This window comes from Peromyscus californicus, unplaced genomic scaffold (genome assembly GCF_007827085.1).
Source record: "Peromyscus californicus insignis strain IS unplaced genomic scaffold, ASM782708v3 Scaffold_11__1_contigs__length_118956290, whole genome shotgun sequence".
NCBI classification, from domain to species: Eukaryota; Metazoa; Chordata; class Mammalia; order Rodentia; family Cricetidae; genus Peromyscus; species Peromyscus californicus.
This window is the reverse complement of record NW_026294402.1, coordinates 10,593,418-10,880,881: the sequence shown is the minus strand read 5'-3', so window position 1 is coordinate 10,880,881 and position 287,464 is coordinate 10,593,418. Positions and strand designations below refer to the sequence as shown.

General features: G+C 46.5%; 4 protein-coding genes across 9 annotated transcripts in view; 3 read left to right on the top strand and 1 right to left on the bottom strand.

The window, feature by feature from the left end:
- The window catches only part of Piwil4 (piwi like RNA-mediated gene silencing 4), a 38,049-nt gene extending 1,224 nt beyond the window's left edge, over positions 1–36,825 (top strand). For 2 of the 3 annotated variants that reach the window (XM_052726918.1, XM_052726929.1), the window contains 18 exons: positions 2,566–2,697; positions 4,631–4,845; positions 8,925–9,046; positions 10,836–10,916; positions 11,639–11,836; positions 13,293–13,404; positions 18,377–18,500; positions 19,459–19,576; positions 20,616–20,727; positions 22,244–22,428; positions 24,923–24,995; positions 27,125–27,325; positions 28,404–28,507; positions 31,290–31,360; positions 32,563–32,716; positions 34,487–34,615; positions 35,085–35,232; positions 36,284–36,825. In XM_052726918.1, the coding sequence (XP_052582878.1) occupies positions 2,566–2,697; positions 4,631–4,845; positions 8,925–9,046; positions 10,836–10,916; positions 11,639–11,836; positions 13,293–13,404; positions 18,377–18,500; positions 19,459–19,576; positions 20,616–20,727; positions 22,244–22,428; positions 24,923–24,995; positions 27,125–27,325; positions 28,404–28,507; positions 31,290–31,360; positions 32,563–32,716; positions 34,487–34,615; positions 35,085–35,232; positions 36,284–36,400 (2,396 nt within the window). In that variant the 3' untranslated portion in view covers positions 36,401–36,825. Of the gene's footprint in view, positions 1–2,565; positions 2,698–4,630; positions 4,846–8,924; positions 9,047–10,835; positions 10,917–11,638; positions 11,837–13,292; positions 13,405–18,376; positions 18,501–19,458; positions 19,577–20,615; positions 20,728–22,243; positions 22,429–24,922; positions 24,996–27,124; positions 27,326–28,403; positions 28,508–31,289; positions 31,361–32,562; positions 32,717–34,486; positions 34,622–35,084; positions 35,233–36,283 lie in introns of all 3 variants that reach the window. The other variant, XM_052726907.1, reaches the window with a different exon arrangement.
- Positions 36,826–114,958: 78,133 nt separating this feature from the next.
- Amotl1 (angiomotin like 1) lies at positions 114,959–213,005 on the top strand. 2 transcript variants are annotated; one of them, XM_052752445.1, is made up of 13 exons: positions 114,959–115,478; positions 163,131–163,280; positions 165,580–166,534; positions 179,963–180,251; positions 182,125–182,269; positions 183,225–183,314; positions 191,347–191,492; positions 194,729–194,878; positions 198,722–198,912; positions 202,899–203,024; positions 204,011–204,237; positions 206,559–206,834; positions 207,487–213,005. In XM_052752445.1, the coding sequence occupies exons 1-13, from the start codon at positions 115,379–115,381 to the stop codon at positions 207,591–207,593; spliced, it is 2,952 nt and encodes a 983-aa protein (XP_052608405.1). In that variant the 5' UTR covers positions 114,959–115,378; the 3' UTR covers positions 207,594–213,005. The 2 variants fall into 2 exon arrangements, with proteins under 2 accessions (XP_052608405.1, XP_052608411.1); XM_052752451.1 differs by lacking the exon at positions 114,959–115,478 and adding an exon at positions 143,823–143,995.
- A 37,164-nt stretch (positions 213,006–250,169) lies between these two features.
- Cwc15 (CWC15 spliceosome associated protein homolog) lies at positions 250,170–262,329 on the bottom strand. The gene is made up of 7 exons (XM_052752432.1): positions 262,196–262,329; positions 260,538–260,676; positions 259,888–260,000; positions 259,248–259,336; positions 257,792–257,899; positions 252,838–252,956; positions 250,170–250,344 (listed from the first exon to the last, which is right to left on the bottom strand). Exons 2-7 carry the CDS (start codon positions 260,666–260,668, stop codon positions 250,215–250,217), a joined length of 690 nt encoding a protein of 229 aa, XP_052608392.1. The 5' UTR covers positions 260,669–260,676; positions 262,196–262,329; the 3' UTR covers positions 250,170–250,214.
- A 200-nt stretch (positions 262,330–262,529) lies between these two features.
- Kdm4d (lysine demethylase 4D) lies at positions 262,530–287,176 on the top strand. Of its 3 annotated transcripts, none has more exons than XM_052752402.1 (2): positions 262,530–262,837; positions 284,842–287,176. In XM_052752402.1, the coding sequence occupies exon 2, from the start codon at positions 285,172–285,174 to the stop codon at positions 286,684–286,686; it is 1,515 nt and encodes a 504-aa protein (XP_052608362.1). In that variant the 5' UTR covers positions 262,530–262,837; positions 284,842–285,171; the 3' UTR covers positions 286,687–287,176. The 3 variants fall into 3 exon arrangements, with proteins under 3 accessions (XP_052608362.1, XP_052608371.1, XP_052608380.1); XM_052752411.1 differs by lacking the exon at positions 262,530–262,837 and adding an exon at positions 262,845–267,119; XM_052752420.1 differs by lacking the exon at positions 262,530–262,837 and adding an exon at positions 276,314–277,463.
- The last annotated feature ends 288 nt before the right edge of the window (positions 287,177–287,464 follow it).

Genomic DNA, 287,464 nt, shown 5'->3' with positions numbered 1-287,464 from the left:
CCCCCCCCCCCCCCCCGGGTCCTCCTCACATGTTCATTGTGGATTCTCTGAGCTTCCTGGTCACCCCTGAGACACAGGAATCCAGATGGGGAAGGCACTTTTCTGATTCTGCTCAGGGAATAATTTTGAAATCCCACCACCCTTGAGACAGAGTTTCAGAGCCCAACTAGCCTCAAAGTTACTGTATTCCTCAAGAGGACCTTGATTTCTGATTCTCCTGCCTCTGCCTCCGGACCCTGCAGCCCTCCAGTACTTACCACCCAATTTATATGGTTCTGGGGATTGGGTTCAGGGTCTCATGCATGCTAGACAAGCACTTTGCCAGCTGAGTTACACTTACCAGCCCTTGAAAAACACATTCCAAAAACACAGAACACAAATACCAAAGCCCTCATTTACAGGATGGGAGAAACCCCACCTGGGGATACATCAGTTCTCCCTGCAAAGCCAGGTTCAATCCCAGGACTCTTGCCCACTCTAGGTCACACAGCTTGAGTCGGCATGCCAGGTGTGTTGGGTTTTGCTTGGGCTGCTGTGAGGAAGTGCCATAGACTGAAGGGTTTAAATAAGAGACATTTGTTCTTCCTAATTCCAGAGGGTTGAAATGAATCTGAGAACACAGTTCATTTCGTATCCCTGGGTGAAACTTGTCTACCATGTCCCTCATTCTGACCACGGAGTGACGTCATTGATTTCCAGGTAGTGCGTAAGCTGTAGGCACTGAGGGGCCCATGAACTCTCAGAGTCCATCTCTGGTGTGGCCCTCTGTCCTGAGTGGGGCTTTCCAGATCCATGTGCACAGTCCTGGGTGATCTGAACTGCAGTGAGAATGTACTGTGCGGACACAGAAGGTCTGCTCTGAGAGGCAGCATGTTGCCCAGTCTGTTCCTGCCACTCAAACACCATTTCACGCTTGTGAGTGACACAGGTGGAAAAAGTTCATCTTTGAAGACAGACTGACTTTTTGTTGATTTCCCTAAATTACGGTAATATACATAGAACCCAATTTTCCTCATTTTAACTCTTATGTTTGTTTTTCCAGACAGAGTTTCTCTATGTAGCCCTGGCTGACCTGTTTGTGAAGACCAGGCTGACCTTGAACTCACAGAGATCCACTTGCCTTTGCTTCCCAAGTACTATCATTTTAACTTTAAGTGTACAGTCCTGGGGTTTTAAACCCACTTACATTGTACAGTTACCAGTGCCATCCATCTCTGGAACTCTCTTGTATTGTAAAACTGAAACGTATTATTCCTTAAACAACAATTCCCCACTTCCCAACCTCCCAGTTTCTGAGAACCACCTTTCTGTAATAGTTTAGACTTTTCTGTTTGTTTGTTTTTCAAGACAGGATTTCTCTGTGTAGCTTTGGAGCCTGTCTTGGAACTTGCTCTGTAGACTAGGCTGGTCTTGAACTCACAAAGATCCACCTGCCTCTGCCTCCCAAGTGCTGGGATTAAAGGTGTGGGCCACCACTCCCTGGCATAGTTTCAACTTTTTAAAAACAAGATTTGATTTTATGTTTAATTATGTGTATTTTATGTGTCTATGTTTGAGGCCAGAGGCATTGGATCCCCCTGAAGTAATTGTGAGCCACCCGATGTGGGTTTTTGGAATCAAACTTTGGTCCTCTGCAAGAAAGCAAGTACTCTTAACCACTAAGCTGTTTCCCTGGCCCTGGTAGTTTGAAATTTTAGAACTGTCTAAAAATCACTTGAAATCTAGATCAGTGAGAGATATAGATGATTAATTAAAATTAATGCAATATCTGAAAATTACATGAAGGCTTTTTTAAATTGGTTTCTTTGTTGTTGTTATTGTTTTAAATCTTCCTGAGAGACTCATGTCCAGGGAGAAGGGTCTAGATGGAAGTTTGGAGCAGGTGGAAGGAGCATTTGGGGACACTGCACACAGTGACTACATCACAGGACAGGTGAACTCAGAGCCCAGATGTTCAGCACACTGATACGAATTCTATTTTGCCATAAAGTCCTGGGTTTTGAGGGTTTAAAGTTATCTTCTAAGTGCTGAAGACATTTAAAAAGCTACCATCTCCTGTACTCAATTAACCAAGTCACTCAGACGGTGACATTTATTTCAGTGTGATGAAAGGTAAATGGTAGAAGCTGAGGGGGACCCTGTCTTTTCTTAAGGAATAATCTATCGTGATTATTGATGGTTATGCCTGGGTGTTTTCTGTTTTCACTGGGGAAAGTGAGAGATCTCCCTGTCCTAGCCCGGATCTCTTCAGAGTTCAGTCCACCTAGAACAACAGGAAAGGAGGGGATTGTCACTTGCTAGCATGTGGGACTGGAACACAGGGAGGGAGCTGTCTCCTGAGCCAAGAAGAGGAAGTCTGTGGTACTGTAAAAGCTAACACTAATATTTCTAAGTGAACATCCCAGGCTTTCTCTGTAATTTTCAGTGTTGAGACTAAAGTCTTCTGTGTAGTCCGGGATGTGTCAGCAGTCAGGTGCATCATAGGAAAACCCGTCTTGACTGTTGGTGTGGTTTTGGTGTACAGGGTGACACAGTCCACCATACTGTGACATCTTCTTGTTCCAGATGAGGTTGGTGTCTCTTCTGATGATGGTGGACGGACCTTCATGGAAAGAAGAGACAAAGTCAGCCGGGACTTTGTAGATTTGACTGTCTGTACCAGGGAGAAGATGGCACATGTGAAAGATTGTAAAACAGGTAGCCAGTCTCTTGTTACTTTTTAAAGGTTACCAAGTATCGCTCTGGAATTTAAATCCCTAGTTCTAAAGAGGTAAGTTTATTAATCACCTGAGAGCTCTTGACTGAGCGTCTGCTCTGTTGAAGGCATTGTCTAGGCATTTGGAGTGTCAGAAACAAAACTGTTTTCCTCAAACCACATCTCACTTTTAGAAAAGATACCCTCTTCTCACTTAGGGAAGTCACAGGAAGCTGTGTCTTCTCTTTCCAACCGTTACCCTACGTGGAGAATCAGCCTGTGGGGATTTTAGCTGTAGAAAGGAAACCTCAGACAATGGGGATACTTCTTTATTCAGACTCCAGGCTCCTTCCAAAATTGCATACACAGGTGTGGGTTGCTGGGAAGCAGGATCTGTGGTTTTCTTTGGATTTGCAGGAAGCTTTGTGGCTCCCTCCTTACTAATGGGAATTTCTGTTTTTGTTTGTTTGTTTGAATTTAAAAGCAGCAGAATAAGAAATAGATGTTATTATCCAGCAAGCAGCTGTACAGCTGAACTAACGTTTCACAGGAAGTGCTTCCCTCCCTGTGCACAGGCTCTCTGGGTCCATTCTGCTGTGCTTGGGCTGGAGAGAGGGCTGGGTAGTGAAGAAGAGCACACACCACCCTAGCAGGCTGACATCCAGATCCCACTGCGCATGTCAGGCAGCTCACAAACACCCCTAACTCCGGGTCTAAGGAGTCGCACCCCCTTCTAGCCTCCATGGACACCCGCACACCTGCGCATATGGCTGAGCACACAAATGATAGTAAGTCCCTTTTAGCCCCTCCCACGATGAAGCGCGCTGACTTAGATACCTTCCTGACCTCAGCACTGATGGTGATGGCTGGTGCAGATGATCTTCAGTGCCCTGCCAGTTCTGACAGTCCAGACTGACTTTTCTCAGTCCAAGTGATGCCAGGCTGAAATGTGTTGTTGCCATTCACTAAGAATCTGGGAGAACAAATTTTTTTCTTAAGCAAAAATGACAATATCTTTTGCCTCTGCCAGACACATGTATCACAGGCCTAGGCTGAGGGAGCAGTAAGGTGTACAAGTACCATTTATTCCTCATACCTTGGGAATTGCATTTCTACTTCCTCCATGAAAAAAAGCAAAATAGTATATGTGTGGTAGAAAGATACAAATTTAGTCATTTTCTGTGAAGACAAGTGAGAAAAAAGTCATTAGTACCCTCCTGGATTCTGTCCTGGGGAGGAGCATGTGACATCTTCTTTGCAGCCAGCTGGGCTCTGGTCGGCTCTGATTTTGTCCTGCAGATGTTTAAGCTGTGAGCAAAAATGTCTATAGGGGAAGGAATTCCAGGGAGCACACATGGACTCCATGTGCCTGTACAAAATAGAAACCCCAGTCACGCTGCTTCTGTACAGGAGTTCCTGCTTCTGTCTCACGGCCTCCCTCTACCTCTTTGTGGGATATACACAGTGTTCTAACTACTGATGGAACTTCATTAGAACTTACTAAGTCCTGGTTCTGACTATCTCAAGTTTCTTAGAGGTTGGAGTAGTATCATTCATGGTGAGAATGGGCTAGGCTTCTGTCTTGGTTGTGTTTGTGATCTCAGAGCAGAATCTAAGACTGTCGGCTAACTGATCTGGGTCACAGAGACTCATCTGGAAGGTATCTCTCGAGGGATCCAGGCAGTCGCCTTCAGATGCTGCTCTTCCCGAGCTTGGAAAGTCACATGTGTTGTTCTGTTTTCAGAGGCCTGCTGTGTACACGAGCTCACAGTAACTGCCAGTGGTATTGCCAGGTTGAAAATGCAAGCATTTATCCCACACCACTGATCAAAAGCCCTGCTTTATAGCAACCACAGTCCATGTACGATTTTTAAAAGATGATTAATATTAACATGGTGTCCTCTTCTGGTGAAATACATCTTTTCTCTTCCCCAGGTTCTAACGGGATACCTGTGCGGCTGGTCACGAATCTCTTTAGTGTAGATTTGCCCCAGGATTGGCAGCTCTACCAGTACCATGTCGTGTGTAACCCAGATTTAGCCTCTAGGAGGCTGAAGATTGCTTTGCTTTATGGTCACAGCAAACTCTTGGACAAGGCAAAAGCATTTGATGGCACCAGCCTTTTCCTCTCAGAAAAGCTGGACCAAACGGTACAGTGTGGTCAGTATTTCACTCTGTGTGTGTGTGTGTGTGTGTGTGTGTACACATATAGTTGCTTATTATGTATGTGCCGAGAAGATCACTGATTTTCTTAGCAATATGAAGGAACATTTCCCATGCTTCTTCCTCATCCCTGCTCCCTTGCCTTGAGAGCTCAAAGGTTTCCTAAGATGTCATCAGGCATTGATGTCATAGATGAAACTGATGCTCCAGCATGCTAAACATTTAAGAGCTGCAAATTCTTAAGACAGATGAACTTGGAAACCTTCCCCAAGCAGGTGAGACCTCCAGAATCACCATTTCCATGGCTCTGGGACTGAATTTTCTCACTGCTCTTGTGCCTGTGTGGCCAAAGAGCTTCATGTCAGTTTCTGAATGCAGAAGCATCCTTCCTTTCAACACTCACTAAGTCACAGGAAAGATGAGTTACTGAGGTCAATTTTAAGAGTGTTTGCAAAACGAGACTATTGAAATAGTCAAATGTTTGATCTTCCTTTACCCATTTTTTTTTTTTAGATTTTTTTCAACATTACCAGTCCTCAACTAGATATCAGTAGGCATTCGTCTCTCAATATTCTGTTTTAAAACAAGATTAGAAGTACTATGAGAAAAAAGAATCAGACTTTAAAAAGTCACAGTAGAACACAGAATTAGATCTTTGATGCTTCCAGTGAGAAAGTTTAGTCAGTGAGTGCAACATTTTAAGTACTATGGTGCCAACAGCATAGGATAACATTGATAGATATAAGTAAGTTCTTGTGATTTTACACAAGAAATGCATTTCTGAGCATGCCTTTATCCTTTTTAAGACCTTGAAATGGATGACGCCAAGTGGTGAGATCTGGTGGCTCAGAACATTGGAATCTGCATTTAGAAATGTTTTTATTCCCCTTCGAATCCTTTGTCCAGTGACACGTCGATAGCAATGCAGCAGTTGAGAAGCTTTGGTGGTGTTACAAGTCACTTGTGTGTCACAGGGATGGTTGGTTTACCTCAGTTGTTCCTAGCAGACCTGGAGAAATTCTTCTGTGCACATACCAGGAATAGGTTCGCGCTGCTCATCTCAATTGAGAACTAGCATGTCATGTGTCAAACACATTTGCGTCCTGGGGCTAAGAGTCAGTGAGGAGGCAGGTGACGGGTAGACTGTAAGACAGTGGCTCGTCAGGGCTGTTACTTTATTCACAGATTAGGTGATACTGGGTGCAGACAGAAGGTTGTTGTGTCCCTTAATTGGTATATGTCCTGTCACTCTGTTAGAGTGGGCATTCTGACGGTGACACTGATTGCTCACTTTTTTTTTTTTTTTAAAGATTTATTGTGTATACAGTGTTCTGCCTGCGTGCCAGAAGAGTGCACCAGATCTCATTACAGATGGTTGTGAACCACCATGTGGTTGCTGGGAATTGAACTCAGGACCTCTGGAAGAACAGCCAGTGCTCTTAACCACTGAGCCATCTCTCCAGCCCATTTGCTCACTTTCTATTGGACTTGGGTATAATCCTCCACCGCTGCCAGTTTCCACCTTTCTACGGTGCTTATTAGGGTTTGAAGAGTCCTTTGCATTGCATTACATTCCGCCCATACTTCTGGAAGCTGCCTTCCAGCTGCCTCATGGCTTTCCAGTGTATACTCCATCTGTCCGATGGGAGGTTCATTCACTCTTATCTATTTGCCACCTTTGTGTACTTAGAAAGAGTCAACTGTGTACTTAGTAGGGTGTTAGCACCGTGTAGAAAATAAAGACAAGTACTACAGGGGTCTTTTTCTTTAAAAGGTTTTCAGCTTAATATCAGAGTCACAAATAAACACAGTGAGATAGAATAGCTTACGTGCCTTGGTAATAATTAGTATTGAATTAGCATTTTTATTATACTAACGTCTATTGGACACTTACTAAGTGTAGAGTTCTATGCTGAGCAGGTCTAAAGAACAGCTCCTTTATGCTGCTGTTTTATCTACCAGACTACATTTGTGACCATGTGCCCTGCCAGGCTCTTAATGGCATTGTGTGTTTAACTCTCTTATCATTCCTGGAGCTCAGAGAGCTTGAGGATCTTACCTCAAAGTCAGAACTCAGAGCATGGTGAGAAGCAGGATGCCTGTGAGAGTTATGATTAGTGTCTCTGGAAGGACCTCAGGATCAGAGCAGGGGACAGTGAGGAAGGGCAGAAGGGAAGGGGCGTATTTGAGAAACTTGGTCATAGAGGTTTAATTAGCAAGGTGTGGAAGTGGCCCTGAAGGTAGGGAGGACTTTAAATGTCCTTTTGAACGTTGGAGGTAGGGAGAAGAGTGTGTCTTTCCTGGACCAGTGCAGCACCACAAGAGAGTCTCCCAGTCACATCCTATTGAAGTTTCCTGAAAAGGGTGGGAAGAAGAATGGAATAGCCTGGGCAGTGTGTCAAAAGGAATTGAATAAAATAAAAGTCCAGAGTGTTGCTCTCTATTGACCTTTGTGAGCGCCTGTGCTCTGTGTGAAGATAAGATCCTGAAGTGCCCTGTTTATCTTCATAGTCCTGTAACTCCAGCTGGCCTCCCTCCCACCTTAGAGATTGTGGAGAAACTTCGAGTGTTGATGCAGCTTCCTCCAGGTCACACAGTAGACTGTAGGAGGCAGCCTCCATAGTCTCTCTAAGCACATGGTATGGTAGTACCAGAACAGCCAGAGTCACATAGAGACATTGCTGTGTGGATGCACTGAGACTTGTGGATTGCTCAGGTGTCGGGATGGGGGTGGGGATGTGTACTGGGAGGTTAGCAGCCTGGAGACTGTAGGGGCAGGTCCAGGAACAGATGGAGGAAATGCAGGAGCAGTTGGTGTTTGGAGAGAGGATCAAGGGGGATGGAGTGTTTGATCTTGGGAACCTGTTGAGAAATACAGTTTCCAACACTGCCTGTTGCCAACTCCCTTCAGCTCCTCTCCCACACCCGTTGTGGTCCACATCCTTTGTCTGAGGTCCCCACGGGGCTGGGAGCAGGATGTCTGTCCCTCCTGCTCCTGTGGATTGGACTTACCTTGATCTTGGTGAGGTCTCTGTAACTTGCCATTTCTGCATGAGTTGTCTGAGACCAGGAGTCTCCCCAGGGCAATACCCCACCCAGCGCGGAGGGACAAGTTCCTCTTTGCATCTCTGCTGTCCAGTTCCTGCTGTAAAAACTGACAGTGTAACTAGAAGGTGGGTGCGAATACGCAGATGCTTGCTAATGAGCTGACTTCTGATTCATCACCCTGTGAAAACCCCCTGATCATTGACTGATTTGTGGATGTTTGTATTTAAAAATCCTGTTCTGAGCTTTGCATGGCTTAGAGGTTTTATTTTGTAGCTGTTTAAAGAGTTATTTTTATTTTTAATTATATGTGTGTGTGTGTGTGTGTGTGTGTGTGTGTGTGTGTGTGTGTGTGTGTGTGTGTGTGTCTTCAGTGGAGAAGAGGGCATGAGATCCTGTGGAGCTGGACTTAACAGCAGCTGTGGCAGCCCAGTGTGGATGCTAAGAACCAAACTCTGGTCCTCTGTAAGAACAAGGAGCCATCTCTCCAGCCCTTGGTGACTTAGGCTTTTCTTTAGTAGAGACTCTCCCTGTGGTCCTTATGTTGCTAAAACAGCTTCATCTTAGGTGAGCCCTAAGGCTTTCACCAGCCCTTTGCAAACTTTTATTAATAGAATGAAATTTCCCACCTAGCTCCCCTGTTTTCTCTGCTCCCCTCATCTTTCTCGCCCTCCTGTCTGGCCCTTTTCCTTGAAGGACTTCCTTTCTCCCATTTTCCTGCTTTGTGAATAAGCTTTTTGAGGAATTTCTCAGGAATTCATGAACTTGGAAGGGGCCAGGCAGTCTGCTACCTCCTAAAGATAATGCACATTGCTTCTCTGTATGTACACACATGGGATTTTCTTGAGGGAATGTCTTTATCAGGCTTTTAAAGTAATTTGATCCCCAGATGAGGATCGGGTTATTCCACACACCATCGCCCCCAGCTCCATCGTTGTTCATGTGTGTGGCTGCTTTAAACTCATGTCTGCGTTCCGGACACTTGAGGATGAGCTGTGCCTTCACCTCCCCCTTTTCCCAGGTCACAGAACTGACAAGTGAAACACAAAGAGGTGAGACTGTCACGATGACGCTCACTCTGACGAGCCAGCTGTCCACAAGCTCCCCAGTGTGCATGCAGTTCCTCAACATCATCTTCAGAAAGTAAGTTGTTGACCTTTCAGCATACAGCCTGGGTATTAACGCGACTGTGCTGCGTGGGGAATGGGTCAGCAGCAGCTCTAGGATGGTTTTTCAAGGACGCTGATAATACTCTGCCTGTAAGATGGCACACAATCTATCTCAGCCACTCTTTGGCCCAAATCCTCTTTACTCAGCCTTATCCCAAAGTTAGGCCGTGTTGCTTTTAGCCTTTCCTTCATTTCCTGTGTGCTGCCGCACTCTGACCCCAGACTCAAGTTCACTGAGTAGGATGGCCAGATGGGGGATTTGTTTCTCCTCTGGCTGGCTGGTTTGGGACTTAGGAGACTGTCACGGGCTGTGTTCTGCCCTGGCTCTATCCCAAGCCCCAGATCTTTCTTCACAGCATGAGTTGGGAAGAGGAGTGGTTGTATGTAAGCTTTCGACAGTCCTTAGAATGGAGTGAGGGTCATGTGATCCATAGTTACCTCGGGGATGAAGGGATTTGACCAGTGCAGAATCCCTGACTCCCCCCGCCCCCCAATACAGCACTGTGTGCGTGCGTGTGTCAGAATGCTGTGTTTGTAACTCTGTCATAGAGATGCCATCTTCTGTTCAACCAGAGACTGAGGGGGAGGAGGTCAGGAAGCTTGGGGCTTTCCAGAATATCTGGGCACATAAGTAACTTCCTCCGTATCCAACATACCACTTCCTAGAGTTAGTCAAAAGCCTTGTCTGGTCTCTTTGACCCTCGGCGCCCTGGAGGGAGGACCATGCTCCACCAGCTGACACGTGGAAGATGCTTTCCAGTGTGTTTCATCATATTGTTCGTTGCGCACTGTTACATACACCCTGACTTTACATATGGGAGACTGGCTTCTGTGACATTAGCAGCCAAGTCACCAGAGTTGGCCCTCTTGTGTTCTGACTCAAAGCTGCTTACATTTCCCTATGCACTGAACACCACCTCCCCTTCCCAGAGGTAACCAGGATAGATAGTTGCCGAAGATAGTGTCACAATGATGTGGGACACCCAGGGAACTTGAGTGGCTAGTCAAGAACAGCCTCTTCCTTTCAAAACAGGGAGGGTCAGAGGGCCCAATGCATGGCATGACTTAATGTTATAGTCATCTAAACAATTACACAGAATTGATTATATTATTGTAGTTAAGTGTATAAAAATGTCAACTAAACCAGGTGGTGGTGGCACATGCCTTTAATCCCAGCACTTGGGAGGCAGAGGTAGGCAGATCTCTGAGTTCGAGGCCAGCCTGGCCTACAGAGTGAATTCCAGGAAAGGTACAAAGCTACACAGAGAAACACTATCTTGAAAAAAATAAAATAAAATAAAAATGTCAACTACATTTTTTTAAACTATGGAATTATAGTTCCTACAAATATATACTCAAGTATATTTAGTGTTTGTTCTAGTGGTGTGTGTTTATGTGTGTGTGTGTGTGTGTGTGTGTGTGTGTGTGTGTGTGTGTACGTGTGGGGGGAACATTTGTCTCCGTGTGTGTGGAGGTCAAAGGTCAGTCTCCTCTGTTGGTCCTCTTCCTCCTTGTATGAGATAAGTTCTCATTCTTGTTCGCTGCTGCTTATGCCAAGCTAGCTGGCACGTGAACTTTGGAGGATTCTCCGTGGCTGCCTCCCATCTCCTCACAGGAGGACTGGGATTATAGCTCTGTGTCCTGCTTTACATGGCTTCTGGAGTTCCAGACTCAGTTTAGTCACTGAACTGTCTCCTCAGCCCCCAAAAGTTGAATTACACTGTGATGAATATTTACCAAAAATTCCAAAACTATACTTCCAGGATCTTTAAAAAGTTGAGAATGTACCAAATTGGACGGAACTTCTATAATCCTTCAGAACCAGTGGAGATTCCCCAGTACAAGTATGTTTCTTTATATTTTCTGTTCCTGTGAGATGGCAAGATTCAAGTGGCATAATTTATGAACCAGTACCTTGCTGCTCTACCTCCTGTGAGGTGTCACATATCTGGAATATGGAATGCAATGGGCTTTGGAATTTTCAAGTGTTCTTTCATGTTTTGTTTGTTGGGGGACTAGTGAACCCAGATGTGAAGCCAGAAGTGTATGTTCTTTGGTTAGTGTGCTAGGTCATAACTTCTAGAAGGGACTCAGAACTCAGTTTTCTGTGGGTAGTCAGCAACAAAAGCAGAATGTTTCATTTTGAAATCCATCTGGCATCCTGTGCCCTCTCTGAAAGGAAGTTAGCGCAGCCAGAGCAGCTGACAGGTTCTGGGGAGCACGCTGCAACACCCAGAACAGCCCCTACCAGAAACGTAGGGTCTGAAGTGCCAGGGCTTGGTTTGGAATTTTTATTCACAGAAATTTTATCCTACATCTATGTTTGAAGAAACCCCAGCTGAAAAACGCTAGCATTTTCAGTCAGTAACTGGAATAAATGGTACAAAAGGAAAAAACAAAACAAGAAAGCCGTGACCTCCAGAGAGTTAGAATGAATACTCACCATGTCAGCGTCGTTCATTACAGGCTTTCCCGGTAGTATGTTTTAAATATTAAGTACTGTGTGTGTGTGTGTGTGTGTGTGTGTGTGTGTGTGTGTGTGTGTGTGTTTTATCTGTTTCTCAAGATTGTCCCTGTGGCCTGGGTTTGCCATTTCTGTGTCCCAGTTTGAAAGCAGACTCCTGTTCAATGCTGACGTGAGCTACAAAGTCCTCCGAAATGAGACTGTTCTGGAATTCATGACTGATCTCTGCTTCAGAACCGGCATGTCCCACTTCACTGAGACATGCCAGAAAGAGCTAGTGGGGCTCATTGTCCTTACCCGGTAAGGGCTGGCCCCTGACTTCTACCTAGTCACATTGGCCAGAGTACTGGGGGACAGGAGGTGGGGGTTGTTGGTTGGCTCGCCCCTGTGGAAGGCCTGTGTGTTCCTGAAGTTACTTCTGATTTCTAGACCGCCCCAAGTCAACATGGCTGTATGTTTTCTCTTGCCGTGCTCGTCTTCCACCCGGCCCTCAGTGGCCTGCACTGTGTTGCTCCAGGACCTCTGCCTGGTTCCCAGGGTCGGCTTCCCCCTCTCAGATCTCCCCACACCCAGCTCTGGAGCTCCTGGTGGCCCCGTCCCCTCTCCTCTGGCCACTCCCCGGAGTGCTTTGCTTAGGGCACCTCTTCATGGTCATTGTGTTGTGTTACAAGACAGAGTGTGTGCTCGCTCCCCTGCTGCATCCCGAGATTCTGAGGCCTTCTAGACAAAGGGTGTACTTCACCCCTTTGTAAGTTCCTAGGTCTATCAATGTAGTTTACCCTTAATGAACAATGAGCCAAATCAAACATCAACAGGTTAGGAGTCTTCCTGGGTTCTCAATAGCTTGTCAAAGACTGATTTCCCTTCTGAACCATCCCAGTGACTAGCCTGGTCTGGACTTTATCTCCACACTGGTTTCCTGGGCTGAGCAACAGAGGGGTGGCCTAGCTGAGCCTAGGTGAAGGTGAACCTTCCCAGGCACAGGAATGCTTCCTCTGCCCTCCCATGTATATTTTGATGCATTAGCTTGCCACGCTCTTTTAGAGACACCTTGTAAGGTATGTGAGGCTCTGGGAAACCTGCCTTAGAGGTCTCTGCTGCAGGCCAGGCCACAGGAGATTCATACTGCTAAAAGAGCAAAAAGAACTTGGAACGGCCTAGCCCGTTTTGCTGAGGGTCAGTCCGACATGAGAGATTAACAGGATTCCAGAATTGTGTGATTGGCCAGATGGATTGGTTTTTTTTTTTGGTTTTTCGAGACAGGGTTTCTCTGTAGTTTTGCGCCTTTCCTGGAACTCACTTTGTAGACCAGGCTGGCCTCGAACTCACAGAGATCCGCCTGGCTCTGCCTCCCGAGTGCTGGGATTAAAGGCGTGCGCCACCACCGCCCAGCTGGATTGGTATTTTTTTAACATGAGGACTGCCTGGGAGCTGATCTATGACACCAGAGGAGGGCAGGGAAACTGAATGGAATTTCACCATAGAACATTTAAGAATGACTTACCTTGAGCTCGGCTCTGTCAGTGAGACAAACACTGTGGGCTGTGACTTGCTGAGTCCATCAGCTGGAATGCAGAGATCTGAAGAAGTCACACTCAGCTCAGTTATGAGTTGATTGTGTGGCACAAGGGTGTGACTATGCTTATAGCAGTGTCTTCCATAATCTCAGGAGTGGACCTTGTATTTTGAGTTAACTCAAGATTGTTAACTCAAGGTGATTTGGCAAAGTGTTTTCAGAGTGTCTCAAATTTACCAGATACAACAACAAAACATACCGTATCGACGACATTGACTGGTCTGTGAAGCCTACACATGCCTTTCATAAGCGGGACGGCTCCGAGATCACGTACGTGGATTACTACAAGCAGGTAGGCGTGGTTCCTGTCTCCTTCCTTAGCCTAGAGACAGTGCTCCCTGTTTAGTTACTTCTCTTGTGGTTGTGACCTTTCTAACAAGGAGCAATTTAAGGGGAGACTGGTTTCTTCTGGTTTACAGTTCCAGGGGATCATTTCACCATGGTGAGGAGGAAGTGGGAGCAGGGTCAGGAAGCTGGCTGGTCATACTGCAGAATGAACCAGATGTAGCCTCAAGATTCCCCCCTCCACTCCCCAGTGACCCATTTCATCAGCCTCACCTCCCAAAGCTTCCACAACCTTCTAAAATGACGCTTCCAGCTAGATATCAGATGTTCAAATGCAGGAGTCTGTAGGGAACATTTCACAAAAGTTGACCACAACACTATTCCTTCCAGAAAATTCCCTAAACTGTCACGGTGAGTCTACCCCCCACATAACTCATTCTCTTACTTGTCCCTTCTCTACCCTCGCTGTCTCTGGCTTGGCTGGGACCCCCACCCTGCCTCCTGTATTCTTTCTTCCTGTAGTAATTGGCCTTAAAATCATATTTGATCATGTTACACCCAAGCTTTGATGTTTCCATGGCTCTCCTTCCTTAGGAGTCAGTTGTAAGAGTCCTTGTGGAGTTTGATCTGGCCACTACATGCTCGCACTCTCTCTCGCTCTGCGCTCTCTCTCTCTCTCTCTCTCTCTCTCTCTCTCTCTCTCTCTCTCTCTCTGTCTCTGTCTCTCTGTCTCTTTCTGTCTCTCTCTTTCTCTGTGTCTGTCAGTGTCTCTCTCTCTCTCTCTGTCTCCCCCGCCCCCCATCTCCCAAACTATTCTGGGTGTGGGAGTACTGGCATTTTGTGGCTCGTGACTCAGTCTCTCCCCTGTGCATGTTCATGTACATCGCTTCCTCTTCCCAGATACCTTTAAGCCAGACAAGCACTGACCAACCTTCAGTTCTCAGCCAGGCAGCATGTCTCCTGGGAGTGTGTGGTGCTAGCCCGGCAGGCTTGCTATCCCTGAACTCAGCATCATTGCTGGGGGCAGGCCTGCCCCCTCCCCTGGAATCTCTCCTCAAGGCATGCTTTGAACTATTTTTGGGCACCTTAGGTTGTCAGCTGAGTTCCTATCCCATAGCAGACACTCAAGAGCCATTTACTGGTGGGGTCTCTTGCTGCCTCCGGAAGCTCCCATGTTCATTTACAATTCTGTTGCCCTTTCTAGGCTTGCGGAAGAGGTGCTTTCTCTGTAATCCTTTAAATCTCACAGTGGAATTGAAAAATAAAAAGCAGACTTGATCCTCACCCATCTCCTGGAAAGGTTCTTTTCCTCTTTAGCCACCTTTGGAGACCCGCTGTGGTGGCTCCAAGTCCCCTTTAGTTCTTCCTCCTGGAAGTGTCGCTGGCCCGGCATCTGGCTTTGTCACCGCAGACATAGCACCATCAGGGTCTAAGTCACTCAGCCTTTCTCAGCCTCAGTGGCTTCCAGTGGCCTTTTTCCACCTTACTTATCAGTAATTTTTTTTTTCATGGGTAGATAGTTAAACATCTCTGTGATGTATATTTGGGACATTGATCCGTTGTGTCCCTGAAATCATTGTGTTACATGAAAGAAGCGAGGCACAGGAAGACACCACTGCACAGCTTCCCTCTGGCATCTGAAACGGGTGGGCTCATTGGCTTAGCAGTGCGACAGAGGTTGCCAGAAGCCAGGGAGGGCAGAGTGAGAGAGACTGGCTGGTGGAGAAAGCCACAGTCAGGCAGGAGGAATGCATGCTGGCATTCCACGCCAAAGCGGGAGGCTGACTACAATGATCAATACTGTGTTGTGTATCACAATGACATTAGACCATGCCCGCTGTCTGACCTGACTGCTTGGTCACATCCTCCGTGGCTCTCCTCCGTGGCTCTCCGCTGAGTTTCAGGTTGATATCTGTCAGTCTCTTTTGACATGGTTCTCTTCCTTCTCTTGTCACTCGCTGTGGCTCCTACCAGGCTGCTCTCCCCACTGTAGTTTGAATCTGCTCCAGTAACTGGGCCTTGCCTCCATTTCTGCATTGTGCACGCACTTCCTACCGTGTTACTTGCCTGAATGTCCTGCGGCGGTCTCAGTTGGACATCTTTCACGCCCTCATTCCTTCTTAGGATGGTGCATCTCAGCTGGAAATGTTTCTTCTTTCTTCCTCCTCCTCTTTGCCCTCACCTCCTCACTGAGCTGCCACTGGGATGATTTCTCCACCTTTACCGTGACATTCTCTCTGGAACGCCTCCCTAGCCTAGTCCACTGTATCAGTCGATGTAGGGCTCCATTGGGTAGGTGATGTGGTCAGTACTGTGGTCTCCTTGCGTCCCTTCTCTCCTCACGGCCTCTGCCACTGGAGAGAGCTTTCTGGAAATGTTGCCCAGGCATGTGGTTAAGGACATAAGCCTCCTCGAAGTGAGAAGGCCATGGCTCTAGCTGTGTAACTTCGGCCAAGTCCTACACTCAGAGCTCAGTGAGGGACCTAAAGCTGCCTGTTAGGGAGTCGTATCTACCTTCACGGTGTAGTATGAGCAGTTAGCATGGCAGTAGTGCGTCCAGTGCCTTCAGCCTAATGCTGCACACTGTACTCACAGGCAGGTGGTGGAGACCCTTGCCACCCTCCTCTTCCTCATCTCTAGAATCACAGCTTGGCCCATCCCGCCTTTTAACCTCATCTCCCTCGGTATCCCCCACCCCAACTCATCCATCCTGCTGTATCCCTGTCTACATGCTAGTCACTAACGGCCCAGGCCCTGTGCATGTGCCTGAGATCCCTGCATGAAGCCACACTGTACCTTTCTCTTCTATCACTAGGTCAGATTGTAGCTTCAGGATCAAGTGTTGCCTAGTCTGTGACCAGCTTTCTGACTTGACTTTCTGTTACTCACACAGAAGGCGAGCAAGCCCCAGTGTATCACATTGTTTCTGGGCACATTTTCTTTAGAGTGGAGGTGCCTTTGGAATCCTGGTGGCGCAGTAAGGCATCTTGTACATAATATGTGCTCTGAGTGTGTGCATTAAACCCATACTTGGTTAGACGGTTGGGTTTCTGCGCCACACCAGTGAATTGGTTCTTTTTTGAACAAATGTATTTTAGGAGCTGTCATTTTCTAAAAAGGGCACCCCGTGAAAAGACCCATTTCTTTTTTTGTGGTGAATTGGCTTGCTCTGTGTAGTTACGGAGGAAAGGAAACACAATCACGTCAGATTTCAAAATGTCTTACTTTCTGAACTAGGAAATGCATGCTAAATTTCTATTTTCAGAATGGAACACATTATCTTATGGAAAATACTTGAAAGTTCTTAGACAGTTGGGTCCAGGGAGCAGGTAAAAATCTACCTTTGGACAGCCGCTTCAGCAATGCTTGCCCTGCACCATGAGTAGGGGACTCTCTTCCCAGGTAGCCCAGGGCTGGCAGAGCTGGTCTGTAGGATCTATTACTCTTGACTGTTCTCTGTTCTTGGACTCTGCCTCCATGAAGCTCCCCTGACTTCCCAGCTCGCGGGTTAAATCCCAGCTCTTCAGCTGTGGAGCCCTCAGGAACTCATTTTGAGGGCCCACGCAGGGTCTGTCCCCATGGGTGTGGTCTGTTAGGTGTGCAGCTTTGCTGTGTAGAGAATGTGGTTAACAGAAAAGCCAAGGACTGTTTCTCTCCCATGTCTGTGTCCAGCTCAGTTCCTGAGAGGAAGAAAGTGTTCCAGCAACCTATACTGAATCAGTGAAGTTTTGTATAGACTCTTTTGAGAAAGGTTTCTCTGAACAGTTTCCCTCAGTATCTGCCGTGCTCACAACTGTAACCCCACATTCCTGAGTTGGTCTTCATTTTAAAGAGTAGAAGTCCTTATTGGACTAGAGAAAAGTTTGCATAGTATGCCCATAGTTATCATGGTGATGGCCAATAAAACATAATTCCCAGGTATTTTATAGATTATAATTTTTTTTTTTTTTTTTTTTTTGGTTTTTCGAGACAGGGTTTCTCTGTGTAGCTTTGCGCCTTTCCTGGAACTCACTTGGTAGTCCAGGCTGGCCTCGAACTCACAGAGATCCGCCTGGCTCTGCCTCCCGAGTGCTGGGATTAAAGGCGTGCGCCACCACCGCCCGGCTATAATTTTATAATTCTAGTCCTGTCATAAGTTATACTGGAAGTTATTATTAGTTATGATTTGCCTTTGGAAATGAACTTTTGGCAAGGTGAACTTCACGTTTAGGAAGGGGACAGAGAGGAGTGTTACCAGACAGCTGCTGAGGACTTACCTTAAACCACACACCGGGTGAGGGGTTCGCCTGCGAACTGCGGGCACCCTCATTTCATAGAAGAGAAGTGCACAGAAGGGCTGGGTATTAAATTCCCCCGTAGTTCTGAGCTGCTTCTACTTCCCTGCTGCACAGTACCATCCTGGGCATCAAAGACCCTCGTGCTCTTTTGGGAAACTGAGTACAGTATAACCTCGGCCTGCAACTTGTATGTGGACATTGTTAAGGTGAATTTAGGTGGCTAGAATCATGGAGCAAATGCTTCAGTCATAATGTGTATACAGACAGCTGAAGGCTGTTCGGAATCTGGAGGAAACCCAGAGGAAGCGGGGGATTAAGTCTTAAAAATGGCATTGCAATCTCAGGGATAATACAGGGCCAGTGAGATGGCTCAGCAGGCAAAGACTGTCTGCCAAGCCTGAATGATTTGAGTTTGAATTTTTCAGGATTCACATAATGGAAGGTGATGCCAGAGTACACAGTTATGTCATGATATAAATGCATTGACACACGCATATAACACACTACACTAGATTAAAATGTAATCAAAAATGAAAGATAATTAAAGGTAGAAAAAAATGAGTCCTGGAAAGAAAGTTGTAAGGAGTGGTAAAAAGACTTACGTAGTGACTCGTTTGGGGGTTTGTGTGTGGCTTGTAACCAAGGATGCCCCTCTGCTCTGTCTCCAAATTTGCTGTCCCTCATTAATCTTGTATTTTATAGCAATACAATATCACTTTATCTGACCTAAATCAGCCTGTGCTTGTTAGTCTGCTGAAAAGAAAGAGGAATGATAACACAAAGCCTCAGATGGTCCACCTGATCCCGGAGCTCTGCTTTCTCACAGGTAAGATTTATGTGTAAAGCTCCACTGACCTCCCCTTATGTTAGCTGAATGCCAGAGTGTTTGCATAACCAGGGACAAGGGGCCCTTTAAGTGGCTTAGACAATAGTGAGGCCAGCGGAGGGTGAAGTGCCCTCTGGAACCTCTTTCCCATCATGCATTCTACTCATAAACTTGCTGCCAGACCAACCTCTGGGTAATTTCCAGAGGCCAAACTGCCTTTTTGCTGTGTTTTTGAAGTTTACTGGCCGAGGAAATCACATGACTTTTTTTGGGGAGACCAGGCTACTTTGTTAGAGTGAGACCAGAATGACTCCGAGTTTCTTCATGCACCAGTTTCCAAAAAGCAGTTCTCACTGTCTATATATAGAACCCGCCTGAGTGTCATTTCTCACTATATAGTACAGCCTGAGTGTCTGCCTGAGCAGGTGCTCGTAACTGCTGAGCAGTCTCTCCAGGCCCCCAATTTATTTATTTTATTATTTTATGTATATAAGTGTTTGGCCTGTGTGCATCACGTGTTTCTGGTGCCCAAGGAGGTCAGAAAGGGTACTGGATCCCCTGGGATTGAAGTCACATATGGTTATAAGCTGCCGTATAGGTGCTGAGAATCGATCCTGGGTCCTCTGGAAGAGCAACAAGTGCTCTTAACAACCAAGTCATCTCTCCAGCTCAAAATTTCCTTTAAAGAAAAAGAGAGACAGTTTCACTACGTAACCTAGACTGACCTTGAACTGACTTTGTAGCCCAGGCGAGCCTAGAACTCCTGAATGCTGGGATTATAGGTGTGTGTCACCACACTCAGCTGTTGGAAGCTGTTAATACTCCCGGGGCTTGCCGCTCCACTGGGCAGCGTTCCGCAGGTGGCACGTTTTACCAATTTGAATGGGAAGCATGCCTAGGCAGCGCCAGCCCTTCTGCCTGTGTGATTTTCTCCGTGGCTTTTGCTTGCTCCTCACAGGCCTGTCTAGCCAGGCAACCTCAGATTTCCACCTGATGAAGGCAGTAGCTGAAGAAACTCAGCTCAGTCCTGTGGGACGGCAGCAGCAGCTGGCCCGGCTTGTGGATGACATCCAGAGGTACAGGCCACGTGCTCTATTGACAAGACAAGCCTCTTTGGTCCTCCCAGCAGGTGTAGCCTGTGAATTTTCTGAAGCTAAATTATTTTTATTGTGTTAAAAATATTTATTCCTTAATAATTTCATATACATGAAATATTTGCATATGTAATGTGCTTTGATCATCGTCCCCTGTGATTGTCCTTTCTCTCCCACTGAACCTCTTTCCAAGAAGCCCTCCTTCTTCCATGCCTTTTTGAGTTGCCTACAAAAGTGTGGGTGTATTATTTGATAAAGGACAATTTACTAGTGTCCTTGCCACTGAGGAATATGATTCCCTCTCTCCCAGCAGCCATTGACTGCCCAAAGCTCCAGGAGGAGGAGTGAAGGCTCCTGAGCCCCGCCCCTGTCCACATTAATGGGCCCAGTCTAGTGCAGGTGGCCCCCTACAGTGCATTCACGGGTACTGCAGCCTTGTCTCTTCTAGAAGATAAAACTGAATTCCTTTCTCCCCATCCTTTATCATTCCCCCATCCGCTCCCGAGCCCAAGTATTCAAATGTTCCCAGGAGAAATCTGCATATACCAACTCCAAATAATCCCTCTGGTGAGTAGTTTGTTCTGGGATGGTATCTCACCTTCATTGGCAGTGGCAGGCAGTGCTGTGTAAACATTTTCAAGTCTTGCGGTTTTCAGTCTTTACAAGTGCATGATACAGTATCTACATTTTGCCTTTCAGGAAGCCAAGCCATTTGAAAAAAAATGTAACAGTGTGCTCAAGGTCATCTGTTACTGAAGGGTAGATACAGTGAAGCTGGGTTTGCCTTGGAACCCCTGTGCCCCTCTGCACACCTCCCCTCCCTTCCTCTTTTGGGCGGGACATAATTCTTTTGAGCTGCCAAAAATAAATATATTTTACATATATTATGAGAAATGGGGCCAGAAACCCTAAAGAAAGAAAATCAGCCCTGAATAATTCAGCAAGTTACTGTTGTATCTGTGATATTTAAAAACCTCCAGCAGACATACACTGCAGTGATTGTAACTGATTCTGTTTACAGGAACCAGGTGGCTCGATTTGAGCTTGAGACCTGGGGATTGCGTTTTGGAAGTCAGATATCCCTGACTGGCCGGGTAGTTTCTTCTGAAAAAATACTGCTGCAGGACCACACAGTGAGCTATCATTCTCTTTTCATTTGAAAGTGTTTGCTTGAGTATGTGTACATTTGCTCACTCACCAGAGCGAAGGGGCCCGTGAGAGGTGTTAGGCAATGGCCCTGCCCTGTCTTTGTCTTCTTTTGATTTTCTCTTTGGTGTCAGTTCATTTGTGTGGACTTAGCGGCATCCAGTGGGCATGGTTCAGGTATTTTTGTAATTGCTATTTCAAACCATTGCAAGCCACACATGGCTGCCTAAGACCAGCTGACACTCTTAGGCAACTAAAAACAAACAAGCAAGCATGATCCCCCAAGTAAATTCTAACTAAGAGAGGGTGACTTTTAATGGCTGGTATTGTCCAGTTTCACATAGGTCAGCAATTCATACAGTCCTCACCTCTCGACACAGTGCTTGGGCAGAAGTGGAATGAGCCATGAGAGAAATCACCCTTCATCAGGCTTTGGTCGAAGAAATGAAAGGGCCATCGAATGTAGAGGCCTTGATTCCAGATGGCTGTGTCGTCAGCTTCTTGTCCCATGCTTTTCTGAAGCCAGACCCTAAGGACCCAGTGAACTGAAAGTCTGCGGGCACTTTGTCCTGGACCATGGTCTGCACAGAACAGCAGCAGCAGCAGCAGCGAGGCAAATGAGCCAGGCTCTCTGCACACTGCAGTGAACTTGGCTCCCAGTGTAATCACTTAGAGGGTCAGCCTTCCCTCCCATTTGTGTGTTAAGGTTTCCTGGAGCTGCGTCCCAGCCATGTACCTGATGCCGGTGGCAGTGGCTGGAACTCAGTGCTTGGTGGAAAATGCCGTGGCTGTCCTTGTCCTTGCTGTCTGTCACTTGGCCCTCAGCATCTCTCTGCTGCCGTTTCTCAGTTTGTAGAAACTGTGAGAAGCATCACATTGCTTCTGCAAAATGAGTGACTTTAGTCCTGGGGTGATGGTTCTGTCGGACCTGAGTTCCGTTCTCCAGCACCCATGTAAAGCCAAGTGCAGCAGTTACACCTGTAATCCTACTGCTGGGACACAGAGGCAAGGGGATCCCTGGGGCTTTGAATCTGTGGGTTCTGACCTTTGAACATGCACACAGACATGCACACAGACACACACATGAAAGCACGAGTGGCCTCCTCTCTGCTCTTGTGTATAGCTGTTTCTCATTAAAACAGACTCCCTTCCTGCAAGCCTAATCTACCATAGCACGATGAACTTAGAGGCCAGCAGTCATTCTGTCCAAAGGGGACACCTGCATGCCTGAATGCCCATGAGAAAGGACAATCAGAGGTGGAGGGAACACCGGGCTCTCTTCTTCAGTTAGACACCAGCAACATAGCTCATCCAAGGTTGCCTACACAGGGCCCATCAGCCCTTGCGTGACTCCTGATGCCTCTACTCCCAGGAAACCCATGTGTCCTCTTCAGAGGAACAATGCCTCATTTATGTTTTTCAGTTGTTCTGCTGTGACAAACATTTTTAAATTACTCTCTGAATAGCTTCTTTCAGTCCTCTCGTGCTCTTGGTTTTTCTTAGTGCCAACCTGCATCTGCTGCTAATTGGTCCAAGGATATGCGCAATTGCAAAGTTCTGAGTTCTCAGCCTTTGAACAGATGGTTGATCATATGCTGCAGCAGGGCTGAGAACTTGATTGAAGCCCTCCTGAGCTGCCTGAGGAGAGTTGGAGGTCCCATGGGATTTAACGTGGGCTACCCAAAAATGTGAGAATACAGTGAACTTTTTTTTTTTCATGTATTAATTTGGTTTGAAAGTTGGAAATGATGCCTGGTATATCTATAGAACATTCATTTTAGAAGTGTTTCTTTTTTTAAAAATCATTTTATAAAAGTATGTGTATGTCTCTGTGTGTGTAAGGGCATGTGAATAGGAGTGGCCATGAAAGGCAGAGTGTCAGACCCTCCAGAGCTGGAGTTTAGAAGTGGTTTTGAATTACCCAGTATGAGTGCTAGGACATGAACTTCAGTCCTCTGCAAGAACAATAATACATGCTGTTAACTTCTAAGCCTTCTCTCTAGGCCATCAGCAATATTTCTTAAAATGTCAAAAATAATCATAATAAGTTAGACTTTATGTTTATTCAATTGCTTGATAAAACTAAAATTTAGGGACTGAAGATGGCTTAGCAGTTCAGAGCATTAGGACCGGGTTCAATTCCCAGCACTCCTATGGCAGCTCACCACTGTATGTAACTCAAGTTCCAGGGGATCCGATAGCTTTTTCTTGACTCTTAAGGCATCTGGCACACATGTGGTACACAGACATACATGGAGGCAAAACACTCATCTACAGAAAACAAAAATACGTAAATCTTTAAGAACCCTAAAATACATTTTACTGTCTTTGTAGAAGTTTGTTTTATAGGCAAGTCTCATTCCCTCAGAATCTTTCTCTGTTAGTTGGGTATACATCCTGACTAAGTCCATGTGGTGCCCTCTCTACTTTAACCTTTCAGGTCAGTTATTGATAAATATCACGTTAGTAGCAAACGTGATATTAAAAAGTAAACATTGTACTTCCTGGCTGGCTTGATAGATCTTGGGCTTCAAAAAGTTATAGTAAGATTAGTGTTTAGGACCGGGCAGTGGTGGTGCACACCTTCAATCCCAGCACTCGGGAGGCAGAAGCAGGTAAATCTCTGTGAGTTCGAGGCCAGCCTGCTCTACAGAGCAAGTTCCAGGACAGGCTCCAAAAGCTACATAGACAAACCCTGTCTTGAAAAACCAAAAATAAATAAATTAATAATAATAATAATTAATGTTTAGATAACTTTCTGACAAAACAAACAAACAAAAACCCAAGGCCATCCTTTCATACCTCCAGCATTTTTGGAGTAACTGCTGTGCACTAGATACTCAGCCAGGGATGAAGAAGAAAAGGACTTAGGCCTACATGTGCACACACACAGTCAGGCTCAAAACTAAATACTGTTTTTGCCATGAAACTGACCCTTGATGTGCTTGTAAAGAGCCGGACTCCCTCTTACGTCTTGCGGGAAGTTACTCCTTAAACACACAGTAACTAGCTAATTCCATCAGCAGCATGTGTACCATCCAAGCCACAGCCCTTCCCAAAGTCTCATTTTACACCACATTAGAATTCTCTTGTCGTCGTCGAATCTGCTGACAAATCGTCAGGGTCGAGTGTCCCCTTCTCGGGTTTCTCTGAGCCAGGAGGTAATGCAGCAGGATGGCGGAAGTCCCAGTCAGCACACCTGGACTGCTAGAGCAGGCTTCGGGTCACACAGGCTCAGCGAGCAAGCCTGTGCCCGTGCGGTTTTGGATGTTTCTTCTATGAAAGCCTATTTTATTCCTCTTTTTCTCCTCTATGAAGTATCCATTTGCCTGCTATAGTCACATGCCTGGCCTCTTTCAGCTAAAATCTTTGCCCGGTGACGATGAGTGTGTCTGAGCTGGAGTATGAGCTTCCGAATTGGAAAAGTCCGAACCACTGAATTACTGAAACAGCGCTTGCAATCAGTCCTTCAGGTGGCTGTTGGAGGAGGCCAGGAGGCTTGCCACCTGCTGGGCAGCTGTACTTAAAAAGGCAGTTGAGCCTTGAGACTCTTCTCTCTCCTCTCCCCACCTCGTTGGGGGCAGGGCAGATGTTTTATTTCATGTGTAGAGAATGGATTGGCAAATGCCTGTATGTAGGAATCCTTTCTGTAGCCTCTGGCTCCCGATACAGTCATGTAATTGACAAATACTTGCTGACTGATTGACTGATTAGGGCTGGAAAGTACAGGCTCCAGACAAGCTGTTCCTAGGTAAGGGAAAACACCGTCACCAGCGCCCCTTTTGTGATTTGTATGGATTAGTCAAACACCTCGGCCATTAATTAATGATTCCTGAAGCATTTTGGGAATCTTGGTCCTGCTTCAGACATTATGGATTTGAAATTTCACAAGTTCATGTTTAACCCAATTTTGAATAGCAAAACTATTAAGGGGATTCTGTATAATTGAGAAAATTTCTACTTATATTAATTTTAATATGCTAACAGAATGGTTGTTGAGTATTTTGGCACATCATGCAATGGAGAAACAACATTAGATTTGAGAGGTTTTCATTTTTCTCTAAGGATTCTTTTTTTTTTTTTCATAAAATGACTGGTCTGTTGAAGAGCCCATCTCTGCTTTTTCGAACACTCCATGATCACACGTTACTAAAAAGACAATTGAATAATCTTTTCATGTAGCATAAAAGTAGACGAACAGCCAGCAGCATTCCTTCGGGCCATCCAGCTGCATGTCAACCTTGATGTTCAGTTGGTAAGTGTGGGATGTGTTCTGGGTTTTAGATGTATAATTTTATATTTTCTTGATGTCTGGAGTCTTAATAAAGGTTCTGAACATACTGTCTGTCTTAGTCAGGGTTACTATGGCTGTGAGGAAACACCATGACCAAAACAACCTGGAGAGGACAGGGTTTGTTTGGCTTATGTTTCCTCATCACGGTTCATCACTGAAGAAAATCAGGACAGGAACTCGCACATGGCAGGAACCTGGAGGCGGGAGCTGATGCAGAGGCCATGGAGGGGTGCTGCTTACTGGCTTGCTCCCCTTGGCTTGCTCAGCCTGCTTTTTTATAGAACCCAGAAACACCAGCCCAGGTGTGGCCCCACCCACAGTGGGATGTTCTCCCCATCAATCACTAATTAAGGAAATGCCTACAGGCTTGCCTACAACCCCATCTTTGGAGCCTTTTCCTCAGTTGAGGTTCTTTCCTGTCAGGTGACTAGCTAAGGTGCCATAAAACCAGCCAGCACACTGTCTCATGATGTTTTCAGATTACTGGGCATTTCCCTCAAAATACTCAAAGTAGAAATGCCAGTATTTTTTTTTTAACCAATATTTGATTTTCATAATTCTAGTACTTCTAAATAATCTGCTACTGTTCTCTCAAGCCTTATTCATGTCTACATATTCTATAATTTGTTGGGGTCATCTTTTACGTACGCTTTAGGGAAGTTGACTCCCATCTCCTCCTGCAGTGTTAAGGTATTTGTGGTCTTCACAGTAGTCGGTGGATTCTTGTAAGGTCCTAGGTATCTCTTAGTTGCCTCATCTTTGGCAAGTGCCATTTTTCCCTGCATGGTGTGGCCCTGCGGGGCATCTGCAGCTACCTAGTTTCCCAGAACAGTAATATGGGCATGTATGTGTGCCGCTCTGTGTAGCTGCTTGCCTGAATTTGGTGTGTGTGTGTGTGTGTGTGTGTGTGTGTGTGTGTGTGTGTGCGCGCGCTCATGTGTATGTGGTATGTGTGCATGCTTACATGTTTGCCTGTCTGTGTGCATGCCCTTGTGTATGTGCCTATGCACTTGTATGCACACCCACATGTGTGCATGTATGCCTGTCTGTGTGCATGTGCTTGTTTGCCTGCAGGTGTGTTTGCCTGTGTGTATGTGTGTGGACGCATGGATGTGTGTGTCCCTATTCCTGCTTTGAATGCATGAGTGGCTGATTTTGAAGACTGGGGCCAAAGCATGATTTTATCACATCCCAGGAAAGTTAATGTTTCTTTGTTAGTCGAAAGCTTTCTACCTACAATAAAAATTGGTGTTTTACTCATCTACCATGCCTGGGCCTCTACAGCTAAGCCATGCAACTGCTCACATGCCTGTTCAGTTCCCCTGCAGACCACTGTAGTTATCTCTGTCTGTTACAGACAGACAGACAGACAGACAGACACACACACACACACACACACACACTATTCAATGGATCAAATTTTAAATGAAGATAATTCTCACTCTAAGAGCATTAAATTCAGTGAATGCCAAACTGTAAAGAGAAGGACAAGCATGCACAAAAAACCCTCATGGTCTTTCCTAGAACCCAGAGTTCCTGACAGTTCCTGTCATGTTTTGGAACCCTTTGAGGGTACGTCACAGGGTGTCCTTTACTCTTGACTACTCTTGGTACAGATGTCCTAAACACAAGGCCACTGTACTACAGACCCATAGGGTGGCCAGCTAACCCCTGGAGAAAGAGCATGCAAGAAGGGGATTCGAGGAGACTCTTCAGGTCAAGAGAGGATGAGGAGGAATCATGGATGTGTCCAGGCAGCTCAAATGCCTGTGTAACTGACACTGCCAGGGTGATGAGGACAATTGGAGAGAAGCTGGCTGTGCAAAATGGCATTTCAAGTGGTACAGATTCATTTATCAGCAGCTCCATGGTCACTTAAGGGATCCACAGCCATGTTTACTTTTGCTCTGTGGGAACATAGGGCAGATGATATCTAGCGAATCTGCTTTTGTCTTGGCTCTTCTACCAGACCTGTTCAGAGAATGTTCAAGCATCTACCAGGATGTTTGGAGAACTATACTTTCATGTTGCCCATAAGCTGTTCACAAGTGTAAGTAGCTGGATTTGATCTGTTGTCATTTTGCTTTTAGGTGATGTGCATTCTGCCTTCTAATCAGAACAACTATTATGACTCCATTAAAAAGTATTTGAGCTCTGACTGCCCGGTCCCAAGCCAGTGTGTGCTAACCCGGACCTTGACTAAGCAAGGAATGATGATGAGTGTGACCACCAAGATTGCCATGCAGATGACCTGCAAGCTTGGCGGCGAGCTGTGGGCTGTGGAGATTCCAGTGAGAACTGTCACATTTTCCTTTTCAATGACCTGTAGTTTTCATGTCCAACTAGAGACAGTATCACATGATCCCAGTGTCTCAGTTCCCATTGATATCTTGGGGGCTGGGGCTGGTTCTCCGATCTCCTGAAGATGCCCAGTTTCCTTATATAATTAATTGGTGTGTATGTGCAAGAAGTCCATGAATGTGACCTGCAGGCTTTCAGTCAGCTCCAGATTGCTTCTAGCTGTTAATATGATGGGCATGCAAACCCGTGACCCTCTGTGGCCCACTCTTGCTGATGTGTGTGGTTGAGCTCCCTCTGCATTATGGCATTACACAAGCCTTGGCAGAGAAATTCCAAAAGGGGTGATGCATAGCCCCTCCTCTCAGGGGGCTTCTGCTTAGCTGTTAATGGACGTCATGGAAGAGACTCTCAGGTGTCACAGACCTGGAGGGGACTGATTTGTGTTCTCTTGGCTGCCGTTTTAAACCCTGTCCCATGGCCTCTACTTTTACCTGTGTCCAGTGGAATGTGCCTTATCAGAGGGACACGGCCTGCTGTCTATACCTGTGTCCAGTACAGTGTGCCCTCTCAGAGTGGCCTTGCATCCTGAGGGAACACAACCTGCTATCTGGACTGCCCACTTGTGGTGGGAACTCGCCGGATGCCTGGTGAGTGAGGAAAATGAGAAGGGGCAATATTCTTGTCCCTCGTACCTCCTCAACCATGGCAGATGTGTCCACCACCCCAGCATAGCTGAGGATCCTCAGCAAGCTGACGGAAAAACAGGAGTGGGGTTCATCTTCAGATCTTTGTGACCAGGTAGAGGATGAAGGGATTGTCTCCTTCTTTGCCCACCTTTGCCCCTGTCCACTCCTAGGGAGGCTGATGGTCAGGCTCCTCAGTGAAGCATCTATCGTAATCCTCCATCTTTCAATCTTTGGTTTCTGGTTTAATCATCTGTCCCATCTGGAACTTGATTTTGACACATAGCTTAACTTGAATAATGTGGTAACTAGAGAGTTTTTTAAATGCCATTGTTTGGGAGAAATATGCTCATGCCATTAAATCATGACAAACTTGCTTTAACAGTTGAAGTCCCTGATGGTGGTTGGTATTGATATCTGTAGAGATGCCCTCAACAAGGATGTGGTGGTCATTGGATTTGTAGCCAGCATTAACTCCAGGATCACCAGGTACTTTAAATTCCTCCTAACCCTCTGAGTCCCTTTAGGACTGCTTATATGAATATGTGTTTAGGGATCACACCTTTGGGCTGGATAACCTATCAGAGGCTTATCCTGGAGAATCTCAATATCTATCTATCTATCTATCTATCTATCTATCTATCTATCTATCTCCCTCCCTCCCTCCCTCCCTCCCTCCCTCCCTCCCTCCCTCCTTCTCCCCCTCTCTCTCTCCAGCCATTTGTTGCCTTCGTCTAGGGACAGGGCATGAAATTCTCTCTCTCTCTCTCTCTCTCTCTCTGTTAAAAGTTATTGTTAGAATATGCTTTAAAGTTTAAAGTAGCACATATTAATAGTATAGACCAGTGGTTCTCAACTTGTGGGTCACAACCCTTTTACAGGGGTCGAATATCAGATATTTACATTATGATTCATAATGGTAGCAAAATTACAGTTGTGAAGTAGCAACGAAATAATTTTCTGGTTGGAGTCACCACAACATGAGGAACTGTATTAAAGGGTCTCAGCGTTAGGAAGGTTGAGAACCACTGGTGTGGATGTTTCATTATATTTTCAAACATCTAGAAAGTACTTTAACCAGTCCACCCCATTATTGACATTATTGTTCTGTCACATTTTTAATGTTTTATTAATTTATGTATGTGTACAGAAACACATATGCCATGGGGTGTGTAGGTCAGAAGACAGCTTGCAGTAGAAGACATTAGTTGGTTCTCTCCTTGGACCATGTGGGCCCTGGGGATTGAACTCAGGCCATCAGGCTTGGTGTTAAGTCCTTCACCTTCTGAGCCATCTCACCTGCTCCTCCACCAGATTTTTCATTATATGTTGAAGAACATATGACATACATACCAGTCTGTATTATGTACTCATATTTTAAATATCGGCAGTTAAGTTAATGAATTACATAGTACAATGTGATTGGCTCTGTTAGAGTAAACTGAAGTCTCAGTTTAAAACCAGTTTCACACATTCACTGGGCAAGTTATTGTTTGTATTCCAGCCACATCCGTGGATCATGAATGCATGGAAATTCTTGTGCATGTTGTTATAAGTGTCGGTGAGATGCGCTCTGTGACGTGGGCACCTCATGTATCATGTAAAGCACCTTAGTGTTGAACACAGATTGCTTTTAGTTCTTCTGCCTGATCTACTTTTTACTTTGCAAGCGGGGCCCAATTGTCTAATTTAGCTACAAGTCCCATAGTTGCCCATTAAATGGGGGAGAGTGACAGCGACTGTTTCATAAGGCTTCTGTGGAGGTTCTATCAGATCGATGCTCCAAACATTGCAGCCTGCAGTGAATGCCTCCGTACATGCAGTTATTTTTCTTGTCAACACTTGCAGATAATTCATGAGTGGGACGCGTAAAAGGCTGTTAAAATCAGGACAAAGATAGAAAAGCCTTGAACAGGCTTCTGGCTCTTGTTAAATTGTGGCCTTAAAATTACTTCAGGATTTGCAATTAAATAATATATTTTGAGGCCACAGCAGCTGCTTGCAAAATCTTTGTTTCCTGGTCTGAGCTGTTTGATGTACGCCATTAAATTAGTGGATGTAGCATGGATACAGGAAGAGTAAACACCATGCTGGCACGGACACCACCCATGCCCCGCTGTCAGTTATCAAGCAGATCTCAGAAAGTGCCTGTTCTGCCATCCTGATGTCACTCAAGACTCCTGGTTTGTCAGAAGTGTTTGTCATTGTGTTACCTCAGGTACAGATAGTCAGGGGGCTGCGACAGCGATGGCAAGAGGTGTTAGTCACTTCCGGCTGGTGTGGGAAGTCTGAGAACAACTCTTCCCGGAGGAAAGCCTGACTGGGCTCCCGGCTGCGGAGGTGTCGGCACTTGTCACCCAGCCCCATTGCTCTGGGCCTGAGATGAGCCTGAACATGAGTCTGCGCTCAGCACAGCTACTCACCTCAGGGCAACCAGGAGGCAGAAAGAGGCCTTGGGGATTGGGTCTGCAGAGAAGGACACACCTTTCAAAGGCATGCCCCGAGTGACCTGCCTCCAGCAAAGCCTCCTTCCTCAGAGCACATTCAGCTGTTAGGTCCACTCAGTGCCGTGGATTAATCTGGGTGCAGTTAGTGCCCTGGTGACAGAATCACTCTTCCATAGCCCCACAAATTGAAGAGCAAGCCTCCAACATACAGGCCTTCTGAGGAGACCCTTCATAGCCATATCCTGACACACACGAAGTCTTGACTTTCATTTTCCATGTGCCTTTAATTATCAACTATCAAGATCACCTTTCAAGTCCTGACAGCTTAATCTTGTTGGGATGGTAACGCTAGAAGAGGCCTCTAGGACTGGGTTAAAGCTCGAGGAATCTTTGAACATGTTACAAGCACATGTGCTGAACTAACACACTCTTGCGATCGAGGTGTGAGCTTGTATCACACGCACTGTGCACCAGGTACCCTTCTGCAAATACTTCCCGTGTGCTACGGAACTGAATTCCCACCACTTTAGGAGGTGCTAGTGACTGTCCTTAAAACTCTCCCGGTGCAGATAGAGGAGCTTAAGTTCGCGTTTGTGTCAAGGTCACGTAGCTGTTGGATTTCCTGGTCAGGGTTTGACTCTAGATCTCAACACTGAAGGATGACTTCAAGCTAGGAAGAGGACCATTTAGTCTGATTGTAGCAGACAGCATACACAAAGTTAGGAGCCCCGGCTTTTGCGGCTGGCATCTGTCTCTAACTTAATGGACTTAGTTTTAGCCGGATCTGGAAATTACGTTAAACTTTTGCGGTTTGTTTGTTTCAGGTGGAATTCCCGATGTGTTCTTCAGAGAACAGCAGCTGATATTGCAGATTGCCTGAAAGTCTGCATGACTGGTATTCGATGGGGTGGGCTCTGGGGCCTGCTCCTTCACATCCCAAATCCACAGACTGATGGGAGCAAGTGCCCAAACCTGTCAGCTCTCACCCAGGTGGAGATCTCCACATCTGTGTGCTGACTGACAGGCTAACAGATGTGTAGTGTTAATGTCGCCGTGTGTACTGAGCACAAAGCCAAGGGTGAGGAGTGTGCGTGGCTCCCCAGGTGGCCTTGGCAAGCCTGCACTGGGAAATGAGGTTGATAGAGTCCGCACGCACGGGGAAGACCAGCCTACCTCCCCGAGGATGGGCATGCTAGAAGATAAAGTGTGGTAAAGTAGAGGAAGACAAAGGAGATAGGAAATGAGGGGCTGTGTCCTCTTCAGAGCCCAGCCACTTTTGGCTTTATCCTGTGGTCCATATGCATATCTGCCCTGTTCCCACCTCTAGTTTCCAGCCTGTACACCTGAGGGGTTGGGATGTCTTTTAAGTGAACGTGATGATTCTCCTTGGGCTTGCTTTGGGAAGTATGACTAACTTCTGTCAAACCAAACCAATTTCCTAGGCAGTAAAGTCTCCTGAAATAAATTATGCAATATATACGCAAAAAGGGATGACTGCAGCCCATTACTTTGTCCTCATTTAAAAACTTGGCCAATGTTAGTCTCTCTCACGGGGGGATTGCTGTCTGGTGCCTACTCTGAGGCAGTTTATAGTCAGAGTGGGTGGAAATGCTTCAGACTCCATCCCATCTGTGGCAATTAGCCTCAGATTGGGAGTTGGTGTGAGGAGCTGTTCTGAGAGAACTCCAGAGTCATTTCCTTGTGTTTTCATATTATTCTCATTAGGGAAGAAAATGATATAAACACATCCAGCCTGTATTGAGCAGATTTGAAGACTTAAAGTTAAATTAGTATTCATTTGGCTTTAGGCATTTGTCTGTTGCAGGAATTAAATTTTGATTTGTCACTTAAATATTCAAATTTGGCTAAAGAAATACGAAACATTTAAGAGTATATTATGCCACAGAAACCCTTGTGATTGCTCAAACAGTAGAGATGAAGGAATAGTCCTAGTTAGCCATTTATATATTATAGCAGATACAACCCAAACTAAGTCTTGCCATTTTGCTGTGTTCTGAAGAAGTGAAGTTATTTAAACATGATGTTATTTTTCGTAGCCCTGGATGACTCTTCTCTCATTAACATCACACTCTCCAGGCGCTCTCAACAAATGGTACAAGCACAACCATAGCCTGCCCTCACGGATAATCGTGTACCGAGATGGCATGGGGAATGGACAGCTGAAGGCAGTTTTGGAATATGAAGTCCCACAGCTGCTGAGCAGTGTGACTGAGTGCGGCCCAGGTGCCAGGTATTCTGTTCCCTCGTTCTCCGACACTTATAACATATACACCTGCAGTCCTGAATGTGTGGTTTGTGAACATGGCTCTTATTTTTTAGACATTGACATTTTGCTGTGTTTCTGTGTCATACTGAACTTGGATGGGTTTTCCTGAGACTGGGGTGTAGTTCAGATGGTCTGATATCAATACCCTGGTGCTGTACTGTTTGGGGGGGCTCGAGTAAGGCACCTACAGGGAGGCAGGCCTCTTTCTGAGCAGCTGGCAGTGTTTCCAAGAGTTAGCGAGGCTCAGGGTATCAAAGATGCTGTATACGTATTAATACCCCGCTGGAGGTAGGGGCTGAAATCAACACACAGACAGAGGTTCTGGATACAGTCACCAGTGCACAGAGAAGTTATGACTAGCCGTGAGGGAGCCTCTCTGCAGGCAGAACCCAGACTGTTTGGATCATGCAGTGCCCTGGTTATTCTTGAGTTCTAGATCCAGCACTGCCTTAGGCAGTTTTCTTCAGTGATTCTGTGGAGGGGCAGATGCAAGGAAAATCCTAGAATGGGAGCGAGCAAGAACAATGCTCTCAGATTGGTGTCTGAAAAATTCTTAGGGGTCATCTTATTCCAGGCAATGCAGGTCTGTGTCTGGACACACTCCATTGCGATCAACCAAAGCCCACAGTCACCAGCCACAGAGAAATGGTCTTGGCCTCGAGCTGTTACTGGTACAGATGTGGGGGAAGCCAGACAGCATACTGGCAATGCCACTTGCAGCTGTAGCCAAACTGGTAGAGGGATCTGTTTGCCCCTCGCCAGACCTCAGGTGACTGTATCTCAGCTGAAAGATTAAAAATAAAAATGATGTCATTGGTGGAGGTAGGTGGATCCCGAAGAGACAGTGCTAAGGAGTGCTTAAGCTAACGTTGGAGTTTCAGCATAGGCGACGTTCATAACCACTTATTCATTACTCCAGAGCATTGCTATCAGCAACAAGAGTACTGTGAATACTGCCCACAGCTTCGAAAAGGTCTTCACCTCCGAAAACTGCTCCAAGTGAACCTTCCCCCACGTCCTTCCATGACAGAGAATACTGGGAGTTGGCCTTGGTGTTGTGAAATATGTTTAGCAGCTGGCCAGTCAGCATTTGTTTTTCCTTCCCCTTCCATTCAGCCATCTGTCTGTCTGTCCACTCATCCATCCTTCCACCCACCGGCCTAAGCCTGGGTTTTGCATGACTGAGGAGCTGGAGGGATGACATAGAAGGGGTGAAAGTTCTTCCTTGGCTCCTCAGAGATGAACGGTAGAGAAGGGGTCGGGTAGAAATGGGGTGACTGTTGCTAACACAGTGTAGTCTCCTGTAGGATAATCCTGTGAGCTCTTCTTAAGATTCAGCTGAAAATCTGAGTGACAGAGGCCTGCAGGCCCAGCCTGGGCAGTTAGTGAGACATTGCTTCACAACACCAGCAGCAGCAGAGCTTGGCTGGCATGTGCAAGACCCCTGGTTCTGTCCCCCATACAGAAAGAAAAGGCAGCTGGAGTCGCCCGTTCTTCTGGCCTGTTCAATGGTGTAAACTAGGTGGTGGCCTAGTTCACTTTTGTTACAAATCAAATACGCCCTAATTAAAATAATTGTCTAGAGAATGAGGATCCATGGTTGATTTTTCCTTTGTTTTGCAGTGTTTTTAGAATGAATTTCTAGTCATTTCTCTTACAGACTGGCCACATAGCCACACAGCAGACACTGAGGCTCGGCCTCAGTGCCCTCACACCCACCTTTTCGGTTTGCAGCAGCAGCCGACTGTCAGTGGTCGTGGTTAGGAAGAAAAGCCTGCTGCGCTTCTTCACGGAGACAGGCCACACTATGCAGAACCCCCCAGTCGGCACTGTTGTGGACTCAGAAGCAACACGCCCTGATTGGCAAGTGTTACTGGAAAACGTGTGTGTGTGTGTGTGTGTGTGTGTGTGTGTGTGTGTGTGTGTGTGCGCGTGCGCGCATGTCCATGCTTGTGGGTATGTATGTGTGTGCACAGGTGTGCATGCTCATGGGGAAGCCAGGGTTTGATAGCAAATGTCTTCTTCCCCGATTGCACTCCGCCTTCCTTGTTGAGACGTCTCTCACTGCATCTGGAGATGAGGGATTGGCTGGGTGGTCCCTGCTTCCCCAGGGCTGAGATTGATGGCAGGCCTACGGCCACACCTGGGGTTGTTTGTGTTTACACGAATGCTGAAGGGTCCAACCCAGGGCGTGTCTGCACAGCAAGTGCTTTGCTCTTGTGATGAATCTCCCAGCCCCGGGAGACAGACTTTGCACAAGCACCCTGCGTGCAGTGTTTGTTTGGCCGTGCTTTGTGACTCCTTGTCTCCACTCCTCCCTGTCTCCCTGCAGGTATGACTTCTACTTGGTCAGCCAGACTGCTAACCGGGGCACAGTTAGTCCCAGCTACTATAACGTCATCTATGATGACAACGGCTTAAAGCCTGACCACATGCAGAGACTGACCTTCAAACTCTGCCATCTCTACTACAACTGGCAGGTGAGTGTCTTAGTCAGGGTTTCTGTAGCCAACGAAACACCATGACCAAAAATCAGTTGGGGAGGAAGGGGTTTATTCGGCCTACACTTCAGCATTGCTGTTCATCGCTGAAGGAAGTCAGGACAGGAACTCAAACAGGGCAGGATCCTGGAGGCAGGAGCTGATGCAGAGGCCACGGAGGGGAGCTGCTTACTGGCTTGCTTCCCCTGGCCGGATCAGCCCCCCTTCTCATAGAACCCAGGACCACCAGCCCAGGGATGGCACCGCCCACTATGGGCTGGGCCCTCCCTCAATCATTACTAAATGAGAAAATGCCTCACAGCGGGATCTCATGGAGGCATTTCCTCAGCTGAGGCTCCTTCCTCTCTGATGACGCTAGCCTGTGTCAAGTTGACACAGAACCAGCCAGTACAATGAGTAACAGCTGTTTACTGAAGTGTGTCATTAAGAATTACCAACTGGGACTTGCCATGTCCTTTCCCTCCTACTCACAGAGAGGAGTAGGTACATGAGTCCTTAAATCCATGGGAGGAGGAACCTGCTCTGTCAAAGAAATAAAACGGCAGGAAGCAGCTCGGCAGCTCCAGGTTCAGTCTCCTCAGGACTTTATGATACTCATTACCTCAGGCAAGACTGGGGATAGTGGTCTTGTCAATTCCATGGTACACATGAGAGACATGAAGCCAGGACGGATGTGCCTGGTGAGGTTAAGAGTCATGGGCCTGCCCGTATCATTAGGCAAGAGCCCAAGACCCAGCTTTGCTCTGAGCCCCTCTAGAACATGAGATCATAGGAAGCTTAGGGTAGACCTGTATGCCATGTCTCCCAGCTCCCACACAGTGAGGCAGACAGAAGCCCCTCCATCCCATCCTGCCAGTGAGCGTAAGTTTCCAGTGGGCGAGGCTGCCCTCTGTCGGTTGAATTGAATTATCGTTTATCTAGGACACATTCTATTGGGTAAGTAACGGTAGGTGAAAACACTCTGTTTAAAAGTGACTTTGAAGGACAAACAAGTTTATCTGTGCAATGTTTCCACTCCTTTCCCTCCCAGGGCTTAATCAGTGTTCCCGCGCCATGCCAGTACGCCCACAAGCTGACCTTCCTGGTGGCACAGAGTATCCATAAGGAACCAAGTTTGGAATTAGCCAACAGTCTCTTCTACCTGTGACAGCTGAGCCAATCGCATGGCTCGATGGAGATGCCAAAACAAAACAAAACAAAACAAAACAAAAACAACCCAGTTACTGTGTTTTGTACAAATCTGCCTAAAGCTCAAGGCTCTTGCTCCCTAAAGAGGGTTGGGCCTAATTTTAAGTATTGGGGAGGGGAGGTTAAAAAAAAAGGCAGCTGAAACAGTTCCGAACAAACCTATGCCCCCTACACTGTGTCTTAAAACACCACCACCACCACCAGGTTTTCTTACGACTTTTTTCATACATACATGTCATTTGACTTTGTCTTTATTTGTTGTTGTATTTTTTTAAGCATATGCTTGAGTGAATTCTCACTGTGGCTTTTAGGATATATAACCACAGTTAACCAGGTTCTAAAACAATGTTATCTTGGTCTTTTAATGGTGGGTAAGTGGGATTTAACTTCCTTCTGTGGTTATCTCTAAATATTGTAGAGCATTTTTTAGAGTAGTTTAATTATTGCAAAATAAAGAAGATCTAAGCATCACATGTGTGTTTATTGTTACTTGAAATTGGAGTTTAAGTAGCCATATCACAGACACGCCCACTGCACCTCTCTGTCAACGAATGTTCTGTCTCTGAAGCAGGACACTTGGTCTGCTGCCGGATCTCATTGGTCCAGCAGTGGCGTCCTGTGCTGGAGCCCAGCCTGACTTCCCACTCGGGGAAGGTAGGAGCCACAGGCCAGGACCTGGGCAGCTGCAGCTGCATCTGCCTGTGTATGAGGGTGCCTGTGCCTGTAGACTTGGCCTCCCCGACTGTTACAATTAGCCCCCGAGTGGAAGACTCTGTATCTTCACACCAGAGCCACCCCTGGCCAGCTGTGAAGGGTGTCCTTCTCTGTTCTCTTTCCAGATCACCAGTTCCCCTCACTGACCATTGACATTATAAACAGGCTTTTCTCTCCTGTGTCCTTAAGGAAACCATCGTCCTCTGTAGCCAGCACCCACTCCTTTCCTCCTCTTCACAGACTTTTTTCCAAGTACACAATTCCTTGGTCTAATTAGAATTTCATCACAACCACTACATCAAATCTGCTCCCCCCAACCCCTCAAGACAGGATTTCTCTGTAGCCCTGGCTGTCCTGGAACTCGCTCTGTAGACCACCTGGCCTCTAACTCAGAGGTCCACCTGCCTCTGCCTCCTGCATGCTGAGATTAAAGGGGTGCGCCACCACTGCCCAGCTCCAAATCTGCTTTATTCAAGGGCTCCATGGGCTTCCACTTGGGTAAGTGTTAAGCCAGATGTCATGTGACAGTATTTGGCCATTTGGTGTTCTCCTGGCCTCCCCTGCACCACCACTCACCTCTGCTCTGCTAGAGCCCCCCTGCTCACCAGCACTCCTCTGCTGGAGTCCCCCCTGCTCACCAGCACTCCTCCTCTGCTGGAGTCCTCCCTGCTCACCAGCACTCCTCCTCTGTTGGAGTCCCCCTGCTCACCAGCACTCCTCCTCTGCTGGAGTCCTCCCTGCTCACCAGCATTCCTCTGCTGGAGTCCTCCCTGCTCACCAGCACTCCTCTGCTGGAGTCCCCCCTGCTCACCAGCACTCCTCTGCTGGAGTCCCCCCTGCTCACCAGCACTCCTCTGCTGGAGTCCTCCCTGCTCACCAGCACTCCTCCTCTGTTGGAGTCCTCCCTGCTCACCAGCACTCCTCCTCTGCTGGAGTCCTCCCTGCTCACCAGCACTCCTCTGTTGGAGTCCCCCCTGCTCACCAGCACTCCTCTGTTGGAGTCCCCCTGCTCACCAGGACTCCTCTGTTGGAGTCCCCCTGCTCACCAGCACTCCTCCTCTGCTGGAGTCCTCCCTGCTCACCAGCACTCCTGTTGGAGTCCCCCTGCTCACCAGCACTCCTCCTCTGCTGGAGTCCTCCCTGCTCACCAGCACTCCTCTGCTGGAGTCCTCCCTGCTCACCAGCACTCCTCTGCTGGAGTCCTCCCTGCTCACCAGCACTCCTCCTCTGCTGGAGTCCTCCCTGCTCACCAGCACTCCTCCTCTGCTGGAGTCCTCCCTGCTCACCAGCACTCCTCTGTTGGAGTCCCCCTGCTCACCAGGACTCCTCTGTTGGAGTCCCCCTGCTCACCAGCACTCCTCCTCTGCTGGAGTCCTCCCTGCTCACCAGCACTCCTGTTGGAGTCCCCCTGCTCACCAGCACTCCTCCTCTGCTGGAGTCCTCCCTGCTCACCAGCACTCCTCTGCTGGAGTCCTCCCTGCTCACCAGCACTCCTCTGCTGGAGTCCTCCCTGCTCACCAGCACTCCTCCTCTGTTGGAGTCCTCCCTGCTCACCAACACTCCTCTGTTGGAGTCCTCCCTGCTCACCAGCACTCCTCTGCTGGAGTCCTCCCTGCTCACCAGCACTCCTCTGCTGGAGTCCTCCCTGCTCACCAGCACTCCTCTGCTGGAGTCCTCCCTGCTCACCAGCACTCCTCTGCTGGAGTCCTCCCTGCTCACCAGCACTCCTCTGCTGGAGTCCTCCCTGCTCACCAGCACTCCTCTGTTGGAGTCCCCCCTGCTCACCAGGACTCATCTGCTGGAGTCCCCCTGCTCACCAGCACTCCTCTGCTGGAGTCCTCCCTGCTCACCAGCACTCCTCTGTTGGAGTCCTCCCTGCTCACCAGCACTCCTCTGCTGGAGTCCTCCCTGCTCACCAGCACTCCTCTGTTGGAGTCCCCCCTGCTCACCAGGACTCATCTGCTGGAGTCCTCCCTTCCCACCAGTGCTCTTCCTCTGCTGGAGTCCTCCCTTTTAATTTTTTAAATTTTACATACCAAACACAATATCCCCTGCCTCCTCTCCTCCAGTTCCCTCCCCCACGTCTTCTCTACCCCCCCCCCCCATTCCACTCCTCAGAAACGGTCAGGCCTCCCACAGGAGTCAACAAATCATGGCATATCACATCCAGGCAGGACCAAGCTCCTCCCCTCTGCATCAAGGCTCAGTGAGGCATCCCACCATAGGGAATAGGTTCCAACACACCATCTCATGTGCCAGGGACAGATCCTGGTCCCGCTGCTAGGAGTCCCACAAACAGACCAAGCTACACAACTGTCACCCATGTGCAAAGGGCCTAGGTCAGCTCCATGCAGGCTCCCTAGCTGTTGGTCCAGAGTCCCTGGCTCCCACTAGCTCAGGTCAGCTGTCTCTGTGGTTTCCCCATCATGATCTTGACCCCCCTTGCTCATATAATTCCTCCTCGCTCTCTTCAACTGCTCTCCAGGAGCTCGGCCCAGTGCTTGGCTGTGGATCTCTGCATCCATTTCCATTAGTTACTGGATGAAGGTTCTATGATGACAATTAGGGTAGTCACCAATCTGATTATAGAAGAAGACCAGTTCAGGCACCCTCTCCACTATCACTAAGAATCTTAGCTGGGTCATCCTTGTGGATTTCTGGGATTTTCCCTGGTACCAGGTTTCTCCCTAACACCATAATGGCTCCCTCTATCAAGATATCTCCTTCTTTGCTCTCCCTCTCTGTCTCTCCCCCAACTCAATCATGTCTCCCTCTTACCATCCTCTCCCCTTTATCTCTCACCTCCCTGATCCAAGTTTACCCGGGAAATCTCATTTATTTCCCTTCCCAGGGCGATCCATGCATCCCTCTTAGGCTCCTCCTTGTTACCTAGTTTCTCTAGGTCTGTGGATTGTAGCCTGGTTATCCTTTGTTTTACATCTACTGTCCACTTATGAGTGAGTACATACCATGTTTGTCCTTCTGGGTCTGGGTTACCTCAGGATGACTTTTTTTCTAGTTTCATCCATTTGCCTGCAAATGTCATGATGTCATTGTTTTTTTACTGGTGAGTAATACTCCATTGTGTAAATATACCACATTTTCTTTATCCATTCTTCAGTTGAGGGGCATCTAGGTTGTTTCCAGGTTCTGGCTATTATGAATAATGTTGTTAGGAACATAGTTGAGCAAGTGTCCTTGTGGTATGATTGAGAATTTCTTGGGTATATGCCCAAGATGGTATCACTGGGTCTTGAGGTAGATTGATTGATTCCCAATTTTCTGAGAAACCACCATTCCAAAGTGGCTGTACAAGTTTGCACTCCCACCAACAGTGGAGGAGTGTTCCCCTTGCTCCACATCCTCTCCAACATAAGCTGTTATCAGTGTTTTTTATCTTAGCCATTCTGGGAGTCCTCCTTTCTCACCAGCACTACTCCTCTGCTGGAGCCCCCTTTTCTGACCAGTACTCTTCCTCTGCTGGAGTCCTCCCTTCTCACCAGCACTCCTCCTCTGCTGGAGCCCCCTCCCCCAAGCCCTGATAACTAGTCTGTAGTGGAATGCCCCGGGAATGAGAGTGTAGATAGAGACAAGAGAAAGGTCATGGGGAAGGCTGCAGTGTGGTGCAGCAGGGGAGAGAGGCAGGTCTTCTTGAGGCCCAAGGAGGAGCCAGGCACCTGAGGGTCACCAGACAATAGTCTTGTCACATTGCACTGAAGAATTTTTGTCGTTCTCTCTCCTCTTCGACCTCCCCTGCTTCTCTGTCTTGCAGCAGGGTCTTGTCATATAATCCTGGCTGGCCTAAAACTTGCAGCAATACCTCTTCCTCAGCTTCCTGAGGTGTGCACTCTCACACACGGCCAAAACCATTCTGCCTGTGTTGGGGAGTACTGTTTGGATCAGTATCAAGCTTGACATTCACGTTTAATACTCGCATCTGTATGACAAGGCTATAACAACCATTTAGCAACTGATAAAATTAAGGATCAGTTACAAGATGCACCAGAGTTGAGGAGATTAACAGGTCGTGTAGATGAACTTGTCCTCATGCTTGTTTGATGAAACCTGTGAGGAGTCACAACACTGTCCTGCCATAATGAAATGCACTGTAAAACAGAAGAACCCCCCCACCCCAACCCACGACTGCAGAGGGAGGACCTTGTGTGAGGAGGTGTTGTGTACAGGAGTCTGAAGAGACAAGGCACTGGCGGGGGTTGGGGGGCTGCACCATCGTTTCCTCCCTTCAAACTTGAAGGGTGGTCCTAGTTTGCTGTCTGTTGCTCTGAAAAACACCACGAGCAAAAGCAGCTTGGGGAAGGAAGGGCTCTGTTTGGTCCCCATCACAGTCCATCACTGAGGGAAATCAAGGCAGGAACCATGGAGGAGTGCTGCTTGTTGACTTGTTCTCATGGCTTGATCAGTTTGTTTTTTATGAAGCTCAGGACCACCTGCCAAGAGGTGGCACTGCCCACAGTATCTCTATATATCTATTGATCTGGTCACTCTCATATCAATTATTAATCAAGAAAGTTCTCCACGGACATGCCCACCTCAGATGAGGTGATTCCTTAATTGAGGTTTCCGATTCCCAGGTGATTCAGGTTAGTGTCAAACTGAAAAAAAATGAACATGCAAAGGTGACCTAGAGGTCCTCCCAACTAGATGCCATGTATTAATCTGCCTGCAGCATTTTGATTCGCCAATGTTGGGGTTTATAGTCCTTGCCAAGGATGCCTTTCTGATTGTATCCACCAGAGGGCGCAAGCACACTGCCCTTTGAGCAGAGTCTCCCATGGCTGTGTTGACAGGTCCAATGCTTGGACAGGGCAGTTTGGGATTAAGAAATCTTCACTTGATTCCAACAGGCCAGGCTTCTCTTCTCTCCCAGGACTCTCTTACACTGTCTACGCCATGAAAAGAAGTGGACTGCACTATGGGAGACAGAACTTACCACAGAACAGCTTTTTGTTGTTGTTCCTTTAGAATTGGGGGTCAAATGTGTTAGGCAAGCATTCTAACGCTTAGCTACACGTCCCCTAACCTCCACGCACACAGTGATTTCACAGATCATGGATGAAGCCTGGTGTCTAAACGGTTTTAATGCCAGGTTTAACATTTTGAAACACCACATTCTGGTATGGTGCCAGGGTTAATGACAGTTGGCCTACAAAATCTAAGCTCCATTCAGGCCCGCTGCTATTTGACTGCCTCCTGTCACCTACGTTAATTAGCTCCCCATTAAAGCTACCAGATATAAAGAGAAAGGAAGTATGCGCCCAGCTTCAGTACAGCCCTGGGTTTGAGGCCTAGAACTAACACTTGGTACCTCTACGACCTTGGGTAAATTACTTAACTACCCTGAGCCTCTAGGGATCTTGCAAAAATTCCTACATCCATTTTATAGTAAGGATGACAGATGTCAAACCCAATGGAGCTGGCTTTAATAAAGAATACCACATCATTGGATTAGATAAAAGGTGAGGACTTAAGCCAGACTTGTATGACAGCCACTGTGCTGGACTCTGAGTCTTATGATTCTCCTTAAAGTGTCACATTTTTTTCCTAGATATTTATCAGTTCCTTTTCTCATTGCTGTGACCAAATCCTTGACATAAGCAACTTAAGGAAGGAAGGGTTTATTTTGGCTCACAGTTTGAGGGGATAGTGCATCATGGAAAGACAGGCATTCAACTGTAGTATTTGCAGAGGCTGGTGGCACCCTCACATCTCCATGGATTAGAAGCAGAGACAAGACAGGAAGGCCTGTTTCTCCAGCAACCCACTTCCTCTAGCTAGGCCCCGCCTCCTGAAGGTCACAACCAACCCTCTTCCTCCATCTAGGCCCCGCCTCCTGAAGGTTCCATTATCTCGTCCAATAGCAACACCAGCTGGGATAACGGATGGAGCACACAGGCCAATGGAGGGCAGTTCACATTCAAACCCTGACGAGGCAGAGTCAAGTTGGTGTTTAAGGACAGGGTTTGGGGGGATTTCACTTTCATGGGGCACTGGGAGGAGATGGAAGAAGTGAGTGCCATAGAGGTGCAACAATCATTTTCTAATAAAAACCTTTGCAAGGAATGAAGGTGACTGATAGCTTTTAAATGTCCCAGCTTCAGGACCCACTACGATGAGATCTGGTAACCATGGCTCTCTCCATGTTGCCCATTGCCCTCACCTGAGCACAGCAGAGGCAATAGATGTGGACCATTTCTGCCCAGTGGGAGACTCCACCGTCACATAGCCCAACTCCTCCGGAACATGGCCAAGTCTGTCTCAGAGATGTGCTCGAATTTCTAGCTCTTTCTTCCACTCCACCTTCCTTCCTCACCTGCTCTTACTGGTGGCACACGGGTGCTGAAGACTTGATACTGCCCGGCCTCTCATCCACCTGTCTCCTTCCTATGGCCTCGCCCCACTGGGTCTCTGACATCTGTTTCTCTTGGTGTCTGCTGCTTGGGAGATCCAAGCTGACCCAATTCTCTTCATGAAGCCAATCTTGTTTTTTAATAAAAAGTACGTTTAGTCTCAAAATGTCTACCAATCAAAACATGAAATCTAACAGAAACTGTGGACTGTAGGACACCATAACCTTTTCAATGCTGGTTTTGATTTAGCAATTTCCCGTGGGAAACTTTACTCACAAGCCTTCCTAGCTGACTCCAAGATCCCAAACACAGAATGTCAACTGCTCTTGAGGCTTGTTGTCAAATGTCAGGGTTTCGTTGCTCACATTAACCTGAGCTTGGCACTCCAGTTTGACCCAGTGCCCACTGGCCAAGAATAACCCAGCAGCTGCTCCTGGAGGATGAAGGGAAGACTCATTTCCAACGAAGAAAGGATAAAGAGATAAATAAAAAAGAGAAAATAAAGAGCCTTCCTGTGTGCTGTGTATTGAAATGGCTTTTTGTTTTGTGTAACCATTAATTTTAAATTGTGAAAATTATAGATGTGTACTAAAAATATGTGGAAAATACAAAAAAGTAGAAAAAAGTCACCAATATTGGTACCAGCCAGAGGTAAACATGGTCAGCACGTGGACATGTTTCACGTTATACTTTAGCTGTACTGTACATGTAGTTATGTAAACTTTATTTGCCATTTAAGGCTATAGTATGTATATTTTTCTATTGGATTACAAATTTTCTGTAGGCATGTTATAGTGACTGTGTAGATGTAACAAACACCTTTCCCTGTTCTTATTGTATTTTAAATTGTTTCCTGTTATGAAAACATGGCATACAATCTTTCTCTCATTGTGTTTTGGGGTGGCTTCGTGAAATTAGGTTTCTGCAAGAAAAATTGCAGAGTTAAAAAGTTCTAATACGGCTGGGCCGTGGTGGCGCATGCCTTTAATCCCAGCACTCGGGAGGCAGAGCCAGGCGGATCTCTGTGAGTTCGAGGCCAGCCTGGACTACCAAGTGAGTTCCAGGAAAGGCGCAAAGCTACACAGAGAAACCCTGTCTCGAAAAACCAAAAAAAAAAAAAAAAAAAAAAGTTCTAATACATACAAAAACCAGTCTGTATTACTAATAGTATTTATGTATGAGTTGTTTTACCTGCATGTATCTCTCTGCCCTGTGTGTGCGCGGTCCTGCAGAGGACAGGAGAAGGCACTGGATCTCCTGGAAGTGGAGTTACAGACAGTTGTGAGCCACCATGGGAGTGCTGGGAATTGCCCCCAGATCCTCTGGAAGAGCAGCCAGTGCTCTCAACTACCGAGCCATCTCTCCAGCCCCAAAATTTCTAATACATTAAAAGCTGTTCATTGCCAATTTCTCTCCAAAATGTCTCTGCTAGTGTGTCTCAGGGCAGCACTATAGTCAAGTCTGCACACCCACCAAACCGACCGTTCGGCGGTGGTGGGAGGCCTCACTCCCGGGTTTGCGTTTGGACTAATTGGATAATTAAGTAAAAAGAAATTGAAAATGCTTACAGATCATTTATATTTTTGTTTGTTCTTAAAAAATCAACTTATAGGAAGCCTTTATAAAGACCATAACTCTTAGTTTTCAATTTGCTGTGTGCTTTGAAGTATTATGATGTATGTATTTTTAAACTACACACATTTAAAGTTTCTATATTCAAATGATCACAAATCCCTTTAGTTTACAAAAACTGAACTAAAACTTGAAAATGAGAAATAGGGAAAAGGCAGATTTTAAGGAATCACTGAGGGTGCCCTGCAGAGACAGTGTCAGAACCACACACACCGTAGCAAAGTCAGAGACACTCTGTTACACACCACACACCATAGAAACATCAGAGAATGGAGTGAATGCAGGGAAAAGATAAAAAAGTCAACACCCAGGAGTGTTCTATTTGACATGTATGGCCATAGAAAAACAAAGCATGGTCTTGCTTTCTCTTCTATCTCTGTGCTTAGACGCCATGACCAGGAGAACTTTCCATGAAAGATGTTTAATTGTCTTACTGTTTCAGAGGTTAAGAGTTCATGATGGCAGGGTGAAGGTATGGCTATGGGAACAGGTGAGAGCTCACACTGATCCAGAGAGAGGAAGCAGAGAGAGAGCTAACTGGGAATGGCTGGAAGCCTGCCCACTGACATTCCTCCTTAACAGGGCTGCTCCTAAGCCTCCTATTTTCACCAACTGGAAATGTAGCACTTAAACACACAGCCTCTGGGGACCCTTCCTAACCCAGACAAGCTCCGAATGCATCTAGAGCATTGTCCTCAGACTGCATAGTACCAGTGTGGAGGAAAGTGTCAAGTCTTCAGGAAAGAAATAGACAGGCAATGCTCACAGAGAAGCAGCCGCATTCTGTGTAATGAGAAGGGGAAAGAAAGGTGACATCTTTAAAATCTAAAGAGAAATGATTGATGAAGCTAGTATTCTGTCTTTCAAGAAGGAGCAATTTAAAACCTCAAGTATAACAAAGGTCCACTGCTTGGTTATTGAAAGGTCTTCCAAAGCGTGCCCTTTTGCAAGATAGTGGATAAGCCCACTGAAAGAAACAAGCTGAGCTTAGTCAGTATGGCTTTGTAAAACTAAATTGTATCGGCTGTAAATCAACGTGGGCAACAGTAACAGCACATTTGGAGGGAAATTTTGATCGTGTCAGGAAGGAGGCTAGAGATAGTAATGCTATGCTTGATTAGAAGATAAAATTTTAATTGAATGATTTATTTTTTAAAGTTTATTTTAATGTATATGGGTGTTTTCCTGCATGTACATCTGTACATCACATGCACACCTGTCACCTGAGGAGGCCCCAAGAGGGCACCCAGCAAGAGCAGCCACCACTATCAACGACCGAACAGCCGTATCATCTCTCCAGGCCCCTATGCTCAGCTTTCAACCCAAGACTTTATAGCTGAGCTCAGTGGGAGGGAAAAGAGAGAACAAAGAACTGTTACATACATACTTCTGGAGCAAAACCTCCCCTCAGCAGCTTGCCCTGGTGGGCAAATTAGAATCAAAGCAGAGGAAGCACCCAATTGGCTGTTTGCCTTATTGACTCTGATCAGTGTCTGTCTGTGATTGGCTGAAGTTCAGCTGTCTGTAATTGGCTGAAAGTCAGCTATGTACAAAAATGTAGGCTGTGGTTTATTGCACAGTAACTCAAAGTACAGAGACAGATTTAGGCTTGTGCTTCTTGGCTTATTTTAGTTAGCAGGATACAGCCCATTCAGGAGAGGCCAGAGAAAGAGTAAAGGAGAAAGAAAAATGAACAGAAGTAGAAAATACCATGTATGGTAGGAAAAAGACATGGAAGGACATCATTAAGGCAGCATTATAAAAGTTAGCTAGCTATTACTAAGATTATGAGACTGTATCTAAAGAATTGAGCTAACATGGAAAACATAAAGCGTCTAAGAGAAAAGTGAGGAAGAGTGCCTGCTGCTCTTGCAGAGGACCTGAATTTGGTTTCCAGCACCCACATGGTACCTCACAACTGTCTATACTCCAGTTCCAGGGGATCTGATGCCTCCTTCTGCCTCTGCTGGCTCCCACATTTATGTGGTTCATACAAACTCATACAAGCATACACTCATACATAGAAAAATAAATTTCAAAATAAGGAAACACATACTTTGTATTAGTAGCTGAAATAAATTTATAATAGGTATATAAGTATCAAATGAAAACAAAAACTAAAAGTAAGGATATCATGTATTTCTAAAAATCGCTAAAAAGAGTCTAGAAAGGATGTAACAATCATGTAATAACCACATGAGCAAGCACACATGTGACAGTGACCTGAAGTCTGAATATAAGACAGAGCATCACAAAGACAAGCTTAATATTCTCTTAGTTCTCAGCAAAGCAAGGAGACTTCAACATGAGCTTTTTAAAAACTGATCAAAAAGACAGACATTCTGAGCAGAGTGGTGCATGTCTCTAATCCCAGTACTAAAAAGTTGAGGCAGGAGAATCAAGAGTTCAAGGCCAGCCTGGATCAGTAAGAGACCTTGCGCCAAAAAATAAAAACAAAAACAAACAAAACAAAACACCAGACCTAAAAAACAAATTATATATACATATAATAATAATGATAATTTTATTGAAGTTCTTTAATTATGTATTGTGTGTGTGTTGAGAGGGTGCCTGCACTGTGTCTCTGGAGATAACAAGACAACTTGTTGGAAGTTGGTTCCCCTTCCATGCCGGCCCTGGGGATTGAACTGAGGCTTAGCAGCAAGCGCTTTACTCACTGGCCCTGTAGAGATCACTTTTAAAGTAGTTGTGAAATGTGACTTAATGAGAGGTGCAAAGTCCATCTCCACTATTTGCAAATAACTGATATTATAAGACATCTGTAGACACAGCCCTGGGCAGTGTGTGGCTTAAAAAACACCATACTGGAAATTTTTTAAAAAATTAAAAAAAGGTACTACATACTGGAAGGTTTGTAAGATATAGTGAAATTGATATTCACAGGGAAGTTTATGGCCTTAAATGTGTGTACTAAAAAGTAATATTGAACATTATTTAACTAAGCTGTTTTCTCCTGGAAATACTGGGAACTGAACTTGGGGCTTCTAGCACACTACCACGATTGTAGCCCTTAGATAAGCATTTAATGGGGGGAAGAAGAAGAAGGAGAAGGAGGAGGAGGAGGAGGAGGAGGAGGAGGAGGAGGAGGAGGAGGAGAAGAAGAAGAAGAAGAAGGAGAAGGAAGAACCATTACAAAAACCTAAAGAAAAAGTTAGAGACGAAAGACGAAGCCATACCCTACTGAAAAATAGTTGAATTTTAAAATCTAGAAGAAACATGAAAAGAAGTCCTATCGCACCACTTTTTTTTTCCCCCCGAAACAGGGTTTACTGCCCAATAAGAAGTCCCATTCTTTCTGGTTTGTTTACTTTCTATTGTGGAAACTTCCAAATCCGGGTGCGAGCATAGCGCAGAGCCAGGCTGCCTCCACTCAGTGTGTTTATATTTACTTCATTGTTTCCCAGTCACTCTCCCAACCTCATTGACTTAGACTGGGAAGGGGTGGACTAGGAGGACGAAGTTTTAGCGAAACTCACGAATTTAAAAAGCAGGCCCCGGGCAGGCAAGATGGCTCAGTGGGGAAAGGTGCTTGCCACACAAGCCTGAAGACCGACATCTGATCCCCAGAAGCCATCTGAAGACGAAAGAGAGGACCAGCTCCACAGAGTTGTCCCCTGACTTCCACATGTGCACCACCCCACCCCTCACCCACATATACACAGCAATAATAATAAAAAATATAAATAAGCAAAAGGGGGCACAATAAAAATGAAAAACTTAAGGTTCAGCAGGAGTCAAAATGTGAGACTGTTAGAACACGTTTGCTAATCTTTCTGAAATTTGACACATTGTTATATAATTTTTAAGAATATGTAAATTAGCTGGGCGGTGGTGGCACACGCCTTTAATCCCAGCACTCAGGAGGCAGAGCCAGGAGGATCTCTGTGAGTTCGAGGCCAGCCTGTGTTCCAGGAAAGGGGCAAAGCTACACAGAGAAACCCTGTCTCAAAAAACAACAACACAAAACAAAAACACCAAAAAAAAATTTGTAAATTAACAAAATTTGGCAGGACAAAGAGTAGGAAAAGCCACTATAGGGTGAGGTTAAGCACACGAGTTCCACGGTTGGAATGCAGACTGGCTGGCTTTGACTTCTGGATCTACTACTTACAGTGAGCTGGACAAGCGACCTGACCACTCTTCACATCTCTCCTCACATGCACAATGGTAAGAATTACAGCAGCCCAAAAGATACTTTGTTGACTAAGTAAATGTCAGCTGGGGAATGCTATCACTTAGAGGAGAAGCTGGCATTTGGTGTATTAACTCTGCCAGTGCGATAAAAACAGAAAAAGAGCAAGAAGTGTCGGTCACCAAAAGCGTCTTCCCCAAAAAGAAAAGCAGCAGGAAAGATTGCTTCACTCAAAGAACAGATCGTCCCATCTTATACATGGTGTTCCAGATAATAGCCAAGGACAAAGCCATCCATTCGTTTTATGAGACAATATAATTTGATTCCTAAGCTAGTCAAGGATAGGATATGCCACCCCATCTAGAGACATCTATGTAACAAATCTGAAATCTTTGCAAACCCAGATTAGTACAGAGGAAACATGTAAAAAATAAGGTCAAGCTTGGTTTACCCCAGGAATGCATAGGAGACTTAGCTTTGGGAAAAACTATCGTGTTATTTATCAAATAGCGGATTAAAAGTCACAGTCCATAGGACAGTTATGGGCACTGAACAAGCACTCAGGAATACTTAGCACTCATTTGCAATTTAAAAAGGCAACAAACTCTGAAGCAAGAAAACCTGAAAATTCTTGGCCTCACAAAAAGCATCTAAAACTCCTCCATTGTGTAATGTATTTAATGCGTTATAATGGGTGTAATAGTGGCTTTTCCATTCAAGTTAGGAACAGGAAGCTGGGGTGGGACACAGGCCTACAGTCCCAAAGTTTGGAAACTGAGACAAAAAGATCAGAAGTTCAAGGCCAGCCTTAGCTACATGGAAAGTTTGAGGTCAGCCTAAGCTACATGAGATTGTCTCCAAAATTATAAAAACAGAAATGAGAGAAGAGAGAGAGAGAGAGAGAGAGAGAGAGAGAGAGAGAGAGAGAGAGAGGCAGAAGAGGAGGAGGAAGAGGAGGAGGAGGAAGAGGAGGAGGAGGAGGAGGAGGAGGAGGAGGAGGAGGAGGAGGGAGATCTGATAATTTCTTCTTGGTACAGTGGTCTATTACATAGTCTAGGCAGTCCTACAGAACCAACATTTTCTATAGATGAATCATAAATGCATCCAATGCTATTCTTACAAGGCAATATTTACACAAGCTGGAAAAAATTCTCACTGAAAATAATCAACTGCCTAAGTACACAAAACAAAAGATTTGTAAACTTCTTGACTGAGAAAATCTCAGTGTCACTGACGTTTTCCTAAGTTGATCTTAGTGAACTATGCTCCTGAGAGAAGAATCAGTGTGGTAAAGATTTGTCCTCAAAGCATCAACCTGTGCAATTCCAATACAAATCCTAATATAAAACTTTATACATTTACTTTAAAAATTCATGTGGGAGAATAAAAGTCCAAAAATAGTCATTGTAGCCCTGAGAGTATCAAGAAAGAACTATGTATTTTACCAGATACCAAAGTCTATTATAGAGTTGACTGAATGGAATAGTGTGTTTTAACCTGAGCTATCCACGGATGGCTTAAAAATTCTCAAAACGAGTCACCACATAGAGACCCTCGTCACTGGGTGATGCTGGTACCACACACCAGGAGGCTGCACTAAGAGAACTGAGCTTCATGATGGGGGCGGGGAGGGGGGATTCTTACCTGAAGCGGAAAAAGAAAGAGACGTTACATTAGGTTGAACGTAAGCGACCAAACTTGACAACTAGGAGAAACTATGGGGAAGGGCTTTGAGAAGTTGGAGCAGGAAATACTTCACAAATCACAAGGGAAAAGGCTGGAACCTCAGACTCTGTCAAAGTGTGACCTTTTGAATGACACATGAGCCAAAGTCCTGCTCAAATGGAAGATTAGGTCAGTACATTTGTGACTGCACTCATGCAAGAGGAGTATTACCCAAAGTCCATCACTGATTTTATTTTAGTTTTAATTATGTGCATATATGTGTAGAACATATGTGAACGTGTGTGTAAGTGCTTTTGGAGGCCCAAAGAGGACACTGGATTTCTCAGTGCTGGAGGTACAGGAGGTCATGGGGTACCCAGTGTGGGTACTGGGATCAAACTGTGTTCTGCAAGAGCAACATGTGTTCTTAGTCACCAAGTCGTCTCTCCGGTCCCTGGGGATATTTCTGAGTACTTAGTCATTCTGGCACCATGACAGAGCGATGGCCAGTCCTTGGTCACAGCTGCCCATGACCATGAGGTTCTAATATGAGCCAGTTTTGAGCCTGTTCTGAAGCACAGAGAGTATCCTGAGCCACAGTAACACAAGGCTATTTGAGGAGAGGTGACCCAGAGCCCTGGGAACGTCAGAACCTGATCCAGGGTTACAAGCACCCATGATGTCAGTGTGGAGAATAATCCTTGAACTCTGTGAAGCCCACAGTGGATTTTTCTGGCAATGCACCCACACCCTGGGCAAGAGCCACACCCAGTTCATAAGCACATAGAGCAACTGTGTAGGACACATGAGAGACTTTCCCACCAGCTCCTCTTAAGTAAGAACTGGTAAGAATGCTTCAGAACTAGCCTAGGTTAAATTCCGGTCTCTGCCTCTTATCTTTTGTGTCTCACTCTGCTCTGATGAGAATGTGAGCTGTACATTCTGTGCTGGAACATTCCTCCCTCCATCAGGGCTTATGATCACCCAGTGTTCCTTGCTTTCCTTGCTTTCTACACTTGCTCCACCCCATCACCCCCTACCCTGCCACCTCACCCCACCCCACCCCCATCAATTCCTGGAATGGTTTCCTAAGATGCTGCTGGGGCTCTGTCTCTGACCTGGGCTCTCTGTGCCCGGGCCTGCCTTCCTGTAGCTACTGAAGCCTTCCGTGGAAGCCAGTTTTCTTCTTAGTGTTGGGCTAATGGGCCAGAGTATTAAACTCCTTTTGACAAGAGTTGCTTCTGGCTGAAGTCAAGTTCCTGGTACCTACAGGATGTGGCATGACCTGAGGGACCCCATAAAACATGCCCCACTCCGCTTCTTCCTTGCCAACCAAATGGCTTTGGTCTTAAGCAATACCCCAGATGAACTGGGACATGACCACTGATGACAGTATTTAACATAGTCCAGAATCTCTTGGGACTTCCCCTTTTTCGGAGACCTGCCCCCTATTGTGCCCAGGTCGCAAGACCACCCCCCCCCCCCCCCCCGAAAGACCACCACAGAGCCAATATCCAATGCAAGCACACAGGGATTTATTAATAACAAAACAAGCCTGGGGCTTTGTCTGTGTCCAACACTCGACACAGCGGGTGGGGAGGACAGCCCCGAGCACTCACTTTAAAGGGTTTATATAGGAAAGGTTTACGTACAGAGGGTTACATATCTCGGGATTGGATGAGGGGGCTGGGGTAAGGTAGTTCTTTGAAGTTACTGGATGAACTATAAGCATGAGGTTACTAGTGGCTGACAGGATGCAGGGTATCTACAGAGACTCTTTTTTTACTCCCTATGTCCTGTTTTACCAAGTCCAGGATACATAGATTTACTGTTCCAGCCTTATCTTCCCATGAGCTCAACTTCCGGTCAGTCCTAAACTGCTGGTCAGTAAATACCTTTGGAGGAGGGGGGTGGGAAGGGAGCGTCTCTCAAGAGGGGTACTGACTTTTCCCTTCCACCCCCAAGCTTCTCTCTTTACATGGCCACCAGAGGTGGAGTACTAGCAGCAATGATTGTGGCATGTGTCTGTCTACTCCAGCCACAGATGGCCACATAGACATGAGCAGTGGGTCCAGGAGAGAGAAGGAAAAACAGGGCCTAATTCTGCCAGAGACAATGAGATGAGTGAGCATGTGGCTGGGGTTGAATGGAACACACTCTAGCACTGGAGAAGCTAGGCATGGCTGCCTGGGGTGTTAGAAGGCCATCCTAACTCCTGCGGCCAGGACGTGCCACATAGGACCAACCTACAGGACACTTTTGTTTCCTGATTTTGCTATTGAACTGAAGAAAGATGATTGGTCTCTGTTACAGAGAAAACAGGGCAGGAGAGCAAGAGGTGTGAAGAGAGACTGAGAGGTTACATGAGTGTGAAGTGGAGAGACAGCATGGGGGTGTGAAGAGAGGGAGAGACAGTGTGAGTGTGAAGAGAGGGAGAGACAGCGTGAGTGTGAAGTGAGGAGAGACAGTGTGAGTGTGAAGAGAGGGAGAGACAGTGTGAGTGTGAAGAGAGGGAGAGACAGTGTGAGTGTGAAGTGAGGGAGAGACAGTGTGAGTGTGAAGTGAGGAGAGACAGTGTGAGTGTGAAGTGAGGAGAGACAGTGTGAGTGTGAAGTGAGGAGAGACAGTGTGAGTGTGAAGTGAGGGAGAGACAGTGTGAGTGTGAAGTGAGGAGAGACAGCATGAGTGTGAGAGAGGGAGAGACAGTGTGAGTGTGAAGAGAGGGAGAGACAGTGTGAGTATGAAATGAGGGAGAGAGACAGTGTGAGTGTGAAGTGAGGGAGAGACAGTGTGAGTGTGAAGTGAGGAGAGACAGCGTGAGTGTGAAGTGAGGAGAGACAGTGTGAGTGTGAAGAGAGGGAGAGACAGTGTGAGTGTGAAGAGAGGGAGAGACAGCGTGAGTGTGAAGTGAGGGAGAGACAGTGTGAGTGTGAAGTGAGGAGAGACAGTGTGAGTGTGAAGTGAGGAGAGACAGTGTGAGTGTGAAGTGAGGAGAGACAGTGTGAGTGTGAAGTGAGGAGAGACAGCGTGAGTGTGAAGTGAGGAGAGACAGTGTGAGTGTGAAGTGAGGGAGAGAGTGTGAGTGTGAAGTTAGGAGAGACAGCATGAGTGTGAGAGAGGGAGAGACAGTGTGAGTGTGAAGTGAGGGAGAGACAGTGTGAGTGTGAAGTGAGGAGAGACAGCGTGAGTGTGAGAGAGGGAGAGACAGTGTGAGTGTGAAGTGAGGGAGAGACAGTGTGAGTGTGAAGTGAGGGAGAGACAGTGTGAGTGTGAAGTGAGGAGAGACAGCATGAGTGTGAGAAAGGGAGAGACAGTGTGAGTGTGAAGAGAGGGAGAGAGACAGCGTGAATGTGAAGAGAGGAGAGACAGCTCATTACATGGAAGGTGTGGTAGGCAGAATTTTTAAACAGCCTCTGTGGTTTCTTTTTTAAATTTTATTTTTTTATTATTTTAAAATTATGTGTGTTTGTGTGTCTTTGTGTAGTGTGTGCACATGGGTGTAAGTTTCTGCTGAGGCCAGATGAGTTGGATTCTCTTGAGCTGAAGTTACATGTGGTTGTGGTCCCCAGATGTGGGGTGCTGGGAACTGAACTTGGGTTCTCTGCAAGAGCAGGAAATGCTCTTCACCACTGACCACTGAATCATCTTTTCATCCCGAAAGCTCTGTGATTCTCCCCACTCGTGTGTGTGTGTGTGTGTGTGTGTGTGTGTGTGTGTGTGTGTGTGTGTGCGCGCGCGCGCGCGCGCATGCGCACGCGTGTGTACATGAACTCCCTCCTTCAACTGCTCACTGCCTCATCCTTTTTCTGCCATATTGTTCAAGGCAGGGCCTCTCAGTGAACCTGGCACTTGGCGTTTTGCTCCACTTGGCTGAACAGTGAACCCTAGATCCTCTTGCACACGTCCTGATGTGCCTGGCTTTCAGATGCTTCTGGGCACCCAAACCCAGAGCCTTGTGCTTGTTCAACAAGCACTTTATAGACTGAGCTGCATCCTCCGCCCCCAGCCTCTGTGATCTCCATGCCCAGTGTTCCTAGCTGTGATGGATTCTGCAACTCTTTCTGCAGTCTCTAATTAATTGACTGTAAGTTATTAAGAAAAGGGGCACATTCTTAGTTGCTGGTCAACAAGGGACAAGATGCTTGAGTTCTACAGCTGTGAGAACACGCTTTCTGCACATGCTGCTGTGAGTTTGGAAGACCCTAGGCCTCAGGTGAGACCATGCCCAGCTGTCAATCAGACTTTCTTAGCCTATGAGACTAGAACCCTTACTCTCAATTGAATCTGCTATGCAGAAAATGAGTGAGCAGCTGTTCATCTGGCCTGCAATGACTCCAGTGCTTCTGCAGACAGTGACCTGAGAGGCAGCTCAGTGCATTGGCATTGCTGTGGCTTACTTTGCACCTGGCTGCAGGCTCTTCCTTCACTGAAGTCTCAGGAGAACCATTCCTCAGCAGATGTCCTGCAACTGATGCCTTGTCGTAAAGAATGCATCGCTCATGGGCCCCAGAGAGAAGAGAAAGAGAAGAGGGGATGTGGTTAGGATCCCTCATCCTGGGGACAGAGCAGGTGTGAAATTATACTGGCTGAGACAGGACGTAAGTGCAAGGGCAAGGGGCTCCCATGCAGAAGTGAGGCCAAGATGCTACTTCAGTAGGAAAGACCCCGGCTCCCTTTGCACCCCACACTTCACTTGGATCAGCTCCCTGCCCTTCCACCCCATGTTTTTAGCCATAGTCAACCAAGCTGTGGGCACCAGCAACCCACTGGCTATTCCGAATGGAAGTCTTGAAAGCTGAGAGGCATGCGATTTGAGAGTCAGGCCAAATAAGCACCCCAGACGAAAGACACAGGACACACGACAGCCACGGAGTGTACCACACCTTCCAGACCATTGCAAGCCACATTTCTCATTTGGTTTCCACAATCCTGGGTACAAAGTGACTATCATTCACTTTATTTATTAAGGTGGGGTCTCATATAGCCCAGGCTGTCCTTGAACTTGCTTTGTAATGAAGGATGACTTTGAACTTCTTTTGATGCCCTTGCCTTCACTTCTGGAATTCTGGGGTTGCTGTCATGCATTACCACATCTAGTTTATTCTGTGCTGGGGATGGAGCCCAGGGGCTCACGTGTGCCAGGCAAGTGCTCTACCAACTGAGCTACATCCCAGCCTCATTGTTCACCTTTTTAGGTGAGAAAATTGAGATCAAAACAAGTTAACCAAGATCACACAGCTTAGAAGTGAAGAAATGGGGAAAGAAGCCAGGACCTTCCTCATAACATTCCTTGGCTAGGGCTGGAGAGATGGCTCAGAGGTTGAGAGCATGACTACTCTTCCTGAGGTTTTGCGTTCAAGACCCAGCAACCACATAGTGTATCACAACCATCTATAATGAGATCTGATACCCTCTTCTGGCCTGCAGGCATACATGCAGGCAGAACACTGTATACATAATAAATAAAATTAAAAGACAAACAAACAAACAAATCCTTGGCTGACTCATGGCTTTCCCCAAGATGCGTCAGTGGTCGTCCTAGTGCCCAATACTGCATCATGGGGGCATGTCAGTGAACAAGGCAGACATGCTCTAAACCACCCATCAGATAGCCACAGAGTGTGCGGGAACTGTACAAGAGTCCACAGGAGCTTAGCCGAAAGACCTGCCCAGTCTCCTATGGTAAAACTCAGCAAGCTAGATCTAAAAACTGACACTTGCTATCCCAGAGACTGGCAAGGGAGAATATTCTAGATGTGGGGAATAGCTTGGCATCTTTGTGCAAAGGAAAAGTCTGGTAACATGAAAGGGAAACATGGTAAACTAAGGAGGCAGGAAGAGGCCAGGGACCTTAAAATTCCCGTCAGAATTCTGCATGATTCAGAGAACGATGGGAGCCTTGACGTCATTAACCGAGGCTCTAACTTTCAGATTTGCTGTAAGAAAATACTACTATGACTGCTGGGTTGGGAACAGGGTGGGACTAGAGAGGAGCAAGAGCAGAGATGGGGAGAGAAATCAGGTCATTGTGATCATCCAGGTTTCTCCACCCAATGGGAGTGGAGACACAGGAATAAGTTGGGGCTAATCAACACGGCAGTGGCAGAGAGGGGCAGGGATCGTAGATTTGTGTTTGATCCCCTCCACAGGTGTTCTTTATGCTCCAGAATAAATGGTTCCAGCATCTTTTCCTTCCAACACAGATGATACGAGGTCCTTGTTCACCACCTCTGGAACAAGGGCAGCCTAGGCAGCAGTCTGAGGAGATCTTTGCAGAGATCTGTTGCTCCAGATCCACGCAGGAGCAGGGCAGACACGTGCGTCAGTCTGAGGGTCAGACTCTTAGAGGAAGACGTTGAACCCCTCAAGGGGAACCTAAATCACCTGGAAGCCTGTAGTAAATGTCTAGTGACACAAGGCAATCACATTGCTTTTTCTTACCACTTGAAGATCCTCAGCCAAAGAGAGCTACTTCCTGTATACCCACACCTATATGCCTTTCTGTTCTGCATCTCACTTCCTCTCTCCATCCAGCTACATCACTTCCTGTCTGTCTGTACAGACCTCAAGACCTCTATGGTTAGTGCTGATTTTAAAGGCATATGTCACCACACTTGACTCTGTTCCCCAGTGTGGCCTTGAACTCACAGAGATCAGACAGATTTCTGCCTCCCAAATGATAGAATTAAAGGTGTGTGTGCCATCATTTTCTGGTCTCTATGTCTAATCTAGTGGCTGTTCTGTTCTCTGACCCCCAGATAAATTTATTAGGGTACACAATATATCAACCACATTTCTCCTTTTTTGTCTAAAATAAAAAAAGTTATAACTAATATAAGAAAAACTATATACAATAAGTAAAATAAGTATATACAATATATACAGTCAAGAATTACATTAACAATGTCCAGTCCATTAACATTTGACAAATTCAGACAAAAAATTTTATTATTAATCCTATTTTGGTGAGTCTAATACAAAATTTGTATACAATATAAAGAAATCCAATCCAATGTAAAATATTTAAAACAAGCAGTTCCTTTGTAAAAGTAGAATCAGTAATCTACCGTTTTAATCTTATTATCAAACCTACTGAGAACTGCTGGTAGCAAAAGACCATGGAGTATACAGCAGGTGACAACTAGTGCTCAGAAGGTCAGAAGGAAACCGTCACGCAAGGCGTTATGGAATTACTGCCTTTTGAATGAACTGGCTGTCTCTTGTTGAAAACTTCTTGTGCAATAACAACTATGATTCTCCCCATTTACTGGGAATTTCCATGTAATGTGTACATGTAATCTCATGATTGCATCTCAATCTTGGGCACACATGATTGTGGATAGTCTAGAAGATGGTTTCTTATTTAACTGTACAATTTTTATGATTAGAAACATACTGAAATATTCTTCATAACTAGGTCTATTGTTCCATGTGGACTGTAGACACTTAGCCGTCTTGTTCTCCATCCTTAGCCACTGACAAGGTAAATATTGGCCAGACAGAGTGTCCTCATAGAACTTTCACAGAGCGGAATTGCAGGTACCTGGCCTTGTTGGATCAAAACTCTTCAGGAGAATTATAGTGAACTAGAAGTAATAGTGCAGGTGTCTGGTCTTGGTATATCTTAGTCCTTCAAGAGATCAATAGTACCTATGTTGCCCTAAGCATCCTCCACTGGCACCTTCCCACTCGGATTCAAAAAACAATTAACACTTTGTTTTTATTTCTACATCAGTTTTTAGCGCAAGATTTTAGGCTCAGTAGACCAACTATGTATAGGTCCTGAGATTCAGGTGGTTAACAGAAAAAGGCTGTTAACTGATATTATTAATATCTGGATATTATTAATTACATAAAATAGTACATGTATTCTTTGCCTTTTCCTTAAATCTCTCATTGTTTTAATTTCTTCCCTTGTAACCCTTGTAGCTATCCCTTTAAGAGATAGCCAGAACTTTTACAACCTACAGCTGTTGTCAGTCACCAGTTGAGCTGACCGAGTCTTTACCTAGTGTGACTCTCATCAGAATACCTGTTCCTGAGAGTTTACTTTGTAGATTTTACTAACAAGTTGTTAACGAATGGAGATATATATGGTAAAGGGCAGAGTAAATGGAGAACGAAGATGAGAAGGAAGATGGAAAAAACTAGATAGAACAATGATAGAACAGGAGAAGGGACAGAGAGGAGCTAGGTATGAGAACAGAAAAGAAGCTGTGTAGGTAGAATTGGTTTAGAAGAATAAAGTGAATGGACTAAAGAGCTCAGTGTGCTTAGATTCATTCAACACCCGCAAGTTTAGCTCCTCAGCTGGTTGTTAGATTCTTTCATGGACCCTGGGAGAAAGCAATAGGGGCTGGACCTCTTTTGTTCTCATTACGAACCCAAGGGAAAAATGGGCTTAGCCAGTTTTTTGATTCCTTGGTGCCGAAAGGAAAAGTTCTTCGTTCTCATTAGCAATAAGGAGAATGGCACTTCTGTTTGAAATCAGGTACTCATGACACATCTCATAACATAACTTTTACCTTTAAAAGTCCCCCCCCCCACGGCGTGCGTGTGCGTGTGCGTGTGCGTGTGCGTGTGCGTGTGCATCCTATCTGTTTATTTTGTGAAGTTGATGTGGAGCCTCAGGAGCATAAGACACTAACGACAGGCCAGCAGGGGAGACATGGCGGAGAGATGGGAAAGAGGCCTTTAGGCTGGATCTTGTCAGTTTTAACGGAGAACGAAAAGGGTGAGTATTCTCACCAAGAGGACTTATGATCCAACTGGGGGACAGGGAAAGGAGAACCTGTGGCAGGGTCTCCATGGTAAGGGCTGTTCTTCCCATGTCTGAACACAAGTCCTCAAATCTTGCTCAGAAGAAAGTAGATAAATAAGAAGGCTAGGGCGATAACTCCGGCAAATGTAAGGACCAGAGCTCTGATTTCCAGAGTCCCACATGAATGCCGGATAGGCCTGTAATTCCAGCCTTCAAAAGTAATCACAGGGGATCCCCAGAGCAAGCCGGCTAGCAGGAGCAGCCATATCAATGAGCTCGGTATTTGACTGAGCGACCTTCCTCAGACCAGGCTAAGGTAGAAGAGCACTGAGGATAATAGCCTACATCAAACTTAGGCTTCTACACACACAGTGCACACAAGTGCTTGTGTACTCACATGTAGGTGCCTCCCCCATGTAGCATGAATCTTAAATGGTCTTATTAATAAAAACAAATCCGGGGCCAGGTATTGGATTAAATGCTGGAAGATCAGAGAAGCAGAACAAGCCACAGCTTCCTCACCTCGCCAGTTCCTCAGCTGGTCCTGTTTTCTCAGACTGGAAGCCTCTGAGTCCTCATCCAGAATGAATCTCAGCTGAACTGTTTGTTGCTCAAAAGCCTGAAAGCTTAACCAGCCAAAAGCTTCTAGTTTCTGGTCTTCACGCCTTATATACCTTTCTGCTTTCTGCCATCACTCCCTGGGATTAAAGGCTCACTTCGTGGGATTAAAGGCGTGTGTCACCATGTCTGGCTGTTTCCAATGTGGCCTTGATCTCATAGAGATCCAGATGGATTTCTGCCTCTGGAATGCTAGGATTAAAGGTGTGAGTGCCACCATTTTCTAGCCTCTGTATTATAGTGGCTGTTCTGTTCTTTGACCCCAGATAAGTTTATTAGGGTGCACAATATTTTGGGGAACACAATACCACCACACCCCCACACAAAAGAAAACATAAAAGCAACCTTTTTAAGGGTTTTGTTTTAGAGGAATTAGGTTGTTTTGAAGTGGGTCAGAACCCAGCATGGCCACTTTGGGGTGCATAGGGTTACTGTTCTGATGTAGTCCTGTGAAGTTATCCATCCCCTCTCTAAAATGAATAACTCAGTGAGTTTCCGACAGCCAGCATTTGCTTTTGAAATAGCTACCAGAGAAGGGCAGCCTGCTGAACCCACTTTGAGGGACCAAGGGCTCCATCAGTTTTTAATCCAAGGTCAATGGTATTCTCTGAATATCCATTCTGGTCTTACAAAGCACAAAGCTGCTGTGAACACCTTGGGGCTGGTGCGGGGAACAGGGGTGTGAACAATGGTGAACCCACATATAGAGGCAGCTCTCAGCTCTGAGGTCATGAGGAGGGGGGTGAGAATGAACTGTGTCAGCAAGGAGGTGGAAGGGCTGAACTAGGTTTGAAGGGAGAGCAGCAGGAATTTGCAAGACCTAGGGATACGGGCGGGAGAAACACGTCAAGTGATAAGCAGCTGGGAGTTCTGAGCAGCACCCCTCCCCCAACCCCCAGTGAGAGTTTCGTGAACCTTTCTTCCTTTCTGGGCTGCAGAGCATTGGGCAGACTGTGTCCCCAGCTTAGTCCCCATTCCTCACCGTCGCTCAGCGAGCCCACTTTTAGCTAGTTTTGATCAAACCAGATACCTATTTGGGGGTTGTCACTCTTTGCTTTGAACTTTAATGGGGACAAGTTCTTTGTGTTTTATGGAGAAAAGGTGTCAGGTATTTTTAGAGTAAGACATTTTGGGTGCCCAGCCTGCAGCCCTGGCCTCCCTGTGGTCCAGGAGTCTATGTTCACTCCTGGCATGAGTGCTAGGCTCTGGTTCCTGTCCCCTCTTCCCTCGTTCTAGCCACGTGCACCTGATCTCTCCTGTCTGCACTGTCCTTCGGGCTGAGCAACAGCGGATTCTTGGAAAAGGACTGCCATCCCCCACACACATTCCACAGGAAGAAAACAGGCCGGCCTATCACCCGTGATCTAGCTCTAACAGAAGCTGAGCTTCGTCCTTGGAAAAGTCCCCCTCGCTAAGTCACAACCCACAGAGCAACCCACTGATGTCATCCAAAATAATATTCGTCTTCTGAAGTATCACACTTCAGTTAAAATCCCATCCTCCTTCCTCCGGTCCAGCCCTGCTGCTCTTCTTCTCTGTGGGGAAAGTGGAGCTCCCTGATTAGAAGGAGCCTATGCCACCAGCCAGGACTGAATGGACAAGTCCAGCGCTCTCTCTCTCTCTCTCTCTCTCTCTCTCTCTCTCTCTCTCTCTCTCTCTCTCCCCCCCCCCCCCAGTATGAAATCTAGGTCACTAACTGTGTAATCCACAAAACCTTCCCAGCCTGCCTCTCTTCCCTCCCACCGGTTGGGCTGTGTTGGAGAGCAGGTGCTGGTAGGGAAGCCTCCTCCACACGCCCTCTGCTCTTTCATCTTTCCCTGGTAAGGTTTTACCTCAGAAGGGAGGCTCCAGGTCAAGATCTCCCCAGCGAGGGCCTGCAACTCTACATTGCCTTTCCCAATACTCAACTTCTAAAATCCTGGAGACCATTTACCTGCAGGAAGTACTTGAGCTCTCCCTAGCAGGGAACACCTCCAGGATCCGAGGGGAAATACAGAAGCATGTTTGAGATGGAGTCCTTACAGTTTGTTCCAGCTTCTTAGAACATCCCCATAGTCAGAGGCCATGGGAATCTTAGGCATGGACACCTCAAGCTTAAAACTCACTGGCTTGCGTCTTAAAGGAATGGCCATGAAGTGACCGGAGGTCAATGAACCCTGAGTCCAGGAGGCTCTCTTCTCTTCTGGCCTGTGAGAAACTCACTTCAGAAAACAGAAACAAAAGAAAACAACAAAGGCTGTGGCCAGTGACATGCACTCTAAGGATAAGAGCACCACACCCCAGAATGGCATCTGGAAAAGGCCATTTGGAGCAGATATCTGCTGTGCCTACAGATGCATGAGTCAATCCCCTCACACGGGCCAGTGCTGAATCCTTTCAGGTAGTAAAATGTCAGACAGAGGGCTGAGCTGGCAATGGCTCCCAGGGTAGCAGAGTTAGTGACTACAAGGGTGGGCGAATGGGAGAGAGAGTCAACTCAGCCCTCGTAGGAGGTGACAGCAAATGTCTCATGTTAGGAGCTGAGACATGCCACCGAAGGTCACACATTTATACCGCACTTTGTCCCTGATATCTGTTGCTGGGGATATACTGACCCAGAAGTCACGTCTCAGGGCTGCACTGCTTGCCCACAGAGCCTAGCTTTCCATCACAATGAGTGAAAAGGCTAAGGGCTGAGGGGACTATGCAGCCCAGACTCACTGCCTCCTGGCTGTGTGGCCTGATCCTCAGTCTCTGTCTTTTCATTTCAATCCTACAACAAGGATTTTGATACCCACTCTCACTAATCCATTGCATTTGGTTTTGATCAGATAAAGATATCAAACCTGTGAAAAACCACTTGCTATAGCCTGAATGTTGAACTTCTCCAAAGTCCATGTGTTAAAGACTTGTTCCAGGGGTCTAAGGATAGAACTCAGTTGGTAGAGTGCTGTTGTGGTGGCTTGGAAGAGAATGGCCCCCCATAGAATCATATTTGAATGTTTGGTTTCCAGTTGGTGGACTGTTTAGGAAGGATTAGGAGGCGTGGCCTTGTTGGAGTGGGTGTGTCACTAGGGTTGAGCTTTGAGGTTTCAAAGGTCCACAGCAGGCTCAGTTTCTTCTCTCTCTCTCTCTCTCTCTCTCTCTCTCTCTCTCTCTCTCTCTCTCTTCCCCCATCTGGCGGATCAGATGTGGGCTCTCAACTCCTGCCACCATGCTCTTCACCATGATGACAATGGACTAACCCTCTGACGCTGTAAGTCCCCATTTAAAAGCTTTCTTTCATAAATTGCCTTGGTCATGGTGTCTACTAATAGCAATAGAACAGTAACTAAAACACCTGTCATACATGAAGTCCCACCCTGGAACCACTTACACCAAGCAAGGTGACACATACCTGCTATCTCAACTCTCTTCAGGCAGAGGCTCATGCCTGAAATCCGTCTTCAGCTACATAGGGAGTTTGAAGACAACCTGGCTTCCATAAGCTCCTGTCTCAAAAAAAACCAAACCAAACCAAGACAAGGATGCCCCCTCCTAAAGGACTATCGGGAGGTGGTGGACGATCAGGAGGAGAGGCCTCTGAAGTCACAGAGTGTGACATTGAGGACAACACTGGGATCCTGGCCTCTTCTGCTCTTTGACTTCTTGGCCACAAGATGAGCAGGTTGTTCTGCCTGGCAATTCCCATCATGGCCATCTGGCATGACTACAAGATGCCCAGAGCACAGAGTCTGCTGGATCTTGGATTGGAAATAGTAAAATTGTGAGCCAGAACAAACATTCTCTCTTGATATGTTAATTAGACAGGCTGCCTGAGAAAAGCCTAGCTGGTAGACGTACACAGACTGTGCTGGAGTGCAAACGGGCAGCTGGTAGATACGTTTTAGCTGGGGGATAGGCTTTTCAGTTTTTTGTTCTTAAGCAGGAGATTGTCTTGCTGGTGGAAGCCATGCAGGGACCTGTGGCTGCATGTGTGCTTTAATGTGGCTTTGCAGCAGGGTGGTGCTGCTGGAAGCACCGTGTACACAGGCAGCTCCTGCCTCAGTCATCCCAGGTGCTGTACTGTCACCGATCTACAGCCTATTCGCCTGCTCATTTCTACAGAGGGAATTCAAGTGCCCCCATGTCTGCTTCAGAACCAGCCTCTCATCCTCTCGGACACCCACTGTGGGTGCAGTGTCTGTCCTTCAGGGAGGGTGAGATGTTCTTGAAGTCATGAGCCCCTATTTACCAGAGACTGTTGAGAGAAAGTGCTTGAGGCACACATGCGGACTGGCTGACAGTGAAAATCTGTGCAGTGGTGTCTCCTCCCTGGCCATCTCTTGAGTCTCTCACAGAGTCCACCTAACCCCCAGGAGTGGCTGAGATGCAGTCCTGCCTGGAGACTAGAGGAACGAATCTACGACCTTCAGTAGAGATTTAGTCACTAGATACAACGTTACCAGCACGTACACCAAACATTAGCCTGCTGTGGAGTGGCGAGGGTACAGCTGTGAGCTGCTAACTACTATCTCTAGAACACAAATTCAGTCTCCCTGTGTGCATGAGCTCGCACAAAGTGTGGTACAGCTTTTCCCAGACTCTTTGTAAACTGGGACGTGAATAATCTGGAGTAGTCCAAGTCTTGCTTTCCGAAGATCCCTGCCCCCCACTACACCTCACCTGCACAGGAGGAAGAAGGCTGATAAACAGACTTCTAAATAGAAGGCAGAAGGTAAATAGGAGGGTCTAGGAAGGGCAATAAAAAGGAGGTAGGAAAGCTCAGTCTAACCCTTCAGAGCAGAAGCATGCTTTCCCCTCGTCCACCTGCTTGGCTGTCCTTGTTCTAGCTCTAGACAGTCTTGTGTGTGCTGTCAGTCAACTCCCATGGAGGCAACAAAATACCCAAAGCTCCACCTTAGAAGGAGGAGGGTTTCTTTTGACTAGGAGGTTCATTTGCTTTCAGAGGCTTCCTTGCATGGTCAGCTGGTGCCATTGCCTGTGGTGAGACAAGGCACCCTGGTGACAGGAAGACATGGGTCATCAAAGCTGCTTACCCTGTGGCAACCAGGAAACAGAGAGAGGGAAAAGAAAGTGCCCCTGGGACACACACCCAGAGATCCGCTTCCTCTTACTTGGCTCCACTCTGAAGAGCTCACTTAGCTATGAACTTGCCAATGGACCAACCCACCATGACATTAGCTCCCTCTCAGCCCAGGTTCCTCTGTGTTCTAAGGACTCATGCTCCCTGCTAAAAGCCCTACTTATCTTCTGTACAGCAGCCAGAGCAGGCTTCTGGACCTCAATCCTACCTTGCTCTTTCCCTTAGTGAAACCTCTGGCTTTGCGTGGATGCCTCAGACAGTCCTATACATGGCTTTTCAGCAACCCCATTCCTACCCTCATTCCCATTCTATGAGCAAATCCAGGCCCCTGCCTACCAGTCGGGAGCTGACCAATCCAGCTTCCGCTTGTCTGAAAGAGCTATCAAATGGCTGAGTGAGTGCAAGTCTGTACTTGTGTGCTTTCTGCTTTAGCGCCCAGACTGCAGTTCTTAGACGTGTCCTGATGTTCCTGTCACTCCACACTCACTGTCCTAGTTTTCAGGGTTTCTATTGCTCTGAAGAGACACCATGACCATGGCAACTCTTATAAAGGAAAACATTTAACTGGCTGGCTTACAGTTCAGAGGTTTAGTCCATTATCACCATGGTGGGACAAGGCGGCATGCAGGCAGACATGGTGCTAGAGAAGGAGCTGAGAGTTCTACATCTTGATCCACAGGCAACAGGAAGTGAACTGAGATACTGGATGTGGTTTGAGCATATATGAGGCCCAAAGCCCGCCTCCACAGTGACACACTTCCTCCAACAAGGCCACACCTACTCCAACAAAGTCACACCTCCCAATAGTGCCATTTTCTATGAGCTTATGGGGGCCAATTCCATTCAACACTGACCCTCTCTGACGTGGCCCATTCTCTAAAATAATCTCAACTTCCTCTCATATCTGCCAGTCAAAATTTCTCTCCATAGGAAATTGGCTCCTTGATTAAAGTAGCTGAGCAAGAAAGAGGGCCAGAGTTTGGATGCCAGGCATTCATGCGAAAGCTGAGATAGCGGCATACATCTGTGATCTCAGCACTGTGGAGGAAGGGTTTGCTGGGTAACTGGTGAGAACTTCAGGTTACATGGGCAGCAACAGCAGGAGAAGACATCCAGTGTTGACCTCTGGCCCTCACATGTGTGCACACACAGGTCCTTACATATACATACACACTCACACACACTCTCTCACACACATACATACACACACAAACACACATATACACACTCACACACATATACATACACACTCACACACACATTCCTACACACACACACACACACACACACACACACACACACACACACAGAGTTTTAAGAATTTCCTTCCCCTGCCAGGTGTCCCATACAGAGGGCACAGGCAGGGTCTCAGGAGGGCTTGGAATTTAGGTCCCCTGTAGCTCAACAGTCTTTCCTCCAGGAACTACTGCCATGAGGCCTACCATGACTACAAATGTGACTGTCCTCCACGTGACTTCAGCTTAGAGAACAGCAAAATGGTTGAGATACATTTCCAAGCCACCTGCCTTCCTGAGCTCAAGACTCCAAGCCATGGCTTCCCCTCTCCCTTTCCCAGTGCACACAGCGGCAGGATGGGGATGCAGCTCTCCTGGTGAGAACTGCTGATGCACCGGTCCCGGCTGCAAGGCTGTGAGGCTGATGTTGAGGCACAGTGAGATGCTTCACCTTACTTCACCTGCCATCTTTGCAACAGCCCTGTGAGTCAGGCAGACAGGTATTAATGTCCCCATCTGCAGCTTCGGAAACCAAGCTAAAAAATGTGGAAATACTGGTTCCTGATCAGTGCCAGATTTCTCCTCCGTGTCGATATTTCTGTCCCTTCCAATCTGAGGTGATGTGGCAGGTTGGCTGTTCCAACTCCTTCACACTTTTCCTTCCTTCCTGCTTTCTTTTCATGATCTGGAATCCTGGGAACACAGACAAGCTCAGAGGCATGGAGCCTAATCCCATGATGACAGACAGACAGCGTTGGTAGAAATGCAGACCATAGGAACTAGAAGACAGGACCAGACATCTCTCAAAAGAATATACATATGTGCCTTGTACACACACATGTGCAGGAGGGTGGTGATCATCACCTGCTTATAAGAAGAAAGAGCTTTGCTTTGTCCACCTGCCTTAGACTCTATTCAAATTTGATGGGCAGAATTCCTGAGAGCCAGACAAACAGGGAGGCACCCATTCCAGGGCCCTCTCTGGAGGTGGCTTTGAAGACAGCTAACCTGCATGGTACTGGAGGATAATTGACGCCCCTCATCCAGGATAACCGGGTGGGGCCTGGACCTGTCCCAGCCGTGGGTATGCCATCCAGACCGTCTGTCCTCAGAAGCCCAGGAAAGGCGTGTGCAAACAGATCCAGGCAGGCCCTCTGTGGTTCTTAATATGAGCCTGTAGCACCAAAGGGAAGAAAAGGCTTTGAAAGTCTTCCTTTCTCAGAAATCCCCTTTCCCCCACCCAGCTCTCAGCCCAAGCTTCCTCCCAACTATGTCCTGAGAATCATCCTTATTCCTGGTCCCTGCTTGACTCAACTCACCCTGCCTTCGTGTGTGTGTGTGTGTGTGTGTGTGTGTGTGTGTGTGTGTGTGTGTGTGTGTGTGTTAAGGAGGCATCTGAAGGACTCTATGGACATCAGCAGTGGCCTCGGGACAGCTCCTGACCAGTTCCACCGTGTAGCCCTGTCCATCTCCTCTGACGTGAAATGTCCATTCCCCAAGGCCTGAAGTGGAGGGAAAGGACACTAGCCCAGTATTTTGCAAATTCTAAATTAAGATTCTGCTGGTGGTTGTCATCACCATGTGCTCTTTGGCTGGTTTGAGGCAGAAGATCCAGGGAACAAATCCAAATGATGTCTGGAGACAATTTGCAGGAAATAATCACCAAGAGACAAGGGGACGGACGAGCTGATTAAAATATTCCTGACTCTCAGTTGAGGGCTGAAGAGGGAAGGGAGCATGTGATATGGTGTGTGGCTGGCTCTCTTTGGACTGACAGGGAGGTAATGGGCATGGCTCAGTAGTTAATTCCCTGCCTGCTCCTGGTAGCAGCAAGCAGAAGAATCCCAGCAGAGCTCCTGGGTCCTGGGTGGGTCACCTTCCCCAAAAGAACACTGGCTGTCCCACTGGTACTACGTATTCTTAGTGGGAGTCGGAGTGCTCAGCAGGAGTGCTGACTGAGAGGAACTCATGGTCTCAGCCCTGCAGAACCAGAACAGGGCTCCAGATTGAAGGGGCTAAGACACGTCCTATGTCCCGGCTTCTAATTGCAGAACCACGCCCAGTTCAGCCACTGCATCAAGCTGTGTCCATCCTGTGCAGACGGCGCTCAGGATAACGGGACCTGCATGATAGGTTAATCCCATCTCTTGGCACCAGTCTATTGAGGCACCCGTCCATCCTGGATGGGTTTGAGAACCAAGTCAAAGCAGCTTTAAATTCAAAGCCAAGTGCAGTCTCCTAAAAACACAAGATTCCCAGGTCTGAATCTAGATTTAAATTTCTATGTGTGCACATATGTGGAGTTCCAAGGCTGGTGTCAAGAATGATCTTGTATCACTTTTCTTCCTGTTCATTGGGGCAGAGTCTCGTAAACAAGTAAACAAGCCTGGATCTTGCTAATACAGCTAGTGTCACTAACCACCTTCTGTGGCTTGAATTACAGGCTCCCACACCCACGTGGCGTTTATGTGGGTTCTGGGTATCTGGACTCCTATTCTTACCTTGCATGGCAAGCAATTAACCACTGAGCCATCTTCCCAGTCCCTAGGAAGAGGTCTAAAGGAAGGGGGAGGGGGATTGAGAGGGATTAATTATAATGCCATATATGTATGAAATTGTTACTTTTCTCTGTATGCTGGCCAAAAGAAATTAATTTTAAAAAGATTTTCTGGTCTAGAATAAGAAACACACTTAGACTCAAGCTGTAACTCATCTACTTTCTAGTTGTGGGATCTGAAGTGCTTTTTAACTCATAAAACAAATAGTACTCACCTCAGTAAGATGCTGAACGTGCCTGGCACATAGCCGGCATTCAGAAAATTCCTGTGGTTCTGAATTGCCTCAGCTCAGAAGCCTACACTCTGGGAGGCAGACAGACAAGGCTCAACGCTGTAATTATTTGTCCTAAGTCAATTAACTAAGTTGCCCAAACCAGAAACCTGTGCGTCAGTCATGAGTTCTCCCTCTCTCTTTTTAGCCATTGGCCGAGTGTAACTCACTAGCCACATGTAATTCTCAAATGTCTTTCCTGTATTTCCTTTGGCAAGGGGATCTTCATCAATTCAAACCACTTTTAATATGCAATATTAGCTTTACTATTGATCAGTTATTCATCAAAGACATGTACACCTGGCCATTAGTCTTATCCTATGAGACAACCACGTTTATTTCTAAAAGTGATGGAAGGATGCGGCCCCAGGCAGCATACCTCTTAAATGGATGGTTTCAAGTAGCCTGCTGCCGTAGGAACATGGCTTATGCTGTGATTTGCATGTAACCTCTCCCACAGGTTCCTGTGCTTGAATACTAAGTCCCTGGCTGGTGGTGTTACTTTGGAAGGTTAAAGAATGTTTAGGAGGAGGAGCCTAGCGGGAGGAAGTGGGGAGCAGGGTGAGGAGTGGCGTGAGTTCTTGTGGGGTGTGTGTGTGTGTGTGTGTGTGTGTCACTTCCTGTTTGCTATCTGCTTCCTGAGTTCTGATGCTCTGTGACCATTGGCTTGCTCATGCAGGCACACCTTCTCAGTCACAGCGGACTGTATCCCTGACAGTGTGAACCAGGACAAAGCCTCTCTCGAAGGGTCGCAGCCATGAGGAAAGTAACACAGTGTGGAATCACCTTATCCTTTGCCAGCAGAAGTCCTTTGCCAGATGCTCGTCTACAGCTTGTCCCTTGGGGCCTCCCAGGAAGCATTTGACAGACTGACCAGTTCGAATTTAAGCCACTACATTCTAGGTGTGCTACTATCTCTGCTTCTGCTACCTCTTGCCTTTGAAAAATAGGATTTGTTTGTGGGGATTGAGAGATGGCTCAGCACATGAGACATACTTCAGGCACTTTGTCAACATCATAACTAGAGGTCTGATGGCAACACTGGCCAGCTCTGACTTCATAGGCTAACCCTCCCCTAGGCAGTGCATGGAAGGCGGGACAGCCAAGCGTGTTGTGCCGTCTCTCTACCTCTGGGTCTACTTCTAATTGGCCTGGGTTTCTAAGGCTCTTCATGTGGTAACAGAAACCTAACGCCTAGATTCTGTGCTGCTAGACGTGGTGGCCTCAGGGAAGTTCTAAGTCCTCCGCCCCTTCCTGATACCTGCTGCTTTCCTTCCCAGCGAGACTCCATGCCATCATGTCTAGCCAAGGCTTTGAGGGGGAAAGTGCCTTACAATGCCACACGCTCTCCTGTGCTCTCCTCTTCATCCCCCTGCTGCCGACTCCCAGGGCAGCCCTGACTTTCACTTCAGCCCAGACCTCTACATGGCTCCTGCTTTCTGTGTGGTGGCTTGGGCTCTCTCCTGTGCTGATAATGAGCTGCAAATCACAGTGCACAGCTCACTTCATGAGTGTCTTCTTCCCTCAGACTCTTCCCTTGCTCCCTCGAGTCCCGGCTGCCAGGGCAACGCTCTACCACTCAGCTGGTTTCAAATCCACAGTTCCCATTGTTGTTTGGTCTTCAGGTTGGCTCTGTTGCAAATTCATGGGATGCAGCTGAAAGTAAAGCCAGGTTTTCATTTAAAGAGAATTTCTAGATAGTTCTTAAGGTGATGAAAATGTACCTTAGGCATGGAGCTATGGTGGCTCACATCTATAACCCCCACACTCAAGAGGCAGAGCCTGGAGGAGCCTCATAAATTTGAGGTCAACCTGATATGCACAGCAAAGTCTAGCAAGCCAGAGCTACATATCAAAATCTTCCTCAAAACAAGAAATAAACAGAAGAATCTAGGCATGACAGCTCGCATCTGTAATCTCAGCTCATGGTAGGGAGGCATTCAAAATTAGCCTTTACTGCACTGCTTAGACAGTTCAGGGCCAGCTGAGCCATGAGAAACAGCTTCAAGAAATCCAAACCCTCAAATTACAACAACAACAAATAGAACCCAAACTTCTATCCTAAAGGCTGAGTCTGAGCAAGTCCCACTGTGTGTGTTTGGAGCTAGGAAGGTCAATCACTTACACCACGTTAAATGCAGCCATGCTTCTGACTGGGAGTGCCCTGGTCATCCCCTCAGGCAGCTTCAGGGCAGGCCATACTGAAAGTGACTGGGGGATAAGCAGAGAGGACCATGTTGTCGGCTCCTAAACGCCAGCGGTCTCCTCCTGTTTCATTTCTATACGGCTAGAAGCCATCTGCCAGATTCACCAAAGAACAGCCTTTTGGTTTTGAAACACCCCACTAAGGACTCTTCGGTGCTGTTTTGAATTTCATGCAATTCTCACCTTGTATGCTAGCTTTCAAAGGCTCTCTCCATGTCAATGAAGCTCTACCCACGGGGCATCCCTGCTTGGTACCTCACAGCCCCACACTGAGAGAGTCCTTACTGCAGGAGGTCTGCATGCCCTAGAGGTGACAGTCACCTCACAGCTAAGAGGGGATGAAAATCCACAGCACTTTCTGCCTCCATACCGACTGTTCCTGATGCTTTCCACTCCCATCCCAACCACTCCAGCCGCTTCCATCTTTGTTAAGTCCTCTCGTTTGTCTTTTCATGGAGTGATTAAAATCAAAAGGGTCTTTGTGCATGAAAGACAGTCTCGTGGCTTTGGTAGCATGTCTCACAAGGGCCTTCTGGTTGGTTTCATGCCGAGAAGCCTAAGGATGAAGGATGTTGGGCTCACACAAACTCAAGGAGGGCTGATCATGCTCGTTGGCCACTGACCTCATGGAAGGGGTTGTGAGTATGTATATACAGAAGGGAGAGGGAAAAAGAATAGAGGAAGGGGAAAATGAAAGAGAGAGAGAGAGAGTGAGCGAGCGAGAGAGAGAGAGAGAGAGAGAGAGAGAGAGAGAGAGAGAGAGAGAGAGAGAGCTGAATTCACTCTTTCACCAGGAACAGTCCCAATTAGGTTTCTTTTACTGTGGTAAAACACCGACCAAGAGCAGGTTGGGGAGGAAAGGGCTTAGTTCAGCTTAGACATAGACCATCATTGAGAGAAGCCAAGGTAGGGATTCAAGATTGTCCATCACAGGAACCGGTCCTTGAAATGACGGTACCAATTCACCTGCAAGGGGAGACTGCTCACACTGGAAAGTCCCCATCTCAACACTGTTCTTGGGGGCCAGAGCTTCCAACATGATCTTTGGGAACCATGACATGTTTCTTTCCCACCTGTAGCGTCCCCTGTAGAGGTCTGGAAACATTGTCTTAGTTAAGGTTTCATCGCTGTGATGAAACACCATGACCAAAAACAAGTTGGGGAGGAGAGTTTATTCAGCTCACACTTCCACAGCACGGTCCATCGTCAAAGGAAGCCAGGACAGGAACTCGCACAGGGCAGGAACATCAGCAGGAGCTGATGCAGAGGCCGTGGAGGGGGGCTGCTTACTGACTTGCTCCCTATGGCTTGCTCAGCTCTCTTATAGAACACAGGCCCACCAGCTCAGGTGGGGCCCCACCCAAAATTGCCTGGGCCCTCCCCCATCAATCACTAATTTAAAAAATGCCCCATAGACTTGCCTGCAGCCCGATCTTAAGGAGGCACTTTCTCAACTGAGGCTTCCTCCTCTCTAAGACTCTAGCTTGTGTTCAATTTACATAAAGCTGCCGGCGCGGTGGTGGTGCCCACCTTTAACCTCTGTGAGTTGGAGGCCAGCTTGGTCTACAGAGCAAGATCCAGTACAGGCACCAAGGCGACACAGAGAAACCTTGTCTTGAAAAAACAAAAAGAAAAAAGAAAGAAAATTGCATAAAATTAGCCTGCACAACAACCTTCCTAGGGCTTTTGTAATAAGGTAACACAAACAGGGCAGCTCAGCTATAGAAATCTGCCTTATGGTTTCGGGACTGGAAGTCGGAGAGCCACGAACCCTCCTGTGGGAAGGCTCTGGCCTACCTCTCCATCTTCTGGTGATTTGTGGCAATCTTTGTCACACCCTGGGCAGTAGAATGCCTTCTGCCTTTATCGTCACATGCTGTTTCCTGTGTGTGTGTGTCTGGCTCCAAATTTCCCACTTTTACTGGGACACTAGTCAAATCAGATCAGGACTCACTCTGGTGACCTCATTGTAATGACGAACCTGTCTCCAAATAAGGTCACATTTGGAGATACAGAGTTTGGGCTCTAGAGTGTAGGTTTCCATGAGACACGGTCTACCAACACAGCCTTTCACTCCTACCCTGAAGCCTGGTGGCAGCTGGACTTCAGGCAGTTGGATTTCCCCAGTTAGGGTCATGTGCTGGGTCAGAGACGAACACTGTAGAGCTGAAGCGTAAGGAAGGGCGATGAGCTCACACAAACTCACGGAAGGCTGAACATGCTCACTGGCCACTGACCTCAGGAATGGCACGGAAAATGTTACAGAGATTCAGTAGGAAGCACACCACCAACGTCTCCTTATAATCTTACTGCAAGTGACCAGGCCTCTCACGAGCCAATTCCAAGTTTGTCTTTGGTGAGGGATGCCTCATGGAAAAAGATAATGTGAGATTATTCAACCGAGGGACTAAAAAGAGAGCATTGTTTCATTAAACAATGGAGTAAACACTGACGTTTGACTGCGAGAAGGTGGGGATAGGGCTAGATTCCCAGAACACGTCTTAATCTTACTCAAGTTAATCAGAAAACTGATTGATAAGCACTTTAACGGGAACCCACTCTAGAGATAACAGTCCAGTCTGATCCATCCACAAGGGCTGTGCCTTCCAATAGAAACAGACTCTGGGTTCCATCCTACGTCAGACTTAGAGGGAGGTTTGTTTTGTTTGGGGCAAGGATCACTGCTGGAGTTTGACCCCAAGGTGTTCTTGGAAAGCCCTTGGCCACCAGACCCCATGCCCAGCCCAGGAAGCATTCTTACAAGGGTTTCAGAACAACGCCTCTAACAGTTGGGCTGCATCCTGAGGATCTCACGGGGCCCCAGTGGTACCTACTCCTTGGTCATTTCTCCACGCCGGCAGCAGGCCCCGCCCCCTCAGCCCTGACACTCCCACTCCTCCAGGCCTTGCCGGATCCAGCCTTTCTCTCTTATCTGAGACCCTGGCCTTGGCTCACTCACTCTATGAACCCGGGCCTGTTTCCAGTTTTAGAACTATCTCTTCGCGCAGGGATTGCCCAGTGCTGGTCCCTGCCTGGCACGTTTGGGGGGGCCTGTGCTTTCTCCCGTCGGGTGCTCTGTTCAGTGATCCTGGTCCCTTCCACCCCGCCTCCTCCCCTCGCGGTGCTCAGCACCACACACTTCTTACTGGGGCTTTTACTCCTGCTCTGGCTGTCTAAAGCTTGTTAGAGACACACAGACAAGAAACCTATCTGCATTGCTTACTACAGTATCCGGGCATCTGCTCTCTACAACAGGCACTTAGCAAGTTGTTGAGGAATACGTGATTCAAACATGGGAAAACTGTGGATCAAAGGCCACACATCTTCAAGTTCTGCCTGGAGAATCCCGCTGGACCCCTTCCAGAGTCTCCTTTGTCTTTCTTCTGCATCCCAGAACTAGCATTCATTCATTCATTCATTCATTCATTCACTCATTCATTTCTTTTTCTTTTCCTTCCCATTTTGGGCAATCCCATACATGTATACAACATACTGCGATCGAGATCTCCCCCATTACCCTCTCCTATCTCCCCCCGCTCCCGCTGACCCCTCTTCCCAGCGTCATTTGGGAATGACAACGTCATTTTCCTATTCCTGTGCACGCAGGTCTGGTGCACGCAGCCTCAACTTATGTGTGTTCATGATTACAGTGACCATATCGTGCCCAGCTTTTCGTAGCTCCCTTCCCTGTCTTTCAGCTCTTACAACTTTCCTGCTCCGTCTGATGCTGTGTGGCCTGGGCCTTGAAGTGGGTGATAAAGATGTACGTTTGTGTACAAGTGTCTATGGTTGTATATGTATGTGTGTGGTATGTATGTGGTGTATGTGTGTGCATATGTGTGTACATATGGTATCTGTATGTGTTTGTGTATATGTGGTATATGTGTGTGTTTTGTGCATGTATGTATTTTATATATGTGTGTATGTGTGATGTATGTATCCTGTATGTGTATGTATGCCTGTATAGTATGTGTATATGTATGGTATACATGTATGTTTGTGTATATGTGTAGTATGTATGTATGTATGTATGTATGTATGTATGTATATGCTTGTATACGTGTGTATGTGTGCTGTATTTTGGTATATGTGTGTGTTTGTATGTGTGCATGTGTGTGTGTGTGTTTTGTGCATATGTGTGTGGGTATATATGTGTGTATGTGTGGTGTGGGTATTGGATATGTGTGTGTGTGTTTGTGTGTATGTGTGGTATGTATGCATGTGTGTATATGTTTGTGTGGACATGTGCTTTATGTGTATGTGTGTTTTGTGCATGTGTGCATGCATGTTTATGTAGAAGCCCGAGGTTGGCATTGGGTCTCTTCCTCTTCCACTTTCACTGAACCCAGAGTTCACTTACTGGCTAGCCTGCTGGCCTGTGAGGCCCTAGGACCTTCCTGTCTCCCCGTCCCTCCCTCTTCCCCCAGTACTGGAGTACGTACCACCACTTTTGGTTTTACGTGGGTGATAGGGATCAGAACTACGGCCCCCAGACGTTTGTGGCAGACATGTTACTGACTGAACCATAACTCCAGTCCCAGGAATTCCTTCCCTGTGCTTCATGTCCCCAGCAGCACTGTGCTCTCTGATCGGCTCCCTAGCCTCAGATGTTCTTAGAACATCACTCAGCCCCTCCAGGACGTTGCCCACTCGACACTTGCTGTGAAGTCATCACCAGACACCTGCTCTGTGTGGAGCCATGTTTCCACTCCAGGGACAGTGCTTGTCACGTTACTTCTCCATCCACTAAACACAGCCATCCACTAACCTTTTCTACCTTTTCTCATACCAGACTTTCCTTCTCTGACCCCAGCCCACTCACACTTGATTGTCCCCATCCCAGGGTAGGCAGGAAACAACCCATCCCAGTAAAAGTTTTAGCATATCAAATTCAAATAGATTTGTGAGGCAATCAGCTACTTGCATCCCATGTTCTTGGCATGAGGTAGATTCTTAGGCCTTGCCGCTGCAAATTTGCTGCAAACTGCAGTCCCGAGGGGATCCTGAGGAGGCAAGTGGAACTGCCTGGCCTTGCCTCACATTAGATGTGAGTCCGGGACAACCTAAAATTAGCCGCATTCCCTGCCAGCCTGAGACTCTGCTGGAGCAGCTGCAGCTGAGAGCACCCGCTGCCCTGGGGCTCAGTGGCACTGACTGGTAGGAACAGGTGATGGAAAATTGGCCCTGAAAGAAGAGCCAGATCAAGTTCAGAAACTGGAACCAGAATGCTGGGTCCAGGAACCAGGGCCACTAATCCAGGCTAATAAAGCCAGGGTCAAGGAGAGATAGCTTAGAGCCAAGCCAGACCTGCCCACAGCAGTTTCTGCAACCCTGGAAGTGGGAGAGGTGCGGGGGCGGGGAGGTGCGGTTGGGGAGGAGGTGGGAGCAGTTTGGTACCTGCTGGGTGTCGTGCTTCATACAGTACCTTATGGTGGACCACTGACTTCTTCTGCCGTTTGTCTCTTATTGTTAACCACGTGGAAGGCAGAGGTGTGCTGCTGCTGTGTCAGGGTCACACAGCCAGTGAGCGGTAAAGCCAGGATGCAGATCTAAGCCTGTGAGACACAGCTCTGGCCCTTTCCTTAGTCCTGTTCCTACGAGTAGCAGGATGGGGTGTTTCCATGGCCGTTAGCATCTCCCCTTTGACTTCATTATCCTGAGTCATATTCTAGTAATCTGGAGAACCTCGAGTATTTGTTGGGGGCCAGGAAGATGTTTCAGGGGGTAACAGTGTTTCAGGCCAAGCCTGGAGACCTGAGTTGGATTCTCAATTCCCACATGGGAGAAGAGGAGAATCAACTCCTACAAGTTGTCCTCTGACCTCCATCATGTACCGTGGTATGCATAACACACACACACACACACACACACACACACACACACACACACACACACACACACACAAAACATTTCTAAAAGAAAAACATTGCTTAGGCATTAGTTCCCTGGCAATTCTGAATTAATTGTCCTGGGTTGTGCCTAAGAACAAATATTCACAGATACCATGAGGAGTCCATTGTGTGGCTTGGATCAAGAACTATGCTACATCAAACAAATAAACAAAACCACATACACACACACACACACACAAAAAAAAAAAAAAAAAAAAAAAAAAAAACAACAACAACAAAAACCCAGCTCAGTGGTGCTTTCATATAATCCCAGCACTTGGGAGGTGGAGGCAGGAGGATCAGGAGTTCAAGGCCATCTTTGGTTATGTATTGAGTTTAGGTTATCCTGGACTATATAAATAGGACCTTGTTTAAAACAAAAGAACCATGTTGTACGCTTTCCTGGCCAGCTCCCCTGGGCAAACATGTCAACAGGGTGAATATAGATGTTGATGCCCAATTCACTTTGTTTCCAAACAGACAGGACATGTCCAATGATAGCACATGCCCATAGACACTTCTCTGGTTGAAGGCGATATTCTCAAATTCTCAAGTTAAGCAAAGAGTTAAAGCAGCATTCCCACGGAAAAGGACGGAAGTCAGGAACCTGGGCTTAGAGTTCTGAAAAGCAGAACCAGACAGCTAATACACTAAATGTTAGTGGATTAAACAGGCCAACAAAAGGACAATGTGAAGGTGGATTTAAAAGGCACAGAGGCATATCTACTGTCTGTTACCTGTAAGAAATTCTCTTGAATTTGCTTCCCAATCTTGCAAGTGAAGAAATTTACTTTAAATATAAAATCAATGATCATTTGAGAGTGAATAGAGAATCAATACTATGTGAACTGTAAGCTTATGATGCAATGTTAATAGCAGATGAAGTAGAATTTAGGATAAAGTATTTTACAAGAAAATTGAGGACATTTATAATGATGAAAGATTGATACATTAGGAAATAATCAGAAATTTCCAAGTACTCAATAATGGGTTCAAAAGGAACAAAGCAAAACATCATAGAATTAAAAGAAAAAATTGATATTGCTACAACCACAGATGAGATCTTAATTCCATAGCCCTGTCAACTCACAGAACAATACACCAGAACTTAACAGAGATCCAGTCTTGGTAGAAGCCTGAACAACGATCTTATTATTGGTTGAAATAGTGGACCCCTAAAAGGAATGGAATCTTGCTCATGACTTTTTCAGTTGCTGTGTCCAAATACCTGACAAAGCAGCTCCAGGAAGGGGGTGTTTGTGTTGGCTCCCCGTTTGGGGGTACAGTCTGCTGTGCTGAGAAAGCCTGTCAGCAGCAGCCCAGTCACACTGCACCCCAGTCAGGAAGTAGAGATGTGAACGCTGCTGCTCAGGTCTCATTCTCACACAGCCAGGATCCCTTGGGGGTCCTGTCCATTTCCAGGGTCAATCTTTTGGAAATGCTCTGCAGATGTGGCCAGAGGTGTGTCTCCTAGCTTGATACAAAATCCTGTCAAGTAGAGAGTGAAGATTAACCACCACATGCAGTACTCAGGATGTAATTTTATTAGAAACAGAATCTTTACAGCGATCTAAACAAGTCACAATGATGTCTTTGATACAGATCCTGAAGCTGAATTCTTATAAAAAGAAATGTGGACACAGACCCAGGTTGGGGGTGGAGGGAGCTAATGTAGAGACATATAGAGAGAAATCCATGCAAAGCCATAGGCAGAGGCCTACCAGCCAAGGCAGGACAAGGATGCCCATGATGACAAGAGGCTAGGAGGTGGCAAAGAAGGATTTCCTTGGAGTTCCAGGGCCATGCTCCTGCTGACGGCTGGATTTTAGCACCCAGAATCATGAGACTATAAATTTGTGTAATTTAAGTCAATTTGGACCATATAGTTAGGACAGTCTTCGGAAACTAACACATTTATCAATCACCTTGACCTATGATAGTTACAGGACAACCCTCAGTAAAATATACACTGTACAAGTCCACATGGTCTGTGCACCAGGACAGAATGTCTTAGCCATGCAGCTACCAGGGTTGACATCATGCAGAGTATATCCTCTGACCATGTGGGATTACATTAGAAATCGATAAGAATGCTGGGCAGTGGTGGCGCATGCCTTTAATCCCAGCACTCGGGAGGCAGAGGCAGGCTGATCTCTGTGAGTTCAAGGCCAGCCTGGTCTATAAAACAAACAAACAAACAAAGAAGGAAAAAATAAATCAATAAGATATTAGGAAAAATCAGAAATTAAATAACGTCTCTTTAAACAACCCATTGTAAGAAAAAGAAACAAGTAGACTCAGAAACATTTTATACAGAAGAGCGAAATATAACAGTTTGAAATTTGTGACTTCAGTTAAAGCAAGGATTAGTTAGGGGACATCTTTAGCTTCAAAATAAACTATAATAGAAGAATGTGAAATCAAAGACTTAAGACATCATCTTAAGAACCTTCTGAAAGGAGAAAGTCAGGCAACATAAATCCAAAGTAAGCAGAAGGAAGAAAATATGTGTATTTTAAATCACTAAGGTAAAGGCTAGGTTTTGTTTGTTTGTTTGAGATCAACTCTTGCAGGATAGCTCAGGCTCTCTGTGAACTTGTAATTCTTCTGTCTCAGTTTCTTTAGTGCTGAGATTACATCCAACCTAACAATTAGAGCTTTAAAATGTTAATAAAATAGATATATCTTTGGACGACCAGTCAAGAAGAAGGGGAAAGAAAATACAGAGTATCAATATTAGAATTTAGAGGTTTCATATTCAATCACTAATTTTAGTAACCTTATAGAGTAAGGGTAGAAAACCAAATAGTCATCTTATAGGTTCAGTGAAGTTCAGTGCCCATTTGCAATAAAAACGCGTAGCAAGTGTGAAGTAGAAGAAAGCAGCCTCAATTTTGGCAAATTACTTACAAAAGACCTTCAACCCACATCATACTTGTCAAATAGTGAGTATTTTTTCCCTAAAATTGGGAGCAAGGCAAGGACACCAACTATCACACTGTTTTTCCAATATTGGGCAGAAGGACCTAAGTTGTTAAATAAGAAAAATAAATCAATATGAGACTTGCATTCTGAAAGACATAAATAAATGTAGATGACGTGATTGCACATACAGACATTCTTTACATGAATTTAGCAAAAGTTACAGGACTCAAGATTAGCATGCTGGGCATTTGTATTTTTATGCAAGAACTGAAAAATTACAACTTAAAAATAATTTCATTCATAAGCATCAAAAGGGAAATGTTCGAGACATCTAGGAGCCACAAAGGAGCAGAGCAGAATAGTAGTGATCACTGAAACAACCCAGCGCAAGTCTGCACATGCTCACTGTAGGGCCAGCTCACCCTTCCTCCATGTTTGAAAATTTTAATACAATGTTGACCACAAAGGCAACTGGAAGGTTCTCTGCCCTCGTGGATGATGTCCTGGTTCAGGGGAAAAGACGTGAGTGCCTGGCGATAAGGTCTGAAAGGAGGTCCTGGGTCCTGGGTCCTGAGTTCTTTAAAACACTGTGACTTTGGTAGGGAACCTGAATGCTGAGACAACACTGAGGACCAAGGTCTCCTATATCCCACAAAACTGGTGTCATCCCCTACAACAGCCTTACTGACAAGATGGTGACTTCAAACAGTCCTAGCAGATCTATTCAAGAAACGTGGACAGGGCCAGGCTGATGCCACGTATCCTCTATTGGACACCGACTGTGTACCTCTCTCTAATCTAAACTTTGAGGACACTATGATGAACTGGATAAAAAGGATCCCGCCTCATCGATCTTACCATTGATAAAACTCCACCTCTCTTCTGTTTGGATTAATGATAATTAATTAATCAGATAATTCTGCACCCTGAACAGAAGCCTTCCAAGTCCCTTCCTAGTCAGAGTTTGAACTCCCTCTTCTACTGCTAAATTCTATCTAATACAATACTTGATTTGATAGGGATAGTTTCCTGTTTTATTTTCTCTACAGTGAAGTTTGGCACAGAGAGATGGCAAAGCCTCAGAATAGCTCAGCAAGAAATCAAATACATGTCCAGTGCCCTAGATTCCCCTCAAAGGCCCATGACATGGAGGTATGGGCAAAGAGGCAGTCAGCTGCTCAGCTCAACCCTCTGTTCTGCTTCCAAGAGTGGGGAGCAGCCATCACCACCCAGCACCCCAGCTAGACCATGGGGTTGGCGTCAAGAGGTGGTTCCTGGACCACTGAGTAACAGCTCAACATGACCTGACTCCCATGTCAGAAACCCTATTGCTACGGCCTCTATTTAACACACAAAACCAAAACTTCCTTATGTCAATGTCCTTTCCCCTGTGGGAGAATGTGGACACATTCAGGACTGATTTGTCAGTGTGACAAATGACCCCACACACAGTTGGAGCAGTAAAAGAAAATGAAACCCAGCCACCTCCGTTAGACAGGCCTCTTTGCTTGAGTGAATACTCTGCCCCTTTGTGTGCTCTCAAGCCCAGGAGCTCTGAGAAGGCCTCAGCAAGGCGATTGTTACAAACTTCTTACCGCCCCCCCCCACGGGATGCCCTCCTCCTCCCTCCCTCCCCACCATTTTTGCCTCTCAGATGGCTAAGTACCTGTTTTCTTTCCCTAGAGTGCTGGTTTTTCAGAGCTGGATTCTTGGGAGATAATGACATGGCTCAAGAAGTGCGGGCCTGGCTTTCCTCCTGGGCCCCTCGAGGCGGAGACTACTGATTGGTGCTTCAGGACTTTGAGAGGCTTGGAAACAACAGAGCCAGGATTCCAGCGCTCCACCTTGTGCGGGCTGAGCATGTCTGGGCAATGACTGTGGCTCTGGATGGAGTCACCACGGATGAGGCAGAATTGGCTCAGTCAGGGAGTACTCGTTGCTCTTTTTAAACTCCACGGCACCAGGGATGAAGTCACCTTTCTCCTTTTAAAACTGAGCTGACTTATTGTGAGTCCCTGTCCCTGCTGTTAGAACTTAGGGTTTTTTTCCACGGCTGGGCACCAGAACCTTCTCTCAGGTAAGCACGTTTTCATTTAGTAAGTTTCCACCCAGGGACATTGGGTTCAGGGACTTTGGAGGGCATCCCTGGGGATACTGGAGTGAGGTCAGGAGACACTGGCTTGGATGGGGGAAGGGAGGTCCTTGGTCCTCACCTGTAGTGCAGGAGACACTGACTGGGTGACTCAACTCTGAGCCTCACAGTGGAAAGGGCGCTGAGACTGGGGCTTGATTCAGGTGCCTCTCTTACAAGTTGTGATTTAATTGATGAGGTAGCTAGAAGTGACCCGTGTTGGGCTGGCGGCCTCCATATTTCTTTGCCTTTTTGACCATTGGCTTGAGTCAACTCTTACAGAGTTGGGGTACAGAAGGACAGCAGCTCTGTGGCAAGCCCCGATTTGTTCTTCAGCTGGCTTGACCGCTTCCCTTCTTCCCCAGGCATGTAGCAGGAGACAAAGGGGCCCAGGATCCCTGCCCTGACATGCAGGTACCTCAAGTAAACAACGGCTGTGTTGCTGCATGCATGGTAGAAGTGAGCAACACATCCAAATGCCTGTCTGTGCAAGTTCTTCTAAGGAAATGGGCATGAGGCGTGTGTGTGTGTGTGCACGTGTGTGTGTGTGTGTGTGCGCGCGCGCGCGTGTGTGTGAGTGTGTGCGTGTGTGCGTGTGTGTGCGCGTGCGTGTGTGTGTGTGCGTGTGCGTGTGTGTGTGTGTGCGCGCGCGCGTGTGTGTGAGTGTGTGCGTGTGTGTGCGCGTGTGTGTGCGCGTGCGTGCGTGTGTGTGTGTGCGTGTGTGTGTGCGTGCGTGCATGTGTGCGTGTGTGTGTGCGCGTGTGTGCGTGTGTGTGTGTGTGTGTGTGTGTGCGTGTGTGTGTGTCCCTGTGACTCCAAAGACTCCCTGAAGCACTGTCTCTGAGTGACACTGTCACTGATTGACTCATAGAGATCTTACCGCCGTTGGAAGGTTTGAGAAAAGCATCTCGATTATCACAGAGACCCCTGCAGATAACAGTGGAGTTTGGGGAACAAAGCTGAGCCATCAGTTATCCAGGGAATACTGGCAGGGCAGACCTCTTACCTCTTGACATAGGGCTCTCTCACACAAGGACTTGGCACAATCTTGAAGGACACCAAGACCGGCTCTTTAAAATTGTTGTTTTATGTTTTGAAACATGATTTTCTATGTAACCCTGCCTGCCCTGGTGTTTATTCTGCCTTCCAGACTGGTCTCAAACTCACAGAGAGCTTTCTGCCTCGGTGTCCTGAGTGCTGGGATTGCTTTTATTTTGAGGCAGGGTCTCATTAGGTTGCCCAAACTGGATTTGAACTTACTGTAGTCCACATAGGATCCTCCTGCATCAGCTTCCCAAGTAGCTGGGGTTACGGGCCTGTGTCTCCCGGCTGGGCTTATGCACTTCTTGGCCTGGTCTTGGCCGCACTGGGCAGTTAAGAACTGCTAGCCATGTTTCTCTATTCTTTTTTCTGAAGGTTTGTAATCTCTCACTGTAACATACTCTGTGTGTGTGTGTGTGTGTGTGTGTGTGTGTGTGTGTGTGTGTGTGAGAGAGAGAGAGAGAGAGAGAGAGAGAGAGAGATATGGAGAGGGAGGGGGGGTTATCTGTATTTGCACAACAGGAAGGAGGCACAGCAACGAGCACAGAGGAACACTTTTGCCAGGCCTGATAAATAGCACAGAACATTGAGACAGCATGCAACCAGAAACTGTAACGGACACAGAAGCCACTGAGCATGTAGGAAGGGGCTTGCATGAGCTGGTGCCAGAGTGTACCTGCTGACAGAAGGAAGCCTTCATATCTAGCTCTTTTATGTTCAGAATCCTTGGAAATTTTAAACACCTACAGGATTCTCTGATATTGAAGTAAGGTCTTCCAGAAGGATTTGTGCTTTCTGAGTGACTTAAGGATAAACATGTTAATGCTTTAAGACGAACTCATTCACTCATTTATTGATTAAACATCTGGATGTCTTCTCTGAGTGGGTTCTTGGCTGCTTTTCCATGAATGGAAATTTTTTCTCATTTGAATCTGAGCTAGCCGTGGGGAGCTGCTTGGCCAAAAAAAAGAAGAAAGTGACATTCAGGGACAACCAGAGCTCAGAAGGTTTGCAGCTTCTGTCTTCACTTGTCTACCCCTCACTCAGGGGGAAGTCAGCCACCATGAAAAGTCACGTGTTGCTCAACTGGCCTCTGGGAAATGAACAATCAACTTGAATTTTGTGTTTGCCCATTTTGATGGTGCCAACACTCCCTGGATGGCCATTTCAAGCTACCTAAGTGGTATCCCAAGCACAGGTGGAGGGTACAGAGATCAGCTCTTGTGAGTTGGTACAAGCTGGTACAAGCTGGTATGAGCTGGTCTTCGTCCATGAAGGCCACTGCCCTTGGACCATCATGGGGTGTCGAAGCCCAAATTTCCCACATGAGTGGAGAGGCTGTGGTAAAGAGGCTGAGGAGATATGGGATTTGTCATTCACCCAGCTAGGTAGCAACAGGAGCCTTTAGGTGACTTCAGAGCCACTGCTGTCAGAAGATTGCTGTGTGGGAACTCACAGAGTAGGACTGAGAACCGCCCTGCTCAGCCCAGCCACCCACAGAACCCTGGGAAATAATAATTTGTGTTGTCCAAGCTTGGGGGTGGATTATGCAGCATTAGATAACTTGAGTGGAGTGGGAGCCTCATTTACTCAGACACCAGCCTGGGTAGAGGCCCTGAGCTGGTGTAAGGGACAGAAAGACCCATCCCATGATATCTTTGGTTAAAAAACTCAAGGTCGCCGGGCGGTGGTGGCGCATGCCTTTAATCCCAGCACTCGGGAGGCAGAGCCAGGCGGATCTCTGTGAGTTCGAGGCCAGCCTGGGCTACCAAGTGAGTTCCAGGAAAGGCGCAAAGCTACACAGAGAAACCCTGTCTCGAAAAACCAAAAAAAAAAAAAAAAAAAAAACTCAAGGTCATTATTTGTATTTATTTTTGTAGGAAAATTTCACTAAGTCAACAATTCCTGTTTAACAAAAGTATGAGAAACTCAATAACTTTGCTAACAAGTCTTTATTTTATGTGCACAAATGTTTTGTCTGCATATATGTATGTGCAACAGGTGCTTGTCTGGGGCCCTTGGAGGTCAGATCCTCTGGAACTGGAGTTACAGATGGTTTGAGCCACCATGTGGGTTCTGGGAATCAAACCTGGGTGTTCTGTAATAGTAGCCAGTGCTCTTAACCACCAAGCCATCTCTCCAGTCCACTAACAAGTCTTATCACTGGAACAAGATCACTGGGGAAGCTCCCTGTCACACTTGCACACGTTCATAGCGTCTCCTGCCATCTCCTTCACACCCAAGTCTCTTTCTGCAGAGATCACAGAAGCTCTGTCTTGCCCTGCCATTTTGACGCCATCTTGTCTTGAAATCAGATGGCTGCAGTTAGAGTCAAGGTTCTGATATTTCTAGTTGGCTGACCCACAACAGTATGGAGACATTTCTTTCCTTAGTTCCCTCATCTTTCAAGTCTTGATGATGATGTCCTTGCACTATGATTCTATGAAGATTAAATAAAATGATGCTTGTCGGGTAACAGTTGTACAGTTCCCCACCATACATGTTACATAAGCAAACAACTGACTGTGGGAGTGATCATGTTGGTATGGAACGCTCAGAGTGCTGCCACCACTCCAAAGCCACAGTGTCTCTGACACAGCCAGGGCTTCAGTCAGTCACAGTCACAGTGCCCAAGAGGAGCCTCCAATTGATAGTTACATTCAACTGAATACTTGCCTTGTGACTATCTATCCTCATACCCAGATTTTTCCTCTTACCATCCCAAATGCATTTCCAAAGGTTACCAAGACTTGCTGGGCAATGTGAGGCCTTGTGTTTTTGACTTCTTATGAGTCATCTTCTAACCCTCTTCTTACCTGTGTAGCTGATAGTTGAGTAGTTCGAAGCTCCACACATTTGAGCCATTATTATTTTTAAAATTCTGGGGCTAAGGAGGTGGTTTCATTTGTAAAGAACTCACACCATGAGGACCTAATTTCAAACCCCAGTACTCACATAAAAGCATGGCTGTAAAACCAGATCTGGGGATGTGAAGGCAGAAGCATCCCTGAGGCTCACCAGTCAACCAGTCTAGATGAATCAGTGAGCTCTGGGTTCAGTGAGAGACTCTGTCTTAAGAAATATAGTGGAGCTAGATGAGGAAGACACCCACCATCAACCCCTGTCCTTCACATGCACACACACAAATATCCATGCACACATGCACACAATTCTATTTAAGGAGACAGTGAGGTTGGGTGACTTTGACAGGGATTGTGAGTCCAGGGTGCTCCAAAAAATTTGTTTACCAGCTCACAGCTTCCATTTTGGTAAGACAGTCAGTAAGAATAACATCACTCTGGAGAGCAAGTGGTAAATGTTCAAGTCACCTGCCTTTTTTTATACCTTGTGAATAACAAATTTTAATCTATGAAAATTTAATCTATTGATTAATTCTTGGCAAGCAAGTCTCATTAGGCCCAGTCATGCAAGAGTTCTAGACGAAGCATGATGCAGACATTCTGACCATTGCAGAATGGCTGGCTCATGTATTTTACATCTTTTACTATGAAACATTTATAGACCCACAAATCTGTGGTCTACTTCACCAAGCCTCACTCAGATTTCACCTTCTGCATAAGAGCAGTGCTGTAGCAGAACTGGATCACTGATGCTGGTACAGTCCACAGCCATCCAGATTCCAACGATTGCTTGCACTCCATTATGTGTGTGTGTGTGTGTGTGTGTGTGTGTGTGTGTGTGTGTGTGTGTAACGTGTGCAATTTTATCTCATGATCTTCATGTGACTGCCACCTCAGTACCTCAGTAAGATACAAAGCCACGTCATAACTGCAGACCTGTTTCCACCGCCTCCTCCTGTTTCCAGCCCCTTGAAGTCATTGTCCATAGGTCATGCTGTTTGGAAAGTGTGCTGTGGAGGAATTCAGGTGGTGTTGGAATGTAACCTTGAGGACCCCCAGATTTTTGCAAACATCACTGCTGATTCTTTCTCATTAGGGAGTGGCACTGTATAGCGTAGATATACTACAGTAGGCTGGCTATTTGGCATCCTGCCTGGTGGAGAAGATTAAAGCTGTTTCTATCTTCTGTTTATTACAAATGCATTAGTTACTTTTCTCACTGGTTCAACCAAATATGCAACACGAAGCAATTTGGGTTACTGTTTGAGGGATGCAGTCCATCATGGCAGGGAAGGTGTGGTACAGGCTTGAAACAGTGATCACATCACATCCACAGTCAAGAAGCAGAGGGGAGACAGGAAGTGGGTGGGGCTATAAAATCCCGAAGCCTTTCTACAGTGAGCCTCTTCCCCCGGTGAGACTCACCCCTCCTAAAGGTCCCACAACCTTCTAAAATAGCTCCCTCACCTGGGAACCTGAGCCTCTGGAGACCCTTCATGAAGGGAAATGTCCACTTCTGTCATAAGTGATGGTGTGTCTGACTCCCATGAGACGTTGAGGTGCTGAACTAGTTTTCGGGAGAGGGGGTTATGATATTGCCACTAGCCATGTGTGATAGTGGAATTTGTCTGTATCTTTGCCAGCATTTGCATTTTAACTATTTCTTATTTGACTCATTCTAATGAATGGGTCGTGATCTCTACTGTGGGTTACTCTGTGCTCACTTAGCGGGTTTTAATGTGGTTATTTGCTTTCGGCGACATGTGTATTTATGTAGTTTGCCTATTTAAAAATTGGCAAAAACTTTACTGCATATATATACATACATAGTCTAGAAACAAGCCCTTTATCATAAATTTGCAGATATGTTCCCAAGTCTATAACCTTTTGTAGAACAAATACTTAATTTTGATAAAGTTCAATTTATCAATGTTTTCATATGATTTTATCAAGTACCTCTCAAATATGTCACATCCCAGTCTCTTAAATTTCCCTTTGCTGCATTATGCTCTTATTGATAGTTTTAATCTTTTACCTAACCATAGTTTTTGAAGACTCTCCTTTATTTTTTTCTAAAAGAGTTGTAGCTTTACATATTGCATTTACATGTTTGATTTACTTTGCATTGGTTTTTATGAAGTGCTGGGTTAAATCAAAGTTAATTTGGAGAGAGGGTGTACATTTGTCAAAATGACCTAGCACCATTTTTATTTTTAAAGGCTAAACTTCCTTCATGGAGTTAGTTTTGCACTTTGTCAAAAGGAAGTTGGGCGGGGTTTAGTGACACAAGCCTGTAACCCTAGCACTCGGAAGGCTGAGATGGGAGGAGCCCTGAAAGTCTGAGGCCTGCCTCGGTGAGTAAGGAAAGTCTTAAAAACAAACGACCCTTATGAAATTTCACTTCCTTCCCCACGAGTGTCTCCACTCAAAGTCTGCGTTCCTCTGAACCCTTCCTCTGTGTGATTTTTAAGTCTGTGTGTGCCTTTCTTTCATAATTGGACTCTATTCATCAACTGCTTTATAATTTACAAATCAGCATGATTTTCAGCCAGTTCTTAGAGTCTTACAGTGCTAATTTGCTTTAATGGCTGTGCAGTTCCACAGTATAACTTGTATTTTGTTAACTGTATTTTGAGGGCTATCCACACATTCCCATTATTTTAATTAGGAGAAGACTGCACATACACATCTAAAAACCACCTGCTCTGTAACTGCACGCTGTGGGGCAGGTTTATCAATGTAGCCCTCCCCCACTGATTTGACATCTTCTTTTTACACACACCAAATCAGCTACATCAATTTTTTTTAAGTCAAAGTCTTACTATATAGACCAGGCTGGCCTTGAACTCACAGTTCTTTGCCTCCTAAGTGCTGGGATTAAAAGTATGTGATACTATGCTTAGCTTTACATCAATGTTTTTGATTTTGCATCATTTCGTATTTTGTATTTTTTTGTTGGTTTTTTTTTGTTGTTGTTGGTTTTTCAAGACAGGGTTTCTCTGTAGCTTTGCGCCTTTCCTGGAACTCACTCTGTTGCCCAGGCTGGCCTTGAACTCACAGAGATTCGCCTGCCTCTGCCTCCCCAGTGCTGGGATTTAAGGCTTGCGCCACCATCACCCTGCTTACATCAATGATTTTTGACAAATAGTTTATTTCAGCTATAAGAGCAAATTGCTTTATCTCAGCTTTATGGCAAGTGTTATTATCGATGTTTGTATGCATCCTCATATACATCTGCATATGCAAAGGTAATTATTGGAAATGAAAGCAAGAAACAATAACAGTTACATCTGGGGAGGAACTGTTGGGATGCCACTGACGAGTGAAATTTCTCCTCTGGATCACACTCACTACCTATGTGTTCTTCAAAGCCAAGAAACAAACATTTTATGTGCATTTCTTTTATAATGGAAAAGAATGTCTGCTCAAAACCTAAGCCTGTAGGGGGCTTATTCTGTACCTTGATTTCTCCATATTAGAATAGCTTGGGAGCTTTTAGGAGACATGGGAACCACCCCGAGAAGTTCCATATTCTGCTCTGGATTCAGTACATTAGCATACTTTAAAAGTCCCCTGGAAAGTTCTGATGCACAATAGAAGATGAGAACTTCTGCTGCAGGGGATGAGAGGCATCTCAGGGTCCCCAGAAGGCCGCCATGATGAGGCATTCTCAGCATAGAGAGATTTGGTAACACAATCCAGAGTGAGCTGGATCTCACTTCTCTGTTGTGCTGACAGGAAACTGTACAAAATAATCACAAGGGAGGGTGTGGTGGCCACACTGCGCCCAATTTGTGCCCAAATCTTCACTTCTGGGGCCGGCCTTTCTTCGCCAAAGTAGGGATATTAGCTTCCTCCACATAAGAAGATACAAAGAACTATCCTAGCCATGACCCTGAGAAATCACACCAAAAATCACTAATGGCTGGACAGCTGTTCCCAAGCTGTGATTGGCATCAGTAGGAGTTCGTTGTTCTGAGAGCCTCACAAAGGAAGTCTTCAAACGACTTTTATCTGGGAGCCACTATTCGAATGAAATGGCCGGAGGCCTGGTCTGGACAGGAGGTTGAAGAACTCTCTGCCTGGCTTACTTCCCACCCAGTGCTCCTGCTTCAGGAAACCCAAAGTAGGACCGGAAGGCCAGTGTGGGTAGTTCTTCCCTCCTCTGCTCCACTCTGTGCATCTCTCCTGATGCCTTTTCCATCCTGACCGAGTATTCTTGACACAGCTGCTTGGCTTACCTCCCAGTGGTCCACCTCCAGTTGGGTGAGATTTTCCACACCAGGTGACTATCGGCATATCCATTTGTTTGTGAAGGTATGTGTCCCTATGATTGACAGGGCCGGGGGAAGGTGGGGAGCAGGAGTGGGGAAACAAAGCCACCATGTGCCTGCAGGAAGTGAGTTGAGAGGTGTGCTTCCTTACGTGGAGAGTAGATAGAGCATACAGCGTGAACAGCCTGTCCAAGCCACGCCGTAAATCAGTCTCCAGTGTGTCCTAGAGGATGGATCTCAGTGGAGTGTGGAACTTCCCAGAGTGGAATAAGATGCTGAGGGGAGGCTGGCAGGAAGATGGGGTTACCCCTGCATCCCAGACATCTCAAAGTCCTGTTCTGACTGCAAGAATCTAGACTTCTCAAAGGTCTTGTCAGCTGAAAAGAGCAGAGAGATGATGCTCATTTTGCCCTTGGTGTTGAATTTTGGTTTTGTGTAGCTAGTCAACCCTTGAAACATTATTTACTACAGTGTAATATGAAAATGTACATTGGATTTCAAATCTTGTGTGATAGACAACCTAACATTTATATTAATAATGTCTTATATTGATCACATATAAAAATACTATTTTGACTATGTAGATTAAATAAAATATATTAACTAAAATTATGGGGCTGGGGAGATTGCTTAGTGGTAAGCGTGTTGGTTGTGGAAGTATGAGGACCAGAGTTTGCATCTCCAGAACACATAAAATGATGAGTGGGTGTGGCCGCCTGCTTGTAACTCCAGCCTCTGACACAGAGACAGGGACTCTTAGAGCAAGCCAGCTAGAGAGGAGAGCTACACTTGCAAGCTCTGGATCTGGTGGAGAGACCCTGCTTTCCTGATGACCATTGACCTCTGTGTGCAGGTAGACACATGTACATGTACCCACAGCATGCAAACACACACACACACACACACACACACACACACACACACACACACACACACACACCGTGTACGTACATGGAAATGGAAAAGGAAAAGAAAAACAAAAGTATTTCACCTGTGTTACTTTTTAAAATGAGCACTTATAAGTTGAGTGCTTATTTCCCTTCAAATTTAAATCTATATGGTGAAGATCTAGCCCTCCAGGAGGTGGTATTTAGAGGTGGAACCTTTGGGAGTGGGTGAGGTCATGGGGTGTGGTGTCAGGATAATAAGGGTCCTTGTAACAAAAGGGAGAGGCAGAAGCTCCCTTCTCTCTCTCCACCTTGTGAGGACACAGGGAGTAAGTGGAAAAGAGGCTTCTCTGTGGCATAGAATCAGGCAGTTGGCACCTTGCTCTAGAATCCCTCTCCCTCCAGAACGGCTAGATGTAGATGGCTGTGGTATAAACCACTCAGTTTGTGGCATTCTGCTATATTCAGCCAAGCTTGCTAAAGCACACAGCGATTAGAGAATTCAAAATTATTACGTACCTTATAGTGCTGTTTTGGATGGTAACTTATTTGTTTCCCTCCAACTCAAATATGCCTGTCAAGATCTGAGTATGAACCACAGCCTCATGCCAGAAGATCTGCCAAGACTCTATTCTTGGGTTGTAATCAGAGCTGTGGCAGTTTATCTCATCTGGCTCTGTCTCTCAGATCTGTGCCTTCTCTAAGACAGTTAATCCCCTGCAGTGGTTTCCCAGCACCCCATGTCCAGTTAGTCCTGGTTGTGGCTCTGCCCCACGAGTCCTGCGGCACTCTTCACCTCTGCTGCTCCCTATGGCTTGCTTTCCTTCTCCCCATCGAGAACTGGCACTTGGCACAGCCACACTTACCCACTTTTTCCACTGCTTTTCTTCCAGAGAAATGTACTCTAGCCACCGGCCCTTCCACGGAGATCAATGGCGGCCTTCAAAGCCTCTTCCCAGTTCACTGACTCCCTGTGGGACAAAAAGGACCAAGATACTCCTTCCTTTAAGTGTTACCCATGACAACCAAGAGCAGTGGCTACCAATAGCAGTTGATTTTTTTAAAATGTGGTCAGCATTTCTAGTGGGAACATTATAGACATTCCTCATTTGAGTCCTATAATGACCCGATGAGCATATGCTGCGATCCCATGTTACAAATGAGAAAAAGAAAACAATCAGGCTCAGGCTCAGTTAGGTTATCTTGCCCAAGAGTGCTGCTGGTAAGTGATGACTCTGGGATTTAGCTTCAGAGCCCCCCCAAATCCTTGCTGTTAACCACCGTTTACCCTGCCTCCCACAGATCTGTCACCCCACAGCTTAAACGGCCAAGTTGAAACTCAATGCTGAGTAGCCAGCGCTGTCACAAGCAAATTTGCTAAGATGAGCTGCTTTCCTTTGTGTCTGTCTTATTTTGCGTACTCTCTAGCTGGCATCGAGGTTTCCCAAAACTGTGTTCAAGATGGAAGGAGCTTTGTAAGCCTTCTTTCACACACTGGAAAAACTGAGTTCAGGGGAGAGCCTCATGCTGGGTCAACACAATAAGAAAACCTGCTGAGAACCCCAGTCTCTTCAAATACGTTGCCCTTTTCTTTGTTACCAGTTTGTGTCTGGACATTGAACTGCCAGGACAGTGGAATTTGGTGGCAGAGCTTTTGCTATGATTGCTGGTCTAACTGTGTTATGTGAGCAGTTTCTCAGCTGGCAGTGTGGTACACCTGTCTCTGCTCAACAAGCGTTACCTGAGCCTGCCTGGTCACTGTGCTCGCTGTGAGAACGGAAGGGTAGAGAAGATAAGGCTTTGTCCTGAGAGGTGACCTCAGTGTGAGAACATCACTGGTGTATGTGTGTGTAGGGTTGATCCTCCAACGGAAGAGGACTGTGCCGGAAGAGCATAAGGAGTTCTGGAAAGCAAGGGGACCAGATCTAGTCTGCACGGGAAGGTCCTGTGGTGGACAGGGTTCCAGGTTTGACCTCCACGGACTAGCTTCAGAGATGGAAAGCCTGAGTTCAGCAGAGGACTTCATAACTTTTTAACTTCTAATGGCTTCCTAAAAATACGCTTGTTATCACAGCTCCTTAGAGAGTGTTACAAATTATTTATTGGCATACTTAAAATATTAACATCAATAAATTACACTGTAGCTCTGAAAACATCCTACCCAGTTGGATAAGCTAGTTTGAAATAATGTTTTTCAAGTTATTGAAAATTTCCAGTTCTATGGTGTTGGGAGAATTCTCAGAAACAAGTAAGAAGCCCAGGGAATAGCTAGCTCAACTCCCAGACACCAAGCATCTCAGACGGAAGAGGGTTCAGTCCTTCAAAGTGCTTCCCACCCGTTTATTCATAATACATGTTCACCTGTTTTTCCAAAGTTTAAGTGCTACAGAATTAGATTTTTTTTTTTTTTTTACATTTTGGGTTATTCTGAGCTAGAAGAAAAAGGGTCTTCCAAGTTTAGACATTGAGACTCATCAGAATAAACCCTTGAGGCTGCCCAAAGAGGAAAGTACCCACAATTCAACTGTGGTCCCAGTCAGCTACAACTTTTCTGGCATCTAAACTTGGATCTCAGGTATTGCGGTCTGAGCAGTCAAGGAGGCCAGGTCCATACTGTGGTCGCTTTCCTTTCCTGCTTCGACTAGCTGTTCCATTTAGCTCCTGGGAGGGGCCACATAAACTGATGTCACTGTGTGCCAAAGCTGCAATGCTCTTCTTACCCCTGACTCATCAAAAAATCAGGCCTAGGTTTACAGCATGGAGAGCACCAGAACTGGGTGAGATCTTGCTATTCGTGGAGAGATGTCCATCTCACCTTGAGACAGCCTATAAGGACAGAACAGGGTCCAGGAGGTACTGAAACAGTCAGATTGCAGGGGATTACAGTCTGGTTGAAAATCTAAATATGAATTGCTTGTCAGCTGTTCATAGATGCAGCAGGTTAGCTGGGGAGCAAGGGAGCACTGTGTCCCTGGGGTAGCTGGAGAGCAAGGGAGCACTGTGTCCCTGGGGTAGCTGGGGAGCAAGGGAGCACTGTGTCCCTGGATTAGCTGGGGAGCAAGGGAGCACTGTGTCCCTGGAGTAGCTGGGGAGCAAGGGAGCACTGTGTCCCTGGGGTAGCTGGAGAGCAAGGGAGCACTGTATCCCTGGGGTAGCTGGAGAGCAAGGGAGCATTGTGTCCCTGGGTTAACTGGGGAGCAAGGGAGCACTGTGTCCCTGGGGTAGCTGGGGAGCAAGGGAGCACTGTGTCCCTGGGGTAACTGGGAGCTAGGGAGCACTGTGTCCCTGGGGTAACTGGGAGCTAGGGAGCACTGTGTCCCTGGGGTAACTGGGAGCTAGGGAGCACTGTGTCCCTGGAGTAGCTGGGGAGCAAGGGAGCACTGTGTCCCTGGGTTAGCTGGAGAGCAAGGGAGCACTATGTCCCTGGGGTAGCTGGGAGCTAGGGAGCACTGTGTAACTGGGTTAGCTGGGGAGCAAGGGAGCACTGTGTCCCTGGGTTAGATGGGGAGCAAAGGAGCACTGTATCCTGGGTTAGCTGGGAGCAAGGGAGCACTGTATCCTGGGTTAGCTGGGGAGCACTGTATCCTGGGTTAGCTGGGGAGCACTGTGTCCTGGGTTAGCTGGGGAGCACTGTATCCTGGGTTAGCTGGGGAGCACTGTGTCCTGGGTTAGCTGGGGAGCACTGTATCCTGGGTTAGCTGGGGAGCACTGTATCCTGGGTTAGCTGGGGAGCACTGTGTCCCTGGTGAGGTTTCAGCTCAGGCTGAATAGCATTTTCTAGGGAACCATGAAGAAGGCAAGGCTGGGACTAAGACCTCCAGATCATCTTCCCACTTCTAGATCTTCCTGTTTGCAAATTCTTGTGTCCCCGCTGTATACCTCCATGTTTTGTTCCGTACTGACCTGTCCAGATATGTTTTCCCAACAACTCTGAAAACTCTTTGAAGAAAGGGACAAAAATCTATCTTTCTTGACTCCAAGTGTTTAGTCTGGTGGTTTGGACATAAGAGCATTACGTAAATATTTATCCAATGTATGGGTGAATTTATATGCATGCATTTATGTGTACAAATACACATCTGTGTATATTTTAATTTATAGTTCAAGTTATCAGTGAGTAGTCTTACTTGCCATGGTCCTGTCTACATTCGCTAGAACCAATGGGTATTTAAATCCCTTAGCCACGGAATATACCACCTGATTCTCCACCTGAGTCTCCAAGCATGATACTTGTCGTGTACTAACTCCTTGACAAATGGAACCGCAGGATGCCACAGTAGATAAGCAAAGCACAGTCAGGTCTCCTGAGTTGTCTTTCTAGGTCAAGTTCATAACAGCAGAGACGGCCCTGGTGACCAGGACCCCAGGTGTAACTTGGCTGCATTAGGGAGGTCATCATGCAGACATGCCAAGCAGATGGGAAGATATGCGCTGAAGTGGGATTATGGGTGGGAGTATCTCAGCCAGTTAAGTTATATGGGGGTCAGGGCCAGGCTGAGTAAAGGTAGATGTGGTATGCTGAGGTGGAGAAATTACCAAGGCAGAGCTTGTGGGTGAGGTTGCTGACAGCATACTTTTCGAAGAGACTTGTTAAACTGAGATAGGCTTGTGCCAAATACAACCACCCATTCATTCATTCCTAAGTGCATTCATTTGTTCAACATATCTATATTGTTTACTCTGTGACAGACACTGTGAAAATGTAAATATACCAACACAAACAAGGTAAATCTCTGTTCTAAGCTAATATACTAAACCTTGCAGAGACAGTAGAGTTGTTATACAGTGTTGTAAACGGTAAGAATGGGTGCTATTGGGAGACCCTGGGAACACATAACCAGGTCAAAAGTGAGGTGGGAAATGTAAATTGTAGTTAGCAAGCTGAGGATGGTGAGCAGCCAAAATAGCCTGCTCAAGCTTTATGAATGGCCGAAGATTCAAAAGACCAAGAAGGAAGCTCATTCAGGAGTTGCACATCCCAGCCACAGCCAGATCCTGCGTGCACCATTGAATAGTCCTCTCTTTCTCCTAGGAACAATGAATCGATTCAACTGAGGAGTGACATCATCAGATAGGTTTCAGAAACACCTGTTACAACAGAAGTGTAGGTAACAGAATAGAGGAGAGAAGGACCAGGACACACTGCAGTGAGTGCAGTGGGCAGTGAGAACCAGTGTAGATGGAGTTATAGCAGGACAGAAGAGAGGACCAGGACACACTGCAGTGAGTGCAGTGGGACAGTGAGAACCAGTGTAGATGGAGTTATAGCAGGACAGGGGAGAGAAGGACCAGGACACACTGCAGTGAGTGCAGTGGGGCAGTGAGAACCAGTGTAGATGGAGTTATAGCAGGAAAAGGGAGAGAAGGACCAGGACACACTGCAGTGAGTGCAGTGGGACAGTGAGAACCAGTGTAGATGGAGTTATAGCAGGACAGGGGAGAGAAGGACCAGGACACACTGCAGTGAGTGCAGTGGGGCAGTGAGAACCAGTTTAGATGGAGTTATAGCAGGACAGGGGAGAGAAGGACCAGGACACACTGCAGTGAGTGCAGTGGAAGCAGTAAGAACCAGTGTAGATGGAGTTATAGCAGGACAGGGGAGAGAAGGACCAGGACACACTGCAGTGAGTGCAGTGGGCAGTGAGAACCAGCACAGATGGAGTTATAGCAGGAAAAGGGAAAGACCAGGACACACTGCAGTGAGTGCAGTGGAAGCAGTAAGAACCAGCAAGGATGGATTCTACTTCAGGGAGTCTCCAAAGGCCAGCGGTTGGCTGGATATGCACATGATCAGCCAAGGAAGGCTGGCCAGGCTTCTGGCCTGAGTAGCTGGGTGAATGCCTAGCTTAGGAGGCACACACACACGAGAAGAGGATGTCAGTTTCAAGTGAACTGAGTGATGGTGCTAAATTTCCATGCATCTGAAGACCACTTCTACTCACCTGGCTCACCTCACTTTACCAAAATGAGCAAGTCTGCTTTGGAAGTCTAAGAGGATGTAAGGCCTGGCTGGGATCCTCACTCGCTTGTCATTATTACTTATTCTTCTTTTACTCAACCAACATTTATTAAACAGCAAGCACATACTCACACATCCCGGTATCTCAGCCTCCAGTGTCCATGTGTGCAGATGGTCCGTCTCTATCAAAGAAATTGTTCAGAGGGCAGCTAAGTTCCAAGTTTACACGGTGCTGTGTGCTCCGCCCCGCGCTGCCAAGGACTCCCCACTCCCTGTCCTCATAGCTGCAGCAATTGTTTTTCGCCACTAAATTCCTGTGGCTTTCTTAAATTTTAGCTCAGTCTTTGAGATTTTACTTGGGAAGAGGTTGAATACTCAGGGAAAATACTGGATAAGCTGTTTTATATAGACAGAGGCCTGGAAAGTATTTTCTAAGTTATAGAGTTTTAAGGGTAGCTCCAGGGCTTTCTGGGACTCAGGGGATAGTGCTGAAGTTTCAGTAATAGATGTGACCAATCAAAAGCCTTCCTCATGATATTTGAGTCATGTAATTTCATTTCATATTTGATGCTTGGCTTTCCCAAGCTGAGGTGTGACATTCAGGTATCATAGACGTCAGTGGGGTCTACAGAAAGGAACCCAAAAAGTTCAGGTGGCTATAATTAAATTGCTGGGTTCGAGTCTAAGCTCACGCATCCAGAAGACAGTGTCTTGCAAATCCAACCCCTGGAAATCGAGGTGTCTCCGTCAGTGGGGCGTGGGCGGAAGGAGGGGGAATCAATTTTAAACACTACTCTCTGATCAGCAATTAAAAGTCAAACAAAGCTCTTGGCGTTTTCAGCTCCTCAAGGATACTGCACGGATTCATAAAAAAGTGATTTGGAATTTCTAGTCCATTGTAAATAAAATCTTTTTCAGAATTTATTAGTATTATTAATAGTATTTAATGATCAATAAAGACATAATATTATATATTTATTTCAGGGCCATTAAATGGCACCATTGTGAATATGGCCTAGGATTGGATTTATTCCAGAAACATATTTTTAGTTTTTAGTTTTGTTTTGTTTTAGGGGATACCTCATGCAGTCCACGCTGGCCTGGAATTTTCTATGTAGCTGACAATGACCTTGAACCTTTGATTCCCCCTGTCTTCATCTTCCAAGTGCTGAGACAGGCTTATGTCACCTAACTTGGCTTATATTTTTAGTTTTGCACAGAGAATGTCTCTTGCTCAATAGTAGGCAAACTTTAGCTCAATTGGCTACCTATTACATGCTTAGTCAACAAACAAATAATGCAGCTTCCTCAGTCCGCTGACATAGGAGAGAGATTGCCTTTGTGTCTTGCTTTTCTATTGCTATGAAGAGATAGCATGACCAAGACAACTTACAAAAGAAAGAGTTTATTGGGGTTCTGGTTCCAGATAGAGTCCATGATAATCATGGCAGGTATCATGGCAATAGGCAGGCAGGGAGGAGTTGCTGAGAACTTACATCTGAATATTTATATATATGCATATATATACATACACACACACATAAATGTGAGAGCGAGATTGGGGCTGCATGGGCTTATATCCTCCAACAAGGCCACACCTCCTAAATCCTTCCCAAACAGTTCCACCAACTGGGGACCAAGCATTTAAATATATGAGCCTATGGGGGCCATTCTCATTCAAATCACCATATATGTAAAGACAGAATGTTCTAGCATGCAAACTTTGGAAGCCTGGACCATCCTCTGACAACATCAATTCTGAGTTCTTTCAGTCAGAGTGGAAAAATTTAGCCTGGACAAAGGAATTCATTCAAAGTTAGTGCTAGAGGCAGGCTCAGATCTGGATTCTGAAGTCCAGCAGGTCAGCATGTCATATTCGCTTTTCTTGGGAATTCTCTTCTAAAACCTCGAGGCACTAAAACCTTGTGACTGAACACAGGTGTCTGGTGAGCTATCTGGTGAGTGCATAACAATTTTTATCACCCTCAGTACTTCATCAGAGACTTTGCTTGGTACAGCCCCCAGGAGCGCCACATCAAAAGAGCAGCAATCCATCCACTCTATCTACAACCCTGCAGGCAGCTCTGAACTGCATTCTGCAAGTTTTAGAGACCAAATGGAGCCAGCTGCTCTGATTGCAGCAAACCATCAAGTGTGCCCATCCAATTAGGCTTCAGGGTTTCTGCCGCGGTGAGGTCTCACTTGCCACATTCACAGATGAGTCACTCAGTCATGTTCAATTATTCAAAACCCACTTTCATTTGATGCCCTGCTCCATGCACAGTGGTAGGAAGATCGCTTTGTAATGTGGGGAAAAGTTTGACCATGAGTTGTCATCAACCACGATGCAGTTTATCTCTCAGGATGCCTTCTCTGGGTAGCCAGTGTGATGGTTGGACCTTCTCATGAAAGCCAAGAGGCCTTGCGACACAAACCTTCCTATTGGGCTTTGCAAATGGAAATGGAAAATTGGTCTCAGGGTCCTTTGTGGTTCTGGAGTTTCCCTTTAACATAATATTTTTTGCAATGCTCTTCCTCATTACTGAAGCTTCTAAGGAACTGCAGAAATTTTTGAAAAAAGAAATCCAGCATATTGATAGGTAGTTACAGCCTTTTAATTTGAAGGATTTTGGTCTGTTTTTCAGGTATATATATATATGACTATATTCTCTCTTCCTCCCTCTCTTCCTTCCCTCCCTTCCTCCATCTTTCTCCTTCCCTCGCCTCCTCTCTCCTTCTTCCTCCCTCTCTCCCCATCTCTTTCCCTGAAAGTCTAGGAGTCTATAATAAATACATGAAAGTGAAAAGGAAGTTCTTTGCCCAAGGTCCAGCAGTGATGACGGCAGCTTCCAGAGCATTTCTTATCCAAATGGTCAGAGGAACACAGCTTGGGGACTTTAGCAACCTCACACTCGCCATACCCATATCTTCACAATAAACTTGCAAGCCAACATAATGGAGTGGACTGGAAACTTTTACTTTGAACCAAGAAGGCTTCAGTCCCCAGGAGGGCGTCAGTAGTAATCCACACCCCTTTTCTTTTGTCTTTCAGGCGTTTGATCTGAGGGCTGCATGCAGGAAGAACTTGGTGGAAGCATGGACCTCAGTGAAAACTGGGCTTTGGAGGAAGGAAGCTGGCTATCACACACTGGGGCTCATCACTTCCCCAGCACCAGAGGGGGTATGGCCGCTCCTCATTATTCTTGAGTCACATGGTCTCTCCCACTCCTGCCCCTCACTCACTGTGTCAGTCTGTCTGTGCTTCCTGTTTGCCCAGAACTGTTGACTTTTCAAGGGCTGCTGGGCTTGGGGCTTGAAGTCAAACAGACCTATGTTCAGACCCCAAAAGTACTCATTATTACCTATGTTACCTTAAGAAAAACCATTGCCCTGGGGTGTAGGATGAAGTGCTAAATGGTCTTATTAATAAAAAACCGGGAGCCAGGCCGGGTGGCGGTGGCGCACACCTTTAATCCCAGCACTCGGGAGGCAGAGCCAGGCAGATCTCTGTGAGTTCGAGGCCAGCCTGGGCTACAGAGCGAGATCCAGGACAGGCAGCAAAACTACATGGAGAAACTGTCTCGAAAAACCAAAAAAATAAAAATAAAAACAACAACAACAAATAAATACAAAAACAGACAAACAAAGCAAAAAAAAAAAAAAACAAACAAAAAAAAACACCCGAAAACCAAAACCAACCAACCAACCAAACAAACAAACAAGAAAACCAGAGCCAGATACTGGGGTTAAAACCAAGATATCAGAAAAGCAGAAAGAAGTCAGCCACATTATTACCACTTGGAGATCCTCCGCCAAAAAACTCCACTTCCTGTATACCCACACCTATATGCTTTTCTGTTTTGCATTTTACTTTCTCTCTCTGCCCAGCTCTGTCTTCCTATCTGTCTGTATAGACCTCCAGACCTTTGTGGTTAACTAGTGTTGGAATTGAAGGTGTGTGCCACCATGCCTGACTCTGTTCCCCGTGTGGCCTTGAACTCACAGAGATCCAGATGAATCTCTGCCTCCCGAGTGATAGGATTAAAGGCGTGTGCTACCTTTGCCTGACTTCTATGTTTAATAGCGGCTGACTTTTTCCTCTGATCTTCAGAAAATTTTATTGGGAGACACAGATAAAATATCACCACACTGGGGAGACTAGGATTAAGAACTCTGCAGAGTCCTGATGGGGACCAGCAGCAATGTGGGTTGTCATTTTCTGAGCTCCCACTGTGTGTCAGGCACTGGGCTCTCGCTTTGCTGGAGTCCTCTGAATGGGCTGCAGCCACCGAGGCAGAGGACAGAGCAGCCAGGGCTGGTAGTGTAGGCTATCTCCCGTTCTCCTCATTCTCTTTGTCCAGTTATTGAACTGGTGGGGCCCAGCCTTAAATGATGGGGGTGAGGAGACTTCCCTGGAGTGCAGCATACAGATGTAAGTAGGAGAACACCGACACAAAGCTGTGGTCCTCTGTTGAGTTTAAATCACCTTTCCGTGCTCCCAACCTGCTAGAGCTCTATGGCAGTGGCTGGAGTCACTGAAGAGTTCCAAGATACCTGAGGTCCATGCTTTTTTTTTTTTTTTTTTTTTTTTTTGGCTTTTCGAGACAGGGTTTCTCTGTGTAGCTTTGCGCCTCTCCTGGAACTCACTTGGTAGCCCAGGCTGGCCTCGAACTCACAGAGATCCGCCTGGCTCTGCCTCCCAAGTGCTGGGATTAAAGGCGTGTGCCACCACCGCCCGGCAAGATCATGCCTCCTGATTGTGTACTTACCCATATGAGAATATCATTGAGCATAGAGCAGATGCCAAGCAGCAGAAAGCTAAGAGAGAGGCGGGGGTGGGGTTGAGGGATGGGGGTGGGTAGACATTGGGATCATTAGACATCACTCTGATATGCCTCATCTCTGAGATGGAGTAGCTTACACTAGTGAGCATGGACAGTGCTTCTGTATCATACAGTAGTGCCTCTTCCCACCAAAACGAGCAGAGGGAAAGCCTCTAGGTCAGTGGTTCTCAACCTTCCTACTGCTGCAATCCTTTAGCACAGTTCTTCATGTTGTGGTGGCCCCCAACCATAAAATTATTTCATTGCTACTTCATAACTATAATTTTGCTACTGTTATGAATCATAATGCAAATATCTGATGCAAGACATCTGATATGAGACCCCAGTGGGGTTGCAACCCACAGGTTGAGAACCATTGCTCTAAAAGGAATGCCATATGGTCTGAGGGAGAAAACACTGGTACATCCCATTTAAAAAAAAAAAAACAAAAACAAAAACAACAACAAAAAAAAACCAACGCAGACATTTGATCCAGTGCCCACTCAGTGGGTAGCTCCTGGGTAGCTGATGGATGAACGTGTGATGGATGGGCCTGTGCCCTATGGGTATCTCTGCCTCACCCGACCCTTTCACCTTGCTCTTATCATATGAACAGCATCTCAGCCAATGGCCTGGAAGGTGGAGGGGAGAAGAGAAGTCAGTGGGACTCACTGGTGCCTTTGGAACCAGGCAATAGAATCAACTGTAGACTTTCAGAATGGGAAGACTCAGTGACCATGGTAACATGGGTGTGACCATGTTTATTGTGATCACACCACCACAGCCCTCTGTAAGCTCACAGATCTACCTTCCTTGGGGCAAGGCTGGTCATAAGAAGGGAAATAGAGCTGTGCTGAGGTTGCCTACAGGGAGGCCAGCTCTCAGGTGCGTGATGAGTGCCTGAAGCTGATGGCGCTTTGCATACCAGAGGTGAGAAATCAGTTCAAATAATCAGTCTGTAGTGGTGGAGACATCATCCAGGACAGAATAATGCAGAATGGCATTGGAGGACACAGCCCAGCAACAAGGGGTCAGCCTGGCTAGAACCTGAGAGTCCTTGTGGGCAGCTGGTATTGGGGTGATCCTCAGAGGACCTGGGCAGGGATTTAGGAAAGGTGCATGTCCTAAAGGGACTGGGCAGAGTCTGGTGAAGACTGGAAACCAACTGCACTAGCCCCTCCATGGCAGAGCTAAGTCTGAACTGGATAAATTACAGAAATGATTTATTTGTTATATGCTATTTCCCGACACGTGGCTCAGCACTTTTTGTGTAGATATAGACAATCTCAAACAATTCTTACTGAAAAAAAATCATTTCAGTTGATGAATGAAGAAACTAGGCCTGAAGGTTGAGCACTTGCCCAGATTCATTGAGCTTTAAGTGACAGAACTGAGCCTGGAGCCTAGATATGCACCACCCAGGCACATAAGCCCCTCCAGTCACCCCCAACACTTCTCACTCTGCCTGTGGAATTTGAGATTCTGGTGGTTCAGTGACAGACTTGGATGGCGGGCAACTTCATTGCTTGGTAGACCAAAGAAACAGAGGCAGAAACCACAGTGATGTTGAAACACTCAGATGTTCACCTGTACCTACATCTGTCTCTGTTTACACATTGCAAAACCTTGGTCCACCTGCTTGTCTCCCGAAGAGATCCTCTCTCACGCCACCTCCAGCCACTGACTGCTGGCAGCTTGGAGGCCTGATCCCCATGGCGGGGTATGCATTCTAGTGAAGTTCCAAGGAAAGTTGTGTGAAGGCCTTAGGGCCCTGTTCTTGGCTTCCTGGAGTCGTCATCAAAAGGCAGGCTCAGCGGGTGAGGCTCAGTCATCCTGAGTCACGACCTGCAGGCAGGTCCACACACAGCTGCTCCACTGTTCCCAGAGCTTCTCCAGGCAGCTGTCAGGGAGAGAATACCACCAGGAAGTTGGCTAGGAAGGCTCGGTGTGTGTGTGTGTGTGTGTGTGTGTGTGTGTGTGTGTGTGTGTGTGTGTGCAGTTGTTAGAGAGGGAATACCTCCAGGAAGTTGGCTAGGAAGGCTGTGTGTGTGTGTGTGTGTGTGTGTGTGTGTGTGTGTGTGTGTGTGCAGTTGTTAGAGAGGGAATACCTCCAGGAAGTTGGCTAGGAAGGCTGTGTGTGTGTGTGTGTGTGTGTGTGTGTGTGTGTGTGTGTGTGTGTGTGTGTGTAGTTGTTAGGGAGAGACTACCACCAGGAAATTGGCTAGGAAGACTCTGTGTGTGTGTGTGTGTGTGTGTGTGTGTGTGTGTGTGCGCTTGTGGTGTTGGTGGAAGTGATAAGGAGTTTCCAAAGGAAAGTCCCTCTCCTGTTCTTACATACACACTTCCACACTTTCAAATACTTCAAAGGACTTGTATGTTCAAAGGACTTGGGATTTTCAAACCTATCTTACCACCTGGAACACATTCTCTGGATGACATTGTATGCAGTTTCTGGTACATAAAACACAAGGAGGAAGAGTGTTTGGCCACCACCCTGCTTCCGAGTGTCAGGGTACAATTTGGTCTGGCCTGGGCTACAATCTACCACAACTGCCTAGTGGTTTGGGATTTGCTGCATGGTGAACTGGCTTTTAGGGTACCCACAAAGCGTTTCCTCTTCTAGCTGCGTTCACTCAGCTGTTGGGGGTGGAGGCAGGGGACTTCCCCCACCCCCTGCCAGCATTCCTTCTTAGGGGAGAGGCAGGAAGACCAGGAAGCCTGTCAGCAGGAGGCGGGCAAATCACAGATGGTCAGTGGTTAAGATCTCTACTTTGGTCATCAAAACAGGAAGATTTCCCTTAGTGCCCCAGGGCCTGGGGAAAGCCGAATCTTGGTGGAGAAGAAAGGAAGTGGCCATTTTCTGAATGCGGTGTGCGCCAAGCACTGCTAGGCTCATGTCTACAGTCCAGAACTCTGCCCTGTCTGTTGTTTCTCTGCCAGTTTCAAAGGCCACACTCTGGACACTCCACTTATCTGTGACTATTGAGGCTTTGTGTCTTGCATATATCCCATGGGCTGGAACAGAGAAGTACCTTTACCCATAATGTCCTGTTCGAATATGCCCTCCAACTCCATTTTACAAAGGGCATAGCATAGGAACATATGGGGTCTTACCAAGAAGAGTAGCAAAGCCAGGCCCAGAGTGCGGGCCTCTGCCTGTCTCTGCCCCAGGCACACCGAGCTGACTGCTAAGGTGACCTCTTGAGGAAGTCATGTCAATGTGGACAGAGAGAGGCACCCAGGTAACCCAGGAAGACTCTATGGCATCTCTAAAAGAGCAGTTGTCCCTTGAGTCCGAGACACTGGGTTGGGAATTGTGAGACCAGAATGGTCGCTGCCTGCTGGCATTCATACCACTCTCCTGTGCACTGTGCTTCTTATGGCTTGGTTGCAGATTTCAGTTACAGAAAGTGCATTTGCCCTAGTCCAGAAGCAGCAATTTTGTCTGATTTCAGTAGGTCCAGCTGAGTGTTAGCAGAACTGTGTGATTTTCCTCTGCAGGGCCCTCTTTCTGTGTGTATTTTTGGAATCGTTTTCATTCAGGTTCATGTCTGCATACATCTTTGAGGAGCATCTTGGCTCAGCCTGAGATTATTTCCTTTGATACAGTGTTGAGTGCAGAGCCGTTTAAAGCTGTTTCTTTGTACCATGCTTGGCCACAGGACTGGGGGAAGGGCCTGGACACATCCAAGTTGCTTGTATGTTTCAAAAGGAATCTTGCTTTTGTTAGCATTATCTCTTGTGTTAACACTTGGTATTTTAGGGACCCTACTTAGTGTTTTACCAGGATGAATCTTTGCAGTTTCTGCCAAGGTGACAATTGTTTTTTTTTCAGATGTAGAATTACCTCCCAACCTATGCAGCTCATTTATTTCTTCTCAAATTTATAAAGAACTTGAAGCAGTTATCTGAGGTTTGGCTTTTATTTAGGGGAGAGAAAACCAACTGTGTTTTCTTCCTCCTTTTCATCAAGGATCATGAAGCAAGCTTGTGCTAAAAGGAAGGAATATTAAACTCTAAGAGAAGGAGGACGCCACTGGGCGAATTCAGCTCAGGAGCTAATCAGTCACCAGTTACCTGCAAGCGTCCTTTTGATAAGAAACAACAGCAGCAACACAAGACTGAAGGCTCTGGATGGGCTTGTGCTTGTCCTTGGGGGCAGCCTTCAGCTTGTCCTAGGAGGTGTGGGTGGGTGGGAGACAAGGCTATAGATCAGAAGCTGCTCTGCCGAAGCCACCTCCCAAACATCATCCTCCCCTGCTCCAGGGAGAGAAGGCAGGGAGGCAGTGGCTGCTTCTCCACTGGACCCTGCTCCTAGCTGCAGGGGCCTCCAGCAAACGAATACCTGCAGAAAAGATAGGCAAAGTGGGATGCCCCAAGGAGAGGACAGCAACGGAGCGCTCGGCTCACTCTGTCCTTCACTGGTGATCTCCCCAGGCTGGGAAGGCTGTTCAGATGCTAGTGAGCTCTGGCCACTGTCCAATCTAACTCGTTAGGATGACATTTTCATAGCCCCCCCCCTTTTTTTTTCTTTTGAGACAATGTCTCACTCTGTAGACCAGGCTGTTTTCCAGTCTGGTATCAAACTCATGGCAATCTTTCCTCGTTAGTTACTCAGGTAATTACAAGCAAGAGCCACCATACTCAGCTTGTAGCTCTTTTTTGACAAGATAATTGGTAGCATAGCTTGTGTTCTAGTGCTTTCTATTGCTGTGATAAAGACCATGACCAAAAGCGAGTTGTAGGTGGGGTGGGGTTTCAGCCTATAATCTATAGTTCGCTGCACGAACTCAAGGCAGGAACCTGGAAGCAGGAACCACGGAGGAACACTGCTTACTGGCTTGCTCTCCTCTGCTCGCCCAGCCTGCTTTTTATATAACCCAGGACCACCTGCCCAGGGACGGCACCTCCCACAGTGGGCTGAGCCCCCCCCCCCCCCCCCCCCCCCCCCGCCTCAACCGCCAATCAAGCAGAAGCCCCCACAGCCGTGCCTACATGCCAATCTGATGGAAGCAGGTTTTTCCCAGTTGAGGTTCCCTCTTTCCAGATGACACTACCTTGTGTCAAACTGACAAAAGATGTGTTCCATGTGGCATTGAACAGTGACCACCCCCTACCCCCTGCCGACGCCAATCTAGAGGGAAAAGACTATCTCTGTAAGACATGTCTCTTTTTCTCCTCTACGTGTCTCTTTTTCTCCTCTATGTAAGTGATGGGTAGCCCTTGGTGAGTCCGCAAACTCAAAACTACCCATACAAACTGTTCTTGGCACTTTCTTCAAGCAGATCTCAGGACAGGATTCCCGCAGCAGCATATGCCCGGCAGGGGTTAGTAACCTTGCTGCACTGTTCAGGGCACACTCCTGCTGGGGTCCCTGAGGACAGTGATAACAGGCATTTTGCTAAGAACACTTCCAGCCATTCTAGAAAGCATTTGGAATGTGTTCTTAGCTCTAGAAATGGAGACCCAGTGTAGCTATGTAAGTATACCTCAATAGTGAGAAATAAGGTTCTGATGAAATGTTCCAGATCTCTGAGGTACAATCCTTTAGACATCTTCATTTCATTTAAAACTGTACAGCATTTGAAAAATGGCCATGCTTTCTTTTCTGTGAGTTTTCAATACATTTGTTTGCTCTCTGAACAGAAAATAGCCATACCTCAGTTTATGCTTGAGAATGAAGCAAAATTTAATTTATAAATATGTTGCCTTTAATTTAAAAAGCACTCTTTATTTTACGTATGGAAGTACAACTTAGCCTTTTGCGTTAGTCACACCCAGCTTATTTTAACAATTCACCCCCACACTGTGTTTGTTCTTTGAAACAGGGTCTGGTTCTATATCTCAGGCTGACCTCTGACACGGTATGTAGCTCACTTCAATTTGGAATCCTCCTATCTGAGCCAGGCATGAATTATAAGCTTGAGCCACTGCATACAGTTCACACACACTTTTAAATATGTTCAAAAGATAACTCCCAGGACAGATGAGTAAAAAGATGGAGTTGCATTTCAGGTTGAGGCTAGAGGTTAGGATAGATGGGAAGCAGGCTTTTACTATTTGTATCTGTATGTACCGAACATCTCTTCCTTTACCTGGATCAAATGGTATAGTTTGTCTAATACTAGTTATTTTTAAAGTTTAGGAAAACAAATAATACTAAGCTAAAGTCTGAAGTTATCTTCTTTTTGTTTTTGTTTTTGTTTTTCGAGACAGGGTTTCTCTGTGTAGCTTTGCGCCTTTCCTGGAACTCGCTTTGTAGACCAGGCTGGCCTCGAACTCAGAGAGATCCACCTGCCTCTGCCTCCCGAGTGATGGGATTAAAGGCATGCGCCACCACCCGGCTCTGAAGTTACCTTCTAAAAGCCTGTTGGATTTGCTGTGCATCAGGGCAACAATGACCAGGGCCGTGAGAAGCCATCATTCTGTTTGGTTTACTTTTATGGGAAACCTTACCTGTGCCACAGAAAGATGTTTTCTTTGCTGCTTTCTCTTTATGCGTCTAGCTTTTTAATATTGCTGCCCTTGACACAGGAGCAGAGACTCCCTCTTGCTGTCCACAGGGCCAGTACGGCAGTCACTCTTCAGCTGGGACACAGGAAGGTAGCACTCTGAAGCTCTGGGAACCACTGCAGGAGAATGGAGGTTTAGTAAGCACCTGGTTGCCCGACGCCATACCTGCTCTGCTTCTCCCAACAGTCTAGTGAGAAAGCATTGTCTTCAGGAAGCTGAGCCTTTGTAAGAGAGTTGTCAACCCTGAGAGAGTGTCCCCTTCATGACTGACAGCTGAGGTGTAAACCTATTGAATGTGCAGTGTCTATTATAACTCAGTAATGCTCCCAAACCGTGGTTTCTAGAATAAGTACTTGACATGCGGCCACGGGAGCCAACAAGGTCCTCTATAGTGGAAACCCTTATTAGAAAGAGATGGAAAAGGCGAAAGAGATAGGCAAGTGCTTGCCAATCAGCTGTGGGGGTCAGAGTTCAGATTCTCTGAACCTACCTAAATGCTGAATGGGCATGGCAACCTGCCAGTGATTCCAGGCTCAGAAATTGAGGATGAGATTCCAGAGCAAATCAGCTAGCAAGACGAATTATCAGAGAGCTCTGGGTTTGATTAAAAGACCTTGCCTCATTGAATGAGGCTTTGGAAGAGTGATGGAGGATGATTGAAGACATCAGCCTTAGGCTTACACACACAGAGACACACACAGATACACAGAGACACACACACAGTCGTATACCCACACATACACACACAGATACAGACACAGACACACATATACACACACACAGACACATACACACAGACACTCCACACACACACATACACACACAGAGTCGTATACCTCCCCACAGACACCCAGATACACACACAGCCACACACACACACACTCACACACACACACAAACTCCCAGACACACAGACACACAGTCACACACACACACACACCCAGACACACAGACACACACACACACACACACACACACACACACACACAGACACACACACACAGACACACACACACACACAGAGACACACACACACACACACAGACACACACACACAGACACACACACACACAGAGACACACACAGACACACACACACACACACACACACACACAGACACACACACACACAGACACACACACACAGAGACACACACACACACACAGAGACACACACACACAGACACACACACACACACAGAGACACACACACACACACACACACACACACACACACACACGGAAAAAGAAAAGAAGGGAGGGAGAGAGGAAGACAGCAGGAAGGCTGGCACTGGTCTTCTCTTCATCTGCAGATCTTAACACAGCCCTGGAAGCCTGGCAGATTCCCAGTGAACATCTTTGTTTCTTAGAGACAGGGTCTCCTTTCGTAGTCCAGACGGGCCTCTAACTCATATCCTCCTGCCTCAGCCTCCAGAGTGCTGGGATTACAGGTGTGTGCTACCATGCCTGGCATAAACATCATTTCAATTCATATGTGTGTGTGTGTGTGTGTGTGTGTGTGTGTGTGTGTGTGTGTGTGATTTATTTCATAAGATGGAGTTTTTTTTAGTAGCAAATATGGAAACTAGGAAAATGTGTTCTCATCAGCTTCCAGTTGACTGGGAAAGGCAAGTCACGGAAGTGCTGGGAAGAAAGCCTTGGTTTGCGTTCATCCACATTTACGACAAATCAAGTCACTGCGGATTAGAGCAGTTTGGCAGAACAGCTTGGCAGGCTCCAGATCCTGATCACCCGTGGGACATTCGTCACACTCTGTCTTTATAGCTTCCTGTTGCTATAACAAAGCACTGGAGACTGGTTGTGCATAATAAAAATGTTCTTGCCCCATGGTTCTGGAGGCTGGCCCAAGCACATGTTGCTGGCGTGTGCTCAGCATCTGATGAGGATCTTGCTGCATTGTAACCTGGTGGAGGGTACCACATAAGGACATAGCATGAGTTCCAGCTCAGACTTAGTTCCTCCTCTTAGGAAGCCACTAATGCCATCATGGGAGCCCCATTTACAAGTTCATCAAACCCTAGTCACTTCTTAAAGGCCTTCTGCATGAACACAAGAACTTGGAGGTCACAATTCCAATACATGGGTTTGGGGTATCATGTTTAAACCACAGCACTCTTCATAGAGGGTAAAGTTGTTGCCATGCAACCAGCTTTCAGCCCAATTAGTAGAACACAAGCCAAGTGCTTAATTTGAATATATTTTGTGGTGAGTGTTTTTCTTTCCATAACTAAAAATTTTAAGTGAACAAGAAGAGCCCATTGGCATGAGCTGTAAAGGCGCACCACATCCAACAATAGCCAACAACTTTCCAATCTTTACATCAGGTCATCTCTCTTCTTGGGATGACTGAATTAACTTGTGATTATAATATAACAATATAATCTCCACTTTTAGGAAATCAAGGCTGCCTGAAGTTGTCATCCAGCGGTGCAACTGGTGTTAGCTGGGGTCTGAGTGACACTGACGCTCGCATTAGCAGGAAGTGGCCATGAAATTGACGGTGGGGGGACTATCCTCTGCCTTGGCCACAGAGGACATTTCAGCAAAGCAGCCAGTTGGCTGCCTCTGAGAGGGAAAGGAAGAGCCTGACTGACACAGACCGTGCTTTTGATGAGTTCTGCTGTGAAGGGCAGCTGAGAAATAAAGTGGCTCCTAGAGAGAGAGAAGGAAGATGGGAGGGAAATAGGAATTAGCATGTCTGTACTCGCGATGCAAGGGCCCAGGCAAAGGAAAGCATCCCGTTAGGTGGGAAAGGGAAGCCCTGTCCATCAGGTCCGGTTCACAATGGAACTGGCATTAGGTCAGGACAGGTGGTTCCTTCCCAGACTAGGAAGGCAGGGGAGAAGATACAGCAGGAAAATGTGGAGTGGTTGCTAGGTTGGAGAGCAGAGGGAGTGTGGATTTAAGGGTATGAGAAATGAAGATTCCCACTTCATTATAAGAGCACCAGAGTGAGGCAGTTTACTGCATTTTGGAGTCCTGCATCAGCCCCACATGGCAGGTGTGCTGATTGAGCGGAGAAAACAGATTTTAAACCCCAGTGCATAAGCCTCTTCCTCCTCTCCTCTTTGTCTGTGTAATCAGAAGGGGACAATCTCACATATCATCCAGGTCTTGTCTTTCTCTTTGTCGCTTACGTTTGTATGTTTTTCAACAAAGCCACCTGTAGGTTCATCTCAACATTTTACTCCCTGTTTATTTCAAAGCTCCTTGGGCACATGGTCTTGTCACACCTTCAGGTCATTAGGCTAGCGTGGCTGTTCATTTTCCACCCTAAACTCACAGTTTGAGTGTTGGTGGGGGGAGCATAGCTTAGCAGAATTCAACGTGTGTGTGTGTGTGTGTGTGTGTGTGTGTGTGTGTGTGTGTGTGTGTCTGTGTGTGTGTAGGAAAAGCTAAAGTGGTACACATTACAGGACTCTAGTGTTTTCTGTTCATTTGTAACTGGACATAAGCTGGCTTGAGGCACCTTTAAAAATGAACCCTAGGACTTTATTTGTTACAAAGGGACAAATAAATGAGAAATGATAGCAATGGACCTGAAACTCTGTTAAGAGGTCAAGATGGGAGGGAGTTCATGAGGAGAGTAGGGATCAGAGAAAAGATCCTAGGATGGTTCATTTAAATTCTGGTAGAGTCAAGGAGACTTCAGACTAAATAAAGGGACAGACTGGAGAGGTAGGGGATGCTGAAGAGCAGAGTCCTGGCCTTGATAATAGGTGTGGTGTTACTATGACAGCAGGGGCCTGGCTGGGGAGCAGGTCAAGGATGAGAGAGAATGTCAAAGAGCTGAGCAGACAGAGGGTGAGAAGAATTCACTATGTGCAAATGGAAAAGTCTAGACTGCTCACAGGACTGTGACTGAGGAAAGTACCAGCAAGCCAGATGGCAATACCTTCAAAGGGTCAGAATAATTCCAGGGTCTGCACACGGCCAAAAGGAATAGGAGCAGCAAGGAATATGGTCTGTGGTTGGCAAGAAGAGCCAGAGTCAGACAGCGAGGAATTCAGACACCTTCAGAGGGGAGGCTGGAGATAATAACAGAAGCAATCTTGCTGCTGCTGAGAGCAAATGGCAGGGTCTGGAGTGTGTGTGTGTGTGTGTGTGTGTGTGTGTGTGTGTGTGTGTGTGTAAGGCTGGAGGGGTGTGTGGAAGGGTCTGGAGTGTGTGTGTGTGTGTGTGTGTGTGTGTGTGTGTGTGTGTAAGGGTGGAGGGGTGTGTGGAAGGGTCTGGAGTGTGTGTGTGTGTGTGTGTGTGTGTGTGTGTGTAAGGCTGGAGGGGTGTGTGGAAGGGTCTGGGGTGTGTGCGGGAGGGTTGGGGTAGTGTGTGGAAGGGTCTGGGGTGTGTGTGGGAGGGGTGGTGTGGTGTGTGGAAGGGTCTAGGGGTGTGTGTGGGAGGGTTGGTGTGTGTGGAAGGGTCATGTGTGGGGGTTGGTGTGGTGTGTGGAAGTATCTTGTGGGGGTGGAGTGGTGTGTGGAAGTATCTTGTGGGAGTGGAGTGGTGTGTGGAAGTATCTTGTGGGGGTGGAGTGGTGTGTGGAAGTATCTTGTGGGGGTTGGTGTGGTGTGTGGAAGTATCTTGTGGGGGTGGAGTGGTGTGTGGAAGTATCTTGTGGGGGGGTGGAGTGGTGTGTGGAAGTATCTTGTGGGGGTTGGTGTGGTGTGTGGAAGTATCTTGTGGGGGTGGAGTGGTGTGTGGAAGTATCTTGTGGGGGTTGGTGTGGTGTGTGGAAGTATCTTGTGGGGGTGGAGTGGTGTGTGGAAGTATCTTGTGGGGGGTGGTGTGGTGTGTGGAAGTATCTTGTGGGGGGGTGGAGTGGTGTGTGGAAGTATCTTGTGGGGGTGGAGTGGTGTGTGGAAGTATCTTGTGGGGGGTGGTGTGATGTGTGGAAGTATCTTGTGGGGGTGGAGTGGTGTGTGGAAGGGTCTGGGGTGTGTGTGGAAGGGGTTGAGTGGCGTGTGAACAGGGTTTGCACATATTCAGTTCTTGAGTTTGGAACTTCCATCTCCCATAACAGGACAAGTCTTGAGGATGGAGTGACGGTTCACGACGGCTTCCTGGGTGGGTAGGACAACCTCTTCTCGGGGCTCCGTGAGAAAGGCAGGCTGGTGCTTCTTTCTAGTCTTCTTCAGTGTCATGTAACCAAAAGCGAGCATGGAACCCAGGAACTGTTTACAGGGTAACACTTTGACCAAGACACAGGGCCGAAGGCTACTGCAGTTACTGCCCTGGTCACTTTGAACCACAGAGGGCCCCAGAAGCTCTGGATTGCCAACTGCCGTCTTCGTTCTTTCCCTTTCACCCCGCAGACCCCAAACACTAGACCCACCCTGGCAGAGCCGTCAGTCACTCCGGGGGGAAGTACTGAGTGTGTGTACCCACACTACTCAGTGATCCAGACAAGGCGATCCCACAGCCGGAAGCTATCCAGACACTAGTTACAATACTCACATGGAAACTTCCACGTCTCCATTCTGTACTTGAAATCAGTCAAGGTACGCTAGGGGAAAAAGCCGATTTCTCTCCCTGCCTATCACGACAGGGAAGTCTGTGTGTCCCAAGTTACTCAGCTCTTGCTTCCCAGGCTGTGAAATGGGGACCAAATTACTTAGCCTATTTAAACCGAGGGGGTTGTTCAGAGGAGAGACTAATGCTCAGGCTACAGCCAGAACGCAAGTTAAAAAGGAGGATGAGTGGAGGGCACAGGAAGTCTGCCCTGCCTGCTGCCAAGACAGTGTCCAGCTCTGGAAATCCTCTCAGGAGCCCTGGACACTTGGAGGAGGGCAGACCCAATGCAGAGGAGCAGGGGATCCACTCAGAGCTGGCAAGGCTTTAGTTTTTAACAAATGGGCAAAAGGGTTAGGGTGCAGGAGGACATCCTCTAACAGCGAATGGAGGGAAGTCAGCGAACCTCGTGACGGCCATGGTAGCCTAGCAACGGGCGGGCGGGGATGCTTGCAGGCCATGGGGCCGGTTGGGCGCATGGAGCCCTTGTCGCAGCCTCTGCGCGTTCACGAGCCTCCGCGATCTCGGAAAACTTGGGGCTTTCTCTGAGTTGAGGTGTCGGCGGCGCTGGGTCCTGAAGACCCAGCGATGCGCCCCAGGGGCTGAGGGCAGATGATGGGGTCTCAGCCCCGCTGCCCGGGAACTGTGCAGTCCCAACCAGGAAAGTTGGTGCGCACCTGCGGGCTTCTGGATGAGTGCTCCTAGGCCGAACCACTTCCCAAGTTTCTTCACATTCACATTCAGTGGATGAGGCAGTCCGAATTCTGCGTGGATCAAGGTTTGCCAGTCTAATCGCTGGAGAGAGACCCGCGCTTTTCTAACGGACCTGAGCTCTCTAGGATGCCCGATTTATTGAACCTGCATGGTTGCAGCGACTCAGTTTTGGTTTTCTGTTTTCCTTCTTCCCTCAGACAGTGATTTTGTGGACACCACTCCAGCACCTTACAGCCCGGAGGAGTTAGGTAAGTCTTTTCCTTTTTCTCACCTCTGCTGGAATTCCGTCCCGGAACCGCGACGTTCCAGAGAGAATCGGGTGGAAGGTGGATGGAAAAGACCAGGAGACATGCCGGGATGCAGGCTACATTCTCTAGGATTGGCTACCGGCTTTTGCTTGGTTGGAGCATTTTAGGGATGGCAACGCGCGCGCGCGCGCGCGCGCGCGCACACACACACACACACACACACACGTCAGTTGCCACTTGCAGCACCACAAACTTCCCAACCTGACTTCTGTGAGCATCCTGAACTCCCGCTGGATGTTGACGGTGTCTGCTTCTGTCTTGCCAAGTACCAGTAGGAGAAGGACCCTGCAAGGGTATTCTTTCTCTGGTAGCAGCTGTGTGGTCATTAAATTACAGATCCTAGGGGCCCCTTCCCTCCCTGGTGTTCACTTCTCATTTAGTCTGTAGGCGTTAGGAATGGAACACTGCATCCTCCCGTGCCTGTGATTAGGGACAGACAGACTTCCCTGTGTGAAGGGAAGACGATCTTGCATCCCTGTGCCCAGCCTCACTTGGTGGCCAGTAGTGGACTCTTTGCCCTTGCTCTGCTCTCGGGGTTTGCTCAGCGGCTAGCAGCCTGGTTTGCCAAGGCTCTTCTGGTTGTTCTCTTACCGGCTGCAGAGACCTGCTGTGGAATAAGATTTGAGGGGATGATGTAAGGTAGCAATAACGGGGAGGAGATACTGCCATCAGCAGTGTTTGTCCTTAGAGCCTGTTGCTGTTGCCGGCCTTGTCCTGGGATATGTGTCTCTATGATGCGCCATAGCGCTGGAAGTGAAATTCCACCCTAGCAGCAGCTTGCGTTCCCTTCTTGGCTCCAAGCACTGAAAATAGGTCAGAAGGTAGACATGGTGACTTGTGCCTGAAACCCCAGCACTTGGGTGGCTGAGACAGGAGGATCACTGTGAATATGACGCTAATCTGTACTACAGATTGAGACCCTGTCTCCAGAATAAGAAAAAATAAAGGCAACCAACCAAACAAACAAAAGGTCTGTCTCCCAAGGCTGCATCCTGAGGTAGGGGAGAGTGCTTTGTCTACGCAGAAAACTGGTTCACGCAGTCATGAGGCTGCTGCAGCTCTGTAGATGAAGTTGCTGCAGCTCTGTGGAGGCTGCATCTCCGATCCAACACTGGAGCAAAGCTGGTCTTCCAGGCACAGTGGTGAATCCTCTCCGTAAATGCAAATGACATGCAAGCCACTTTCCGGAAGTGGGTTATTAGAGGGACTGGGCCGTGTTTTCCACTTGTCCTTTCACACTGATGTCACCTCCAGGACACAGTATGGCAGATACAGTTCCGCCCCCTGGCCTGGGGCTGGGCAAGGGCAAAGGCAAGCTCGCTCTGCTTGCTGGGAGGAAGCCGACTGTCTAACTCCTGGGGCTGGGCAAGGGCAAAGGCAAGCTCGCTCTGCTTGCTGGGAGGAAGCCGACTGTCTAACTGCGAGTGGTCTGTCTGTCTCTGAAGGCACGGGTGTTGGTCCTCTTGTATCTCCACACGTTACCCCTCTGGGATAACGGACTGGACTGCCCTGCCGAGGCACTCACAAACAGGAGCAGCGCCCTGAATAGGCAGTAAACGAGAAAATGGCCTGTTTTCTCTTTAATTTACAGTGAGAAAATAACCTTTGTTCTTCTCTAGCTCTCCTGAGACAAGCCAGTTTTCTCAGGTGGAGGTGAGGGCGGCTCTTCTGTTTGGGCTGTAACCAGTAACAGTGACAGTAACAAAAGCCATCTGTAGGCTGGGCAGGTGGTAAACAACAGAAATGTGTTGGTTCTGATTCCACTGTCTGGGGTCTTCTGCTTCCGGGGTCCTAAGGTGTCTTGAGGGGCCGGAAGCTAAAGGTGTCTGCTGGGTGTGTTCATGCTTCAGGTTGGCTGTTCTCCCTGACAGAGCTGCTCTCTGCATGAGCCTGGATGAGCTCTTTCTGCACAATTCAGGTCAGAGGGGGTTCCTGTTTCCCCTTTGGGAAGGAAGGGGCATGACAGTTTCTGGCACCCGGCTTGGACACATCAGGGAAAACACCCCTCCTGCAGCAATGTGCTCGGGTGCAGAGGTTCAGCCCTGGCTAGCTCATCCTGAGAGGGAGAGGGAAGCTGGAGGAAATGATTTCTCTGCCCACCACCTTGTTGACACCCACTGGGTAGGCTTCCCACACCAAGCAATTGTCCTATCCTAGGCAGATCTGTCATGGCTGTTCTGCCATCTAATGAAATCCTGCCATTTCTTACCAGACTTAGTGTATGGTATGGATTCAGTCATACAAGGCTGTTTCCTCTTCAGATGCCAATTGCAAGCAGTGGCTTCACGCTTCCAAGTGGAGTCTCTTGACTACAAATTGACAGTTCCCACCACGTTTTCCTCCAGTGATGTGGAATATTACTTTAACTAGGCAAAGATGTGTTCCATTTGTTTATGCTGCTTTTGTTGAACAATGTAAAGGCATGTTGCTTTGCCTGCCTAAGGCACCTGATTGGTCTAATAAAAAGCTGAACGGACAATAGCTAGGCAGCAGAGGGATAGGAGGGGCTGGTGGCCAGGGAGCATACATAGGAGGAGGAATCTAGGCTTGTGAGGAGAGAGAAAGAGGGAGACACCGCGGGCCAGCCAGGCAGCCACCAGCCAGCAGACACTGTGGAGTAGGACATACAGAAAGAAAGAAAGGTAAAAGCCCCGAGGCAAAATGTAGATGAAGAGGAACAGGTTAAACTAAGTTATAGGAGCTAGTGGGATGAGCATAAGATAAGACTGAGCATTCATAACTAATAAGAAGTCTCCATATCATGATTTGGGAGCTGGTCGGTGGCCCAAAGAAAGTCTGCCACACTCCAGTTCAATAATAGTCAATGGAACTCCAGAAAATTATAAAGAATATGAGTGAAGAGTCTAATGAAGAGCCATATAGGGCAAGACATGGAACAGTCCTATGCATAGGCCCATCTCTAGTGGAAAGTATGCTGCTTCCTAACATGGGGTGTGATGGATGACCAACCACAAATCTCTCCAAATTTCATTTAGTGTTTAGAGAGGCTCTACTTTGTGTAGGTATGATAGGGATAATCTTCAGCCATTGGTGACTACTAATTTCTCTTTTGTTGTGTGATAAAACACCATGACCAAGGCAACTTATAGAGGGAAGGGTTCATTTGAGCTCATGGTTCTAGAGGGGGGAGTTCATAATGGTGGGGGAGGCATGGCAGGAGGCTGCTGGAGTAGGAATCTCAGAGATCACATTTCCATCCATATATAGGAAGCAGAGAGCAAGCCATAAATTCTCAAAGCCTCCAGTGACATATTTCCTTCAGCAAGTCTCCACATGTTAAAGGTCCCATAACTTCTCTCAACAGCACCACCAACTGGGGACCAGGTGTACAAGTATGTGAACCTGTGGGGGACATTTTTCATTCACGCCACCTTAGTGACTGACTCAATCTTCAGCCCCTTCCCCTTCCCAGAGGTCAGGTAGGATACTGGGAACTGAAAAGAGCTGCATCCAACCCAAAGTTCCCAACTTCTAAAGATAGGGTGGTTCTGCTGACCATCAGCTCCTACCTCTGGTAGCTATGTAGGGACTTTCCATTTCTAGTACCTGATTAGAATAGACTTAGAAAAGGATTGTCACCTCTTGGGAAATTCCAAGGGTTCTAAGAACTCTGTACCTGTGTTTGAAAAAAAAAAATGGCCCCCAAAGGGAGTGGCACTATTAGAAGGTGTGTCCTTGTTGGAGGAAGTATGTCACTGTGGGGGCAGGCTTTAAGGTCTCTTTTGCTCAACCTTCCCTCGGTGTGACAGTCAGTTGACTTCCTGTTGCCTATAATATGTAGCAGTCTCAGCATGACATTTGTCTGGATGTTGCCATGCTCCCTGTCATGATGACAATGGACTGAACCTCTGAAACCGTAAGCCACTCCAATGAATGTTTTCTTTATAAGGGTTGCTGTGGTCTGGTGTCTCTTCACAGCAATATAACCCTGACTAAGACAGAAGTTGGTACCAGGTATGGGCCTGGCTATGTTTTTTGAAGGAATATGGATTTTGGAACTATGGATGAGAAAAGCAGTTGAACGTTTTAAGTGCTGCAATGGGCCATACTAGGAGGAGCAGGGAAGACAAAGGTGCTGAATGCGACTTGTTGAACTGTGGGTGTCTGGATCAAGAGGTTTCAGAGGAGAATTTTAGTATGATGCCTAGTATTAGGATACAGCGGGAGGCTTTGGCAGGTAGAGCTAAGGTGCCTCACAGTGGATGAGAGACAGAGATGCCATGCAGACAGCACTCAGTGAAGAGTTTTATTTGATGGGGGAAGAGAGAGGGGAGAGGGAGAGAGAGAGGAGAGAGGGTGTTCACCTTGTGGGAATAGAAAGAGAGAGAGAAAGGGACGGAATTTCTCCTTAAAAAGAAGCTTTTATGTCAGGACACAGGGTAGTGCCAAGAGGTGGAATTTCAAGGGATGGATCAGAATACTAACACCTAGAGATTGTTCTTGTAATATTTTGGTGAAGAAAGGGCTGCTTTTTGCCCTTATCCAAAGAGTCTGCCTGAGGCTAAAGTGAAGAGTTTTGGATTAATTCTGTTGGCAGAGGAAATCTCAAAACAGCCTAGTGTAGACTCTGTCGTGTGGTTACTAGTGTTCATACTTATAAAGATTTATAATGAAAAGGAGCAAGCTGAGTAGAGTAAATTACAAAATGTAAATTTTGAGGAGAAAAAGAATACCAGAAAGTGAAATGGAGCTAAATCCTATGTTCAAGGAGATAAATGAATTAAGACATGGAATATAGGGAGTAATGACCTCAGGGTAAGAATTCACCCAGTTAAGTTTCCAACTTGTGAAAATGAACTAAAGAAAAGCTTAGAGCTGGGTATGGTGGGGCACACCTTTAATCCCAGCACTGGGAAGGCAGAGACTGGCAGATCTCTGAGTTTGAGTCCAGCCTGGTCTATAGAGCAAGTTTCAGGACAGCCACACTTAGGCAGTGAAGGACAGAAAGATGGTGAAGATGTAATTGAATGAGGGGGCCATGTTCAGCCCCGGTAAGCAGCAGAACTTGGCGGCTTTGGCCACTTGGTTCTGGCTTTAGAGTTAATGATAGAAGAAACAGGTTATGGAATTTGCCTCTGCACCTAAAGAAAGCTATGAGGGCACGCATGTGTCAGGGGTGTCTCTGAATGGAGGCCTAGTAGAGAGGCCATTGCATGAAGCTGTGAAGTTTGAAGTCTGGATTGCCTTGGAGAACACAAGATGTTAGAGATGCCAGAGTCATGGGATACCTGCTGAGGAGAGCTGCTAATAGGGAGTGGAACCAACTCGAGAAAGAAGTGTGTTGCAGTCAACAAAGCTGAACAGAATTAGAGATCTGAAGAGTGTTTTGACATCATACATAGAGATGCAGAGTTTGGAGTTTGTCTGGCTGGTTTTCAGTCTTGCTTTGGTCCAGTGTTTCCTTACTATGGTAATGTATATCCCATGCCATTATATGTTAGAAGTATGTGATCTGCTTTTTGATTTTGATTTTTACAGATGATTACAGTTAAGAGATTGCCCTGTGTCTCAGAAGAGACTTTGGACTTTGAAATAAGTTTGACACTGTAATAGACTATGAAGTTGGACTGAATGCAATTTTCTATTATGATATGGCTATAAGCCTTTGGGGGCCAGGGAGTGGAATGTGATGGTTTAAAAGAAAATGGTCCTCAAAGGGAGGAGCACTATTAGGAGGTGTGGCCTTGTTGGAGGAAGTGTAGCACTGTGGGAGTGAGCTTCCAGGCCTCTTTTGGTCAAGCTTTTCTCAATGTGACTGTCAGTTGACTTCTTGTTGCCTGCAAGATGTAGCACTCTCAGTTCCAGCACCGTATCTACCTGCATGCCACCATGCTCCCCATAATGTACTGAACCTCTGAAACTGTAAGTGAGCCCCCCCCCATTAAATGTTTTCCTTATAAGCGTTGCCTTGGTCATGGTGTCTCTTCACAGCAATAAAAACACTAAGACAACAAGCAAAGGAAGTGAAGACCAAATGTACATTTATTATTCTGTACCACGTCACAGAAGTCCTTAAACACTTGGTTAGGATTTTTGTTGTTGTTGTTGTCCATTTGAAAGACTCTGATTTACTATATTTGAATGATGGGATTGCTTTTACCAAATGTTCCATCTAGTAGCTAAACTATTTTCGTTTCTGGAAGTCTCCCCATACCCTATCTAGCATCCAAATCTCTCAGTTGAGGATGGTGATGAGGTCAATGGATTATCTAGGGACTTGTGTCCCTAGAACAGTGTGTGGAATGATTTTCCATCTGAGGTCTTTGGTGGCAAACTCCACTACTTTCTTGGCATATGATTGGTAGTCAATCTGCCTCTGAATTTTTATATCAATCTGCTAACAAATTAAGAAGAGTTATTTTCACTGTTGCAGATGGCAGGTTTCTCTAGTGTATAATGAAATTAAGTCACACAAACCAGGGTTTTTGAAAAGGCAACAGAAAAAGGAACATATCTGCTGATGAATGTTAGTGGAAGGTTCGATGATGGGTCCAGACAGCACACCCTCTCCACTGTTGGAGTTTTCTATGGAGGGAAATGACCATTCTGTAGTCTTGCATCTAGGTGAATTTGATGGCTTTCTGTGGGAGAGGATAGAAAGGATGTGTGAGACTTGGAATGAACGTAAGGCTTCAGCATGTCTGCCCTTGTATAATGGTTACATTTCTTCTTACTGTGTCAGAATATCCAATAAAAGCAACTTAGTAGAAGAACGGTTTGCTTCAGCTCAGGGTCTGAGAAAGAATACAGTCAGTGGGGGTTGGGGAGGTTTGGTGTTGGGAACAGGAGGCAGCTGGTCATATTGACCCATAGTGAGGAAGCAGAGAGCAGACAGGAAATGATTCCAGGTTATGAGACTTCAAGGCACAGTGACCCAGTTCTTCCAGTGAGGCTCTACTTCCTTAACGTTCTGAAACAGCATCATCAGTGGGGACCAAGTGTTCACACATGAACCCGTAGGGACTTCGCACATTTAAACCACAGCACTCTGCTTAATTGCCTGTAACTGGCTCTCCTGTAAACTAGGCCCTTGGTCCACCACAGGAAGATCTCTCAGATGTGCATCCTCCCGTCCACTACAACATTCTAGCTGTGCTGGCCAGTTCCCTAAATCCCTTTGTTCCCTCTGCCTGCATGTTCTTCCTCCCCCTTTCCCCCTGTAACTTGGATCCATCCTTCAACTCTGTTTCCATGTGCCATGCCCTCCTAGGACGTCTTAGTTACTTTTCTGTTGCTGTGAAGAGACAACATTTGAGAGACAACTGATAGAAGAAAGTTGATTGAGGCTTACAGTTTGAGGGTGAGTCCATGACCATGATATCAAGGGGACTTGCAGCAGGCAGGTAGACTTGGTGCTGGAGCAGTCACTGAGGGCTTATATCTGATCCACAATCAGGAGACAGAGATGGGGAGAGGGAGAAACAGAGACAGAGAAAGGAGAGAGAGAGGGAAACACAGAGACGGGAGAAACAGAGTAGAAAGAGACAGAGGGAGAAGACTCAAGAGACTGAGACTAGGAATGGTATGGGCTTTTGAAACCTCAAGTCTACCTCCAGTGACACACCTCCTCCAACAAGGCCACACCTCTTAATCCTTCCCAAACAGTTCCATCAACTAGGGAATAGCCATTCCAATATATGAGCCTATGGGAGCCATTCTTAGTCAACTTTCCATGTAACAGTTCTCAGCCTTGGCTGAACATTGACATCTTTCCAAATCCTGAGACCAGTTCATAATCTTGAATTTCTGCAACACAACCCTTGGAGGGGAGACCCAAGAATCAGTGTTGTTTTCCTTTGTTGTTCTTGTTTTGTTGAGTTACACAATCCAGTGTGCAGGTAAAGCTAACGTCCACTACACCGATCATGGTTGTCCCTTCACCTTTACAGAATGCTGGACATATGTAAATCTTTAATAACTGCTTATTGAGTAGGCATAGGCAGGATGAGTCACCCCTATGGAACTTCCTTTCTTGGGTCATTTTAGATCTCTAAGATTAATTTCCACTGGATGCAAAAGTGTCATGAGATACCACTGAGGGTGATTCTTCCTTTTTATTGTCAACCTAACCACTTGATTAGGTTAAGGGATGCTAAAGGTGTTACTGAGGCATACCCTTAGAAGTGTCTGCAAGAGTGTTTTAGCATTTCTAGGGATGATTAGCTTAGGGAGGAGACTTGCCCTGAAGGTTATGGTACCACCCTATGGTTGGAGTCCCTGACTGAATCAGAAGGGAAAAAGGAGAAAGCCAGATGAGCCTTTTGTGCTTCCCCTCAGCTGAGATGTGAGCAAACAGCTTTTGCCAGTGTGTCTTCCCATCATGATGGACTACACCCCCACCCTGAAACTTCATAGTTTTATAGTTCTGTCATAGTGACAGAGGGGACTGGATTCCTGATCTACTATCTTCTTTATTTGTTCCTTGTGATTATTCACTTTATTTTGTATCTTTAAAACTGACATTTTAGCTGGGTGGGCATGATAGTGTACAACCTTAGTCCCAGCACTTGGGGAGGCAGAGGTAGAAGAATGTCTGAGTTCAAGGACAGCCTGATCTACAGAGGGACTTCCAGGACAACCAGGGCTATACAGAGAAACCCTGTCCTAAAAAACAAACAAACAAACAAAACAACAACAACAACAACAAAAAAAAAACCAAACCAAAAAACAAACAAACAAAAAATCCTGACATTTTAGAACTTTAATGTCTTAATGTGCAGGAATCCATGCTTATTTTAGAAAAATTGGACCTTGGGAAGAAACCCAGGCACCCAAAGCAGACTGTGCCCAGTCTCTGTTCCCTGATTGCTGTCCTGTGCAGTGGCTTCTTGTCTCGGCCCCTGAGTGAGCCTCGTTGTTGTCTGCTCAGACCCTGTGAACTGCCCTGGGAGAGCGGAAGACAAGGTCCCTGAGAACAGCCTTCTTGGGAGCCATCAGTATTAACCACCCCCCCACCCCCACCCCCGTGGGCCAGTGTACCATGAGAAAGGGTTTGCTCATGCTATTCTTGCCTGCCTTATCCGGGCAGGATGTGTGGGACCAGTTAAGGGAGAAAAAGATAGCATTTGTGTAACTTCCTTAAAATAGTAACTTAAATGTTCACCCACCACAGCATCGTAAACGAGGGAGGAGTTTGGAACTGTGTAAGAGTCTGTATGTTTGACTCTGGATAGGCTAAACCCGAATGCCAGTGGCCTAACACAGGAAAATCTTGTTTCTGGCTTGTGATTGAGCCCAGCACTGGGATATTAGAAGGCTCCGCTCTACTCCACACAGCATTGAGAATCCACGCTGCTTTACTCTCTGGTATCACCATGGGATACCAAGGTCTTGGGGTTTATAAACTCCACTGGATCCTCTGTGTCCATTTAACAAAGAAGTGAGTCAAGGGTGTTAGGAAAAGAGTACACTCACTCTTGACAATCCTGCCCGAAGACAGAAGTACTCTTCCCTCATATTCCAGCGGAGACCAGGGCTGTTATCTCTCTGGAAGGAAGGGCTGGACAGTACAGTCTACCTTGGTGCCAGAAGGACAGGGGAACTCATACACAGATGATCGTCCCAGCAGTCTTAGTTCTCTTACTGCTCAGACTGTGACCCGAGTCTCACTTTGGTCATAGACAAGCTTGGCCTCTTTGTTACTTGGGCTGCTCTCACAAAAGCCAACATGCATGTGCTTGAACAGGGTCCAGGCTAATTTCCCTTTCCCAACAGGTATCAGCAGTCCATGACTGGTGGGGCAGTTTCTCCATGCTCGGGATCCTCCAGGGCAGGTCCACGCAGTGGTCAGAAGGAGCTGGCTCGGATTCCACAGCACATCCACACTCCACAGGGAGGAAGGAGAAGGCCTGAGGCAAGGCCTGCAGCAGCACACAGCTTTCCTCTCTCCTCTGCAGCCTGAATCTCAGTGCCCTTGCCATTGCCAGCTCTAAACAGGCTGGAAACTGACTGGACGAGGGAGAGAAGGAGTCTCTTATTGGAGTGGCTGGGTAGAGAGAGGAAGAGGGGTACTGGGTAACAGTAGTCCTAACAGATTATGGGCAGTGTGTCTTAGAGGCCAAGAGTATGGACCAGAGACACACTGTGTAGGTTTGGATATTAGCTTGCTTCTTACTTGCCTTGTGGTCTTGGGCAGGTTCATCAGTATCCACATTTCATAATCAGGAAGATCAGGTGCCAGCTATTCTGAGACATATCTCCAGACCTACTCATCAGTCTTTTCCACTCTGTTCTGTGCCTTAGATAATTTCTCTTTGTGATGTGTTTCTAGACTTCCACCTGGACTGGGATAATGAGAAGTTCTGGATGCATCTGGGATGGGGATGGGGACATTGGGAGTGTCTCTTAACCAATCAAGATAGCACTTCAAATTAGCCATCCTAGGGACCATAGCATCCCCCACTGTGACCAGCACTGGGTGATTCATTCTAACTCTGCTTTTCCTTAGCCTTGAGCATTACAGTTTGCTAAGCAGTCCTTCTTCAAACTCCCATCAGTCACTCCTCTTGAACCTTGATAATGCAGTAGGATAATAATGGTGCTGACCTCAGGCCATCGTGGTGAGCAGCATCTGAACTTAGCAGGTGAAAACAGGAACTCACCTTAGACATATTCCTGGCCCTAAGCAGGGACTGGGACACCTTTCAGCATGATCTAAAATTTGTAAACATTTAATTTTTTACATTTGTACTTAAAATAATATTGCCATGTCTTCCCTGTTCTGTGTCAAGACTTTAGAAATCTTGCACAGATCTCTCTGGGAGAAATCATCACAGATCTGGTTTCATCTCTCCCACTTATATGAGATGAGCAAAGATACAAAAGAACCAGGCTTTCCAAGCATTTACTCTCTTCTGGGACTTCACATAAAGGAACTATACCACCTCACCAGAGTGGGATTTAAGCCATACCCCCACATTTGGTATACCCAATACAACAATTTTCAAGGACTCTTCAGACCACTTGACTTAAGGAACCATGGCTTTCTTTCAAGTTACCATCCAGTTTAATGTCCTGGAATCCTCAAGGGAGGATGATAGCTATGGTAGCATCGTGCCCAGAGATCAGGAAGCCAGTGTGCCTCACTGGATCCAGTAAACACCATGACCGGGTGGTGGTGGCGCACACTTTTAATCCCAGCACTCGGGAGGCAGAGCCAGGCAGATCTCTGTGAATTCGAGGCCAGTCTGATCTACAGAGTGAGTTTCAGGACAGGCTCCAAAGCCACACAGAGAAATCCTCTCTCAAAACAAAAACAAAAACAAAGCAAAACAAAAAACCAAACCAAACCAAAACAAACAACAACAACAAAACAAAACAAAAACCAGCAATAACAAAACACCATGGTAAATAGTTCATGACCTCTCTTCTACAAAAATGGTGGCCACTTGATGCTGGCCATGGCCCTTGGGGTCCCTGCTTACATCCAAACTTAGAGCCTTGGTCTTGGTGTGCTCAGTGAAGGCTGGTTCCCATTGTCCTGGGTTCTTCTGGTTGCAGGCATGAAGATTTGGTACCCAGTTGCAGTTCCAGAAAGGGCCTAGTCCTTCTGATAACTGCAGAAATCCAACTCGTCCTGGGGTTGAGATCCACTTGGCCTTCTGCCTAACCTGAACTCTCCTCCAACTCCACTCCTGGATCCAGCCCAGCTGTCTCCACCCCTGGGAAGCCTGTGGGTCTAGCTGTCCGCCTTGGAGGCATCAGACGGAGCTTATGGGGGGGAGGCGGGGGAGATTTTACTCCAGATGAATTTTTTGTCCAAATGATTGACAGTGGAAAATTCAGTTCCCTTCGCAGGAAACCTCACCCTACCACAGGGTGTGGTCCAGCCTCCTGGCTCCAACAGAACAATCACAGAGGACTTCACATGATTACTGTCGCCCACACTGAGCTAAAGTTTCTGCTGACTTATCTTTCTGGGCATAGCAGCCCATTTCGTCCTCAGACCAACTCAGTAAAGCCCACTAAGATATTTGCATTTTATGGAGAAGGAAACAGAGGCTCAGAGAGATGAAATTGTCTGCCAGAGACTACCTAGCTAGTCAGAAGATTAGACACAGACTCCCTAGTTTTGGGGCCAATCTCACTTTCCTGGGGAGAAGAATACACCTTATCTTTTAGGGAGATTCAGTTGAGAGTTTAATAAAACAGCAACAACAACAACAACAACAACAACAACACACACACACACACACACACACACACACACACACACACACGAACCTCTTTACTTACTGATCTCACTTTATGGACTCAACCACCTGTGGACAGATTTTTTTTTTTAACTATCTTTACTGAACATATATGCGCTTCTTTTCATTATTCCTGAAACAACACAATGTAACAACGTTTCACAGTGTTTGCCTGTGTTAGATGATGTGAGCAGCCTAGACGTGATTTAAAGTTTACAAAGGAGGACACGGGTGTGTTATATGCAAAACCACACCATTTTACTTGAGGGGCTTGGGACTTGAGCATCATGGATTAGGGGTGTGGTCCTGAAGCTACTTCTCCCAAGTATGGGGAGAGGGGCCGTACCTCTCGAGGGGTCTGGTCATAGGTGGCTGTTTAGGACACATTGTTGACTAGGTGGCAGTTGCTCAGAGCCGTGTGTTTTGGACCATCCAATAATAATCAGTATGCTCCAAAGGCATTTTCTCTGACAAGGTGGAAAGTGACAGCTACAGAAACTTCTCTGAGGTTCCTGTGCTGCTGCAGAAGGCCCTGGAACTGGAAATTCCTCTGGTTCCTGGTGATGCTGACACACATAAGGGAAGCAGGGCAGGGTGGGTGGGGCTGACACTGTGGGAAGGTGCTGGAGTCCAGGGTGGGGCTCAGCAGGTCTCAAAGGAATCCCTGTTTTCCCCAGAGACCTCTTCACAAAGTGTGGCCCAGGAGGTGACAATCCCAGTTGGGAGTAAGAGTGGGCTGAGAAGGGGGTCAGTGGCTGCGCGTTCTAGAAGATGAGTGGGTGCCTACGCTGGACAAAAGAGAGAAAAAGGAGCAAGGGAGAATGTGGAATTATGGGATAAGCGTGCAGAGGGAAGGAAGGAGCCTTTCCTCTGCCAGGTGGATGTTTCTAGTAGGAATGAATCGGACTGTGGCCGGTTGTTCCTGAATGTTCTACCGGAGTGTGCCTCCACAGAAACGCTGGGATTGTACCAATCGTTAAGCACTCTGGGGGGCTGAGGAGTGTGAATAACTGGTCTAGTCTTTTCTAGGGTGCTGTGATCGTGGTTTCTGGGGACACTCTTGTTGAGGCTCTTCCCAGGTAGTGCCCTGTTTTATCAGGTGGACACATTAATCTGACTTGCTTGTCACATGTTGCCAGCCCCCCTCCCCCTTTCCCTCCTTCCCTCCCTCCTCCCCTTCCCCTCCCTCCCTCCTGCCCCTCTCTCCCCTCTCCCTTCCCTCCTTCTTGCCCCTCTCCCCTCCCTCCCTCCCTCCCTCCTCTCCTTCCTCCCTCCCCTCCCTCCCTCCCATCCTGACACACACACCATTCCCCCCCACCGCCCACCCCCCACCCCCGTCTCTCTTCTCCCTACTTTTCTCTATCTCTTTCCTTCCCCCATTCCCCCCCCCCCCCAAGTCCCTCCCTGTGCTTAGCCTCTCTGCTCAGGCCAGTCCCCTCTCTTACCTCTTACTCCTTCCCTTTTCCATTCGAAGCTGGATGCCTTCCTAGGGCCCCCTGCCAGAAAGTAGAGCAGGTCAAATTATAAAAGGGGATTTAAAAAAGAATGTTCCTTGGCAAAATGGGGGAAACAGATGTTCAGGCCTGGCGTGGCTGTCTCGCTGTCTGCTGCAGCACATCCCTTCCAGGATCTCTGGAGATGAGCATCCATCCCCAGAGCACAGACATGTGTTTATTTCAACACCAAATGTATCTGAATATTTATTTCTCCTGAAGTCTCGTCTCCCTTGGACCCTTCGAGCCCTGGGTCTCCTTTTGTCATGGTGACCAGCCACTTGGCAGAAGTGCCATTTTCTACTTGTTTTTACAGCTTTTTTAATGCTGGACGGAGTGGCTCCCTCACCTCTGTCCAGGCTACTCGTTAACAGGAAATGATTTACGGCAGCTCCTGCTTCTTGATAGAGCAGAGGAGTCTGGGAGTGGAACCTGGGCTGCTGTGGGGACCAGGAGTATCAGTTTGGTTTGGGGATAGAGGAGGCTTCCATATGGTCTGCTGCTGAGAACGGGTGTTTGTTTGAGACAAGATAGTCTAATCTCAAATTGGCTACATAGTTAAGAATGGTTTTGAACCTCCTGTGTCCGCCTCCTACATGCTGAGACTGCCTGGGTGCACTACCATGCCTGTCTGTGTACGTGTGTGTGTGTGTGTGTGTGTGTGTGTGTGTGTGTGTGTGTATCTATACATGCTGGGCTTGTGGATCTGCCAGAATTCCTCTGTTCTTGTCTTCAAGACCTTCAGGAAATAAGAAAGTTCTACTATTGGCTAGTCAGCTTACACTTTTTTTTTTTTTTTTTGCGGGGGTGGGAGGGGATGGGGATGGGATCTCATGTATCCAAATCTGGCCTCAAACTCACAGTGAAAACTAAATGTTTTAGTTAGGGTTTCTACTGCCGTGATGAAATACCATGGACAAAAGTAGCTTGGGAAGACAAGGGCCTATTTCAGCTCACAACTCTAGGTCACACTCAATCAGTGAGGGAGGTCAGGGCAGAAACTCTTGGTAGGCACTGAAGCTAGGGCCATGGAAGGGACACTGAGGGTGACTTTGAAATTCTCATCCTGGTATCTCTTTTCTTCTGAGTGCTGGGGCTGCAGGTGTGTGTTGCCATGCTGCTTTTATTTGGCAAGGAGATCCCACACATGTGTTCTTGGATGCCAAGGGAGCACTCTCCCAACTGAGCGACATGCTTCTTAAACACAAGTCCCCCCCCCCCACCCCTTGAACTCTACAAACTCTCAAAGGGAGGCTGCAAACTGACGGTTCACTGTGGAGACAGAAGGAGGCAGGCAGCTCCGGGTCCCTGTCAGACAGACCCTTGTGTGGCTTAATCACCAGCGCCCAAACCAAGGCAGGTGTCTCTGTGCATTCCCAGCCCAGGGGCATCAGTAAGTTTGGGTGAATGAGCACATCTATAGCACAGCCCACATTCAATAAACTCTGTTCTCACCTTCTACTCCACTGCATTTAAATTAAGTTAAATTAAATGGATTGATCTATTTTTAAAATTTTTATCATCTATCTATCTATCATCTTTTTTTTTTTTTTTTTGAGACAAAGTCTCACTGTGTAGCTCTGGCTCCTAGACTTGCTCTGTAGACAAGGCTGGCCTCGAACTTGCGGAGAGTCATCTGCCTCTGCCTCTGAGTGCTGAGATTACAGGCCTGTCCCACCATTGCCTTTTTTTTTCTTTTCTTTCCACCACTCCGTCACTACTCCCTTCTCTGAAGTCCATGCTGTTCTCCTCCCTGTTCTTTTCACCTAGTGACACCGAATGGAGAGAAATGGGCAGGGACAGGAAAAACACAACCACCACACCCAAACGCGCACCCAGTGGCTGTGCCGACTTCATCGGAGGAGTTACTCAAGATGCTGAGTGCTAAGTGCTTAGTGTAGAGTTTACACTTCCCTCATGATTGCGGTTGCTCTTTCGGGTGCATAAAGACTCTCAGGACTCCAGGGAAGAGGAAACAGACTCAGTCACAGAGGTCAGGGGACACTAAGCCTCGAGGATGAGGTTGAGATGTGAATGATATGGAGTAAGGCAGAGGATGTGAAAAGCATCATGTCTGCCCTAGACCAGCGGATGCACTCCCTTTCAGCTCTTTCACCATAGTCCAAGGACTGAGTTCAGGGTAGCGGGGTAGGGGTGGGGTACGGGGGTGGGGTGGGATCGATAAGGCTGAATTTTTTTCCACAGGCAAACCCAGATCAGCAGGGAACTACATAATGACCCCATTGTGTGCCTCCCAAAGTGCTGTTGTGTCTTGATGCCTGACAGAGTCTGTTTGTCACTCTCTCAAAAGGCACTCAAGTTTGACTCAGGTTCAGTCGTTCAAAGCCGTCATCACGTGTTTCCTACTGACTGATTCACTCAGTTACAAACATTCTCCCTCTGTTACAAACATTAGCACTGGGCTACGGTTATCAGCTTCTGTGGCTGGCAGTCCACTGCTTACTAAGAGCTGTTCCTCTCCTGGACTCTTCTGTGATGTCTTTGTTCATTTGTTTATAATGCTGGTCATGTTAACTTGAGCTCATGGCCCATGGATAGGCTGCCCACAGCTCTTTCATCCTGACCCTTCCTAAGGTTTAAGGATATGCTCAGGATGAATAGGGATCTGGCAGACTCAGAAAAATAAAAGGACACCAAATTTATTTATTTATTTTATGTATGATGATATCTGGGACATGGTGTGCAGACATTTCTGTTGCTTTTCTGAATTCAAGCCCTAGTGGTCTTTGGCTTTACCCAGCAGCCCTGGCTATGGGGGACCCCTCTGAGGCTGCTCTGCTCTTTGCACTGGATTTTCTTTCTCTGTCAGCAGATGTGGCAGAGATGACTCAGTGCCATATCTGAGGATTAGATGTCACTTGACTCAGTTCAGGGGCCTACAGTAATCAAACTTGATTTTCAGTGGGGTATTTATCACCTTGATAAGACAATTGAAGCTAGACATCAACTCCTACTATGGAAACCCTGGACTAGTTGGGGGTTTGACGTGGGTCACATTTTGTGTGAACACAGGAGAATCCTGTGATGGGGACATTTCCGACTGCTGTCGTGAAACACCTGGCAAAAGCAGCTTGAGGGAAGAACTTACTTTGGTGTACAGTTGTAGGTACAGTCGCCATGGTGGGAAGGCTCAGCGCAGGACAATGAGGCAGCCACGCAGGTGGCCTCTGCAGCCAGGAGGCAGAGTGGTGACTGTGGATGCCCAGACGGCTTCCTCTTTCTCCTTCATCCAGTCTGAGACCCCATGGGATGCAGCTCCTCAGTGACTCCTCTCTAGGAGCACCTCCTAGGTCCTCCAAGAAGTGTCTTCTAAGTGGTTCTCAGTCTGGTCAAGGTGACAGGAAAGATGAACTGTCACAAGTCCTCTGAACTGGTGACAGGTCTTCTTGGATATTAAGATTTTGATCTTTTTTTTTTTCCTATTCTTTTAACAAAAACCAAGGCTGAGCTGCTCCATTTTGGAGAAGGCAGAGCATCTTAGTGTCCCCACGGGAGTGAGCCCCAGGACATCTTCCTTACTTCACACTCAGCATTGTCAGAACATCTGACAGGATGTCGTGTGACAGGGAATGGGTCCCTGCCTCCAGAGAAAACTCAGTCTATTGTTGTACAGTGATGGTTAGTAACAAAGGTCGTAGAGGATTATAACTTGATTTCCTGTCTCCTTTACCCAGTTGTCCACCTTCTGTCTTCTACAGCTTTATATATGTAACACACACACACACACACACACACACACACACACACACACACACACACACACACACACATTTACTGTGTCCTAGCATAAGGATACATTTCCCATTTGTCCCCACACATATAAATATAAATACACACTAATTAAACAGAAATTCAGTGGAATAGAAATTACCCTTTAAAACATGTTTTATTTTAAATGGTACATATGTGCTTGGCAGGAATATGTGCAGATGAGTACAGGTACCCATGGAGGCCGGAAGAGGATGTCAGAGCACTGAAGCTGGATTGACAGCTGTTGGAAGCTACCCTGTGTGGGTCCTGTGCAGGAGCAGCACCTGTTTTAACTGTGAAGCCATCTCTCTAGCCCTAGTAATTACCTGCTTTTAAGATGTCCTGCTTCAGGATTTTCTGTGATGTCCTAGTTCATTCATTTACAGTACTGGTTACTTGAAACTGAATTTATGGTCCATGAATGGATGGCCAACTACTGTGTGTAAGACACTGCATCAGATCCCTGTGGAACAAATGTTGAGTAAGTCTTAGCTCTTTAGACATCAAAGCCAGGCATCATATCCTGTCCCAATCTCTCTTCTCCAAGCTAGGGGTGTTCTGGGTGCTCTGTCTACTCGCCTCCTGCCCAGCATCTTCTGAGTGCCTTGTGCTTAGGAATGCTCCCCTGAAACCTGGCTTCTGCACTGACCACACAGCCTCCTGCATAGCTTGACTTATGTGTAGCTCAGTTAGTGGGTCATCAACCCCTGAGTTGCTATCAGCCCACAAATTAATTCTGATTTATCAGTTCATCCAAAATAACTAACCTAGCCCATTGGTCCCCAGGGTTGTCTTTTAGGGTATCTTAGGATATTTTCCTTACTTATGGGGATGGGGTGGTGAATATCTCAAATCAATATGGCCATCTTTCATATTTCTTACAAGTACTCCAAAGTCAAGAAGTATAAAAAGGAATCTGTATCAACCACAGTCTGTCCTGGCAACAATTAAAACACCTGTAAAATGATGCTACTTGATAAAAGAACAGGCTAATAACAACAGCTAGTAATCGTGGAGCACCAGCTGTGAACCAAATGTGTGAACAGCTGTGTTTGTGATAGCTGAATCTCTCAAAGCCCCTCACGACAGATACACAGGTCACCACTACTAATCAAAAGAGAAAACTCTGAGTTTTATGTAACTAAAGGTCATCATCAAGTAACTAATAAATGAGAGGGTAGGGAGTCTATGCAGGACCATCTGAGTGTGAAGTCTATGTTTTAAAATATGCAACTGCTTCCTGCAGAGGAGAACATCTCTAGTATTTTGGAAGCAGAGAGCATGTGATGTGGTAGGGTCCTGCGAACATGAGGTCTCCAAAGATTTTGCTCCTTCCCAGAACAAGAGGAGGAGACTGAGATGGCCACAGGGACTCACCGCTCACCCTCTGGGGGTCTGTTGCAGATGGCTTTGCTCTAGGCAGTAAGATCTGAGACCTGGAGACTGACTGTCTTGGAGAGGTGAGCTGGGAAGGCTTGTAACCATGAGGAAACCTGCTCTGTCCCATGCTACGCATGAGAGTTTACCTACCTCTTTTCTGTCTGATACTCCTCATAGATAACCAGCCCTGCTGGGTACCCGCACTCATAAAACCATCACGCGTACAATCACAGGACATGGAGGAGACAGTATGTGTGCTAGCTCAAGGAAGAAATTTGGATTTGATCGGTTTGTTCCTGCAACATCACTTGTTTGAATCCTCAGTCAGACTGGGATTCTGAGAGGGTGACATGAGGAGCCCCCAGTGTCCTGAGTCAGTGGTTCTCAGCTTGTGTGATACCTTGACAGGCAGCCTCAGGACCTTTGGGAAACCTGTCAGAAATGCAAGTTGAGGCCCTGCCCAGACCTACTGAGTCAAAGCCAGGACGGGCCTAGCAATGTGCACTCACAAGCCTTGCAATGGCTCCCAGTTACTGAACTTTACCAGGTACTTCCCAGCCCACAGAGGATCGCAGGTCTTTCTTTCCTGGTTTCCACTTCAATTGAATCTGTGTGTTCTCACTGAGCTGTACTTTGAGACTCCCTTGCCCATTCTGTGAATCTCTGTTCAGGGATTCATTTTCCTGAGCTATGTCTAATTGTTCCTCCCTCTACCGTGTGTTCTAAAGCCTCTTGCTCTAAGGATGATGCCGGCTCTATCGCAGACACAATCATCCAGCTCTATCGCAGACACACATACTTTCTGATTTCTACATGGATAACTTAGAACATTTATCATGTCAACTTTAACACTTCCTCCAGATTTATGCTGTAAAATGACTCCCCCACCTTCTAAATCGAACTATTCCTAGTGGCTGGAGCCATTAGGAACAGTGGGGCGTTCCCTACTTCCTTATCTTGGCTTTTAAGGTATAAGAGCTGCTGGTCTGTAGTGTCCATTCTAAAAGAGGAGATAAATGGTACAGGTCACAGAGAGGCTGGTTCCTTCCATTGTTCTCTGGCTGTAGGTTAAAAAGATAGGTTTTCAGAATGAAGCACCCAGGCTGAGCCTAATCCCTTGTAAGCTCTCAGCATGAACACTGTGACTGAAGTTGTCTCTCTCCTTGTGAAAATTCTTGTTGGTTGTGTTTGGATAGCCCTGGTCTAGAATTTTTGTTCCTGGGATTACAGGTGTGTACTACCACGAAAGGTTCAAATCCTTGCTTTTAACGGTAGCTTAATGTTTTTAGAAACTCAGTGTGTTTTCAGTTTTATGTATAAAAATGTGTATCATCACTAGGAATAAAACAATAAACTGTTTTCTTCAGGTGAGATAATCATAGGGCGAACACAACTGAGGTTGCTTCCCATCAAGGAAGGATCAATACAGAGAGGCCCAGGGGCCACTTTCTCTATTAAGCAATGTTAATTAATTAACCGACTCAGTAATTCTTAGCCAAGGGCAACTTAGTGCCCTAAAGTACAATTAGCAATGTCTAGAGAGCTTTTTTTTGTCTTCCTTCCTTCCTCCCTTCTTTCCTTCCTTCTTTCTTCCTTTCTTTTTTTTTTAATAAAAAAAGATTTATCTACTGTATGTGTGTGAGGGTTTTGCCTGCATATATGTATGTGCACCATGGATGTTCAGGGCCTGCAGAAGCCAGAAGAGGGTGGATCCCCTGGAACTGGAGTTACATATGGTTTAAGCCACTGTGTGGGTGCTGGGAACTGAATCTTGGTCTCTGCAAGAGCAGCCAGGGCTCCTAAATGCTAACTTATCTCTCCAGTCCTGTTGTCTTAACCAGGCATCGAGAGGTGGTTGCTACGACCCTCCAGCTACAATGCACAGAGCAGTAGCTCACAGTGAAAGCTATCAGCCCATTGTCAGTCAGTGCCTAAACTGAGAAACCCTAAATCAGAGCAATCAAGCCGTAAATCAGAGAAAACTATCATGAGCTCAGACTGGAGGGTTCTGTAGCGATAGTCTCAATAACAACCAGAATAGCTTAGTAATTCCAGTGCTCAATTATCTGAGTAGTTACTGCGTCAAGCTTGTTCTCACAGCTACTTGTCCTGTTCAGCACCCCCAGGGTTGGTTTGTAGCCAGTTTTCAGAATGAAACACCTTCTACTCCTTCCCACTACTTTCTTATTGTAGATGCATTTTCTCTGGCCATGGTCTTATCTTCTCTGTCTCTCACATTTTAATGGATCCAATTACAGGCTTAGTGCATATTAGATAATGACACCCCCAGGAGGAACTGATGAGGCAAGAGACCAATGTGTCACTGAGGGTGGGAAACCGAAAGCATCCGGACAAACAGGCCTCAGACATAACTTAGTCCCTGAGCCAAGCTCCCTGTGGCAGTGGTAGCTCAGAGCCTGGCCTTCCATCGGTCTGTCCCAAAATCCTTCAGTGAATTTTAAACAGAGCAAATTTCCAATTGATGGAGTCTGTGTTGGTTGATTTTCTGTCAGCGTGGCACAAGCTCCCGTCATCTGGCAGGTGAGATTCTCAGTCAGGAAACTGTCTCCATCAGATGGGCCTGTGAGCATGTCTGTGGAGCATTTTCTTGATTAAAGATGGATGTGAGAGGCTGAGCCCACTGTGGGTGGTGTCACCCCGGGTAGGTGGTCCTGGGATGCATAGGAAAGCAGGCTGAGCAAGCCACGGGGAGCAAGCCAGTAAGCAGTGCTTCTCCAAGGCCTCTGCATCAGCTCCTGCCTCCAGGCCCTGAGTTCTGCCCTGACTTCCTGTAATTCATGATGGACTGTAAGCTGTAAGGTGAAACAAACCCTTTCTTCTCCAAGCTGCTTTTGCTCATGGTGTTAATCACAGCAGTAGATTCTTTTATGTCACCGTTTTCTTAGGAGCAGCTTTCTCGTCCTTGGGCGCAGTTTCCAGAACCCCAGAGCTATCTGACCCTGGATATCTGTCCACTTTTACCCCCATGCTCCTCGCCCTCTGCTTTTCATTTTTCCACAATAATGAATCTGGCCCTGGCGAGGGACCTTCTCTTACCTCTTCCTCCTCTCTCAACACCCAGCACCCTACAGGCATTGGTCCTTGAATCATGGCGCTATCAATACTTCACAAGATGGGGGCAGAGCATATGCTTGGCTCTTGTAGGAGGTATGCATGGTGTAAGACTTAAGAATATGATTTATATCTGGAAACAAGCTGGGGAGGGAGAGACAAACTACTATCTTTATAAAACGTACCGAATGAATGAAAAGCTTGGGAAAATCTTTTTTGCCTGTGGAGAGTATGGTAATCCAAAGAGGCGTGGGACCAGCCTGCCTGTGGGGCTGCCTTCTAGTGTGGCAGCTAGTTTACACTGTCAGCTTGATTGGGTTAAGAAACAGGCAGGGCACCAATGAAGCATACTTTTGCCTGTGTCTGTCAGGGCTTTCCCCTGACATCAACTGAGGGTGGAGGACCCACCCGGAATGTGGGCGGCGCCATCCTATGGACAAGAGTTCTCACTGAATAAAACAGGAAAAGGGTAAACCAGGTGAAAGCTGGAACCCTCCCCCTTTCTCTCCTTCCTGACCTGCCCAGATGTGGCCAAGCAGCCCCACATTCCTGCCACCATGCCTCCCCCACCAGCAATGATGTGACCTAAAATAAGTATTTTCTATCTTTAGTTATGTCTTGTCAGATCTTTGGTAATGAAAATGAGAAAAGTAATTCATATGTCTACATGTCATATGCTTTTGCCTATACATATATACATATGATAAATTTAAATCATATAATAAGCCTATTGAGAAACTAACAATAATAACAATAAACTAGGGAACTTATACAATATATTGTTCTACCTGCTCAGAGTGCCTTATATTGTAAGCACTGATGGGAGGGTAATGCATCCTGCGTGGATACACTGGACAAAGGAGGGTAGTGAGACATCATAGTACTCCCAAGGGTACTCATAAAGCTTATGTTTTTTTTTTGTTTGTTTGTTTGTTTTGAAACTTTCCATGTAGTAGTTTTGGACTGCAGTTGACTAGGTAAACTGAAACTATAGAAAATGAAATTATAAATAAGAGGATCCAGCCAGGCAGTGGTGGCGCATGCTTTTGATCCCAGCACTTGGGAGGCAGAGGCAGTCAGATCTCAGTGAGTTCCAGGTCAGCCTGGTCTACAGATAGAGTTCCAGAACAGCCAGGGCTATTGGGATTATATTGCTAGCAATCCACAGAGTCTGTTTAATGATCAAAGGAATTTATTTGGGGGTTAACTCACAAGACAGAACAAAGGAATTTATCCCAGGATCCTGGAAGGGTGAGGCACAGTCCAACAGTGTTATCTGACAAGCTCTGCCTTGGTCTGTCCCAGCAGCCAAAGCCATGAGGTAGCAAAGAGAAAGAGCCCCGTATGTGCATCCCAGGTCTTAAGGGTCTCCCCTCTTCAGTGGCCACACCCCAGGTGTATGTACCTCAAGATCATAGGCAGGTGTAACAGTTGCCTGCTACCTCACTAGGGGTGGTGCTTCAGGACATGGCGCAAACAGCCCCCACTTCACAGGGCTACACAGAGAAACCCTGTCTTGAAAAATCAAAACAGCAACAGCAAAAAGCAAGAGGATGCTACCGTGCATGGGTTCATCAAATCCAATGTTAATGTGGCCATTGTATGTTTGTGAAAAGAAGAGATCCAAAGGGAGAATGCTGAGGAGCAGGTTGGTGTGTGCTTCCCTTTCTGGTGTCTAAGGCTTTGTCTGGAATATCTTCTTTTCAGTCTGGTGTGATGGGGCGTGCCTGTAGTCCCAACACTTGAGAGGCCAGGACAGTATTACCACGAGCTCAGCATTAGCCTAGGCAACATAGTGAATGCCAGGACATCCAGAGCTATCTAGCAAGGGCCCTGCCTAAGACAACACCAAACCCACCTGCAAACAGTGACAGCAGCAATCCCCTTCTCGGTCCTTTGGTCCCTTGCAATCCTTTGCGTACATCTACTCTGTGCCTCAACAGCACCTTGTTTGTGGCTTGTGTGTCTCAGTCACCACCTTTTACCTCCAGCGACTTGAGTTCTGGTGTAGCCAATACTTCTGATAGAATTGTGAGAGTGCCACCACCCCAGTAAACATCTGAGAGACTCATTGTGAGCTCCAGCATCTATGCTGATATGTTCTGAATTTGGAGCTAGGATATGGGGAATTCAAATTCCTACATGCTGTGGTTCAGAAATAACAAAGTGCCGTGGAACTGGAACCTTAAAACAATCTTCCTAGAAGGAAAACAAATCACTTTAATCAAGGCTGCCTGACTGAAAGCTTCCATTGGTTTGTCCTTTTAATAGTCACTAACTGTGACCTATGTGAGTCTCTTCATGGTGATGTCTGCGGACTGCCCTTTTGTCCTCACCCTTCTCTTTCCCAGCAAGCTTGACCTTCCTCTTTGGCTGTTTGGTGTCCATCTAGCAAGGCATAGGCCCATAAAGAGTTAGAGTGTGTGTTCAGCTGAGTGCATGTAGATGGAGAGTATTTGCATGCTAATGGAGTATTGAAAGTCCTTGGTATTTTGAAATTCTGGAGGGAAAAGAACATCGATATGTTATCTCAGCCCTCAAAGCACGCGTAGGAGGTCATGCTGTGGAGGAAGCTGCGGTTTGCAGTGTTACCTTCCCAGTCTGGAAGGAGGTAGAAGTTAGGCTAGCACTCAGGTCTTACCCCAAGGCTGTAGTAAGTCTCTATGTAGATGTCACCAGCAACTCACCCTCCCACCCTGCTGGTCTCCTACTGGCAATAACCAATATCCATCCTGTTTGGTCCCAAAGGGCACTAATGGCCCCATCACCTTCCCCAGCAATTAGCAAATGAAAGATTGAGTCACTTTAGAATGGATGTTGACATTTAGTGTGAGTATATAGATTGCCCCCAGAAGCACAGGTATGAATCACTATTTTGCTTGCTAGTTGAGACAAATTATTTTATGTGGTGATATTGTGTTCCCCAAAATATTGTGCACCCTAATAAACTTATCTGGGGTCAGAGAACAGAACAGCCACTAGATATAGAGGCCAGAAAATGGTGGCACACACGCCTTTAATCCTATCACTTGGGAGGCAGAGATCCGTCCGGATCTCTGTGAGTTTAAAGCCACACTGGAAACAGCCAGGCATGGTGACTCACGCCTTTAATCCCAGGAAGTGATGGCAGAAAGCAGAAAGGTATATAAGGCGTGAGGACCAGGAACTAGAGCTGATTAAGCATTTAGGCTTTGAGCAGCACAGTTCAGCTGAGATCCATTTGGATGAGAACTCAGAGGCTTCCAGTCTGAGGAAACAGGATCAGCTGAGGAAATGGCAAGATGAGGTAGCTGTGACTTGTTCTGTTTCTTTGATCTTCCAGCATTCACCCCAATACCTGGCTCAGGTTTGTTTTTATTAATAAGACCTTTTAAGATTCATGCTACAATTTTAAGCAAAATCTTACTAGTCACCATGGCTGGCCTGGCATTCTCTATGTAGGACCAGAACTTGCTGCAACCCACCCTGCCTCTGCCACTCTAGAGCTGGTATTATTGGTGTGTACCATCATTTTTTTATCATCATCATCATCATCATCATCATCATATCTTGTTTCTGTTTGGCTCAAATGAGGCATTGGAATCTGCAGATAAATGTTCTTTGAAACGTTGCAGAGAAAGCAGTGTTGGAGCTGTGGGAGCTGAAGCCTTTTCTGTCAGCCCATAGTTTCTGAGCAATAGATTCAGATGCATTTCATGTAGAAGTTCACTCATTTTTCTACATTCGAGGACAGACTAGAGCAGTTGAGAGGGTTAAGACACAGGGTTGGGGAAGCTGGCCTCCAGCAGGGCTCTCTGTTTAGGCTGCCATATGCAGCTACTTGGAGTCAAGGGAGGAGTGTGGAGTGCTGGCGAGACTCACCTAATGAACTCCCAAGATTCTCCGGCTTGCAAGCTGTGCCCTAGAGAGCTGAAGCCCTGGGCTAAAGGAACAGCCTTGGATGGAACTTGGCAGACTTTTCTTTCTCCAGCCTCTCCCTCCTCTAGTTTGATTTGGAAGCTTGCTTTCCATATGAACTAGCTTACACACTCACATCTTCTCTTTCCTTCACACTCCTGACCCCAGCGTTTCCCTCAGAAGACAGTCGGTCACAGCGTTTCCCTCAGACCAGCTCTCCACTGTGCTCATGACTCACTCTTCCAAGAAGGGCCCTTTCCTGTGCCTAGGGCTCCAAATCTCCTAAGTGTGTGGTTTTTTCCTCTGGGATAGACATGTCGGTGAGAAGAGTAAAATCTCACGTCAGAGTCTGTGATCTTTATTTGATATTCCCATCCTCACTTTAACTTCACCCTCATCGCTTCTGTAGCTAAAATGTCCTCATCCCCAGGGCTTTGGGGAGGCTACCGGAACATCAGCAAATATATGCTTAGATGCATTCTACTTTATATTTGTAACAAAAATGTACTGAATCCATATGTTTCAGTTTCCTTTCTGTTGTTGTGACAAATGCCATGACCAAAAGCGACATAGAGGAGAAAAGGATTCATTTCATCTTACAGATAACAGCCCGTTGAGGGACGTCAAGGCAGGAACTCAAGCAGAAACCCCGAGATCAGGCCTGCTTGCTGTTCCAAACAGCTTTTACCACTGACCGAGGAACTCACAGTGAGAGAAGTACAGCAGGAACCGTGGTGGATGCCGCTTGCCAGCCGGCCCACAGGCCACGCTTAGCTAACTTTATAATACCGATGGGGACTATTTTGCCCAGGGAATGGTGCCACTCACAGTGGACCGAGATCCCCCTTACATCAACAGTCAAGAACTCCATTTCTGTTCATTACCTCTTCTCCACGTCTGTACTAAGCTTGTCGAGGCCCAGATAAATCAATGAAGCAGTTGTTCCCTCATTGACTGTAGGGCACAGACTCGGCTCCTAAGCCAGCACTCAGCATTAACACTGTGTAGTAGGAAGCACACATGGGTTTCCACCCCTGACTTTGCCACTGAACTTGTTCTGTGACATTAGGGAAGTCATTCCACAGCCCAACAGGAGTTTCCTCATCGGCCAAGAGAAAGGTGTGGTACAGTTTCTTCCATTCTTTCCAGACCTACACTTTTGTGACTTGTTCGTCTTCCTTAAGCCTGCTGTCTCTTCCTTTCCCCCATTTTCACTTTCTCGCCAAGCACCCGAACCTTGCCAGCTCCCTCTGGGATCCACTGCCCTGCCAGCGCCTCCTTTTCCTGCTCCTCTGATCTCCACCCCTCCCCATTGCACTCCTCCTGCACAAGGCTGGTCTCTCTCTCCTGTCCAGACTTTTAACAAGTGAGGACCTACTGCCCTGCCTTTTCTGTGCACATATCTTGGCTTTGTGTGTCGTACAAGGGCAGATGACTTTAAATGGAGCCTCTGCTTGAGAAATAACTTCGAGAATTATATTTGGGCCCTCTGTCTGGGGAGCAGAGGTTGCCAAGTCAAAAGGCTGTCATGGAATCTGAATGAAGCCGGGGGGGAGGGGGGTAATGCTGTGAGCAGCTGAATTAGGGAGCTGTCACAACACAGCCATGAACCCTTTGATGGCCTGGTAAGAAGGGAGAGAGGAGAGGAGAGGAGAGGACGGAAGCCCTGATATGCCCTAACCCTCCAACTAAGGGCTTGGACTGCAGCCTCTCCTCTCAGAAGACCAGAAAGGTCCCAGAACATGGCTTCAAAAGGCAGCGAGTGTAATCCAGTATAGTGGTCTGGGCACGGATGTTGCTTAGGAAAGACAGCCTGCTTTCAGAGGTGGGACAGAGTCAGAAATACTGTCCTAACACTTAAAGTTCTTTGCTTCTGCTTGAAGAGATAATGGCCTTGGGGTCGTGGCCACAGGATATGCAGTCCTAGGAATCTATTGAACATTTAAGGCTGTACGTAAGATCTGTTTAGGCCCTTCCGCTCTTCAGCAAAGCATATCACAGCCCCTCCTATCCTGATCCCCCTACCTGATGGAAGTACTAGGGCCAAGGCAACGCTGAGAAAAATGTGACCACTTTCACCAGGGAATTCCACATAGGAGAGAGTTGACCCTAAAGGGAACCTAGCCAGGAGTTCCGAGGCAGATCCTAGCAAAGGAGTCTGAGGCATTCAGACAGAAATGGTGAGTGTGTCAGGAATTCCAACGCAGCGGGGGACAAGACAGGGGAAGCCGGCTCCTTCCTTGGTCTAAGGGAGACACGTCAGCTTGAGCCCCGGCAGTTTCCGAGGTCCCGGGAGGGGCGACGGGAAGCTGGGGACGGGCTCTAGGGCCCCGCGGCCAGGGCCGGGGCGGGGTGGAGTGTAGGGTTACAGGGACCGGACTAGCGACCCTCCCGGGCAGCTCGGGCGGCCGGGAGCGGAGCGCCGGGCGCTCAGGGACCCGTCAGCGGGGTGGGGTGGGTGGGACTGGACGGGGAGCTGGGCATCCTTGTACTTCCCGACCATCGGGGCGCCCCTCGCCGTGCCGCTCTGCCGCCATTCCCCTGCCGCCGCTGCCCAAGCCAGGATCGCTCCATGATCGCCCCATGCGGAGGGCAAAGTCTCGCCGTGGACCTTGCGAGCCTGTGCTGAGAGGTAACCAGCTCAAGCCGGGGGCTCAGGGAGGGCTCCCTCGGACTGGGCCGAGAGTTCCCTGTGCTTCCTCCCGGGAGCCCAGGCTGACATCAGCTCCGCTCCAGATGTGGGGACTTGGGCAGTCAGGTCGGCGCCAGGGCCTCCGAGTGTCCGGTGAGGGATCCAGAAGGTTTAGTAAGACAAAAAGCAGAATCCAGTTCCCTGCCACCCTCGGAGTGCCCAGTACACACGGGGCGGATCCTCACGGGAGGCCGAGGACTGGGGTCCGCGCGGCCCCGGACCCCGGACTGGCCTTTTCCGTGTGGCTGGCGGGTCCCGGTCGCCGGAGGGACGGGAGGGTTGGCTGGTGCCGCTGTCCCGGCGCAGACAAAGGCGCTCGGGGAGCCCAGCCTGGACCCCTGGACGCGCCCTGGCCCGGAGGCTCGGGCCCCCTCCACCCCTGCGCCGTCTTTGTTCTCCCCAAAGAAGTTTCTTGCACAAATCGGGGCTTGGATCCGGCTTTCCCTGGGCTGTTGGTACTGCCTTGAAAAGAATCTGTTTTCCGGGAGGAAATGTAAACTTTCCAGGGGGGAGTTGGTTGAACTTCGTTGGAACGTGACATTTGTGGCTGGCGGGAGAGTGGCACCTCGGTCCACGACGGCGGCCCTTGACAGTCCAGAGGACCCGCGGGTACTGCCTCCTAGGGAGCCATGCTGGGGGACGAGGTCCCCTGGCCTCGAATCCCAGGCCTTCCCCCTCCCTGCCCCCCTTTTTGTTTTTGGAAAATGTTTGCCTTTCTGCCTTTGTCGTGGGTGTATTGTCTCTATTATCCGGACTGCGGCTTCAGGACACAGGTCTTGATTCCAGGGCCTTGATGCTTACATTTGGTGTGGAATTTGGCCCCCCTGCTTCCTGCCCCTGCCCACATGGCTTTATCTTCCTCTTCTGAAGACTGTTAAAAGTTTGGCGGGTTTTGCTTATAAACGTCCTTGGTGGTGGTGGAGGGTGTGTGATCCCTCAAAACAGTGTCAACTTGTTCATCAGAAATGAACACAAGCAGACTGAGGTAATATTAAACAGCTGTAATTCCAGAAGACTCCTTTTCAGGGAGTAAAAAGTCAGGGCTTGAAGATGGAACGCTCCTGGCTTCCTGCTTCCAAAACTCGGCTGTGGATCCTGCCAGACTGACTTAAGATTCTCCCTGGCGGCCTACCATATGGGGCCCAGGTTGGCACTGCCCCGTCTAACATTGCTGCTTAAGGGTCTCTGTGATTCAAGTTCTTGGCGATGCCAGAGGAGTACAAAAGCACTTGCTAGGACCCTGCTCTGAACAGTACATGATTTCTCTCCAAGATGGCTCTTTATGAGGATACCAAGGGAGCAGTACTTAAGTCGAACCTTGTGGGAAGAAAGCAAAGAACCAGAATGCATAGATTTGAGCAGAGAGAGAGAGGGAGCAGAGCATAGACTAGAATGTTCTAAAGACTTCTTACTTGGTGGGGTTCCTGGTGTGTGTGTGTGTGTGTGTGTGTGTGTGTGTGTGTGTGTGTGTGTGGTGGGGGGGTTGTGAAGGGAGCAGGGCATAGACTAGAATGTTCTAAAGACTTCTTACTTGGTGGGGTTCCTGGTGTGTGTGTGTGTGTGTGTGTGTGTGTGTGTGTGTGTGTGTGTGTGTGTGTGGTGAGGGTCATGAAGGGAGCAGGGCATAGACTAGAATGTTCTAAAGACCTTACATGGGGTTCCTGGTGTGTGTGCGTAGGTAGGTGATGTTTAGTTTTTAGGTCTGCTGGTTTTTGTTTCTTCTTGCATACCACATTTTTTCCTGATGAGGAAAACTTTTGTCCACCTGGAGGTGACCAGCACATGAGAAGGTGCTATCCCTGCAGCTCCCCTCCTCTTCCCTTTTGGAAAATGTCTAGGTGGTGTTTCCGGTTCTTGAGAGTGTGTGGGCTGGAGCGCACTGAGAACACACGGGGACTGAAGATTTAAGAACGCATCTTTCATCAACAGCGGTACATGAATGTAGCTCTGCCAATGAGAGTGGAGAGCGCCTGCCCCCAGCCAGCTTGTGTGTCTGGGGCTTCACTGGGTGGCACTATGCTCTTTCTGATGTCCAACCCCACCCAGATGTGTGAGCCTGGAGCCCAGGAGCAGGGCTGAATTGACTGATGGGAGGCAGGGGCTCTGCTGGGAAAACGGAGTTGCCAAAGTTCATCCTCCAGGTGTGCTTGTGTCTTCTGGGGGTACTCTGAAAGTGCTTGGAAGATGACAAAATACTGCAGCACACAGGACTTGAAGTACCCAGTGACAGATCAAGGGAGATACTAGGGACACTATAAAATTTTTCTTTTCACACCAATAAGTTGAGCTTTGTAAGAATTGTTTGCAATTCTAACATTTACCACAGTTTTCTCAGGTAACACTCCTTCTTGGCTGGGTTCTGTGTGTGCCTGTGCGTGTGGAAGCTCAGGCTAGGAATTCTGTAGTATTTTGAATGTTTTTGTTACCACTGGAGGGTTCTTATCACCTAGAATTCTGTAGGTGACAGAATTCTTGAAAAGCAGGAGGCGAGGGAGGAGGTCAGGCCAGAGGATGTATTTGATTACAAAGTTTGCTAGGAATTGTCTGAGGTTATTGAGGTTTTTCTGTTTGTTTGCCTACAGAGTTTTTAAAGTCCCGTTGGTTTGACTTTGATTTGTCTCGCAGGAGTGGTTCTGTGGACACCTGGTCATGGTGAGCAGGCCAGTGCACTACTGTTTCCTGAAGGAAGTTGCTGGCGCTCTTGGATGTTGTGCAGGGTCCGGGTTGAACCCTTCTGTTGCTTGTGAAACTTTAGGGTGCATTCATCCCAAGCTCCTGGCCGAACCCCCAGCCTCCCCAAGGGGCTCAACATCGGGATTTTTTGTTGGTTTATTTGTTTGTTTTATTTTTCCCCCTTTCTTTTTAGGATTAAGTAGATGAGTTGGAGTTAGGAACTCATCCCTGCTAAGTCTTGAGTTCAGCTTTTTAAATGGTATGCAGTTGAGCATGTTTGACTGTGTTTGGGGTCTCACTGGGCAGCACTGCAACTTTGCTGACTATATTCCTGTTCATCGTCTTTTAAGTATGCCTGTGGTTTACTCAGCCTTCACTTTCCATTTGAAATGATCATAGCTTCAGAGGATGTTGCAAGAATTAGTAGCGAGGTTCAGGGTACTCTTTCTCTTCTGCTGGTGACCATTACATCACCATGGCACCCTAAAAGAACTGAGGTTACGTGAGTGGAATCCTTAGAGCCTAGACGGAGGTCTTCAGATTGCATGCACACATGTGTGTGCTGTGTGCACACCTCCCATGCACTGTGACTCCAGCTTCACACTCAAGATGCATGCAGAGCTATTCCGACTCTTGAGGCTCTTCCTTGTTCTCTGATTATGGTGGTACCCACTCTCTCCTCCTCCCCTCTGTCCCCGGATCACAGTCATACTTAACCTACTCATACTTCTCTACAATTCTGTCATGTTATGTTTTATGTAAACAAATCCTTGAAACATGGAACCTTTGAGATTGACTTTTTACCCTGCGCTGTTTCCATGAGATCCACCGTATCTTGCTTGTATCGATGGATTTTTCATTCCCATTGCCGAGTAGTATCCCAAGGTCTGGATGTGGTTTGACCACTTCTCTGTTAAAGAACACCTGGGTTGCCTTCAGTGTTGGTTTATCACCGATAAGGTTTCTGTGGATTTTCACAAACAGGGTTTGTGTGGATATGTTTCTTCACTATTTCAGGAAAGTACCCAGGAGGCTAGATTATAAGGCAACTGTGTGCTGTTAATAAAATAATTGCTAAAGGCTTCTCCAGAGTAGGCATTTCATTTTAGATTCCTCTCTGCAGTGGAAACACCTGGCTTTTCTGCATCCTGACCAGCATCTGATGGTACTGATTTTTATTTTAGCTGTCCCAATAGGTGTTTTAATAGGTGCTGTAAGCTTGCTGTGGTTTTAGCTTGTACTTCCCTAAGGCCTGCAGGCTTGCACATCCTCTCTGCATGCCCTCTTTGGGGGAAGGTCCATCCTTCACTACCTTAAGCTTCTTTCCCAACAGGGTTGTTTATTTTACCACTGGACTCCGAGCATCTTTAGTGTGACTGGCTGAGGCATGCATCTTCTTCCCACAGTGGGTTTTGTCCTTTTATTCTTTCTGGAACCATTTTGAAAAACTAAGTCTATACTTTTGGTAAAGTCCGATTCACTGATTTTTTTTTTTCTCTTTATGCATGATGCTTTTGGTGTGCATCCCTCCTGAGGATGTCTTGCCTAGCTAGGCCTGTGTCCCAAAGACTGTGTATGCTTGCTTCTAAAATGTTTACATTTTATGTTTAAATTATAAATTAGGCCTTTTAGAATCTGTGAGTCTTAGTGTTGACCTTGATTCATTTTTACATTTTTAGAAAAAAAATAATTTCTTGTGTGTGTATCTGTGTTTGCATGTGTATGGGTGAGCATGTGGAGGTCAGAGGACAACTTGTAGGAGTTGGTCTACTCCTCTACTATGTGAGTTCTGGGGACCTAACTCAGTTTGTCAACTTTGGCAGCAAGCACTCTTACCCACTGAACCCCATTTTTTAAGTAAATTAGCATGAAAATGTGATTTTGTTATGGTTTTCACACATTTTGTTTTGTTGGCACTCCTCTCCCAAACTCTTGCCTCCCATCCACTCCCCAGAAAAGCTCCACATATGTCCCATTATAATCTCTCTTCCCTTCCCCCTTCCTTAAATCCACCCCCACCCCCACTCCGGTGGTCCCTTTTCTGGTTTCATGACCTGAACCTCCCATATATAAAGTATGAAGTGTAGGATTTGTCTCTGAGTCACAGCAATCTCTACGCCTAGTCCCAAGTACTAAGGTTACGAGCTGCCAGAGCCAACTAGTTGAGAACTTTTTGAACAGCACATGAAACAATGGCGTAAAACACAGGTAGAAGCATAGTGCTTATAATTCAGTAACACAGAGAATCTGAAAAAGTTGAATAGATTGAGTTAGGATGTATTTAAAAACAAGAAAAGATTGTTTAAGAACAATCTTAACCTCTGCCACCTCCTTACTACGCGTCCACAGGGAATTTTGTCTCCGAGGTAGAGTGGGATGAAGATCGCTCCCTTATCTCAGAGGTGCATGAGAGCGAATGAGATAAGACATAGGTCACACTCAGCACGGTGTGGACACATTGGTGCCATTATTATTAAACCATCAGAAGTGCTGGCGAGGTGCTCACTGGGTAAGGACACTACCACCATGCCTAATGACTTGAACGAGTTCCCTAAAGTTGTCCTGTGACCTCCTCGTGGATGTGGTAGCATGTGCCTTGCCTCCTCCCCACTAAATAAAATAAATGTAATAAAAAATTTACAGAAACAGTAGCAAAGCGAACTCCTTCCTAATGTTAAGTGTGTTCTCATGTTTACCTTACAGAAACTCACCTTTCTCTGGCTTGTGGCATTGCTTCAAGCATCACATACGATTGATCATGTAATATTGGAAGTGAGGATACTGTATTCACACTCTAGTTCTGACTGTAGAACAGGCCTTTTCCTTTTTTAAAACAATGAGGGAGTAGAGAAAGATAGCCTTTCCGTGCTGACCTCAGCAGGTGGCAGGATGTATGGCTGCTGCCCCAAGGTTGGAATCAGCCAGGACATGATCTGAACCTCCTGACCCACAACTGGGCTCTTCCTCTTCCTCGGTGACTTCATTATTTTGTTTACAGATGAAAAAAAAAAAAAACAGGACAATAATTCTCACCCTGAGGGTGAGCAGCAGAGCCCACTGGAAGGCTTGTTACAGCACAGGGTGCTGGGCCAGCCCCAGGAATTCTGCTTCAGTGGGTCACAGATAGGCCAAGGACTTTGTGTTTCTAACACACCTCTGAGCTGTGCTATTGGAGCACACAAGAAGAAGCATGGCCGCAGAGCAGGGCCCTTTAAGTTGGGCCTGGCCTGAAGCAGCCTTCTTTGGAATGGAGTGTGTCTCTAGTTGAAAGGTTACATTTGGAATGGGCTGGTTTCTGAGGTGAGTGGTGGGTGTCCCTGTGCTTTCTCCTCTGCTCTCTCAGGTTATACGCTGTTCCTTTCCCTCTCCCCCACCTGTCTCTTGTCACTCAGAGAACATTCCAGGACTGGGTCTGTGCCACTGTAGACAGGTTATATTGCCTGAGAAAAGTCAGTTGACCTCTGTAAAATAAATGGATTGCTAAATATTTATATTCTAAAGTTAACATGGAGTTTAAGTGGGATAATGAGTATGAGAGTTCTACCGCAGAGACAAAGGTAAGACACTACAAAATCAGGTTGAAAGCCATTTTATTTTTTAATTAATGTGTTTGCATGTGTATCTGTGAGAGGCTATGTGCAGGTGAGTGCAGGTGCCCATGGAGGCCGTCAGCCAGCCTTGCATCCTCTGGGCCTAGAGTTACAGAGGGTTCTGAACGTCCTGACATGGGTGCTGAGACCTGAACTCGGGTACTCTAGAAGAGCAGTGGTTGGTCCTAACTGTTGAGTCGTCCTCCAGCCCCCTTTTAAAAGTGATCTTGTGCGTCCTTAATATGTCTTTGGAGTTGGGGTGGGCCATCTCTCCAGATGCTAAGATGGCGACCACCCACCTCTGCTATGCCAAGGATCACTTGGTCACAGGTGCATAAACATATGGAGAGAATTCCGGCAGGGAATGAGCAGTTGGCTTGGGTGTTCTGGGGCTTCTAAACCAAGATGTTGTGGAGGCACATTGACAGATGGCTACAGCAGCAACCAGAGACGGGCACGAAGGCTGGAGTGGTGAGACGTTCTGTTTCCTTGCAGGTCAGAAACAGGATTCTGTCGTGTCGTCCCCCCCCACCCCCCATCAGTTTAGGACAAATGAGATCTGCACCATATCTGTTTATCTTTTTCTTTTTTAAAGATGTAGACCTCCAGTGTTCATAGACACCACCAGCCCCCTTAAATCAGTGGCTACTTAAATCAGTGAAAAGCTGAAAGCCCAGGTCTTCAGCTCTGCTGGCCACAATCCAGGCTATAGTAATTATTTCCGCCGTTACAGTAATTTCTGCGCAGTGCTGGTTCACAGTGAAGTTAGCTGTCAGGTGACAGACAGGCGCACGCTTAAGAAGGAGAGGCTGAGCTGCTCTCTTGGAAGTCAGCTGCAGCCAGGTGGGGAGTGCTCTATCCATGGATGTCTCCCCAGGCCACTCTTCTCTTCATCTACAGGACAGATGAGCGTGGTATCTGTGATACGCCGCCAGAGTGTAGCTCACAGGCTCTTATCAAAAGGTGCCTTCTGTTTCTAGGGCTGCTCAGCTCACGGGATTCTCCCAGGGGCTCCTCCTAAAGATGGATAAACAGAGGGCTGGGTAGAATTGGCACAGAGGCCCTTCTAAGCAAGGGTGACAAATCTCCCTCGGCCACCCCACCGTGGTCAGCCCCCCCACCCCCCAGCTTTGGTCATCCGGGGCTGGGGGCTAGCTTGGTTCCGCGGGCAGTGTTTGGACTGGCTCACATCCCTGTCACATGTGTCATCCTAACTGCTACGTCATTTGACAGTGTTGTGTAAACTGTGGAGTTCTTCTTCTAACCAGCCTCTCATCCCAGGTCTCTGCAGATGACCTCTGATACGGACACTTTGTACATACTTTCTTTCCTTTGGTGACTGGTCTTCCTGGCTCTTGTTCGCCACAGGCATCACGGGACAGGCTTCTGCCGTTGTCTCCCAGGCCTTCGGGGCTGTGGTCCTTTCTCTGTTTCTTCCCTCTTTTCCTCCATCATCGCAGAACAGGCCCAGCAAGACAAGATGGCAGACGGCTTGTCTTACAGGCTTGCTTTGCCAGCAGCCAGCGAGGAAGGAGGCATCTCCCGCTCGGCTGCTGCTGCTCCTCTACCATTAGGGTAGCCTTGGGTACTGTGGCTCAGGAATGGGCGCAGGAATACAGGTGAGGGGCAAGCCTCTCCCTTCCGGAAGGGCTTTGGAACCACATGTCTTGTCAGCCAGTCCCCTCTGTCTGGGGGCCTTGTGGAAGGAGTACTTCTCTGGTAAGGTCTGCTTCCCTGGGAGTGCCCCCTCCCTCCTTGAGTATCTCTGACATTGTTTCCCTAGGGATTACCCGCCCCCAGTAGTTCTGATATTATTTTCATTGCTCATTCTGGAGATGTAGAGGAAAGTTGAAAGGTTTTTGTTTTGCTTTCTAAAACAAGGTTTTTCTATGTAACAGTCCTGGTTGTCCTGGAACTTGCTCTGTAGGCCAGGCTGACCTTGAACTCACTGAGATCTGCCTGCCTCCGCTTCCCAAGTGCTGGGATTAAAGGCGTGCGCCACCACCGCCAGGTTAGAGTTGAAAGATTTAAAGACAGGCATACTAGGAATGTCCTTTTGTAGAGCCGTGGGGAATTATGGGCACTGGAGAATTGAGGGTAGGTAGTCCAGGACTGTGCTGTTTCAGAATGAAAAATAGATTTACACACGACCCTGGGGAGTGTAGAACAGGAATAGGTCTAAATGACCTACTCTGAAATACATATTTTCCTAGTTCTAAGTTTAAAAAAATGAGATTTCCCAAAACTGTGAAGTTTCTTACATTTTCTCCAAAGTAAATTCCAGGAGTTTGCAGGGGAAAATGAAATAAGTACACATATTTATATTCTGGTGACATTTACTCAGTGACTTAGATCATTTTATTAGTTTAGGAGCACAAAGCAGGGATTTTAATAAAGGCTGCTTGTAAACGAACAGGTTTTGCAGTATTGAGGTGGTTTGTATGTGTGCGCACACCCGCTCATGGATGTGGGTGCCAGAGGGCAATGCTGTGGCTTCCTCCATTGGCCCCTCCCCTGTTTCCAGTCTCCCACTGAATGTGGATTGGCTGGAATTGGTAGCTAATGAGCTCCAGAGATCAGCCTGTCTCTGCTTCTTCTGAACAGAGAAAGCAGGCCCTCTGCCCTAGGTCAGGTTTTTACTTGGTTGGTGGGGATGTGAACTCTGGTTCTTACAGGGAAAGCAGGCCCTCTGCCCTGGGTCAGGTTTTGACGTGGATGGCGGGTGGGGATGTGAACTCTGGTTCTTACAGGGAACGCAGGCCCTCTGCCCTGGGTCAGGTTTTGACGTGGATGGCGGGGATGTGAACTCTGGTTCTTATGTGTGACAAGGACTTTTCTGACTGAGCCACCTCTCCAGCCCAAGGTTAGCCGTTTTTTATTGTAAGGCCGCCATTACAAATACGTTCCTGGAATTTGCTTGGAGTATTTTCACTTTCTTTTGTGGACAAAGGTATCTGCCGAGCATTTCTGAAGTGATATTTCTTCTTTTTAGACAAATTAAGCAAAAAGTGTACAGACGTTTGAATGTGAAGTGTCCCCATAGGTGTTTGAACACTTGGTCCTGAGCTGGAGTCGATGTTCTGAAAAGGCCAGGGACATTTAGGAAGTGGAGCCTCACTAGAGGAAGTGAGTCACTGGAAGTGGGCCTTGAGGTGTCGTACCCAGCCCTACTTCCTGTGCACTCTTGCTTCCTGATTGTGGACACATTATTATTACTGCCTCAGAGCTTCTACACTAGCCGTTCCCTCCGCCATGGAAACCATGCCACCGAATCGTAAGCCAGAATAAACCCTTCCTTCCTTTAGTTCTTTTGTCACAACGATAAAAAAAAAAAAGCTGATTTTAGAAGCATTCACTCTAACGGTATCTGCTGAGTGAGTGAATCGACTGTGACCTCACCAAATATGAATAGAGACTCAAGTGACAGCTTGCTGAGGAGGACTCTGATTCCTGGGAACTATCAGTGTGACCCACCCTAGGATCCCAATGAAGAATCATGTGGACCAGGTTGCCTGTGGGACGCTGTCTTGATGGTTGACTGACCCAGCCCCCTGTGGGTGGCCCCATCCCCTAGTCCTGCCCTGTTTAAGAGTGAAGAACACTAAGTGGGCAGCCAGCAGCCGGCGCTGGTGCATTTGTGGCCCATGCTCTTGACTGGAGACATGGTGTGACCAGAAGTCTCAAGGTCCTGCCACTGTGACTTCTCTTCAGTTACGGACTGTAACCTAGAATTGTAATCCAACAAATCCCTTCCTCCACCAAGATGTTTATTGTAGGGATATTTTCATTACAGCCACAGAAATGAAATAAGAACAGGCACTACAGAAACGGTGCATCTTTTTGATATTTAAGGTCTCCCAGTACCAAATACTGGATGAGTACCAGCTCTACGTCCTCTGCCCCCATGAAACCTATATTTTTTAACTATTTTTTATGTTTATATATTTTAGTGTGCATGTGTGCGCATGCACGTATGTTGACATTCACACATATGTATGCATGTGTATGTGGAGGCTGAAAGCAGTCAGATGTCATCCTTAATCATTCTCCACCTTATTATGTATTTTATTTTTTTCTGCCACCAGGGAGTGAACCTAGGACCTCATGCATGCTGGTCAAGTGTTCTATCACTGAGCTTTAGCACCCAGTTTTCTCTACCTATGTTTTGAGACAAGGTCTCTCACTGAACCTGGAGCTACCAGAATAGTGTTAGGCTAGACTCCCTGGCCAGGAGTCCCTGGAGGCTTCCCATTGCACCTCCAGCACTGACAGCTTATGTGTGCACCGCCACACCTAGCCTGCGTGTGTGTGGCTGCCTGGGACCGTCATGCTTGTATGACAAGCATTTTACCAAGTAAGTCGCCTCTGCAGCCCCTGGAACTTATATTTCAACAAGAATTCAGTGTAGGAAGACACCAGAAAATAGACTGAGTGGTCTCCCCAGCCCAAAGTAAGAGCAATTTTTGTGTCTTGTTTCTCATCCTGGCTAGAACATTACAAGGCTCACTGTTTGGGGGTGCTGAAAATTAATTGCCACAAGTGTTATGGTTCTAGAAACCTGTTTTTAGCCTCACACATTTAGTTTCCCCTATGTTGTCAGTGAAAGGGACGGAGTCACCTCCTCAGGGAATGCAGGGAACAGATTTGATATTGACCTTTACCTCAGTAGACCACTCTTGAACAGGAAAATTATAGAGTAAATGTTCAGGAGAGGGTTGGTTTGTTTGTTTTCAATGCAGAAGGCTGATCTGTCCCACCCCACCTAGCATCCTGTTATCACCAAGCTGTGAGGTGCTGTGAACCTTAGAGCCTGGCTTCTAATGGCTCTGCAGACCCCTTGGCTCTGGACTTGTATGACACAGTAGCCCCATAATTTGGGGCCTTGGAGGAATCTTTGGAGAATGCCAGCTATTCTTTTCTTTTGGTCTTTGCCAGCAGGACTATAGCAGCACCGTTTCAGAGGAATTGTCAGGGTAGCCTTCCCTCCTAGTCCTAAGTCCCTAGAGAAGTGGAAGTGGTTTCAGTGTGGATTGTTAGCTAGCTGAAAACTCTGACCTCAGTGCAACCCTGCAAGCTTGATCTGCTGAGCTGCTTTCCACTGTTCTTACAGACCTCACTACTAACTTCTCATCTTTATGTATATGAGTTCATGTGTGTGTGCAGGTGTATATGCATGCATGTGTGGTTGTGCATATAGAGACCACGGGTTGACATAGAATGTTTCCATCAGTAGTTCTCCATTGTATTCTTTGAGACAGGTTCTCTCACTGAACTTGGGTTCATGAATTTGTCAGGCTGTCTGTCCATCAAGAGGTCTGCCTCTGTTCCCCGGTGCTGGGGTTTTAGATGTACCACCACATCTGGGTCTTCCCCTGGGAGCTGGTATACTAACTAAGGTCCTTACACTTGTGTGACAGGCATTTGCCTGACTGAACCTTCTCCCCAGCTCCCTGTGATCATCTTGTGAACATGATTTTTACTGTTGATTTCCCCATTTTCATAAAATAGATGTAGCTTTTACTGAGCACTTACAGGAGCACTGTGTAGCCCTTGTCTCTTTTAGTGGACACATCAGCCAAAGTAGGAGTTGCATTATTTGCATTTGCTGTTAGGTAAAATCTGAAGTCTGATGTTCCAGTAGTGATGGCCAGTGAAGTGACTGTCACTAAGCAGATTTGCCAAACCAAAGCCCAAAGCATGCATACTTTGGCTGTTTTCTCCTGTCTTCGTCTTTCTAATACTGGTGTTTTGTGCGGCAGGGTCATTCTCTTTCCTCTTCAGTCACTCTGTCCTGGTGTCTGTCCCCTTGTCCGGGACTGTCCTGGCTTCCTGTTGGATGAGTCACTGCAGTGACTTTCCCACTTCCTAAGAGCAGAGTGTGTCACGGAGCCCTGCCTCACCCTGTGAAGTAGTCCTTGCTGGCTTACATTTCTGCTCATGAGCCTTCCCACAGGGTCGGCTGGGCAGCTGTCTGTCTTAGGCTGGGCTGTCCTGAATCCACAGTCCCCTCATCCGGCAGAGTTCAACAGTCCTCAGTCCACCTGCCTCAGTGTTCACCTGGAGGTGCTAGGCCTCCCCCTTTGCCTGGGCTGGGAGGTAACTCACTTCTAATTAGAATCTGTTTTTACATTTTCATCTTAAAATTCTCTTACATTTCACATCTTGCAGACGTACTACATAGAAGTGATGGGTAAAGTGTGTGACAGAGCAGTGTTTCTCAAAGAGGTCTCTTTGGAACCCTGGGAGATTCCTGAGTCCTAAACACCACTGTCCCAGTAATCCTGATCACTGGCACGTTTTTCTGCATGTTGACGTTTGTCCTGGGACAAAAGCGATGCTGTAGCAATGTTGCAGGGGGCAGAATGCCACACTTGACTGTGCCAGTGGCCAGTTTATTCTGCACATACAATAGAAGATGAAATTTAAAAGCCTGTTTCACTCAAGAACACTCTAGATGAAGCAATGCAAATGACTAATGCAGTCAGATCTCAAGTTTGAGTACCATTTAGTTGATGCAGTCAGATCTCAAGTTTGAGTACCATTTAGTTGATGCAGTCAGATCTCAAGTTTGAGTACCATTTAGTTGATGCAGTCAGATCTCAAGTTTGAGTACCATTTAGTTGATGCAGTCAGATCTCAAGTTTGAGTACCATTTAGTTGATGCAGTCAGATCTCAAGTTTGAGTACCATTTAGTTGATGCAGTCAGATCTCAAGTTTGAGTACCATTTAGTTGATGCAGTCAGATCTCAAGTTTGAGTACCATTTAGTTGATGCAGTCAGATCTCAAGTTTGAGCACCATTTAGTGTCCCGTGTCCAGGAGGAACTGCCTCCGCCAGAAGTGGAGTAAAGTACTCAAGCACCTGAGATGAGGGATGTTTAATGAGCTGCTTTCAAAGGGAAAGTGTTTTTAAATCTAATACACATTTATTGTATGTGCATGAGTGTCTGCCTGCGTGTATATTAAGTATACCATGTGTGTGCAGTACCCACAGAGGCCAGAAGAGGGCATTGAATCTTCTGGAGCTGGAGTTTCAGACACTTGTGAATTGCCATGTGAGAGCTGAGAATTAAACCCAGGTCCTCTGCAAGAGCAGCCCGTGGTTACTGAGCCATCACTCTAGCCCTGAAAGTTGCTCACAGTTACAAGTTGCAGTAATCAGTTACAAGTTGCAGTAATAGTCTCCCAGTTCTGTTGTGTTGTGAAAAGACCGTCCTAGTACTGTGAGAACATGCCTGTAGATGTTCAGTGTAGGGTCTGCTGCTGTGGTTTTCCCCTTCTCTCTGACCCTCAGAGAAGCTGCCCTGGATTATCTGTTGTTAATATAAGAAGAAACACTGGTGTGACTCAGTCCCACGCTCTGCATTTCCCGTGCTACACAGATCTCCCTCCAGTTCCCTCTGTTCCCTTTATCTCTGGGACTCCATATGATAGCCGCCTACCTGTGTGCGGTGTTTACCCCTGGATCTCCAAAGCCTCTCGCTCCTTTATCAGAGCACTGGCTGTCCAGCAGAATCTGGGCGACTGTGCGTGTTGTTCTCGAAGCAAATCCTAGTATCTTAGGGGCAAGGACAGACTCGCTTATTTCCTTGTATTTACAGGTCCTGTCGTGCTCTTCTTGAACATGCTCAGCACTTTGATTCACACTGATAAGAGCTCAGAGACATTTCTAAGTAAGCACAGCTAAGTTAAACTTTAGACAAGTTTAAAGTTATTTATCATATGTTTCATTTGGAGGGAGTCTAAATTAAGCAGGCATCAATGTATTGGTTTAACGTGTTTTCTGGAGTAGATGGCTTGGTCCATGGAATAGGATTCTTTTGATGCTGGTTTGGAAGAGCATCATGTATGAGAATCTTAGAAGCTTTATTCATTACTTCCCACACTAAATCCTGTGTTTCCAATCATGTTTTTTTAGGGAAAAAGAGAGTGAGAAAGCCTATTCCACTGTGCATTTCCTCTTAGAAAAGTACATATTGTGAACAGGTTGTGTGTTGTGCACAGGTGTGTTGTTCACAGGTATGTGTTTGTGCATAGATGTATATTATGAGCAAGTGTGTTGTGTGCAGGTATGTGTGTGTTGTGTACAGATGTGTGTTCACAGGTGTATTGTGAGCAGGTGTGTGTTGTGCACAGGTGTGTGTTGTGTTAGGTGTGTAAGGATGAGGAGGACTTGCTGCCTTTACAAGTCTCACCTTGTCTCAGGTGCCTACCATATGGCTTGGCTCATTCCTTGTTTTCCGACTGTGTTCTTGAACTTTCTAGCACCCTTTCAGCCAATGTTTCCAGGCATGCATCTCCTTGAGTGGGGTACCCCACACCTCAGGAAAACCTCCAGTCCTGCCTGAACTACGCGCCAGAGAACCAGTATTAGCTGCAGAGGGACAGAAAGCATCCCTGTATTTTAGGGAGCCAAAGGGTGCAAGGGATTATCTGGAACTGAAAGGCTGCTCAGAGAGGAAGCCTTAACATTTTCTTTCAACTGGTGGTGCTGAGAGTATCCCAGAGAACCCTGCTTTATTCTCTGTGTGCTCAGAGACTATGCCTAACTGTATATGCTAAATCCGCAAGTACACAGCCCGTCTTCAGAGGCTTAGCCTTCTCATGAGGGTGGTAGCAGCATCCTATCTTAAACAACACTGTCGCCATGTCCAGGGCTGTGATGTTAAGGGGTAAGTTTTGTATCCTCCAAGCATAGGCTGCTGTGGTGGCTGATGGAGGGGTATGTGCACGAGAGGGGAGGGGTTATGTGTAGGGGAGGGGAGGCACACCAGAAGAGTTAAACCTAAATAGGAGTAAATCTGCTGAGAATTTAGAGCAGGTGGAAGGTGTGTGTGAAGCTAGGGGGTGGTACTGGGAGGACATGTGCACAGGATGCAGGATGCTGCGGGAATCAGTGAGATGACGGACAGCCAGAGGAGGAGCTTAATGATAGACAGCCAGGAAACCAAAGACCAGAAGGTTATGTACGAAAGAAGTGGCATGCGGAAAGGAACCTAAGGACAGGGGAGTCTCAGTGCCACCCTCGGCCCTGTGTGTGTGTGTGTGTGTGTGTGTGTGTGTATGTGTGTGTGTGTGTGTGTGTGTGTGTGTGTGTGTGTGTGTGTGTGTGTGTGTGTTGGGTGACAGTAGTGTGACTGATGCCTGGACTTTAAACCTCAAAGTGTCTTCCCAGCCTGCTCAGTTGACATGGTGATGGATGCTGGATCTGCCTCTGAGGAGTCCACCAGTTGCCATGGGAACAGAGTTGAGATGCTGCTTATAGTCCCTTGCCCTGCCTCTTTCCTCCCCTAGAAAGATGGTTTCATTTTAACTCTAATTCATTTTTCTTCAATGATGAGACCCTTTATCATCTCTATGGTTAGTGAGAGAAAAAATCTTCGTCAGGTTGCATCACCAGCTGGCTTGGAAGACAGTCACAAAGAAAGGGACAGCCTAGAACTGTGGAGGGATGTAGGTTTCTAGTGCCTCCAAAGCAAGCCAGAAGCCCCTGAGCTCTGAAGCGGGGGAGGGGGCAAGATTCTGTGGCTTGTGGATTTTGTTAGCCAAAGGAATGGCTCTTGGTGAAATGGGTCTTGTCAGTGTAGGGAAACATTAACTTCATAGAATTTCATAGAATTTCAGGGCATCAGCCTTTGTTGAATACAATGGAGAAGACCCTTGCCTTTTTTCCAGTCAGGGGCACAGGGAGTTGCATGGGCCTCCCTAGACCACGCCCCCAGAGACCTGGCACCTCACGCTGAGCTTGGCCTCCTTTCCAGTGCTTTGGCCCTGTCTCCAAAACTCTCAGCAGAGGGTCTGGTTTACAAGAGGTTAGGTAACTTAGATCAGGGGGCCTTGCATAGAAGTAGTCCTTATGATGCCCGCCCACACAGCCATGCTATACAGATAGACTGCTGAGCCAGCAGCCATAAGATCTCTCTACTCTGGCAGGGTTGTTGGTCCCCGGGTCTGAGCCAGGCCTTACAGGAGCCTTCTGGGTGGTAGTGGCGTCTGGAAGGCTTTTGTGGCTTCTTGCAGCTTCTGCTCCCCATAAGGAAGTGCCAGCAAAGAAAACAGCGTTCTGCTCAGGCTGTGCATCTGCTTCTAAGTTCTCATTTCAAATATCCTTGGTCTGGCATTTTGCTTAAGAAAATAGAATGAATTTTTGCTGGAGAAATCCCCTGTGCAAGACAATGAACTAACACAGGCAAAAAGGACTAGGAACACAGGCGAGGGAACCCAAGGCCTTGCAGACATTTTCTGTCTGACCTAGGAATGCCATCTGGGCTTTGAGACACGTCCCACTGCCACTTCTCCTGGCTCTATGTGATCTCTGGTTTCTCAGGGTGTCAGTGCTGAGGTAACCCCACTGTCTCTTGCTGGAGTGGACTAGAACTCCCCGGGTGGCCTGTTTGTCTGTAGGGTCTGTTCTCTCATTGTGGACCCTCTTGCCTTTCGTCAGCACCCAGAACCCTGGCAGCTGTGAAAATGTCTGTCAGCGAATGTATGAGCCCTGAGTGTATGTGAAAGATGTCTTGAGTGACCATAGACCCGTGATCATAGCCGGACACAATGTCTTGTGTGTGTGTGTGTGTGTGTGTGTGTGTACTAGTTCTTTCATTGACAACCATGTAGTAAAAGGCCGTGTGACTTCGGTGTCCTCTGAGGACAGGTTCCTTTAAAGACTACTCTGCCACGGCATGCTCTTTTACTTGGCTAGCCATGGGAAAAATGAGAAAAGTGGTTGGTACGAACACTGTTGCGGCTGTGATGGATCAGTGCAGGGCCCATTGTGAGAACTATATTAAAACTGCACCTTCTCTCCCCTTATATGCGTTTGTATATACACTATTGCTTCTATGGCATTCAGAGCTTGCTCTCTTAGTCACATGACTCGACAACAGCCTGCAAAGTTGTTGCATGCTGCCCCACACCACTCCTGACCCAGCACATTTTTAAGAAAACACCAGTTTGATTGGAGCACATGAACTCTTGACTCCAACCTCCACACTTGGTACGTACCAAGAGCTTGCAGTGTGAGGGTGGACAGTGGTGTTTTGTGGGTTACTCTTTCCCCTGATGTGCCCTGCTTTCCTCTAGCTTTGGGATCCCCAACATTCACTCCATATTGGAGTCATTCTGAGAGCTTTATAAAAGACAGCCTGGTGATACATGCCTGCAAGCCCAGCTACTCTGGAGGCAGAGGCAGGGGGATTGCATGTTCAAGGTTTCCTTAACTACAGAGTTGAGTTGAGTTTAAGACTAGTCCAGACAACTTAGAAAGACCCTTGATCAAAATAAAAAAGTATTTTAAGAAGCAAGAAATAGATATATCTTAGTCAGTGGTAGAATGCTTCCTGGTTTGTCCAGGACACTGGGTTCAGTCCTACACACACACACACACACACACACACACACACACACACACACACACACACACACTACAGTTGCCTGGGTCATATCCTGTACATGGGATTTGAAAAGTACCCCAGGTCTCTAATATGCAGCCAAGCCTAGGCCTTGCTCCCCTCTAGTTTGACGCCCATCTGTAGATAGAAACTAGGTCAGGATTTGACTGTGAGCAAAGCTGTATAGAGTCGCCAATTTTAGCCCTAGCTTTCAGATTTATAGGTCTAAAAGATGAGGCCCAGGAAGAGGTCTCACATTTCTTCTCTTCAGGGTGGTTATTGCACTTGGCTGGAAGGAGACGACTTAGGCATTAGGACTGTGGTTTCAGACTGATCGTGGTACCATATGTCTTTCATGCTTAGTGTGTAATCATCTCTAAGGTGAGAATCCCAACTGAATTTATTTATTTTAAATTTATAAGGTAAGTATTTCAGCTATGGAAATCATAACTTTGTCTTTCTGGGCTAGATGTGCTCATTAGACAGAGAGCATGCATACAAATGCTGTGTTACCTGTGAGGGACAATCACTCAGGGAGAGGGGCTGCATTCTAGTTTTTGGCCCTTGGCGTCTTAAGTCACTAGTAGCTCTGGTCTTGTGCAAAACTTAGGAGAAATTTCAGATGTCTGGTTTAAAACCATTGCTGAAAATTGTTTTGTTTTGTTTTCTAAAATGGAATTATCTTTCAGGCAAGTAGGCAGGGATTTTAATAAGAAATAAATAATAACACGAGTCTCCAGAGTAAAGTGGAAAAAAATGCAGAGCTGTAATCTTGATGTCCACACAGAGGTGTCAGAGCAGGAAGGGAAGACGGCCCAGTATGCTGACAAGTGTGCTGTTGGTATCCCTGAAGTGGGATCATGTTTGGTAGCTGTGGGTCCGAGTTTAACTCGGGGGTGTGTGTGTGTGTGTGTGTGTGTGTGTGTGTGTGTGTGTGTGTGTGTGTGTAGCAGACAAAGGAGCTGAATGGTCATTGCTTGGCTGAGGTCCAGGCCCAAGCCCCTGGTTCTTCTGCAACGTGAGACTCAGCAGCTTCCCAGGGGGCCGGAGCACACTGGGTCTCAGCCTGGGACATTCTCTTGCTGACGGCCGTCCTCCTCACCGTTCTCTTTCTGGTCTGCTCCACTCCCTCCTTTCTGTCCTCTCCCTTGACAATTTCAAAGGTCACGCCTCTTCCCGTTCCGCCGAGGACCGTGGGTGCGCCACTGTGAGAGTTTCGCGTCTTCTTCACTCAGCAGGTCTTGAAGACTCCTGGGTCAGCATGGTGGGTGGCTGGATTTGGGACAGTTGTGAGAAGTACCTCTGGAATTTTATGAATGAAACAGGCAGACTCACTGCCAGTTGCCATGTGGGGGGCGTGAGTCACGCAGGAGGGAGGGGCACGTGATTGGCACTAACACACACATCGCTTTCTTTCTCCAGCTCCTCCCCGTGCCGGCTACAACCCCAGCAGTCCTGTGCAGATTCTAGAAGAGCCCGCCTACTTCTACCCAGACTTGCAGCTCTATTCTGGGAGGCATGAGGCATCCGCTTTGACAGTGGAGGCAAGCGGAGGCCTGAGGGGGAAAAGCGGTGAGTCTTTTTGCTGTCTGTGTGCTAGGAGCACGGAGGAGCAGAGTTTCTCATTTTCAGCCCTTCTGCAGTAAGTAACCCCTGTGCCTGTGGCTTCACTTTCCACCACTCTGCTTACCCAACGTCAATGGTAATCTGAAATATTAATTGAAAAATGCTAGAAGCAAATAGTTCATAAGTCTGAAATACTCTTAGGGCAGTATGTTGTCATAACGGAGCTATTTTACTATTGACTATCACTAATAATCTCTTGTTATGAGTAATTTGTTAATTTTCTACATGTGCGCGCGCCTGAGTTGGATCCCAGAATGTAAAGAAACTGGGCGTGGTGTGCACGCTTGTCAGCCCAGCTCTAGTGAGGTGGAGAGAGGCAGGTCCCTGGAACTCACTGGTCTAGTTATTGATTCCCAGGTCCCAGTGAGAGATTGTCCCAAAAGACCAAAGTGACCTTCTCCCCCACCCCAAGGCTCAGAGAATATTGTGGGAGAGAGGACAGAAATAGTGAAGACTTGGGAACAGGAGGAGTGGAGCTCTGTTCTCATGACATGTCTGTGGCATACTTAGGCTCCCAGCAGCTGTGGGACCTGCACAAGACCAGCCCAACTCAATCAGGCAATATCCCAGCTGGCAGCACTGAATTTAGCAGGTTACAAAAAGTTAAAAGAAAGAAAAGGAGAGGATGGTAGGGTGGGTATGAAGTGATGGCGCCCGAGGTGGATAGTAGGATCGAGATACATCGTTTATGTGTATGGAATTGTCAAAGAACAGATAAAGGATATTCTGTTAAGAAAAATAAGGTTCATGGCCACCGCACACACAGGTGTACCCAAACAAGCATGCATATTCACTTCTACACACACCATAAAAAAGACTATTTTCTATGTGACTCCTTCCAGGAGACTCTTCATGTCTTCAAACATAGGAGCTTCAGAATTAAATCATCTATACCCAATTATTCTCTGCTCAAATTCTAAATACTTTCTCCTGCCTGTTCTCAAATCATTTGCCTCTTTTCTTCCCTTCTCTGCTTTCATTTTTTTGTTTTTGCAAATAAGTCAGAACTTCAAAATAAATTCCAAACCTTAGTAAATAAGGGACCTCCTCCTTTCAAACAACTTTCTGGTGGCGATATCTCGGGGTGATGTCTCGGGGTAAAACCATTTCAGGAAGGATCCCAGGGCTCCTGACAATGTGACCCCCCTTTCCAATGTAAAAAGAATTTAGTGGTTTTCTTGCCAGGCGAATGAGATGGCCTCTGAAATCCACAATGGCTGTCTTCCCTTGGGTTGTTTGTTTGTTATAGTTGTTACTGTCTGGTCTCTTTGCTGTCTCTCTGTGTAGCCCCGGCTAGCTTGGAACTGACTATACAGACCACTGTACTGGTGATCTCTGGGACAGGGAGGGAGACAATAAAGATTTTGTGGATCCGAGACAGAGGAGGTCAGAAGCAAGAGGTTTGGGGCTGTTTGGAATCTCCCAGCAACTGGTTAGCAGAGCCTGGGCCTGGGGAGGGGAGCGCGTGGAAGAGAGTTGGACAGAGAGAAGATTGGGACAGAATCTGGGCTTGCTTCTGCTTTCTTACTGTCTGTCACTAGTGTGAAATTTCTTGATAATAACCAAGAAATGAACAAGACACGGGATGCAGGAGTTGAGAGGGAAGGATGGTGTGTTGGAAGGAGATGGCTGTTAAGTGCTGTCAGTTGCCATTGCAGAGGCAGGACCGTGACTCAGGAGCTGAAGACAAGTGTGGCCATTTTGTTCAGTGGAGCTTGGGGCATACAGACTAGAAGAGGCAGGTAGTGTAAATGGAGCCGGGAAGGAGGGTACTGAGGCAGTGGCCTGGGTGCTAAACCAGAAGAACATTTAAACAGAGGGTAAACAATCAGGTTGAATGTTCTAGAAAGGTTACATGTGTAACATGAGTCCCAAAACTCAGGTTGGATTTGGTTACTAATCAGAGCAGAGTGTGTGATATTTGGAACAGGGGGACAGCCAATGTGGGTTGCCTTTCTGTGGACAGCCCTGAGAGAAGGAAAGGAATGATGGAGAACCATCATTAGAGATCTGGCAGAGGGCCGTGGGTGGTTTCATGGAAGACTTAGGTCAGTTTCTGCCACAGTAGGGCTGTTAAGAAAGGGAAAGGAGGAGACAGGAAAGGGATTGAAGGGGCGAGCCATGTCCCGTGAGGCATTGTAGGGTGGGTGGAGGTGCTGGCACCTCCGGAACCCAGTCTTTAAATGACACCCTATTGGTGTCTCCTGGAGACAGCCTGTTAGCTCGGTTCCTGTTTGTCTTTCAGTGGAGGACCCTCTCTCCAACTTCCACTCCCCAAACTTCCTGAGGACCCCAGAGGTGGAAATGAGAGGTTCTGAGGATGTGGCAGCTGGAACAGTGTTACAGCGGCTGATCCAGGAACAACTGCGCTATGGCACCCCAACTGAGAACATGAACCTGCTGGCCATTCAGCACCAGGCCACAGGGAGTGCAGGGCCAGCCCACGCTACCAACAACTTTTCTTCCACGGAAACCCTCACTCAAGAAGACCCACAAATGGTCTTCCAGTCAGCCCGCCAGGAGCCGCAGGGTCAAGAGCACCAGGGGGACAATTCGGTGATGGAGAAGCAGGTCCGCTCCACTCAGCCTCAACAGAACAATGAGGAGCTGCCCACATATGAGGAGGCCAAGGCCCAGTCTCAGTTCTTCAGGGGACAGCAGCAGCAGCAGCAACAGCAGCAGCAGCAACAGCAGCAGCAGCAGCAGGGACAGGGGCCCCTTGGCCACACGTACTACATGGCCGGAGGTACCAGTCAGAAGTCCCGCACGGAGGGGAGGCCCACAGTCAACCGGGCCAACAGTGGACAAGCACACAAGGACGAGGCCCTGAAAGAGCTAAAGCAAGGCCATGTCCGATCCCTCAGCGAGAGGATCATGCAGCTGTCACTGGAGAGGAATGGAGCTAAGCAACACCTCCCTAGCTCAGGAAATGGAAAGGGCTTCAAAGCTGGAGCAGGGCCATCCCCGGCCCCGCCGGCCTCGAAAGCACTGGACCCTCGTGGCCCTCCACCCGAATACCCCTTCAAGAGCAAGCCAATGATGTCCCCAGTCAGCAAGAACCAAGATCATGGCCTTTACTACAGTGACCAGCACCCTGGAGTACTCCATGAGATGGTCAAACCTTACCCTGCACCTCAGCCTGCAAGAACAGAAGTGGCCGTCCTGAGGTATCAGCCACCCCCAGAGTACGGGGTCACCAGGTAACTATCAACTCAGCTTTGCAAGCTCAGCCATGTGTTTGTGTTTAGTCCTTGGGAGGCATGTTAACTTTTTATCAAAACTTTTCCCTTGTTTGTGGTATTTAATAAACCATCTGGGGGCTCAGATATGCGGAAGGCAGAAGCTAGGAACGTCTTCCTTTCTTAGCAGAGGGCAGCTGGGAATGAGTTGTTGTGTGTGCATGCACGTGCATGTGTGTGTGTGTGAATGTGGTTATACATGTATAGGTGCATGTGGCAACCACAGGAAAAAGTTGGCTGTCTTTGGTGGTATTCCTCTGGCACCATCCACTTTTTTTGTTGTATTTTAGACAGGATCTATCCAGAATTCACCAATTAGGCTAGGCTGGCTGGCTAGGGAGTCCAGGGATCTCCCTGTCTCTGCCTCCCCAGCACAAGCACATGCTGTTACACCCAGCTTTCTTGATGTGGGTTCTGGTATGAGCTGGGTCCCTGTGCTTGTAAGGCAAGGACAGCCATCTCTCCAGCCATCAATTTGTTTTGTAGCTTTTTTTCTGTTATATTAATAGACTATTCCCTCTCCCCTCCGAATTCCCCTTCCCACCTCCCTCCTTCTCTTCCTCTGGTTATTGAGTCAAGGTTTTACTAGGTAGCCTATGCTGGTCTTCAACTCATGAGCCTCTTGCCTCTGCCTCTCAAAGCTGGGATTATAGGCATGCACCACTATACCTACCTTTAAATTTTATCATCATACAATTTAGAGATACCTTCTCTGGCCTTCATGGGCACTCACACACATCACATACACACACACACACACACATATCACACACATACACCACACACACATCACACACATCACACATACACATCACACACACATCACACATATCACACACACACATATCACACACACACCTCTCTCTCACATACACACATCACACACACATATATCACACATTCACACACACACCACACACACACACATCACACACACACACCACACACACATCACACGCACACATCACACATACACATCACACACACATACATCACACATATCACACACACACCTCTCTCTCACATATACACATCACACACACATACATCACACATTCACACACACACCACACACACACACACACATCACACACACACCACACACACACACATCACACACACATACATCACACATTCACACATACACCACATGCACACACACACATCACACACACACACCACACACACATCACACGCACACATCACACATACACATCACACACACATACATCACACATATCACACACACATCACACACATACATCACACATATCACACACACATCACACACATACATCACACATTCACACACACACCACACACACACACATCACACACACATACATCACACATTCACACACACACCACACACACACACACACACCACACACACACACACACACACACACACACACCACACACACACACACTCACAGACTCTAGATGCTAGAATGGAGGCATTAACAAGACCATGGACGTCCTTTAGTCCCACCTCCTTACGCAGACGTGAAGATAAGGCATGGAGTGTCTGTGCAGGTGCAGAGCCTACAGCTCTGGTAGCAGGGCCTAGGCTGCAGCATCCAGCTTCTTGCTCTTTTGTTTGGTTCATCTTACTGTAGTGTAAGTGTGCCTGCAGACTGATGGTCAGGTTCAGCATTTCTTCCTGTGTGTGCTCTCTGTGCAGCCTCAGTCCACAGATACAGACGTGGTCCCTTCCCCAAAGGTCCTCGAAGCGTTGTCTCTGGGGAAACCGGTATCAGAACACATTGCTGCCGTTAGTGTGATGTTCAGCGTAGAAATATGCAGAAAGCACTACTCGGTTGGATAGGATAAAAAGTCAGAGGAAGATTAAGGAAGCTTCCCAGAGGAGGCAGCATTGACTGGGTCTCAAAGGACTGATAAAAGCTGTAGGTAGAGGTAGAAAGCCATCTCTAGAGGCAGGAAAGCCAAGGGAATGGTGCAAAGCCCAGTGGATAGGTGTGGAAAGCTGTGACAGAGAATGTGTGTGCTCTCTGGACATTATGCCAAGGAGTTTAGTGTTAGTCTGTTAGGAGTGAGAAGTGTGGTGTTTTCAAGCAGACCCTGCATGCTGGTGGTTAGTGACTCGCTTCAGTGGTGGTTCAGGTTAGACAGGGAGACGGGGCCCACGAGGCCTTTCCAGGAAGGTCAGAGTCCAGAGAACTGGCGAGGGTGTCCAGGAGTAGAGGAGTGGTCTCTGCTAAGAGAGGCAGGGAAAGAGAACTGAAAGGACTCTGACTGGCATGTGTTTGAGGCAGTTGGGCATGTCACCTGGGAGAGAATGTGGGAGTGGCCAGCATTGAAGGGAAGAGCATGGTCCCTGAGAAGCCAGATGCCACCTGCTGTTATTGGACATCATCAGCAGAGAGGGTTTGTCTGTGTCTAAACTGAATAAATTAGAGCTCCTGATGGGACCCCAGTGTTTGGGTACAGGATCCACCTGGCTCTCCATCTTCTGGGAGGGGGCTGGGTGCTGGCCCCTACTCCCCAGCTCTGACACGTTTGACTCTAGGTGGATTTGATTGTCGTGTTTCTGTTCCTGTAACCAAATCCCTGGCAAAAAGCAACATGTAGGCGGGACACTTTATTTTGGCCCATGGTGTGACAGAGCATGGTATCTGTCATGGCCGGGAAGGTGTAACGGAGTTGGAGCGGGGTGGGGTATGGCCTGACCTGTTGCTCCTTACATCTCTGTGGACCAGGGTGCGGAGACCCTGGGCGGGGGCCGGATGCCAGCACTCAGCTGATTTTCTACTTAAATCCCTCTTTGTTCAGTCTGGAACGTGGTGCCACTCACATTCCGTGTGTTTCCGCTTCAGCTAAGCTTCTCTGGAAACACCCCACACACGCCCAGAGGTGTATCTCCTGGGTCTAAATCCAGTGTAAATGGGGATGAGCCGTTGCAGTGTGGAATGGCCGTTGTGAAGCAGCCTGGCCGGCCCTGAGCCCTCATGAGCAGTCCATTGCATTCTTCCAGCATGACCTTAGCCTGACTCTGCGATGGAGCCCAGGAGTTCGCTCAACTTTCACCTAAAAGCGGTCACACTTCTGGTGTTTGCGTCACACTGCCATTTCATAGATCAACCCAAACATTTCTCTCAGCCTCTAGAAAGTCTTCATAGTGATGGAAAATCTTTCCAAATGAAGTTTCCTTCTTCCTTACAGTTTTTATGGTTTTGTGTTACTTATGTGTATGGTGTTTTGCCTTGCGTGTATGTCTGCACTGCTTGAGTGTCTAATGCTCCTGGAGGCCCAAAGAGGGTGTCAGATTCTCAGGAACTGGAGTTACAGATAGTCGTGAGCCACCATGTGAGTGCTGGGAATTGAACCCGGATCCTCCGTAAGAACAGTCAGTGCTCTTGCAGAGCCGTGTCTATCAGCATGTAACCTGGGCCCTCTTTATTTCTTGGCAATAAACCAAAATGTGAGGTGGGTCATAATGTGAGGTGAGGAGCAAATCACTTCCTGGAGGTAACCCTGGTGGCTTGGGCAGAGCACCGTTCGTCTTGAAGTTCTGAGGTCAGAGACAAGAAACGTCCGAAGAATTAGAGTGCCCTGCTAAGCCTGGCGCTGGAATTTCCATGCCACATCAAAGTATCTGAGAAGACGTAATAGACTGGCCATTGAGACTGGCCCCAGGGCTATAAGGCCACTCTGTGAACACAGCCGTGGCAAGCCAGCCCGGCTCCAGCAGTACAGCCTTTGGCCAGCTACATAAACTGTCTTCACACAGCCTGCTCCAGACATGCTTCGCAGAGCCTGAACTCTAGGGTTTGACCCTGAGACTCAGTGGTGTGCAGCATTATGCATGACCCAAGAGACAAGCAACGCTCCTAGGAATCTCATGGGGCAGTTCCCTTTTCTGGTGCTTAAGGGGGTTGTACGTTTGTAATGACGATGACTTAGGAAGCTGCAGGCTATTGGGTACATGCCATATACAAGGCAGCATAGACTTCCGGACCAGGATGGGCCCTGACTGAGGTCCCTCGGCCATCTTCCTGCCTGATGCTGCAAGAGGCCCTGCTTGGGATCCAATGGATACCTAGAAACTTGGCCCCAGCGATTACGTTTTGAGACTTTCTCTTTCTTGCCTGCAGGCAGGTCTGAAGAGTGTGTGCTAGAACTTGGGACGAGAGTCTGAGCCCCAGTCACTCATAGAGCTCTTGGCCTGCTCCGGCGCACTGAAGGGGGAGCTCTTGGCGGTGATGTCATCCCCTTTAAGTCCTGTGTAAACAGCTAAGAGCAGTCAGTGGCCCAGACACAGTCGACCTGCAGCATCGTGGTCCCTTCTGTGAATGAGCTCAAGCGGCCACACGGAGGACAGTGCTGAGAACAGGAGAGCCAGGGCTGGGGCTGCTCCAAGGAGGTGGCTCTGTTCTTCCTGGGCTCCACTTTCCTTTTCCTTCACCTGGAAATGAAAGTGGGTCACAGCGAGGACAAGATGAGACCAGGACTGTCCTTGTGAGGGTGGTGACTCCCTCCACCCCCAAAGCAAACATTTGGTTATTAATTCTGACTCACTCGTGGTGGCTTACGGAGTGTGCGCTGTTAATGGTCATGAAGGCCTGAATGACATCCAGGCATGGCTGGGCTTCTCTACCAAGCAGTTTGGAGTCTATTAGTCAAGATACAGCTTTGTTTTCCTAAGAAGTCTGTCTATGCTTTAAAAAAAGAAAGAAAGAGAGAGAGAAAGAAAGAAAAGAAAGAGAGAAAGAGAGAAAGAAAGAAAGAGAAGAGAAAGAAAGAAAAGGAAAAGAAAACTAGAGCTGCTAAAAATTGCATATTAATCTTGTATTTCCCAATAAACCACTAATTTTGTAAAACATGGGATTTACAAGCTAGATGTAATCAATCTTGAATACTTCTTGTTCCTATGATTTATATATTTTAATCAGGATCATGTATAAAATAAGACTGAAACCTGTTTTCTCTAATATCTGTTTCAATTTTCCATTACAAATGTATGGCACTCAGTCACCTTAGTGGAGCACTCAGTGGGCCATGGAGCACCGTGGCAGGAAGGCAGAGTTTTCCCCAGGCTTACTGTATGCAGACACTTGGTGTGGCTTCTCTTCCTTAACCTTTGCAACCATTGTAGGAAATAGGGACGAGGGGGTGGGGCGATTGGGCAGAGAGTTGTAGCAGTGTCTGCGGCTTGCTCCCATTTGAGTGAGGTCTGTCGTGGAATGTGGTCAGCACTGGCTGTAGACTAATGACTGTTTTAGTCAGAACCACCTTAGGAAGAGGCGAGCAGCTGTTGGTGAGGGACTCTGGAAGCCTTTCTTCTCCGCCTGCTGAGCCTGGCCATGTCTTTGCCCTTCATCGTGGCTCAGTCGTGTCTGTTCAGCAGAGGGGCTTTGATTTCTAGCTGCCGCCTGTTTGTCGGTCTTCTGCTCATCTGTGAATGGACTGACTTGACTTGTGGTAGGTAGATACCTGTAAAGCAGAGGAAGGTGGGGTTTGGCCCCAGTCTTCTATCCCAGGCTGCTGAAAGCTCTGAGAAGCCAGGAGCTGTGGCTTTCCTTGCACAGGGCTGGCTTCTTGCTTCTTGTCAGAAACATGGCATCACCGTCACCTTCCTCCTCATTCAGTTCAGTGAATGGGCAGTGGATGTCCTGGGCTGTAGCTGGGGAAAGCTGCAAGTTTGACCAGATTGTGCTGCTACTATAGTCTCTATCAAGATGCATTGCGCATTTCTTCCCTAGAAATGTGATGTACAGGGTCATTGTGCTAACTAGTTTTATGTCAACTTAACACAAGCTAAAGTCATCTGAGAGGAGGGAATCTCAATTAAGAAAATGCCTCCATAAGATCGGGCTGTAGGCAGGCCTGTAGGACATTTTCTTAATTAGTGATGGATGTGGGAGGGCCCAGCCTATTGTGAATGGTGCCACCTCTGGGCAGATGGTCCTGTGTTCTATAAGAAAGCAGGCTGAGCAAGCCATAAGGAGCAAATCAGTAAGCAACACCCTTCCATGACCTCTGCATCAGCTCCTGCCTCCAGGTTCCTGCCCTGTGTGAGGTCCTGCCCTCACTGCTTTTGATGAAGAACTTTATATAGAATTGTGAGTGGAATAAGCCCTTTCCTCCCCAAGTTGCTTTTGGTCATGGTGTTTCATCAGAGCAATGGTAGCTCTAACTAAGACACCCTCTGGGAACATGACAAATGGCATTCCATGGAGGAGAGGGAATCAAGCGGGAGGCACGTGGACAAGGAGGAAACGTGTGACAAATGGACAATCACAACTGTGTAACCAGAGGACAAGTTAGCAGGAGCACGTACCTCTGCGTGTGGACGTGGAGGGTCTGACTACGGGCCAGTGCCGTGTTTGCCAAGCGATGGATTATAAGAAGGTTGGAGGCCCCTCTTATTGTAAGTCAGAAGTAGCTGGAAAAGGAGTAAGGGGAGAATTTGGCGAGTGTGTTTCTGAAATGGTGAATTAGGATTTGTAGTTTATACAGTCATGAAAATGAGCCAATGCCTGGCACCCACAGGTAAACCAGGCCCCTTGGCTGCTCAGTGAAAACTATACATTTCCCTCAGTGAAAATGAGGCCATGTAGCTTCACTTAAGTTCTACTGAGTAGGTCAGACTCACTGTCAGGGAGTGTCAGCCAGCCTTGGTGGTGCACACTTGTAATTCTAGCACTTAGGAGGCGAAGGTAGGAAGGTCAGTAATTCAGCCGAGGTCATTATTGGCTACATGGCAAGTTTGAGGCTAGCCAGGGTTACATTAGACCCTGTCTTTAAAAAAAGGAATTCAGTAATTTAGTAATTAGCAATTTAGGATGAATTCTGGCTGGATCCGCCAAGTATAGTACTTCCTTCATGTGTCCTGAGAAACAACCCTTGGGTGTGGGAATTTAAAGAAGCCGGGGTCAAGTTCAGGTCACTTTCCCAGGAAACCTGACACAACCCCAGCTGTAATGCATAACGGGGGCAACTTCCTCACACAGAAGGGCCGTCTTCCCACCCACATAGCAGGGATTCTGAGTTCGGTTGACTGACAGTCAAGCCTTGGGACCTATGGTTGTTCGCAGGACCAGAGGCTACAGCTGGGGACCTCTGCTCCTTCACTTTGCAGAGCTCAGCATCCTTTCTTACTTGATTGTATCTTTGAGAGTTTTGTTGTGTTGCCCATCTTGACCTTGAGCTTCCAGGCTCAAGCAGTCCTGCCCCAATCAGCCGGTTGAGTGGCTGGGATTAGGGGTGTCCGTTGTGCCCCCCGTCCTCATCTGTGTCATGGTATAGACAACAACTGAGTTGCTTCCTTACATAAACATCATGTTTATTGTAGAAGTTATATGTATGTCTTTCCTGCTAGTTTATCCCACAAAGAAAGTATTGATCTCCATTTTCCTTGTTCAAACACAACCTGTGTTAAACACTCTATTCATTACATTGCTTTATGGAACAGAAAGTTTTGAGAAAATACTGTGAACTGCAAGGCTCTTTAAAAGTGTGAATTTTTTCTTTTGTGGCTTTTTATTATTTCATCTCATTGTTTCTTTTTCTTAATTACTAAAATAACAATGCTGATTATTTTGTTCATATTTACTAATTTTTACATAATATACATGTATTGCTTAGGTAATAATTGTATTAGTTATTTTCTCTTCATCCTGACCAGATAACTGAGAAGAAAGAAACTGAGGAAAGGAGGGGTTTATTTTTGGCTCCTGGCTTACTGAGGACTACAGTTCCTCATGGTGGGGAAGGCGTGGCTTCCAGACTGTGTGGGTGGTCACAGTGTGTCTGCAGTCAGGAAGCAGAGAGAGATGGACACAGATGCCTCGCTGGCTTCTTCCTTTTATCCCTTTTATCAGTCTGGGCCTCTAGTCTGTGCCCACATTCAGGGTGGGTCTCTCCTTGGTTAAACTACTCTGGGAACATCCTCATGGACACATGCAAAGGTGTGTCTCCTAGGTAACTCCAAATCCAGTCAAGTTGATGAAGATGAACCATAATATGAATTTTTAAAAAACTGGCTACATATATCCAATGAAAAAGAATAGCAAAAAATAAAAGAAACAAAGAAAGAGCCATAGTTCCACTAACTGGAGACAATCCCTTTTATTGTCTGTTGGGCTATGCAGTAAGATTCTGTCTCGTAATAAAGAAGACACAACAGGAGTCCCAAGAGAACTCTTGAAAAAAAAAAAAGTTGCGTAAACGCTTGTTGTGCTGACTTATTGAATGTATAGATACATTCAAAACTTGCTTCAGTTTTTATTTCTGTTAAGGTTTATGTTGGAAATTACATATTTGGATGTTTTCACTTTCTCTTTTGTAAACTATTTAACCACATTCTTCATCTGTTTACCCACTAATTTTTATTTCCTGCTGTATTTCACAAAATGTTTGTCAGTCAGACAATCCATTTTTTGTAACTACTGACCTGTGGATACACATCGAGTTTAACGCACAGAATGTAGCATGCACTTCCCGTTCTGTGCATTCATGGTCTGAGGCCGCGTGGGGACAGCTGGGCATTTACCACTGAATTCTGGATTGGCTTCCAAGGAGAGGCTGTTTGGTGGATGTGCAGTTTGGCCCTGTAGCGGTGCAGGGCAGGGCCAGTGAAATGACGTGGCAGGGAAAGGCACTAACCATCAAGCCTACTGACCTCAAGTGGAAGGTCAGAGCTGTCTCTTCAAGTTATCCTCCGACTTCAGCACATGTGCTACGATGGACATCCACATGCATGCATTTGCATGCACACATATATACATACACATGCACAGCACATTCATACACCTGTACAACCCATACACGCATGTACATACACAGGTACATACAGAGGCATGCACACATAATCAATCAAAATGTGATAGAAATACTGTATGGGCATGTATGTCATAGAAAACTTTCCAGTGTCCCCTTTCATAGTATATTTTTTATTTTGAAACTCTATTAATTTGGGGGTTGGGGATTTAGCTCAGTGGTAGAGCACTTGCCTAGCAAGCGCAAGGCCCTGGGTTCGGTCCTCAGCTCCGGAAAAAAACAAAACAAACAAACAAAAAAAACCCAACTCTATTAATTTGTATTAGTTTGTGAGATAACATACTGGAATATCTAAAGCTCTAGAGTACTCATCCAATTTCTTCTCATGGTTAAGATGTACTATTTAGTTGAACTAGGATTTGTAATTTGGATGCTGGTCATCTCTTCAGTTGGAAGCCTTCATACATTCTGCTTTGGACAATTATTTAACACCTTTCTATTTTTTAAATTGTGTGTGTGCATGCGTGCCACATGTGGTGGTTGCCCACAGAGACTAGGAGATGGTGCCAGATCCCCTGGAACTGCAGTTACATGCAGTTGTGAGCCACCCAATGTGGGTGCTGGGAACCAAACTCTGGTCCTCTGCAAGAGCAGAATGTGCGCTTAACCACTGAACCACCTCTCCAGCCCCTTTGTAAAATATGAAAAGACACAGATGAAATTTATTTAGAAGTCTATTTGCTGATTCACTTCAAACATTTAAAAGACATGTTTGTGCTGAAGGGATGATTTAGTAAAATGCCTGCTGCACAACTTGAAAATTTGCGTTTGGATCCCCAGAACGTGGTGTGGTGGTGCCTGCCTGTAACCTCAGGCTGGAGGGCAGAGACGGGAGGATTGCCCAGCTGAATCGATGTATTTCAGGTTCAGTGAGAAACTCTGTCTCAAGAATTGAAGGCAGAGAGTGATTCAGGAGAGACACTGGACATTGACCTCTGGCCTACAGACACACATGCCCCCAAATCTTCGTGCACACATCCACACAAACAAATATGTATGTAGCACTTAGATATAACAAAGTCCAAACAACAGACTCCTCACACTCTAGCTAATCCAGTATCTAAAATATTATCTTTCAGCAAGTAATCAGTCTGAAAACCATCGAGATGTTTTCTTATTTCGTCTTTGTGTTCTGATGCCTTTCCTCAGAGCACGTGCTCAGCCACCTCTGCATCTGTTTTGGGCCAGCAGGAGTGAGATCTGAGACTGGTGACGTGTTCTGATGTGTCCCGGCGGTGCCCTGAAGTGGCTCTGGTTTTTTGCCTCCATTCTATGGTGCTGACAGAGGGGCCCTGGTGTGGTGGGAGTGTGTGGTTTGGGAAGTGTTTTTAACTTTGGACAGAATGTCAGCTCTGTGGTTCTCTGTAAATCCTGAGAGCCTTAATTTGCATACTTATGAAATAGAATAATGTGCACCTGGTGTGGGAACAGTGGATGCCCAGGTTAGTGAGACGCAGATTAAATCAGTGCTATTCATGCCACAGCTGTTTGCTGGGAGAATGTAAAGACTTGTTTAATATGCTTCTGAAGGCTGTTCTATGTTGAGAGGAACATGTTACTAACGACCTGTTTCTCCAGACAGAGTAACACAGGGGAAGAGCAGAGTTACTGTTGCTGTGTAAGGATCTTCACGATCCCAGGTCTAAGTGATTGTGATTGGAAGGGGTTATCCCCTTCATCACACAGCAGAAGTTTTGTCTCTTCTTTGAAAAGCAATCATACAAATAGGAACCAACTTGGTCTCAGAGCTGGGGATTAGATCAATTAACAGAAATGACTGCATGTCAAGTTACTATGAGTCGTAAGCGTCTTTTGTTGGAAAAGTTGCACACTAATAATTAGATAGAAGAAAAGGCACGCGTATAGAACATTAAGTAATATTAAAGCATAAATTCGAGAGTAGAGATAGCATAAGGCTGGCTGTAGCAGGTCGTGGGGGGGGGGGGTAGGACAGCGATGGAGGTTCAGGTGCACATCCTGGAAGCCAGCCAAAGAGAACGGCTCAGGCCATTCCTGACAGAGCCAGCCCTGGGCCTCTCTGTCTCTCAGGACACTGCTTTCCAGATCACGCTGTCCCTGATTTTCTTACCTGACCATGACCTTGGGGAAAGGAAGGCTTTTAATTCTAATTCTTACTCAGATATATTAAGAAAAACCAGTTCACTAGATAGAAACAGTTCACACCTTTGGTATTTCAAGGCTCCTTTGGTCATCTGAGAAAGGAGCCAGACCTGCTGACCTTCTGAACCTGTATTCTCAGGAGAACAGGCCAGCAGAACATGCTTTTATTCTTATGGGTGCTCAGTAAGGTGGCGAAGGTCTACCTCGCAGACAGGGTGGTCCCTCCACGGATGTGGTGTGGGTGCTCTCTACAAACTCAGCATAAACCATGTTCGACTCTCTCTTGCCTCTGTTTTATCAAATCTAAATAGACAGTGATATCCTGTGTGTGTGTGTGTGTGTGTGTGTGTGTGTGTGTGTGTGTGTGTATACATACAGGTGTGTGCAAGGGCACACGTGCCATGCTGTGTGTGTGTGAGGGACAGAAGATAACCTGTGGGAACAGCTTCTCTCCCACCATGTGGGACCTGGGAACGAACTCAGGTCGTCAACCTTGGTGGCAGGCACCTGTCCCCACGGAGCCAGCTCATCAGCCTGATACCTGCTTTATAAAGGTCAAAGTGAGACGATGCCTGTAGCACAGGCTAACCATGGTGGATGGTAGGAAATGCTCAGGAGCTGTTAGCCATCGTGAAGCTTTGAGGGCTGCTCACAAGTGCCCCAGGCCCGGCTCTGTACGAGGATACAGTGATGGAGAACGGCTGGTCTCCAGGGGTGGGTGTCAGGTGGGACGCTCCACCACAATCCAGCGGGGCAAAGTGGCTCGCAAGTTGTCAGTTACAGCCTGGAAGTACAGTCACTGTGTTTCTCAATAAAGGTGGTCTCGCATGCCCTCTTTCCCGCTCTGGTCTCTATAACTAGGAAGTGTTTATTCTGGTGGTGGCCCACCATCATGTTGTCTCTGGTGAGGGCAGGCTGTTCCTCGGCACGGGAATGATAACCCATGTGCCTGCCTGACTCCATGGTGCTCTTCACACTAAGCCAGGCAGCAGGGACGGGAGGACCAGACATCAAGACTTAGTGTGCTGTTTGTTCCTGTACCCGGGAGGTTGCTGTGAGGAGCTGCTGACTTAGCTTGAGAGAAAACACAGTGATTCTCATGAGACAGGTTAACAGGATAGTGAAGGCAGAATTTAGGGGGATAGAGACAGGAGGTGGAGATTCGTGATGACAGGTTGAAACCCAACACCAGGAATTCAGCCATTAAAGGACACTGTTGGTTGGGTGTTTTGTTTTGGTCATCAGGCTAGATTTGAAGTCTGGATGTTTAGACCTCAGATCAGACAAATCAGAACATCGATCTTTGCCTGTACTTTTCCATTAGATTAATTAGTACCACTACCCATTTCTCACTAAGCCCCAAATCTAGAAGTAATATTTTATCTTCTCCCTTTATCTCCTCATCCTTCATATACACACAGCTTCTCCCCTGGGCCACACCCAGACCTCCTTCCTGGGCTCTGCTCTGTGCATCGAGTTCCTGCACATCACTCCTAGCAAGGCAGCCCCGACTGGCCCCTTCCAGAGGCGTGGCTGCGGCTTGCACGGGCCCTGCCACCCCTGCCTAGCGTGGCTGCGGCTTGCACGGGCCCTGCCACCCCTGCCTAGCGTGGCTGCGGCTTGCACGGGCCCTGCCACCCCTGCCTAGCGTGGCTGTGGCTTGCACGGGCCCTGCCACCCCTGCCTAGCGTGGCTGTGGCTTGCACGGGCCCTGCCACCCCTGCCTAGCGTGGCTGCGGCTTGCACGGGCCCTGCCACCCCTGCCTAGCGTGGCTGCGGCTTGCACGGGCCCTGCCACCCCTGCCTAGCGTGGCTGCGGCTTGCACGGGCCCTGCCACCCCTGCCTAGCATGGCTGTGGCTTGCACGGGCTCTGCCACCCCTGCCTAACGTGGCTGTGGCTGCCACAGGCCCTGCCACCCCTGCCTGGCGTGGCTGTCTGCCTACAGTGCTTTGTATGGATTTGCTTTGTTCTGCTGAGTGATGCCGGCTGGTGCTAGTCCCGGCCGTAGGCCTTGTGCCCTGGCCAGTTCTATCCGAAATACGCCTTTCCCCCACTTCACCTTCCGTCCAAGCCACTGCCCCCTCTTGGCTGCCTTACAGACTTCAGTCCGAACTCCTGCCTGTCAGAGACTCTTTCCCTGACCTCTCGCATAGAAATGGCTTCTCCAGAATTCTGTTCTTTGGAGGGTAGGACTCCACTCTCAGCTTTGTCTAATTCTAGTGTGGCTTGCCTGTCTCTCCTACAGAGCAGAGACTGGCTTGTCCACTGTCGTTCCAGTAGCCAGTGCTGGTGAGAGGAATATGATAAATGCCTCTGAGCCTGAACCTGCTGCTTAGCTGAGTGTGGGGAAGTGCATGGGTGGCCCCTGCCCAGGGAAGCCCCCGTCACTGCCTGTGCTGGTGACCTTCCTTCCTCCCCCATACTTCCTCTGGAGTCTGATGCCGGGTCCTCTCTTCCCTCACAGCCGGCCATGCCAGCTCCCCTTTCCATCCACGGTGCAGCAGCATAGTCCCATGTCCTCTCAGACGTCCTCCATCAGTGGGCCCCTGCACTCCGTCTCCCTGCCTCTTCCGCTTCCCATGAGCCTGGCAGCTCCACAGCCTCCACCGGCCTCCCCCAGCCAGCAGCTTGGACCAGATGCCTTTGCGATTGTGGAGCGAGCCCAGCAAATGGTGGAGATCCTCACAGAGGAGAATCGTGTGCTTCACCAGGAGCTTCAGGGCTGCTATGACAACGCCGACAAGCTTCACAAGGTACGTGACATGCTGAGGTAATTGGATGGGCCTCGGGAAGGAGAGAGGTGCTGTCGTTGGCGGGACACTGTGGGATGCTTGGGTTTCTTTTCTGAGCACAAATATGTTCATAGAGATCTTACGAGTCTGACGGCCTGTCTTGGCACTTCCTGTTTTGAATGCAATTCAGAGGAAGGAGTATCCTTGGCAGCCATACCATGAACACAATTCAGGACACACCGGCCACTCCTGATAGGTCTGGAAGAAGCAGAAAGGCATTGTTGAAGAGTGGGTGAAGGAAAGAGCCAACTCCTACATAAGGAGGCCGAAGGGAGGATCATGGTCCCAAAGGAAGCTTGCTCTCTCAGCTCCACCCCCCTTAGATGATCTGTCTGCTCCATGGAGGGACTAAAAACATGGCTCTGACCTGGTGACGAGGGTGATGCCACAAGGGCTTTTCTACCCCAGAGCTTAAGGCTCTGCCTTCAGCAGTCACTTGAGTTCCACATGTGCGCATCTCTTTCGGTCCTTTTTTTTATTCCATTCATCTAAACAACTTTTGTCAGTTGGCTTACAAACTAGTGGGTTCCACCCTAACATTTTCACACACCTTGACACTTGCTTACAGTCCTTTTACCCCCATTGCAAAGTCTTGTCCCCTCCGATGAGTCCCTTTCTCCCCCAAACAGCCCCTTCACATTTCATGCTCTATACACATAAATTTAAAAAAAAAAAACAACAAAACTAGAGTCAGTTATGAGAAAAAAACATATTGTCATGTGGTTCTGAGTATGGCTTACTTCACTTACACCATTTCCCTGCAAATGACATAAATTCATTTTTCTTTATAGATGAATAAAGCTGCACTATATTAAATCACATTTTCTCTACCCATTTGTCTGTTGGATGGGCGTCTAGACTCATCCCATGTCCTGTCTGTCACCTGGTCTGCGCTACACAACACTGTGCTAGAAGTTGTGAGTTTCCACTTGGAAACGCCACCATGCTGGGTTCCCATTGTGACAGTGCCAGCTACTTGCTGAATCTGTCTTCACAGTAGGTTAGAGGCTCCATGGATTCGTGGTAAGATACGAACAAATGAGCTCACACCTACAGTTTAAATCCCATCCCTCACAGTCCTTCATATGGAGAGGTTTTCTACTGCACATCTGTTTACAGTTAGGTTCAAGTGTGTTCATTCTCCATAGAGCTGTTCCACAGACAACGGTCCGTAATGAGCCCAGCCTGGCATGGAGACAGGAGCAGGGTCTCTGGAAAGGACAATGTGCTTAGAGTTTGGAAGTCTGAGTTTCAGTTGGAATTCTTGAGTTTTCCCTCACTTTAATATCTTCCTTATGTGAAATTGGAACTTCATTAATCATTATAAATGATAATACAAAAATAAGATATTTAGGGGCTGGAGAGATGGCTCAGTGGTGCTTGCTGCTCTCACAGAGGACCTGAGTTCTCAGTACCTGTATTGGGTGGTTCACATCTTCTTGGAACTTCAGCTCCGGGGACCCAACACCCTCTTCTGGACTCCTTGGATACACACACACACACACACACACACACACACACACACACACACACATGCACAATAATAAGCAAATAAATCTTTTAAAAGGGACGTTTCAGTTATACTTAGATGCACTCCTGACTCCTGGGAGACTTTACTGGGTGATGTTAGACAGCATGGCCAGATTTGAGAGACTGTCTCTACAGGGTCACGGACACTCTTACAGGGCAGGAGGAGGAGCGAACTGGAGTAGATGTGAAACTGGAGACCCAGAAAGGGTCCATGAAGATGCAGCCTCACACTCAGGGTGCTGTGCAGCCAGCGTTGCAGACCCCCTGTCACAAACGCCACTTTGATTCGAGGTCTTTCTTACAGTTTGAAAAAGAGCTGCAGAGGATTTCGGAAGCCTATGAGAGCCTGGTCAAGTCCACCACCAAGCGTGAGTCTCTGGACAAGGCCATGAGAAACAAGCTAGAAGGCGAGATCCGGAGACTTCATGACTTCAACAGAGATCTCCGAGGTGCGACCTGGTCTCTGATGCTGTCACTGTCAGGGGTCTTCCATGGTTACGTTTCTCTGTGTGTGTGTGTGTGTGTGTGTGTGTGTGTGTGTGTGTGTGTGTCTGTGTCTGTGTCTGTGTGTGTGGCTTTCTCTGTGGCTGCGTGTATGTGTGTGTGTGTGTGTGTATGTGTGTCCGTGTGTCCCTTTCTCTCTGTGTGTGTCTGTGTGTGTGTCTCTTTCTGTGTGTCTCTGTGTATGTGTCTGTGTGTGTGTTTGTGTCTGTCTCTCTCTCTCTCTCTCTCTCTCTCTCTCTCTCTCTCTGTGTGTGTGTGTGTGTGTGTGTGTGTGTGTGTGTGTGTGTGTGTGTGTGTTTACTCCAGAGGAGAACTTTTGAGCGTTGGTTTTCTCTACCTTGTTGAGGTACGGTCTCTCTTGGTGTTTCTGCCATAGTTCATGCTCCAGGCTAGCTGACTGATGAACTTGTAGGTGATTCTCTCGTCTCTTCACAAGAGGACTGGGGTTATAGATGCAAACCACTGCTTTGTTGTGGGTCTGGGAATTGAACTTAAGTAGTCTGGCCTTCATGGTTAGCCTATTTACCTGCTGGACTGCCTGGCCAGCCTCACCCTGGTTTTCTTTTTTGAAACTAGGTCTCTTGCTGAGCCAGACGCTGGCTGATATCACTAGGCTGGCTGACCATCAGGCCCTGGGGGTCCTCTTGTCTCCACTTCCCAGAGCTGGATGACAGATGCAGCTTTTACATGAGTGCTAGGATCAAACTCAAGTCATTATGCTGTGAGAATGAACTTTACTGAGCCCGTTCCCAGCCCCACAAGGTTCTTATGACAGCTTGGTGAATACCCTCAAACCGCTCAGTCTGGGCCCCTGCCTGATCATCTCTCTTCATACGCAGCTCTTGGTATGGACCATATTTCTCCGTGGTGTGATGACTTGGGCTCATTTCTTCTTTGTAGACCGACTGGAGACAGCCAACAGGCAGCTGTCCAGCAGAGACTATGATGAGCACGAGGACAAGGCTGCAGAGGACCATTACATGTCCCAGAGTGAGTCTGTGTGTCTGCAGCTTTCATTTTTAGAATACAGGGGACCGAGGCAAGACTCACACTAGCTTCTAGTAGGTTCTGTGCTGTTTTCTTTCTGTGAGTTAATTTAGCCTGTGACCTGCAGTCCTCAGATGAGAGTCTCCTCAGTCCGTCAGGGGAGAAGCCGAGGCTGACAGGCCTCAGCTCAGTAATATTGAGCCTGTCTGTGTATTAGCTAGTCTTCTGTGGCCGTGACAAACACCTGACTGAAAGCATCTTGTGGGAGGAAAGGTTTATTTTAGCTCATGGTTTGAGAATACAGCCTATCATGGTGGGGAAGGGCGTGGCGGGGGGTGCACGTGGCGGGGTGTTCGTGATCGGGTAGATCAGGAAGCACTCTGCCTGCTTTCTCATTTCCCTCTTTTCATTTAGCTTGGGACCCTGGCCCACATTCTGGGACGGGCTTCTTTCCTCAGTCATTGCTCTCTGGAAGTGCCCAAGGCGTTTCTTAACCTAATGAAGCTGACCTGCAGCTCCTCGCTTGCCCATCATCCCTTCCAGGAAGCACAGTGCTTCCTGCACTCACTGTTTCAAATAAGTCATGACCTTTTCTCCAGGAAAGGACAGGCTACTCGGTGGTGGCGCTGTTAGTGTCACCACCCCTCAGGGGTGCTCTGGACAGGCCAGGGGTCCAGGCCACTACGTCCTGTACACACTCCATGGGAATCACCGCACTACTCATCCCCGGGCTTAGTGTCCCGGAAGCCTCTGAGTCCACTTCTTTTAGGAGTAGGGACAGTGTCTTTGTAAGCCTCCAGATTTATTGGGAACATATTTTATTAATTGTGCCAGAGGCAAATGATAGCATCAAATGGGTTTGGAAAAACCATCAGCCAAGGTTTGAATTTCTGCAAACTCATTGCATGAGCCAGAAATGTAAAACTGCAACTGTCATTTTTTTAAAAAAGCTGTTTAGAAAATTGTATTCTGGTGTATGTCATAATTCTTAGCAACATCATGAGGAAGTGCTCACAGCTTAAAGACAACTCAAAACAACGAAAATTACCATATTCAAGAAGTAGTCATCCGTCTTCCCATAATTGTATCCTGATGTATGGGTTTGTCAAAGCCCTAAATTCCTAAGACTGAGAAATAATTCGCTGAATTTTGTGATTTTCGGTAATTTGGCCTAACTTCCTTTCCAGCTCCCAAACTGACTCATGATTGGATCCAGTTTCAAGCCCTGCCTTTATTTAAATTGCCTCTTTGGCAAGGGCTCACTGGCCAAGCAGGCCTCTGCCTCACATCCCTTGCAGTCTTGCAGTAGTTGATTGCTGTGTGCTCCGGAGTCACAGAAACAGCTGTGACTCTTTGACCCTTTAACTCCTGCTTTACGGAACGAAGGTGTCTGTTCATATTGATGTCATACATTTGCTGTCTCATCTGAGCTTATGTTGGAAAGTTGTGCTGACTGGTTTTATGTCAACTTGACACAAACTAGCATCATTGGAGAGGCGGGAACTTCAACTGAGAAAATGCCTCTGTAGACAAGCCTGTAGGGCATTTTCTTAATTAGTGATTGACATGGAAGGGCCTAGCTCATTGTAGGTGGTGCTACCCCTGGGCTGGGGTCCTGGGTGCTATAAGAAAGCAGGCTAGCCGGGCGGTGGTGGCCCATGCCTTTAATCCCAGCACTTGGGAGGCAGAGCCAGGCGAATCTCTGTGAGTTCGAGGCCAGTCTGGGCTACCAAGTGAGTTCCAGGAAAGGCGCAAAGCTACACAGAGGAACCCTGTCTCAAAAAAAAAGAAAGAAAGAAAGAAAGAAAGAAAGAAAGAAAGAAAGAAAGAAAGAAAGAAAGAAGAAAGAAAAAGCAGGCTAAGGAAGCCAGAGGAAGCAGGCCAGAAAGCAGCACGTCTCATCAGCTCCTGCCTCCAGGTTCAAGTTCCTGTCCTCACTTCATTCAGTGATGGACTGTGATCTGGAGGTGTAAGCCAAATAAATCCTTCCTCCCCGACTTGCTTTTGGGCATGGTGTTTCATCTCAGCAATAGAAACCCAGGGCCTCTGTGCTATTTGCATGGACGGTATGGACACCTTCCTTTTGGATGACCGTGTGTCTTGACAGAGGGAGATATGCTGGCTGTGCTCTGTTGGGGTGTAAGTCTATCATGTAGTTCATGTCATGTAATGAGCATTCCTTTGGTCTCCCAGCCAAGGCTGATGCTGATGGAATGATAGGGTTTGGTGTTGGTGAGCTCACATTCCTGAAGACTTTTGCCTCTGGCTCAAAGCTGAAACATCAACAATCAGGCATTGAGGCCCTTCTGGATTTATAGGGGATGATTTGTTCTGCACCAACATGCTTTGCTGGCCTTCAAAGGCATAGACAAAGAGGCCACAGACATTTGTCAACTGCTTAGAGGTATCCCAAGGTTGATGTGTTAGGTTATTGAGTCTAGGCAGGGCATTTCAGACAGGCTTGGTAATGGTGCTCCTTAACCAGTCTACCCACACATAATCTTCACAGCACATCTTCCCCCTTTCCTCGGTGTTATAGGATTCAAAATGTTGTGCTCTTCTGGTGTGGCTAAGAGATGGACCCAGGATGTTATTCCATATTTACATAGGACTTTTTCCTTAGTGAATCCTGAGAACCTTTTGAATACTGAGAAAATTAGCACATCCCTGAGTTACAGTGCAGACATTCCCAGGTGTTTGTACTTGCAAGCATTCCTAGTGCTGGAGAGTGCCATGCATGTATGGTGGCTTGAATGGCATGTCCCCCAGTCTCAGGAATTTAAGTACTTGGTCCCCAGCTAATGGCGCTATTTGGGAAACTTAGGAGTTGTGTGGCCTTGTTGGAGAAAGTATGTCACTAGAAGCAGGCTTTAAGAGTTTAAAGACTTTCTCCTTTTTGGATTGGCTTTCTCAACTTCCTGCTTACAGTTTGAGATGTGAGCGCTCAGCTGTTCCTGTTGCCATGCCTACTTCCTGCTGCCATAATTCCTGCCATGATGGCCTCTTAACCCTCTGGAACCATATAAACTCTCCTATAAGTTGCCTTGGTTGTGGTGTTTTATCACAGCAATATCAAAGTAACTAATACAGCATGCTACTGGAGTAAAAAAGTCTCACCTAGCTGTGAACCAGCAAGCTACAATACCAACCTGCCTGTCAAAATATGTCCACAGGTGCAGTAGTGGCAGAAACATTGTGGGGCAACCAACCACTCTCAAACTTAGATTTCAGGCCCACCCCACAAGATGTGATCCGTGCCTCACACTGTTAATTAGGCCAAGAACATGTGGGATCTAGGAGAGAGCATGCTACATTATTCTACTAGAATAATGCAAAAAAATGGCTAATGGCATACTCTTGTACCCATAGATGAGGGCATCACTCAACCCTCATCAGAGAAGCTTCTCCTTACAGTAGGGGGTGATTGATTATGATGTTTGTTATCTTACAGATTTTCAAGTAACTGCACTTAACACCTTCCAGGTTTTATGTCATGTTTCGACTTCTTTTTAGTTTTAGGCCGTGTTAGACATAAATCTAAGTTCAAAACACTATTCAGCAGTGCCTTCTTAAAAGATGGTGTGATTCCACTGTTGATGTGTAATGTTTTGAAGGCCAGCTAGGTAGGCAGAGTAGATAACAAAAGAGGAGGGACTTACCTTGACCAGAGAGAATAGACGCTTTAATATAGGGGCACTTTAGTGTCTTCTACTGAAACAGCAGCAGTCAGTAATGGAGACAGGGCCAGAGAAGCAGATGATACATGACTAGGGATTGGTGGCCAATTGGGTAATGGCAGTATGGAGCAGATATGACCAACCAACCAGATAGATGATGTCATTAGTTACTTTTCCATTGATGTGGCCAGATACCCGACAAGAACAATTTACCGGGAGAGACGTTTATTTTTGGTCCAGGTGTGAGGGGATAAAGTCTATTCTGGCCAGTAGGGCGTGGTGACAAGAACATGAAGTGGATGGTTGCATGGAGGAGGCAATCAGGAAATGGGGAGGACAGGAAGTGGATATAAACCTCAAGGCCCACCCCTGAGTGACTTACTTTCTCCAGTAAGGTCCCATCTTCTGAAAGTTCCACAGTGTCCCCAGATAGCACAACCAAGTGTCCAGTTTTCAACTCCTGTTCAAACCCTTACTAAATAAGATGCAGGAAGTACAAGTCTGGGTCAGACGATGAGTTAGAGTTGAGCTACAGAGTCTTCCCCTTGCATCTGTAGCCTCGGAAACAGCTGTAAGGAAAGATGCAGAGATATGCAGGATGTTGCATGGGAGATTCGCTCCACCAGGCTTTCATTTGGCATGTGGATAGAGAATTACAGGCATGAAGTACCACATCTCTTCCTTGTTATTAACATGTTCTGTTACACAGTATTCTTCCAGAAACCCTAGTGTTAGAAAAGGTCATCAAACCCTAGTCATCATAATTCCAATATCACTCATCCAAGGGGCAGCATCCTTTTCAAACTAGTCCTTTGGAACTCTAGCATTTGGTTCAGAGAAGGGAAAGACAGTCTAACATTAGTAATGACACATGGATGCATGGATAAGGGCTGGGCTGTGGGGTTGACAGCAACCTTGGCTGATGCAAAAAAGAGGGAAAGAGGAGGTATGTAGGAAGTAGCTTCGCTTTTTTGCTTGGTGTTCACCCTGATGCAAAACATGTAAGTACAAAGGGACAAGCACCCACATACACAAAGAAGAAGAAGAAGAAGAAAAGAAATGGGAAGGAGAGAGAATGCCTGTCACACACAGCAGCCGGAGTGCTTTGCTGAGCCCTTGCGAATGTTTAATGGCAAAGCCAAGGCTAGAATTGGGGTTTGCTTTTCCTTATCTTCCCTCTTTTCCCAAAGGTCAACTCCTAGTGCTGGGGACGCTGACAGTTTCACAGTTTACCCTGAGATGCATCCTGGGGCGTGAACACAAAGTTCATATATTGGAAGTCTTGATGTCCTGAGGGAACAGAAAGAGACTGAGAGCCTCCCAAGTGGGTTCTGGTAGAATTCACATGCCACACTCTCACTTCATTGATCTCTCACTCAGATCCAGTGAGAACAAAACATCCTCTTCAAATGCTCCCAGTAAAAAATATAGACCAGAACAGAATTTAGAGTTTTGAAAAACCAGTTTTCTCAAAATGTCTGTGAAAGCAAATGTACTCCCACCCCTGCCAATAACAGAAATCAGATAGAATATGGGGAGAGAAACTCTGAACCCTGTTCCTTTCAATTAGGTTTTGGAACTGTTTTTATATTCATGAATTACAGTGAGAGCCCACAGCTATATCTCAATGGAACCAGAGAACACTGGAGAGGCAAAAGATTTGAAATTCACAAAACCTGGTCTTTACCATTAAAAGCAAACGTGCACCCACCACTGGTCTTCTTCTTGCTTACAAAGGAAACGACAGTGAAAAGTACCTGTTCAAAGAGCTACATAGATGACGGCGGGGGTGGGGGTGGTTTCAGAAGTTATAAGGAGGGATGGTAGTTAGTCACTGCAGAAATTAAAAGGAGAGAGATGGTGTTTGGTCACTGCAGAAGTTATAAGGAGAGAGATGGTGTTTGGTCACTGCAGAAGTTATAAGGAGAGAGATGGTGTTTGGTCACTGCAGAAGTTATAAGGAGAGAGATGGTGTTTGGTCACTGCAGAAGTTATAAGGAGGGATGGTAGTTGGTCACTGCAGTGGGACAGAAGAAACCCAAAGTCTAGCTCTGCTCTGGGAGTGGGTTTTGGTGACCTAAGTCACTGAGCTCCTTTCTAGGAAGTACACCCTGTCCCCAGCTGAGCAGTAGTCGTCTGTCTCCCTGAAGCATCCTGCCCTTTGGCCCCACTGACATAACTTGCTATTGCAGGTACAGCTCAGTTAAGTGAGAAGGACACCCCAGTGGGTGCCAGGCACCTTGGGTTCCTGTTCTGCCTCAGCTGGCAGTGGGCCCGGACACAGGCCTTTGCTCCTGGTCTTCCTCTCCTTACCCACAGTGCTAAGTGTGCTTGGTTTCTGTGTGCCCCGTGCCTTTCCCTGGTGACTGTTGACTAACAAGGGCAGCTTCAGCCTCTTTGTCATCACACCCTTTATCCAAACCCACCTTTTCTGCAACTTTGGGGAAACGCTCTTTCAGTTGCTGCTCAGCTCAAGGTGGTGGACCTCGGTGCTCGAGAGCTGCTTGTTTACATCTGTGAGTGATCGCCCGTGGAGGGAAATGTTTGATGAATGAATGCACCCACTGCAGCATGCTGGCTTAGCTTCCAGTGTGTGTGGCTGGGAGGGCTGGTAACAGTCTGCAGGTGTCGCGATGCAGAGAACCAAATCCTGCTGAAGCTGCTGTCAGAGTTATGTGTTTCTGTTCTATAAATATGAATATCGTGTGTACGGTTTTGCTAATTACCTTTTATCAGGCCTTCTTGTTTGCTTTCTGTTGCTGTGATAAACACCAGAACCAGCCAAGAAAAGTTTGGGGGAAAGAAAGGGTTTATTTAGCTTACAGATTACAATCATCGGGGAGGCCAGGGCAGTAACTCCAGGCAGGAACTTGGAGGCAGGAACTGAAGCAGAGACCATGGAGGAGTGCTGCTTACAGGCTTGCTCCCCCACGGCTTGCTCAGTTTGCTTTCTTATACAACATGGGGCCACCTGCCCAGCGGTGGCACTGCCCACAGTGGGCTGGGCCTTCCCACCTCAATCATTAATTAAGAAAATGTCCCACAAACTTGCTTACAGGTGAATCTCATGGAGGCATTTTCTTGACCGAAGTTCCCTCTTCCCAGATGACCCTAGCCTGTATAAAGTTGTTGAAAGACTAACCAGCAAACTCATCAACCATGATGGTTTTTATAGTATGAGAGGCTGCATGGGGTTCTTTTGTAGGATTTAATAGTTTAACCAACCCCTTACTCTTTTTTGCTTATAATGGAGATGGAATCTAGGCATGCATATCCTTAGGCAAGTGCTCCAACCACTGAGCCATACCTCCAGTCCTCCTTTGACTTTTCTTTGGAGGCAGGCTTTCACTTAAGTCACCCAGGCTAGCTTTGAAGTCACTATGACCCAGTCAGGCCTTGAACTTGTCATCCTCCTGCCTCAGCTTCCTGAGTATCTGGGATTATAGGCCTGCACCATCCAGCCTGGCTCCTTGATTCTCACATGTTAAATTCTTTCTAGCATTTTCATACTGTAGAAAGCATATCTAGAGAATGTATTTTTTAAATGAAAAAAATACTGCTTTTTTAGCAAGCAACATATTTTCCGTAAGAAACAATTGCCTCATGACTGTGGTCTTTCCTGTTCTTTGGAAGGCTGATCAGAAAAGTAGAGGAAGGTGACTAGGTCACAGCTCCCACTAGCAAAAGCATGTGATCATCATCTTTCATTTAATGGTTTTCCTAAATCTGAAGTTCCTATCCCCTCTTGACAGATCTAGGGGGAAATTTGGGGCCCTGCATAGGAGAAGGGGGTCAGGCCAGAGCTTTCTCCTCATCATGCTGCAGTGAAAGAACCCCTCTCTAGAGACCTTGGTTTACTGTTCTGTGGATGGGAATTTTAATATTTTTGCATGTGGTGCCTGCCCTTTGACCTGAGGCTTGAAAGATGCAAACAAGGGAGGTTGGAAGCATGCAGAGAGATCGCAGGTGTAGGAGTAATGGGGAGTGTCACAGTTAGTGTTGCAGAGAAGTGAGTCCCGGAGAACTGGGGGCTGTTGGCTCCTGTGTGTACTTTCCTCTTCCTTCTTGCTATGCTGGGATCAAACCTAGGACCTTGTGCATGCTTAGAACACGCTGCCCCACTGGGATGCGGTCCAGCACCTCATCACCGGAAGCATGTCCCGAGTAGAGTTAAGGCTGGGTTTCAGGAAGTCCTCACTTCACTTGCCCTCCATTACTGCCTGCCAAGCAGCAGCAACAGTAACTCACTGCCATTCGCATGTTTTTTGTTTCCAGTCCTTGCCAGATGTAGCCCGGCAATGAGCCTGAGGCTGAGCACTTTCTGATGGAGCTTGTTCTGCTTTTTTTCCCCCTTCCAGACAAAGAATTCTTGAAGGAAAAGGAAAAGTTGGAAATGGAGTTGGCAGCAGTGCGGAACGCAAGCGAGGACCATCGGAGGCATATTGAGATCCTGGACCAGGCTTTGAGCAATGCCCAGGCCAGAGTGATCAAGCTGGAGGAAGAGGTGAGACCAACATGGGGAGGGGGCAGAGGAGAGACGGGAGAGTTGTGGGAAACCGCCAGATGCAAATGAATAAAAGGTTTACCCATCATGGAACCAGGCAGAATCTGAGACAGGTAGTAAATAGCATGGTCCAAGAGCCCACAGCCTGCCCTGTCGGTAGGCAAGTGCCCAGGGCTTCAAATGATTGGCACAACCAGAAGCCACTAGTACCTGTAAGAAGAGACTGACTGTGGCTGGGTCTTTGTGCTCCCGATTCTAAGGCAAAGGATTGGTTGGGTGGGGTTGGGCTGGTGCTCAGCTGACCCACTTCTGTGTCTAGGTTGGCCATGCCATGCCCCACACCCAAACCCAGGAAATGCTGGGTTAGCAGCTTGTGATGAATCCAGGCTTGTTCGTTCCATTGACTGTCCCTTTTACCCCAAGAGAGGAATCAGAAGAACCATGTGCAGGGTTCAAGCTAGGGACTGTGGGCTGTAAGCTGAGACAGGAGGAGGAGAGATGTTATCTACAGGGCTGCATGTCACCTTGTGGTTCCCTGCAGAGGTGGCTGGCACCTCTGTGATGGGGCATCCTAAGCAGACATCATCTTGGCAAGTGGATGCCAGGAAGTCTGGAGGACAGCAAGAGAGCATGCCAATACCGAGCTTGGTGCTTGGCATAGAAAGCAGCGAGGGCTGTGCCCCTTGGGTTCATTAACCCTATAAGTCCTATGTAAAAGCTCAAATTTTAATATAATATCAGCAGGAGAATCCTGAGTGGCAGCCAAGAGCATCTACCTTGTCATCATAGAAAATGCCCTTTGACCTTGCTGATAGGAGGTCTGCTCTGAGCAAGAGAGACCTGGACCCCTGTATTGTTGGCCTCAGTGAAATCATTCTTGAGGCCTTGTCTCTATGCATGGAGCTAAGGGAAATTCTGTTTTGTAAACTCTTTTTTTGTTCCCTTTTAAAATGTATTATTATGGTGTGTGCATGGTGTGTGGAGGACAATGCCATCGCATGCATGTGGAGGAAGACACATGTCATAGCATACATGTGGAGCTCAAAGGACAAGTTCATGGAGTCGGTTCTCTCCCCCAACTTGTGTGTGGGTTCCAGGGCTTAAACTCAGGTTGGCAGACTTGCACAGCAAGCACCACTGAGCCATCTTGTCGGCCCTTTCATTTAGTTTTCATATTCCTTATATAAGAAGTGAAAGCCGTTTATGGGCCGTTAAAGATGGGACTGATCACTGTCATGGCCCTATCACTGATTCCTAAGCACTGTCATGGTCTTTTCTTGGCCTCAGTTTTACATGTCTGTGTTTGGAGGAATGAAGCCCCTCTAAAACAGCTCAGGAAGCCCCTCCAAAGTGGCTCAGGTCTTGGCTTTCCTTCCCACTCCCTGTTTTTATACAGGTTTCTTTGGAAGGTTCTGATCCACCCCTGTGTCTTACACCCACTACTCACTCAGTTCTACTTTACCGTGGCTGTTACAAGAGGGGTGCAGAGCCAGGCTGCTGAAAGTGCAGCCCACAAGCTCCCAGACATACCTGCTACGTGACTATGACCAAGTCATTTGGCCTGTTTGCCTTTTCAGCCTCCTCAGACCCCAAGTGGAGGCAGAATAGAATGTTGCTTCTTATTGTCCTGGAGGATTAAATGAGATACAGCTTACAAAGCATAGTGCCTAATGCAGGATTGCTCTGAAAATTCTAGCAAGTAGAATGGCTGTCATAAATCATTCTCATTGGGAAATACTCCTCGCCAGCCTTAAGGTTGAAACAGATGTAGGGACAGATCCACACGTTCGAGGATCCTGCAGATGTTCAGGGATACTCTCTTATTTAACATTACACATTGAGTGCTTGATGGGTGCTGGTCTGTGCCTGGTATTGGAGACACACTGCTCACTCTGTCCAACAGACACCTAGACAAACAAACCTCATGCTGGCTGTATACTCAGTAAGTAAGTATGTATGGTGGTACACCTGAAGCATTTGCTCCAGCGAGGCCACTGAACCCAGGAACCTGCCTAGCAGACTCTCAGAAGCCTTCTAAAGTAAACAATCAAAAGCACCATGAAAGAAAATTGCCCTAAAGTCAGTTGTGGCTGTCCCCTCCTGGCACAATCGGAAAGGCTCTGTATTATTCCCGTGGCTCTGACAGGGCTGAGCAGAAGCAGGCATGGCTCAGGGCAGAGCGGCTGCACAGCCAGAGGCCTCCCTCAGCAGCAGGCTGCCAGGTCTGGCATGATGCAGCCTGCCTGTGTGATTATGCTTCAGCGCAGGGCGGAATCACTCAGAGACAGAAAAACAGCATCGTCGCTCTCTTCTTGCAGAGCACCCGATCTAGTAAATGTTCTGGCATGATTTCTTGGCCCGAGTTGATTCCCAGGAAGCTAGAAAACACCTGGATTTGTGAATGTGAGCCAGACTCCCAGAGCAGACAGAGTGCCAAGTACTGAGGGTTAGGGTTGGCACTGTGGGCCATGACACTAAATCCATACCGGGTTATGTTTATGTAATTGGTTGACATTCGTTTCTGCTTCCTCAGTCATTGCCTCAGGTGTTCACTGTGCCCTTCCTGTCCCTGTAGGAAGCTATTCAGCTGCAGAGGAGAAAGTTACTCCATAAGCTGCTGAAGCAAGACACTTCTCTATTCACTAGCAAATATACGATATGTGTGTATGCATATATACAAATCATATGTATAGATATATATAATTTATTGCATGTTGTATTGTTTTATTAATTATATTTGTCATGTATTAACTATATATTTATTTATTAGAGAAAAATTAGAAAATAGTAAATTTCTTACTCTTCTTGCATAAATGGCCTTTCTACCATACAGATAAACATGACAAATACTTTAAGGATCTTTCCAGGCTTTTTTTTTTCACAGCTCTGTATATAGGTAGACAGATACAGTTTGTGATAATGTAAATAACTTATGGTTTATGATTTTTTTTATTTAACTTTAGAGACTAAGCATTTCTATACACTAAAACCTTTTTGTTGGTCTCATTTCCAATGGCTGCAGGTGCTATGATTAAAAACAAGTAATGAGGGAGACTACAGAGCTGTTCATAAGGCCTTCCATCCCTGACCTCCTGGCCACCTTGCTGTACCTGCCACAGGCTCCTGAGAGATGCAGTGGGGTGATGCACACGCCTGCAGTTTGGCTGGGGGCTGCAGCTGTCTTCCGGCCCAGCTGCAGCACTCACTGGTGTCCACTTTTCACTGTCTCCCCTCAGTTACGAGAGAAGCAAGCCTATGTGGAGAAGGTTGAGAAGCTGCAGCAGGCCCTGACCCAGCTGCAGTCTGCATGTGAGAAGCGAGAGCAGATGGAACGCAGGCTGCGGACCTGGCTGGAAAGGGAGCTGGATGCTCTGAGGACACAGCAGGTGAGTGACAGCCTGGCTGAGGGGCTGGTGAATCAGACCTGTAAGCCCCCTGAGGGCCGTCCAATGGACTCCGTGCACCCGTGTGGCCTCCAGAGGGACTGGAGTCTCTGACTTGGGGGTAAAAGTGGGGGAATGCACTTTAGTTGACCTTACATAGCGGACGTTGATTTGATGGGCATGCAGGACAAGAATACAGAGGCAGAGGAGGAGGACATGTAAAGGACAGGGCCTTGAAAGTGTTGCAAGGCCAGGGCAGCTGGATGCAACTCTGGAGGAAGCAGTCTGTGAGGGGGCTTTTGATGAGGTGATGCCAACCATGGAAGGCAATTGGCCAAATGCGGAGAGTGGCTTTTTCCTGTAGCCAGTGGAGAGCCAGCGCCCGGGAAGAAGTTCAGGTTAGGGAGCCTGTGGTGGGTCAGAGAAGAGCCCCCTCACGGGGCTTGTGGTAAAGTCAGGGGCTTCCCTGGAGACTCCAGTGGTGACACTGGGAAGCCAAGGAGGAGCTGCAGGGGAGGGTGAGCAGGAGTCACACTGATCACTGAGTTCAGTTGAGGAAGGAACTCAGGGTCCCCTGCAGTAAGACTGGCCAGAAACTACTGTTCTTCCTGTGTCTGCTCCGCTGCTGACCACTGGTCATGGAGCTCAGCTGTGAGGAAGCACAGAGAGGAGCATGCCAACCCGGGGTCCATACATGTCTCAGCAAAGAGAATTCCTGCAGGAAATGCTGGTCCGGGCGAGCCAGAGGCTCCTGTCTCAGATGTGCTGGGGCTTGCCTGGTGAACTGGCCGGTTTTGTGTAGCTTCCCACAAGCTGGAGTCATCAGAGAGGAAGGAGCCTCAGCTGCGGAAATGCCTCCTTGAGATCCAGCTGTGAGGCATTTTCTCATTTAGTGATCAATGCAGGAGGGCCCAGTCCATGGTGGGTGGTGCCATCCCTGGGCTGGTGGTCCTGGGTTCTCTAAGAAAGCAGGCTGAGCAAGCCAGGGAAAGCAAGCCAGCAAGCAGCTCCCCTCCAGGGTTTCTGCATCAGCTCCCGCCTCCAGGTTCCTGCCCTACTTAAGTTCCTGTACTGACTTCCTTCAGAGATGAACAGCAATGCTGAAGTGTAAGCCAAATAAACCCTTTCCTCTCCAACTTGCTTTTTGGTCGAGTGTTTCATTGCAGCAATAGAAACCCTGACTAAGACACCTGACTTCCTAGAGAATGAAGAATTCATCCCTGGCCTCCCGTCTTGCCCATGGCAGGTTCTGGTTTGTAAGGAAAGGGCTCCCGGTGTTTATACTGGGCGCTCACTATGGCACAGGACAGAGCCTGTTCTCCATCAGCCACTTTCTGTTGCTCAGCTGCTGAGCCCTCCATCTTCCCACCGAGGGCAAGGCTGGTACACAGATGGTAGACCTTACGATCTCTGGCTGACAAAGGGAGCTCAGTTGGAACCAGAAAGAATGTTCTTTTCCAGTTAATGTGCTGCCAGCCCTGTGGGTAGATGGCCCATCTGCGGATCTTTCGCTCTGGGTGCTGTGAGACCAGACTCAGCTGTAGAGAACAGCGGTGTCAGGACTGAGGCTCTCTGGGGGAGCTCCCAGCCTGCACCTGGGGTCTTGGGGAGCTAATAGCGGATCTGCATGCATGTGGCCGACATGAGACCAGGGTGAGCAAGGCGCTCCCCGGAGCTGAGCAGAGCTTGGTGCTCAGCATCGCTGTACAAATAATTAGTGTTGCTCTGTGTCCTGCACGTGCAGGGGATGCAGATTTTAACTGTGGCCCTTTCGCCTGTTCATCCAAAAGATGAGCATTGGGTGTTGTTGTTGTCGTTTCCTTTTATACTTTTTCATTTCTGATTTTGTCAGCCAGCATACGTTGTTTTATGAGAAATGGTTAAAATGGCCTTGCAGAAATGTCCAAATAAATCTTGGGTTTTTGTTGTTGTTGTTTTAGCCATTCATGGGGCAGATGCTATAAAGGGCACCAGTTCACACCTAAGGTGTGAAGCCCAGGGACAGGCAGGAGCAGTTCCACCCATGTCCTCCAGTGCGACTCGGAGTCACCTCTGGAACAAGGAAGCTCAGCCTGTCTGCAAAAGGCTAGCCCAAAGCCTCTGACCCCCACCCACCCCCTAGTCACCCTGCCACAGCCCCACAAGTGCCTGCCCCTTCCTGGTGCCCATAGGGCAGCCTAGGAGCAACTTCCGAAGCAGCCCATACCACACCTTGCTTTTTATGCTTTGTGGGAGCAAGGCTTGTGTCTGGTCCCTTTAGGAATCATACTGAGGTCATAGTGTGACCAAGTTCAGAGTCATTAACACCCTTGTGAAGGGCAAGACCAGACCACCCTACTTTGGAGTGGCTTAGTGTCAATATGCCACACAGAAGCTCTGTCTTAACACCAATACTGGGGCACAGCTGAGTCTCCACCCCTCAGCAGAGTCCACTTGTTCCTCTGAAGTATCCTGAATTCTTCCAGAAGTGTGGGGGCATGAGATGGCCAGAGCACCAAGGATCCTTCATTGGTCTGGCGCATGGGCTCCAGCATTAGATCCACAGGGCGGGACTCTTGCCTCCTCCCAGCAGAGAATAGCCTTGCAAGATATCTGCCTGAGACGCAGGGAAGCGCATTAGGCTTGCCCTGTTCTGACAACTGCCGTTAAGAAAAACTGCACATGCCAAGCGGTGGTGGCGCACGACTTTAATCCCAGCACTCGGGAGGCAGAGCCAGGCAGATCTTTGTGAGTTCGAGGCCAGCCTGGGCTACAGAGCGAGATCCAGGAAAGGCGCAAAGCTACATAGAGAAACCCTGTCTCGAAAAACAAAAAAACAAACAAAGAAAAAGAAAGAAAGAAAGAGAAAGAAAGAAAGAAAGAAAAGAAAGAAAGAAAGAAAGAAAGAAAGAAAGAAAGAAAGAAAGAAAGAAAAAGAAAGAAAGAAAGAAAGAAAGAAAGAAAGAAGAGAGAAAGAAAGAAAAGCTGCACAGGGCGCAGGCTGGAACTCAATGGTTGAATGCTTGTCTGGGTGCATGAGACCACAGGACATTCCTGCTACTCTTTCTCTCTGAGGTTCATTTACCCCAAATGACAGTGTGTCAGATTGAAGTGAGGAAGGGGGAAAGATGGGTTAGGTATACCTGAGTTAAGGAGGAAGTCTAAAATATGACCTTTCTCAGTCCCAGAGACATCCAGATAGCATCCATCTTATTTCCTCTTTCTGAGAAAGGAATGGGCACGCCCCGCCCTAAAGATCACCTCCTCAAGTGTCACCCCGTGTCTCAGCCTCCAGCAGGGCAGGTCCTGATGCCTTCCCAGGTGACAGTCTGGCAGCCAGAACCTGCGTGTTTGGGCATCTCACTCTTCTTCCTGTGCCTTCTGTTTTCATCTTGTAATGTCCGAGGAGGCAGTCTGGAGTCACTCCTTGGAATCTGGAGTAAGAGCTATGAGGCCAGGACTAAATCTTATCCTCGAATTTGTATATATTAATGGCATGGTTTACACTGAGATATGGAGCCAGAGCTGGATTTGAAATCCAGCTCTGCTGTTCATTAGCTAAGGACATCATGAATACGGTCTCTCAGGGCCTTAGTCTCCCCATGTAAAACTGGAATAGTACGTGTTCTATAGAGCTATGTGGATATTGGTTGAAATAGAGGGATATGGAGGTGGCATGGAACTGGGACCCACTGAATTGAGGTGGTTCGTGCTGGAGAGAGGGAGCATGGGCCTGGCTGATGCTGATGTGTAGACACTGCAGGATTGAAGAACCCAGGGTCCCTCTTCAGGTGGTGGCAGGCCAGGTTGGTGTGATCCATCTTGTGGCCCATTTGGAGCATCATGATGTTGTTTTTACTTCTCCAGAAACATGGAAATGGCCAGCCAGCCAGTCTCCCGGAATATAATGCCCCTGCCCTCATGGAACTCGTACGGGAGAAGGAGGAGCGGATCCTAGCCTTGGAGGCCGACATGACCAAGTGGGAGCAGAAATACCTGGAAGAAAGCACCATCCGGCACTTTGCCATGAGTGCTGCTGCCGCTGCCACAGCTGAGAGGTGCGAGGTGGTCCCACTGCTCAGGGCTGCAGACAGATGGGGCTGGGGACGGAGCTGACAGTGGAATCCCAGCACTCAGAAGGCTGGGCCACAAGGATGAGGAGTTCAAGAGCAGCCTGGGCTAGAGTTAAACGTTGTCTCAAAAGCAAGTAAAAAATTCAGGGGGCCCAAGGAGGTTCAGAGAGGCCTATCACAAAGAGCAAGATCTGCCATTTTTTTTTTATTTTTATAAACTTTATTATTTTAAAAAAACTTGCAAATAAAAACATCACACAGGAAAATTAACCAGACCCAAAGTCCATACAACTCAGTGAACATCTATACAATTAGAATTGGTTTTCAAGATGGACGGAAAGCTGCGGGGCTTCATATTAGATTTATACTTAAAAACACCAAATATATTTTATACACATATCTACCACCCAAACCAAAAAAAAAAATCCATGACAGAATTAAAAATAGAAACACAGCCGGGCGGTGGTGGCGCACGCCTTAAATCCCAGCACTCGGGAGGCAGAGCCAGGTGGATCTCTGTGAGTTCGAGGCCAGCCTGGGCTACCAAGTGAGTTCCAGGAAAGGCGCAAAGCTACACAGAGAAGCCCTGTCTCGAAAAACCAAAAAATAAATAAAATAAATAAATAAATAAAAATAGAAACACTATTAACTTATATCCTCTTTCCTAACTCATGTCCATTTTTCTTAAACACTTGTATGTGTGTGTATGTCAGTGGGGGCACACACATGCCATGGAACACATAGGAGGGGATGTCAGAGAACAGTGTTGGTACTCAGCTTCTACCTTGACTGACACAGGATCTCTTCACACTTTCCCATGGAATATACCGATCTAGCTGGCTCAAGAGCTTTCAGGGAGTCTCCCGTCTCTGCCTCTCACCTTACTGTGGGGATGCTGGGGTTACAGACATGTGGTACGTGGTACGAGCTTGAAACCTACATGGGTTCTGGGGGTTTATACTCAGGTCATGTCTGCGTGGCAATCACTGAGGTGTCTGCCCAACCCAAGGTAAATTCTAAAGCTGCAGTGCTACTTGAAGACAAAAAAGTTCTAGTAGATGGAATGGCGTTGCGCTCCCACCTGCCCAAACTCCAGCTCCAGGGCATCCTGCACCTTCTTCTGGCATCTTGGACACCCCTACACTGTGTGTCTGTGTGTGCATATGTGCAAGCAAACTTACACAATTGAAAACAAAATAAATCCTATAAAAACAAGACAAAAAAAAACCCCAAAAAACCAATTTGGTCATTCCAACATGGCTTCCCTGATCATCCAAGGGGAAAAGGACAACACAACCTATTTTGAGAAAGACTGAAATCCTGAGTGCTGTCTCCATGCTGATTGGCTGCAGATAAATGCCCAAAAGTGACTGTTTACAGCCATTAAGTCCTGACTTTTCAGTCAGGTATGTGTGTTACATTTAAAAGCACTGATTTTTAAACAAACAATATGGTCTTTTATATACCAACTGGTTTTGCTGTCTGGCGCTAAAATTTTACCCTGGGGGAAATGTGAACAGCATCTAGCCCTCCTCAGAAGGTTCCATGGGCAAACCATGGCCCTCCACCAAGGCCACCCTGGAGAACTTACAGAGAGGGAGAGGGGTTACTCTGTCCTCTAGCCCTAACCAAGGCCTTGGGCCATGTGTAGTCAGGGCAGAATTGCAGACAACTGCTTAGGAAGCGTGGTCTTTGGTTGCAGATCTCATGACCTTCCTCACCCCCTCCTCTGTCAGGAACTATCAACAAGCCTAGCTGACATGGGAGATGGACAGTCTTTTCCAAGTAGACACAGCTGGCCTTATAAAAATGGCGGTTGACCTACACAGGTCTTTATTCACCTTGACTGCATTGGCTAGAATTTTGGAGAGGAGGTTTTTGTTTTGTTTTAATGTGTGGGCAAGGTTTTAAAACTTCACAAATCTCAAAGCAAAGTAGTGTTTGTTCAGAGTTTATGGACACTTGCTATCTATGCTGGGTTTGACTAAAGTGCCTGCCGTCTTACTCAGCAGCATAAATATGAATTTTTAAATTTGCCTCTGGTGCCACAAGAATTTTGGGCAAGTAACTTGATGGGAAATGTTTCTAGCCCCTAGTCCCTGTGTAGCTGTTTCTGTGAACCCTGGGGTGCTTATAATTCTGCGTCGTAGTTCAAAGTGTTCTGCCTGCTTTCTCCGTGATTTGCTTTTCTGATGTATTCACAGCCACAGTGTTTACTCTTCTGGGTCATGTTCTCACTCCTGCCCTTTCGTGTGTTTGTTTTATCACGATGTATCTTTGCTGAGACCTTCTTCTTAAAGACAGATGGAACTTTGAACCATGCTGGGCATGGTTAAGGGCTCTGCAGTCCTTCATCTCTGCGCCTGGGTCCCTTTCCATCACTAACAGTGTCCCAGAAGTCAGCCAATCCCAGTTTCACTGTCTGTGACCACACTGTAAGAACGGACACCATGTGTACCATGTGCTGCCGTTCCCTGAATGAATAAGTGCTTGCTCATTGGTGGCTGCCATTAAGGAGGGTAAAAGGCCTGTATGTTGAGTAGCTACCAACCCCCCATGCAAAATACTGAAATAACAGCACATAGAGGCAGAGCTTCAGCTGTGACTGGGAGACTGAGCGAGGATGAGGGTACAGAGTAAGTCAAGGCCAGCAGCAGCTGCAGTACTGATAGTATCCATGTGTCAGCAGACCACATCTATAGGCACCCTTCCCCACCTCATAACATCAACAGAGCTTAGCAAACAGCATTGATAATAGAAGCAAGGGATTTTTATTATTGAATACTGTTTTCCTGAGATAGATAGTGTCTCTTGTTTATTTACATGATTTCACATGGGTATAATGCTTTTTTTTTTGTTTTGTTTTGGTTTTGGTTTTTTGAGACAAGGTTTCTTTGTGTATCAACCCTGGCTGTCCTGGGACTCTCTCTGTAGATCAGGCTGGCCTGGAACTCTCAGAGATCCTCTGTGCTGGGATCAAAGGCATGTACTACCACTCCCGGCTTGAGTATAATGCTTTTAATCTTATCTATCCTTCACCATACCCAACTTCTCCCAGAACCCTCTCTTATCCATATGCCTCTCTGGAATTCAAGTCCTCTTCTTCTGTACACACACACACACACACACACACACACACACACACACACACATACACACGCACCCCTACTGAGTCCAATTAGTGTTGCCTGTATCCACGTGTAGTGTAGGACTGACACTGTGGCATAGACAAGCTAGCAGGACGTTTGTCTCTAAAGAAAACTGACTCTCTCAGCAGCCATGGACTCTTCCTCATCCATGCTGGAATGGGCACTGGCATGGGCTTGTGCTGGGCCTGTGCAGGCAGCCATAGCTGCTGAGAGTTCATAGGTGGCACTTCCCTGACGTGCCCAGAAGACACCATTTCTCAGCAGTTCTCCGGGTCCTCTCGCTCTTCCAGTCTCTGCCCCTTTCCCATGATGAGCCCTGATCCCTGGATGTAGGGCTTGTGTTCTAGATGTTCCATTGGAGACAAGTTCTCTGCAGTCAATCACTTACTCGCTGTACTTCAGCCCATTGTGGATGCATGTAATACTCTCTGCCTACTGTGGAAAGCAGTGTCTTTGATGAGAGGTTAGAGCTGCAGTAATCAAGGTCAGTGAGCACAGCCCTTAGTGCCTTAATTCTTTATGTTTAGAAAGAAAATCGGGCCAAGAGTTAGGACAATCTGGCAGGCAGAGGGCTTTTCTGGGACACTTTGGAGCATGTGTCCCTTCGTTGACTTTTCTTGAAGTGTTTACAGCGTTCCTCATTCCAGCCTCTAACAAGACTGACCCCCAAGGTGGGAGAGCGGAGGATGAGGACTGTTGGTTTCCTCTAGAGTACAAAGCACACATCTGTTAGGAAGTAAACCCCACTCTCTCCATTCTGAGTGTGTTTGCACGGAGGACCAAGGAGAGGGACTTGAGTCAAAGTGTGTCTCACCTCCCTAGGGACAGCACCATCGTCAACCACTCGAGGAACGGCAGCTACGGTGAGAGCTCCCTGGAGGCCCACATCTGGCCGGAGGAAGAGGAGGTGGTGCAGGCCAACAGGAGGTGTCAGGACATGGAGTACACGTAAGGACAGCCATGTATGGCCAGCAGATCTAAGTGGAGATACCTGCTGCTGGTACACTTCTGCTCCAGCCTACCCCCGCCCCTGAGGCACACTGTTCTCGGTTCTAACTGGCAGGAGCCTAAGGACCCCCAAGACTCTTGTCCTGGAGAGAAGCAAGTGGTTCCATACAACGGGTCTGTAGGGAGACAAGTGAAGATGAGCTATCTATACCTGGAGAATGTGTGTCCCTGCTAGTTCAGGCATTTGTTTCTATAACCTCCACAATACTGTGAGCCGAGAAAGAGAAAGAAATTTCACCCTTGAGGACCAAAGATTTGCAGCCAGAATTACCTTTTCCACCAAAGACAAAGAGTTTTAAACAGTCAGTGTGCGATCCTCTCACGGACACACAATTTCCAGCGGGGGTTATGTCATTGGAGCACCTATGGACCCCAGTCCTGAGTCTCCATGTGCTCAAGTGAAAACAGGGCTTCCAGACTGAGCCAGAAATAGGCTCAGCAAGTATCTATCAGAGTTAGAAAAGAACCCAAGGCTTACTGCTTATCTTCAGCCATCAGTGGGGAAAGTCATCTTCCCTCTAAGAACTTAGCATTTCTTTCTTTTTTTCCCACTGTAGAAGTTACCCTGCAGTTACAGCTTACCTTGCTTTGGGCCAGAGCTCCTGTGCTCCCCAGTATTCCTACCTCCATTCTTTCCCCTAAATGCGATCCACAAGCAGCTTAGTCCTTGGAGTCCCTAACAGAAAGCTACAGTCATTCTCACAGCCCTCCTGGGAGTCCTCCAGTCTCCAAGGCACTGGGAAAGGTGCATTGTTTGGATCTACTGTGAAGGGCACAGCTTGCAGACTGCTGATGATTGACAGCTTCTGTACACCAACCCTGTATCTCAGAATTACTCTGGAAATCCCTGAGACAAGTGTTCCAGAGTTTTCTAACTAAATGGCATTTTAATCATAGTTTTGTTCTTCTTTGGTTTGGTTTTATAGTATTAAAAACCTCCATGCCAAAATCATAGAGAAGGATGCCATGATAAAGGTCCTTCAGCAGCGGTCCCGTAAGGACACTGGGAAGACAGACTCTTCCAGCCTGCGGCCCGCCCGCTCTGTCCCATCCATTGCAGCAACCACCGGGACACATTCCCGCCAGACTTCACTTACCAGCAGCCAGCTGGCGGAAGAGAAGAAGGAAGAGAAGACCTGGAAGGGGAGTATAGGTGAGATGTGGACCCAGAGAGCAGGGCCCTGGCAGGTGGCCTCCCCATCACTGCCAGGACTCAGGATGTCACCTCATCTCAATTTTTTTTTTTTTTTTGGTTTTTTGAGACAGGGTTTCTCTGTGTAGCTTTGTGCCTTTCCTGGGACTCCCTTGGTAGTCCAGGCTGGCCTCGAACTCACAGAGATCCACCTGGCTCTGCCTCCCGAGTGCTGGGATTAAAGGCGTGCGCCACCACCGCCCGGCCTCATCTCAATTTTTAAAAATATTTTATTTATTATGTATACAGTGTTCCATCTGCATGCCAGAAGAGGTCACCAGCCCTCATTCTAGATGGTTGTGAGCCACCATGTGGATGCTGGGAATTGAACTTAGGACCTCTGGAAGAGCAGCCAGTGCTCTTAACCTCTGAGCCATCTCTCCAGCCCCCGCCCCCTTTCATCTCAATTTAAACATTCTTCAGTTGGGGAGGAAAGCCAGTCATGTTGGATTGGAGAGTTAAATCAGATGCATGAAAGCGCTGTGTAGATTCTGAAGGTTATGCAAGCTCTTGGGCTTACGTTGATTCTTACCAATATTGTTGACAGGAACTATATAAAATGTCTTAACAGGACAAACCTAGAGCCCCATGTCTTAGTTAGGTTTCTATTGCTGTGAAGAGACACCTTGGCCAAGGCAATTCTTATAAGGAAAACATTTAATTGAGGGGGCTTGCTTACAGTTTCAGAGGTTCAGTCCATTACCATCATGGTGGGGAGCATGGTGGTGTGCAGGCAGACGAGGTGCTGGAGCTGAGAGTCCTACTTCTTGCAGGCAACAGGAAGTTGACTGACACACTGGGCGGTATCCTGAGCATAGGAAACCTCAAAGCCCACCCCCAAGTGACGCACTTCCTCCAACAAGGTCTTACCCACTCCAACAAAGCCACACCTCCTAATAGTGCCACTCCCTGTGAGATTATAGGGGCCAATTGCATTCAAACTACCAAACCCTGAGAATGTCACTTCATAGTGTGTCTAAACCTGTGGGACATGAAAAGGCTCAAGCAAATAATGGGGAAAGTGTGCTCAGAGAATCACTATCAAGGACAGGAGTCTTCCCGTGTTGTACAGGCAGAATGTTGAAAATTATCCAGGAGTGGGTCTTAGCTGGAGTGGTATCCTAAAGTAGACATGATTGCTCACAGGCTGGGCCAGTGAGCTTGGAAAGGAAGCTCCCAAGTCCTCTGTTCCTTCCTCTGCTGGCAACTCCAGGGGGCTGGCCTTCTTTGGCATCTGTCTCTGGCTCAGGATGTGTTTTCATTTCTCTGCTCTGCCCAGAGTCAGTTTTCTCCAGCACAGGACTTTAGAGGGATCTGGCTCATTTGTCCTACAAGCTATAAGGGTTTCCAGATGAACCACAGAGTTGAGGGAATCAAAGACTCTCAGCTAGAACATCTGTTTGAAGTCCCTCTACTGGTGGCCCCTATAACCTCAGCTCATCAAAGAGGATTCGTGGGGACAGCAACTATGATAATAAAGACTATCCCAAGGACACTTAGCTCCCAACCCAGTGAGAGGCAGGTCTGGTTAAGGAATCTGAAATTATTCAGTTCTGATGGAAACATCTCTAGGATAAATCTGTGGCATGCATCCAGGTACACAACGCTGATGCCTGGGTTTGTGTCTCAACATTTAGCAGGTCAACACAAGGCCTGAGAGATGAGCACCTCGGCCTAAGGAAGACTGGCCATGTTGTCTGCACTGTTATACCTCTTTATCAGTGTCATTGGTGCCTACATATCAGTCACAGAAACAGGAGGGACTCTGAGGGTTCAGGAGGCCACCTTCACAGACTCCTACACAGGACTTCAGGTTTTCCCATTTCGCACATGATGGACTTGAAGAGGTGTCGGAGACAACAGTGTCCACCTTCTTAATTGCTGAGCAGATCCCAGGAGAGATTTATTCTTCTCCCACATCTGGATCACTGTGTCTGAGTCTGGGCAGTGGTGAGGTGGGATTCAGATTGGCAGGGCTGAGTGGCAAGGGTCTTTTTACCCTCAGACATACCCCACCAATCCAACTATGGTTTTCAGTTGTTTGAATTTAGAATACAAATACCAACTCCACAAAGAATGTAATTACCTAGGACTGGGGACATAATATAGGAGTATTTCTCATCTCATTAAGCACACACGCACACACATGCTTATTAAGGGTTTAGTGAATAAATCATTGAATAAATGAAGTCATTCCTACTCTGGAAAAAAAAAGGTAAGTTTTCTTACAAAAGGCAATGGAGGGAAACAGATCATCCTTGAAAAGTGACTTCTTCCTTCAGGATTCCTGCTGGGGAAGGAGCATCAGGGCCAGGCCTCTGGCCCTCTGCTGCCAACCACACCTGCCTCTGCACTGTCCCCTCCGGCTTCCGCCACGTCGGCGGGCAGCACCCATGCCAAGACAGGCAGCAAGGACAGCAGCACCCAGACAGACAAGAGCACTGAGCTCTTCTGGCCCAGCATGGCTTCCCTCCCCAGCCGCGGCAGGCTGAGCACCGCCCCTTCCAACAGCCCCATCCTGAAACACCCAGCTGCCAAAGGGACCGTGGAGAAACCGGGTATGTAGCCCCTACCTCTACCTCGCTTGGAGTCCCCATGAGACTGTGTGACTTGAGGGAGGGAATCTAGATGGGAGCTGTGGAAAGTTCAGGAAGCCCAGCTGGCTGCTGTGTTTCAGTAGTGGTCATCACAGTGACTTTCAGACTGTGTGTGTTCTTTGTTGTTAGACTAAAATATGTCTAGATGTGCTTAGTTCATTACTAGAGAAGAGGAGCACCCAGCTCGAGTGACCTGGCCATATGTGTGTTCTACCCTGCCCGGGGGTAGGTAGAACAAATATCTGATAGAAGTAACTTAGGGGAGGGGGATTTACTGTGGGCTCATGGCTTGGGGGAACAGTCTATCACAGTAGGTACAGCAAGGCAGGACTGAAATGTGAGGCTGCTTGTTCACATCTTTGCAGACAGGAAATAGGGGAATTTGGGTCTTCAGCAGCTTTCTCCTTTCTTAATTTTTACTCAGTCCAGAACCCTAAGACACTGTCTTCTCTGGGAGCCCCCCACTAGTCATTCTGTACTCCCACTGAGATATTCTCAGCCTCCCATGAGTACACCAAGGTGCCTGAGACTCTCAGGCAGGCCAGGACATTAGAAATGCTTGGGAACCAAGGCACCTGCTCCTGGTTGCTGATGCTTGCCCTCGGTTTGACAGAGAGCTCTCCTGGCCATGGGAAGTCGACAGACCACAGAAGCCGTGTCAGCAGCTCATTGCACAAGCCCGAGTTCCCAGATGGGGAGATGATGGAGGTGCTCATCTAGCCCTCGTCCTGTGGAGCTTCACACCAGCATGCTGACAAGAAAGATGGCTGAAAGAAGAGAAGACCTAGATGGTAGTAGCTGGGAAACCAGGACAGGTGTGGACACTTCATGTTACCAAAGCAGCTGGCTCACAGGACTGCAGGAAGGGAGAAAAGATGCATGCAGACTTGGAAGCAGAGTTGAGAAGAAATAGGAGTGAGATTTTCCATTGTAGAGAAAGTGTATGTCATGGGGCGGCTCCATGCTTCCCCTATTCTTGGCTTATAGACAGATGAAGAAGAGCTGGGCCTTCCTTGGAACCACCCCATTCCCTTTGCCTCTTAGAAGGTTTGGTTTAAGAAGAATCTGCTGGAAATCCTGAAAACCCATCTTGGCATAATGTAGTGTTTCTGTGTCATCATGGGGTTGCACGTGTGCATGCTTGTGTGTGCGTGTGCGTGTGCGTGTGTGTGTGTGTGTGTGTGTGTGTGTGTGTGTGTGTGTGTGTGCCTGTCCTTTGAAGATACATCCAGGGTAATGGGGAATTCCACAGGCACCTACTCGGCTGTTTGGTTTGTGGGCTCAGTGTGAGGCTTTGCTTGTCTGAACAGGATGGGAGTGTTGTGACCACGTCCTCACCCACCCTAACTCCTTGGAGCTTGTCTCTGCCTCTGCTCTATTTCCTTACTTTACTTTGTCGTGTTTTTTTCTGTTTTCTGAGACATAGCAGATTTCCTTACACTTGGGACTTAGGAGACTGTCATTTTTGCTGTGGTGTCCAGTGGGACAGAGCCTCATGCTGGCACCCTGGCTGCCCCCACCCCTCACCTTTGCTTAGCTGAGCTGCAGCTGTTAATTTCACGTGAGCCAGGAAACCTGGATGGGGAGCAGGAGTCCATGAGTCACTGACGTCACATCATGCCTCTAATTTGGTTTTCACTCACATCTACTCTCCTGCAAGAAGCCTGACAGTTATGCCCCATTGTCCTGCCAGGAAGACCTCAGTGTGAACAGGTGTGCAGGTTCCTGATGGTGGTTTACACACAGCTCCCCAGGCAGCTGCCAAGATCTCACCAGGCATTCTGGGCCACTTTCTCAGATTTGAGGCTTTCCAGTCTTCCCATTGCTCTCCGCCGTCCCATTCTGCCCTGGTTGCTGTTGGTGAGCACAAAGGCTTCCCTGATCCCTTCTTTCCTGTGGCCTTGCTTTGTAATCCAAGATTGGTAGACACACGGCGTGGCCAGCATCTCACAAGGGATGCAGCTTACCTGAAGTGAGGCAGCCATGTCATGGAAATGAGCCACCATGAGCGAGGGGCAGGGCCCTGGGGCTGTGGCCACAGTAAAGTGTCCTGCACATTGCTGTGGATGCTGGCCTCCTGCAGGGCACAAGAAAAGCCTTCCAGGGCACAGATGGCTGGCCCTTCAGGCTCCTGAACTTTCCCCAGCTCAGTAGGATTTGTTTTCCAAGTCCCTTTCCTCATCACAACTTTTCCCTCAAGGGAAGAAAGAAGAGCGCTAAGTCTGTGATTTTTAAAGTCCCTCTTAAACGCAGCCCTGAAGATGGATCTGCTCGGGGAGCTCTGCTCGGGTCATTTGTTCCAGGACTTGTCCCCAGGGGAAAACCTGAGTGAAATTGTGACCTCCCCAGGTTGAGGTGGTGCATGGATTGTGAGAGATGTAGCCTGGAGATCAGATCAGATCAGATCAGAGGAGAAGTGGTGTTGTCCAACACCTGAGCCATCTGACAGGACAAAGGAGGTGGGACTGGCCTCCCCAAGTTCCACCTGGCAGTGGACACTGGCCTTGGAGCTCCCACCAGCCCCTTACCTCTTCTTGTCTCATATCTCTGGCAGCTTGAGTACCGGGCTTGCCCCGTGTCCTGTGGGGGAGGGGTGAGAAGACAGTGTAGGAGATCTCGCCAGCTGCGAGGAGCTGGAGGATGGGTGCAGGTTGGGGTGGGGACCATTTTGGATAGGGCATGGAGTTTAGTTAATGGCAACTAGCTCTCTTAAGAGCATGTTGTCTCCAATTAGTGTTGGGGACAAACTAGACAGGAGAGTGTATAGAGGTGGGAAATTCGTGAGGTCTTCCAGCCCTATGCCATGTCTGAGCCCCTCTGCCCAAACTTCGGTGGCATGTCTCCCAGCATAGGGGTGAAGCACTGCCCCATTTACTCAAAGTCTAGTGTGAGTATTCCAGACACACTGCACACTTGGGCAGAAGGTCCCTGCTCCAGCCCTCCCTCCTGCACCGTCAATATTTCAGTTGTCAAAACACAAAGGGGACGCGGACAGTTTGGGGGCTTTAACTACATGTGTACTGTGGCTTTCGTCCAAGACTCCATGTTGAGAAAATGTCTATGGCGTTAAGGCCAAGGCCCTTTGGACTTCCATTATGTAATTCTCTTAGAAAATACAGGACGAAGGAGCTTTAGCACTCAGCAGCCATTCCGAGCTCTGGGCTGTCCACAGTATCTGATCTTGACACTGAGAACAACAGCACTACGTAGGTATTTTAGTGCTGACGGCATGCAGGACCAGAAAAAGTGCCCGTTAACTGGTTCATAAAGCACCAGGGGAACAAGGCCAGGAACAATCTCCTGAGCGCACACACAGATGCCGAAACTGGACCCAAGAGGCTTACAGCCCGTCTCCAAGCTTCGAAGCCGATGCTAAGACTCAGAAGAGCAGTCCACAGCCTTGAACGTGATGCGCAGAGCTGTACCTGGGTGCTCTGTGGCCCCGTTTATGATACTTGTGTGCACACAGGGAAGCTGTCACACCTCTTGGGGCCTGAGAACAGGACTAAGCCCAAACCTATAAGTACCAAACCCCGCCACCCTCAGGCGGGGACAGAAGTCTTCATGTTCTGTTAAAAGCACAACGACAAAGCAGATTTTTTTTTTTAAAAGAGCCCTTCCTCATAGAGCAGATGTCTAGTCTTCAGGCATCCCAGGAGCATTTGACCATGGGATCTGAGGCTCTTGTCTCAGGGTAAAGGGTGAAGGCCATGGCGTTTAGTGATAACTTGACCAGCATCCTGCTTCATCCTTGAGTGGGCCATGTGGTGATGTCTGCCTGCTTCCAGGTATCAGGTGGAACATGAGAAGTGTAGGTCAGGTCTCTGCCACTGGGTGGTTTCATTAAGTAGATGGTTCTGTATGTAAGAACTCGTCCTGTCTGGAGGTTCACAGCACTAAGCTGCTGGGGAAAACACATTAATTTCCAAAGAATTAAGAGTGTGTGCTGAGCACTTGACATTGTTCTTTCTGCTTCCCAGAAGCTGTTGACCAGGAACTGTGGAGTGTCCAGCATGTTCCCACTGTGCCTCCTGGGTGGGCTGCCCTGCTGTACCTCCAGCTTTTCTTAGGGGTAGGGACAAGGACTAGGGGACCAGTCTTGTTCAGTCCTGCAAAGGTCTCTCTTTGGAGCCCATGTAGCTTGACGTTTCACTTTGAGTGGATCAAGAAAGTTGTTCCAAGTGAGTTTCTGGCCTCAGAACAGAGAAGCCAGCGGTTCTACAATCAGGAAAGCAGCTCTGGTGTCCCCTGCAGAGAGGCCAGATACGTGTCCTGTTGACTGTCCCCTGCTTGGCCTCAGCACCTCACATTAAATGTAGTGGCTGAAGCTCCTCCTTCCAAGAGCTGATGAGCTGGGTCCTCCTCTCCCTGCCACAGACTAGAGACTTTTACGAACTGTCAGATAAGGCTGAAGTCCCGGAGACAGTAAGGTCACAGTGATTTGTAAGGGGTTTCCAGGCAGGTCTCTCGTGTAGGCTGCGGAGAGCTGTGCTGAGTGGGAGGGTGCGTTCTCCAAGCACACAACCTCTTCCTTGTCTGCATTGGAGTGCAATGTTTCTCTGTGTTCTCCGGTGATCGCACACCCCCTTTTAAGCAAAGGAGTCTTGTGGATGTTGGAAACAAGATCTGGCAAATGTTCTTAAATGGTGAAGCCAGAGAAAAACCAGGAACTTCCCCCAAAGTGGAGTCAGCCAGTCTCTAAGTATGTATGTTGGCTTTCTTATACTCTTTCTAATTGATTACTGTGTTCTAAATGTCCTTAGTTGGTGTGAGGGTTGTTTAAAGCATTTGCTTGTGGGGCGGCTCCATGGGAGATAGGCTGTATAGTAACAAACCTCAGAAGCCAGCCGGCTAGCAGTATTTTTCCCTGTTATCAGTAGCATACCCTTTCTTGTTTAGTAATTTAATAGTATAATACAATGTGTATATGTAAGTGCATACATATGAGGTGGAATTTCTTAATATCCAGAAACTCCTACTGTTTGCCATGAGCTTTCTGCTTGGGAGGGCCGCAGGGCTCCCCAGGTAAATCAGTTGTTGACTTCTCTAGCAGAATGGCCTCCAGGGTCTGGCACGTTCCCCTGATTCCCCGTGAGGTCAGAGGTCCTTGTTTTTTTAAAGTGGATTTAAGTATGAACACAGAGGGCAATGAGTCAGAATAAGAGTCCCAGGGCCAGCGAGATGGCTCAGTGGAACAGGCATTGCCTCCAAAGCCAAGATCCCCAGGACTCACGTGGTAGGAGGAGGGAACCAGCTCCTGCAAATGCTCCTCTGGCCTACACACACACACACACACACACACACACACACACAGTTTTTAGAAGACTATCAAGACATGTAGGAAGAGTTGTCAGTACATGTGACCTTTGGGGCCTTGTTTTCAAGCCCGTTTCTCTTGCCAGCCCCCCTCCCCCCCGCATAAGCTACAGACCTAAGTACACATCCATTAGTATGAACACCCAGTAGTAGGTATTCTGTAAAATGGAGACATACTTAAGTGCATGTTATTGTCGTGTGTGCTGTGACTGAGGTGTGTCCTCTGCCCTCCCTTCAAGGCAATGCATGTACAGCAGTTTCTAGGATCAGCTTCTCTGTTTTATCGCCTGTGGTCTGTTTACTCGTGACTTTGCCTGGGAGTCTGCTCTCACATACACACCTGTGAGTATTTATTACAAAGCAGAGTGGGGACAGGCTTATCCACAGTACTTGTATTTGAATGTTTTCTAGGAGGGACGGTGGCGCCTCCTCCTCAGTGAGGCACTGACAGAATCTGTGTCAGACTCTGGAACAGTCAGCACAGGCGCCAGCATCAGCCTGAGTGCCCTGGGGCCACTGTCCTTTCCGCTTGCCCTGTGTGTGTGTGTGGGGGGGTGGTGGTCGTGTGTCCCTGTGCTGGGGGCATGTGCCGCGCTGCCCAGCACGCTCTGGTATCCACATGTAATCTTTGGCATCTTTGTGTCTGGACTGTATTGAGAGGTGGTGTACAGATCTGTACAGATGGGTCCATGTGCAGAGTGGACAAGTCCCCCCACAGTGGATATGGATACTGTTGGTCAGCCAAAGATTTTCCTGTTCTTTGCTGCTTAAACTTTGTGCCTTAATATTGTAAATAATAAATGGGTAAAACAGCAAGGTGGCTCTTCTTTCCCCTCCTTGTACTGTTTTTCTCCACAGGACAAAAAGGAAGCGCACACGTCTCATGGTGACACCCTGCGCTTGCGAGCGCCTCTTGGTGCTAGCTCCAGAGCCTGCGGCTGCCCCAGCGGCCCTCAACCCACACAGGCTCATGAAGGAGACGTTGAGTCATTGCAGCACTGCTGGAGTTGGCAGCCCACACTCCCTGCCCGGAAGATGAATGAGGAGGGGAAAGAAGTGTGGGAGGCTGGGCTGGGGGGGTGGGGTGGTCCTCTCCGCCTATGCAGGCACCCTCTGAGAACTCATGGATGCTGGCCTGAGACTGGGAAACAGCGCTCACTGCCTTGGGGATTCACCCAAGCAGCCTGGATACCAGGGAGCAGACCACAGTCAGACATGCTCTGTGCCCCAAGATGCACAGGGGAAAGGGTGGCTGCTTTGTCACAAGAGAATTAGCGGGGTGGGGGTCAGGGGGTGGTTTGATAGCAGTGAGTCACATGATAAACTAGAATTCTGGCAAGGAGCCTCTGTGACTAACACTGGCCGGAATGAATCCCCTGAGAGTCCACACAGCAGGCAAAGGCACGTCTGGTGACTAGAAATCACTGACTTGAGAAAGGGGCCCTGTCCTCTGTTTATCTCTGGCCATGTCTTCTGGAATAGAAATCTGTCTCCATCCCAGGTCCCAGCAGGGGAGGGGATGAAGGAGGCAGCTCCCAACCCCCACAAGCACCGTGTGGTCCCTTTCAATCCTTGAAGTAGTCTAGTCCCTGTCTGTCTGTAAAGACCAGGACACTGAGGCTCAAACAGAAGCAGAAGTTAGCAGGGCGGAGATGTCAGCCCTGGTCTTCTGACACAGTTGGCAGACTTGCTTGCTCTCCGTGGGTCCCTGGGGGCGCAGAGCTCAGGCCTCTGTCTGCCTCGCTTCTTGTACATCCTGCCTTCTCTCCAGATACAGCCATCCTCTGAAGAACTGTTTCTTTTTTGGAGTAATCCTCACATACTCATTAGGAATTCAGTCACATAAAATGGGACCAGCAGTTACTTATGAGAGCTGCTACTCTTGGGCTGGGTGTTAGGTCTGTTACCTTGTCGATGAAGGAAAACGAGGAGAGCGCAATAGTTCTCAAAACGGCGTTTCAGGCAGAGTGCTACGGAAGAGCACATTAAGAATGCAAACGAGGCCGGGCGGTGGTGGCGCACGCCTTTAATCCCAGCACTCGGGAGGCAGAGCCAGGCGGATCTCTGTGAGTTCGAGGCCAGCCTGGGCTACCAAGTGAGTCCCAGGAAAGGCGCAAAGCTACACAGAGAAACCCTGTCTCGAAAAACCAAAAAAAAAAAAAAAAAAAAAAAAAAAAAAAAAAAAAAAAGAATGCAAACGAACTCATGTCACATCCAACAGACAGCACCCTGTGTCTCTGGTACTGGCATGCCAAGGAAAGGGTTCTGAGGTTAGCCACAGTCTGGGAACCAGGAGGCCAGGCACTGCTGGGCTGGCACACTGACACTGGGTATGGTACATCGAGGAACTGGGCTAGGACCTCTCTGAGAGACTGCTGGGTCCAGTCTCTCCAGGATGCTGGGAGTGAAACCCAGTGCTGGGGCAGAGGGACCCACATGTGCATTTCGCCAGTCAGAGCACTAGTACAGAAGCCCCTGGACCCTCTAAACAGAATCTATGTGGAAATTGCATGTGTGAATAGGTGGGTATAGACAGAGATGCGAAAAAGGTCAACCCCAGAACAGCATCCTTCATTCTGACACATCCTCTCTTTCTCTGTGTTACTGTGAACCTAGGCCCTTCCTCAGCAATGGCTCTTAATAGACCCATTTACGCCAAGAAACAGGTGCTTTTGGTGTGTAAAGAAAACATGGAGACAAGAGATTGCTCGGTGATTAGAGTGTATACTGCTCTTCCAGAGGACCTGAGTTCAATTCTCAGAACCCACGTTGGAGGGTTCACAATGTCCTTTAACTCTGGCTCTAGGGAACAGAGGTTTGGGACATATCATGCCTCTTCCAAGGAATGCTGTCTGGAGCTAATGAGCCATCATGGGTGTTTAGGACCTAGGTAGAGAGGACCAGAAACAAAAGGGACTATCACAGTCTATGAGCAAATAATGGCACTCTAGCTCAAGCCATGAACACCACAGTACCTTCCATACAAACAAAGCCAGACTAAGGAGAGAAAGAAATGAACTTAGCTGCGAGGCAAGTGTAAGGATTCTAAGTAGGTGAGAAAGACTGTTCCATCAGTGGTTTGGAATGGAATCTTCCAGTCAGATTTGGAGCAATCCCTCCTGGCTAGATGTTTGGGAAATGGCTATTTCACAGGAAAGTGGTTTTTTTTATTCCTGTTTCTGATTACCATTTAAAATGTTTCAATTTCCATTTCAACATCCCAGTTGATAGTTAGATGGCACAGAGAAAAACATAGTAAACACTGAAAGTCTTTGTAACTGAGCAAATGCCCCTGGAACTCCACACAAGTGTTCCCAGACCACAGCAGACATCCTTAATGTTCTGTAGTTAGACAGACTGTAGCAAGCATCTTTCCCTTTCAACGTGTGCATTAGGTTTCTGCCACTGTATTAAAATGCCCGAGGAACTCAGCTCAGAGAAGGACACGTTTGACTCATCGTTCTCGAGGCTTTGCTCTGTAATTGTTTGGCACTGTCACAATGGGCCTACAGCAAAACAGAACAAAACTGGCAACTCCTGGGAGGCAGGAACAGCAAAAGAGAGCAGAAGGAAGGGGCAAGACCAAAACCCACCATTCAGAGGCGTGTTCCCAGTGACCTGCTTCCACTCTGCCCCGCGTCGTAACTGGGGCCCCACCCACAAAAATATCGTTAGCTAGAACCAAACCTTCAGCACAGCCTCTGGTGACATTCTACATCCAAACTACAGCATCCCACTCCTGCTCTCAGAGGCTCACCAGGCACAACGCCGTCTGTCTCCAGGAAACTTCATGTTCTTAACCGTTTCAGTACTGTTGGAAGGTCAGAGTCTAAGACAAGACTCTTAGCTGCAAGTCTGCACAGATTAAAAAATCCATTGCAGTGGGCAGTGGGTGGTGGTGTTGCACACCTTTGATCCCAGCATTTGGGAAGTAGAGGCAGGTGGATCTCTGTGAGTTTGAAGTCAGCCTGGTCTACAGAGTGAGTTCCAGGAAAGCCAGGGCTGCAGAGAGAAACCCCGTCTCAACAACAACAACAACAACAAAAACCAAACAAATCTATTTGCATATTTCCAACACAAAATGGCACAGAATGAAGGTTTCCATTACAGAAGGAGAGAATTGGGAGTGGGAGCATATAAAAAGGAGACAGAACAAAGCAAAATCAAACCCAGCAAGACAAATATTCAATCTATAACTCCATGCCCAGCATCTGGGGCATGTGCTGATAGGATGGTACCTCCACAGGAATGTGGCAGCGTCATCACTATGGCTACCCTTGGGCTCACTCTGCTCATTGTGGTACCTTTCCTCAACAAATGTTCCATGTTCCGGCATCTCTAACTTCCTGGGGTCTCCACTGCAGCCCCCACTTCACTCTCACAGCTCCGTGTTCTGTCCTTTCCGAGGCCCCTTTACTGCATGACACATGGCCTCCCAAGCTTCCCTGTGGCATTTGGGTGAAAATCTCTATGATCAGCTCTTGCATTTTCTATGTTAATAAAATTAGTGTCATGAAGGATGCCAAGGTCTGCCAGCAACTCGGGCAATCAGTGGGCCCACTCAGATCATGGCTGCAGTAGTTGCTGTGTGGCGGAGACTGAGCCTGGTGAAGTAACTCCTTAGAGCCAATTCTGGTCAATCCCACGTGAGCTGGGCTTCTCAGCGTTCACTCCTCAGAGCAAAGCCTTTCAAACAAATTTGTACTTTTACTGCTTGAGACTGGCCAGTTCTTGAGATGCCTCGAAACGTGCTCTCTGTTGTCCTCGTCAAAGTTCCGGCTTCTTTTTAATGACGCCATCCCCTCAGCAACACCACCGTCTTTAGCCCCCATTTTCTGGGCACTTTTCTGTCTAAACTACAAAGTCTCTCAAGTCTTTCCACTCTGCTCTTTGTGTTCCGTTTTCATTATAAACCTGGCCAGTATTCTAGTAGCCAGGAGTGCCCATACCACATCAAGAGTGATTGTCCTGTCTTAATTTGCTCCACCAGATTAATACGTTCTTTATCACAATGTAATATCAATGACCTCTAGAACAATTCCTAGTGGAGCCCTCATTTGCATATGAAATCTGATAGCCACGCCCCTTTAAACCAATTTCCTACTAGCCTTCCATTGTTAAGATAAGATAAGAAAATACTCTGAGGCAAACAATTGAAAGGAGGAAAGATTTGTTTTGCTCACAGTTTCAGAGATTCTCATGCTTGGTCACTAGGCTCCATTGCTGTGGGCCTGAGAGAAGGCTGAATGCCAGGGCAGTGGAAACATGTGGTAGCAGAGACTAATCCCTTCACAACAGCCAGGAAGCAGAAAGAGCAAGTGGGAACTCCATTTCTTCAAGTTTCTATGGCTGCATAAAGGGGGGCTCTAGACAGACCCCCAGATCTCTCAGGACTAGCCCAGGAAATGGCCTGACCATTTGCAGTGAGAAGTTAGATGAGCACCTTCTGAGCTGCCATGCCTACCTTCTCCTGACTCCTCCTCGTGGCACAGTGCTTGCAGCTCGTGTGAGGCATCCCTGGGATGCTCACCTTTCCCTTCATCCTTTGCACTCTGTAGGTGAAAAGCCCTCATTCCCGAAGTTCTCTTCCAAGCAGTACAAGGTGCACCCTAAAGGAAGCACGGTCTCTGTGCTAAGATCCCTGCTGGACACTATGGAGGACAGCAATGCTTTCTAAACTGCCTGTGCTCAGAAGTTAGCTTGCAAGATAAATCAGGAGCTATGAAAGATCTTTCTGTCGCCAAAAGATGTCATAGGTGTATGTGTGAGTGTGTGTGTGTGTGTGTGTGTGTGTGTGTGTGTGTGTGTGTGTGTGTACGCGCGCGCGCTCTTGCGATGCTTCCTATATCCCAGCAGGTCAATATTTCACATTGTATCCAGGTGAGGCAAAGCCCCATTTATTCCTGACAGGTCTGTCACTCTCTGACATGAATGATTTTAAAAGCTGAACTGGTGGCTGGGGAGATGGCTCAAGGGTTAGGAGCACTGGCTGCAGCCGGGTGTGGTGGCGCACTCCTTTAATCCCAACACTCAGGAGGCAGAGGCAGGTAGATCTCTGAGTTCGAAGCCAGCCTGGTCTACAATTCAAGTTTCAGGATGGCCAGGCCTGTTACACAAAGAAACCCTGTCTCAGGCTGTGGTGGGTTGGGGGGGAGAAAACTGGCTGCTCTTCCAGAGGATCCAGGTTCAATTCCCAGCACCCACATGGTGACTCACAACAGTCTATAACTCCAGTCTCAGAAGATCCAAAACCTCCTTCTGACTTTCTTGGACAGTGCACACACATAGTACACAGACATACATGTAGACAAAATGCTCATACACATAAAATAAAATTAAAAGAAAAAAAAAGCTGAACCAGAAGCTTGTGAGAGCCTCTCCACCTGTGAGGCCTATGGATGGATAGCTTTGCCCATGTTCTTAGACACTCTTAATGAATCTTTATGTATGTACAGGACTCATGGGCTGCATGAGTCATTTGGAGCATAACATGAACCTCCACCCCAGTGCCTTCAATATACAGCTATTTAAGCTCTACAGAGTGACCCAGGCTGGCTTCTCCCCAGCACTCAAGATGGGACCTGGTGCTTAAGACACCCAGAAAACATTACTGTGCCCAGAAATATTTGAACATTTCTATTCCTGCCTGTGCCCACGGGTCCACTGTCTGGAAAGCTCTCTGGTCATCTTCCCACATCTAACTTACTCTGTAGTGTTCAGGTTGCCAGGGTCGAAGTCGATTGCTGCTCTTGCATCATGAGCTGAGTCCCTTAAGAAAACTGTTGCAGGACACAGAGCAGACATCATGTCTGTTTTTCCACTACTGTGACCCTGGTGCCTAGTGAGTTCTGACCCAGAGCAGGAGCTCTGCTGACTGAGTCAGCCCTGGGGATCTGATAGGGACGTGTTGTAGGGTGCAGAAGTCGGCCAGTTCCATCACAGACGCCAGGGCTGCTGCATGCCAGTGGTCCAACCCTGGCCTCAGTTGACCTCTTATGAACTATTTACAGAGCATCTGCCGGCTGATTTATCTGGGCTAGGAATCCTGGATTGGACCCAGAGAAGATGCTCATTAAAAGCTGAGCTAACTGAGCTGGGCGGTAGTGGCGCCCTTTAATCCCAGCACTTGGGAGGCAGAGGCAGGTGGATCACTGTGAGTTGGAGGCCAGCCTGGTCTACAGAGCAAGTTCCAGGACAGGTTCCAAAGCTACACAGAAAAACCCTGTCTTGAAAAAAACAAAACAAAAAACAAAAAAGCTGAGCTAACTGTGAAATGCCCTAAGCTTCTCACTACATATGTTCAGTAACTGTGTTATGGAAACTGGAAGAAGACATCCTGGAGGAATTTTTATTTAAAATGTTTATGTGAGTAATACATATTTGTTATGAAGCCAACAAAACAGTATAGAAATGTACAAAAAAAGCATTCCTTCTTGTAAGTAGTCATTATTAACAGCTTGGAGGATTTGCTCCTAGACTTTTCTGCAGATATATACAAACAAGTAGTCATATATAGGGCTCTGGATAAACACGTAGTAATCTGGAACAATAGATCATGTTAGTCAAATAACATGGTTTTCATTGACGACCACATCACAGCCTTTCCTGACAGCACATAGAGATATCTGTCTTTTATGTTGAGCTGTTCAGACAGCAGGATGGTGAGGGTGACAGGGGCATCTCCGTGGAGACGTACTGGAGGAAGGACATCTCCATGGAGACGTTCCAGAGGAAGGAGGCTTGTTCTACAAACACAGCTGCACCTGTGAGACAGCATGAGAACGCACAGGTTGCATGCTCACCTTCCTGCATCTGGAGGGCCCAAAAGGCTGAGGAACGCAGTTTACATAAGGAAAGCTATTGAAGATGGCCAGTGTCAGCTCTGTGGAGTTCCCCAGGGCTTAGGGAGTTGGGTGGGCTCCTTACCGTGCAAGGGAGAGTCTCCTGCAAGAAGATCCTCTTTCCTCCATCAGGCAGCAGATAGGACCTGAAAGACTGTATGGCAGAAGCTGAGCCACTGGGCTCTGTGATGTAATGGGCAGAGAACAGAACAAGGTGGTTAAATATCAGAAGGACAGAGTGTAAGCTCTGCAGACACTGACTGACAGCTATCCCGCTGCACCCAGGAGGCGATGCTTCCTACAGGAGTTTATCCCGAGACATCCTGGCTCTGGCTACTCCACTGGGATCAGGGCATCTGGACTCTTCACGCCAAGGTGAAGGTTTCTATACTCAGAACCTGCTGAGATGGGTGATGGGAGTCTTCCCCTTTTGTTTTGAGGTGAACTGCCCTTCTTTGTGCTTGATTCAAAATTCCAAATTTACAATTTATTGTCTAACTTTTATTCAGTGGAGGAGGAGGTGCTGAGAGTCTCTCACTTTGTACCCCTGGCTGGGCTGGCTTTGCCCTCACCGAGATCCCCCTACCTCTGTGTCCACAGTGCTGGGATCACAGGCACACGCCACAACACTTGGATTAAGAGTTTCTTAATAATAATTTAAAACAACACTGTATAATTCCCACTACGTCTACATGAACAGTGAGAGGTCTTGAACTGCGGAAACTGTGGCTTTGCTTTAGAAATGAGCTGTATATCTTTCACCCTGACCTTGGGGAACATTGACATTGTTGTCCACACCACTCTCCTCGGGACACCAGCTGTTACTCTGACCAAGCTATTTAGAAGTATTTTAAGTGTGTAGTAATGATAAGCAGCAGGCCAGGCCTGGCTCAGTGGTACCTGAGTTCCTTCATCCCATCCTCAACTGCTGGTTTTTGTTGTTATTGCTGTTTTCACACACTTTTGAGCAACTGTCGTAGCAACTGACATTGCAATCCCCCAAACTCCACAGAACCCCAACTTCCCTGGTTCAACACAGCTTGTTCAGCTCCATTCCTACCCAGAAAGCCTCTGGCAACTCTCTCAAGGGCTGATTCTCCATGCCATGTCCTACCTTTGGCCTGAAGAACGTAATTCAGCTCGGCCCTCGTCCAGCCCAACTGCGCTCAGTGAGGATGTTCACATTGACCACTCCCTCGTACCCACTCTCACTCCGCAGGGAACTCTTGGAGGTTTTCTTTTCTGTTTCACAGATGTTTACTTTAGGAGTCACTTGTAAAAAGACTCATTCGTGAGGAAACTGGGAATTATCACATGTCCAGCATGTTTCAGATCCTGGGTGGATGCAGATAATTCGGACCACCTTAGCAATCTTGAAGGAAGCAGAGGGATACTGGGTGAAGCATATTAATCCTCACAACAAGCCCAGTGGGAGTCAGCGAGGCTCAGCAAACTGCCAAGGGACACATCCAGGTGACAGGATGTCGTCTGAGAGGAGGCTCGGGTGATTCCCAAAGCCAAGGCTTCCATTGCCGCTTCCAAGGCTGAGGTCACGAGACAAGTACAGGAAACTGTTTCTTGTCGATTGGAGCATTCCCCAGCCTCAGTGATAGTGTGTGACCTTTGGCCTGTCACTCACCCCTTCAGGACATCAGTGTCTAACCTATCAAGAGAGAACATCAATCCCCTTCTCATGAAAGTTCCCAGTAGAAGAGTGTGACAGGTCTGTACTCTGTGCAGACCGGAAACAGAGCACTGACCTGAAACTCCAGCCCTTCTACCCCAGGCCATGCTTGTCCCAAGATCCGGGTGACAGGAAGGCCCCTTCTTCCTACGGTGCGTTTCTGGAAGCTGCTTCACAGGTTGACACAGATCTTCCGAGGAGCACATCACTGTACTCTGTGAAAACCTGTTTTCTTCCTCCTTTGACCCTCGCTGGCCTCTTCCAGAGGGGCTGAACATGAACCTCTTACCTGCCTTGCTTGTTTTCAGTCTGAGGTCTTGTCTGAAGGGCTTGGAGGTGGCTCACAACAAATCACACAGACACTGAAGACCCTTGACATTTGTGACTCTGAGCCCACTGGGTTAGTCTTTAACAACGCTGAAGATCACTGACATGAAACACCTAAACCAAAATTGAAATTCCCTGAAATCTGAGCCACTGGGGACAGTCCAGGCTATTTGCTGGGCTGTGCACATTGCTCCTACCCTCCCTCTCTCCAAGGCCAGTGGCACCCTGTAGGGCAAAGCTGGCAATACGTGGTCCCCTGCCTGTGCTCACAAAGCCCAGCCAAGACTGTGTTGATATCAAAGGGGCTTGAGCTCACTGGCAGGAGCTGATGGATTTCAGACAAGAGTGGGCATGGACAGTTGACTGATTTCAGTGGATTCATTTTTCTTACTTCTTTCCTAAGGTGTTCATAGACACATCTTCAAAATAAAAGTATTTCAAAGGACAAATCCCCACAGTTTCTCCTCTTGGCTAAGAGGTCCCAAAGCCCTGTGTCGAAGTCTGTGTTTTAACCTGACTTTTAAGGAAGTCAGTCAATCTGTTACTGCTGTGTGGATGCTGGGAGGGATGTAGCAGCCCTGGAGCAGACAAGGAGTGTTTTCCATCCCTGGAAGTCACAGAGAGATGGAGCAATTAGGCAGACACGGTGGCTTTGTGTTCCAGATGAGGTGCCTGAAGCCACATATCCACTACCTCTTATAGTAAGGGGTGACAAGCTGACTTTTGTTCCCAGGGAAACATTACCTCATCCCTCAAGGTTGCTAGCTGCAAACGCAGCCTTGAGAAACGGCCCAGGAAAGAGTAGTAGGGAACTTGCATTCTTGAAGTGCCTACTAGGAACCTGCAGAGGTGCTCAGCAACCATGAAGAGAATGCAGGGGCCATGCCTAGACTGGCCTCCAGAGAACAGTACTCACTGGTCCTGGGTTGCCATGGGCAACCAGGACTGCTAAGCTGCTCCGCTCCAGCTCTGTCACTCCCTCAGGGAGCTCTGGCCCAGTTCTCTGACCTCTGACCTCTGACGTGACAGCCAAGAGCAATAGGGTGGCTAAGCTTCCTGACATCCCCGCCACCCATTTCCTTTCCATTCGCATTTGAGGAGACTGAGGCTCACATAAGCGAGAGAACTCACCACCAGGTGGTGCCGGTGGATCGAGACTCTTTCTGGTCAGCTTTGACAAGATGAATTCCTCTTTCTTGGCTCTGACCTCTGGCCTCTGTTCCCTACCTGGCTCAGAGTCAGAGGTTCTTAGGGGGCTCTGAACCAGTCTGTCCAAATGTGTTGTAGAGGGTGCCTTGAAACATAATGGGCTTCTAGAACAATCCAAAGCTACTGATGGCTACTGTAAATTAGAAGAGGACACTCTTCCTTCAAGGCACTTGATTGTCATTTGCTGGCAAACTGCCGGCATACACACCTAGGGAGATGTCACGCTCATGTCACCGCTGGCAGTTGGGCAGTGTGCAACCTGTCAACCACGCATGGTCATGCTGAGTCACACATGCTTGCCAGCCGCGTGGTCTCGGGCAAGTCACTGCACTCTCTGAGGTTCGGTGCCATCAGAATGGAGACAACGTGCCCTTCCTTTCATGCCTTCCTCCTTCCTCCTGCCCCGCGTGACTCCCACCTTCTACCCCAGGTCCCCCCACTCACAAGGTTTGGACCAGAAATTAGGAAAGACGTGATTCAAGGTCAAGGAGAAGAGCTGCTCCTGCTGAGAGACATGGAAATGATGAAGAAAGATGGTGGCCCCAGGAGGATGGGAAGTCTTCGGGATGACACTCAGTTTCAGGAGGTCTAAGTGAGGTCCTTCTGCACTCCCCTCCTCCCTGTGTGTTTCGAGAGGAGCTTGACTGGAGTGAGGTTGCTCTTCAGGCTCCTCCCTCTTCAGAGACCCAATCCTTCCTCCATAGCCTCCATTCCCTCTCTCCACCCTTCTTCCTTCCTCTTCGCCATGCCTGCTTTCAGAGAATGTCAGATGAGGCCTCCCAGTTCCTTGGAAATTCGCCTCTAAATAGTTCTAGGGTGAGATTCTAAGTCTGATCAGTGAATGAATGCTAGCCTTGGGAAAGGACTTTTCAGTGGCAAGGCTTGCAGCAGAGAGCTTGCCATCAGGAGCATGCCTTCGGGAAGCTTCTGAAGATGAGCAACAGTTCTCCCCGACTGTGAGAGCCGACCTCCTGCACTGGGCCAGGCTAGCAAACCTGGTCTTCGCTTCTGACACTGTGTCCCCTCCACCTGGACTCAGGGGTTCTACCCACAGAATTGAAGTTTCTAACAGTCGTGCTTGGGTACAGAGACGGAGGTGGCATTGAAATCTTTCCTAATGACCCGTTAAGGAATCCTTATGGCTCCAGGGATTTGGCCAGCTCACTGCTGTGAGAATGAGGCCGCATTATGAACTTGAGAAGTGTGTGAGGAAAAGATATGGAAAATCCTTAAGTGAGTCCTGAAACATGAGCACGTTTATATTCAAGGCACCGACACTGAGCAGGCTCTGATGAGTGCTAGGACAAGCCCATGGCTTTGTTCCTCAAGGGGTCGGCATCTGAACTCCAGGCTGGCCTGCAAGTCCACCTCAGGACACACAGTCTTCCCTCTGGACATCAGTTGCCCTGCGTGCCTGTTAGGAACAGCCCTCATTTTCAAGAACTTGAAGGGCTGACTTTGAAATCCAAGGAATCCCAGAAGCACCTTCACCCCATTAGGGTTTTCTTGACACCATGTCAATACCTTGAGGCTTCCTAGGTAGCAGGGTCTTTTCAGGATTTAGAGTCAAGTCTACAATGTTTATGTTGTGAAGTTTCTCACAATTCTGCTTTCACTTCTGGGTCACACCATGAATAAGTTGAGAAACTTGTCAGGAATATTCCTGTGGCTCCTCTATGGAGTTCACAAGGACAGAGAGAGCAGGGTGAGAGGTGCCCTGCCAGTGAAATCCCAGTCATGAGAACACAGTTCAGTGGCACACCAACAAAAAACTCACTGTGTATTCTGCAAGGGAACATGGTGGAGACACTCTGTCAGAAAGAGACTCGACATGAGGAGTACCTCTTACACCTCAGGCTGCACTCCGTCCTGGGAGTCTACACGGCGGTTTGCCCTCCGACCTCCAGCAGAAAGGGCAGAGTGCTCCTTGGGGCCTTGAGAATGCCCTTAGTTCATCACCCTCACCCTAACCTGGAAGAAAGTGGGATTTGGGGTGATAACTTTATTTCCTGGAGCTTTCACTTCAAGTAACTCTTACCTCTCCACCTAGTCCTGTCCCTACTTGCCATAAACGTAAACTCAATCTCCTCCAGTGGTAATAGAGTGCCTAAATATAATCAGGAATAAAACCCAGGCCATGCTGGGCTCTGTTGGTCAAGGACTCCCAGATTTCGCTTAATCCTGATTAGGAGGATGTTAATCCTAGCTTAAAGGACAAGGGACCAATGAAATCATCATAACCTCTCATCAGTTCCTGCCTGCTCTCTCACGGAGAGGGAAAAGGATAAGAAAGAACAGAGATAACTGGAGGTTTTCTTCATTGGGGAGGTATCAACCTCTACCTGGTAGGTCTCTTTCTTAATATTATGTTAAAACACAATGGAGGGCTGGAGAAATGGCTCAGAGGTTAAGAGCACTGACTGCTCTTCCAGAGGTCCTAAGTTCAATTCCCAGCAACCACATGGTGGCTCACAACCATCTGTAATAAGGTCTGGTGCCCTCTTCTGGTCAAACATGCTGTATACATAATAAATAAGTAAATCTTTAAAAAAAAAAACTTTAAAAAAAAAACACAATGGAGACAGAATCAAAAATTAACAGCCTTTATTAATTCAAGCTCCTTTTGAGAAATCAAAGTAGGGGATGGAGGGATGGCTCAAGAGCATTTGCTGTCCTTGCAGAGGACACTGTTTGGATTCCCAGCACCCAAAAAGTGGCGGCTCACAACTGTTTGCAACCCCAGTTCTAAGGGACCTGGCTTTCTCTTTCAGCCTCTGTGGGCACTGAGCACATGTGGCACCCAGGCGTGCATTCAGGCCAAACACCGTACGTCTAAAATTCAAAAGAAACCATTTGGGAGTCAGAGAGACGGCTCAGCAGCTAAGAGCACTGGCTGCTCTTCCAGAGAACCTAGGTTGGATTCCCAGCATCCACATGACAGCTCACAACTGTTCGTAACTCCAGCTCCAGATCCAATGCCTTCTTCTGGCCTCCTCAGGCACTGCATGGATACGGTACACAAACACACATGCAGGAAAAACACCTACACACATAAAAAAAATAATTAAATAATTCTAAAAAAAGAAAAAATCAAAATAGAATAGCTCTGGATGCATTCCATATAAATAAGTGATCTGGTGCGATCAAGATGTCAGTCCCAGCAGACGTGAGAGACCACACCAAGGTCTTCATGAAGCTCTAGTCACGAGAGACACTGAACTCAAGCTGCTTCAAGAGAGGCTAGTGCTGGGCGTAGTGGCACCCGCCTTTAACCTCAGCACTTGGGAGGCAGAGACAGGTGGACCTCTGTGGGTTCGAGGCTCACCTGTCTAGGACAGTCAGAGCTACAGAGTGAGACCCTGTCTCGAAAAACAAACAAGCAAACACACACAGATGAAGGAAGGCTGGTGTACTGGGACACCCACTAGGACAAAGTGAGAAAGGCAAGGCTGACAGGGGTCTCCAAGTCCAAGTGGCAGTGTTGAGCGCGGGTAACGCCTGTTTGGAGGACAGAGGAGCGTTGAAGGCTTTGGTTCTTTAGAAACCCTGACCAAGCTCACTTCTACTGTCATTGCTCACTGTACACGAACACTGCCGTCAAACAACCCTGGAGAATCCGTGGATCTGCCACACGGCAGGTCCGTGGATCTGCCACACGGCGGGTGCAGCACTTCCTGAGACTGCCACAGCTCCACCATGGAAAAAGAAGTGACCATTCCTATAGGGGTGTCCCTGGACGCCCAGAGTCTAAAGCAAAGCCGTTCTCCCCTTGTGGTTGGTGACAAAATGAGTGACATGTGACACAGGTTGACAGGCTTCTTCGTATTCATGTTGCTCCCAAATAAACATGTGCTATTATAATATTTTCCGTGCTTGTAACTTCCTACTCGCGGTGAGCCAAATGTAAAATAGTAAATAAAGTCAATAGGAAAATCAAAAGCATTATTTTTAGAATGAACTTTGAGAAGCATGTGTGTGTTTAATAACATTCCTTCAGCCGAGGGGAAGAAAGAAGTTAGCTATCTGTTCCACCTTTTGATGTTTCGACAGGGTGTTAGGAAGTCTTCACCCTGGGGAACGGCGCTCTTGCTGGGCTGATGCTGGCGCCCCTTAGTGGTCAAACAGGGGAATGACTGTCACATTCCCTGGGCTCTTAACCGGGGACTATGGGGTAGAGGGAGCCTGGATCGAACTTTGATATTCCTGTAACCTTTGCACAACTTAGTGCCAAGTTTCAGCTTTCATGTCCCATTGAAGACAGTTGATTCTGGGGTTGCTCCCACATTCTCAGGACAGGGCAGGGTCTGGCTGAGGACTCAAGAAATGCCCCTTGCCTTTAGTATTACATTTTCTCTACAGAAGTTTGGTTAAGTCTGACTGCCAGAGGGCAATGACTTAGAAAGGGAGACAGTACAGAGATGGAAAATGAGCTGGCTTTCTAGTCTCTGTTCTTGCGAAGAGCTCATCCTAGGAGTCTCTTTGGCTGCAAATGCATCTAGAATGGTCACAGAGGGGCCCCTGGGCATTAAAGAACATGAATACCGGGAAGCCTACTATATATATCCCCTGCTCCTCAAGTGCTCAGAACATCAGTTTCCACCCTGCATGCAAATGTTAAGAGCATTTTTAGGGCTAGAGAGAAAGCTTGGGAATTAAGAGCATTTGCAGAGCACACTTGGCTCCTGGCACCTCTAACTCCAACTCCAGGGGATCCAGCATCCTCCTCTGTCTCCACAGGCACCACAGACATGTACAAACACACACACACACACACACACACACACACACACACACACACACACAAACACAAACACACACACACACACACAAACACAAACACACACACACACACACACACCTTTATAAAGGGGGGTTTTAAGGCCCCCAGTGTCTTAATTTCCCTTTAGGCATATGTCTGTAGAAAGACATCTCCCAATGTCTTGCCAGATAACAGTTATTTACTGACCACTTACCATGTGTCTACACCACCTGCCCAGTGTCAACACTGCCTGTCTCGTCCCTACACTACCTCCCCTACACCCATACTTTCTGCTCCGGGCCCACCCCTCCTGCCTTACCTACATGGCCTTCCCCATGCCTTCACTGCCCCATTACCTACATGGCTTACCCTACTCCTGGCCTGCACAGCCTGCCTTGTGCCTGCTTCATGGTAGCATGTTCCTTTTAAACATGATGCTTTCTCTCTAAGGCTGATTATGTCTCCTAGAGTGGCTGCTTTCATTTCATGAACCGTGACTTCTCGGGTCAAACTTGGCAGGGGGTAGTCCTTTAAAAAGAAAAGGGGAAATGAGGTGGTGTGTTCATTCAATGTGAATACTATAAACAGTGACTTCCAGCTCCATGCTCACTGAAGATCTGCTCGTGAATTCAACCTCAGTTATATACCAGACATTAAGTGTCTGCTGGATCCTGAACAAATCAGAACGAGATATATCCACCATACAAGATCAAGCAGGGGTTCAGACTGTGCCACAGGTGGGGGTGGGATCAACTGCAGAACCCGGGAGCCTTGCTAATAGACACACAAGCACACACACACACACACACACACACACACACACACACACACACACGTCACAGAACTAGGTGGCACAAGGACGTTTTTCCATTTGGGCTCTTGGGAAGCAGCTGCAGAGATAGAGTCTGGGATGTGAGTGGGGTGGAGGATTGAAGAGAGGAAGACAGAACTGCACTGTGATCCTATCAAAGCCTTGGGCAAACCAATGCGGGCGCCGGAGAAAAGTGCCTGCTGTGAGTTTTCCAGTCAGCCTGGACCGATGGCCTTCTCCTCCCCATGTGCCTCCCTGTAACTGATGTGGAGCTGAAGGTTGGGAAGTGTCTATTGATAGATAGGCTCCTCTCAATTGGGCAGGTCCTTCTTGGAGGGGACAGAAGGATGGTTGCTTCAGAGGGAGGCTTCTTCATTGCAAAAGTGTCTAAACCAGGACTTGAACAGGATGGCAGTGCATTGGCTGCTTTTCTTGTTGGTATAACAAAACATCCGGCAAAGCACCTTAAGGAAGGAAGGGTCTTTGGGGCTGGGTTTGACGGCAGAGTCTATGACAGCAGAGAAGTCATGGTGACAGAGGTAGCTGGTCACATTGTACCCGCAGTCAAGAATCAGGGAGATGAATGCTGGTGCTAAGTTCATTGTCTCCTTTTTATTTAGTCCAGGACCCAGCTGATAGAAAGATGACACCCACATTCACCAAGAACCACCTTGTCTGGGGTGTGTCCATGGTGATTCTAAATATAGGCAAAACGACAAGATTAACCATCCCAATTCCACTGTCGTCTAGACACCTAAGCACATCACCTAAGTCATAATATTCAGTCTCTGGCCTTCAAAGCCTCATTTTCATCTCATAATGCAAAAATGCATTTAGTCAATCTCCATAGTCCTTAACAGATCCAACACCTTAAATGCCTAAAGTCTGTTCTGAGACTCAAGGCAAACTCTTAGATTGAACCCCAGTAAAATAAAAGGCAAATCACATGCTTTCTTTATCCAACGGCACAAAACAAACAGCCTCCTCCCCAGAGAAGGGGTGGGAGGATAGCAAGTGAAGACTGGAGAAAGCCAGACCCAAATCCAGCCAGGCAAACACCAAACGTCAAGCCCCATGTCTGGCATCTGGAGCTTATGATGGAACCATCCCACTCCAACAGGCGTAGGTAGTCTTGGCTTTCAGCTCTACCTGAGGCACACAGATTTTCTCTTAGGCTGGGTCCACATCATGACTGTGGCATTCCTCAGCAGATGGCCCACGGTCCTGACACTGACCACATCCTGGGACCTCCGCTGCAGCTCAGTCTTCACCTCCCCACCTTCATGCAATGGCCTCTGGGGGCTTGCTTGCAGGGAGTCCAAACCTGCCACACACTGCCTGGCTTCAGCAGCTTTCTGGAGCTTTGGTGCATGTCTCCATGATCCCTTCATTCTTCCGTATTTCATGCTAGGAAACCAGTGCAATGTGGACACTGCTGGCGGGTTGAACTGCCAAATCTTTTTACTCATCATGAGAGAAGAGTGACCCATAGGATAGTGCCACCCACATTCAGACTCTTCCCTTCTCAATCAAATCTCTCTGGAAACATTCAGACACACTCTACAGGTATGTTTCCATGGTGACAGTGAGGATCGTCACCGGTATATAGTGGGAAGTGGTAGAAGAAGCAGTTGGTGTGGGAGCTTGGAGGAAGCAGGTGCAAGCATGGTTGGGGCCAGAAAGAGGCAGTTAGAGTAAGCAATAAGGCCAAGGTACAGAGATGAGAGTGGAAAGGCCGAAGGGTCAGAGCCTCGCAGGGTCACTTGGCAAAGAGTTTGCATTTGATCCTCTTGGTCTGAAGATGCATTTAGGAATGTTCGGGACATCGCTTGTGGCCTCTATATAAGCGGTAGGTTGGGAGGTGAGGACAGTGTGGTACCCCAAGTGCTGGAAGCAGATAACCCTATTAGCAGATTGTAGGTCTTTAAAGAATGTCCCAAGTAAAGGAGGCTTCCTGAGAAGGTCTGCCCTCCTCATGGATGGAGAGTAGACTGGCCCAGGATTCTTGTTGGTCATGAAGAAGAGGCAGCAGAGCCCTACACCTCAGCAAGGCTGGGCAGTGTCTGCTTCTATTCCTTTGGAAGGAATCCGACCCCAGCACCATGAATAGTGCCTGGAAAGGCCTTCAGCTCCTTCTCCATTTTCCTTTCTCCTATCATTTGGAAGCAAGCCCCAGATGCTACATCATTTTATACCCCTATTTCAAGGTATATCATCAAAAATGAGAATGTGCTTTTAAAAGTATAGCCACAGTACTTTGAAGATCTGGGAGAGTGGTGTGGTGGAGAAGGGCTTGTCAGCTGTGGGGGGCAGAGACAAAGAGCTGCAGGATGGGAGAAGCAGCTGTGTCGGGGATGATGAGGATGCAGAGCTGATCTTGCAGTTCTTTGGTTTCTCATCTCAGCCTTGTTCCACCAGAGAGCATGCCTTAACCTTGAAGAGATAAAATGTCGTTTCGTTTCAGGAGTATAATGGCACAGATGAAAATTAAGGATGAGGTTGGTCCTGCTAAGAAAGTAAGATCCTCTCCCTCAGAAGCTGAAAACACGAGGCAGTCTGGAGAGGAGTCACAGGAAGAGAGAGAGAAGCACAGTTCACACTCAGCTGAGGGCAGGGAAGAGAAAACAGGCGACTGTAAAACCATGTTTCAGCAAAGGAAGACAAGTTCTGAACAGGGTGCTCAGAGCTGCTGGAAGATGCATGCAGTGGGAAGAGCCGCAGGAAGGTGAGGCCCTAGGCAGGGACTTTGTGCAGAAGGAAACACAGAGACGTGAGGAGACCACCTGCACACTTCCAGCACCATGGAGCCCCTGATGTCATGCCTGGCCAGTCGCCATGGACTTTATCTCCTCAAACTGTGAGGCAGAGTAAGCACTTCTTCCCTTAAGTGGCTTTGCTAGGGATTCTGTCACGGCTGCATGTATGGTTATTAGTTCACCATGGAAACAATCTATACAAATTGTATGTGGCCCACACCAGTGCAACCGCACTGCAGGATTTGAAGGGTGTCATGTGGTAGGGTCTGTCTACCCACTCTGGGTCACTTCAGAGAAAAATCTGGAGGCCCAGGTCAGAACAGAGAAACCCTAAAGAGCATCTGCACTCCACGCAGAAGAGAGATGGTCCGCTGTCTTGGAAGGTGTTCTCAGGTTACTCTGGGGGCTACCTGCTCAGAATGTCTGGGTGGCAACCAGCCTGGAGACTCAAGGGAAGGCCCTCTTTACCTCTAAGTCTCCCAAATTCTTTCATGTCTGAAGTCCTGTGGGGGTTTACATAAGAATGACCCCCATAGACTCATATATTTGAATGCTTCGTCACCAGGGAGTGGGACTGTCTGAAAGGATTAGAAGGATTAGGAGGGTTAGGAGGTGTGGCCTTGTTGGAGGAAATGTGTCCCACCAGGACCACGCCCAGGCTCAGTCTCTCTCTCTCTCTCTCTCTCTCTCTCTCTCTCTCTCTCTCTCTCTCTCTCTCTCTTTCTCCCTTCCCTGCTGCCTATGGAACAGGATGTAGTGCTCATCTACTTCTCCAGCTGTGGGAGCCTGTTTTCAGGTTCCTCATGGCTTTACCCAGCAGGTCTGCATAGAGGGGATGATTGGACCATGGGCCTGAGTGCAGGTGTCTGAGATGGTCTGCACTTGACTGTGCTGTGGGGGAGGTCTTTTGCTCCATCCCTTGCTGTTTCTATAAATACTCTAGGGCAGAGACAGTCATGACCCATTGGAATAGGTTCCAGGCCCTCTCAAGGCTATCCTGCATTTTCTATCTGTTTATCTCCACAGTCTAAATCCTTCTATCTAATATTTCCTGCTGCTCTCACTCAAGAAAACTCTGGGGAACTGTGGGGGTGGTGGGTAGCTGCTCTGAATCCATCACCCTGACAGCCTTCATGTTGACATGCTTCCCTCCATGATGGTAATGGACTAACCCTCGAAAACTGTAAGCAAGCCCCCAATTAAATGGTTTCTTTTATAATAGTTGCCTTGGTCATGGTGCCTTTTCACAGCAATAAACAGTATTTAGACAAGTCCTATTCCTGGGAAAGTAAACCAAAGCCTGATCCAATTATAACTTGGCCTATTTGCTTTATGTTGTTCTCATAATTGGCCCTTCCTTACCCAGAACCCTACATCCTGCACAGAGACAGAGTACTGGGAATTCACAGTCTGATAGGAACACGCTGAAATGAAGGCAATAAACATGAATAAGTCACCTCCTGTTCAAAATTCTCCAGCCTATTCATTCACTTACCCCTCCCTGCAAACCCAGGGGAGTGGAAGAAGCAGAAATCTCTATTCCTGCTCTACAGAGAAGGGGGCTCCGAGAGAGCCAGGGCTGTCCAGCGGCACTCAGATTTTGGAAGGACAAGCTTGCAGCTCCTTGCTTTCTGCAAGCGAGGATGTGGGTGGAACCAGGAGAGGTGGTGTATTATCACAGCACATAGAGATGTCCTTGGGTCTAACAACTCCAGCCCCTAGAACAGACAGGACACAGGTTGATACGGCATAACCAGCTTCTTCTGGGCAAATGAGGGAGGAGTCTACAGATGTCTCCCAATAAATGAATGAGATTCTAGTGCCCCATATCTTTGTGCTGTGGGTACCAGAGCCTCCAACACAGAAGAGAAACGAGAAGGATCAAAGGCAGGGCCAGGCCTCAGAGAGGAAAGAAGCCAGGCCCTCTCTTCCACAGCCTTTCCCAAGAGAACATTCCAAGATCCCTCCCATCCACACACAGTTGGAGGCCCAGGGATGGCCCTGGAGGCTAGTCATGGAGCAGTGAGATGAATCTAAGATCTAGGAAGGAAAGGCCTAAGTTTGTTTTCAGCTGTGTTACCTCCAGTGAAATTGTCTTCTGAGCATGCTTCCTCATGGGTAAGTTGGGATGGAGACCTCTGTCTCATCTGCTTTGTGGGACCCTGGTGCAGGCCAGATTGACTCACCAGAGTGAAGATGCTCCCTGAACTCGGTGTGGGACTGGAACAAGCTGCTGCTGCTGCTGGTGAAATGATCAGGGGACTCCATATGTTCAGTTTTTACTTAGTCAAGGATACCAGGGCTTTGCATGTGTTATCTCTTTGAATCCATTTGAAGTGGGTTCTGTTAGACACCCCTCCCTTATCTGGCTGAGGTAACTACCCACGGTCATTATTATGGAGTCAGAAAGCAGCATAGCCACAACTGAGTTGTGTTATTATTGTCGTTAGTATATTCAATATTTTTCCTTTTATTGAAAATAAATCATTTTCTCATGTAATATATCCTGATTAGTTTCCCCTCTCCCTACTCCTCCAGTTCTTCCCCACCTCCCCTCCCATTCTGGATCCACTCCCTGTTTGTCTGTCATTAGAAAAGAATAGGCTTCTAAGAGATGATAATAAAACAAAACAAAATAAATATGTTAAGATAAAATGAAACTATCACATCAGAGTTAGACAAGACAAACAAGGAAAAGAGCCCAAGAGAGGGCACAAGAATCAGAGATCCACTCACTCACAGTCAGGAACCCCATAAAAACACTAAACTGGAAGCCATGCTATATGCACAGAGGACTGTTGCAGATCATGCAGGCCCTGTGTATATTGCCTCAATTTCTATGAGTTAATACGAGCTTCGATCATGCTGATTTGGAAGGCCTTGTTTTCTTGGTGTCCTCTATGCCCCTCTGGCTCTTACACTGTTTCCATCTCCTCTTTCTTGTGGTTCCCTGAGCTCTGAGCAGAGGGATTTGATGAAGACATTCCATTTAGTGCTGAATGTTCCAAGGTCTCTCACTCTCTGCATATTGTCTGGCAGTGGGTCTCTGTGTTTGTTCCCATCTGCTGCAGGAGGAAGCCTTTCTGATGGTGGCTGAACAAGGCACCTATCTATGAGTATAGCAGAATGTCATTGGATTTTATCAGTGTTTTTAGATTAGTAGTATTCGGTTTTAATGTAGCTGGAGTATTCCTGTGTCCACCTGGCTCCTGCAGCCACTCAGACCCAAATAAACACACAGAGACTTATAATATTTAAACTGTTTAGCCTAATGGCTCAGGCTTCTTTCTATCTAAATATTACATCTGAAATTAACCCATTTCTATTAATCTATACGTTGCCACATGACTTGTGGCTTACTGGTACTTTACATCTTCTCATGGCAGCGGTGGCTGGCAGCATCTCCTCACTCAGCCTTCCACTTCCCAGAATTCTCCTCTTTCCTTATCCCGCCTACACTATACTTTCTGCCTGGCCACTGGCCAATCAGTATTTTATTTATCAATCAATCAGAGCAACAACTTCACAGCATACAGAAAGACATCCTACAGTTATGGAGTTCAAGACTACCAGGAAAAAAAAACACAGATGCAATATGGATTACAATTAGCCAAATTTATTAATTCTGCTAGCAGGATAGCCACCTCTAAGTCAAATAAGAAATGTGCTGAGCTGAAGCAGATAAGGGAAAGGTTTTTTTTTAAGGCAAACACAATTACTCCACTTTTTTGGAATTTACAGTTATATGAGGAGTTGCCCCACTTCTCCAGTTACATGAAGAATTGCTTCAACTCCCCCTAGCTACATGAGAAACTGCCGTTCCTACTGCATACAGCAATAGTTGTATTTACAGGAGCCATAGCAGGCAGTTAATCATTTCTCAGGGGTTACAGAGTTTAGGGGAAGGGATAAGGGGCCAAAGAAATTCAGGTCAGAGGTCAGTGGCTACTAAAGTGGGTGGCTGGTACAAATGTAATTTCCTTAGCCATCACAACCCAAGAGCCCTGGCTATCTAGTCCTGGTTCTCAGTCACCTATGCAGTGTCTGGTATGAGTTCCATCTCATGGAGTGGGCCTTAAGTCAAATCAGATATTGGTTGGTTACTCCCACAAGCTTTGCTTTAGTATGTCTTGCAGGCAAGACACCATTACAGACCAAAGGGTTTACATGTGGCTTGGTGTTTACATTTCTCTTTTGGCAGCATTCAGAGTGTCTTCCTGTACCAAAGGTACTATCACAAAGGGGTGAAGGCTCTATGTAGGCAACAGCTTGACTTCTCTGTGTCCAGTGAGCTGTGGAGGTGTTGACTTCAGTAGTTTGTGGAGAGCAACCTATTGTCTTGACAATAGTCTAGGTTGTTTGGGGATTCCCAATGGGCCCCCTTTTCCCAAAACTCAGTTATTTGTAACCCAATCCCCAGTACTGGAAGCTTCATTTGGTTACAAGAGATGTCCAGTTGGGGCTCTGTCTCCCCCATTATTTGGTAATTGCATTTAGATCACCTTCATATATGTGTATATTCTAGGAGGCTTCTACTCTATTAGATTTCCATTCTACCCTCAAATATCCCATAATTTTAGCTCTCTCCTTATTCCCTCACATAACCTCCTCTCCACTCCCACTCTAGATCTGATCTTCTCATTCCAGCCCCCCATCCATCTATAACTATCTATTCTGTTTCTCTTTCCTAACAAGATACATTTGTACCCTCTAAGCCCTTGCTCTATACACACCCTCTGTGGTTCTCTAGATTATACTTGGTTGTGATTGACTTAACAGCTAATATCCACATATAAGTGAATTCATACCATAATTGTCTTTCTGGATCTGAAATACCTCACTCAGGATGTTTTTTTTTCTAGTTCCATCTATTTACCTGCAAATTTCATGATGTCATTTTTTTGATGGCTGAGTAATACTCCATTGTATAAATGTACCACATTTTCTTTATCCACTCTTCTATGGAGGGACATCTAGGTTGTTTCCAGTTTCTGGCCACTATGAGTAGAGCAGCAATGAGCATGGTTGAGCAACTCTCTCTGTGGTAGGATGGAGCATCTTTTGGGTATCTGCCCAAAATTGGTGTAGCTGGATCTTGAGGTAGATTGACTCCCTTCTTCCTGAGGTATTGCCACACTATATCCACAGTGGCTGTACAAGTTTGCACTCCCACCAGCAGTGGATGAGTGTTCCTCTTTTCTCCAAATCCTCACCAACATTAGCTTCACTTGTGTTATTGATCTTAGCCATTCTGACAGGTGTAAGATGAAATCTCAAGTAGTTTTGATTTGCCTTTCCATGATGGCTAAGGATGTTGAACATTTCTTTGTTTCTCACCCATTTGGATTTCCTCTATGGAGAATTCTCTGTTTAGAGATGTACCCCATTCTTAAAAATTGGATTGTTTTCTTGATATCTAGTTTTTTGAGTTCTTTATATATTTTGGATATTAGCGGTCTTTCAGATGTGTAGAAAATCCTTCCCCATTCTGTAGGCTGATGATTTGTCCCAATGATGATGACCTTTGCCATGCAGAAGCTTTTTAATTTCATGAGGTCCCATTTATTAATTGTTGATCTTAGTGCCTAGGTTAACAGTGTTCTCTCCAGAACGTCTCCTCCTGTGCTAGTGAGTTCAAAGCTATTCTCCACTTATTTTTCTGTTGGGTTAAAGTGTATCTGGTGTTATGTTGAGGTCTTTGATCACTTTGGAGTTGAATTTTGTACAGGGTAATGCATATGGATCTAATGGATTCTTCAGCAGCTATCCATTTTGACCAGAACAATTTGTTGAAGATGCTGTCTTTTTTTCCAGTGTGTTTCTGCCTTCTTTATCAAATATCAGGTGTCCATAGGTGTGTGGATTTACGTCTGGCTCTTCAATTCAATCCCACTGACCAGAGTGTCTGTTTTTGTGCCAATGCTGCTTTATTACTATTGCTCTGTACAACTTGAGATCAGAGATGGTGGTACCTCCCACCATTCTTTTATTATTTAAGATTATTTTAGCTGTCCTGGCTTTTTTGTGTTTCCACATGAAGCTAAAAATTGTCCTTTGAAGATGTGTGAAGAATTGTGTTGGAATTTTTACAGAGATCGCATTGAATCTCTTGATTGCTTTTGGTAGAATAGCCATTTTTACTATGTTAATCCTACTGATCCATGAGCATGGGAGATCTTCCCACCTTCTTCTGCAAAGACAACCAGGTGTGGAGGGCAAACAAGCCCTAAGGCTACACCAAAGGGTATCCCCAGGTAGACCAGCATGCAATCTGTACATCTTCCCTGTAGGAAGACTGAACTACAGGGAAAGGCCTTCATTGCAGGCTGATACAGGCTAATGCAACACCAGGGACTGTTACGGCAGGAACTCAGGACCCCCAGATGCATCGCGTGGACCAGAGCAGGAGCAGTGCTTACCGGTCACTCAAGGCCTGGAGGAAATGTTTCACTTTATTTAAATGGTACTGCCGGCCCAGTGGCTGGGGTGGCATGGGCTGAGTATTTCAGTCTTATGTTATCTTTCTCTTGTTGGGGTGAAAAAATGCCTGACATAACAGCCTACCAGGAAGACTTATTTACTTTGTGTCATAGTTTGAAAAGTTTCAGTCTGTAGTCCTTGGCCCCATGGGTTGTGGGCCTATGGTGAGGCAGAGCATGGAGGCAGGAACAGGTGGCAGAGACCACTCAGCTCGAAGCTGACAGGAAGCAGAAAGCAACAAGAGCCACACTCCTGTGCTCAATCTCTATCCCACCCTGGTCCCTAGCATACGGATTGCTACTACCTGTGTTCAGAGTGACTCTGCTCCCCTAATTAATCCTCTGGAAACACCCTCGCAGACATGCCTGCCATGCTTTCCCAATCTCCTCAGTACAGTCACGGTGATACTCAACCATCACAAGGATGGTTGTTTTCTATTCTAACTTACTCCTAAGAATGCTGGACGTTCCATGGACAGCAGCTTTTGGCTGGCTGGTGGAGAGGGGCGTGTCACAGAAGCATGTGGTCATCTTTGTGTGCATCTCAGCCAGGCTGCAGATGAGCACCCTTAGAGACAGCCCTGAACCACTCTGCAGAAAGAATGCTGTGTGTGTCCTAGCCGGGTTCCAAGAAGCACAGCCCAATACAGGGATTTGGGCCTATCGTTTAATGAGGGAGCTTTCTTGGGTGAAGGGAAAAGGAATGGGTAAGAATGTGTTCTTGGGGAGTCTGCCATGAATCCAATACCCGGGTGGAGGGTGCTGGGCCATAAAGACCACCAAAGATTTTCCTCTTCCCCTACGAAGAAGACAAAGCTATATTGAAGAGCCTGAGGGCTGATGAGAGCGTTGTAATTGTGGCAGGCTAAGAGCTTTCCTCAGTCCCCTTTCATACTGTCAACCTCCGTGTTTGACCTCCCACCCTCATTACTTCTATATAAAACTCTTGGGATGTATGCTAGGCCTGCACTTTGCCTCCACGAGCCTAGGGCTAAGAATGTGAGAGGCACATCCAAATCTCTCACAAGAGATCTCCCTGCCCTGCTGTAGCCCTGCTGGCCCTCAAAGCAGAACTTTTAAACTCATCAATTCATGGTGTTTTTGTGGAATGTCATAGTGGAACACATCCCATCAGGGTAACTTGACGGCATCTTGCAGGGTCATGGTCACTCATATTTAGCTCAGAACAATCCTTTAAAGCAAGTGGTTATTTTATGTCAATGTTCTAACACCAGACCAAAAGGGCTAGCTGTTGAGTTTCCACTTCTCTTGGTCATCGGCTGTCAGCCAGAGTGAGGACTTCCTGGGCCTGGGCTCCTGCTAGCCAGGGTAATGGTTTGGGAAACTGGAACTGTCAAAGAGAGGAAATTATGTTCGGTGAGTACTTCCGGTGGTCAGTGAGAAGTCTGCTATTCCCTACTTACAAACTCGAGATCTAGCTTGCCACAGTTGCACGGCTCTTTGTAGAAGACCTCAGGAAGGACAGTTTGTTTGTCCAGCAACAGCAGTGTCCAGGGCATCAGATCCCTATGCCAGTTCCCGAGCTCTGATTCCCAGGGTCTCTCTTAATGAGCTGTGAGCCAGGAGAACTCAGCAGCAGAAACCCATCTTTTATGATGAGCACTAAACATCCTTGCCCTTAGCTCCTGGGGGAGACTCCAGTCCTTTCCTCAAAGCTGTTCACTACATACTAGTCTTCAAAAGGATAGTCTGGAACACAAGGCAAAGTTGGCATTATGTTACAACACGAAACATTTGTGTGTCCACAGACACCATATGGGCTTGTTGCTATGATGAGTTATATTTTAAAATGTTGAAATTGAAATCCAGGGCAACTTGCTTAAGCTCCCACCTTGAAAAGCCAGGAGTGAAACCTTGTTTAAGGGCTTAAGGAAAGAATCAATTCCCTCTTCATGTAGGGGTGGGGGTGGGGATTTTTAAAAATGTCATCGAGGTTGTGATCCTTGACCTAAGTCTCTTACAGGACAAGTAGATGGTCGACATAGCACTGGCATTTGGGACTGGGTAGGGTGGTGACTTGTCAGGGTTTCTATTGCTGTGATGAAACACCATGGTCAAGGCAGCTTGGGGAGGAGAGGGTCTGCGTGGCTCACACACCCACATCACTGTTCTTTGTCCGAGGAAGTCAGGACAGGAGCTGCAGCACAGACTGGAGGCAGGAGCTGACTGAGTGTTTCCACTTGTGATTCTCACGCAGTGATGTCATTATGCTTTGCCACTGCTTCCCTCTCTGTCCTTGAGAGCCACCCGCCTCTCTTCTAACAGTGTTTTACAGCTGTTTCTGGGCCCTTTCTCAGGCCCACTAACTTGTATGACCTGAAGATGGGATCTACTGACCCTGCCCGATGGGTTTGGAAACCTTAGGATCAGCCTCAAATTTCTCCTAAAAAAACTTAGTAGAATTACCTCATGTAAGAGTCATGGGTCGGCCTTCAGATAACCCATCATTTCCATTATGGGGACAGGTAAGTGAAAGGTCTCTGGTGAGTCCGTCAATTGCCCAGCATGGTCGAAAGGACTACAGTCTATAGGAAACAGGACAGCTAATGCTAGCCCTGATGATTCAAGTCCATAATGCTATCCTAGAACCTGAGAGGATAAGGCAAGAACCTGAGTCAAGTTCAAGGCTAGCCTGGGCTACACAGTCCACAAAAGAAGGAAGACTTTGTAGGCAAGGATGTGACCTGGTCCGTGTCCTCTAAGCCAGTCTCTTCTCACACCTCCTACCTGTGGCTCTGGCAGGTCAGGCTTCCTGCTCTATCCCTGCTTCGCAAACCTGCAGAACTCTGCGTGTCTGCTCTCCCTGTTGGGTCCCCTTCCAGGAGTATCTCATGGCTGGATTCTTCTCATCACTCAGTTCCATTCAGATATAATGCCTCACGCTGTAAGCCCCTCCTCTGCCGTGATGGCTAATTCTACGTGTCTCCTGGGGCAAAGATCACCAAGATGTTTGGTGAGACATATACTGAGTATGTCTGTCTTTCTGGGTGATAATAATTGAATCTGTAGGGCCAACCAAAATGAACTCCCAATTGTGCCTCGTCCCAACCTATCCAGGGAAGGCTGAGGTGGAAGCAGATTGCTACGCAAGGAAGAATGCTGTTTCCCACCCCTCCCTCCCAGACAGGGTTTCTCTATGTAGTTTTGGTGCCTGTCCTGGATCTCACTCTGTAGACCAGGCTGGCCGCCAACTCCCTGAGATCCTCCCGCCTCTGCCGCCCAAGTGCTGGGATTAAAGGCGTGCGCCACTGCTGCCTATTGTTAATCAGTGATATCAATCTTTTCTTTTTCAGTCTGTCTTGAACTGAAACCTACACCCTCTACATTCCTGGCCCTCCAGCCTTTGGACCCAGGCTCGAACCATCAGCAAGCACTCATGAGTCTCCAGCATGGCAAACGGAGATCATGAACTTCTGAGACTCCATAGTTCCACAAGCCAACTCGGTAAATGAGTCAAATGTATGTATATTGGTCCTGCCTCTCTGGAGAGTCTAAGCTGCTAATACACCCACTAGAGACCACTACTCACCACACCCCCTTCTTTTTTTTTTTAGTCATTGTCATGGTGATTACTGTGTACCTGCTCTGTTGGCTCACTTATCATCTCTGACTTCTGTCAAAGCCAAAAGAGTAATGACGGGTCCTTCATTCAGGTGAAAGGGAGGAAGGCATAGCCCTGAGGTCTAGATTGTCTCCGGAAGTGATGTGGATTTGTGGGCAAGTAGAAGAGTCAGTGGGTTAGAGGTGGGGAGTTTGCAGCTGGAACTGCTCTTTCTTTCTTTCCTTCTTTCCTTCTTTCTTTCTTTCTTTCTTTCTTTCTTTCTTTCTTTCTTTCTTTCTTTCTTTCTTTCTTTCTTTCCTTCTTTCTTTCCTTCCTTCTTTCTTTCTTTCTTTCTTTCTTTCTTTCTTTCTTTCTTTCTTTCTTTCTTTCTTTCTTTCTTTCTTTCTTTCTTTCTTTCTTATTTGGTTTTGTTTTCAAGACAGAGTTTCTCTGTTAGCCCTGGCTCTCCTGGAACTCACTCTGTAGACCAGGCTGGCCTCAAACTCAGAGAGCTGCCTGCCTCTGCCTCCTAAATGCTGGGATTAAAGGCATGTGTCACCACTGACCTGCTTGGAATTGCTTTTTCACTCAGGGGGGTCTCAGTCAGTGAGCTGAATGGGGAGTGCACAGCTCTGTGCCTAACGAGCTCCAGGGAGACAAACTTCCAGTTTAAGTAGATCATTCATGAGACAAAACCCACAGACCAAACCGCAAACCCAGAGTGTGCGAGAGCCTTTATTTGACCTCTCAAGATGTTTTTCACCTCGCAGAGTCTCTTTGGAATCCTGATCGACTGGCCAGCGAGTGAGCAGCAGCAGGTTCAGCTGAGGGCTCTTTGTGGTCCGTCAGATCCGCAGTGCAAAGGAGAGCAGATTTACCAACGTCAGGTTTTATGGTTCTGATGACCTTCAACATTATCAGCCGGACTTGAAGAGTATCAGGACTGACCTCAGTCCAGGGATGGGAAATTTTCCCTGAACCTGGGAGGAGACACTGATGACCGGAGTGGCGGTGGGGTGGAGGTGGGGGGGTGTTGGGGCTGGCTCTCTGACCCCATTGCCCTCCCCAGGGAGCTCCAGTTTCTTTTCCCTGCCTATTTCTGGGAACTGTGCCTCTAAATTTCACTCTTGGCTTTCAGAGCTTCTGAATTAAAGCCTGTTAAGCCACAGGGACTGCGGCGCACAGCTGGTTCCTCTTCCTCTTCTAACATTTACCTTCAAACTTTCAAAAGTGAAGAAACCCGGCCTTCCTCTGACCTCAGTCCCTACCAACAATACACCTGGGCCCGGTGTCTCCAGGCGATGCTCTCAAGCTGCTGCACTCAGCCAGTCTCCTTGGATCCTCTTGAGACTCCACAGAATAGCCAGGACACACACTGCAGCTACAAAGGCAGAGGCCACAGCTCAGAGCTGGTATCCTGTGGAGACAGATGACCAGTGTGGAAATGAGATCATTTCCAGGCTCACTCTTGCCACAGAGGACAGGCCCTGGCTCCACTCAGTTGAGCTCAGTCATCTTCTGGGGAGCCGCTATGCCATGGGAGCCTAGACTTTGGAGAGAGTGCAGGGAAATTCAGTCTGAGCCTATCACTCCCCTATCACTGACCTAGGACTCAGACTTCCATTTACAAAATGGGATCTATGCCCCATGTTGATCACTTAAAGTGAGTTCTCACACTCACACAAAGTCAGGATGCCTTGGTCACTGCTGCAGCTCTGGGGTGTGGTACAGCTCAGCTGGCGAGCGGGAGAACTGAGCTTAGGAAAGCAATCTGGTACAGTACCCAGTGGTCCCCAAGAAGTGGCAATGACTTTATTTACACTGTGTGCTGGGGCTTGGTGTGGGGATGGGGCATGGGGTGGGGGCTGATGGGAGATCCTGGCTAGCAGCAAACAGAGCCTGGTGGGGCTCTCACAGCCTGAGGGAGTCCACCTGGCTTTGAAGCTCACATGATGGTTATGAATGCCATGAAGCTACCCTGGGTTGGTAGAAACCTGTGGGCCTCCATGTTCCTTCCAGTTGAGGGTCATGTCATGATTCCTTGGTGAATGAGGGAAGGAGAAGCCTCTGAAATATAAGCCTGTAACATCTCAAATAAATAGCTTTAATGCTTTGCAACTCTGGGTTTGAATGAGGCTCTAGATGTCTCAGGAATTCACTAACTTGTGCCCCAATTAGCAGGGACAATGACAAGTTGTTTCTGTTTGACCCATTCTCAGCCAAGCTGTGGGAATCTGCAGACGCTTCTGAAGAGTGATTTGGGCATGATAGCAGACCTGTTCTCTACTAGTGATGCGTGGTACAGATGCCTGTAGGCCTAGCACTTAGAAATGTTTATTATTTCATATGTGTGTGATGGGAGGATGTGTGCCATAGTGCAGGTGCAGAGGGCAGAGGCCAACTTTGTGGAGAGGTTCTCTCTTTCTACCTTTACATGGGTTCTGGAGCTTGATTTGGGGCCAGGCTTGCTCATCGAGTGTCTTTATCAAACAAGCCATCTTGCTGGCCTGGAAGAGCTCTTTTAAAGCAAATAAACAAATAAACAAGTCAATAAAGGACTAGAGAACATTCTTCACTCTTTGGATAGTTATAGGGCCTTACTTTAAACTAAGTTCTGACAGTACATCCATGAAGCTTCTCTGGCCTTAAAAACCTCATCGTTTCTTGTGATATAACAGAAGTCAAATAAGCCCCAGACAGTGGATCAGGTGCACCGGAAGTGGGAAGGAAGTGGTTACTCAGGTCTGGAGCGTGTGTAAGTGAAGTGTGAGTGACCACGAAACAGGAGAAAGTGAAGGGCTGGGGGTTTAGCTCAGGGCTAGAGCACTTATCCAGTATGTGAAAGGTTCTAGGTTCAATCCCCACTACCTCAAAATAAAAGTAATACAAATGAAAGTGAAAATAGAATACACAGGCCAGGAGGTGTGGAGGGAGGGGAAACTGCAGCTGAGATGTAATGTAAGAAAAAAATAAATAAGTTAAAAATCAAAGAAGCTAACTAATAAACTTTGAAGTGAATTAGAAAAAAACAACAACAACTAGAATATACAGAACTCAGTGATTAAGAGCATTTGAGGTTCTTCCACGCCCCTCAGGTTTAATTCCCAGCATCAACAGGAAGGCTCACAACCATCTAGCTGTAACTCTTGTTCCAGGGGATCTGGCGCCCTCTTCTGGCAGACATACATGCAGGCAAAACACCCATATTCAAACTAGAATACAGAATATACAAGGGGCAAGCAGGGCTCAGAGTACCACAGAGGAAGTTGAATCATACAAGTAAAATGAGGAGAAAATGGAACATATAAACAAAGGAGAAAAGAAACCAAAGGGAACAATAGTCAAGAGGGAGCTACAAGCTGGATTTGCATCTGCTGGATTTGGTCATCAGGTCCATGGAGGGGCAGCCTCACTGTGGCCCGGGACATCCAGCTCTTGGGATTGTGGACAGGGGGAGATGTAAGTAGGCCTCCTGCCTCCTGTCCTGAAGCTCCCTGGAGTACTACTTTGTTGGCTCACTTCATCCCAGGACAGCCACGAGAACCGGGCCTGTCTGAGGCCCAGACACTCCCAAGACTGACATCCCCCTTTCTTTATGTAAACCATCCTCCTGCTTCTGTTCGACAGTTTCCACGATCGCAGGCCTCATTCAGGAAAAGGGACACCTCTGAGACAGGACAGCAAGAAATTCCTTCCCTGCTCCTCAGGTCTGGGTCGCTGTCTGCTCCCCTAACCCATGTCCTTGACTCCCTGGAGAAGCTCAGGCAGGGTCAGGGCAACCATGGAGGCAGCGGCAAATGGAGCATCTCTGCTGTAGGCCTGTTTGCTGAGTAAGGAGTCCCCAGGGCCTGCTATGGGCCGTTCTGCCTGAATGCAGCATCTCATGGGAGAGCTTTTATCGGTCTCTCAGTCTTTTCTTTAAAGCAACTGTGGTAACTGTCACCCGGATAGCAGCTGCTGAAGCTGGGCAGGATTAGTGCGGACTTCTCAAGAGACAATTGCAGCCAGACTTATCGAGATCTCTCAGTCTGGGCCCAGTGAAAATGGAGCTAGCTTAGTCTCATGTCTCTTCAAGAGTTTTATTGTCAATATAGCCTAGGACTCTGGGATCTAAGATTCCAGCTACTTCCTTGGCAGGAGGGGAGAGAAAACAGAGAACATGTAAGGATGTTCTGTGTCCAACAGGGTCAGGCTTTGTTCAGGACACAGCCATAAAGCATGTTGTCTGGCCTGCCACTCAAAGCCTGCAGACCCTATTCAAGTGAGTTGCCTCCTCACCTCATGCCAGTAATGGGCATTGTCATTCAACAAGCATTTTTTAAGCATCTTTTATGCATATATGTATGAATATCTAAGGGTTCATCATCTAGACAAGGAAAATCCATGAGCAATGTAATATAGAACACAAGTGGAGGGAACCAAACATCTGGGCTCTATTTCCCTAACAAGGGAGGGAACATCGTTCTTAGGCTTCTGAAAATGGCTATTGACACCAAAGGCACTCAGGTCACTGGAAGGAAGGGTCTGGAACCCAGGATGGTCTGACTTCAAGGCACAAGTATTATCTCTGAGTCCCAGGGTCTGGGAGTCTCTTCTCACTGTCCCTTCTCAGCGAGCATGTGGTATGCAGTAAGCCACCTGTCCATGGTGCAGAAGCAACTGGAGTCGTGCAGCCCTGTGTGCAAAGGGAGGGGTATGGAGAAACCACCATGCAGGGAAGGAGACATAGCACAAATGTCTACATATGGCCGGCAGAGAAACAATCTGAGAGAGGCAAGAAGGAAATCCGGTTCAGCATGACCTAGTTAGTGGTACTGGTTCAAACATTCGGAATCTGACACTGTGCAGTTTGTTTTAGACATACTTAAGTACAGTATAGTTTTGGAAAAAAGTTTCCTGCTAACAATTATCAATCCTATGTGCACAATAAAGCTTAAGGCTTGACTTCATCGAAACTGTTTTGCAAAGCACAGGTGGCCTCTTCCAGGAAGACGGGTTCTAGGATGTGGTGTGATCACTAGACTATAAAACAACATCCACTCCCAACCTTCTGGATGGAAAACAGGCATACATACATATCTCTTCTGTTTAATAGGTAAGCCCGAAGGCTTAACATTCCTGCTTTCCCTGGTGCTTATCTATGAGCTCCAAGACCTCATGTCCCCTAGGGCTGTACTTGTACGAACATCTCAGGTATCAGGATTGATATCCATTTTGAACTCATACTAGCCTGTGAATACCTGCCTTGGTATCTAGACCAGACACACGGGATTTTACCATGTTGCCTTATGTGAAAGTCAGCAGTGGGAACTGAAATGTCTAGCAGGTGTTCTTCCTCTTGGGAAGAAGTGTTAGTATAGTTGACTACAGGAACAGGACAAAGACCTACACCAACTTACTAAAGATATATATGTTCTGCTATGGTATATGTTGTGTGTGAACCAAAGACAGTCTGCATTTGAGCTCTCCAATTTGCAGCAGAAACATACAAATATTTGCTTATTATAGTCCAGTTGAAATTTGGTAGGGAAGGGTCAGGGTTTAGTGGATAAAAGTGCTGTGCAAGCCAGACAGTCTCAGACTGAATCCCTGAATCCCATGAAAAGCTGAATTAAGTGGTATCGCTCTGTAATCCCACCAGAGACAGGTGGGTCCTGGAAGCTTAGAAGACAGCTAGCCTGAGTGTGCAACACAGCAGCACAAAAGACCCTGCCTCAAAGTAGGTGAGGGCCTACAACCAAAGTTGTCCTCTGACTCTCCATGCATGCTATGCATGCTCATGCCCTCTATACAAACTCTCCATGCATGCTCATGCCCTCACAAACTCTCCATGCATGCTATGCATGCTCATGCCCTTATAAACTCTCCATGCATGCTATGCATGCTCATGCCCTCTAAACAAACTCTCCATGCATGCTGTGTGCTCATGCCCTCACAAACTCTCCACACATGCTATGCATGCTCATGTCCTTATAAGCAAACTCTCCATGCATGCTATGTGTGCTCATGCCCTCACAAACTCTCCATGCATGCTATGCGTGCTCATGCCCTCACAAACACATACTGGTGGGGGAGGGGCAAGAGATTTAAAAACTTAGGTAAAATTCTTACTATTGTTGCCCATTAGATATTTTCCTGGACATCCTTATACATTTATTCTTTTTGTTTAAGACGGGGTCTCACTAAGTAGCCTTGACTGGCCTAGAACTCAGAGATCCACCTGGCTCTGGGATTAAGGACATGCTGTACCATCACAAATTTATTCTAATGGAAAAATGTTAAATAATTTGGCCAAATACTTTTTTTTTTTTTGGTGTTTTGAGACAGGGTTTCTCTATGTAACAGCCCCAGCTGTCCTGGAACTCACTCTGTAGACCAGGCTGGCCTCAAACTCAGAGATCTACCTGCCTCTGCCTCCCAACTGCTGGAATTAAGGCGTGTGCCACCATGTCTGGCTTCAAATACTAACTTTTTAAAGGTGTGAACCTACTGGAATTGTGATTTCTCTTGGCTGGGGAACTAACCATTGAGTCTTCCCACTTATGAAGGTGGTTTTAATGTCCCATGAGAGTGTTAGGAATATTCTTCAGAGTTCCAGCACATTTTTGTTAAAGTTATGACTACGTGCTTTCCACTTTCTGTAGCTACAGCGAATGGCGTTGTTTCCATTCCATCTTCTGAGTGGTGGTCACTCACTGAGGGCCTGTGGCGCAGGACCCTTGGTTGCTGTATGGACACTGCCACCCACTGCTTACCCTTGGTTTTCTGACTGGCAGCTCTAGTTCTCCACAAGGGCTTCGCAAAAGTAATAAACCATTCAAGGGAGAGACTCAGTCGCCAGTTCTTACTTAACAACATTATGGAAGAGGCCCAGGCCCAGGAGACTTTCAAGGAGTCCAGAGGGTTGAGGAAATCTTAGTGATGTCAGAATCTTCCTCCACCCGCCTCAGGCTATGACTCTTGCTGACATGGGTGTGCTGAGGCAGCTGCTTCTGATTAGCTAACCACCTTTCCCTATCATCTCCCCTTTGTCAAAAAGCAAAGGAATTTGAATCATAGATGAGGAAAGGTCATTTTGGAGAGGAAATCTGGCATTCTTCTTCCCTTCTCCCCTTACAGTGCTCTGAGACCCAGGCCAGGGGAGAATAGTGTATTTTGCAAAAATAAAATGAAAAATCCCTAACAGAGCTTGCATGTAAAAATGGTTTCAGAGCTGGAATGTACTCGAGTGCCAGAGGCTCTGCAGGAGTGTAGTTTATGAAGAGGGCTAGGGACACAACCACAACCATGACACAAATAGGGAAAAGGAGCCCTATCCTTTACAAAGACATCAGAGGACGCTGTGGGATGGAGGCCTAGTTCCCTTCCCAGCTTCACTCTCAATTCAGGCAACCCACAAGTGCGTCAACTCTACACTGGGAAAACACTGGATGAATTCACCACATTTCCTGTATGTGTCTGAGTGTAGTGCACGAAGGCCAGAAGAAGGCATGAAATCCCGAGATCACTGTTACAGGAATTGAAGGCCTCTGCAAGAGCAACAAATCCTATTAACTAATGAGTCAGATTAACAATACATTAATTCTAGTCCCCAAATTCATGTTTTTGTTGTTGTTTAAAAAGAAAATGACTAAAAAACACAGGAAATGATACGTTCTAATTGTTTTTGGAAAGTCTGAGCTGGCCTGGTGCCGACACCTATAAACCCCAGTATTGAGAACCGAGAAAAGGGCTGCAGTTGTGAAGTAAGCCTGGGTGGGCTACACAGCAAACATTTTAAAAATAAATAAATGGTTTCCATTTGTGAAAGGCTCAATTTGTGGCCCCAAATTTTCTATCAAAATGGCACATTTAAAGCCACATTTCTCAGAAATGATGCTTTTTATATTTCTCCCTCTGACTTAGCACAGGACTGACTACTTTTCATGATCATAAGCCATCAAAGAGTTGCTTTGTGTTGATGTGAAACTCTGTCCAGCTTTGCATCTCAGTGTGTGGACACATACCTAACTCAAGATAAGCACCAAAGGACATAAATGAATACATGCAGGAATACCGTCCTGGGAATGCATATCACAGATCAAGAAAAGAACTGCAGGACTGATATGGCAGGCATCTCCTGATCCACCCCAGGTGACTAATGGTGACACATTCCCTGAAGTGGAATCCCCCTTACCCTCCACCACACTTACAATACAGTGCTGTCATCTACCAACAGACCTCAAATCAATGTGAGAGAAGGGGAAAACTTAATGCATTAAAAACAACACACAAAGGTACTTTCCATTTTGAGAAGAAATTATGTAACTTTTTATAAGCTGCATAAATTATAGCAAAAAGTTGGGGACACTGGTTTACTTAGGTTATTTATTTATTATTTATTCCAAGCAGATTCCCTTTTCCCCACATTAAAAAGAAAGTAAGACTGGAAACATTTAGAGACTGGAAACTGGTTAGACCCATTCCTAAATCCGTATCAGATAAAATATCACACTAAGGGCAAGAGATTGAGAAAGTTAAAACTGGGAAATAACAAAATCGCAGAACGGCAATTGATCCTTAACATTTTAGACTTTAATTAAGCACATAAAACTGTACTACTTAATATATTTCTCCATGAACTTTTTGTGAAATTCAGATCGCAGCGTATCATTTACAAATCTTTTGTCTTTCTTCTGATCATCTATACCTTTTGCACAGTTCTTAAAAACGACGTCATCATCCCACCTAAAGGGTAAAAAAAGAAAAATCCTTTATAACTCTATCAGGAGACAAGAATACCACACAGGCTGTAAAGCTTGATCAGCACACTCAACAAGCTGCCAAATGACAGCAAAAAACCAAGCAAACAAGTGTGCCTACGGTGGGAGGTTGTCCCAGCAGGAGGGCACCCACACTCAGAGCATACACACATACTGTGCTGAGGTAGAGGTGTGATATTTTCAGGTCCAAAACCAAGAGGCAGGACCATGGTCCTGACCTAGATGTCACTAGACAGTAAGTGATCTGTTTACTGGTGCTTTCCAAGGTTTTGTACATACTTCTAATCAACTACATCCATCATGCTGCTCATACATCATAATGCAACAAAAGAAGGAACCACAGGAATGTAGCAATAAGCCTCCATTAATAATGAAGAAATATCCGCCCAAGAGCTCAGAGTAGAACTCGGCTGGATTTCAGAAAGCATTAAACACACTTATGGGTAGGTGTTATGGAAAGTGCAGCACGTGACTTCAGAGCAGCACCTCCCATATAAAATATGAGCCCTTATGCACGACAAAGACACACACAAACACGCATAAAACACAGCCTACATAGATAGGCTTGTATGTGTTGGTGTATGTTTACCAGGAGACACTGCACAAGGGAATGTGCAAAGACTGTGCCCGTATGGAAACTGTCAGTAAATGTGCCGTGATGTAGCACACAGGAGAAGCTGGGCAGCTGGTCTAACTGCGATGTTTGCTCCTGCACCCACAGAGGAAGAATACACCAGATTGCTTCACAGTCAACATGTAATTGGTAGTTTTTTTCTCTTGACTCATTCCCAGTGAGTTTTTGGTCCTTTGCTCCCTACACTCAAACTGCCCCTCTGTGTTGCTAAGCTACAGTCCTCTGTGTTGCTAAGCTACAGTCCTCATTCTCCTTGCACTCACATCGGTATTCAGTATTCCTAGACCATCACTACTCTCCTTTCACAACACTAATGTCTCTTGGCTGTCCTCCTCTCTGGCTGCTTAGTCTTAGCCTAGGATTTTAAATTCAAATACTATTTATGAAGCACTTACTATGAACTTATACTGCGCACTACTCCAGGCACTGATACAATCCTAGTTGTCAGCAAACCTGACTGTATTGCTGTCTTCCAGAATGTGTTGTTAAATTTTTAGCTTTATAGGTCACCACAAGGACTCTACTTTTACTGTGATTGAGTGAAGAAGCCAGTGAGTTTAGAAAAAAGCAATTACTGTGACTTTAAAAGAGCCATGGTGCCTGCCAGGTGGTGGCGCACGCCTTTAATCCCAGCACTCGGGAGGCAGAGGCAGGTGGATCTCTGTCAGTTCAAGGCCAGCCTGGTCTACATAATGAGTTCCAGGATAAGCTCCAAATGCTACACAGAGAAATCTTGTCTCAAAAAAAAAAAAAAAAAAAAAAAAAAAAAAAAAAGCCCTGGTGCTGGGATGAGAAAAGAGCAAGAGAATGGACTTTGTGGTGAATGGGCGGGAGAGTGGCTGAGACAGCAGTGGGGGTGAGAAGGAAGGAAAGACGGAAAGACAGCAGGACTCCTCCTCCCCTTACACAGAATAACCCCCCCCACACACACACACACCAGTAGTTCCTGTAAGCGCTCACTCTCCCTTCCTGTGCAGCCCCATCTGATGTCACACTCTACTTTCTTCAGCTCTCTAGTGCCCTCCTTCACACAGTACAGAAGCGTTCACTCACGGCCCCGCCTCTAAGCTTAGCTTTGGCATCATCTCTCACCATCACTGCCTACCTACACAACTAACTTGACTTCCGCCTAACAGAAGGTCCCAAGACAAGTCCCAATAACCTTGAGCATCGAGTCTCAACTTCCAGGTTCACTGTTTGGTGATCTCTTACAGGGAATAGGGGTTTAAGGAAGCCTATGTCTTTCCACCTCGTGACCTGGATGTCTATCTATGATGGTTCACAACTGTATGATCTGTGTGTATCTTACAATCTCAAACATCAATATGGCCATGGCAAGTCTCCTGATCCTTCTAGAACTGAACTGTGAGGGTTGGTCTTGAGGACCCTTCCATTCACATCTCACACACAGGGTTTATAGCTACATTCAAGCTTTATCACTCTGGCTCTCATGTTTAGACCATTACTTGGCAGAGACTTGGTTGTTATAAGTATGCATTAAAATGAAGTCACCCTGTCCCCTTTTCTTCCATTATTCTAAAATCTGATTGAGGTTATAAATAGGAGGTGGGGTCTTAGAAGCCTTACATAACACAAATCATGGACCATACATATAGATCAACCCATTACTTCCTGCAACACCCCCGCTCCCCTTACCCCCTTGGTTTTTCAAGACAGGGTCTGTGTGTAGCCCTGGCTGTCCTGGTACTATCTCTGTAGACCAGGTTAGCCTCAAACTCAGAGATCTGCCTGCCTCTGCCTCCTCCTGGGATTAAAGGCATGTAACCCAACCACCCGGCCAACCTATTATATTACTTTTACTACCTTCTTTTAACCTTGAAGTTGGCCTGAGGCTGGGATGGGCCAGTGAGATTAAGGAGAGGGTTTCCACTCAGAATATTTTCCATGCGAATTCTCTCCTCCTCTGCCTTTTGTTCTTGTTCCTGTCAATGACAGAAGACGACACAAAGTTACTAATTCCACGTCAGTTGTCTTGTATTAGTCCACAAATCTGTCAGATGGTACAGGGAGAAGGTAGTTTTCTTTCTCCTTCCTTCCTTTCTCTTTTTTGAGACAGGTTCTCCTGTAGCCCAAGCTGGCATGGAACTGGCTGGGCAGCAAGGATGACCCTGAACTTCTGACCCACCTCTTGAGTGCATTACACAGGTGCACAACCATGCTGGCTTTTCGGTGCCAGGGATGGGACCTAGGGCTTGGTACGTGACAGGAAAGCACATTACCAACTGACTCACTCCTCTTTATGATTCTTTTTTTGTTGTTTTTTGTTTTTCCGAGACAGGGTTTCTCTGTGTAGCTTTGCGCCTTTCCTGGAACTCACTTGGTAGTCCAGGCTGCCCTCGAACTCACAGAGATACGCCTGGCTCTGCCTCCCGAGTGCTGGGATTAAAGGCGTGCAAATCTTATTTATAAAAAGTAAATACTTTGCCTTTTTTTTTTTTTTTTTTTGAGACAGGGTTTCTCTGTGTAGCTTTGCGCCTTTCCTGGAACTCGCTTTGGAGACCAGGCTGGCCTCGAACTCACAGAGATCCACCTGGCTCTGCCTCCCGAGTGCTGGGATTAAAGGCGTGCGCCACCACCACCCAGCCGCCATTTTTATTATAAAGATATCATCCTTGCCAGCATAGTCATTAGTCTCTCTAAACTGTGAGAAGCTGAGATGCAGATATAAACATTTAGTTACATACAGATTAAGTTTAAGAGCATACTAATAAACATTTATAATTTAAGAATGTATTATCAAAGAATAGTTTAGCAAGGCTAATGCCTCCCTTTTTAAAGGGCTACAGACAACATAGTTAATGTTAATTTAATTTTGAATTGAAGTTTACATTACTAACAATGTAAGCTCCCATCTCTAGAACTGATTAGTTATTAACTAAAGAGTAATTCCTAAGACAAGACAAACTGTCATGCAAAAGGTAACATGTACTTCTATTAATTTACATAAAGCACCTTCTGTTCTTATGCTTTATTGTCAGTGATCTATTATAGCACTTTCTTCCTAGTTACAACTGTCTTTACTTTTACAAAGCACTTTTATATTTATTTAATGTGTATGCATGCATATTTACTTTTACAAAGCACTTTTATATTTATTTAATGTGTATGCATGCATATGGGTACCGTAGCGCAATAGCGGTCAGGGAACAACTTATAGGAATCTGTTCTCTCATGTGGGTTCCTGCTGAGCCACCTTGCCCATGCTCCACTTTGTTTTAAAGACATAAGCCTTCAATACCAGCTGAGTTTGGCCTTCAACTTGTGATTTTCCTGCCTTAGCCTCTGAGTGTTGGGATTATGGTATGAGCCAACCCCAAAACAATCTAGATTACGTGTCTAGATTGTTTTTTTCACTCTTATTTTAGCATCAGTCTTCAAATTCAGATTGCCCTGTTCTAAGAATCAGAAATGCAAAACTTCTAACATTCTTACCTGTAATTTTCGTAGTTATCTGTTAACATAACTTAAATCAAATATCAATCCCACTTTGCTGTGCTTTGGGGATGACAGAAATCGATGACCTAATAGATCAAGAAGAAAGAGACTCTCTAGAAGTCACTTTAAAATGAACCTAATTTTCCATATAGGTTCCTGATACTTCATTTTAATATGCGAATGTGAACAATGGGTTTCATTTTTAACAGGACAAGTAACTGGTAGGTGAGAGAATGTCACTTGTGGAGAAAGTCTTTTAGGTCACAGCAGAGACATTAAAGCCAGGATTATTACAATTAAGACCAGAAAGCTTTCTAAAAATGATATGATTATTGAGGTAGGGGTGGGGGTGGGGGAACCTCTGAGATGGCTTCTGACAACCTGAATTTAATCCCCAGTTCCTACACCACGGAAGGTGAGAACTGACTCTTGAAAGCTGTCCCTGAATCCAGCAAAACCAATGAAAGGTAAGAACAGACGTTTTTCCAAAGATGCCACAAAACCAGGAGCAAGCATCTAATGTACTCAAGCTTACACTTAACACACACACGGCACTGGGAAGAAAGGCAACCCCCTTCTCTACTCCAATCCCAGACTTGTAGGCTAATGGTCAGCCAGCCTGGGGATCAAATCCACACTCGCTCCCCGAGGCTGGAGACATGGCCGCCTATTTATACAGCACTGTGGCCTCGTCCCTGCTTGAACAGCAGTAGTGCTGCTGCTGTACATCTGGGGGACCAGCCACACAAGCATGTTTACTGACTGGTCCTTACAGGAAGTGTGCTAATCTGTAACAACAGGCTAATTAGCTTGAAAATGCCACTGAAAGACACCTTCAAAGAGCAGCTAAGAAAAGGAGATAGGAATAAAAGAAGTGACTGTCACTCAACTCCAAGAAATACTAACACATTAGATCAAAGTCCAATAACTCTGAAGACCTTAAAAAAAAATGTGTATTTATTCCCTAAGAGAAAACCAGAAAACTGCCAACAGTTTAGGCACCTTCCAGTTGCCTGCAAGTGGCATGCCAATGACTGCTCTTGAAAATTAAATATATATAAAACTATTATAGCAATTAAGCACTCTATACCAAACTTTAATGAGAACTGTTATTTAATGAGAATTGTTATACTTTCTTCCAATCTGAGTTCAAACAGTCTCCAAATCCCATCTCCTCTTTTTCTGAATTCTTCCTGACCCTTCTGACTCACATGAACTTACTTCCCTAGGCACTTGGTGTTGGCCCATATGAGTACCTTTCCCTGAAGTCTTTTTCTCTTTCTTTTTAAAAATAGAACAATTATTGGCTGAAATAAAATCTTCCATCAATGTCCACACAAAAGCAGTGCTGCTAGATTACTTGCTAGGCTGGTCACTAGAGTAGACCGGTCTAGGCACCCTCTGGACCACTGCCAGCAGACCAAGGTGGGGTTAACCTTGTGGACTCCTGAGAGCCTCCCCAGCACCCTGCCTCTTCCTATTCCCATGATGTCCTCATCTATCATGGTATCTTCCTCCCTGCCCTTCCACTCTGTCCCTGTTCCAGCTTGACCCTCCCATTTCCCTATGTTCTCATCCCCCACTCCTCACCCTCTGCCACCCCCCCCACAGCCAGTACACTCATGTAGATCTCATCCACTTCTCCTTCGCAGGGTCATCCATGTGTCCCTCCTAGGGTCTTTCCTTGTTAGCTAGCCTCCCTGTGGTATGACACCTTGCACAACCTTGGTGCAGTGGGAAGGGGCCTGGACCTGCCTAGGCTCAGTGTGCTGGGCTCTGCTGACTCCCCATGGGAGACCTTGATTTGGGGGATGTGGGGGATGCAGGGTGGCTTGGGAAAAAGGGTTGGGGGGGTGGGAGGAGGGAGGAGGGGGGAATCTGTGGATAGTATGTGGAGTGAGTAGAAAATTTCTTAATAAAGAAAAATGAAAGAAAGAAAGAAAAAAAAAGATGTGCTGAATATGGAGCAGAGGCCTCTAACTTGATGTTTCATGTGTTCAAGATTAAAAACTTAACCACGTCTCTCTCTCAACAGGCCCAGGGTTCTGCTCTGCACGTAATCAGACCACAGAATCAATGTACCCAGACAATGGAGGCCATTTCTGCTGCCACAATCAACCAAGTTGTTTACCTACTTTCCTGACAGCTCTACCAACACCTGTTTACCTCTTACTTGCAATTCTTTTTTCTTTTAATTTTGATTTTATGTGGTGTTTTGCTTGTAGGTTTGTCTATGTACCACACTCAGGCCTGGTGACAGGAGGCTAGAAAGAAGTGTCAGATGCACTGGAACTGGAGTTTCAGATGCTTGAGAGCCACCATGTGGGTGCTGGGGGTCAGACCTGGGTCCTCTGCAGGAGCAGCCAGTGCTCTTAAGCACTGAGCCATCTGGCCAGTTCTTATTTTCAACTCTCACCATGCACATTATAGTTCGTTTCACTGCATATGAGGATTACTGAATCAGTCTCAGACCTTTTCCAATCTGTCTTTTTGCCAAGAGATCAGCTAATCCTGTTATGATCAAGGACTCCATGAACCCGTCAGAACAAAACCCTGATTTCCTCACACTGCTCTACAACTCCAGAGCCCCATTGCACATACTCTATTCTCGAGGTAGTCTCACCCTGCAGCCCAGGCTGGCTTCAACCTTGAAAACCTGCCTGAGCTCTCAGCACTGGGACCGAGTTTCTTCTCTAATTCTTTGACTTGGATACTATTTTCTCCCATTATGCAGGTGAAGAGACTGTGGACATTTAAATAAGTTAGGTAACTTGCCCTGGATTGTTCAGTTTCTTGAGACACAATATCTCAAATTAGGCAGGAGACAGGAAGAGAATCTTTGTAGACCACTGGTACTCAACCTATGGGTTACAACCCCTTTGGGGAGGGCAGGCAGTCGAACAACCCTTTCACAGGAGTTGCCTAAGACCATCGGAAAACACAGATATTTACAGTATGATTCATAATAGTAGCAAAATCACAGTTATGAAGTAGCAATGGAATAATTTTATGGTTGGGGGTCAGCACACCATGAGGACCTGTATTAAAGGGTGGTAGCATAGCAAGGTTGAGGACCACTGCTGTAGACTATCTTTCATTTAATTAGAAGAATAAAGTTCACTCATTTGTTCTTAAACAAGTTGAGCATTATTTATGTGTGAACTATCTGAAAGGAATTTTCAACATAATTAGGGGACTTAGAATATTCTAAGGATTTTTGTCTACAATCTTTAGACATCGTGAGTTCTAATAAACGATACCACCCAAGTTAAAAAGAACTCTGGTTAGAATGTGTGACAGAGATGTGACTACCAAACACTACCTTCCTGGCCTGCTCTTCAGCTCTTTCCTTCTTGATTTTTTCCAGCTCTGCAAGAAGAGCCGCGGTATCATCGTCATCACTCTCCTCTTCAAAATCCTCATCTTCTTCCTGCGACAGATAGAGGGGACCCAGGATACCAGGAAGGAAGTAGACATTATCCACCTTTCTCACAGTAACTACACTCACCAAGTCTTTGGAACAGAATTAATTTTCCCAATGGAAAAGCAAATGTACTGAAATATCATAATTAAAACCAACAACCAATAAAAAATAAAACCCAACAAAAAATTTATGAATACTTACTAAAATGCCAACCCCTGATAAAGTACCTTTCATAGTTGAGATGGTCAAAAAGGATTTTTTTGCGGGGGAGGGAGGGGGCTCGAAATAGGGTTTCTCTGTGTAACAGCTCTTTCTGTCCTGGAATTTCCTTTGTAGACCAGGCTGGCCTCGAAACCACAAAGATCTGTCTGCCTCTGCCTCCTGAGAGCTGGGATTAAAGGTGTACCACTACCACCAGGCCAAAAAGGATTTTCATATGGAACATTCCAAAATAAGTAATGCTTCAGAATGAAACACAGTATACTGTACAGTATCTCACCTCAAGAGTTCATGTAGCTCAAAATGACTAAGTTAGCAAGTAAGGGTGCTAGGATTCCAAAAGAAAATATTTTGAATGAATAACGGAATTTCACTTAATGTAAGGCTTCTTATTTTAATGACTCTATCAGTCAGCTCTGTAACTGCTGATACATGTATGCAATTAGGTAATACTTAAGAAAAGTCACTCACATATGTTCAGTTATATAGAAAATGGTGAAGTGAAGTTGGGAGTCAGGTGTAGACTACATCTGTAAACCCAGTGCTAGGAGGGTGAAGTAGCCTGAGCTACATACAACAAAAGACTGTAGGGTCCCAGTGAACATTCATGCTCGATCTGTTTAGACTCCTTGCCTCCCTAATCACTAAGGGGCCCATGTGCATTATTTGTCTAAAAAAAGGCATCATATCTAAGGAAAATAAATGGTAGAACAAGGTAGAATGCTCAAAGGCACTGTTCATAGGGCACTCAGTCAGAGTGTTCTGTGAAGTTACAGAAAGGCAGCTTAACCTTCTATATGACTGACAATTCAGTCACAGGTGGGCACGTCCTTTTTCATAGACTGCTTCCACATAGCCCTCCAAACTAAACCTGTAGCAAAAGTCTTTGACAATGAAGAATACTTTCTATTTCTATTTAGAAACAATTATTAAGTTTAAAGTTAAGGTTAATAATATATTTCAGTAACAGTAGTTAAAAAAATACTGATCATTTTACAAAGTTAAAATATAAAAAAAATATATAATATATATAAAGAAAATATGATAAGCCGGGCCCAATGGCAGAGGCCCATTTCCAGTACTTAGGAGGCTTAAAAAAACAAACAAACCCCAAACCCCAAACTCAGACACATACATCTGTGAGAGGATCATCAGCATCAAGGTTGGCAGCAGGAATCTGGTCTAAGCGGGGCTTCTTTGACACTGAAGAGGAAGTTGTATGTTCTGAAGAAAACAAACATTTAGCTTAATGAAATAAATACTGCATTTAAAATAACATTCTAGAAACTTTTGGGCAAAAGGAACCCACACAAAGCATAGTGACAGCAGGAATTCACCCAGTGACTGGCACCTAAGTCTTTGATAAATATTTGTTAGTAAACATTAAATGAATTAATGAGATATGAGGATCATAGCATCTCAGGAAATTTAGCCAATGTTCACACACGCTAGAAACACAAGGAAACGTAACTGATGCTTCTCTCAATACTCTCCAATTACCTGGGGAGTAAATAAAATGGGGTGCTCTAGAGAGAAGACCTTGGTTCCAGCTGCTGTAAGGCCAAGTCTATTGACAAGAACTGAGTGACGGCCTCTAAGCACCTCCAGACCACCACTTCTTCTAATAGGAAAGCATGAGAAGGTGGGATCGGAATGAACCTCATTACCCCTAATCATTTATCAACTAGTGCACAAAAATGTTATTTCCAATCATCAAGATACAGACAATTTCCACCACACAGTTTTGAGACAAGCACTTGGGACAGTGTAGGTACCTCGGGTTGGACGGTCCCTATTTTTTTCCCTTGCAGCAGCTCGCTCTCTCTCTTCCAACTCTCTCCTAAAGTCACGGTTGCGAACCTCTTCGGGAGCATCCTGTGTAGTTTGTCTTAAGTAGGAAGAAACTGGGTCAAAAATTGTTACCCTCACTTGTCAAGGAAAAGAACCTATATGGTTACAGCAATTTAAGACAATTCAGAATGCTACTGTCTCTCAAGCATAAAAGGGAAGAGGACAAGACAATATTCTAATCTGAAGGTTATTAATAGACACTTGTGATGTTTTCAGTATTACTAGAACAAACTGAAGCACACATTTTCTTCCAATATGGCTGCAGAGTGATTGAAATGTCTTTGGCTTTTTAAAATATTGATCAACTTAAGGGCTGTCACAGTAACATTTCCATATTCACTACAGCTTAGTCTACTCTGAGGTGGTTATCCTGAATGAGTGCTTCATGCACACACAGGAATTCCTGGTTAATAGGAATGTCTGCTGAAACAAACTACCATGCACAATTTAATTGTAAACTCCGTTGAATTTCACTTCTTTTCGGATAGGTAATTCAATACAATAACCTAGACACAATCGTCAGTCATGTGGATCTGGTCCTGTTCTGGGAGCAGGACAAACAAGGCCTTGTTACCTGTATTTGATCTTCGTGTGAGAGGGGAGGTCTCTACTTGAATACTGCTTTGAGAGCTGGCTCAGATCTCCTTCTCCTTTCCCCCTTCCGCCTCGTGCAGGTTCAAAAGTCGGTCTGGCTGCTGTTGTCATCTTTTATTCTTGGACAAAAGTGAGTAAATTATATTCAGCAGAACTCTCATTTTAGAAATCATTCATAAATATCTGTCCCTGTGATTAATTCTCAAAACTCTCCCCGAAATTGCTTAAGTAGTTTGCTTCAACACAAATTCCTAAAAATACAGAATTATGGAACTCCAGGTGTACACTAAATGTGTTCTGCCAGGCAGCTCCTATTTAGTATAAAAAACTGATCTGAAGATGTGAGTTTGTGCTGTTGTTCTAGCTGGGTAGCCTTGGGCAAGTCTCCTAGCTTGTTTCTGTCATCTCTGGAATGCTGATGTTTCTACAGTATTATTAGGAGAATTCTGACACATAACGGCAGATCCTGTGCAACAGTGTAATGTGGCTTTTAAAACAAATGTTTTGGTCTCCAAAGCGAGTTTCAGGAAAGGCGCAAAGCTACACAGAGAAACCCTGTCTCGAAAAACCAAAAAAAAACAAAAAAAAAAAACAAAAAAAAAAAACAAATGTTTTAAAAAATTCTTGTTCTTCTACTAGCACTAGATTCTCTTGAGGTTTTGTTGTTATTTGTTTTGAGAGAGGGTCTCACTATTAGCTCTGGCTGACCTGGATCTTTATGTAGATCAGGCTGGCCTAGAACCCGCCAGAAATCTACCCAACTACGCCTCTGGAGTGCTGGAATTAAAGGTGTGCACCACCATGTCTAGCTAAGATTTGCATTTTTATGAGAAAACTCACATAACAGCAAATAGACTAAAAGGAAAACAAAACAAAATAAATTTCTTTTAAAGCCACTGATCACTGACAAACTTGACGGTCTTAGAGTGAGTTTGTTTAAAATCCAATGACCTTTTTTTGTTGTTGTTTTTGGTTTTTGTTTGTTTGTTTGTTTTTTGTGTAAACAGCCCTAGCTGTCCTGGAACTCACAAAGCTCCACCTACCTCTGCCTCCCGAGTGCTGGGATTCAAGGCGTGCGCCACCACCGCCCGATTGTTTAAAACCCAAAGACATTTACATGGGCAACATTATCCAACAATCTTGTTGATTCAATTTTCTTCTACAACAGTTACCCTAACATATATAAGACCTTTAGTAAGCTGTAACTTAAGGAATGCTCAGAAAATCGGAACTCCGCCCAGAGAAACATCAAGAACCCATTCTGAACTGGGTGTAATGGGGTACTCCTGTGATCCCAGGTGCTTGGGAAGTTAAAGCAGGAGAATCAGGAGTTTGAAGCTAGCCTGAGAACCTTGTGCCACTTTCAGCTTTGAGCTGTCAAATAAAAGTTCCGGCCTAACCACAGGTTAGCAGCACGCTCAGACAGACCCTGCGGGGAGTGGGAGTTTCTCCCCATCCCGCCCTCCTGCTTTCCTGTGTCAGCGGCGCCGCGCCCGTGACCGCCCCGGGCTGGGCCGCAGCTCCCGACCGCCGTTCCCGCCCCGCGGCTCGGGCCGTCGTCACGGCGCGCGGCGGCGATCTCGGCTTCCCGGTGCCACCCTCTCCAGGACCACAAACGGCCAAGCCCCGGCTACTCACTCCGGCGGGGGTCCGACGCGGCACCTTCGGAGGCTCACCCACGAACCATCGCAACTCGAAGCTCCCAGGAACCTCTGCGCCGGGGGCGCCAGCCCAAGACCGGAAACAAAATGCGGGCCTTCCAGCTCTCCACCCGGGGCTCAGTAGAGACCCGGAAGCAAAATCTTCGCGCTTCCAACCGCTGCGTCGGAAGCTCGAACTCCACACCCGGAAGCAAATCCGGGTTTTTAACCGTTTCTCAGAGGCTGCTGCAGCGACCAATCCGCAGAGACCCAACAGGAAGTTGTGTGACGTCGTCGAGGGGCGGAGCCAATGCGGCTCAGGGGGCGGGCGTTTGAAATGAGTGCTTTGGAGTCGACCCTAAATATCATCCTGTGTCTTTGAGAACCAATTACTTAATCTCTCTTGCGTCTTTTCCTTCCCCGACCCCCTCCCAGACTCCTTCGCTGCGGCGCTGCGAGGACGGAAGGCGCCGGGGAGTCGGTCCGCGCCTCGCAGGCGTGAGATCTGAGGAGAGCGTGCCAACTGACCCAACGGCTCCTGCTCCTCAGTACACCCCGCAGCCTAGGGACTAGAATTGTCACTTAAGTGGATATGAAGAAGGCGCAAATAAGTGCGGGGGCAGCCACGAGCTTTCCAAAGGTACCATTCCTGCGAAACCACCAGCCTTGGAGGCAGCGGTTACAGTCGCTTTGCTTGTTAAGATATAGAGAGAGATATATAGCTGAATGCATTAAGCGGTGTAGTGTGAGGGGAGATGCCAGGAGTGTTGATGACAGTGAGCATTTAGAGAACAGTGGGCCTGACTGCCAGGAGGAGCATGAGATGGAATTAAGATGGCTTCCCCAACGTTGTCTTGGTGTCCCATCATTGAGAGCTTGAAGGACGGTAGATTAGGTTCTCCAGTTTGTCCCAAGTGGAAGGGTCTCCTAAAACATTTGAACATTTATTTCAGTGCCCTTCAATCCTTCCTTTGGAACTTTTAAATGAAGAAAGAGAATTAGAGAAGAAACCCCCTCCCTGTGAAGTAGAAGGTGCAATGCTTCTTTTTTCTTAGGGAAGGTATATACCTCCCTCAGCCTCACACAACCTAAGAACACTGCCATCATATTAGTGGCTCAAACCCAAAGACCAAGATCCACTTCCTTCACTCTTGACATCCCGTCCACTTGCCATTCTTGTCCAGTATTGTAAAAATTATCCTGAGTTCATTTCCTGACCACAACCCTCACTCAGGCCACTGTGGTTTTCCTCTTGGATTTGTAATTACCTCCAAATGGTCTTTCCTATGGTTTTGCACAGAACGATCGTGTTTTGGGCACTTAGGATAAAATAGCCACGTGTCTTAACTTGATTCTGAGGCTTCTTTACAGTCTGTCTTCCTAGCTTCAGTCAGTCATGGGTACACCACACTCCAGATACACTCAACTGAACATTTCTGTTTCTCAGAGCAAGGCAGGGTTCCATTGTTTCTTTTGAGTTTTGAGACAAGGTCTTGCTGTGTAGCCCAGGCTGACTTTGAACTTAAGCTTTATGTATCCTGACTGACAGTTCTCCTGCCTCAGCCTTCCGAGTGCAGGCATGCATTCTTTTGTTTTTTACAGTCTTGTACTGTGTCCTTTGCCTCTGCCCAAAGACAGCTGTAATGCCATTTTTCAGGTCTTAGCTCACTGCTTTTTCCTCAGTGGGGTTTCCCCTGGCATGCATACTGTGCCCCCATTCCTCCCATGCATAAATTTACAGCACCCAGTTCTATACGTTCATAATAGTGAATATCAGCTGTGTTTACTGTTTGTTTTCATTATGCTATGCACCCTTTTCTTTTTGATCTGAGCCAAAGTATTGAGATTAAGCATCTGTGTGACTCTTAGCTTTGACTCCAGTTCTGTCCTCCCCAGCTATGTACAGTTGGGCAAATTATTTTCCCTTTCATGCTCTCCATCCCTTGTGCAAAGGTAGGGGTAATTCCTTCTGTTACTGTAGTAATTGCATAACTATTTGTAAAGTGCTTATAACTATTTCAGCAAGCAGACTCACTAAACCAATATTGGCTGTTACTAATATTATTGTCTGTCTAATGGTATTAGAACCTAAAATTCCAGAAAAGCAGGGACCCTCTTTATTTACTGGTGTCCTCTGCATATAGAACAGTACATGGTACATAATAGGTGCTGAGTAAGTACTGGTTGAATGAATGAATGACATGTTATAAAATAGAGGAATGAAATTTCAGTGGCAAGATGGTGACAAGAACATGCCTAGTTTTTAATATCCCAGCTGCCTTTATCAACCCCTCAAAAAGTCCATTGAAATGTTGACTTATTAACTAAACACAAGAAAAATTAGTTCACAAAATTAAAAGCATTTGATTAAAATAGTCTGGAAGTATTAGTAAGATAGGTAAAAACAAAAAAAGTTTTTAACTTACTGGACCTAATTCTAAGAAAATGATACCATAAAGCTTTTGACTTTAACAGTGGAAACACTTAGGAAAAAGAAAGGAAGTTGAAAAGATGTCTGTATTAACTAGGGTTCTCCAGAGGGACAGAGCTGATAGAGTGGATATATATTAAAGGAGAGTTTGCTAGATTGGCTTACATGATGCAGTATGAGTGTCCATACTGAGTAGAAACCCAGTCCACAAGGCTACATGTCTCAGCAGTCCCAAACAGTCCCATTGTGATTCTGAATGCCTGAAGGATTCCTTGAGAGCCACTGGTCTTCAGTCCACATTGGAAGACTAAAGAAGATGGATTCTGATGTCAACTAACAATGGTAGCAGCCGGGGAGATGAACTGGACAGGCTGAGGACGGGGAGAGGAACTGGACAGCAAGCTGAGGATGAGGAGATGAACTGGACAAGCTGAGAACGGGGAGAGGAACTGGACAGAAAGATGGAAGGCAAGCAGGCCAAACCCAAGACTTTACCCTAATGCCTTCTTTTGTCTTCTCTATCACTAGAAGGTGCTACTCTTATTTAGGATGGGCCATCCTACTTAAAATAATCTGATCAAGAAAATCCCTTACAGGTGGCCCTGTCAGCTTATCTCTTATTGGATTCCAGGTCCAGTCAAGTTGACAGAATTAGCCATCTTCTTTCCTAAAACCTTTTTTGTTTGTTTGTTTGTTATTGTTTTTCGAGACAGGGTTTCTCTGTGTAGCTTTGGTGCCTTTCCTGAAACTCACTCGTAGCCCAGGCTTGGCTTCGAACTCACAGAGATCTGCCTGCCTCTGCCTCCCATGTACTGGTGTGCGTCACCACCGCCTGGCTCTAAAACTTAAAGTTCACTTACCAGCTAACTCTCCTGGTAAAAAAAAAATCATATAACTTACTAACCTGTTTTGGTTTGCTTTAGTTTACAGGCAGGGTCTTACTATGTAACCCAGACTAGCCTCCAATTTACTATGTAGCTTAGGCTAGCCTCATGGCAATTCTCTGCCTCAGCCTCCTCTGTGCTTTTATTTCAAACTGATTACCACAGAATAGTAATTGCCCCCACCCCACCCCCAATTCTGCCTGCAATCATCTTACAGCCCCCTGCTTGCTCATTTTGTCCCTTGGCAATGTTTCTCCCTCCCCATCCTCCTTCTTTAGGAGATTGTGTGTGTGTGTGTGTGTGTGTGTGTGTGTGTGTGTGTGTGTGCGCGCGCGCGCGCGCAGTTCATGTGTGTGCCTGTGAAGGCAATCCTCTTTCTTTAGAAGATATTGTCTGTGTGCAGTTCATGTATGTGCATGTGCCTGTGAAGGCAAGAGGTCCATGTCGGTGTCTTCCTCTATTGCTTTTCACCTTTATTTTTGAAACTGTTTCTCACTAAACCTTAAGCTATTGGATTGGGCTAGCTTGGCTAGCCAGAACCCTGAAAATCCTCCTGTCTTGCCTTTCCATCCCTGGGTTGACAGGTGTCCTCTGCTACACCTTGTTGGGGGTCAAAACTCGGGTCCTCATGCTTGTACAACAAGCCCTTTACCAACAGAACCATCTCCCAAGTCCTATAATAGAAGATCTTTGAATTTAGAAATAGAATTCTCCTCTACAAGGATTCCTGGCCTGGCTTATCAGGCAGGTTACCCATGTGTCACTAGAGATGAGGTGATCCTGTCTGATTCCTGGTACTCAGTCCTATTCCCAAAACCTTCTTAGTGACACATGTCCTGTCTCATCTCTTGCAGATCACACCAGCTTTATATGCATCTTCATTTTTAATAGAGCAAAGGTAGTGTTTTAATGTGGTAAGATATTATATGCAATACTTGGGATTGCAAAATTGACTGTTTGCATGGAGGAGACAATGTATGCATTCCAGCTTCAAAGGTTATAGAAAAATCATGTCCAAAGGGGATAAAAGAAGTCTTAAAAACCTCAGAAGAGCTTGGCGGTGGTGGTGCACGCCTTTAATCCCAGCACTTGGGAGGCAGAGGCAGGCAGATCTTTGTGAGTTCGAGGCCAGCCTGATCTACAGAGCGAGATCCAGGAAAGGCACAAAGCTACACAGAGAAACCCTGTCTCGAAAAACAAAAAAACAAAACAAACAAAGAAAAAAAAAACCTCAGAAGAAAATTTCAGAAAGTCTGGTACCTGGCATTTAGAAGGACAGTTTGATGAAGGCAATGCATCCCATGGCTTTAGCATAGACAATTTAAAAATCACTTTGATTTTCAATTTAAACTGGGTGTGGTGGCCCATACCTGTGATCCCAGTACTTCTCAGGCTGAGTCTAGAACCCTGTCTAAAAATGTTTTTATCATGAGCTAGGCCTGGATAGACACACTTTTAATCCCAGCACTGGGGAAGCAGAGACAGAAGGATCTCTGAATTTGAGGTCAATCTGGTCTACATAGTAAGTTCCAGGAGAGCCAGGCTACAGAAGTAAGTTATTAGTAGGAGATGGGAACAAAGTCAACAGCTATATGTCAGATTAGAAGGTAAGTTTTGCAAAGTCTTTAACATATACTTAGCTCTACTCCTGTGACTAATGCACATAATGTAAAAAAAAAAAAAAATGCAAACAACCGAATAAAAACTGCAGTAAACTAGCCAGCTGTGACATCCTGGTTAAGGTTGCAGCTTTTCTTCCCTTGTGTCTTCTAATGTCCTGTACTCTTGTCTCCCATGTTGTGCTCTTCTTTTCTTTTTACATACCATGTGTGTGGTCCTGGGGTTTTAAGATTACTGTTCCTCTACCTCCGTGCAGAACATGTAGAATGTAAGTACATCAGGGTTTGCTCAGTGCTGTAGGCCAATGACTTAAAACAATGATTGATACTAATATTTGCCTAGTAAAGCTTTTCCAAATGAAATGAGTGAACAGATAAATGAATGAACCTGAACAAGAGGAAGGCTTGTCTGGTGTAAAAGCTGTTTCTTTGTTTTAGATGTGTCTTCTTCTGTGGTATATGTGAGGTAAGCCGCTGAGCAGTCCACTACTGCACTGATCCCTAGAAAAAGGTCACTTCTCATCTGCTCACCCAAGTCTTGATTGCAAAAGAAAACCTACAAGACCCAGAGAAAGGAATTCCTTTCAGAAGATAATCTCGTAGTGAAAACTCATGTGATGGTCAGGCTCCTCTCTATATATTAACAAAATTCTATGTAGGCCAGCCTACCCCAATCCAGTTATAATTGTAATCAAATATCTCTCCATTTCTACCAATTGAATCATTTCCCCTGCATCTACTAAACCCATCATCTATGAACTCGATGGCTCAAAAAAAGTGAACTTTTTCATAAGAAAAAAAATGCATCCCTGTAGCCATATACTTATGTGTGAGCTGAGGATTAGTGTTCAGGTCTTCACACTTGTACAGCAAATAGTCTTACCGAATTAGCTCCCCAGTTCCCAAGTATATTTTACTAAATGCCCATGAATGAATTTCTAAATGAAACTCAGTCTTGTCAACTTTGTACTTTATGTATACTTTAATGTTTATATGAACAAATCTTAACTTTTGTGTTTTTCTCTTGCCCTCCCAGTTAATGTGGGTTGTGTGTAGCTGTGTGGAATTTGACTGTAAAAACTTGCTCTATAAATCTAACTTATGTTTCTGTTACAGCGATATATACAAATAAAGCTCCTGCAGCTATTCTTGTCAGTGTGCAGAGGAGTGCGCACATGCATTTCATAGGAACCACATCAGCAGGGGGAGAACTCTCCTTGTGGAATCTCACTAGGCCTGATACTGTCAGCATCTCAATTTCATGTGACCTGGCAGTGTGGGTGTGACCTGCCATTGACATCTTGACTCTTTCCTTGATGTCTAATTCATGTTTGTTATCTACTTTGGTTTCTTTTGTGAGTGGCTTTCCTGCTGAATTGTCTTTTCCTTACAGATTTCTGAGTTTTTAATACTTTAGTAGTAATTCCTGCTACTTATGATGCACATATAACTTCCCACTTCATTGCTTCTCATTGGAAATATTTGATACTGATTTTGATAGATGGAAATCTTCCATTTGGGGGTAGTTCAACTTATCGGTCCTTTATTTTTGTCAAATGCATGCTATATTTTAGTTGAGAACGTCCTTTGAAATCATGCTGATACTCTCTGTAAATATCTTCCAAAGACTTCCTAGGCCTTTCTCAGACAACCAGGCATTCGTTTGTCTACTGTTATAATGGTGTCTTGACATCTAGTTGAGCAATTCTTGTTACTCTTCCTCTCTTCCAAGATCTCTTTGCCCTTTGTATATTCAGGAGCCAGCTGTCAAGTTCGATACACTTGGAGTTTTCACTGGAATAACATTGCATTTGCAAATGTAAGAAGTGATGTTTTTATGATACCGAGTCTTTAGATTTAGGCACGAGTCTGTCTTCCCATTTGTTTAGATCATCTTTGTTTTCTAAAGCATGTCAGTATACTGCTTCTCTGTATATTTACATCACTGCCTCATAGAAATCTCATGAGCTCTTGCTGGCTCTAGGTGTCATTATTATTTAATGTTATTGCCAATGATATCATTCTTAAATTTGGATCATTTCTAACTGGTGTACGTAAGTATAATTGATTTTTGCATTTATCTATTTTAAATTCAGAGAACTTGCCAAACTCTCCTGTTAATTCAAGTGGTTTACTCTGAATATTTTTATATACATACCATCTACCAATAATGACAATGTGTTTCTTCTTTTTCAGTCTCTTTCCATTCTGCTTTCCCTTTTTCCTGACCTTGTATTGGTTAGAACTTCCAGGACAATGCTGAATAAAGATTCTGATCCCAGGTGTCCTTGTTTTTTTCTTGGTCTGCAAGATAAGACTTTTAACTTAGACTACTATTAAGTACAATTTTGCTGAAGGTTTGCAATGATATATTTTATGGTATTTTCTTAATATTTTAGATTGCTGAAAAAAATAATATATTTCAAAATGTCTTATATATTATACCTGATAGAGGGTTTTATTATGACATTTTCATATATGCATATAATATATTTTGATCATATTCATACCTCTTTCCCTCCTACTGATCCCACTTCCTCTTCCCAAATAATCCCTTTTCTGCTTTACCATCTACTTTCTTATTTTATTTTGTGACCCAGTGAGTTTCCTTGGGTTGCTTACAGGAGCATGGGCATCTTACCCAGTGGCTGTACCACTGAGGAAAGTGTCTTCCTTCCTCTGGAAATCATTGATTACTTACAGATCTTCAGAGAGGAACGGGGCCTTGTGAGTCTCTCCCTCTTCTCTGGCAGGATGCTGGCAGATCCAGTCTTGTGTAGTTCGAGCACAGGCAATCATAGCTTCCGAGTTCAAGAGTGCGAAGGCCATGTCATGCCTGAAGAGTAGTCTTCAGCATACTGCGCCACTTCCTTGGGCATTGACATTCTTCCTGCCCCTTCCACCCGTGTTTTCTGAACCTTAAAGGGATGATACCAGTGTCCCATTTAGGGCTGAGCATTCAAACAGCATTTATTCTCAGCACTTAGACTAGTCACATGACTACAGTTACCGCTGCATGCTTTGAAAAGAAGCTCCCCTGGTGAAAGCTTGACCTCACACTAGTCTATAAGTGTAAACATCGTGTTTCAAATGATGAGGTTTATTAAATACTGGTTCTGCATTTGAGATTCCCTTTTAATATGTAAGTGTTCAATAGATTTATTTCAGATTTTACCTAATCATTTATTTCTGGACTAAGCCATCTGGACCACAGTGCATATAGTCTTAGTCAGGGAGCTCATACTTTATTTAGGACTTTTGTGTCAGTGTTTAAAAGGGATATTAACTATTTTCCTTTCTCCTAGTGTCCTTAGGATTTGTATCATAATACAAATTAGGAAGCATACTTTCTGTTCTCTGGGAAAATTTACCCAAGATTGGAGTTATATTTTTAAAAAAATGGTTGGTAAAACTACCCAGTACAGCTGTCCTGAGTTTGGAGTGTTCTTTCTAACAGTTTGGCTGATACTTCCATTTCTTTGATGGTTATGAATTTAGTTAATTTTTTCTTTTCTTGTGTCTATTTTTCTAGCCATCTATTCCCTTAATTTTAAAACTATATTAGTGTAAAATTGTCCATGCTCTTTTTCATTCTGTTTTCACTTCTTTTACAGTAACGACCTCTGTCTTCCCAGCGCTGGTTATTTGTGTCTTTTATTTTTGTTCTTCATCATTTTCACTGAAGATTTTTCAAGTATATGAAAATTCTCAAAAGTTTGGGTTTCTCTGTACTCTATTTCATGTTGGTTTTGTATTTCATACATTTCTGGTCTCATTTTTAGTTCCTTTTAACATTTTTTGAAAAATTTATTTCCACATAGTTGCCTACTTAGTTCATGTAATTTTCTAGCCTTCTGCCTTACCTATTTCTTTAAGGTTTTCAATTTTTCTTTAATATCATTTGCTAACATACCACAAATTTGAAAATTTGAGTTATTTTCATTCTCATTTATGTAGAATGAATTTTCTCATTTAACTTTTTAGTTCATTCTTATTAAGGGTTTATTTTAAAATATTTTCAGTTTTACAACTTTGGGAGTATTTTTGTCGTTAATTTCTGACTTCATTATTTGGTACTTAGAGAACATATTCTGGGTATTTTTCATTTTTGCCATTTGTAAGAACTTATAGCCGTACTCTGTGGTCAGTTTTCTAAAGCATTTATAGTACTTGAAAAATGTATTTTGCAGTTTGGGAAAATACAATTCTGTGTTTCTGTTGCTTTTTAATATGATGTATCAGTAAGATTCTGCTATCATCTCTGGGTACCTTTATATTTAAAAGTCTTAAATTAGGTGATAAATGATGGAATAGAATAGTATTAAAGTTTAGATCAACTCTTACTACAATCTGCAGTGAGTATAAAATTTTTGCTAAGTCAGGCAACATTTAGCATTTCACTAAAGGATGTGTCTAGTTGCTAAGAATTTGGTTTGTGTCAAGTTCCAAAGCAAAGGAGAATTATAACTCTTTGAGTGATAGAAATATGATAATATATGAAATGTTCTATACTCAGTGGTCAGCCAAAACAGAACTAATAAAAAATCATCTTTAAGAAGGAATGTAAAAATCAAGAAATAATGAGAAAAGTTTCTGTTTCACACACACACACACACACACACACACACACACACACACACACACACACAAATCCTAAGGCTTTGTAGAATGTAAGGAAACAGATATATTACTTTCATGCTTAAGATATGATTGAAGTACATCAAGATTTGTGTAAATACCAGATAATAGGCAAGAGTGCTCCATTAAAGAGCTATGAAATCTGGCTACAATTTTTTTAGTGATTTCAATGTAATCCTATTTCCCGTGAACAGGAGTGAATTGAATTTACTCTAGAAAGAATGCTCAAGTGTAACTATAAATCTAGTCAAATTCTGCAAAGGGGATGGATATGGATGGTGAGATTTTGCATGCCAACTATCAGTGCTAAGTAATATAGAAATTAAAACAGGATAGTCACATAGATATGTACAAATAAAGGAATGGATGGAAAATTTAGAAACAGGACTTCTAAAAACAAAGCAAAAGAAAATGCTAAGACCCAAAATTCGGATTTGTTCTTCCTAAACACAGTGTTTTATCTGGGCGGGGGGGTGGGGGTGGGGGGAGGTTTGGGGGGGTTGGGGGGGGGAGAAGGTGCCAACACAAAAACGGACTTGTAGACCAGTGGATCACGGAACAAACAACAAAAAAAATTGACATAAACCCACACTGCTAAGCCCCCTGTTTTTTTTACAAAAGTGCTAAAAATGGTCATTGGGGAAAAGACAGTATCTTCAACAGGATTTCCACATGTAGAAGAATGAAACTAGATCCTTATCTCTCATCTTCCATATAAGTCAACTGTAAATGGATTCAAATCCACATTGCAAGTCCCCAAAATCTGAAGAGACTAGAAAAAAATTGTCACTAATAAGTAAGACTTTCTGAACAGGACTCCAGTAGCTCAGGAAATTGGGACAATTACCAGCAAATGAGACTTGAAGAAATTGGAAGGTTTCTCTTTACAGCAAAACTAGTTAGCCACCTACAGAAGAGGAGCATTCTTTGCCAGCTGATAGAGTATTAATACCCAGAGCACACAACAACTAAAGTGCTTAGCCATCTGGGGATGCAAATAAAGCCACTCAAGATTCTATCTTACCCCTGCCACAATAGCTATCAAGAAAATGACACCAAATGCTGAAGAGGATTTGGAGAAAGAGGAAGCCTCACTCACTGATAATGGGAGTACAAACTGATATTAGTCACTACGGAAATCAGTATGAAGGTTTGGTTTTGTTTTTCAAAATGTAAAAATAGATCTTCCACAAAACATAGCTATTTCATCTCTAGGCACCAAAAAGACTAAGTGTCCTACTAAAAAGGTAATTACTCATCATGTTCATCACTGCTAGAAAAAAGAATTGCTAGGAAAATAAACCAGCCTACACGTTCATCAATAGATGAATTAATAATAAGAATGTGGGACATATACACAATGGAATTTTCAACCATAAAGAAAATGGGGTTAATCAATTGGCAGGAAAATGGATAGAACTGGAACTGGAAAGAAATATATATATATATATATATATATATATATATATATATATATATATATATATATTTTTTTTTTTTTTTTTTCAAGACAGGGTTTCTCCGTGTAGTTTTGGTGCCTGTCCTGGATCTCGCTTTGTAGACCAGGCTGGCCTCAAACTCACAGAGATCCGCCTGCCTCTGCAAACCCCCCCACCCCCGAGTGCTGGAATAAAGGCATGCGCCACTGCCGCCCAGCTGAACTGGAAAATATATTAAGTGAAGTAGCCCAGGCTTAGAAAGACAAACACTACGTGTTCTCATATGTGGATATTAGCTTCAAATTTTTTATTTATGTGTATCTACATAGGAGTCAAAGAACAAAGATGTCAGAAAACTAGAAAGCTGTAAGAGAAGCAAAAATTACATCAGAAAATTATAAATAAATCTCAGTCATTCTATATTTAAAACCTTAAAGTTATCATTGAGTTAGCATCTGACCATTTATGGAGAATTTCAAATTCTGGATTGTGTTCTATTTGCTATTTATTGCTGTCCAAATTTAGTTCTAGATGTATTCCTCTTCTGATTGCCACTGGGAAAAAATAAGTAAATAAAAAGATACATTTGTGGCCTCAAGAAGAGTAGACTACTTAGACAAGACATAGGGAGTAAGTCATAATGGAAAAGTAATAAATTTAATTGCATTTAATTTTTTCAAAATATGTCTGGCTTATCATTTAAGTGGAGTTTATTGGTTAGAAGTAAGGTATTTGCAACGAAATAATAGTCAGAGTTTGTTCCAAACATTGAAAGTTTACATGTTAACAAGAAAAGTAGTCTAACTGGACGACCAACTTTAAAAAACTACTGTCATAATTCATAGAACTGAAACTTAGGAAATATTAGTAAGTCAACAATAATGAGATAAATCAATCAAATTGTCAACAATCCAAGAAACTGACTAGCAAGTGTACCTGGAGGAAAGAAGAAACAAAAATGACCTGCTCTGTTGGTATGGCCACCAGGTAGACCACACTGACACTGATGTGCACAGATTCAGTGGAACACAGATCTCAAAAGCCCTTATAATCAACAGATTTTCAACAATAGTGTCATGACAGTTCAAGGAGAAAAAGAATAATCTTCAGAGGAACCCTGTCTGGAAAAACCAAAAAAAAAAAAAAATCTTCAGAAAACAAAACGGTGCTGAAGCAACTGAATATCCAAGTACAAAAGAGTGAGTTTGGATTCCTATGCAAAACTTAATTTCAATTGAGATCATAGACTTAAAGGTCAAACAAAACCTTAATAGACAGTACAGCAAATGCTTCGTGACCTTGGACTAGGCACTAATTAGTGCCTCAGACACAGTACTAATGGCAGGTAACAACTTAGAACATTGGCAGATTGGACTTGGTCAAGTTTTAAGATTTGTGCTGGGTGCTGTAGCACATTCCTGTATCCCCAGCAGCTGGGAGACTGAGCCATATGACGGGCCCTGTCTCAAAACACCAACCCAAACAAAAAGATCCCAACATGCACTTCAAAAGACATACTCAAGATTTTAAAAAAAAAAAAAAAGACCTCTTAAAATTCAGAAATAAAATAAAGCAAAAGGTTTGAACAGAAATTTCTCCAAAAGCATGCTGAATGGTCAATAAGCCTATAAGATCCTCAATATAGTTAGTCACTAAGGAAGTGCATGTTAAAACCAGGATGATCACTCTTGGAATTTCTCAGAGAGAAGATAGTAACTATTGGAGAAGCTGTCTATGCAATTGACACCCTCATAAATGTTAGTGGAAGAAAAAATGCTATTTCTGGAAAATTATAACGATTTCTCAAAATGTTATATAGAGCTGTCAATTGGTCCAACAATTTTAGGTATCAAGACAGACTTGTCCATGAATGTTCATAAGAGCATTGTTGTTAATAGCCTCAGAGTGAGAACAACCTAAATTTATGTCAACTGATGATGGGTAAGTAAAATGTGATCTATCTGTACACCATAGAACATTAATTGGCTATAAAAAGAAACAAAATACTGGTATGTAATAATACAACACAAATCTCAAGAATTTGCTGCATGGAAGAAGCCAGGTACAAAAGACCACATATTCTAGATTTCACTTACATTAAATATCAAGAGTAGGCAAATTGAGAAAGTAGAAGAGTTGCCTTGGTGTGGGTGGGAATGAGAAATGGCTGAAGATGGAAACAGATGCTTTTTGGGGTGATAGAAATGCCTTCAAATGAGTGCAGAGGTGATTGTGCAGCCCTACATGTAAAAAGCACTTTAGCTGCCCAGCATTAAAGTGTAAATCTCAATGTGTAAATTCTGGCTCATTAAAGATTACAAAACTGCCTGAAGCAAATGTGAAAGGTGAAGTTACCATTTCTTACAAGCTGGATTGTAAGCTTTTGTCATAGATTATCTAATTTCTGTTTGTTTCAGAGAGGGCTCCACAGTGTAGCCCTGCCTGTCCTGGACCTCACCCCTTAGCCTGGGTTACTCTCAATCTCATGGTCCTCTTGCCTCTTCTAGAATGCTGAGATTACAGCATCAACTACTATACGTGTGTGTGTGTGTGTGTGTGTGTCCATTAAAAAAAAAATCTGGGCATGATGGAGCATACCTTTAAGCCCAGCACTCAGGAGGCAGAGGCAAGTGGATCTCTGGGTTCGAAGCCATCCTGTCTATGAGCAAATTACAGAACAGCCAGGGTTACACAGAGAAACCCTGTCTACAAAACAAAACAACACCAACAACCCCTCAGACACCACAAATTTCTGTGCCCTAGTTACTGGTTTAAAAATGTATAGCTGGGCATGGTGGCACACACCTTTAATCCCAGCACTTGGGAGGCAGAGGCAGGTGGATCTCTTGAATTTGAGGCCAGCCTCACCTACACAGCAAGTTCCAGGACAGCCAGGGTTACATAGAGAAACCCTGTCTTAAAAACAAAAACAGACAAAAAACCCATGAGACACTAAAATTTCTGGACCCCAGTTACTAATTTTAAAATGTATAGCTGGGCATTGTGGCACACACCTTTAATCTCAGTATGTGGGAGGCAGAGGTGGGTGGATCTCTGAGTTCTAGGACAGCTAGGGCTATATAGAGAGACCCTGTCCTGTCCCCCCGCCAAAGTATAAATTTCAAGTCTTTTAATTAGACTCACCTTTAGATATTTCCAGGTGTCACCATCTCCAAAGGAAATGACTAGGTTCCTCCTAGAGCACTCAAAGCAGACAGCAAACAAGCAGTTACTTAGTGCCTGCTTAAATACATTTAACCTGACACAGGGAAGCCGAGCATCCTCAGAGAGTGACTATGGAAAGAAGACGCAGTGCAGAGAGCAAAGGAAACAAACCGAAAACAAGCTAACCTCTCAGAAGAGAAAGTCTGCAGCAAGGAATCTACAGCGGGCTGTCAACCAACTGAAGTGGTTTCTGGAACTGAGAAATGATAGGAGGCTTGGCTAATAACCAAAGAACAAAATGTTGAAGAGAGACAGTAATAAAGTGAAGGGCTCAGTCATGAGGTTTGGTGCCCAAGTGTTGGCTTCTGAGGAGATGGAGAGGAGACATGGAGTGGGAAAGGAAACATGAAAAAAATGCTAAGGCTGTTTCACAGCAGTGCACAGCAGGAGTTTGAGGCATGCCTAGAACAGTAGCTGAGCAGACTCACCAAATACCTTAACGAAATTGTGGGAAACAATCAGAGGAATATTCTAGAAGTGTGCACAGAATTGGAGCAGAATTTATACAAGGATTAGCAAACTGGTGGTTTTTTGGTTTTTGAGAAGAAGCCAGGAGAATGTCTGTAGAATTCTGAAAGGAAAGCAAGAGCATAGAACAAAGATATTTTTAGATGTCCAAACTCTAGCAAACAGGTGTGTTATTTATAGTCATCCAATAACTTTAAGGTTCTTGTTTCATAGTCAGGAAACTTGACATGATCCTTGCCTCATTAGAGCTGAAGCCAGAATTCTTTACACAGCTTCTAAGTGCAGCCAAGATGGTAGACAGTGACCTAGGAAGACCACCTAGGTAAGTTTCGCCGTGTGTCTTTGTGATGGATGTGGCGAGTTTGCAGAGGCGTTGGTGACGTAAATACTAGGAGGAAATGACTCTTCCTCTGCCTTTGGTAAGAGAGGATTTTATGAATACCCAGTACAGATAGATTGTTGGATATTCTTCCTAGATGCAGTCTTCAAACCCCTTCTGGAGATCCTTAACCTCCAACGAGGCTCCAGGGATGTTCCCAGTGGCTATTCCCTGCCTAAGCAAGTGAGTACACAAGGAAGGAGCCTGAGGGCTCTAACAGAGTGGTGATCTCTGGATTATGGAGGATGGAACTGTCAGGATATAGGCTGTACAACTACTTAGGACTCCTGGCTCAGCTTCAAGCATGAGGGCTCCAGGAAGAGTATTTCTGAAAAGAGAAATTTGCTTCAGTAACCTAGTTTGCTTTGTGCATTTTGATTTAAGTTTCTAGAAATGACCAGAGAATGAATATGTATAAAACAGAGAAGAGGAGAAAATAACAATTTATAAATATTATTCACTACACAAATCAGCTGTGGTTAATTTTATGTGGCAAAGATTCAGCACTTTAACCAGAACATTTGATAGAGCTAAGAGAGGGCAGGGATGATCTATGTGTGTTGGGAAGGGGCATCACAGAATAAATCTCACAGCCTTTATTGTATGTGTTCATGATACCTGAGATTGAAAAGTCTAAAAACACACAAAAAGCAGAAGAACTACCTAAACTACACAAGCAGCTGGCTTTGGAGAACAGGAATGAAGGAGAGGATATGTATGGATGAGGCTTCTCTCAGTTGTAGGCTATAAATTTCACTGTAATTTAAGCCAAAGGGAGATTGTGTTACAGTTGCAGACTCACTCAGGGAGTGTATCTAAAACTTATCATTCCTTGAGTGGTGTATCTTTGTAAGGAGGGCTCTTTGTAGCTGTATACCACTATTACCATCCCTGGTCCCATGCTCCAGAAAGTAACTAGAATGAAGTTAGTAATACCATGCCCAGTTTATCATAGACCACATTGAAGTCATAATGTAACACTTAAATTGCTGGATTTGAAGGCCAAATCCTAGTCTTCAGGATTTATGTCACAATATAACCATTACCAATTCTTCCTGCTATGTATATTTCTTTATACCCATATTTCCTGTGTACTCTTGACTTGAATGTCCACAGAAAATATTAGCATTTATAGGCACAAACATACAGGAAAAGCCACCTCTTCCCTTTCCCTTTCCCTTTCATTGCAGCTTATGAGGAATGGATCACCAATGTGTATGGGGCAGAGACATAACCTAGACCTTGAGTAACAAAACAAACACAGCCCTAGAAGAATGCATTCATTACCTTCTGTGCCTACTGAAGGTGAAAGCTGCCTGCCAAGCAGACTGCCTCCTGGGAGCTCCCATTTCAGCAATTTTCCTTAGGCACCTGCTAAATAGTAACCATGGAGTATGGGAGACAGAATCCTCACCCAGGCCTTGGACTAGTAAAGACTTCATGCAGCAGAGTCTTGGCTTGGCTTGGAATGCAGGAATTGAAACTTTGGTGAAGGCAGAAAGAAGTGAAGTGAGAGAGGAAGAGACCACAAAGTCAAGGATGATGGCCAGAAGTATTCGACATGAACCAATAATTCATACAAGGACATGCACAGCAGTGCATTTGGGTGGGGGGAGCCATGAAAACAGTAATTTAAATGCCATCTTTTTTTTATTTCCCCAAACCCTCTCCAAGTGACAGTAACAGAATTTATATTTTGACAAACTTACAAAGGACCTAAAGGAGATAAGAGAGCAGATAGTGGTGAAATGTGGAAATTTGAAGTTAACATTAGATGGAGAAATACATGCCGATTTATAAAATCCTACAAAAGAGTCCTAAATTAGCAGGAAAGCCAAGCAACACAGTTATCTCTACAGGACCCGAGGGCCTTAGGATGCCATGGCAGTGGGCACCTCTGGAAAAGAGACTTTTTCTCAGACATCTAGGACATTGTCGCTCAGACAGAGCAGAAGATTATGGTTCATGTTCTACAGCAGGAGCAAAGCTAGTTTCTGGACTGGAGGTTTCTAGGGATCATCAGGAGTGAGCAAAGTTAGGTGAATTTTTACAAGTTAGATAGTGGAAGTTTGAGCTGCTGTTTTCCTTCGGGTGGAGAAAGAAGACCTGTTGCCTCCAGGAGAAAAGTGGGGAGACCCTTCATTGCTGAATATGAGCCTAGAGGAAGCAAGTGGGTCCCCATGCAGGCAAGCACTGGGCCCCCAAGTTTCCAGGCAGCTTTCCTGTTCTGTAACCAACTAAGGACAGCCAGTTGTTTGAGGATGATTTGAATGTACATGTGAGAGACCAAAACCAGGAGACAAGCAGATTAAGGGACAAAACTCTAAAAACCATGAATATTTTAGCATTTTTTTAGAGATAAATGTGTCTGCAAAACAAGATCAATATGAAAAGGGTAATCCACACAAGCAACAAAAACCAAGGCAACAGGAATGACCTATTGCAATCAAAAGTTCAACAAAAGAAGTGAAAAAGATAAGAAAATAAGAAAAAAATCTCAGAAGATGCAGTATAGTGATTTAAAAAACTAGAGAACTGGGAGAAATAAAAAGATAGGTTCGATCCACAGGCATTCCAGTGTCCAGTTAACAGGTGATGCAGAGGAGAGGGGCCGGAGAAGCCATGTAAGAAGACACTCATAAAGATAGCCTGGTTTGTCAGGCTAATCAGTTTAAGGACACTGGAAGAGAAGCTTTCTGGGGCAAATGAGACCACCACAGACAGCATAGATAGCTTATCCATAAAGAACAAGAGACAGCTACACCAGAACCCACCAAACAGTCCTAAAAGTTAATAAGCCCCAGAATAGAAAGTATACTTATCACATAAACAGAAAAAATTAAGATAATACTTCTGTGTGTTTACATGGGAAAGTATATACAACATAAAACATTAAAAATACATTAAGCATTTTAATTCAGTGGAACTAAAGAAATAAAAGAAATATGCCAAATAGGCCGAACTAGTAATACATCTGACAAAGGTCTTGAGGTGTACCATGTTTAAATTATATGTAAAATGTTCATATAAATAGGTTGGAAACACACCATTGTTAACAAAAAAACAGACAAAAGAGAATGAGGTGATATGATGAGATTCAAAGGCCAGCATTGGTGAAAACTGTTTCATCTCCAGGGTGATCCAAGAAATGTAAATTAAACTTTAGTTATATGTCACCAAATAGTAAAAGGCTTTAAAAATAAGTTTACAACATTGAGGAATGATCTTTTCTTAGAGAATAGCTTTGGCACCATGTGCTAAAGATCTTAAAATAATGCTACAATAAAGTCATCTCATTTACAAGTATGAACTCTGATGAATTTTATTCAACCAATATTTTTACTGGATGTGCTGTTTCAGATACTTAAAGCTGAGGTAAATATTTGCATGTGGTTGGTAATAACTGTGGGCATGTGAGCAAATACTAACTGTCCAGTGAGAGAAGAGGTGAGTCATTTATTTCTAGAGGAGGAAAGATCCTCAGTGTGGTATTTAAGCCACCTTTTTTAAAAATTTATTTATTTTTATTTTATGTGCATTGGTGTTTTGTCTGCATGTATGTCTGTGTGAGGGTTCTCTGGAACTGGAGTTACAGACAGTTGTGAGCTGCCATGTGGGTGCTGTGAATTGAACCCAGGTCCTCTGGAAGAGCAGTCAGTGCTCTTAACCGATGAACCATCTCTCTAGCCCCTTAAGTCAACTTTTAAATGACCTCACTTTTTTCAGACTAACAAAATATTTGCCTATATATTTAAACTTGATTGTATATATCAAAATAATTTATAAAATCATTGTAGTGTGTGTGTGTGTGTGTGTGTGTGTGTGTGTGTGTGGTGTATGCCTGTGTGTGTGTGTGTTGTATGCCTGTGTGTGCACATGTGTGTGTGTGTGTGTGTGTGTGTGCGCGCGCCTGGGTGTGCACATATATGTGTGTGTGTGTGTGCATGCGCGTGGTGCATGCCTGGGTGTGCACATATGTGTGTGTGTTGTATGCCTGGGTGTGCACATATGTGTGTGTGTGTTGTATGCCTGGGTGTGTGTGTGTGTGTGTGTGTGTGTGTGTGTGTGTGTGTGTGTGTTGTATGCCTGGGTGTGCACATATGTGTGTATGTATATATGTGTGTGTGTGTGTGTGTGTGTGTGTGTGTGTGTGTACCTGGGTGTGCACATGTGTGTGTGTTGTGTGCCTGGGTGTGCACATATGTGTGTGCACTTGCTCCCATGTGCCTATGAAGAAGGTCAGAAGTACATCTCAAGTGCCTTTATCTCCATCTTGTTTTTTGAGGAAGAGTCTCTCACTGAACCAGAAGTGGATTCTTTAGGCTAGGCTAGTCTTCTGCCCACCTGTCTGTCTCTGCCCTTACTCCTCAGCTCTAGGGTCCCAAACATGTAGCACCATGTCTGACTTGTACGTGAATATTTGGGATCAGGACTCTGGTCCTTATGTTTGCACAGCAAGGACTTTACCCATGAAACAATCTCTCTAGCCCCATAGATAATATTTAAGACTAAACTTGGAGAAAAGTGGGAGATTATCACATGCAGCATGGACAATTGGTAGTAGTCAGCCTTCAAGACTGGTTTGAATTGACTTGGTGAGTGCTGTCAGCAGGAGAGGAAAGTAGGCTGCATCCTGAGCTTCCTTGTGGGAAGGCTAAGAGCACAAAGAGGCTTTCTGAGGGGGAAGCTGGCCTCAGGGTCTCACAATAGACTCTGCTGATGCCTCTGACATCTGGGAGATGAGATGAAACCTAGTCGGTGATAACTAGGACAGCTGTGTTACCATTGCTGTAAATGAAGACATTCACAGTTAGTCACAAAGGGGAAATGGTTCACTTGTCCTTTACAGTTGACTTTCAGGGCCTCAGGGGAAGATCCAACACAGAGAAGCCAAGTTGAAAGCATGAGTATTAAAGGGACTGTGACAGTGAGTTATACAAAAGGGAAAGACAGACCAGCACCAACCAATGCCAACAGCATGATAGGAAGAACGTTACCAAGAATGAGAGTTGAGCTTTGAGATAAGGTTGCACTCATACGGTGGGTGGTGTTTTGGGGGCAGGGTAGTCCAAAGAGAAAAAGGAAATTCAAGGAGAAAAAGGAAATCCAGAGAAGAGAGTTAGTGCCCTGGTGGTCACAGACTAGGAGGAAGGGGAGGTATTCCACAAACCACCCACAAGAATAAGGTGGAACCCCTAGAGCGCCATCTGGTGGGGGAGGCCAGTTTGTCACAGGAGACTCTTGAATGTAAACTTTCAAGTTTTGACACATTGTAGTACTGAAAGGAAGGTGAAAAGGAAACAGCTTTACCCATGAAAGAGACTGGTGACTGGTAATAAAGAAAATGGTGATAGTGTTTGCTTAACAGGCTGAAGTCCTGCAGTGAACACGACATGCAAAGGACTAGCTCAGGAAAGGAGTACCCTCTCCTGGGAGAAGAGCAGGAGGGAAAGGTTGCAACCAAAAGGAGACAGGGTCCTGTGGGCCGACGGGCTCATTTAATTCTGTCTCTAATAAAAGCGTTCCAAGTGTCTACAATAAAGTTCTAAGACCCGTGGGAAATAGTATGACACAGAGACGAAACTCTAAGTATACTGGGTGGAATACAACAGGACCAGATGGAACTTGAGACTGAGGACACAAGCTAATGGGTTTTCATATCTTCACCACATCACAGTCTTCATAAAGTGTTCCCAACCAACTCCACGGAATAGCTGCGAGGTGGAGGGGTAGGATATGAAACTTTTTAAAAGTCCCAGCCAACCAAGGTCAAGGTGATAAACTCCTAAAGAGAGCTAGAGGAGATGAGAAGAGATAGTATTTTGTTGAGAAAGAAGGAAGATGAGGGTCAAGTTCATCTAGTCAGAAAAGGGGAGAATAGAAGAACTAAGAAGGATTTGGGAGAGAGATTGTGAAAGTAGAGAAATAGTTTGTAACAGCACAAAGTAAAAACTAGGGAAGATCTCAAGACAGATACAAAACAAGTACCCAGTTTAGAAATGTGGCTAGTTTAGAAACCATTTTCAGTATCCCATGCTTTGCACCTCCCGTTTCCCAGTACCCTCACAGAAATGTTTGACCTGATGGAGAAATGAACCTTAGGATGAAATAGTGTCTCCCCTCCTGACTCCCTCAATGTTCTCCTTTTCTTTCTTATCTAGAATAGATGAAACGGTCCATCATTACTATTTCTTATATAAAATAGATGAAATGGTTCATCGTTACTATTTCTTATATAGAGTAGATGAAATGGTCCATCATTACTATTTCTTATATAGGATAGATGAAATGGTCCATCATTACTATTTCTTATATAGGATAGATGAAACGGTCCATCGTTACTATTTTTACATAAAATAGATGAAACGGTCCATCATTACTATTTCTTATACAGAGTAGATGAAACAGTCCATCATTACTATTTCTTATATAGAATAGATTAAATGGTCCATCGTTACTATTTCTTATATAGAGTAGATGAAACGGTCCATCAATACTCTGTGCCTCCTCTTCTGTCCAACCACCAACACTCTCTGGACCTTCTCTCTGATACAGAGCCACAGAGACACTCTGGCCTGATTGAACACTACCATTTCCGTTTCTCATACATTTGGACAGCTCTTACTCATATCTCTGTCACCCTGTATTGGTCTGTGCAAAACATTTATGTGACCATAAAATCACACATTGTGAGTTCAGGAAATTCATGACCCATATTTACTTTTTTCTTAACAATCTCCTCAAATTCTAATTACCTAGATTTTTAAAATATTTGGTTCATTTCTAATCACTCTTTTCCTTCTGATCCAATTATTCATGCTTCTTTGACTTTAGTGTTTCTCTCCCCCAACTATGGTAAGTAATACAGATCACCGTGCTAGATGAATGGTCACAGTGAGCTGTTCTGATGGGCATTAGGCAGCATCTGGGTTCAGAGCAGATTAGCAACTGCAGATCCCTCCTTAGGCTCCCACCCACAAGCATCTCTCTTTCACAGAGATAGTCTGTGAACTTTGGACACTGACTTTGAACCTAAATTTCTTTGTCTCATCTCAGTCTTACATAGATGGAATCACGGAATAGGTGTCTCCTTGAATTAGAAAACCCTGATATCATCTTTATAAAACTGGTTCCTGTATGGAAGCATTCATCTTCCTCACTTGGTGGTCTTCTGTCGTACAAACTTAGAGCAATGCACCTCTTCACTGCACTGTTGATGGGCGTTTGCTTTTGCAGAATGTGCTCATCAGAAACAGTATTGTCAGCACTCTTGTATGTGGCTCTCAGTGCCTAGACACAAGCGTTTTCAGGGCATGATTGGATCACAGCACATGCATGTGCTCAGTTCTCAAAACACTGTCACAAAGATTTCTAAACTGTTATTTATGTATCACATTCCCTTGGGTGAGGAACAAGAATCGCCCATGCTCCATTCCACAGCCACACCTTCATTTGTAATGACAGTATGCTAAGGACCATCTTCTGAAATCACTATACAATTGAATGTTTCATTTCTATTTCCCTGAGCTTTTGCTTAACATTTCAAACTTTATTCTTTCAGATTTTGTTTTAGTCACTTCCCTGAAGACAAGATTCCACTACAGCCTCGTCTGTGCAATCCAACAGACAACAAGAAGAAAGACCCAGGTCCCAGCAGAGGACCACGGCAGAGCCTGAGGCCCTTCAGTGCCCGGACTGAGCTAATGCCAGAGTGCCGACTCTTAGTCAGTCAGCAAACCTGGGAAGGCTGTTCCTATCACATTCATAGAAACTGACAGGTAGATCCTGCTACATCACACCCACAGCAATTCATTTATTTAAAAAAAATCAATATCTATCAAATATCTACAATCCTGTGTAGATATTGGAGTTTAGTATTTAAATTGAAGCTATGAAGTCTAAGACCAACTGTGCTCAGAATCCAAACTGCAGCATAATGATATTTCGTCCAACCAAAGAAGAGTTTAATGATTTTGACAAGTACATTGCCTACATGGAGTCCCAAGGGGCACACCGAGCTGGACTGGCCAAGGTCATCCCACCAAAAGAATGGAGAGCCAGGCAATCTTATGACAATATCAGCAACATCTTAATAGCCACTCCCCTGCAGCAAGTGGTGTCTGGCCAGGCAGGTGTGTTCACTCAATACCATAAGAAGAAGAAAGCCATGACGGTGGGACAATACCGTCACCTGGCCAACAGTAAAAAATACCGGACCCCGCCACACCTGAATTTTGAAGATTTGGAGAGAAAATACTGGAAGAATCGTCTCTATGAGTCACCAATTTATGGTGCAGACGTCAGCGGCTCCTTGTTTGATGGGAAAACTCAGCACTGGAACGTGGGACACCTGGGAACAATTCAGGACCTATTGGAACAAGAATGCGGCATTGTGATTGAGGGTGTCAACACGCCCTACCTGTACTTTGGCATGTGGAAGACCACCTTTGCGTGGCACACGGAGGACATGGACCTGTACAGCATCAACTACCTGCACTTTGGGCAGCCCAAGACGTGGTATGCGGTGCCCCCCGAGCATGGCCGACGCCTGGAGCACCTGGCCAGGCAGCTGTTCCCGGGCAGTTCCCAGGGCTGCCAGGCCTTCCTGAGGCACAAGGTGGCACTCATCTCACCCACTGTGCTCAAGGAGAATGGTATCCCCTTTGGCCGCATGACGCAGGAGGCTGGGGAGTTCATGGTCACCTTTCCCTATGGCTACCACGCTGGCTTCAACCATGGCTTCAACTGTGCAGAGGCCATCAATTTTGCGACCCCGAGGTGGATCGACTATGGCAAGGTGGCTTCTCAGTGTAGCTGTGGGGAGGCCAGGGTGAGCTTCTCCATGGACGCCTTTGTTCGGATCCTGCAGCCTGAGCGATATGAGCTGTGGAAACGTGGCCAAGATCAGGCAGTTGTGGATCACACAGAGACTATGGGGTCTACCAGCCAGGAGCTTACCACCTGGCGGGTGATCCAATCACCGAGAAAAACTCGAGGACTGAGGCATTTCCGGTTTCGCCAGGGCTCACACTCTCTTCTGCCTATAGCGACTGGCAGTAAGATTCCTTGCAGCTACAGGCAACCATCAGATGCCAAAGTTGGTGAGGTCCAGGAGCCTGATCCGGCCCCAGCCACACCACCTACTCTGGGTCTATCTTCTGGTCACGACCTGTCAACTGGAAGACGTAGTCTTGGTCGTCGTCCTTGTGAACAGGGAGCTCAGGAGTCCACCAGTGAGGCTCCAGTCAAGAGGCGCCAGCCAGCAGGAGGAGCAGACACAAGTCTGAACCCAGAGCTTCCATCCCAGTCTGTGAGTGAGGACTTGATAGTCAACCCTGTACCTTCGAACCCTGGCCCACAGCATCCTGTGACAGTTTCTGAAGGTGGATTGACCTGTGACCCCTAAACGTATGTCCTGCCTTCCAGCTCATTGCCTGCACTCAGGAAGCTTGCTAAGGTCATTGCCTCAGAGTTTTGACTGAGTTTGCAGGACACTGGCCACACCTGAGAGAGCTCCTTGTCAGTTCTAAGTGCTAAACTCGCATGCACTTTCCTCTTTGCAGAACGTGGCAAGCCTCTGGATACTGGTAACTCCCGGGCTTCCAGCTGAGGTTTGATTGGCCGGTCATTTTGGGTTTCAGAGAGCTAGGTGCAGCTGAGGTTGCTTAAAACTGACCTCCCATCCTCTAGGCCAACTGTAGAGAAAGATGAAAATTCAAGTTTCCCCCCCTTCCATTTCTTGCAAAATGTCAAACTTTTGACCATTAGATTAGTAGTCACAAAAAAGTAGTCACACAAAGTCAAAAGTCATTTGAGAGTCACAGATGACCTCTCAAACTTGGTATATTAAGAATGTATCTTACCCAGTGTTTCCAAATAAAGGCAAAGCAGACAAAGTGTTGAAATTAGACTTTATTTCTAATATTGTAATTTCCGACAGTGGGATCTTTGGGACAATGACACTTTCTCTGTTTCGTGTCTAACCTAGAAGAATAAGTTATTCTGCAGTGAACATTTTCTATTTGTTTCTCCCATAGCACACTTTCCATTTACACCTAAGCCTATCCACGTTTTCTTACACTGGTTTGTGAGTGTGTGTTGTATGTCTGGGAGTGTATGAGCCAGGGTGAAAATGTGGAGGTCAGAAGATATCTGCTGGAGTTGGTTCTCCCCATGTCCCATGT

Coding starts and splice junctions, on each gene's coding strand:
- Amotl1 (XM_052752445.1), top strand. CDS start 115,379: ATGGTTGCAGCGACTCAGTTTTGGTTTTCTGTTTTCCTTCTTCCCTCA. Junction 163,281..165,579: donor AGGCCTGAGGGGGAAAAGCG/GTGAGTCTTTTT, acceptor TTTGTCTTTCAG/TGGAGGACCCTCTCTCCAAC. Junction 204,238..206,558: donor GACCTGGAAGGGGAGTATAG/GTGAGATGTGGA, acceptor TTCTTCCTTCAG/GATTCCTGCTGGGGAAGGAG.
- Cwc15 (XM_052752432.1), bottom strand. CDS start 260,668: ATGACAACAGCAGCCAGACCGACTTTTGAACCTGCACGAGGCGGAAGG. Junction 260,001..260,537: donor CACACGAAGATCAAATACAG/GTAACAAGGCCT, acceptor TTCCTACTTAAG/ACAAACTACACAGGATGCTC. Junction 257,900..259,247: donor CTGATGATCCTCTCACAGAT/GTATGTGTCTGA, acceptor TATCTGTCGCAG/GAAGAAGATGAGGATTTTGA.
- Kdm4d (XM_052752402.1), top strand. CDS start 285,172: ATGAAGTCTAAGACCAACTGTGCTCAGAATCCAAACTGCAGCATAATG.